Source organism: Pogoniulus pusillus, chromosome 34, assembly GCF_015220805.1.
Source record: "Pogoniulus pusillus isolate bPogPus1 chromosome 34, bPogPus1.pri, whole genome shotgun sequence".
NCBI classification, from domain to species: Eukaryota; Metazoa; Chordata; class Aves; order Piciformes; family Lybiidae; genus Pogoniulus; species Pogoniulus pusillus.
The window spans coordinates 6,449,099-6,712,806 of record NC_087297.1 but is presented as its reverse complement, the minus strand read 5'-3'; the positions used below and the strand labels follow the sequence as shown (position 1 = coordinate 6,712,806).

At 45.7% G+C, this 263,708-nt stretch overlaps 5 protein-coding genes and 2 long non-coding RNA genes across 14 annotated transcripts; 3 read left to right on the top strand and 4 right to left on the bottom strand.

The window, feature by feature from the left end:
- The first annotated feature begins 18,383 nt into the window (after window positions 1-18,383).
- LOC135189923 (ras-related protein Rab-10-like) lies at window positions 18,384-51,430 on the top strand. 3 transcript variants are annotated; one of them, XM_064170702.1, is made up of 6 exons: window positions 18,385-18,949; window positions 25,928-25,988; window positions 27,147-27,285; window positions 36,167-36,256; window positions 38,450-38,551; window positions 51,059-51,430. In XM_064170702.1, exons 1-6 carry the CDS (start codon window positions 18,610-18,612, stop codon window positions 51,131-51,133), a joined length of 807 nt encoding a protein of 268 aa, XP_064026772.1. In that variant the 5' UTR covers window positions 18,385-18,609; the 3' UTR covers window positions 51,134-51,430. The 3 variants fall into 3 exon arrangements, with proteins under 3 accessions (XP_064026773.1, XP_064026774.1, XP_064026772.1); XM_064170703.1 differs by lacking the exon at window positions 36,167-36,256 and having other exon boundaries at window positions 18,384-18,949; XM_064170704.1 differs by lacking the exon at window positions 38,450-38,551 and having other exon boundaries at window positions 18,384-18,949.
- Window positions 51,431-57,298: 5,868 nt separating this feature from the next.
- On the top strand, window positions 57,299-165,385 carry GAREM1 (GRB2 associated regulator of MAPK1 subtype 1). Of its 3 annotated transcripts, none has more exons than XM_064170700.1 (6): window positions 57,299-58,175; window positions 83,447-83,587; window positions 144,759-144,889; window positions 154,190-155,368; window positions 160,247-160,413; window positions 164,264-165,385. In XM_064170700.1, exons 1-6 carry the CDS (start codon window positions 58,055-58,057, stop codon window positions 165,171-165,173), a joined length of 2,649 nt encoding a protein of 882 aa, XP_064026770.1. In that variant the 5' UTR covers window positions 57,299-58,054; the 3' UTR covers window positions 165,174-165,385. The 3 variants fall into 3 exon arrangements, with proteins under 3 accessions (XP_064026770.1, XP_064026769.1, XP_064026771.1); XM_064170699.1 differs by having other exon boundaries at window positions 164,261-165,385; XM_064170701.1 differs by lacking the exons at window positions 57,299-58,175; window positions 144,759-144,889 and having other exon boundaries at window positions 83,504-83,587; window positions 164,261-165,385.
- On the bottom strand, window positions 163,765-173,487 carry LOC135189924 (uncharacterized). 2 transcript variants are annotated; one of them, XR_010308372.1, is made up of 3 exons: window positions 173,402-173,487; window positions 170,679-170,911; window positions 163,765-166,194 (listed from the first exon to the last, which is right to left on the bottom strand). It is a non-coding gene; the product is annotated as an uncharacterized LOC135189924 (long non-coding RNA). The 2 variants fall into 2 exon arrangements; XR_010308373.1 differs by having other exon boundaries at window positions 163,765-166,159.
- A 559-nt stretch (window positions 173,488-174,046) lies between these two features.
- On the top strand, window positions 174,047-176,727 carry LOC135189886 (uncharacterized). Its single transcript, XR_010308350.1, has 2 exons — window positions 174,047-174,082; window positions 176,125-176,727. It is a non-coding gene; the product is annotated as an uncharacterized LOC135189886 (long non-coding RNA).
- Window positions 176,728-195,144: 18,417 nt separating this feature from the next.
- Window positions 195,145-223,893, bottom strand: MEP1B (meprin A subunit beta). Its single transcript, XM_064170503.1, has 16 exons — window positions 223,804-223,893; window positions 217,686-217,704; window positions 217,450-217,500; window positions 216,629-216,682; window positions 215,593-215,661; window positions 214,388-214,505; window positions 210,289-210,467; window positions 207,704-207,922; window positions 206,735-206,887; window positions 205,748-205,963; window positions 203,438-203,902; window positions 200,895-201,077; window positions 199,797-199,840; window positions 199,570-199,658; window positions 196,003-196,198; window positions 195,145-195,298 (listed from the first exon to the last, which is right to left on the bottom strand). The coding sequence occupies exons 1-16, from the start codon at window positions 223,825-223,827 to the stop codon at window positions 195,278-195,280; spliced, it is 2,100 nt and encodes a 699-aa protein (XP_064026573.1). The 5' UTR covers window positions 223,828-223,893; the 3' UTR covers window positions 195,145-195,277.
- A 7,231-nt stretch (window positions 223,894-231,124) lies between these two features.
- On the bottom strand, window positions 231,125-242,389 carry RNF138 (ring finger protein 138). 3 transcript variants are annotated; one of them, XM_064170459.1, is made up of 7 exons: window positions 241,806-242,389; window positions 240,699-240,864; window positions 238,947-239,062; window positions 236,834-236,902; window positions 236,232-236,337; window positions 235,328-235,435; window positions 231,125-231,423 (listed from the first exon to the last, which is right to left on the bottom strand). In XM_064170459.1, exons 1-7 carry the CDS (start codon window positions 241,913-241,915, stop codon window positions 231,406-231,408), a joined length of 693 nt encoding a protein of 230 aa, XP_064026529.1. In that variant the 5' UTR covers window positions 241,916-242,389; the 3' UTR covers window positions 231,125-231,405. The 3 variants fall into 3 exon arrangements, with proteins under 3 accessions (XP_064026529.1, XP_064026528.1, XP_064026527.1); XM_064170458.1 differs by having other exon boundaries at window positions 231,125-233,931; window positions 236,834-236,899; window positions 241,806-242,388; XM_064170457.1 differs by having other exon boundaries at window positions 231,125-233,931; window positions 241,806-242,386.
- Window positions 242,390-243,692: 1,303 nt separating this feature from the next.
- On the bottom strand, window positions 243,693-254,384 carry RNF125 (ring finger protein 125). Its single transcript, XM_064170539.1, is given in 6 exon segments — window positions 243,693-244,875; window positions 246,771-246,799; window positions 246,802-246,857; window positions 247,613-247,707; window positions 250,372-250,525; window positions 254,269-254,384. Coding segments are annotated over 6 exon segments (675 nt in total). The 3' UTR covers window positions 243,693-244,650.
- Window positions 254,385-263,708: the final 9,324 nt, after the last annotated feature.

The following is a 263,708-nucleotide window of genomic DNA, read 5'->3' as shown; positions in this document are numbered from 1 at the left end:
GGCTGAAGCTTTGTGATGAGCTCTTTCTAGCCCTAGTAAGCCCCTCTGTAAGTTGTCCAGGCCAGAGCTGATCAAACTGATACTTCAGCACTATTCAGGATGAAACAGCCTCTTTTTAACAGCACTGCAGCTGAAGATGAGGATGGAAGCCATCATCTGCTGTGCAGGATTCAGGTACAGAGGCCAATCAATGAGCTTCAGGGTTTACATATATGACTGCAAAAGGCTAATTACCCTGCTCTAGGAAAGTGGCACTTTTATCAGTGGCTGGGCACTCAGAGAAAAAACCCATGACTGTCTTCTAAGCTCTTGTGCTTCTTTTAATGGTTGCTCAAGGTTGCTTAAGGCCTCATCCAACCTGGCTTTGAACACTTCCAAGACTGTAGCCTCCACAGTTTGTCTGCACAAGCTCTTCCAGTGCCTTGCCATCCTCAAGGTGAAGAATTTCTTCCTAGTGATTAATCTAAATCCAGCATCTTCCAGTCTGAAGCCATTACCCCTTGTCCTGTGACTACATATGTAGGCATTCCCTCACAGCATTCTTGTACCCCACTTCAGATACTGGAAGGCCACGATAAGGTCTCCCTGCAGCCTTCTGTTCTCCAGGCTGAGCAACTTCAACTCTCTCAGTCTACCTCCACTTTGCCATGATCTATTCCACTGTTTTCAAGGGCTACTGAGCACCACCAGTACCTGAAATGAAAAGATACCTTTCTCCAGCAGTGGTCTGTTTTAGCGAGCACAAGGCTGTCATGCTTTGCATTCTCTCCTCTTGTTTTTGGATGGTGGCTCCAGACAGAACAATTCCACAGCTCTGTGTAGCCATGCTTTTGATCACAAAAACACCAGCTCTCCTGTTCAGCCTCTGAAAAGTGGCATTTGACACCAACTTCAGTTGATTCCAGCATGGTTGCTTATTCTGAGCACATTCGCAGAGTAGCCTTTTGCTCAGGGCCATGCAGCAAGGGTGGCACTGGCCACGCAGCAAGGGTGTCATTGTGCCCTACCTAACACACAAAATCACAGAATAGGGTTGGAAGAGACCTCTGAAGATCATCTACTCCACCCCACCTGTCCCCATTTCAGATGAATTGATTAAACAACACTTTCAGGGAATTAACCACGGACACATTTTAGGCCCTGGCTGCAGAACAGGATCAGTGCTTTCACACTTCACCAGAGGACACTTATTGATAGCTATGGAGAGGACTCACAACATAATTCTGTAGACCAGGGTGAGAAAGAGTCTCCATCCTGTAGTCTTTGGTGCCAATTAAAGGCTGCACTGTCCTCTCTTTTCCCAAGTGTGATTGGATTTGAATGGGTTTCTCATGGCAATTGGGCTACTGTGGGCAAACCTCGCTTTGACAAGTACTAATTATGGACAATGCAGAGGCAGGCTGTAATCTCTGTCATGAGAGCTATCAACAGGGATGCAGTGAAGGCTTTAGCAGTGGGTGGCAGTGCTCTGGGTCAAATTAATCGCCACCATAATGACAATGAAATCAGTAGAGCCTTGGGATGTTAAGTTTGATAAAAGAAGCCATTCTGTTCTGTGGCTGGCTGTTTACATTGCAGCCTGGCCTCAGCTTCAGCTAATCCTTTGTCATGGTGTTCAGGGCTGGCTTATTCTGGCACGAGGGAAGGAGAACAAAGAGCAGCCCCCCTTGCAGAACCGATGTTTTCATGTCCGTTTCTGAGCTGCTGCAAGTGGATTACCTAAGTGTGAAGCAGACAGCCCCAGGTTCACACAGGCTGCTGTGAAAGGACTCAAAACTGTAAGTGGAATTTTGGGGGAATGCAACCTCTAAAGTGCCTATGTGTGTGAAGGCTGCTCCGCTCAAAGGGCTTTAAGAAGGTCTGTTCTGCCTCCTTTGCCTCCTTTTGCCATGGCCACAGGGCTCAAGGGCTAAACAAGTACCCTGTTAGAGCATGATGTTGGCAGCTGCCAGACAAAGAGACATGCAGTGTGTGCAGATTCAGCTGAAAAAATGGAGGTTTCTAGGAATGAGCAGGTGAGTTGAGTCTGCACATAATGATGCTACACTAAACTGTGTCGCATTGGAGCCCAAGCCAGCCTTGCCCTGCAGCTATGGGCTTGCTCACCAAGAGTGCTTCATACTGCTTTATGCTGCTTTAGATGCACGGTTCACGGTCTGCTGGTAATGGCTGTTTCTATAATACTGAGCCTTGGAACATTCTCAGCACCCATATCAATGTGCCAGCTCCCTCTGGACTCGCAGAAAGGACATGTGCAGAGGATGGACAGGAGCCTAGCAGCACTTTGGGCTGCATAACCAGGGTAGCAGGGCCTGGGGCATCACAGCAGGTTTGTGTAGACACAGAGACCAGGATAGGCTCTGCAGCTTGGGTGATGGCACAAACCCAAGGCACCTCTTTTTTTTTGCCATGCAGCCCTGCCCCACTCAGGGTTATCTTCTCTTAACAAACAGTGCTTTGATGAGGGTGATGCAGCCCAGTTTTTTGTCTGGGGTACAGTGGAGAATTTTCATTCCTAAAGCCTGAGTCACAAATAACAGGAAGAATTGGACGTAAAATGATGTATTACCATGTACCAGTTTGCTACCAGCCTAGTCACAAAGCCATGTAACTACCCTAAAATCCACACCAACTGCCAGCCATGCAGTTTGAGTCCATTTTGTAGCCCTGCAGAAAAATCTCTTCTTTTATTAGGGCGGTTAAAGGAGATTTGGAGGAAAGAGCATGGTGACTTCCATGGGAAGAGTGAGTGATTCAGTGCAAAAAGGGTAAATTTCATCTGCACATCCTTAACTGCGAGGACATTCTGCACATCTCAGGAGTGCACTAAGTGGTGCAGTAAACCAGTAAATTAGAAGAATGTAAATTCTTTAGTAGGAATTGCACGCAAGGGAAAAATGCTTCCTCATGCTCATATTTGTTTTCATGAAAATAATGTACACTCTTCCTAAAAATCATACTGGTACAGAGCTGAGTAAGACATCAAAACCAGTAAGAGATATTACACTGGACCAAGAAATGGCAATGCCACAATTACCTCCTGTGTTTCTGATGATAGCTGCGATAAAGCCAAGAGCTGCTGTATTTGCAGCCCAGCACCGAGTAGGGAGCCTGGTAGCTGCCTTCCCCTCTCACTCTCTCTGTCTTATTTATCTCTCATTAAACTAAATTGTATTCTTATTGGCTGACTGACCTCTGATATTGTTATTAATTGATTTATATAGTGCCTTTTGCAAGGCTGAGGGCACTTCAGAGAATTACAAATATATATAGGGATCACTTCACCAGTCATCTCAGTGCAGCCACCTTTGGGCTGGACACTGGTGGCACTGGAAAGACTTTAGAAGAGAAGGCAGAGTAGCAGGGCCAGCACTGCAGCAGCCTTGCTGCCAAACAGCTGCCTTGAAACCAGGCTGGAGGGGTCAAAATTCCATAAGAAAGAAGTGGCAAGAGATGAGTTGGCAGCATGTCCAAGGCCAAGCATGAGGCAGAATTTTTCCCTGGCTAATTCAGTGCCCAAGAGTGGTTGTGCTCAAACCTGTGTTTTTATGGGAGGCTCTGATAACCACACAACCCTCCCCAGGCATGATTCCTCAGAGCATCTGCCCAGCACTGGCCCTCCTCACAGTACTGCCTGACCTTGTTGGCTCACACATGCATGGAGATGTGGCTTTTGGCCCCCGCAGCAGGCACCTGCAAGCCTCACAGTGCCCCAGGTGCTGCTGGCAGTGCTGGCATAAGCAAACACCGCATACAGGTGTGATCAGTCAACAGCTACAAGGAGCCAGGGCTGGTGCTTCCTCCTCCTGCCATGTCAGGCAGTTGGAAAGCTGACAGGGATTTCAGAGAATGGGGCTGGCTGTTAGAGCTGTGCCTAGCCCAGGACCCAGAGTGGCACAGACAGTGTGCAGTGGCTGCTAGCACCACTTCTGCCTTTCCTTGATGCCAGCACCACTGTGAGTGATGAAGAGGCAAAGGTTAAAATAGGCTAACAGACACAGAGCAGGTGGCCACCAAGCAAGGAAAGGACTGCACACACCAAAACACTAACAAACAAAACCAGGTGCAGATCATAGAGTCATAGAATTGCCTTGGCTGGAAAAGACCTCCGAGATCATTGAGTCCAGCCATCATGGAACTCTGCCAAGCTTGACACTAGACCGTGTCTCTCAACACCACATCTCTGCCTCTTTTAAACACCCCCAGGGATAGGGATTCAACCACCTCCCTGGAGAACTTGTTCTAGTGTTTGATAAACTTTTCAGTGAAGAACTTTCTTCTAATATCCAATCTGGTGCAACTTGAGTTCTTTTCCTCTTGTCCTGTCACTTGTTACTAGAGAGAAAGAGAACAGCCCCTACCTGGTTCCAACCTCCTTTCAGATCTTCTCCACAGAAGGGCACCCCTCCTTCCTTTCTGAACCCCTGACAGTGACTTCCAGCACTACAGCAGGACCCAAACCTGTGGCCCTTGTGAGCTTCATTGACTTTTCAAATGCAAGGGGGCTGCAGCTTTTCAGTGTAAGAGCCTGAGCATCCACAAACATTTTTAATATGCTCCCACTGATTATAGATGAGAGGGCTTTGGGGGGGCTTTCTCAGAATATTATAGTTTTGTCTTCATTTGAAACATCTGAATGCCTCTAATTAAAAAAAAAAAAAACTGAAGTCTTTCCAAAGGTGCAAACATAGCAGAGAATATCAGAAATACCTTTGTCATGTTAGGTCACTAAAGCTACTTAGGTCTGAGTGAAATCCATTGTCTAGATCCAAAGGTTTTGAACCCTTCCCCATTAAAACAAACCCTGAATATGAAGAAGTGCCCCCCTCTCCAAAGCAGAATTCATTTCACTGGCTCCATTAACAAGCAGGTCTGCTCTCATCTTATCTTTCAAGAATTCTATGCCTGATTGCATTTATGTTCTCATTTAGCATCTCAAAATGGGCACTTTCTTTCAAGAAGGGTTAGTGCATGACTCACCCGCTTAGTTAATCTGACTAATTAGCATACTGTCGCCCATTAACAGCATTAGAACAACAACTGTAGCTCTCCCTGCCTGGCTGTCTGGAAAACAGACCTCTTCTAGTCTGCAAGGCCATCGGGAGCTCCCTGTCTTTGGGTAACCCCGGGGTTATTTATCACAGCAGCACAGGGCTTGCAGATAGCTCTGGAAGGGGTGGGTGATATGTCTCTCTACTCCACTCTGGTGTACTGCATCCAGTTCTGGAGCCCCTATTACAAGAAGGATGTGGAGATGCTGGAGCATGTCCAGAGCAGGGCCGTGAGGATGCTCAGAGGGCTGCAGCAGCTCTGCTATGAGGACAGGCTGAAAGAGTTGGGGCTGTGCAGTCTGGAGGAGGCCCCCAAGTGACCTTCTTGTGGCCTTACAGTATCTGAGGGGGACCTACAAAAAAGCTGGGGAGGGACTTTTTAGGCTATGAGGGAGTGACAGGACTGGGGGGAATGGAGCAAAGCTGGAGGTAAGGAGAGTCAGACTGGACACGAGGAAGTTGTTCAGCATGAGAGTGGTGAGGGCCTGGAATGGGTTTCCCAGGGAGGTGGTTGAGGCCCCATGGATGGAGGTGTTTAAGGTCAGGCTGGATGAGGCTGTGGGCAGCCTGCTCTAGGATAGGGTGTCCCTGGCCATGGCAGGAGGGTTGGAACTGGATGATCCTTGTGGTCCCTTCCAACCTGACTGGTTCTGTGATTCTGTGATCTGTGAAACCCCTCAGCCCAGCATCTTTCCTGGTGACTTATTGGAAATTCTTCTAAAATGACATCCTTAACTCCACAAGAAACCTCTCTGGCATCTGAGCTACTCCCATCCACCTCTTCCCAGCTCCACTGAAAGAAACTGATGTGGAAACTAAAGGCATTTTTCTTACATATGGTGAGTGACACTAAGTGTAGCAATATTAAATCTTCCATACTTTGACCAGCCATGGAGCTCTCGGACTGATTTCCCACAGCTATTCTAGGTGTATCAAGCCATGCTTAGAGGGAAGTAAGATTTGTGGCTCCTTAGAAGAGTAATTTTCCAGGAAGCCTGCCTTGCAGACCAGGAACACTTTCATTTGTGGAGGTGAGTCTGGGAACAGCAAGTTAAAAGACTGAACTAGGGAGGCCAAGACAGCCACTACCAGAGCTCCTTAAGACATCTGCAGAGTTCCCAAGGTGCTCAAGGAGATTTACACCTCTCATTTCAGCCTGCCCCAAACAGGCTGAAAAGCTGCAGGACCCAGAGAGGTGTGAATTTCTAATGTTTAATCTCAAGGGGCTGTTCACAGGAAGCCTAATTATGGTCACTTAAATGCCAGGACAGTTAATCATTTCACTGCTGCTCACCGTACCAGAAACACCTCCCATCTAACAGGCTCCCTCCAGTGCCACACACCTCCACACCACACTCCAGAGGAAGAATCCTGCAGCCTGCAGAGGCCAGCACTGTCTGCACAGTCCTCAGAGTGCAGTGGGAAGTATTTCATGGAGCTGTTGGACGCTGCTGTTGGGCTGGGTTGTTGCAGTGATGTTGGGTGCCTTGGAGCCAGTGCCTGCTCCCTGGAGGTTTTGTAAGTGGAGCTTCTTGCCACCTCCTCAGCCAGCAGTGAGAATCAGCAGCCAAGATAGCTGCAAAGATGACTTGTGAGAATCAGCAGCCACGATAGCTGCAAACCTGACTTTTCAACACAGGAATCTGAAACGTTTACCTGATGGGAATGGCACTCTGATGACAGCAAATCCATTCACTAGGGAGGCTCACCCTGGACGATGCCAGAGCTCATGCTGAGTGAAGTTTCTGTCTGCTTTGAGGAGAATCTGAGCAACAGATCCCCTGACCAAAAACAGCTCACAGGGCTCTGGTCCCAACAGGAGGTGATGCTGCTTGTACACCACTGCGCGGTCACGCCGCCACCACTCCTAATGACTGTCCCTGCTGCAGCTGAGGCTGGGCAGAGAGAGCTCCTAGCACAGATGGAACAACACCAGCACGTCTCAGGAATCCGAGTCTTGGTTTCAATGTGCCCCTGATGGTACCAAAGACGACTTTGTCCAACCGACATTAGCAGCTAAACTAGTTTCAGGACCAGTGGAGGGCAATATTGCTTTGGCTTCCCAGACTAAAGGGACCTAGGCACCGACTAGGGCACTGAGCTGGTGCTCACAAGGCAAAGCCCTTATTTTGGGCACAGGATGGCTCTTACCGCTCCACAGAAAGCAGTCCCTGGTGTGTACAGGCACTGGAGCACCAAAACTGCCTTGTGAAATGCCTTACTTAGTGCACAGCAGCTTGCTGTAAGAATTGATGCTTTTGTACAGGCACCATGACCCCAGGCCCACGCTTGGGGAAAGACAGAGGCCGAAGAACAGATTCTTGTGTCACTCCTCTCATGACTTTTGTTATTTTCCTCATCATGAGCTTGACTCAGCATTTAAAAATGTCCCAGTTCCTTATTTAGCACAAGTTTGGTTATAAGTAATGCATAAAGGAAGCAAAAAAAAAAGGGGTACTTAGGCCACATTTTATGGAAACAATCTAGTTCCTGCAGGACCTGAAGTACTTCTGGACTTGAGCAAATGGTTCAGAAGGTGAAGTCACCAAGCCTACAAAATCAGCAGGTGGCTTAAAACCTTTGCTCTTCTTTTTTTTCTCAGTAGTTCTTTAGACTCTGTAAAGAAAGTGTGTGGCTGGGTGTGGCACAGCAACTCACACAGAGGGATGAACAAGGAGGATGCTGACGCTTGGCCAGCTTGATGAGGGAGTGATGGTGACCAGCCAGCAGAGGGCATCCCTGAGCCCTGCACCCACCAGGCCTGGTGTTGCTTGTCAGACAGAGCTGCAGTGAGAATTTGCTGCCAGCCAGGTGGCAGGGTGTGCCCCACTCTTGCACCAGTGCCAAAGCCTGATGTGCAGGCTGGACCGTATCTTGGGGAAGTCTGCTGCCTTTCAGGGGCCTGGGTTAGTGATGTGAGGAGAAAGCTCCCTTCCCTAGTGCAGCCCTCAGACTACTGTCTACTGCTGATCTTCCAGGTAGGCAGTGATGAAGTAATGACAAGAAGTCCAAAGGCAATGAAGAGAGACTTCAGGGCTGGTTGAGGAATCAGGAGCACAAGTAGTACTCTCTTCTATCTCCTGGTGCGTCTTTGGGTTCTTTAATCACAGGCTGATTAAAGACACCAGATCTGCTGGCAACAGATGGGATACACCTGTCTCAGGGTGGGGAAAGGATCTTAGCCCAGGTGCTAGCAGGGTTCACTAAAAGAGCCTTAAACTGAGCTGGCAAGGGGAAGGGCACAAAATGGGGCTTGCTAGAAGTGAGCTGTGAGCACACCAGTGTTTGAAGGATGGGGTGCTAGTGAGGTCTCTCAGTCTGCCCTATTGGTGGAGGCAGAGGATGGAGACCTGTGCAGCAACAAAGACACATGAGTCTCAACTGGCAGCAACAGGAGTGTGTGGGAACAGTCAGGTTAGGAATTAGGGCTTGTCCCTGCAAAAAGGAGGTGAGAGCTTTAGAGCAACTGAAGTGCATCTACCCTAATGCAGGCAACAGGAGGAGCTGGCAACCATCATCTATCAGGACAACTGTGATACAGTGGCCACCACAGAAACGTGGTGAGATGTGCCACACCACTGGAGTGCCACAGTCAATGGTTACCAGCTCTTCAGAAGGGATGGGCAAAGAAGGAGAGGCAGTGGCATAGCCCTATATGTCAGGGACTGTTTTGATTGTCTTGAGCTTAATGATGGTGACAAAAAGGTTGAGTGCTTATGGGTGAGAATCAGGGGGATGGCCAGGAAGGCAGGTACCCTGAGCTGAAAGATAGGGGTGTGGAGCAAAATAAGGTCCTCCTAATTCAAGAGGAGATGGTTGGTGAGCTGCTGTTAGATAATGGCTGGACTCGATGATCCAGGCATTAAGTGTGCAGGCAGGCGATGGTAGGGCCAGGCTAATGCCCCTGAGAAAAGCTGGCAGAGAAAACTTTCTTCTCTTCTGTTACATTTAGTGTCACATTACCAAAAATAGTGAATTAGAACTTTATTTAGACAGAATTATTAATTGTCACATGGGTCTTTAGCTCATTATGTCAGTGCATCCAATTATCTTCGATTCACAATCTAGTTGGCTTATAATGCACGATCACGGGGAAAGACTTCATACATCCTCAGATTCTCCTCTGGGATGTTTGTATTCCCCAGGCAAAGGTGACTTTAGCAAAAGATTTGCTAAAATCTTGGCTGTTAAGAAAGTCACAGAGTGAAAGCTCCTTGGGAATGGCATTTCCCTCTTCTGCAAACCTGGCATAGGCTTCTGAAGAGGGTAAGCAGCATGCAAGGGTACTTCTACTCCTGCCTTGAGAAAAGCTAGATGCTGTTCTCCACCTAACCTCACACCTGACAGTGCAATGTTTGCCTTCTCATTAACCCATACTCACTATAACGTCCAGATCTTCTCCATGACTTTTCTGCTGTTTCACCTGTTCCCACTTTTGGGGCTAGAGTGCAGGGTCTTTCCTTGTGCACTTGCAGAGCATTCTGTTCTCCTCACCCTGCACAAGGCACTGGCTGTAGTCCGGATGCTAATGCGGTTTGCAGCTCTCTCAGCTTGGTGTCTTCTGCAAATTTAACAAATGAGCTCTTTATTTCATCAGCAAGGTTGTGATTGGAATTTACACTGAAAGAACACCCAGCACTCAGTGTTACCATGTCCATGACAGATCTCTGGGCCATTCCCTCTGGAATATGCTCCAGTGTGCCAGCAGTCTGCTAATTATTCCCTTTTCTCGTTGGAGTGTTTTCAGATGGATGTATTCTGACTGTATTTCCCTTACTTGCTCATGGGGATTCCACGTGCAAGTGTGACAGAAGTCGCCCCCAGGTCATGATTTATGGACTCTTATTCCTTCTTCCCTAATCCACAAGGGCTGTTATCCTGTCATAGAAGGACATTAGGCTGGTTTAACACAATTTGTTCTTGACAAATCCAATTTGTTCTTGCAGCTGGTTTGATTATTTGTTCCAAGAGTCTCTGGATATTGAGGTGCTGGAGTGGGGCCAGAGGAGAGTGATGAGACTGGGGAGGGGCTGGAGGGCAAGGCTGATGAGGAGAGGCTGAGGGAGCTGGGGGTGTTCAGCCTGGAGAGGAGGAGCCTCAGGGGGGACCTTAGCACTCTCTACAACTGCCTGAAGAGAAGTTGTAGTCAGGTGGAGGTCAGACCCTTCTCTCAGGCAAATTGTGACAGGACAAGAGGGCAGGGCCTGAAGCTGTGCCAGGAGAGGGTTAGGTTGGATATTAGGGAGCACTTCCTGATGGAAAGGTGATTAGGCACTGGAATGGACTGCTCAGAGAGGTGGTGGAGTCAGCATCCCTGGAGGTCTTTCAGAAAAGACTGGATATGGTGCTTGGTGGCTTGGTTTAGCTGATGTGGGGTTAGGTTAGGTTAGGCTGGACTTGATCTCAGAGGTCTTTTCCTGTTTCAAGGATTCTGTGATTCTGTGTGATTCTGTAAGTGTTAGGTTTATCATTTTCTGGGCTTATGCCATGTAACTTGCTGCCCCATCCCTGGAGGTGTTTAAGGCCAGGCTGGATGAGGCTCTGCCCGTGGCTGGGGGGTTGGAACTGGCTGATCTTTGTGGTCCCTTCCAACCCTGACTGATTCCATGATTCTATTCTATGATGCTTTTAAGAACTTGAAACTTTGAGCTATGTCATTAAAAAAAAAAATCTAAGGCAACAGTTTAACATTTTGAAATTATTGTCAAACGTGTTACGATTTTGAGAAGCTTCAATAGAGTGACTTGGTGAAGGGCAGGTAGCCTTAAACAAAACAGCATGAGAACTGAATAGTAACTGCAAATCCCCCAGGTCTCTCTGACAAATAGTTAGGACTCTAAGTTGTTTCAGGGGCAGTGCTGTTACAGAAGAAATAAACAGATTGCCTTTGCTCGTACTGACCAGACACTGTTGTCTAAATGGTGCAGGCAGTGGTAGCAGGGATCAGAGGATCACAGGATGTCAGGGGTTGGAAGTGACCCAAATAGATCGTCAAGTCCAACCCCCTCTGCCAGAGCAAGACCACAGCTCAGGTCACAGAGGAATGCATCCAGACAGGCCTTGAAAGTCTCCAGAGGAGACTCCACAACCTCTCTGGGCAGCCTGTGCCAGTGCTCGGTGACCCTTACAGTAAAGAAGTTCCCCTTTGTGTTGAGGTGGAACCTCCTGTGCTGCAGCTTCCATCCATTGCTCCTTGTCCTATCCCAGGGAGCAGTAAGCAGAGCCTGTCCCCCTCCTCCTGACCCCCAGCCCTCAGATATTGTAAACATTGATTAAATCCCCTCTCAGTCTTCTCTTCTCCAGACTGAACAGCCCCAGGTCACTCAGCCTCTCCTCATCAGGCAGTGTTCCAGTCCCCTCATCCTCCTCACAGCCCTCTGCTGGACTCTCTCCAGCAGATCCCTGTCTCTTTTAGACTGGGGAGTCCAAAACTGAACACAGTACTCAAAACAGAAAAAAAGAACTTCCAACAGTCACACTAAGCCAAGGGAAACTGAGAAGGAATGGAGAAAAGTGTGAGAGAAAGATATGAGGAAAGAAACAAAAATCCCTGAAGTTCTCATGTCTAGGATCTTTGCTTCAGACTCGTGAGGAACAGCTGAGGGATATAACAGGGGGCTGCAGCAGAGTTAATTTCTGTCCTTCTAGCCAATTACAATTCCCTTTTCGGTGAGCTCTAAGGTTCTTCAGCCTCTTCTGCATTGTCAAAATGTATTTCCTTTTAGCTGAATCATGCAGTGCAACCCCAATATGTCCTACTTCCAGGTCTGCTTTCTGCAGCCACTGCTTTTATGGGACTTAGATGAGGTTTTGGTGATTCATGGCACTTAAACTAGTCAAGAGCACTTTTTCAATTGGAAAATTCCCTTGAAGTAAATGCATCATCAGCACGATTGTCCATGCATGAAAGAACTACAAGCAAAACAATGAGCATCATTTTTTAAAACCTACACTTAAGCCAAGAAAAACAGTTATCATCAACTATTAAAAGATGCTCATTTTCAGTCTCCATCAATCCTCCATGGAAAACGTGGGTTATCCTTGTCTCTGCATCCCTTCTTCTGAGAATCCCAAATTGCAAATGAAAGGGAAAACCACGGAGCACCCCAACCAATCTAATGTGCACGTTGTTTTAGAGCCGTTAACATGATACACAGCAGCAGAAATTATATCATCCACAGCAGATTGAGCTACTACTGATTTGGCCTTATTCTTCTAGCAGTGTTTTCCAGGAAGAAGCCTACAAAACCGAGGCATCAAATACTCTTAGTGTTCCCTTTCGTGCTTTCAGAATGCTAAGCAGAAAGAAAATGCTGCTCCACTCTTTCAAGGGCTAACGGAAGATGCTCTGGTATCTGCCAAGCACACTGTTGGATCTGAAGGATGTGTCAGGTACTTGGATGGAAACAGATGCCTGCATTTTTGACACTCATCTGAAGGAAAACACAGTGTCTGTGGGTTCTGTGTGTGCATGTCCCTCTGTGGCATTTTCACAGATGATTTGACAGTGGTGCTTCCTAAATATTTCTATTCCTAACAGCATCAATGCAGCATTTCACTCTTAGTCCATCATGGCAGTGTTTATTTATTTATTCAATTAAATAGATTCCTATAATACATTAAAAAAAGCCTGTCCACAGCTTTCCATTCTTTTGATACATAGGAAAGCATAGTCAGACTGGTGGAAACAAGTGTAAAAGCAGCAAATTCCATTAAAGCTGCAAATAGTCACTGAAAAATAAATGAAAACCTCTTGCTTGCTCTGGGCAGTCACTCAGACAACCTGCACTAACCAAGACCATGAAGGCTATTTGGGAAGAGCTCACCCAGCCTAGTCCTGGATTTGTTCTCCATGACCAGCAGGGACTGGAGGTGAGTCCAGCAGTTCTGGAGGTCAGAGGAACCTGGTGATTTCACAGCACAGTGGTATAGTCCAAATGTGAGAGCTCCTCAACAGAAGCTCCCCACCAGAATCACATTTTCCTGATGAAAACTGAGAGGGTGCATGCTCATGTTGTCCTTTGGGTGTGGTTTGAGGGTAGCTGAGTGCTCTTGGGCATGGAAGAAGTGTCCTGCCCTGCAAAGCTGACCTGTCTGGGGAGCTGCCAGCTGCTGTAGAGCTTGCTAATTGAGGCTTGGAGGATTAAATGCCACCAGCAGATACCAGTGTCTCTTCTCTAGAATTTATGCTACACTACAGGCTGTGGCCTCAACTCTATACAGGCTGACAGCCAGCTTGAGGCTGAAGCAGCAATCCAGATGTGGAAGAGGAACATCCAGCATGGGAGCTAGAGCAACTGGCCACGGCAGAATACATGGAGACAGGAGCAAGCTGGTGAGCGAAAGCCAGAGGTGAGCTAAAGCCTGCAGAGCAGATAGAGCATCTTCACCAGTCCTCCAGAAGCTTTGATTGGTGAACTTGAACTGAAATATGGACGTTTCTACTGAAGGTGATACAGATGTATCCTGTGTGTTCTCAGGCTTGTCTATAAGCAGACTGCCTGCATGGTTTCCTCTCTGTTTCCATTACCAGTAGTGTGAAGAGCTGCCCATCAAAGCTGTCTCGTGGCCTTTGGCATGTGACATCTCTGAGCCACATGCTCCATTTTGATCTCCTAAAATGGCTGTAAGAAATTATTCACATAAACTGTGCCTACAGCCCCCTGTGAGGATGAATTCAGTTCTTTACTTCCACATCTGTTCCCACTGATCTGAAGATCAATCAGCCTACTCCATCCACACTGCTCCTGACATTACAGGTGCTGCAAAAATCAGAACAAGCACGTGCAGCATCCTACTCCCACTCCTTACATCTTGGTGATTATATATATTTCCATCTTCCTGTTCTGGGCTTCCTGTGATCTTCAGATGGTTCTCATTTTTCTTTGGTTTTCAAATCATACAGACTCCTGCAGCAGATGGCTGCTGTTTCCAGATGCACAACTAAAGGCACATTCAGATTTTCAATCTCATGGAGACCACTCCCTGGAAGTCAGATATAAAATACTTGGCTAAAGAAGTGGGGAGCAAACAGGAGGATAAGCAGGAATGCTGCCCAGCAGGAGAGTTTCTGTACTGGGTTTGCATGGCCAGGTTTTGGTAGTGGGAGGGGGCCTATGGAGCTGGCTTCTGTGAGAAGCTGTTAGAAGCTTCCCCTATGTCCACCAGAGCCAATGCCATTCAGCTCCAAGATGGACCCACTGCTGAGCCCATCAGTAGTGGAGGTAGCACCTCTGTGAAAACATATTTAAGAAGGAGATTAAAAAAAAACCTGTGAAAGTGCAGCTAGAGACAGGAGTGGGAACTTGTGAGAGAAGCAACTTTGCAGACACCAAGGTCAGTCAAGAAGGAAGGAGAGGAAGGTGTCTGGAGCAGAGATTCCCCTGCAACCTGTGGTGATGACTGTGTGAGGCAGGCTGCCCCTCTGCAGCCCGCTGAAGTCCATGGTGGAGCAGATGTCCACCTGCATCCCGTGGAGGCCAAATGATCTTATGTAGTACACACACCAGCAGAAACTCAACCAGAAAAAGGGAATTCTGCCATAGCTGTCTGAGTCCAAGGGCTTCCCATGGCTACAGATGACTCATTCTCTACCTTAGGCTAACTCTGCATTTTGAAATGTCCATGAAGCCCAAGATGGGCAACCTGAGGCAGTAACAATCTCAGGGGAGAGATAATCATGATGAGCATAACAAACGTTTGAATCTTGACTCTTTTTTTATTCCTCTTTTCTATTTTTATTGTCTGCCAGTGCTACAAATGTAAAACTTTTTAACTCTTACAATGTAGGCCAGGAGAAGCCAAGGCAGGCAAAGAAGGAAGGAGCAAAGGGAAGTAAGACAGAAAGAACTTGGGAAGTCACTGAAAAGGCTGGGATGTATGATACCTGGTGTCTCTCCTGTCATACATCTGTCTTCTCACACCATGTATATACTTCAGAAATTCACAAATGTGACTTCTTTCTATCCAATGTAGCAGAATTAACTTTTCCTAATTGTCTTTGCAACTAAAACACTTTTTTCTTCATCCCTGGTTTATAGTTAAATTCCTCTCCTTAACTGGTTTTGGTGGTTTGGTTGGGTTTGGTTTTACTGTTGGGTTTTTATACAACAGTTGCTTGCAAGAATGTCCAAAGCAGGCTTAGTGACAAGATCATGCTAGATGTTTTGCTGAGGAACCTCTCGGGATCCTTCTGCATTCAGAGCAATCTGCAGTGCTTCCTGTAAGGAGGGTGAAGTGAGCAATCAAAAGAGCTGGGTGAGAGGCAAAGACCTTCTTTCCCAAGGCTGCCTCGGTGAACAGCATGGAAACTGTTCTGCGCTTTGCGCAGGTCGTCTTGTGACCGCGCAGTAAGCATTTAGAAGTCATTACCTTCATTAAGCTAACTTTACTTAGGATTAGCTCTAGAAATACGCTAAGATGATGTAGTTTACAAAGACCTGGAGGTTTCCTGCAAGGCACGGAAGGTGTATTTTAAAGGAGAAGCCAACCCGACCCATCGAGCGGCAAGCTCCGCGGGAGCTCCCTCCTGGACGGCTCGGGGCGGTGGTAAGGGATGGACACACTGCCCCCTTGTGGAGAGGAGCCTCACCTAAGCCATGCCAGAACCCACCGGCGGCACCGGCAGCGGCAGCAGCAGCAGCGGGAGGGACACTTGGAGGCTCGTTAAGATCGCATCCTGCCTTGCACCTCGTACAGTACGCTACGGAGAGCCTCTTAACGGAAACGGGTTGGCCTGACAGACAACGGAGGGTAAAGGCTGAGCAATGTAGCATTGTTACTAGCACCATCAGTCCTGCTTGCCACAAAACCTAACCGCTGTTGGCAACTGCAGTGTTGTCCTCATTTGAAGAAAGCTATTTGGTGAAACAGCCTCAGAACAGAGCATGGGAGAAAGCTCCACAATAAAGTCAAATGCTTTTGGTGTACCTATAACACAACGTGCTGCTGCTGCATGCATGCATCTGCTAAACCTGTGCTAGCCCACCCATCTTCAGGACAGAGCACCAGCCTTGCCCTCGCTCCTGCAGCTGCACTGGTGGAGAGACCAGAGCAAGACAGATGCACAGCTGGCTGGAGATGCCTGCTCATTGCTGCAGATATTAGATTATCCAGAAGTGTTACAGATTGCTCATTAGTGTCATCACTTCTGATCCATGGGAACTACCAGGAGATGCTTCTTCACAATGACAGTGGTGAAACACTACAGCAGGTTGCCCACGGGAGTAGTTGAGGCTTCATCTTTGGAGATATTCAAGGTCAGGCTTGACAAGTCTTGGGGCAACCTGATCTAGTGAAGGATGTCCCTGATCACTGCAGATGGATTGCACTAGATAACCTTTGGTGGTCCCTTCCAACCCAAACCCTTCTATGGTTCTATGCTAGACCCCCATCAGATCTGGGATGATGAACAATAGCTTCACAATTCTGAATGAGGAAACAGAACTTTTCCCAGGGCTGATGAGATAGCAGGGGATGTCTCTGAGGGGAAGTGTTCTGGCTTTATGAAGTCCGGTCCTTCCTTACCGAAGGTGGTTCTAGCTTCCCTAACAAATTCACCTTGTTCTGCCTTTATTAACATTTTTCTTCCAATTGCCTCAATTGCAAGATTTTTCTGATATATCATTAGAAACCTCACAGTTCTTAGCTCTGTCATATTCATGGTCAGAGCATTCACTCTGACTGTCCTGTAGGGTCATGCATAAGTCTATTCAGTCTCATCAATACACAGCCTTTCTCTGTGCCTAATGGAAGCACACTGATGCCTTCTTTGGTGGTATGGGGCTTTTGCACAGTTCATTCTCAAAGGTCACTCCTGAAAAGAGTGTCTCAGTAGTTTATCACTCATTCCCTCCCAATTATTTGATAGAATTAAGTTGGAAAAAAAAAACCTTGAAGTCCAACCATTAACCCAGCACTTCCAAGTCCACCCCTAAACCATATCCCTCAGTACCACATCTACATACCTTTCAAATCCCTCCAGGAATGATGACTGCACCACTAGCCTGGGCAGCCTGTTGCAGTGTTTGATAATTCTTTCAGTGGAGAATTTTTTTTCCCAATATCCAGTGCTAAGCAGCCCAGTATTGGCAAGTTGGAGTGCATGTTGGTGACTGGTTCAGAGTGGGGTGATGGGGAAATGAGCCTCAAATAAGTAGGTGTAGGCTTGATATTAGGAGGAAGTTCTTCACAGAGAGAGTGCTTTGTTTTTGGAATGGGCTGCCCAGGGAGGTGGTGGAATCGCTGTCCCTGGAGGTGTTCAAGAAAAGACTGGATGAGGCAACTAGTGCCATGGTCTAGTTGATTGGATATGACTGGCAGATAGATTGGACTGGATGATCTTGAAGGTCTCTTCCAGCCTGGTTGATTCTATGATTCTATAATACTTGACCTTTGATATGCAGATATCCCCAACAGTGCTAAGTAGGAGTTAGAAATTGTCCTCCACATGTTACATCTACTGCCCTGTGATTGGTGAACTGATGAGGAGCTGCTTGAAGGACTGAAAATGAACATGTTGAAACCTGTCGAGAGTCATTACAGGTCTAGATAGATGCAAACATTTGGAAATGTCTCTCACCACTTTTAATTCAAAGATATTGCATGCCCGAGTTTATGACACGGGATGAGTTCAGAATGCACACTGGCAAAGGGACAAGAACCTTTTCATCTAGACCATGTGGGATTGTAGCAAAACCATCCAGGCACACATGCAGCAACTCTACGCTGCAGACAGACGTTGTCTTGTGTAGTGCAGCTGACACTGCTTGTCAGATGAGAACGAAACTGAAAAAGAGGAAATTCTTAAAACCCATATCCCCTGTCTGTGTCTTTAAGGCTGGGAGGTGATGAGAAACCAGACTGTTTATTTCTGTGCTTCAAGGGGGAAGGGTTATGCAGTTGTGAAAGTTCCCTCTTTCCTCCCCAGTGATGCAACCTCACGGGAAAAAAAAAGCACATTCTTGCATAATTTCATAATCCTAATTCAGAGCACTGGCTCAAATACAGCATGTGTAAGCCAGCACAGGACCTCTAAGGAGTCCGAGGTGGCCCCGCTGCACAGCTCGGCATGGTGAAGGACCCTGTGCACAAGCAGCTGTCATCCGAAGCAGCTGCCAGACATCTGAACGCAGCCCCTGCCCGCTCAGGGAGCACAGAGGTACAGCCCGCAGAGGCTGGGTCAGCAGAGCCCCGGGCATTAGCACAGCGGACACGGGCACGGCGACAGCGCCGGGAGCGCTGCAGGGCACAGCACCGGCGTAGGCACAGCATTGCCTCATGCCAACCATTTCGCTTCCAGATTTTAATCGTTTTAAGAATTAAATAGCCTAGAGCTTGGCCAGTTTGACTTTGCTGCTGCCCGTGCGCAGCCCTGGCTGCTGTACGGGCGGCAGCGTTCAGTCAGAGGGCAGACGCAGCAGCCTTTTGATGCTTTATTCTTCAGCCGCGCCGTCCACAGCGGGCGGAGGCCCCGCGCAGCCCTCGCAGCCCTCGCCCCCGCAGCCGCATCCGGGGCTCGGTGCGGCGAGTCCCACCTGTGCGAGGCAGCGGGCAGGCGATGGCGTCCCGCCCCGCTCTCCGTCCTGGCCCCGCCGCCGGGCCTCCCCACGCCGCGGGCGGGGCCGGAGACCGCTTCCCGCAGCGGGGCGGCCCGTGGCCCCCGCTCCGCCCCGCCCGGGCCTGCCATGGCCTGGCCCGGCCCGGCCGGCACTCGGCACCCTCCATGGCAGGACTGAGGCAGGGGCACGGGGACGGCGGTGTGGGCAGGCCGCCGCTGCTGGTGAAAGTCGTGATGGCCGGGGAGTCCTGCGTGGGGAAGACCTCCATCGTGCGGAGGTACACGGAGCCCAGCTGGCCGCCTGCCGGGGCTCCCACCTCCTCCTACTTGGCCACGATCGGTGAGTGACCGCGGCTGGCCCTCGGGCAGTTGGCTCTGCCGGCGCCCTCCCGCACCCCCGGGCCGGCACCTGCCCGTGTCCCCCAGGCGCACCCGCCGCCGGCCTGCCGTGCCTCAGCACCCGTGGCCCCGCTGCCGTGCCTCAGCACCCGTGGCCCCGCTGCCGTGCCTCAGCACCCGTGGCCCCGCTGCCGTGCCTCAGCACCCGTGGCCCCGCTGCCGTGCCTCAGCACCCGTGGCCCCGCTGCCGTGCCTCAGCACCCGTGGCCCCGCTGCCGTGCCTCAGCACCCGTGGCCCCGCTGCCGTGCCTCAGCACCCGTGGTCCCGCTGCCGTGCCTCAGCACCCGTGGCCCCGCTGCCGTCCCGCCGAGCGAGGCCCCGCGGCCGGTGGCTCTGCCTGCACGCCGCTGTCCGCCGCACGCCCCAGAGGGCTGCCGTCCGTTCCCCGTCCCTTGTTCCCGGCTGCGACTCCCGCCCACAGGCCGCGGGTGCTCCCTTCGGACACAGCCCGCCGGGCACCGGCAGCTCGGCACTGCCTGCCTCGCAGGTGTCAGGGCTCCCTCTGTGCCCAGCCGCGTCCTGCCCCTCACACCTTTGCAGAGGCTTGCTGGGGTGTCAGAAAGCATGTCCCCTGGGCCCAGAACTTCGGTGCTGGCTGTTGCCCTCTTTCCCGGTAGCCTGAGGCATTTGGAACCTAATCTTTCTTTGCACTTGCGCAGGCAACTTGTTTCTTACTGTTCCTTACTGCCCGCGGCTGCAGGTGGAGGCTCTGTTGCTGTACCCCTGTGTGGGTGCACGGAGAATCTAGAGCTGTCAGATGCCAGTAAGATGCTCCATTCCTCCAGCTTTCATGCTAGAAAGGCATTTATCTGTGATAATTTCAGTGATATCAAGTCAAGATACTTTGTAGGTAGCCATGTGCACGATGGAGCCATTGCTGTGATGGAGATAATCAGCCCTGCCAGGCGAAGGCAGTTTCGGGCTGCTCCAGCAGCTGCCTTCCCCAGCTCCTCTGCAAGTTGGGGGTCATGAGAAGCTCCAGCTGCTGTGGGGAACAACGAGGTGACTGTCCATATGCTGACAGCCAGGTCATCAGCATGAAAATGTGTAACGTGGGTGTGGTGGTTTGGTTTGCTGTGGAGATCTGCCAGTTTCTGGTTGGTAAACTTTTGCTTTTAAAAGTTTGCATATGTGTAAGAATGTATTCACTTAGATCTCTCTATATATCTATTTATATCATCTCCTGTGCTCTTGAAGAGAAAGTATTCACAAGAACTGATGTTTGCCTACATTTGAGGCTCTCTTATACACTTAAGTTGCCTTAAACAAATAACAGTTAGTAGCTGTGGCAGCAGTTGGTCCAGGGAACATGTAATGTGAGATGCCTTGGCCTGCATACATGAGAATGGCTGAATTTAAGATACTTTTTATTTTCTTGCCCATCTTCTTCTTCATCAGCATCTTCTGAAACCAATATGATCCAAAAGGGGAGGACCCAGCTAGCAGTGAAGGCCTGGAATTACAGTATCACAGTATCACACAGTATCATCAGGGTTGGAAGAGACCTCACAGATCATCAAGTCCAACCCTTTACCACAGAGCTCAAGGCCAGACCATGGCACCAAGTGCCACGTCCAGTCCTGCCTTGAACAGCTCCAGGGACGGCGACTCCACCACCTCCCCGGGCAGCCCATTCCAGTGTCCAATGACTCTCTCAGGGAAGAACTTTCTCCTCACCTCCAGCCTAAATCTCCCCTGGCGCAGCTTGAGGCTGTGTCCTCTCGTTCTGGTGCTGGCCACCTGAGAGAAGAGAGCAACCTCCTCCTGGCCACAACCACCCCTCAGGTAGTTGTAGACAGCAGTAAGGTCACCCCTGAGCCTCCTCTTCTCCAGGCTAAACAATCCCAGCTCCGGAATTGATCCATTTGACAGGGAACTTATTACAGGCTAAGCAAGGAGCCTCAAGGAATGGCCATGGAGATAAACATCAGCCTTGTTGATGCGTTTTATATTGCAACATAGATTCCTGGCTGTGAGGTTACTCCTTTGTGACACACTTTCTTTTCATAGAATCAACCAAGTTGGAAGAGACTTCGAAGATTTAATTCAGTCCATGACAGAGTCAAAAAGTCTTGCATGGTGGTGATATTAAATATGTATTTTCCAAGTTGTGGGTTGAAATAACAGTTAAGATGAAAGGGGTCTGTGAAATTCATGGGCTGAGATTAATCTTATTAGTCTTATTAGTGTTACTGAAACCTATTTTTGAGAGATTTAAAAGCTTCCTAGGCAGTTGCTTGTCTGAAGTGTAACTGAATCATCCACATGTGATATTTTTTACCTGATGGTGTTTTTAGAGTTATTTCTGAAATGCTGTGCTCCAGTTCATTCTATCTTAGGAGGTGCATTAGAGCTTAGACTTTTAGAATGAATACGACTATGAATGGTGGCTTCTGGAAGAGTAATGCTGGGAGTGGAAGTTCCATTTTTCTTGAACATCTACAGCTGAAAGCATGGCCTATAGTGGTGTCAAGGGAGAACCACAGTGCGATGCTTCTTCTGTTCATGATGGCTTCTCTCTCTTTAGCACCATCAAAACAAGTAACTGTTTTCATCCAGATGCCTGTTTCATACAAACTCAGTCAAATGATCCCTGTCTGTCATGCAGTCTGTTGAATGCTCCCCTGATGTTAGTTGATTGTGATTTGAGTAGAGGTCAGGGGTGACCTCATTGCTGTCTACAACTACCTGAAGGGACATTGTAGCCAGGTGGGGTTGGTCTTTTCTCCCAGGCAACCAGCAATAGAACAAGGGGACACAGTCTCAAGTTGTGCCAGAGAAAGTATAGGCTGGATGTTAGGAGGAAGTTGTTGGCAGAGAGAGTGATTGGCATTGGAATGGACTGCCCAGGGAGGTGGTGGAGGCACCGTCCCTGGAGGTGTTCAAGCAAAGCCTGGATGAGGCACTTAGTGCCATGGTCTAGATGACTGGCTAGGGCTGAGGGATAGGTTGGACTGGATGATCTTGAAGGTCTCTTCCAACCTAGTTGATTCTATAATTCTATGATTCTACCCAGGTTGTCCAAACTCCTTGACAAAATCATGTGCCACCATATTCCTTAGTGGCAAAGGGTTGTAGACATGGGATTGAAAAAGTTGTTCAGCATCTCATTCTTATGTTGCCATGAATCACAGTTTTCTGTTACTAGGCAAAATCCCAGTGTTACTGCAGCAGGGGGAACATCTTGTTACAGGCTCTGGTAGCAGTGAACTTTCCTAAGATGCAGTAAATTTTCACTGAGAGCTTTTTATGCAGCACTTCAAACCCTCAAGGCTGGACGCTCTTCCTCTTCTGCAGTTAGACAGTTTGGGTAAATGATAAGCAGTTACAGGTTTCTAATTAAACTTATATGCATCATAAGGCAGATGCATTGTGTTATGAACAGACTATAAAGAATAAATGTTTTTGTTTAAACAATGGCATTGCATATAAAGCCATAGAGAAAATATATGAACAAAACCCCCTTTTGTATGCAAGTGATCAGGGCTGTGACCTCACCAGCTGTGAGGTTGTAATTTTGCTGTATGAGGTGGCTGTGGGCTTGCAGCACACCTTTCTGTGAGAGACACTTCTGCAGAGGTGTGAGTACAACCAAATCTGTCACAGTTGAAACTGGTGCAATTAGGATTAAAAGAAATCCAATAATTACATTTTGACCTTTTTTCCTCAAAAAGAAACTTTTGTTTTTAAAACCTATATGTAAGAAAAAAGATTTATTAAGAGTGAAGTTGCAAACTCAGGTGATTTATACATTTGTTTCTAATGTGCAATGGAAAAGAGAACCAGCTGTGAAGCCTGTGTGGACTCCCTGATACTCATTTTAGAAGGAAATAGTGTTAATCAATAAAAATCAACCACAGTGAAGGTAAACATGTCCTACAAGTAGTAATCCACCTCATTAGTGTTTTATTGTGTTTTATTTTTGCAAAGCCGGATGGTTTTGGTCACCCTGATGTTTCCTCACAAACCATCTCACCTCATGAGTTGTTTTTTCTTACAAGAACAGCAATGATCACTGACTCCTCAAACACCACTCTGCTGTAGATAGTCCTTGACATGTACAGGAAGAGTCTGATTCAAGTAATGCATCAACATCTAGTAAGGGTTAAGTATGGGTAGGAGTAATATGGTGGAAACTTAACACCTCACTGGGCACTTGCCCAGTCTGAGCACGGGAGGTGATACTGACTGCTTCCCTGCTTTGAGAGCTGAAGATGCTGTATGACAGAAAGTACTTGGATGTGCACTACCCCACCCTCTGTCCATGCTGTCACTGTTGCATCCTAGTAAGCTGCTCAAATGTGCATTTTCTCTGAAGAGACTTATTTTTCTGAGCCTTTTATGCCAGGAACTTGCCACTGGGATGAATATGCCACTCCAACTTGTATTGGGGTGAAAAGTGTGCTGTAATTTTCTAGGCCAGCTGCAAAAGAGGACTTTTGCAGATGGCCAAAGGCTGTTTTACAGACACTGGGGGAATTCACAGCTGAATTTCCCCGTGGCTGACTATTTTAATGCTTTCTTTTGACCTAATTACATTTAAGGTGCCTCAATCCTAATGTGGACATATTTATCATTTGGACTATAGAGTAAAAAAATATTCATCTCATAGTTATAAAACTTGGAAATAACAATTAGAATTTGAACTTGTACCCAGCACACCCCTTCTTGGGTTTTATTTGACAGCTTAAAAGAAGCAGGTACAAGCTGTTGCATTCAAATAACATTTATCTCAAGAGCAGTAATCAATGCTTGCTTTGTTGTTTTGACCACATTGTATTATACATGGCTCTAAAATCATCTGAAATCTGTGAGCTGTCTTTGGCATTGTATTTCTCATTTTTCTTTTCTGTCTCCCCAGTTTGCTAAGTTTGCTGGAAATTTCATATAAAGACATGAACAATTCATGCATGCAGAACATATTGACTTCTGGTTTTCACTAACATTCATTGACCTTTTGGGTCAATAAATTTTGAAGTTGACTTAAGAAGTCAATAAGCCTTATTTTAATTTAGATTAAGTTTGAGTCTGATTCAGCACTCTGCTTCCCTTTTTAGAAATAATAATAATAATAATAATTTAAAAAAGCTTATAGCAATTTATTATTAAAATTTATGTCAACTAAAAACCTGTTTCCTGTAGGTCTGGGAATCTCTGGCTGGACTGTAATTCTTTTGCTGCGTTCCCAACGTGGCATTTGAAAGTGACATTCCAGCTTCTCTCTGTCCCTTTCAACTGCTCCAACATCAATTGTAGAAAAGTGATACAGATAATTAAACAAAAGCATGTGAATTTCAGGAGCAAGTGTTTTCCATCACGTTGGAATTTCACCTTACATGAGTAAATTTGACTTAAATTACATTTCCATCTGACATTATTAATTCCATCAAGGAAGCTTTGTGTAATATTAATTACAGATACCAATTATATTATTTCATCTTTCCTTTCCATTGGAGCTTCAACAAAAATTCATCAAGGGGAAGACATGATTATCATAATAATTTTGAAAGTCCACCTAAACTCTTTTACCACATGCAGACAAAAATGTTAATAGCATTGGGAGTGTACTTGTCAAAAGTTTTGTGCACAGCAAAAGGGAAGAGAGCTTCTGGATGTTTTCCTGTGTGACTTGCACTAGATTATGGTTCTGCTCTGGCAGGGGAGTTGGACTCGATCTCTGGAGGTCCCTTCCGACCTCTAACACCCTGGGAACATTTCCTTTACATTTTAGGTTTGTTGCCGTGGATGCTTTCCTTTGATGAAGTAATAAGGCAGAGAGGTTCTTATTTCAGTGCAGTTGTGTTAGTGTAAGATGTTTGTATGTTTTCAATGTTCAGTTCTGTCAAGTGACATTGCTACTGGTGAAGAAAATCACTCTGTAGTCATGCTAAGTAGGCATATTTTGACCTCAAGGAATTTTACCCATGCACTATGGCCAGCTGTTGCAATGGCACCTACAGTTCACTTCATGCAATTGACAAAAGCAGTCAGTGATTTTTCAGTGGAGGGGAAAGACAACAAGCAGAGAGATTGTCAAAACAGTATTTCAGATTTCAGCAATCAAGTAATTGGGGGGGAGAATGGCTGTGAGGAAACATGTCAGTCTGAGATAGAACTTGCCACCTAGTAGTTGCTAATAATAGCACTGGAGCTTCAGCACCCCCTAAGCCATATATATATATCATTACCACATTTAGAGTACTAATTTGGCAATATATCAGAAGAAAACACTCTGAAGGAAGGTATCTTTAAGGAAAGATCTGTGTGTGTAGGAGTGATATTCTGCACTGATTTCAAGTGCTAGTGTCTGATTGTTTTTTATACTCTGGGGTGCATGGTGTTTAAGGCTGTAGAGTCAGTCCTCTCCATTTTCAATGAAATCCAATGTGTATTTGTCTTTGCTTTTAATTAGTACAGCTAATTTCTGTTCCTGTTCATGTAGATATTTTTTTTCCTAGGGATTTGGAAGGACTGAAAAGTGGTGTTGCACATGCAGCAGCTCTGTAAGCATTTCTGCCTCCCTGTTCATAGCTGTCACACTGTTGTGATGGGACTGGCAATAACAGAAATCATCAAGTATTGTTGTGCACAGGGCATGAAACTCCTCTCATGTCACTTGCCTCTTCATGGAAACACCTACATGTAGTTTCAGAGTATCTGCACCTCTGTGTTGACCTGAACCTCCATTGCTTTGTATCATACTACTGTAATGTATTGGCACGTAGCTGTTTTCACCATTCAACAGTATCCTCTCCCAGCCTCCATTTGAATGTATGTGGTTGGTTTGTTATCCTTTGTTTGATATAGTCACTTCTCACTTTCTGCTCAAAACTGCATGATACCAAGAGATAAGAAACACTCTTCACAGGGAATCCATGTTGTTATGACAAATGTTACAGATTTTTTTCTTTCTTCTAGGCATTGATTTTAAAGTAAAGGCAATAACATTTAATGATACAAGAGTGAAGCTTCAAATATGGTAAGTTTTAATTTATATCACAAATGAGAGCCAACTAAAGTACATCAGAGCATGAAAAATCTCATCTGCTTTTAATTGTCTGTCTTCCTAAAGTGCAGATTTCCCTACTAGGTCATTTAAAAAATTTGAATTTGGCCTAGGGGAGCATATTTTTTTTGCAGCAAGTAAGTTAAAAAGAGGGTGGTTGCTAGATTGTTTTAACAATAAAACTTGCAGCATACAAGCTGCAAAAAAGAGCACAAATCTGTGGTCTGTATGAAGTAGATTTAATTGTGTGGGAACACTGAAGAAAATGACAAAGCATCCTTGTGCTTTATGGCATTTGCCCCAAACCTACCTCCCATGTAAACCAGTTTGCTGTTTGTGTCACACTACACAAAGGGATGTCACCTGACTGATACACTGCTTGAAACTCCATATTCTTTTGTCACCTGAGCTGTACTGGGTTTAGTTATACAATTATAGAATGGCTTAGGTCGGAAGGGACTTAGAGATCATCTGCTCCTACCTCCCCACCATGGGCAGGGATGCTTCTCAACTAGACACAGCTACTCAAGGCTTCATTCAGCCTGGCCTTGAACACCCCCAGGGAGAAGGCATACACAGCCTCCCTGGGCAGCCTGTTCCAGAGTCTCACCACCCTCATGCTGAAGAACTTCTTGCTAAGACTCTGTCTAACTCTACTCTACCTCAGCTTAAAACTATTCCCTTTTTCCTGCTGCTAGACAGCCTTATGAAAAGTCCCTCCCCAGCCTTCCTGTAGGATCTCTTCAGGTATTGGAAGGCATCTATAAGGCCCTCCCAGAGTCTTCTCTAGCTTGAACAACCTCAGGTCCCTCAGTCTATCCTTATAGCAGAGGTGTTCCATCCCTTGGACCATCTTTGTGGCCCTCTACTGGGCTGGCTGCAGCAACTCTGTTTCTAAAGAAACAGTAGTGGGCTTGAAGTTGCACTCAGCGTTCAGAACAATTCCAGTGTATGTCTTTCACTGCCATATCTGTCACCCAGATTTTCTCTCATCTTTGTCTCCTTGTGTCTTTTCTTTGGAATGCTACACCCTTCAAAATTTGGACAATACTCCTTAAAATTAAAGAGTGGTATTTTATTGAGTGCTGTGCTGTTTGTTTTGTGTCTGTGATTTCTCATCCTTTCTTTCAGGGATACTGCTGGTCAGGAACGATTCCATACACTGAGCACCAGCTATTTCCGTGGTGCACAAGGCTTTGTTCTGGTGTATGACATCACAAATCTGGACAGTTTTCGAAGTATAACCAGCTGGATGAAAGACATCTATGAGGTAAATCTATCAAAAAGTGGTTGGTCTCTTACTGAAGGTTGTTAACAAGCTGTTGCTGTTGATATTTTAGATGCCTGCATGAGATTTATTCTTGTTCCATGAGCTGTGTGTTTTTAACCAGAATTTCTTGCCTTTAACCCAGCACGCAGTAGGAGAGTGGGGTTGCTGTTAGATGAAACTGGAATACAGAGTAGATTACCCAGGACAAGCCCTTGGTGCTGCAGGAATGTTTTCTGAAGTACTTTTAGAACACAGCTTCTGGTTTGGTTTCATGTATGCTGAGGTATAGTTGTCCCTGGTGTGCCTTCCACAAGCCAGTCTCCACGTCCCAGGATTTTTGACTTCCATATCACAGCCAGTGATTTCCTTTTCCTAATTCATTACTTTTAGTGTATTTGCCTCATCCCAAGAATCAAAAGAAACAACTCAATTAAAGATCCTCTTTGTCTTTGCTGAATATTGCCCTTGAGAGGGGATTTCAAGAGGGAGGAACTGGGGGAGTAGAAGGAGAATCCCTTTCTGCTGATGGTGAGCTGTTGGTCATCAGCATGTGGTACTGCAGCCAGAAACACATCTTTTGATGTGACATAGGAAGTGATTCAGCAGCATGTGGCAGCCAGACAGGGAGTGTGTTCCTACCTCCCTTCCTGCTCATGAACAGTCCCTCCCACTCTGCTGCTTCTAGAACTTTTCAGAGCCCTCTGAGGTTCACGTTTCTTTCTAATGTGATCAAAAACTAACCCAGCAAAACCAGTTGGATGGTTTTCTGCTCCATCAGTGGGTTCAAGAGGTTCATAGAAAAGTCTTGACAGTTAGTGAAGTTGACACGGGGTAAACATGCAGAAGTAGGAAGGTCAGGAGAAGAACCGCTGGGGGAACTGGAGAGAGAAACCAAGGAGGGAGGAAGAGACAAGCCCCTGGCCATCTGGTCATTCAGCTGCCTGTAACCCTGCACCTGATTCTCAACTGCTAAGAGAGAACACATCAAGAGAGACCTTATGTAGTGGAAGCTTTAGAATAGAATAGCATGGCAGTAGGTTTACTGTTACCTGAAACTGTTGATGTAGGTGATCCATGGATATCCATTCTGTGTGTGAATTCGTGTATCAAATACTGATCTGTCTTCCCACTGCCTCCAAAGGGACCATTTTGCCCTGTCATCTGGAATTAGATCAGCAGGATGGTTGATTCAGTGGGCTATAATGCACAACCATAGACACAAAGAAATGATCAGGAGTGTATGGTGGAGAGAGGCTGGAGGGAAGAGTGGGAGCAGCTCTAGAAGGACCTATGCAGGCTCAAATGTGCTCCAGTCAATCAGGAAACAACACCTGCATCAGCCTGCATTTGGTTCATGATACTTCAAAGCTTGAACATACTCAAATTATTAATATTTAGGTTATTTAGTCTTAACCCCTGAAGGGATTTTGTAATTTTAAATGGAAAAAAAAAGGAAAACCTCTCAATTTAAAACAATTTCTGGGAATGTAAATTGCATGATGGATTGTAGCAATCTGAGAATTAGCAATTAGTGAGTGTTGCAATAGAGCTAGATAATAGTAAAAAAATTAATTTAGTCCTAGTGGGATATCAATTTCTGAAGTGTCTTGGTGAAAATATATGGAGCCATTCATTGCAAAAGAAATGTTTTTAAGCAGTAACTGTTAAAACACAGGGCATTTCATGAAAATTAATTGCTTGGTGGAGGTTGAGGACATTGCCTGCATTTACTTTGGTCTGTGAATGCAAACCACTATTTAATTCCCCACATATGGCCAGTAAAGTGGCTGCTCCTACAACAGCTTTTGAATATATAAGTGTAGAAAAATGAAATACAACTTGAAAAGGGAAACAAACAGAGGTTCCATGAAACACTAGACCAACAGGTAATGCAAAGCTTCCACCTGGACCAATCAAAAGATTCTTTGAGACAATTCAGTCATTACATTTACATTTCTTAGTCCTTTGTAGGGATTTTAAACAAAGTTTTAAAGCACCTTCTCAGTCTGCTAAGCAACAACAGTTGAAAATGACAATCTGAGCAATTTAGCATTCCTAAAAAGTCCATTGATTTTTAGAAGACCAAACCAGGCAGATCACCAGTAATGTGCTTACTGTACTTCAATTATTTTAAGCATACAGCAACTTTCCTATTAAAAATGAATCCTTGTTCAAGACATAAATCTGCTGCCCTATCTGTATGCTTGTAAAATTTGGCTTTGTAACTGGAGGACACTAAGTAGCATGGCTGCACTTTAGAAGGCTTGCTACAAAAATACACTCACTGATTAATTAATATCTTAGGACATTATTGGCAAATCCTGTACAGGTATATTGGATTTGTAATGCACTCAGTAGGAGCGTGATAATTGCAGGGAAATTACTTCAGAACCTGAAACCATTCCTTATTTGTAGGATTGTCAGCAGTATCCAGCTTAAGGTGCTTCTCCTGTCTGCTGATGTGGGTTTTAGCTGTTGTGTATGTGGCTGTTCTGAAAGGCTGAGTCTGCTTGGCCTTTAAGAATTAAATACAGGCAGCAGTGTACCAAATCCATTTGCAGAAACCAGTGCTTTCCAGGAGCACTTTGGACAAGATTCTGTGATGGTTTGGGTGTTACCTGCCTCCCCACACTGAAGAAAATCACCCAGACTAGACTCAGCCGAGCTGGAAATCAGAATAAGGCTTTATATGTACAGCTCAGCACAATACACAACCAGGTATTTACAACCTGTACAGCGGTAGACAGACGTATGCAAGTTAGAAAGTAATGCAGAAACACAGCAGCCCTCCCAGAAACCAGAGTCCCCAGGAGGGGCTCCCAACCACCCTTCCACCTCCCTTCTTCCACTCCTCTACCTTATCGTACACTTTGCCTTATGTTCAAGGTGAGTTTGGAGAATCGGCCAGGGGGTTAGGAAGCAGAGGGATTAGTCACACAGACAGCAGGTTAGAGAGAGAAGGTAGGCAGCCAAAAGGCCAGAGTGCAACTCCCTTGCTCTATATATGTGTTCTTGTTTTTATACATCTCAGCAAGCCTATGAGTGAAGCAGACATCAGCATTGTTTCCTTTTCACAGCCTATAATCTAATTCCTCTCACTAAAATATTCTAGCTAGCTTCAACCTAGCACAGATTCCAACAATAGGGGCAAAAAGTTTCTCACATTAGACCATTCAGATGCTCAAACAGCTGCCCAAAGGGGCTCTGAAGATACTTAAACCCCAGTTCAACAGGGTCTTGAGGAGTGTGACCTGACTTTTCAATTGGTCCTTCTGCGAGCAGAGCATCAGACCGGGTCACTTCCAGGAATCCTTGCCAGCTTAAATCATTCTGTGACTTGCACATGGCATCTGGGTTTCCAAAAACTCTTGACATAAATTGTAGGCCCTGGTTTTATTTGAACTACAGCAAAGTAGTTTTCATTGTGCTGGAGTGGCATAAAGATCATTCCTAATGATTATCTGCTAACAGTTCTCTGCTAGCACAGAATTTTCTGCATGGGGAAGACAGATTAATTTTCTCATGCAGTAGCAAGCCTTGGGGACATAATTTAGTGTTCTTGGATTCTATTAGCTTTCTATTTCTGCTGTGTGAAAGAAGTGACTCCTCAACTAGGATGTGAAATGCGTGGCTGTGCTGGTTGGGTCACTGCTGTTTTTCCCTAGTGCCCTCTTCTGGGTATGTGCCTTAGGTGCATCTGAGAGCTGGAAACTTGGCCTGGCATTCAGTGTTTCTGCATCATGTGTAAATGAAAGCATCACAGCAAAATGCTTTCCAGAGTTACCTTTATTTCAAACTCCTCTGATGGGGATGGTAAAGCTCAGTGCCAGAAGCATCAAACTGTTCCAGTGCATGATCATAGAATCATAGAACCAACCAGGTTGGAAGAGACCTCCAAGATCATCCAGTCCAACCTAGCAGCCAGCCCTATCCAGTCAACCAGACCATGGCACTAAGTGTCTCATCCAGGCTTTTCTTGAACACCTCCAGGAACAGTGACTCCACCACCCCCCTGTTGTTATGACTGATTAGAACTGAAAAGTCTTGTTCTTGTCACTCTGCTAAATTAATTTCTCTTTAGTCTTAGGCAAGTTTGAGAACGAATCGGTTTATATCTAATCAAGTCTAAGTGTGCTAATAGACAAGTTCTGTCATTTGGACAATTCTGCTGAGGTTCTTGAAACCTCATTTGTAACTGAGGTCATTGTGTGGCAGAAAAATAGATGGAAAGAGGCATATGTATAGGAATTGTAATGTGAACACTACCCATGTGGTCATGGGGACAGTGTCTTCCTAGCAAATATTAATCACGAATACAAAGGATCAGCCTCTGCTGTCATTGTCTGGGGAGCAGGAAGAAGAACCTTCCCACCTTCATGTCCTTGCTTGGCTCTGCTGCATGCCCATGCATATTTCTGTCTCCTTTGCAGAGCTGAAAAATTCCATTAATGCTACATTTCTTCCTTGAACACAAACCAGTTAAGCATTACCTTAGCACATTTATCAGATCTGGGTTCTTTTTGTGGTTTCAACCTGCAAGCAAACTTCCATCTCCTTTTCAACCCTGGGAACGTTTAAAACCAGCTTGGATGGAGCCTTGAGCAACCCGATCTAGTAGAAGGTCTCCTTGCCCATGGCAGGATGGTGGGACTAGATGATCTTGAAGGTTCCTTCCAACTCAAACTGTAATCAGTGAGTATCAAAACCATGCAACCCTGCACAGCCATGCCCTGGGAATGTGGTGGAGGCACAAGGTGGTGATTCCATGGCTGGACAGCTCTCTTTATACAACAGGAGTCTGGATGAGCTTTGGCTCATCACGGCCAGTTTGCTGCAGGACAGGTGGAGGCCTCAGCAGGGTCTGTGCTCACCTTTTTAAAAGTGGAGAGACAGTTTCTCCCAATAACCTGTAAAGGGAAATCATGCTTGACTAACCTGATAGCATTCTATGATGACATAACTGAATGGGTAGATTCAGGGAGATCAGTGGATGTAGTCTACCTTGACCTTAGCAACATAAGGGGAAACTTCTTTGCTGTGAGGGTCCCAGAGCACTGGAACAGGCTCCCCAGAGAGGTTGTGGAGTCTCCTCCTCTGCAGACTTTCAAGGCCTGTCTGGATGCATTCCTGTGCTGAGCTGGATTGTATGGTCCTGCTCTGGCAGAGAGGTTGGACTCAGTGATCTCTTTGGGTCCCTTCCAGCCCCTGACATCCTGTGAAATACAGTTATGATGTAGTTGTCTTTCATTTAAGGTGTCTGTGCTACTTCTGACACACAATTCATAGCTCTTCTGTGACATAGTTTTCCCAGCAAAATGTGAACAAGTGCAGAAAATGACCTTTAACACTGGGGTAAAATAAGAGAATTGCATATAAAAGTGATGAGCCAGAGTCTTCTCTTCAGCATTTTGCTTTCTGTTAACAGACCTATCTATAGTCAAGCAGTGAGTTGAGTATTTACCTGGTTTGTGAAGCACAGGCTAGGTGCAAGCTGAGTGAATGGATAGCTCCTGTCAGAGTAGATTGCTGATGCTTAGTCTGGTTCCTGCTGTGTTTGAAGCTCTGAAGGTGTTCCTTTCTGCCACCATTGGTCACAGCAGCCTGGCTCCTGCCACCACCAGCTCCAGCTGCTGGAGGATCCAAGGCAAAAGGTCTTCTGCCATGACAATCTCCTGGCTCCAATTTTTGAGACAAATCTAGTGCTGCTGTGTCCTCTTTAGCCATTGCTTTAAAATAGGCTGTTCATATTCTTTTTATTTTCTGTTGCAGTAAAATGTGACTTTTGAAATGCTAAAACCAGAAGGAAAATTGAAGAGAGTGAACCAAAACTCTGGATGTATTTTTCTGAGATACCAAATGGATTTAAAAAATTCTTTTTTAGAAATAGAATTTCTTATTGCCTTGATGCTATTGATGACATTTTTAAGGGTATTTTTCCATCACATGGGCTGAAAATGTTTCCTGACTCTTATTAGCTTAGTCAGTGCTGACTTGTGTAATGGCATTTTAACAACTGTAAAAGAAGAATCCTCTTTTTAGCCATAGATTTTTGCATTTGGAAAGCTTATTCCTGAGCTATAAATAAAAGAGGGTGAAAATACACAGTGAGTTTTTGGAAGCACTGAGGAGCTACATTTTTAGTCAGTTCAGATCAGTGCACCCCTGCAGTTTTTTGTGCCAGCTGAGCACGTGGTCAGACTTCTTCCCTGCTAATATTGGCCTATTTCATTTTAAGACTTCAATATAATCAGGTTTCAGAATTTAAAATGGACATCATTTGGTGAATAGTCTTTAAGTTTCTCAAAGTGAGAAGCTGCAACATACTGTCTTTAAATAAAAGAGTATTTGCAGTGCTTTGGCGATGGAGTTGTTTAGTCTGCAGAAGAGGAGGCTGAGGGGAGACCTCATTGCTCTATACAACTAGATATTAGGAAGAGGTTATTCACAGGAAGAGTGATTGGCCATTGGAATGGGCTGCCCAGGGAGGCAGTGGAGTCCCCATCCCTGGAAGTGTTTAGAAAGAGACTGGATGTGGCACTTTGTGCCGTGATTTAGTTGATTAAATAATGCTGGGTGATAGGTTGGACTTGATGATCTTGAAGGTCTTTTCCAACCTGACTGATTCAGTGAATTCCCTGAAAAGGGGATGGAGTGAGGTGTGAGTTGGTCTCTTCTCCCGAGAAACAGGTGATAGGATGAGAGAAAATGACTTGAAATCCTACCAGGGGAGGTTTAAGTTGTATATTAGACAAAATGTCTTTACTGCAAGAGTGGTCAGGCATTGGTACAGGCTGTCCAGAGAGGTGGTGGAGTCACCATCCCTGGAGCTGTTCAAGAAACATGTGGACATGGTATTTGGGGACATGGTGGTGTTAGGTTGATGGTTGGACTTGATCTTAAGAGATCTTTTCCAAGCAAAACAATTCTATGATTCTAAAGATCCAGTCAAAGTAGAATACATATTACACTGTATTAATGTAGAAATTATAGTTATTTGCTGAAATAAATACTGGCCTGGTGACTCTGACCTCCTTCAAATGTTCTTACTGTTTGAAGCTGTTTAGAAGGAGCACTCCCACTGCAAAAATGTTTGCACAGCAGTTCATTTGCAGGCTGGGTTTCTGCAGAAAGTGTGCTGGCTTTTCCCCTTGACCTTTTATTTCAGAGCAAAGTCAAATATCGCTTTTAGAACCATCAGCTACACACAGACTGAAAAAGTTGGTTATGTGATGAGATTAAATTGTCTGTTTACCCTATTTTAGGGACTGATGTATGTAATTTTATGTAGGAAAACCATTGACCTTAATGAGTAAAGCTTCAGTGCCTTCTGAAACAGCCAACATTTTGGTCTATTAATCCAGGTTAGATTGATTCATTATTTTAGGCCTGTACTTTGTACTCTTACGATGAGCTTACTTCATTTTAATACTACATTATCTTGAACATCAGCTGTGGGTATAAAATGAGATTAGCTGACTCTAAAATGAAAGTGGATTAAAAAAGAATGAAATCCTGCTCCTTAATAATAAATTGTGCCTACTGCTGTACTCCTCAGATGAAGGAACTTAGTTGTAAGAGTGCAAATAGACTACAAGTAATGATTCTCTCAGCCTTTAAAAAATAAAGGCTTTTCTTTGTGGGTTTTTTTGAAGGGAGGGACGTGTGTCTAAGGCCCCATCCCTGAAGACACTCAAGATCAGACTTGATGTGGCCCTGAGCAGCACAATCTAGGTGGTGTCCCTGCTGACCACAGGGAGGTTGGACAAGATGACCTTTGAGGGGCCAATCTGTGAATTGCACATGTGTGAGCTATGGGCAAGATGTTAGTCTGTGCCTGGTTTTGTCTTGTGGCACAGCTATAAAATGTAAGACTTTGATCAGAGATTTCAGCTGCATCCTTGCAGAGAGATCTGCAGCCTGACCCCAGGCTTTTTGAGTCATCAGAGAAGCTGTGAGCATGTCCTTTCAGAGTACAAGTGGTGAGATCAGACCACATTAGCTTTTAATTGTCTCTGGATTGAGACCCCCCCAGGTTCCTCCATTTAAGCATCGAAAGTGATTTTAAATGCTCTGATTTTCACAACAAATGTCAGCCTTCCAATGCTACATGCTGTTGCAGAAGTGTTCTCCTTCCTTGTCATTATTCCACTCATGTATAGTCACAATGGCTTACCTTAAAATAACACTGATGTAAAGCACCCAATGCATTTTGGAGTCATCATGTATGTAACTGGATTAGTGGAACGAAGGATGGAGACAAGGTCAAAAGCTGCATTTTTCTTCCTTTTGAAATCAATGAGGTTTTTAAATTTTACTTCATTAAAAATCTATTGCTGCCTTCTAAGTGTCTTGGAATAATCAAACTTTTATGTTGAGTTTGAATACTTTGAATGTAATTTTACTGTCTGTGTGCAAAAGTGAAGCACAGAGAGGTGCTCTTTCAGGTGCAGCAAATTCCTTCCCTTTTTTACTTGAGTGCTAGATGTAGACCAGACTAAATTGCTAATCCATGAACCCATTACTTTAGGAAGGGCAGCGTCTGTGAATTTGGGGCATTTCCAGTCACTTTTAAAGCCTCAAGATGGAGCATTCATCAGGAGATGGTGCCCATGCACCATATACTTTATATCTTATGAAAGAGGTTGCAAATTATGCCCTGCACTTGCAAGTGGCTTTTTTTCCTGCTCTTTGCAATTTTGCTGTTTTCCTCTGACTCTCACTAAATGATGGAAAGTACTTATACAGATGAAAAGGTCAGGGCAGAATTTAGCCTTTATTTTCAAGGAAATAAAGTGTTGAAGGTTAGCATGAGCCGAAGGTGAAGGGGTTTGTTGGTTGCTTTCTTCTTCCCTGACACTTACTAATGCTGGTTCTCTTTTAGAAAGCAGGTGATGAAGTGGACGTAATACTGTTGGGCAACAAGTGTGATAAGGAGTCAGAACGTGTAGTTCCAAAACAGAAAGGAGAAAAGGTATCACTCATCACTGGTACTTTCTTTGGGTTCTCCTGACTGTCTTAGTATGTTACACTGAAAATGATAAAAAGCTCCTGAATTTCAACAGTTCTGTTAGGAATTGCTCCAGAAAAGCAGTTAGGGAGTTCTGGAGTATGAGCAGAAATCCATTAAGTAATTCCTAGCTGATCTCTTTTGGAATACTGATTTTGATTTTAAAGGTTAAAATGTACTATGAAAGTTTTAGGTGTTAAGATAGAAATCTTCTGGTTTGAATTAAAACCAAAAGTGTGTTAGTGCCTGCATTTTCAGGGTTCTGCTCTAATGGGGATTTCTAACGTTTCATGCTCAATAACATTCTGCATCCTTTTTCTGGCTCCACCCATCAATGGTTTTTTGTTTTTTCCTTGCCACAGCCTGACTGTAAATAACTCTTCTGGCAGCCTGTGTATAGTTCTCTGCATTGCCTGTGAACAGCCCTAAGACTGGGCAGATACATGTAGGGAACATCCAGCTGCCCAAGATCTGTGTGTTGCACAGCTCAGACTGCAGCCCAGTACAGTTTACACCTGCTGGCCATGTGTAGAGGAGGAGCTGTTGGGCAGTGCTGTTTTAAAGGCAGTGGTAAAACACTCTCCCTGAGAACCAAAGAGGAAACCCAGGAGCTGTGCTATGGCAGAAGAAATGTGGTAACAACTAGGTGTTGTGTATCCTATCTACCAGTACATTTTGTAACTGCAAACTGTATGCTTCTGCTGTCTGTGACTTGGAATGAGCCCTTCCAATGTGCTTCCAGGCATGGTGGGTCAGGCAGGGTGTCTCGAGCTCAGAGAAGAGAACACTGACCATTTCTTGCCAATACTGTAATCCCACATCAGGGAACTTTAAAATACGACTTCACCTTTCCATCAGCATTACAGAGGGAAGCTCTTGCAGGTCTGTTGTTTGTGGGCAAGGCACTTTCCATGTTCATGTGCTGTGTCTGTGTGCAAGGATGCTGAGAAACACAGGCAGGCTCTTGCTCAGAGAATGCAGAGATGCAGTCATTGGGTGCACGTGCACAAGAGGGCAGCAGTAGGGTTTTGCATGTGGCATTAACCATGCCATTTTCTGACACAACCATGCAATCAACATTTCTCTCAGGGTAGTAGTTTTTCCAGAAACAAACATTTACCTCCTTGCCAATAGGTCTGCTTTCTGGATTTCTCCTGTGTTATGAGGCAGGGAACTTTTCAGTTAGACCTTTTATCCTGTCAGTGTGATTTGTGAGTGCTAAAGCATCTGACTGAACCAGCTGTAGATGCTCCCAAAGCTATAAAAAGGCAATTCTTTGAATGTACCTTTCCAGATTAATTTTGAGAGGGAGTAGCCAAAGTTATGCTTTAACTCTGGACTTGTGGTTTGATTTTTTTGTCCCATCTGGCTGCATTTTTAGAGGCCTTGCTTGCCACAATACTTAGCAGTATGTAAGGTGAACTGGAATAATATGTACATTCATTTTCTTTGACCAATATTGTGCACAAGAAAACGGGGGTGCATTGCTAGATGTGGTAGACATTGCAGTAACATGATGCAGAGAAGGCTGAAGTACTCAAGGTTTGAGGAGTTTGGGGGGTTTGGGTAAAGGTGTGTTTGGGAGAGGTGTATTATTGTGTGTTTTTTGTTCTATTTTTATTTGGCTTTGATCTTCACAGATTTGTCTTCGCTCTCTTTTCCTGTTACCACAATGTATTTCAACATACACATCTGTTCTTTGCTTGCCTGTTTCATCTGTTCTCCTCTCTCTGTGACAGAAAGGAGCATCTCCTTTTCTATTTCACCAAGCCTCTTTTAATACAGTTTTTGTCACATTTTTATCTGTACTTTTCTGCAGGCACTCCCATAAGTTTCCTCTAAGTAACTGCCTGGGAGACAGTTCATTTTCCAAACAAATCAAAACATTGAGACCAGACCTGCTAGAGATTTTTCTTCTCATTTAGAAGTAAAGATAAGTTAAAACAATATGTCTTGAGAATACAACGTTTGAAGAAGAATGTTTTAAGTGACCTTAACTTGACTGAGGTACTTTACTGAGCTGCCATTTACTTAATCAGTGTTTGTCTGGCATGCTGGGAGCTGTCAGAACACCTCCATGTCTCTTGCTACTAGCGTTAAGAAGTGGGGTTTATTTTCCTAAAGGGGTTCATTCCATTGCCTACATTTGTTTTTCAGCTTGCTTGGGAGTATGGAATACCCTTTTTTGAAACCAGTGCTAAAGATAATGTGAACATTGAGGATGCATTCTCAGTCTTGACTGAGGAAATACTGGAAAAGGTAGGCTTGTTTTCTGAGTAGAGAGAATGTGGGAGATTTTTCTTGACAGGTTGGGTAAACAAGGTTTTAAATACAGAAGAGGTTTAGCAAAGCACAGCCAGTGCTGGTTTGACATTATGGAGTTAATATTTTGGGGGAATCCTGTAGCTGTGGACATAGGGTGGAAGAAGGTGAGGGAGAATTGTGAGAGTAAAGAACAGAGGCAGTGAGCACATAAAATATAGTTGAGAAAGAAGGTGAAAAAAAAACTGCATTTGTGGCTTTCCTTCCCAGACTTTTCTTCAAGCCAGAGGTTTGGAGAGGAGGAGGAAATGGCCTCAAAGTGCTTCAGGGGAGGTGTTGGTTGAATATTAGAAGAAACTTCTTCATGGAAAGGGTTCTCAAACAATGGAGCAGGCAGCCCAGGAAAGTAGTTAAATCTACCTCCCTGGAGGTGTTTAAAGGCTGCAGAGCTGTAGTTCTGAAGGACATGATTTAGCATCAGTTTTGGTAGAATCAGAGAAAGGTTGGACTAGATTATCTTAAAAGGCTTTTCCAAATGAAGTGATTATGTGAACAGTTCTGGAGCAGTTCCACTTCTGCACCAGAAGGATTCTTTTTTCTTGTAGGTTTGTGCAGAGTATCTGCACTGTGCAGGTGCTGCATACTGATGGAATGAGCAGAACCTTCATGTTCAGCAGTCAGATGTTTTATCCAAAGTTCCTATCTGTTTATTTAGATGATGTTTATTGTGGCCAGTATGTGAAGGAGGCCTCCCAAAAAGCTGGGGAGGGACTTTTCAGGATATCAGGGAGTGACAGGACTAGGGGGAATGGAACGAAGTTGGAGATGGGTAGGTTCAGGCTGGACATGAGGAGGAAGTTCTTCACCATGAGAATGGTGAGAGCCTGGAATGGGTTGCCCAGGGAGGTGGTTGAGGCCCTGTCCCTGGAGGTGTTTAAGGCCAGGCTGGATGGGGCTCTGGCCAGCCTGATCTAGGATAGGGTGTCCCTGGCCATGTCAGGGGGGTTGGAACTACACTATCCTTGTGGTCCCTTCCAACCTGACTGATGCTATGATTTACACTGGTGCTTTTGAAGTTAACCACGACCTAAAGATTTGAGTTAATTAGTGCTAGAATCAATATTGTTGCTGTCAGAGTCAGCATCTCTAACTACATTGAGTGTGTTGGCTTAGAGGTCCTTACTCCTCAGAGCTGCAATACTTATGTAGGACTGAATTATTGTTAATTAGCTCTGAAAATGTTTTGCATTGCAATTTATTTTTAGACATTATAATATTATTTTAGACATTAATGGATGTTCTTCATGCAGGGCATTATCATTGCCATTCATCACCAATATTAGTTATACAAAACTAACCTTCCATTCCGAATACTCTTGAAATCATAATAAAGATAAATGAGCAAAATTACTGACAAAGTCACAAGTTGCAGTGTTTTGATTAAGTAGCCATAGGGGATGGCCAGAATAATAGCTCAGGGTTGGGCTGCTGCTAAATCAAGGTTCTGTTGTATTATACAATAATACAAGCTGTAGTTGATTATTTTGGGGGAGAAAGAGAGAAAGAAAAAAAGCTTTTGATTCCTCTAGTATGAAAATGAAGCTCAGCAACTCAACAGTCAAATATAGAATCATATACTCATAGAATGGTTTGAGTTGGAAGGGACCTCTAAAGGTTATCTGCTCCAAGGCCCCCTGCAGTAAGCAGGAACATCCCTATCTAGATCAGGTTGCCCATTGCTCTGTTGAGCCTCACCTTGGATATAGAATAGGAAGGTCATAGAATGGTGAGAGTTGGATGAGACTTATGGAGGTCACCTAGTCCAACACCCTGCCAAAGCAGGATCACCTAGGTCACGCATAAACATGTCCAGATGGGTCTAGAGAAGTCTCTAGAAAAGGAGACTCCACAACTTCTCTGAGCAGCCTGTTCCAGTGCTCTGTCACCCTCACAATAAAAAAGCTTTTCCTCATGTTGAGGTGGAACTTCCTGTGTTCCAGTTTGTATCCATTGCCCATTGTTCTGTCACAGGACACCACTGAAAGGAGACTGGAACCTTCTTCTTGACAGACACCCTTCCTGTATTTATAAACATTGATAAGATCCCCTCTCAGTCTTCCCTTTCCCAGGCTGCACAGCCCCAGGTCTCTCTGCCTTTCCTCACAAGACAAATGTTCCCTAAAACAGGTCCTTGAATTATTGGCAAAAAGTCTCAAATAAGATAACTCTGATTTTCTGATACATGAAAAAGACATTGCTGACTGTAAATCGAGACTGTATTTGTTAGTACGGAGCATGACAAGTACAAAACAATAGCTGTGATCACTGCTGCAAAGAAATCTGTAAAGTGACCTTCTCCACACAGTGTGTTTGGGTAAGAACCAAGAGAATTCTCTGCAGCGTGCAGAGATGTTGGGTGGGTATTTCTCATATTAAGATTGTGCTGTGTCCAGTTCTGGGCCCCTCAATTCAAGAGAGATGTTGAGGTGCTGTAACGTGTCCAGAGAAGGGCAACAAAGCTGGTGAAGGGCCTGGAACACAAACCCTATGAGGAGAGGCTGAGGGAGCTGGGGGTGTGCAGCCTGCAGCAGAGGAGGCTCAGGGGTGACCTCATTGCTGTCTACAACTACCTGAAGGGACACTGTAGCCAGGTGGGGGTTGGGCTCTTCTCCCAGGCAACCAGCGATAGAACAAGGGGACACAGTCTCAAGTTGTGCCAAGAGAGGTCTAGGCTGGATGTTAGGAGGAAGTTGTTGGCAGAGAGAGTGATTGGCATTGGAATGGGCTGCCCAGGGAGGTGCTGGAGTCACCGTCCCTGGAGGTGTTCAAGAAAAACCTGGCTGAGGCACTTAGTGCCATGGTCTGGTTGACTGGCTAGGGCTGGGTGCTAGGTTGGACTGGATGAGCTTGGAGGTCTCTTCCAACCTGGTTGATTCTGTGATTGTCTGCACTCATTTTACTTTGAGTAGAACTTTAGTATTCTTACTCATCTTCCTGAAAATTCCTGATGTTTCTAGAATGGACATGCAAACAAATTCAGACCACGTAGAAAATGTTATGCTGCTGCATGGCTTTAATTAGAAGTGCTTCAGAATGCAGCTGTACACTCTGCATGCCCGTTGGTGTGTTTGGAAAATACATCCATGAGAGTTTGCCAGGTTTGGCTGTGGTAACACTTCACCTTGCTTAGAAGTGTTTGCAGTCCCTGATAGGGCATCCTCCCCACTTCAAGAGAGACAGGGACTTGCTGAAGAGAATACAACAGAGATCGATGAGGATGACTGGGGGACTTGAGCATCTCTCCTATGGAGAGAGACTGAGAGTCCTGGGGCTGTTTAGTCTGGAGGAAAGAAGGCTGAGAGGAGATATGATCAATGTCTACAAATATCTGAGAGGTGGGTGTCAAGTGGAGGGGGCCAATCGATTTTTAGTGGTGCACAGTAATAAGACAAGGATCAGTGGGTACAAACTGGAACATAGAAGGTTTCACCTAAATATGAAGAGGAACTTTTTTATGGTGAGGGTGACAGAGCTCTGGAGCAGGCTGCCCAGAGAGGTTGTGGAATCTCCTTCTTCGGAGGCTTTCCAAACCCATCTGGATGCATTCCTGTGTGAACTACCCTGGGTGATCCTGCTGAGGCAAGGGAGTTGGCCTTGATCTCTGGAGGTCCCTTCCAGCCTCTAAAGTTCTGTGATTCTGCGATCACATGCCAGTGCTTTGGTCTGTAATTTGCCTTTTTTCTTGAAATGCTTTTGTTGATTTAAAGGAGGACTCCTTTAGCCCAGTTGGTTTTGCCACTGGCCTGATAAGAAGCGTTCCCAGTACAAAAACATAAATCTCCCCCACGGTTTCCTCATGGCTTTCAGATCCGACAAAATAATTTGCTTGTTCACAAAACTGTGAAATCTGAATGTAGTGCTTGAATTTTAACTTCCTCTAACTGATGAAATTTTGGAGAAGGGAAAAGGCAGTAGGAAGTGTGACTAGTAGCTGTGAAAAGTGACATGAGAGATGCCAGTCTGAGATCACTGCAGTCATACATCCATTCTGCGGTGGTCAAATCTGTACTTGCCGATTGCTAAAAGGAGATAGAGCTTTACACGGTGCTCGGCCCAAGACACTTGTGTCTGAGATAGCAGGATGTCAGGCCTCCCTTACTTCTGCAGTAGGACCACCTGGCCCAGACTGATGAGATGCTTCCCTGGACGCATGACATTGCTTTACCAGCCCCATGGAGGAAACTAATTTTAAGGAGCTCCCTAAAAAAAGTCTATTATGGCCATGCTTTGGGAAAGTATGTGGAGGTCATTCAGAAGTAAGATAGATATAGTCAGGGGAGGCTGGCAGGCAGCAGACCATTTTTAGATGCAGTGGGCTGTGTTAATCAGAGGAAAGCTAGGATTATTTTTTTTCTATACACACCCATGTTCTCTCTCTACTACAGGCATTTCTTTATTAGCTACATCTACAGAAAACACTCCTGTAGGTGGGGAAGATCAGTGTCTGGAGTTACAGAGCTCATACAGAAGTAATGAGCTTCTCGTGAGACCACACCTTGAGTACTGTGTCCAGTTTTGGTCACCACTGTATGGGAGGGACTTTGAGGTGCTGGAGTGGGTGCAGAGAAGGGCAGTGAGGCTGGGGAGAGGTCTGGCAAACATGACCTATGAAGAGTGGCTGAGGGAACTGAGGGTGTTTAGTCTGGAGAAGAGGAGGCTGAGAGTGAGAGGGGACCTTATTGCCCCCTACAGTTACCTAAAAGGAGGTTGTAGTGAGGCTGGAGCTGGTCTCTTCTCCCGAATTACTAATGACAGGACAAGAGGAAATGGCCTCAAGTTACGTCAGGGGAGGTTTAGGTTGGATGCTGGGAGGAAGTTCTTTACTGAGCAGGTGGTCAGGCCCTGGAGCAGGCTGCCCAGGGAGGTGGTGGAGTCATCATCCCTGGAGGTGTTTAAAAGGAGAGTGGATGTGGTGCTTGAGGCTATGGTCTAGTGATGAAGGATGCTGGGATGAAGGTTGGACTGGCTGATCCTGGTGGTCCTTTCCAACCATAGCAATTCATAGTGATGAGATGTTGTGCTGAGGGATTTGGTTTAGTCAGGGACTTGTCAGTGTGAAACCAATGATTGGACTCGATGATCCTGAAGGTCTTTTCCAATCTAAGAAATTCTGTGATTCTGTGGATTCTCTTGAAATTTAGAACAAGTAGTGGTTCACACTGGAGGACTGGGAAAAAAAGAAAAAAACCACAGTAAATGTGTCAGATGTTTTAAAAAATCCCAACCCAGACCTAAACAAAACCAACCAAGTTTGTTTTGTCATTATTTTGTGCTGTATTTCCTCATCTCTTCTTTTGTGGTTTTACTTGTAGTGGGCATAAGGGAAAGAGAAGATAGCTGCATCCCAGCAATTCAGACCTTTTGGAGATGTATCATCTCAGCTATTCCATGCTGGGGCTCAGTCCTAAAGCTTGAATTTACATTGGCAGTCTGGTTAACCCAATCAAATGTTATTTGACAGTGTGTGTTGGTAACAGCTAAGGAGTTATGCCAAGTTTCTGAGAACTCAAGATTTTCACACCAATCAGTTAAAAACAGATTGGATTGGGTTTGAAAGGCTGCAGCGGAAATGAGTGTTATAGACCCAGCTTATTCTAGAGGTTTGCTTAGACATGTTAATAAATAACAGTGTTTATTCACAATTCTTAGGAGTCTCAGATATGCCTAAACCTGTTTGTTAATAGATGGCAGCTGTTCTTTAACAATACTTCTGGTTGGCAGTGAGCTATTTGTGCTTGTGAGTCAGTCTTCAAAACAACCCAACCAACCCCAAAAGATACCACCCAGAACGCGTTTAGCGTTTGCACTCTGGTGTTGGTTGGTTTCCTGGCTGATGAGCAGTACTCTTCTCAGATAGCTTTTAAGAAAACTATGACAAGCCTATGTGTTTGTGGGTGTGGTGCTTGGTATTTTTCTAAACTAGGAGTAGAAGGGAGGAAACTCTTCCAAAAAAACAAACAAAGAGCAGAGTTTTTACCCTTTTCTGAAGTCTGCTGTAAAACTAAGCAAAACTTCTGTTCTGCCTACCAAGAGTTGATTGACTACTGAGATTGTTTTAATACAGTGTTAAATAAACATCACTGTTGAGCAGAGAACAGTCAGAACCCAGTTAAGAACTTCCCTCTGTTGAGAGCAGCATTTAATGTTTAACAGCTGGGTGTCATTTGAAATGAATATTCAGAAGTAGCAGGCCTCAGTCCTGTCCTGCCTTGATCTTTCTACCTTACTTTCCTAAGTCAACAAGATTTTGGAGATTATGCTGTGTCCTTCATTCCTTTGCTCCTAAGATACCTTTGGAATTTGCTAGCTGATTTTAAACAAATTTGACAGGTCAAGCTAAAAGATGCTTAAGCTCCCAAGGAGTTCCTTGAAAGTGCTGGATGGAGGAGGTGCAGGGTATTCTCCAGAAGGAAAGTCTCCAGCATTAGCTCATTCAGTATTAGACAGAGAGACTGAAAAAGGCTCCAAGCAGCAACTCCAGCTGGAGCTTGCATCATGGATATCAGATTTATTTCACTGCAAGACTCAAATCTATAGGAAATCTGATTTCATTATTGCCAAGGTTCACAGAATTGTTAGTTTGTCCAAAGGATCCCTATGTCTCCAGCAGCGCACAATCAGTATTTCTTTATTATCCTCAGTCATGCATGGAGCCTCAGGCTTTATTTGTCCTTTATTTATCTTGTACTGACCACAGAATATTAATTTCTTTGTGAGGATTTTCATGATGCTGGTAATGCTGCATTTTAGATCTGGTTTAGATTTTGATCTTCATAACCTGCTTAATAACACTATGTAGAGTATTCAGCATGGCACACATGGGAACCAAGATACAGAGATTAAAGCAAAGAGGATAAAGGCCACCAACTCATTTAGTGCTCTGGCAATGTAGGGCATAATTTTACTGTACTACCTTGTTTAATTAAAAAAAAAGTCATCTGTTCTGGACATTGAATATTCTTCTGGAAACAGCAGCATGTAATTAGGGCATGTAAATCAAAACTGAATCATAAAGCTTGAGTAGAGGGGATGAGAATCATCTTAGCATGCAGCTGTAGCCAGGTCTGATTGTCTGGAACCATCTCTATTCAGTGGAAGGAAATGCATCTTTGTAAAGTAAAATAGTGTTCTGGAGATGCCTTTCTCTTTCCATTGGTTAAGAACTCTGTATCCCAACCTATATACATTCACAAGATTGAAGTTAAATAAATTAAACTCTAAGAGACCAAAGGAATGTTGCACACTTGACTGACTTCTGGCACTTGCTGCTTCTGCAAGATCTCTACTTTGAAGCCTTACTGCTCTCTTAAAAAAGGGGCTTTGAGGTGGAACTATATTCATTCTTATCTAGATGATCCGTAGGGTCAAGGAACCTTAGAATACCAGCAGAGCTGTCTTCTCAAGTTTGTGAAATAACCAACTGTAGTGCAGCATCGCTCTAGTCTGTGTGGTGTTAACAGAAGAGGGAGATAGAGACCCACTCTTTGCCAGTGGGTTAGACGTGGTTTAGACATCGTGGAACAGCAGAACTTGGGAGCAAGGACTTCATCCCTGTTTCTTGAGGAAGGTGTTCTGGAGCAGTTGGATACTGCTGTGCCTTATCACGTTCTCCTATTCCTCTCCCCCTTTACTGATCGTATCCTCATATCCCTACCTCTTGCCTGGTGCTGCCTGGGCCTTGTCCTGCACATTCCTGTTACAAGAGGACTGGTTTGCATTTTGAACAAGAAATTACACCCCTGGAATTACAGATTACAGGGAGAATACAGGTTAAAAAGATGGCAGTACTGACCTTAGTAAGTGAGCCCTCTCTGCTAGTAGTTCAGGTGTGAAAGGGCACATGAGGTTGGTTGCACAAGATTCTCTGCCATGCTTTGCTGGTCTGTGTTGACTACCACTGTTAAATAAAACCAAGATTAATGCAGTCATTAACTATCATAATTTTGTCTTTAGGGGGTATAGCAATCCCTGGAATTTCAAGAAGTCATAAATAATAGGAACTTTGGTTACAGTTGATGCTGCTTGTTTCTCTAAAGCCCATAGTTTTCCTACAGGCACTCCAGGTCTGCCATTGAAATATATACAGTAAAATTCTTCTAAACCCATATATATAGTAACATTCTTCTAAACCCCCACCTCCAAAAAAACTAAAACAGTATCAAAATACCATGAAGTGCTGCTAGGAGAGGTGAATCCACCTTGCTTTGACACTGCTAATCTGAGCAGTTTGCCAGCAAGGAAAGGCAGCTAACAGTTGATTCATTTACCCCATTAGAAACTATTTAAAGAGCTTCCCTTATTTTTTATAGTATTTCCTCTTGTGTACCTGCTTAGCTCTCTTTCCCTGTTCAGAAGGGGGAAAACAATATGGGAGGCAAAATCTGTATGGGATCTGAGGCATCTCCCTACAGTTCCTGTATCTGTGAGGTCAGTATCTGCTGCACACCAGTGGTACAAACTCTGCTTGGAGGTGGGCGGGTGAGACAGCTGGCTGTGGAGTCCTGCCTCTTTATCTAGTCTGGCTTTCTCCACTGATTCTGCAGGAAGCTTAAACCTGGCTTAAGCAGATGCTTGCCTGTTAGGTGAGATGTCTGCTGGGCTATTTAACAGGAAAAACTCATATTTGATAGCAGGAAGTTTCAATGTCTTACTAAACCCACTGCATGGTGGAGTGGTGCTGGTCTGTGCGGTGGTATCTTCAAAAGCCCACTTTGCCCAAGATGCTGCAGTAGTAACTCGAGTCTCATTGTACCATTTTGGTTCCTCTCACCTTTTCCACACTTCTGTGCTGTTTGTTGGTTGGTTTGTGGAGGAGTGAGTTCCAGCAGGCTGGGCTGAAATGTGAGCTTGGAAGTATTAGTGTTCAGGGAGCCCAGCAGAAGGAATGCTGCCTGCCTTGTTCTCAAAGGTGGGAGAGATTTGCATACCTCCCTGCTGTAATTTCAGGAGAGGAGGGTGCCCCACCTCTTCCAAGGCTTGGCTGAGGTTAAGAACTATGTGGGATTGCTTGATTGTTCCCTCAGCATTTCATGCAGGACTCACAGTATCTCTTCAGCTTATGAATGTGCACTTTTTTTTCATGTGTATAACACATTTGTTTAAGTGAATCCCAGGCCTTTATTTGCTTGATGAGATCCTGTATGGAATGTTCTTATCAAACTGAAGTGATCCTTACACTCCTCAACTTTTAAATGGCTATTAAAACAAACTGTTACCTGCTTTATTTGTGGAGAGGTGGTTCTTGTCTTTCTGTCCTGGCTAATTTGCTGATCAACAACTATCAGATAATGATTTTTACAGATGATATGAACCATTTCATTGTCATACTGGTTTCACCGTTCTTAATCACTTGTAGTAGTGAGGGTCCTTGCTAAGGGTAGGTGAACAGTTTATTTGCCACCCAGAAGTACTATTAAGTAGTAAAATAATTGCAAAGAAGCATCTTCAGTGATGAAGGAATGTTCACCTTTTTCTCTTTGACAGAAATGATGACTCTAGATATAACCTGCAGCACTTCCAGTTTCCCTCTTTCCTTTGAAGTTAAGAGAAACCTGAATTCTGGAACTGTGCAAACAGGGAATTTTTAGAACTCTTTCACTACTTAGGCTGCTGTTTTTAATTATTATGCTGAAGTAAAACCAGGGGTGAAGTAAAGCCTCTGTGGTTTATGTCCACTATAAACAGAATCACAGAATGCCAGGATGGATAGGATCTCAAGGATCATCTGTTCCAACCTTTCCAGGTAATAGTTTAGTTGAAATGAGCAGCCGCAGCACCCTGCCAAGCTGAATCTTAAAACTGACCAATGTAGGGAATCCACTGCTTCCCTTGGGAGATAGTTCCAATGTCTAACTGTTCTCACAGTGAAAAATCTTCTTCTGGAATCCAGTCGGAATCTCCCCAGGACTAACTTGTAGCCATCACCCCTTGCTCACTGTTATTTATTGTTCTCTGAATTTAAATTTGTTATTGTATCATTATCTCCCAAAGCTTCTTTTCCCTTTCCCACAGAATCTTATCTCTAAACCAGGGTGGTGCTTTGTGCTTTGAGATGACAAAGTTACACAGAATCACAAAGAATCACACAATTAATCAGGTTGGAAGAGATTTCTAAGATCATTGAGTCCAACCTATCACCTAACCCTTATAATTTACTAAGCCATGACACTAAGTGCCTCTTCCAGGCTCCTCTTAAACAGCTTCAGGGATGGGGACTCCACCATCTCCCTGGGCAGCCCATTCCAATGCCAATCTCTCTTTCCATGAAGAATTTCTTCCTAATTTCCAGCCTAAACCTCCCCCGGCACAGTTTGAGGCTGTGTCCTCTTGTTCTGTGGCTGGTTGTCAGGCAGAAGAGACCAACCCCTGCCTGGCTACAGCCTCCCTTCAGGTAGCTGTAGTGAGCAATGAGGTCTGCCCTAAGTCTCCCCTTCTCCAGGCCGAAATGCCCAGCTTCCTCAGCCTCTCCTCACAGGGCTGTGCTCCAGGCCCCTTGTGTACTTCTGATTCTGCCTTGCACCCTCTTTTAAACAGCTCTTCCTACTTGATAGTTTATTGTCTCCAGCTGGTACAGATCATAGTGGCTGACGCCTGTACTCAAGGACCTTACACAACTGTGTGCAAAATTAAAGCACATCAGAAGTTACAAAGCTGCATGCTGGAATTTGTGTGAACTCCGAAGGGTACTAAGAATGCTATGTCTGTTAGTACTCCAGATCACAAGCAGAAGTGCACATGCATGATTGATATGTGACTAGTGACAAGTCATTCCTAAAGTCACTGAGTTGTAGCCTTCCTGTACCCTAGATTGAGACCAGCAAGTGTTAATAACGTTATTTATGACAGCTTTAGCATCCCTCCTGAGGTTTAGGCACTATGTTATCTTCCCTGCCCTCTGCTCCTGCCTCTGTCCGTTCATTTCTGATCCCTTCCCAGGTGTTGTATCTCCTCCCCCAGCAGCATGGCACTGTGGAAGCAATCCTGGGTCTCTGCAGCCCCAGGAATGAATGGGCTCAGCCACTGTTTGTGGAGATGGTGCTGGCATAAGGCAGCCAGCATGCTGGACAGCCAGAACTATGGCTACAGAAGGACAAAGGAAACAAATTCCATGTGTCCTCTCCAGAATTTGAGGTAGCATTAAATATTATCAGGCAAAGTGACATTATTGCAACATGTGGGAACCTTTTATTCTCCCCTCCTTTTGATTCAGCTGAATACTTTCAGGTGAAGCTCCTTGGATGTAGTCAGTGTTCAACTACCTTGCGACACTGTACGCATGAGTTCTTAATTCTGAATTAGGATGAGCATTATTTTATGTGATGCATTTATTTCCCCCTCCCTGTGCTCTGAATTTCCTGAATTCCAGCTTAGATAGCTGCTTTCTCTGGAAGCTTCTCTTTGTTGCCAGAAATGGTTGTTTATGGCAGCTGGGTTCGGGCTGAGAGAGGAATGTGGTGAATCCAGGGGTTGAACTTCTTTGCGTCTCACTACACAGTTGGTTAAACCTGCCGAGAAACAGGCAGGAGAAAGGCAGATAGAGAAGTCAGGATGTATTTTTTCCCTGCATGTGACCATATTCTCTATGTCTTTGTGCTTGTGATTAGGATTCAGCATTCATAGTTTTAGAGCACAAGATTGCAACATAAGCTCTGACTGCATTGCACAACTGGGTCCAATTGTTTCTCTGGTCAGCACTAATTATCTAGTTGAGTTTCTTGCTGAAAGGAAGAGTCCTGGGATTGCTGATTTATTCATTTTAAATCTACATTTGCAGTCAGTACATAAATCACAGAATCACAGATTTAACCAGGTTGGAAGAGACCTTGTGAGATCATTGAGTCCAACTTATCACCCTTCTAATTAACTAAACCATGGCACTAAGTGCCTCATCCAGCCTCCTCTTAAACACCTCCAGAGATGGTGACTTCACCGTCTCTCAGGGCAGCCCATACCAATGGGCAATCACTCATAAATGTTTTATGGGAACAGGGTGCTGTTTTGATCATTTGCCTTGATAAGATTGTTTCCAATTGGGGCATTCCTTGGTGTTAGAGGCAAAGAAATAAGCGAATTTCAGTGAATTTCACAAAACAAGTTAACAGCCTTTATAAGAATCAATGGCCTCTGCCTTTGTTAAATGGATACTGATGTTCTAGATATCCCTGTTCCTTCCAACTGGATTTTCTTTGCACCTCATGCTCAGTACTTCAAAGTGTACTTAACTGCAAGTTAGTGAAAATTGAGGTAATCAGCAAAAGAACTACATCTGGAACAATTCATTTGAGTAAAGATTTACAAGATCAGTTCTTTTTGTTCAATTGTCAAAGAAAAAATATGTCCAGTGACCCCCACCAAATCATTTACCTCTGAAAGCATGTGAAAATGCAAGCTCTTCAACTGCTGTGTTCCAGTTACCTTAATTGTTTGCTTTTGTTTGTTTTACAGAAATCCTGTGTAATTTATGACTTAGATGTTGTGTCTCTAAATGAAAGTAAGAAGAGAAGCTGCTGTGGGTTCTGAAATGCTGTTTCTTATTCCATTTTCTCTTCAGAAAATACTGCAAAGGAACACACAGGATTTTAAAAGTGAGCCAAACACAGTATTTAGGCATCCTTGGTGTCACACAGACTCTGTTGCCAAATGTTTTGATATGTTTATATTATATTTTCATATTTTTAATATGAAGTTAAAACAGTCATCTGAGTTTGGAGCTGTTAGATGCATCTCATGATGACTGCATTTGCATACAAATGTTTGCAGAAATGAAATCCAAGGTGTACTCTTTTTGTCTTATTAAAAAGAACAACTTTGTCTTGACTATTTTCTCCATGTTGTTTATGGCAGATTTGTAATGTAATGAACATGGACATCATGGCAAAGGCAGCCAAGCACAGCTCCAGGCTGGGTAGAGAATGGCTGGAGAGCAGCCCTAAGGAAAAGGACCTGGGAGTCTGGGTTGATGAAAAGGTCAACATGAACCTGCAGTGTGAGTGCAGCCCAGACAGCAACTGTGTGCTGGGCTACAGCAAGAGCAGCGTGGCCTGCAGGGCAAGGGAGGGGATTCTGCCTCTCTGCTCTGCTCTCCTCAGACCCCACCTGGAGTCCTGGGTGCAGTTCTGGAGTCCCCAACACAAGAAGGACATGAAACTGTTGGAGTCCAGAGGAGGCCACGAAGATGCTCAGAGGGCTGCAGCAGCTCTGCTATGAGGACAGGCTGAGAGAGTTTGGGCTCTGCAGCCTGGAGAAGAGAAGGCTTGGAGGAGACCCTGGAGTGGCCTTTCACTATCTGAAGGGGGCCTACAGGAAGGCTGGGGAGGGACTATTGACAAGGCCTTGTAATGACAGGATGAGGAGTAATAGGTTTAAACTGGCAGAGGGGAGATGTAAACTAGATGTTAGGAAAAGGTTCTTTGCAGTGAAGGTGGCGAGACACTGGCACAGGTTGCCCAGGGAGGTTGTGGCTGCTCCCTCCCTGGAGGTGTTCAAGGCCAGGTTGGATGAGACCTTGAGTGACCTGTTCTCAGTGTCCCTGCCTATGGTGGGGGTTTGGAACTGGATGAGCTTTGAAGCTCCTTCCAACCTAAACCATTCTATGATTCTCATTAAATACCTAATATTTACTGCAGTACTCTAAGATGATTTTGTGGGGATTCTTTTAGCACAACTTCAGAAAGATGTATGTTACCTGAATAGCCTTGTAGTGGGAGGCTGCAAAGGTGAGGGCTGTGAGGAAAGAATGCCCAGAGTGGTTGTAGATGCCCCCTCCCTGGAGCTGTTTTAAAGCCAGATTGGATGGGGCCTTGAGCAGCCTGTTCTAGTTGAGAGATGTCCCTTGCCCATGGCAGGGAGTTTGGAGTAGATGATCTCTGAGGTCCCTTCCAACCTAAGCCATTCTGTGATATACAACATCAGGATGTTTCTGAACTGTAACGACTGCAGTAATTATCTTGCTAATAGAAACTTTTATCATTCTATAAACTAATCCAGGGGGGTGTCAGCAGCATTACCTGCACTCTGAAGTGCTCCTTTTGTAGTGAGTGATGCCAGCATTAAAAGGCTGTGCTGTGCCTGTTTGATACTGTGATCCATTGCTGTTATTTTCTTAAAGCAGAAATACAGCAGGTATCTGGTTCTGCTCGTTTAGATCTGTTTTATACTGGTATCTAACATCTTGAATTTCAGCTGAGAATATCAGATTTTATTTAAACTTAAATGAGGGCAGAATCAGGATGCCAATTTCTTTAATCAGATCAAAGCTGCAGGACACACACAGAGCAAGCACAGCTTGGGAAATCTGCACAACTGTGGCAATTATATTATCTTTTTAATTTTATTTTTTGCCTCAGAGGTGTGGTTCTTGTTGATTATTAAGTGTAATGGTTTATCACCATTTGATAATGGGTAATACAACCGTGCAAAACTGTTGTGGGGTATCCCAGCACACCCAGGATAACTAATTCCACTGGCTTACTGTTCTGGAATGTCTCTACCTTCCTCAAACATGCTGACTTCTTTTTTGAGGGCTCTTTACAGAATGTCATGGAATCAATTTATGATTACATTTGGTATGGAGACAGTGAGCTCATCTGGAAGATGCTTTCTGAAGCACCCGAGACTGCATGTCCTTCAGCATGCTGCCGAGTAACTGTGCAACCAGGCCATTGCTATGCTTGCAGAAGGGGTGCAAGGGGAGGGGAAGGGCCAGGTATTTACAGCCACTCCAGACTACTCGTGGTGGCCAGTCACTTAAGCTAGTGTTTAGAGCAAAATCTCAATCAAGGGACAAAGGATCATATCACTCTTAGTTACAGAGGATGAAAACAGTGCTGGAAGGGATTTTGAGATGCTGTCAAGATCCTCATCTTACCTCAGCTTCAGATCAGCTGTCCCTGCAGCAAGATGTTTAGGGACCTGCAGTGATGGCAGTTTCCTGGTCTCTCTGAGTGGCATACAAGTCCTTACTCAACTGGTTTTGCAAGCAGGATGTTTCCTAATACCTAACCTAACTGGTACCCATGGAAAGCAGGTTCTCCTTTTCTTCTTTACACAGGTGAACACTGCTGTCTGTTCTCTCTTTTTTCTCTTTAAGCCAGAGCACTCTTGTCTTTTCTACCTTCCTTTTTAGCTTGGGTTTTCAGAATCCTTTGTCATTTTTGTTTTTCTCCTCTCAGTATGTTCAAATTGCTTCTCAAGTACCCTGGAGTGTAGATCTGAAATCTGAGCAGCCTATTCCACTCTAAATAATAATGTCTGGATAGATTACAATTGGGTTTTTTTGTTATCTTATTTGTAGTACTCCTGATTAGGTATTCCAGCATCAGCATAATCATAGAATCAACCAGCTTGGAAGAGATCTCCAAGATCATCCAGTCCAACCTAGCACCCAGCCCTCGCCTGGGTGATAGGCACTAAATGCCCCATCCAGTCTTTGCTTCAACACCTCCAGGGATGGCGAATCTACCACCTCCCTGGGCAGCCCATTCCAATGCCAATCACTCTCTCTGGGAAGAACTTCCTTCTAACATCCAGCCTAGACCTCCTCTGGCACAACTTGAGACGACTGTGTCCCCTTGTTCTGTTGCTGGTTGCCTGGAAGAAGAAACCAACCCCACCTGGCTACAACCTCCTTTCAGGTAGTTGTAGACAGCAATGAGGTCTGCCCTGAGCCTCCTCTTCTCCAGGCTGCACACCCCCAGCTCCTTCAGCTGCTCCTCACAGGGCTGTGTTCCAGGCCCCTCACCAGCTTTGTTGCCCTTCTCTGGACAGGTTCCAGTACTTCAACATCTCTTTTGAATAGAGGAGCCCAGAACTGGACACAGGTCTGTTAGTTAATGCAAGTTAGCTTAGCACTGCTTGTGATCTGTAATCTCTGGAGAAATGCTTTTATATCCTCATATGTACTTATGAAATTGACTGTTCCTTTGTATGTGCAGAACCTTCTGTTTCCCCTTACTTGCTGGCATTTCAGGTTTTTCTAATCTGCCAAGATCCTTCTGAATCTTAAGCCTCAGCATTAGGTGGAGGCTCTTGTAGATATGGTCTGCAAATGCAAGTTAACTATGTTCAGAGATTTGTAGAATGGTGTAGGTTGGAAGGGGCCCCTGAAGATCATCCAGTTCCAACCCACCCCGGCAATGACAGGAACACCTTTACTAGCCAAGGTTGCTCAAGACCTCATCCAGTCTGGCCTTGAACACCTCCAGGAAGCAGACATCCACAACAACCCTGCTCAACCTATTCCAGAGTCTCACCACCCTTAGTGTAAGGAATGTTCAGTCATGAAAAATGCTGATGAAATTACTCAGTAGCTCTGGATCCAAGCCAGATGTTGGTGAAATCCCATTCGAGGTGTGCATTCAGGTTTGGAGCACTAATTATTTCCAAGTAGTTTTTATACTCTTCTAGACTGTATTTTGGAGGGGTTAAGAGCACATATACCTGATCCTGATTCTATTCTATCCACAAAGCCTGCTACCATCTGACACAAGTAGACTAGATTGCTCTGGAACTGTTAAGACAAACCCATGCTGTTACTTCTCATCACTTGTTTCCCATTGGACTTGGTAAATATTTATTATGGAAATCAGGCCTTTGATATAAAGACAAAGCACATGTAGGAAGAAGAAATGAGAATTCATGGGGGGGGTTAAAGAATTACAGGCTATGGTGGCTTGACATGAAACTCACTGCAGAAGGCTCAGTTTATTTGGTGTGTGCACACTGCAGAGGAAAGCACATTAGTGGAATCATAGGAATATCAGTTTGTTGTGAACAACTTAGTTTAGAATGTTAGCATAGAGTCAAAGAGATGATGATCTGCAGTGCTTTCAGAATAATTTTATTGGGAATGGAATAAATACATGCTGGAGATTTTACAGCCTACTGCATAAATGTGTTGTAAAATCAACACAAAAGTCAGTCAATTAAAAATGCATTTAAGAATAATTTCAGGAACTACTCCAAGTCCCCTTGCCGCTGCCTGTGGTTTTATGGTGACAGTTTGCTGTTGATACATAAAGACAGGCTCTGAATGCTGCCTGAAGGGCACATACACAAAACCTAAGACGTGGTGTAGCTGAGGCCCTGGTCCTGAGGTGGATCTGCCCTCAGGGATTGCTCTCGAGGTCTGATGGCTTCAATATCGTGCAGCAGGAGGAGACTCTGCTAAGAGATGCCACTAAGGGCATCGTGTGAAAGATGCACTTGGCTTCCCAGTCAATGGAAGTGCATGATCTCTGAGAGGATTGTATGGTGTGACACAGCATCTGGCCCAGAATTCATGGTTCCTGAGACAGTGTTTAGAAACTCCAGACAAACTAGTGCTTCGAGTCCTTGTGAATCCAGAACCTGATCTGCTTTGCCTTCTATACTGCACCCAATAACCTTGTCAAACCTGAACGAGTTAAAAACATGAGTCTGCTGCTTGTATTTCAACGACTCTCTTAGCTATTATATTACTTTGCACTTCAATAGCTTAACTCACTCAAGCTGTTCAAAGCATTGGGTGAACTTTGTAAAAGAGAAGCTGCTTTGAAAATAAATCCCCTGTTGTGTTATTAAAGCTAAAGATTCTGGTAGGTAGGATCTAACAGCAGCGTGGCTGAGTGCGGAGAATGAAGGTTTTTTCACAGCGCTAGGACACCTCAGTGCCAAACTGTGCAGCTAAAGCACAGACCCACATCAAGATGAGGTTCAAAGCAATCCAGATTCATTTAAAGCAAGATGACTTGGATTTTCTGTAGTCCTCTGCGCTGACTGGCTTCCAGGGTCTTTGTTTTATCTTGCAGAGCATGGATAAAGTCCCAGTCTCTGTCTGCAGCAGCACAGAACAAGAGCGTGTCTGTCCTGGCGCTTCTCGGGCTGGCGCTGCTGCTGGCACCAGCAGTCACAGAGGCACGCAGCAGCCTGGCCCTTCGGCAGGCACCAGGCAGGGCGAGCTGCAGGGCAGCTCTTGGTGCCACAGCCCTGCCCCGAGCGCTGCCATCCCCCCAGCCTCAAGGACAGGGATGTTGACTGGGGAAGTTTTCGGTCTTTTTAGAAATCGCTTAAAGGGGCTTTTATGTTTCCTGTCAACAGCACAGGCTTAAATGTAGCCGAGTTTACTGCAAGTAAAGAGAGTTTTCGACGGAAAAGTGAACAGAACAAACTCAAGCACAGACCAAGGGAACCACCCAGGAGTTTGTTTTGCCATTTGAATTCCCCAGAGCGTCTGCATTTAGCAGTCTGGAGATAAAAACGTGTTTAAAATGATAACATGAAGTAAAATATCATAGGAAGATCATCCAAAACATCACATAAGCCGCTTTGAAAAGGGAACTGGTAACGTGTTTTAAATGTTCCCGTGGCCTGGAGACCCCAAATACACACCAGGTAACACCTGGGTGGGCAGGAATAATGAGGTAAATGGGTTGAAGGTTTTTACTCTCATGCGTGCTTCATACTTTAAACACCCATCCACGGCTCACAGGTGAAAACTAAATAGAACGCAGAACCACTTTAGTTGGAAAGGGCCTTTAAGATCATTGCATGGGGCGGGTTGGGCCTCCTTTAAATGTCCCTTCCAAGCGAAACCATTCTTTAAGTCCAAACATTATCTAACTCTCCACAGAAAGTTGCATATAGTTGGATTGGGTTTAATTTTTTTTTTTTTTTTTTAATGCAGGATGAACTTTCACAGACAAAGTTTCCACGCTAAAATTAAACGCCAGAAGTTGCAATGCCACCGGCTTGGCCAAGCCAGGCAAGACGTTTTACCCACCAGCTGCAACTGGTGGTAGCGGATCTCCGTCCCTCTGGCAGGGAAGCAGGTCCACGCCAGTCCCAGTGCTCCAAGGCACACCAAGCTGCCACCAAACCGCGCAGCCTGCCAGGCACCCCTCTCGCCCTCCATCCCCGGTGGCTCATGGTAGGAGAACGCGCACACCTGCGGAGCGCTGCGGGGCGGCGGCTGCCCGCGCGGGGCTCTCGGCAGCGGCTCCCCGGCTGCAGGTCGGGCGAGCGGTCGGAGGGTGGAGTGAGAGGGACAGGCTGGGCTCGGCGCAGCAGTCCGCGGCGGGCGGGCAGCCCGGCACTTTCCTTTTCGGCGCGGGGAGGAGCGGCAGCTGCGCAGGCGTTGCTCGCACCCTGTTGATTAGTCAGTGCTGGGATGGCGCTTCCTGGGCCAGGCGAGGCGGCGGCGACGGTGGCGGGCGGCCCCAGCCGGTCCCGGCGGGCGGCGGGAGCAGCAGCAACCACAGCAGCAGTCACCCTGCGGGGCTCCCCTTCTGCCTAGCCCGGCATGTCCCGGGGCGGCCGACGCTGAGTGCGGCGGGGTCGCCCCGTCCTTCCCTCTGTCCCTCCCCGCTGGCTGCAGCCCCGCCGGGTGTGAGCACCCCGCCGACGCTGCCCGTCTGGCTCCCCTCCCATTCCTCCGTCTCGTCTTGCCCTCCCCGGGCTGGGAAGATGGACCCCGGCCCTCCGCTGGGCTGCAGCCTGAAGGACGTGAAGTGGAGCGCAGTGGCCGTGCCTCTGAACCTGCTCGTCAGCACCTACCGGCTGCCCCAGATCGCCCGGCTGGACAGCGGTGCGTGGGGTGGGGAGCGCGGCGGGGCGGGCGGAGAGCGGCGGGGGCCGCTGCTGGGGCGGGCTGCTCGAACCCCCCGGGGGCACCCTCTGTTCTCCCGGGCATGGAAGGAGCGGGCACAGCCTCGCGGCTTTCCGCAGCACTTTCCGTGCGGGCTTTGCACCGACATCTGCCGTTATCGGGTGCCGGTGCGAGGCTTCGGCACCGCCGGAGTCCGTGCATTGCTTTGCATCGAAATATCTGGGTAATGACCCCCTCCGCTCCGAACTGTGCGCGTCCGGGGGAGCTCGGCGCAGCCCGTTTGTTCTCAGCCCATGGGAAATGTCCTCGCAGCCTCAGACTGAGGCACTGAAGGGCATTTTCGGTGCTGGAGCGCTGGGATGAGGTGATGCTCCACCAAGGCCAAATCAGAAGGATTATTAAATAGCCAAGTGGGCTAAGTCCCAAACGTTACACTTCACTGGAAAAAAACCCGAGTAAAACGCAGGAAGCCTTTATGGTCTCCAGATAAGTTTTTATTGTGGTTCCCTTGGGTGCTCACCTGCAGTTTCCAAGTCGACAGCGTTTTGTTTACACCAGGAAATAAGAAGCGGCTCTGCCAGCAGCCTTGCACCTCAGCTGCGTACGTGTCTTTAGGTATCGTGTCAGCACGGGCAGCTGGGGACATGGGGGCTTCTGTAAGACTCGGGCAGCTGCTTTCTGACCGCCTCTGTGTGCGCACTGCCCAGCGCCCCTGTCCCTCTGGGAATGCAGCAGGTACCTCATGCACCAAGAGGAAACCTCCGGGCTCATTAATGCGTTGGATTTGGAAGTCACCTTGTACTTAATGCGATGTAACAGAAGAATTCTCTTGCAAAGTTTTGTAATGATTTGACAAGTCCAGAGCAAGGTCCAGGTGCAGGGCACGAGTAGTTTCTCACTAACTGCAGTCCCTATCATCCAGTGGTGATTTAAGATGGGGCTTTTTCACCTTGTCCCCCGATTATGCAGTGCTCTGCCTATCCCTTGTAGTGCTTCTTCCAAGCAGGTTCAAGACGAGCTTTGTGGCCTTTTTAACTGCATTTGGCTGGTTTTCCTACCGTTGAGCATTGTCCTATGAGAATGGCCAAGCTGGTGTGTTCAGGAGTTCCTCATTGTAATACCTTCTGTCACTAGGAACAGTTAAGATGGCCTCCAGACACTGCACTTAAGGCTGTCAAATTACTTGAGCTTCCTGGCAGCGATTCAGGCTTTAACTGGATGTATGTATTGATGAGTTACTAATTTCCTTTTCTGCAAGTTGGACTTCCCAGTCTTCCTGATCTTCTTGTGGTGTTTTGTTGGAGGGGACCTGAAAGAGGTTTGTGAGTAGAGAATGTTTCTGGGTTCTGAATCAGGTAGTTTATTTGGGGGTGGGGGGGTTCATGTGTCAGACATGGTGATGGGAATATCCCATAACTATTGTGGAGACCAAGATGATCTGGATTTTATGCAAAGGCTTTTTTGCTCCATGTGGCACACTTAGAGCATGTGCACAGGCAACTAGAAGTGAACAGCTCTGAGCTGTTTTGCCCATGTCCTGAGATGGCCAGACATGAGGCAGCTGTTGGTGTAGGTGTCCTGCGAGTTGTGGTTGAAGCACATGCTAAGCCCTGATAGGAGGCAGGCTCAGGCGTAGCACTGTGGTGTGAGCTTTGGGTTGGAGCTGGTTGAGTTCTGGCCACTTCAGCGTGCAGGCAGAGGCCTCTCAGCCTGCTTTTGCCTACTCATATGATGTACCATTTAGGTTCTGGGACCACAGATGGCAGACAAATCAATATTTTATACAGAACACAGATGCCATGGTCTTGCTGGTATGCAGAGGACGCTTCCTCTGCTTCCAAAGGAAACCATGCATCAGTGTGCAGCCTTCTAAAGGAAGAGAGCTGGGAATATGCAGTGTCTGTGGAGATGAGTGGAGCACCTGCTGTCCCTGGGTGGTTGGTTTACACCCCTGTCCATGACCTGCAAAGCTAACAAGTGAAGCTCTGTCAGAGAAGTTTCGTGGTGATTGCCCTGACTCCAGTCCAGATGTGTGTCCTCCAGTGCTCAGGCAGTTTAAGGCTAACTCTGTTAACTAAGTAGCGTCTTGTGACAGTTTTATCAGAATGCAGCTATTTTCTCTCCTCAGCCCTGCTGCAGGTACAGTCTGCAGCTGCTCACTGATGGGTCAGGGTTCAGGTGCACAGAAATGACCTCATCTCTTCTTTAGGTGCTGAATTCCTCTCCAGATCAGTGGAAGCTGCACCTGTTTTATGCTGTTGGAAAGCAAGCCACCTGTCTTCAGTTACCTCTTGATTTTGTGGTTGTCTTCTGCTGTAGCAATGAGTTGACTGTTTCAGTCATCATAAGGTTTTTCAAAAGCCAGAGTTCATGTTTTTCTGGAGGGCCAGGATGTCAGAGAGGACTGAAAAGCTGGAGCTGTGTTGTCTTCAGAAGATGCCAGCCTCATTGTGTTGTTTCTGCCATTCTCAATGGAGTTAGCACTTGGTGGATTATGTTCTTAGATGATACCCACACTCAGTTTTTCACTTCACCCTCAGGCCTTTCAGTTTGAAGGAAGAAAATGGGTATGGTGAATGCAGTTTTATTCTTTGAGTTTGGATGTGCAGCTCCTGGAAACATGCCCTTAAGTAGTTCAGTTTGATTTCTTGACAGAATGAAGTTATGAAATATTTATGTCTGCTAAATTTGGTCCTCTGCTAAGAAGGGAGGGCTCTTCCTGATGGTGTGGGATGAAGGAGTAATGGGAGGAAGTAATCAGTCATTACATCAAGATATAGTTGGAAGTAGTTGGGCATTAGTGCCTCTATCTATTGAGAAATGATAAGTAGGCCGACTTCTGGAGTCTTTTCCAGATGAGACTTTGAAACTGTTTAATTGTGTTCTAGGTTATGCCTTTTGGATACTGTCAAGTCATAAGTCAAGTTCTGTTTGTTTTGATCTGTTCCTGTGCTTTACTATTTTGCTGGTGAATATTGTTCCTAAATGGAACAGAAGGTCTGTCACTCCTGAGAGGAAGCAGGTTGTTTTTCTGGGTTTTTTGTTTGCTTCTGCTTTTTTCCCAACATATATAACAGCTTAAGTGTTTCTAAAGGATGACTCCAATCCAAAGCTGCTGAAAGAGTGCTGAACACCATACCAAAGAAAGTGAATGGGCTTCATCTCATGCTGTGGAATTCACTGAGTGGGCTGCTTCAGATGAAAAGAAGCAAGATTGAAAGAGCAAGAGAGGAGTGGGCTTTGTGCTGTGCTTTCCCTGACCTCCCCCTTTGCCATCTTGATCTGCTTTGTCACAGCTGATTCCCAGCCCGGTGACACCAGCAGGCTTGCGGGTGGGTGCGGTGGGGAAAAGACTTCTCCCTGTGAACCCACAGCAGAGAGATCTTATCAGAGTGTGGTTGTTGTAAGAGGGCAGAAGGTGAGCGACGCTGGTCTGAGAACGGGCGGCTGCGCCTGGGCTTGCCTTGGTTGTCTTCGCAGCTGGAAAAGGCTTAGAGGGAAGTTGTGCCTATGCTGTAGTGATGTCCTGCATGATTATCTCAGGGCTTTAAATGGCTTAATTACTTTTCTGAGTGTGGTTTTAAGGTTAAGATGTGCAAAATACGGCTGTAATAGAACTGAGCTTCAGGCTGGGCTTTCTTTCATAAGCTCAGTGCTGCCGTTGTACTCCCAGAGTCTTGGCATTCTTTTTCTTAGCAGAACTCCCTTTTCCCTGGCTGCCACTGCTGTTGCTGCAAGAGCAGCCTTTGCTAGCAGGTAGGTTTTACCCACAGACTGAATGTGAGCTGGGGGAGAGGACAGAAATTGACAGTTTGTGTACAAAGACTGAAATTTCTGTGGTTAAGAGGACAGGTGGTCCTCTGATTTTAGCTGTTGTGTTTTTATGCCAAGGGATCAATATACATGCTCTTAAACATAGGAAGGTGTTACAAAAGATGTTATGTTATGCTCCTGGGATCAAACATAGTGGCACTTGTCCTTAGCTCACAGCAAAGTGGTTCCCTACTGTCCATGCTGAGTGTTTCTGGAAGGGAGGTCGTGGACACTGATGAGCCACTGAGGCTCCATTTCTGCCTTTAGAATCACAAAGTGGTTTGGGTTGGAAGAGACCTTGAAGATCATTTAGTTCCAACCCTCTGCCATGGGCAGGGCTATCTCCTATAGTACCCCAGTTTGCTCAAGGTCACATCCAACGTGGCTTTGGACACGAAACGTGTGGTTGCTGAAATGACAGAAATAGTGGCCATAAAGAAAGGAAAAGTCTGTTAAATAGGTAACAAATTTGCAGGGTGATTTCATCATCCTTACCCTGAGTGACTGTCAGCAGTGGGTGATCATTTGTGCTTGTGCTACTCTTGCTTGTGGGGATGAAGAGCTTTTACTTTATTTCAGATTCCCTTTCTCTCTCCCATTTCAAAACTATTCATAGTGATGTCCATCTACCCTAGTCACGTTCAGGGGAGTGGTGTTCCTTGCAGCACACGTTACTGTAGGGTTTATTCTGGTTCCAAATACCTGGAAACCGAGCACCCTTGTGGCTCACCAAAGCCCATGGCAGTCAACAGAGCAACATGGTTGTGTAGATAATGAACGTTTTGGATTGTGTCACTCTGCAAAAGTGAGTTATCTGTGCAGCTCAGCAATGCTGTGAAGCTACAAAGAGCTTTATTCTTTTAAGGTCTGAATGCTGCTATCCCTGCTTTAATTGTCTCCAATGACCTCCTTCTTTTGCGAAGCCAGTGCAGGGTCTCTCTGTAGTCCGCTATTGAATGAATCTTTAAAGGGGATCATGTGGGGGTAGGGCAGAGCTTTTGAGTGGACCAAGAACAAAGTTTCAGATATGCTCAGACCTGGGCAATGGCTGTGATTGATTTCCCACTTGGGGTATGGCTGTCTGCTGTGTACTGTGGTGTGGTAGGTGACAGTTCTCATCTACTGGGCAGACAGAGAAGTGTCTCTGATGTAAAGGCAAAAATCCTCAAGATGTTTGCATCCCTGTGGCTTGATTCCTTCCTCACATGCTCAGCACCTTTAAAACTCCAACTGTTTGTACCATGTGCTTTGCCATTAAAGTGTCCTCTTGGAAGCATCTCCTCCTTGCTGATGTTTCTTTCCTCCTTTATCTTGTGCTCTGCTTTTTGCATCAAGACAACTGAACGAAAAAATAATTGATAGGTTGCCACTAACCACTGCTCCTGGGGTTTTGTTTTGGTTGGTTTGGGTTTTTTTTTTCCTTCCCCAACTGACAGAGATGTGTTCCAGGAACATTTTAGTGAAAATACTTTTAATTCATTTAAAATCTGCAGCTCCTGAATGGTGTCTGTGAAGATTACTGTGCCCTGCTGGAGATGGAGACCAGTAACTTGGCAACACCTATTCCCAGGTGTACCCCAGGCTTCCAGTGAGGCAGATAAAGAGTTCAGCAGCGTACCTGGTTTATACCTAAAAATCCTTTATTTCTTTGTGCTGCCTTGATGCTTGGCAATGATTTCACATAGAATAGTATGTTTTTTTAACCAGTATGCCATTGGGACTCCACTGGGCCCTTGATATTGTGTTAGGGCTGCTAGGATGCAGAATGTTTGCCTTGGCTCTTATTTCTTACACACTTAATAAATGTTCTTGTTCTTTTCTGCCATATACTAGGTGTGAAACACAGCTCTTTGTTTCAGTTCCTAAAGTTTTGAGCCTTAAGTGAAGCTTTTGTGTAAACCAAACTGGCCAGACTTCTCTGGGACAATTCAGATCGTTCCAGGTGTTGGAAGGGGAAGTGCCATTAACTGAAATTCATCTGCTCCAACTTTAAATTAATGGATAAAGTTCTAGAGGAAGCTTAATGCCTTGGATCTTATTCTTTTAATTTCCCCTCCATTTAAATTACCTGTTGCTCTCAGATAAAGCACAAGATACACATCAAATCAAAGGAATTAAGGTGTCTCGAGCAGTTAGTAAAACCCTTAATCTTTAAACAAATGTAGTGTGATGAATCATGCACTGCTGTTGCAAGATGCAGTAGTAAGGAATGGTACAAGTCTGGTAGGAAAGAAAGGTTTTGTTGTTCTACACTTTGTAAGTGCTGTTCTGGAACTAGGTGTTCCTGGCTTGGGTGATTGCGTGAATTGGCACTCCCTGTAACAGCCCAGCGAAGGCAACTCCAGGGAGTATGCCAGGATGAAGTGCTGGAGGATGTATGGTGCCCCAGGATTTGATGGAAGTTGTGGGAAGAGCCACAGCGTGTTCCACTCATTCCAGCGGTGGTTTGTCAGCAGTGAAGGGCATGGGTGTTGCTGTGTTTCCTTTTGGCATTAGGAGTAACAAGTTGGTTGAATTAGGGAAGCTTAAGTCTCTCCCCTATAGGAAAATATTCATCATCTTAATGTGGATTGCATCTGACTCAACCCCAACCTTCACAAAACCCAGTGAGCCAATATTTCAAGGCTGAAAATGTTGCTTTTAATGGTGCTTCCCCTTGGAACGACTTTCGCATAGCATTTGTGGTGGGTGATTTTCATACCATTTACGTGATGAAAAGCTTGTGGAGCTACCTCCACCTGCAGCCACGGCTGTAATAGGGAGGCCTGGCACAGGGACCTGAAGTTGAGACCTATCAGCAGAGTGAAAAGTGTTTCTGCAGAGGATTGAGGCCACCTCTGCTCCGCAGCCTGTGCGGCAGCCTGCGCTTGAGTCTAAAACTGCAGCTATTGCTGCTCTGCCAGGGCACCTGCATGCTTGGCACCAGCAAGAGCACAGCTGCTCTGCCTTGGTATCTCCTGTGCTGCTGCAGCACGGTGTGTCGGCCGTCAGGCTTCTGGCTGGATGCTGGGTGGGGGTGGAAATGCCTTCCTGGGGGTGGGGAGGGCTTGGGTCCAGCCTGCCTGCCCTGCAGTTTGCTTTGGCTTTCAGTGTGTGCAAAGGAGTGGTCAGAAACTTGGGCTTCAGAAAGAGGTGAGTGGAGTATCTGTTGAGGAGGGTGGACAGGGAAGGAGGTGACTGTGTTTGGCCCATACAGGGCATTAACACAACTGGATGTTAATGTCACTGAGCTCCTATAAAGAACCAAGAATAACGTTTGTGTATGTATATATTTATATATATATATATATATGTATAGTGTCAGAGGCTGGGAGATGCCTGAATGCTCACCCTGATGAAGTTACTACTGGACTTGCCTCATGCCAGGGCTGAGCCTTAGTGACTCAAATATGAGTGTTATGTAAAATAAAACATGCTGCAATCATATTTGTGAAACAAGCAGGATAAACCTATCTACAGAGTGCTGGTGGCAGCGAGGAAGTTGGTCAGTTTCTGCTCACAGTCAGAGCTAGGGGAGTGGGCAGAAAAGCTGAGTGTGGGACTGAAAGCCTCCTTCACCAGGCCAGTGCCTGCCACATGCTGCTCTGCTTGTGGTCCTTGTGCCTTCGTGACAAAATGTGCACCTGGTGCAGGTGAGGACCTAGCCCAGAGGGCAGCAGGTTTCCAGGGGAAGCTGAGGGGTTGTAGCTACAGGCTGGAGATCACTGCACAGGGTTGTGTGTCCACCAACAGCTGTGAGGTGTTGTGAGGCTGCGTGGGGATGTGGTTCCCATTGCAGGAAGGATGAGGGCTAGATGGAGACGGTCTAGGGACTGACCACCCTGAACTGCTTATTCACAGAACTGTGTGTCCTGGTTTTATCCAAGCATGTCCCCTGCTCACTGTGCTGACACAAGCTGGACTGCAACATACAACTCCCACCTTGCAGCTGGGCTTGTCAGAGTCAACAGGCTAAAAACTCAGTAGCTAAGTTACTTCCAGGAACTATTTCAAAGTAGCCCACCAATGCTCAGATACACCCTCCCCTTGGTGTGCTTTTCTGTTTGCAGCTTCTTGCTGTTGTTGTTCCAACTGGCAGTTTCACTGATTCGCCCCTCTGAAAGCAAGCACTGACTGCTGCTGCTTCCTGGCACCTCACCATTCTGGAGATGAAGGAGGGCATTTTGGCATGGGAAGATGATGGAAACTTACCTAAGGGGTGGGGCACGCTAGCCCAGGTCTTTGCTTCTTGTCTGGCCTTCCTGTCACAGCTTTCACTGGGTCCCTTTGGGTCATGGTTGGGTTCAGGCAGCCCTTGGGGTCATCCCCCAAGCTACTGTCCTGCACCTGTGGGCTTCTAGTAAGTGTTGCAAGTTACCTGCAGTTGTTTCCAAGGTCAGTGTAAGGTAAAATACCCAGTGCTGCCTAGCAGTGCAATGAGTTGCTTTCATTTCTGTTACCCATTTTTGCCTGCAGATAGGACAGCCCTTCCTGTCACCCCTTCCAGCACTGCTGGGACATTGTGTTCTTGGCCTGTCCTCTTATGGCTCCTGTGCATTGCTCCTTCTTTGTTGCTCCTTGCTCTTGTCCTTTCCCTTCATGTCCTCTTCCTTTCCCTCAGCTTGGAAGAAATCAAGCTGTTTCTTGGTCTAGACAGCAACACATGCTTGGAGCATGTACCAGGAGTGGTAGCTGCTAATGTGTTACCAGAGGTGAGAAAGCAAGCAGGGAAAGTTATTTCAGATGTTCAGACTTGAAGGCTTCCCCTCACAGAGACCAGAAGCTGGACCTACAGCTTGTTGCTGCTGGAAGGAGGCTTGTGTTCAGGGCTTTGCTGCAGACAGGTGCAGGTAACGTGGGGTCTCCCTCAGTGGAGTCCTGCACTTTACTGAAGCAAAACAGCACAGCAGGGAAGGGAGTTTTGCTGTGTATTGGTAGGCTTTGCATGTGTGCTTCTGTTTGTTGGCTAGCACTGACTGCTTGGCTGGGAGAAAGTGAGTGGAGATGGTGCATTTGTAAGGAAGTTGTAATCTGTGCCTGTTTGTTATGCCAGTTGACTATCTGGAAGGAGTATCTTACTTGTATAACCTTTTTGGAAGGCTTGCTTCCAAAACTTGAAGCTATTCCTGCTTCTCTTCGAACAGCTTTGTTCAGGCTGCTGTTCATTAAAGGTGGAAGTGCCTCTTTTCCTCACTGAAGGGGAGCCACAGCCACACACATTGGCTCTATCTGCCATCTTATCCGGGCTGCATTTATGCAATGTCACTGTGGCCAGACTTCTTTTCTCTTAGTCTGCAAATGTGAAGGTAGATTATGCTGAGAGCAGAAAGAAAGAGAAAGCCTTGATGGAGATGTGACTCAGAGATGATAGGGCTCCATTTGCAAACACAAACTGTGAGTAGCTACACGTGTGTGTTCCTGTGGTCACTGAACCCAGGATGTGGCTGTAGACAAACAGCAAAGCTGCAACACCACTGCAGCTGAATGCAGGGCAGGCTGGAGGAGGAGATCACTTCTTCTCATGCGGTATGGCTTGCATTGTCAAAGGACATTTGGGTTCCTGTCAATATTTATAACAGAATATCTTAAGACTAAATGGCCTGTGGGCAAAGATAAATGTGCCCTCGAGGGGAAAGGGAGGCATGATGGGCTAGGCTTCTCTCTGTTCTGTGTGCTGCTCACCCAGAGCAGCTTTTCCCTTTACAGGAAGGGATTTATTGTACTCCCATTGTGCCTTAAGATAATAGAAATAGTATCAGAGAGGTGCTGTTCTCTTACCTCTTAATGCTTTATTGCAAACAAAGCCATTCTCTTTAGACCTTGTAGTTTCAGTGTAGGTATCTGTGAAACAATGGCAATGTATTGCCTTCAGGGTTAGGACTGTTCTCGATCAGAACAGAATGAGATGCAGCTTTGCCTGCATTCCTCTTGTTAGCATGCCCATATTGTTCAGATATTGCCCTTGGATGTACCCACCCCAAACAGGTGCCTTATTCCACTTGACCATGCAGAATTTCTGTGGATATATGTGATCAGCCTGTGTCTGAAGGGGCATTGCCCTCTTACTGGAGACAGAGATTTTTCCAGGTTGGGCAGAAGGAATAGGAAGGAGATAGCTAAAGGGCAAAGGCAGTGGCAGCCCCAGCAAGCAAGTGCCATGTGTTCCCAATCACTTAGTGCCTGCATGGTCTCTGGGGGGATGGGAAGATGAGCCAGGCCACTGGGCAAGCAGTCAGGTGGCAACCCAACTTCAAGAGCAGAGCTGAACTTCTGCTCTCTTCTAGCTTCTTTTATTCCATCCTTAACCCAAGCTGCAGAAGAATCCAGAGACAAATTAAATTGTAATGATGAGTTCTTTCAGAGCCAAAGAAAACTACGCTTGAGTGGCTCCTGCACTTGGACTACTTTAATTGGGAGCTTGTCCAAGATGCCCCAAGTTCAAACAGGGATCACTGGAGTGCAACACAAAGCAGCTTAGTGTCTCTTTAGGACTTGGGGTATATAGGGAGAGGACTGAGCATGCCTGCTTGGATACTATTTTAAAATATCATCTAATTATAACTAACTGTCAATGAGAGCTCCCCGGATCTCATGCTGTGCCCAGAAAAAATCTGAATGAATAGGCTGCTTTTCTCTCTGCCAGAGCAATCTAGACTCAAATTCTAGGTCTTAAACTGATGAGGTTGGTAGGGTTAAATTTTTCTTCACTGGCACGTTGAATCTAGGGAGTTTTGCCCATGCTTCCCTGACAGGCTCCCAGCTGCTGCACGCAGGAAGAGACAGATGATTCCTGCAGCAGCTGAGGTGCACAACCACCTCCAGTTTTATGAAGGCAACCACTCTGTCTGTGCTGGGAAGTAGGAAGCCAGGAAAGCATGTAGTACAATGCTAAATGCTGACCTCCCACTTCCAAGTACTAAGCTTCTCCAGCTAGGCACCTGATGCTAAACAGGCACTTGGAAACGTATCCTCCAGTGGACCTCATGATATTTATAGATCTGAGCAGGAGCTTTCTAGCACGAGGAATGCTTGCCTCTAATGAAGCAAAACCTCAGCTCTCTTAATGAAGCATTTAAAGGGGCTGATTTGGATGGCAGCAGGCTGCCCAGAAGTCTCATTACTGCTGTGTTTTCCTTCTGTTCAGGTAGTGCTGTCATTCTCTTCATCCATACCTATCAGACTGCTTATGAAAGCTACCCTCTGGATTCCTCATTTCCAAACCTGGTACAAAGGGCAAATAAATATTTTAAATCTATTTCTCCTCCCAGACTTTGGCCATGAGAATTCAAAATGGAAAACAGACTAAACATGAGACAGACATAAAAATTCCTTTCTCTCCCTCTCTATGGTAACACTAAACTAGGCTGGAACCTCTCTTGCATGCACTAAAAACTTAGCCCTCTCCTTCTCTGTATTTCTAACCTGTGATCATTTTTAGTGTGGTTAAAGTTGGCATTCTTTGCTTTTACTCATAACACTTCAGATTTGTGATCTTGGGTGACTTCGAAACCAGAAAACATTCTTCCATAAGAATCTCGGTTTTCAACTGAGTGGTGCTAAGATTTATGTGATTTATGTGTTTTTTTCCTTCAAATATAAATTCTCATGTTACATGCTGGCCACTATTCAACATGTTGCAGAGGTTTGGAGTAGTTTAAAGAACTGCTGAAACTCTTAGGGTGGTTTGTAAGCAATCCTGGTGATTAACTGACCTGTTGGTTCAATCTTGCAAGTAAATCTGTTGTGAGGACACAGCAAATCTGCAGTTACATCTGATGGTGCTCAACATTAATAATAAGAAGAATTATGACAGCAGCAGAAAGTTGCTGTGTTTTGGAATGCAAATGTTGAAGATGTTGTTGTACTGAACGTTGGGGTTTTTTTCTTCCCTGTGTGGGGGTGGAGAGCAGCCTGTGTTGAAAGATGTGTTTTGGCTTGTTTGGCTTGAGTTCATAAAAAGTAAGATTTCTCATTTGGGGATGTTTGTTCTGAAGGCTTGAAACAAACACAAACAGATCTCAATGAAATCTGTGTTGTCACTCTTCTTTTTCTTTTCCACTGGTGTTCTTGTGAGCACAAAGCGAGATGTCAGGGTTCAAACTGTGAGACTGCTCAAGTCAGCAGAGCATTTCCCATCAATGATAGTGGCACTAGAATTCCACTTGGTGTTTAAAATATCTGTGCCTCCTCTTCCCTGCAGTAGGGCAAAGAGGGTTTTTTGAAGGCTCTGAGGTGCTGTCTCTGTGTATTTGCAGCTAGAGGAAAGCTTGCCTTGGAACAAACTGGATTTTTCAGTGGATTAATCTGTTCCATAGCCTTCTAACAAGATTATGGTTTATGCTGATTTGTTGCAACAGCACTGGTATATCCAGTCATTCCAATAGCAAAATGCTCATGCTAAAGAAATAAATCTGTCTCCTTGCTGGCAGGCATCAGAAGAATGAGGGGGGGATGGGAGTCTCTGCTCCCTTGTTAGGGATTAGTGAGTGATAGCTTGAGTTCAGCACCAGTTGGACTGAAGCAATTTGATTGTATCAGGCTTTTGCAGAGGGGTTGGAAGTTGCAGAAATAAAGCCTTATCTCCTTTCTCTTGATTATGAAATATTTAATGGTCACCCCGAGCAAAGTTTGATCATGGCACCGTGAGGCTGAAGGATTACATCAGTGCACAAAGTGCCACAGGATGTTAGGCTGTCTGGCACTGATGCTGTCCTTGCCCTCTCATCTCTAAGCAGGTAGGGCTGGCGAAGCCAACTGGGTGCCCTGTTGTTCAGAGACATTGAAGAGTGTTGCAGCAATGGTTGTGTTTGATCCAAGGAAAAAGGGATACAGTGGAGAGAAGCTTCACCTGGGTAGATGCATCTTGCCCATCTCTTCCTGAAGCTGTGTCCCCTCTGCCCAGGGCTGAGACAAGGGCAGTTGCTGGTAGTGGACCTTGCTGCAGGCAGTTTCAGGAAGCTGAATGTCTCCGTCTGGGCTGGATGGGGTTGGATGATTCTCCTGAGAGTTTCCTTCATGGTCTCTGCAGCCAAGTACTAAAGAGGCAGCCTGAAACTCTTGGTGAGTTTGCGAGGCACTACCTGAGCTGGCTTTGATGCCTGAGCTCATCTGTGTCTCAAATAATTTCTTTTTTGTTTCTTTGAAGACAGAGCCTTTGAAAATATTTTTGTAATGTGAAAGGTAGTTCTGAAGACCAAGTAGTTGAATCTTCATTTGAGAGACAGAACAAAAGATTTTTGACTAATTTTGCCTGATCTTCACTGCTTTGCTTGTGAGTTTGTTTTTTTTTTTGGCAAAGGAGAGAAGAATGTAAATCATCTTAAAATCAAAATATGTATGAATCCTTATGCTGCCAGGGAGAAGGCTTTTATCCACTGTGAGATGTGGGGGTCTACACAGTTGATGGAAGGCTAAGTCAATAGTACTTTGGATTTCTTTGGACAGAGAGGAGTCTGATTGCAGCTTGAATTGTGACAGCAGTAGTGATGGAGATGATGGGAACCAGCACAGACCAATGTACTGCAGGAATGGAACAGTTAACCAGAAGCAGGTATTGAAAACTACTCAGGAAATTGCTTGAGAAGGAAGAAAGGAAACTGGAAAGTGATTATCAGCGGTCCTAGATACAACTGCAATTTCTATTCCTGACCTTTGTGTTGCAAGCTTAAAAGGTTGTGTGGCTGGGGCCAGAGTCCTCTGCTCCTAATCTGCTGCCTAGTCTGAACGGGACCACTCTCAGGCTTTCCTAATGAATCTGCCCACTTCAAATTAAAAATTTAGTGCACTACATTGTGTAGCCCTGAGATGTTTAAATTTTAACGTGGATTGAGCTTGTTTTGGTCGAGAGTTGGTGGGTTGGGTTTTTTTTTCCAATCTTCCTCCTAGAAACTACAATATTTGCTCCTCAAAATGACAATATTTACCCTTTTATCTCCCAGGCAGTCTGTATTTAGGCTTTGCACCATACACCCCCATGCAAGTTGCTTTGCTTTTATAAAACAAGGAAGTTTTGTCTGATCAGCTGCATAATTATTATTTGTTTTAAAGTTATTATTAGCCCTGGGTGTTTTTTTGTGTGTCTGTATGGAATGACAAAGCGAGACTGATAGCAGGGAGAGGCTTTGAAAGCAGGTTTTGCTTTGGTAGCAGTCGTGTTTCCTACAGTGACATGCTCTTTTCACTTCTCTCCCATTAGGCATTTTATGCAAGAGTAACTCTTCCGAGTATCTGTTCAATCACAGTGACAAAAACCCTCACACAGCTTTCAAACCTTGCAGAGCCAGCGTGCAGTGATGTTGCTACAAGTGAAGTTCCTCCTGTAACAAACTGCTGGGTGTTTTCCCTCTTTCCTTGGTTAAGGAACATGACAAGGATGTGGTTGTTTTCTGTATAAATTCCTGCTGCAACTTCAGACTGGAAAAATTTAGATGATGTTGTCCTCCTAATGAACTTTTTTTTTTCTCTGACCTACATCGTAGTTTTGGGTTTGGTTTTTTTTTTGTCTGTGGAAGAATTAGCACTGGCAGGCTGAACAGCTCTTTGAGATTTGACCCAGTAACCAAGTATAGTGCTAAAGCTTGAGTAAGCAAACCACCCTGCTTTAATATTTATTGCTCTTTGACATTCATCGAGGTATGTCTCTATAGATAAATACCCAACAGATCCTCTGGAGTGTAATGCAGCATGCAGGGGAGAAAAAAAATGGTTTGACTTCCTCCCTCCACCCTCCCTCAGAAGCTATTTGTCATGAGGAGAGGTTGCATGACCTGCTAGATAAAGAAATAAAAGGAAATTATTTGTCCTCCTTTGATTATTGAGACTTAACAACAACTTGTGTGCTTCTTCCCCCAAAATGTAAATTCCAAACTCAGCTTTATGAAAGAAGGAAGCTTTAAGTGTTAATGAAAGGATCCAGGCAGACCTTAGAGCAGCCTTCCAGTGTTTGAAAGGGGTTGCAGGAGAGCTGGACAGGGACTTTTTACAAGGGCATGAAGTGACAGGACAAGGCTTAATGGCTTCAAACTGGAAGAGCCTGGACTTAAATTAGAACTCTGGAAGAAATTCTTTCCCACAAGGGCCGTGAGGCTCTGGAACAGGTTACTCAGGCAAGTCGTGGATGCTCCAACCCTGGAAGTGTTCAAAGCTAGATTGGATGGGGCCTTGAGCAACCTGGTCCAGTAGGAGGTGTCCCTGCCCATGGCAAGGGGCTTGAACCTTTGCAATCTTTAAGGGCCCTTCCAACCTAAAGCATTCAGTGAACTGGAGGGGAGGAGGCAGCTGTTCTGCCAGGCAGATGATGCTGCAGTAATGCAGCTGAGTGCTGGAGGTGAGGGCTGACACACTGATAGTGTTGTGGTGGATAGGAAGTCTGATAGAAGCTGTCTTGTGCACTGTTGCAGTTTCAGTCTGCCCAAAACAGCAAAGCCACTCGATGGCTTTAGGTGAGGTTCATGCTCACTTGCTCACTCGTTTCTTTCCTTCCCTTGATGGCCAATGCTCTTAGGTGGTTAGGTGTGCCAAACCTGCAGGTATTTGACAAACAAATAAAGCAGCTTTGTCTTCTCCTGAGTTAACCAGATTCTGCTTTTGTTTCCCCTCCACTGCATGTGGAGAGGGTTATATAGGAGCAGTCTGGTTTCCAAAGTGAAAGAATTGATAACCCAATAAAAATAGATGCTAAGCCTCAAAGGTACTGGAAAATGGACTGCTTGGAGTTGTCTTCCAGAAGCCTGTTGCTCATGCTTTTGCCTATTTTGGGGGTTTGGGGGATGTGTTTTTCAAAGAACCATAAAAGTAATAAACAGTGCAGTGTTTCTTGAGTGCTAGTAGTGGTGCATCCATGTGTGCCTGAGTCAGCTGAGCTCAAGTTGAAGTTAGCAGTGACAAATCTTTGTGGTGCAGCCTGATGTACACCTTGATATTGCTTGGTTTCCTTGCTCTGTTTGGAACAAAAGGTTCCTGTCTGATGGTTTCTGTGGATGGCTACTTCTTGGGTTTTGTTGTCTTATATTTCAAGAGATCAAAAAGCCAAACGACCAACTGGCTGAACCAGAACCAAGGAGTTTGAAGACTGTGTAAAAGGGTCACTGATTCCCAGATGAGAATGGCTGAGGTAGGATTGATAGATATTTCTATGTTCTGTAGAGGCAAAAGGGTGCTGTGGTACCCAGCCTGCTTTGAACACTTGGCAATACCAAAAAGCCTCCCTTGGAAAGGCTGCAGGTTCCTGTGATGCTTGCAGACCCTCATTGCCAAGGAGTCTGAAGACAGTGTGAGCATTGCTTGCAGTTTGTAGGTGCTCACTGTGAACAGCTGGGCCTTTCTGACCTGTGGTGGTCTCTTCAGGTGTGCTGTATGGTCAGTGCTAGGCCATGGGCTCCCTACATTTTAGATGTGCTGAGAGGAGGTCTTGGCTTCAGCTTTTACATGCAGTGAATCCTCCAGTAGATTAGAAGACTTACTCTTAAGGTGTTACCCATGTGGGAGCTTATGTGACCAGCAGATACTTGCAGAAACTCGAGTTTGCCTTTCCAAAAGTAAGACAGTTTTATTAGTTGACTGGTGCAAAGTGTTGTGAATTCCTTCTTTTAGAATGGAAAAGCAGCACTGGCATTTATATTTGTGCTTGCAGCATGACCTCCCTCTGACCTGAAATATCTCTGCATAGAGCCATGAAGTCCATAATCTGTCTTTTTTTGTTTTAGCAGTAGGTTATAGCTTCATTTCTGGCTGGGGCTGTGCTTTGTTTCTCATAATGCAGTAGCATAATGTTAAGGTGTATCTTAATGCATGGCTTGTTTGGTCCTCAGCCAGGGAAAGTCCAGTGAAGCTTTATGCCCAGTGAAGCATATACTGTGTAAGTAAGACTCCTCAGTGCAATGACAGCATGATAAATAAATTAAAACCTGACTTTTTTCCAGCTTCTAATCATTCTGCATTCTCTTAGCTTCCAGTTGCTGCAAAATAAACCTCGCTTGCTGCTTTCCCTTCTGACAGTAGCCACATGCTGACAGCTCCCTGTAGTTCTGTCACAGCTCACCTGACCAGCCAGCCACTCCTTTTAGCTGTATGACAAGTTAACCTTTCTTTCCCAGCAAATGCTGGTGCAAGCACAGGTGGGGAGAAAGTTGAAGTTGTTAATTTGTGTGCTGTTGTAGGTACCTGGCTGAGCACTCACTGAAATGGTTTTTTTAATGCTGCTGAGGTTTTCCTGTGTAATGATGTTGTGCAGTTGTGGAACATTATATGGAGTAATGAAACTTGCCACCTGCTTAAGTGACCAAGGCAGGCTGGGTGATGCACTCCATTGCATGGCATCTGTTACCTTGCATGCAGATGGTGTTCAGGCTTAATGAAAACACATGGCCCAAAGTCTTGATGAGTTTCCCCTGGGGGCTGGCAGGCATCATCATCACCAGCTATTTCACAGGAGCCATCTTAGGTTTCCTGTGAGCTCCTGGTCCTTTTCTGTAAGGCTCTGTGTTGCAGGAAGAGCACTTTCTGCATGCTTGAACCGATGTGTAAAGGACAGTGTTCATCTCACTTTGCAGTCCTCTGCGATGAATGAGAGGAGAGAGGATTGCCTCTGTAACCATCACCTTCCGGGCAGGAGGAGATGGTATCGAGTTCATCTGGTAAATGGCATCTTGCATGTGCCAGCTCTTCCTCTGAATTGCTTGTTACCTGCTGCTTTAATGTCTTCAGATGCAAAGCTTGTGCTGCAAGGCAGCCGTGCAAGCCCTCAGCCAGGATGACAAAGTGTGTGGCATTATAAAGCGTTTATATTCCTGCAGATCACTGCTTATTTTTAGCAGTGTCGTTGCTGTCAGTGAATGAGTCATGTTGGTCTGCACATTTTGCAGTGACTTGAATGTTAGCTTCTCAGCATTTGGAAGAGAACCTTAAAAGCTGGTTTGTTTTGTTGTTTGGGGTTTTGGTTTTCCTGTGTGACCTGCACAAGGTCCTGCTCTGGCAGTAGGGTTAGAAGATCTCCAGAGGTCCCCTCCAAACCCTAATATGCTGTGAACCTGTGAGTTGTTTCATGATTTTTCTTTAGGGGTTGGTGCTGAAAAGTCATTGCTGTCTTTGGCAAAGCAGAATTCATGCAACTTGTGTCAGTGTTGCTTTCTATATGGCTATGGGCTGAGGTGACAGTGCTCAGATCTTTCAAAACTGGAGTGGTCTTCTTCTCTACTCCTTTGTTCTGGAAAATCTAGAAATTGTACAGTGCTAAACCAAATTACAGTGTTGCTGTTGCTTACTTTTCTAAAGACACACTGTGATAGAGTTACAGAATGGTTTGGGTTAGAAGGGTCCATAAAGATCATCTGGTCCCAACCCTCCTGTCGTAGGCAGGGTCACCTTCCTTTAGCCCAGGTTGCCTAGCTTGGACATTTCCAGGGAGAGGACATCTATAACCTCCTTGGGCAACCTGTTCCAGAGTCTCAGCACCCTCACTGTAAATAACTTCTTGCTAATATCTAGGCAAATCTCTCCTCTTCCAGCTTCAATCCGTTCCCACTTGTTCTATCAGTACAAGCACTTGTAAAAAAGTCCCTCTCTAGCTTTTTGGGAGGTCAGTGCTTGCCTCAAAAGAAGTGAGTTTCTGTGCTGCAGCATTGCCATAAATAAACTCAGTCCCTGCTCCTAGCCAGCCTCTGTTTTCTCACCTGGTTCTCAAATCCTGCGAGTGAAAGTAGAACTTCGTCTCCAGACTTAGAGATGGAGATATCCTGCTCCCAGTCTTGCCCCAGTTGTTAACTATTAATTTGAGACTGGAGTGTTTACAGTGCCAGAGCCAAGATTTGCCAAATGTGGATGATCCAGTTTTGGAACTGGAAAGAATTATTAAAGAACTATTGGCATTTGGTGTAGGTGGTATTTAATAAGCATGGGGCTCCTGGTTAAGCAATTACCTGTTTTATAACTGTATCAACATGCAAAGACTTCTCCTTTCATGGTCAGCATTTGCTCTGCAATTGCCCTTCACCAGAAGTGGGCTTTGCAGCATTAGTAGTTTTCAGGAATTGTATGGAAATGGATCTTGTAATTAGAAGCTGCTAATACATCCTGTTGGCAGTGAGTAGCTGTGGCAGTGCCGCTTCAGTGCTGCCTGATGTTGTCATAGCATCAGAATTGTCAGGGCAGGAAGGCACCTCAAGGATCATCCAGTTCCAACCCCTCTGCTATGAGCAAGGACACCTCATGCTAGATCAAGTTGCTCAGAGCCACATCCAACCTGGCCTTAGAAGTTTCCAGAAATGAGGCTTCCACCACCTCCCTGGGCAACCTATGCCAGTGTCTCACCACCCTCATGGTAAAGAACTTCTTCTCAACATCCAATCTGCATCTACCCACTTCTAGCTTTGCTCCACTCCTCCCAGTCCTATCACTACCTGACATCCTAAGGAGTCCCTCATCAGCTTTCCTGTAGGCCCCCTTAAGATACCAAAAGGCCACAATAAGGACTTCTCCTCTCCAGACTGAACAGTCTGTCCAAATACTGGTTGCGGTCAGAGTGCTGATGGAGGACATCTTCTGTAGGAACACAGCAGCTGACGTTTCAGTTCAGAGGTGTGAGGCTTTTATTGTCAGGCAGGATGGGTGTTGACACTTTCTGCAGGGTTTAGGTGCTGTCAGCAAATCAAGGGTTTCTTAGTCTGGGGCGTTATTATGAATAAACTTGACTCATATTTTGGAAGGAGGTAGGCAACTTGGAGAAGGGTGGAGAGTTGCATGTGATAGTTCATTGCTTCTCTGACTTTCATTTGGGGGAAAAACCAACACAAGTAGTTGCCTGTTAATTCTTTGTAGTGGTTTAATTATATTGCAGGCATGTGGGGCGGGGAGGAGAGGCTGAGAAGATAGAGCTAATCCATATTTGATCATAAGAGACAAAACTGTTACTAAAGATGAGTGGCCTGCCTGCTCTGTTTTCTCATAGCGTCTGGGTTTTGTGTAAGCAGCAGTGTAGGAGTATGTTGAATAGGTGAGAACAGAGTTGCATAGTTGGTGGATGTGAGGACTGCTGAGTTCTCTCCCACATATTTAAAATGTGATTAATGAAAGGCTTGCGTAACTTATGTTTCTGAAGCTGGGGGGGGGGGAAATCAGATGGGATTTGGTGTGGTGGTTTTGCAAGGTAGAGTGAAGAGTGCGAAGGGCTACGTCTGGGTTGTGCCTGGGCTGGGCGCTGAGTTGTGTAGCTAGGGTCAGAGGTGTCTGCTGCCTTGAAAGGTCATAGAATCCCAAAATCATAGAATGGGTTTGAGTTGGAAAGGTCATCTGGTCCAGCCCTCTCTGCAGTAAATGACCAGGGGCATCTTCAACTAGGTCAGGCATCCAGTTCTAGGTCTCTCAGTTGAAGGACCTCATGGAACCGCTCAAGAGAGTGTGGCAAAGAGCCACAAAGATGCTGAAGGCAGTGGAATGCCTCCTCTGAGAGGAAAGGCTGAGGGAGCTGGGTCTCTCCTCTCCAGAAGGAAGCTGCTTTAATGGTAGTGAGCAAGTCTTACAGGGAGAGACAGACCAGAAGAAAATGGGAGAAAGAAGAGAGTATGTATTGCTGCCTTCTGCTGTCCTCGGTCACGTTTGACTCTTCCCTGTCCTTCCTGCCGTGGCATGGAGGCCATCATTAGCTGGGGGATATTGCAAGCCCATCAAACTCTTTGACAAGGAGCCTGTTACAGAGCAACCCCTGAAATCCAGCTTGCCCATAGTTGAGAAAGAGCAGGGCTTGGTAAGGACAAACCTGCTTGTGAGGGAGCCAGGGGGACTGTGAACTCCCCATTGCAACTGCTCCACCTTCTCTCCTGGGCTCAGTCTCCGGTGGCAAAGCATGAAGTTCGCTTCCGATGTAATCAGTTGGAGCAAATAATTGGTGTAGCAGGAGCTGTGGTTTCCAAGGTTCTGTTTAAAAAATACAGCTCCTTGCAGCTGGAAACTTAATTACGTAGTCACTCTTGGGCCTGCCTTAGTTAATCTCTTCTTACACTCACCTGTCCCACCCAGTTTTAGTGGAGTAACCACTCCAACAGATCATGGCATGTGAGCCCTGCCTGGAAGCACCTTTTCATAATGGGTGTCTTTATTTTCTTGAGAATATCTTTCTCAAACACTTGGAGGGTGACCTATGCTGTAACTATGTCCCTGCTGCAACCCTGGATGTAGAATCTTCTGGGTAACCTACACAGTGTGGGCAGAGGAAAAAAAAACAAACCAGATTCTTCAAAGTTGTTTCACCACTGTCTGTGAAACCAGTAAAAAAATGAGTTCTTCCCTTGGATGTCATTGCCTTTGTCTCTCTAATCCATTGTTTTATTGCCAGGGATTATAGAGAGCATGAATGTCACTTTCTGAGCTGAAACATGAGCTTCAGCTTAACACCACATGTTGTTGTTACTGGCGTCTCCCTCCAAACCTGTAAGCCTCTGTAGCAAGCTGAGGAGCATTGTCACACATTTCAGACCAGAACACAGGAGATGGTCGAGGTCAGATGATTTGGTGAAATTCAGTGGGAGTGTGACTCCTCTAACAAATATATCTGAATTTCCTTTGGATGTCACCAGGGAGGTCTCTCTGGTGTGCTGCATGGCAGCTTTGCTGCGCTGCCCTAGGCTTTGGGAGGTCCCTTCTCCCAGCACACTGCGGGTGACAGCAGTGGTGCTTCCCAAGGAGCAGGAACTGGTGTCAAGCAGCCTGTCTCCCTGGATGGGCTGCCAAGGTGTGACAGTTTGGGTGTCACCCACCCCCCCACACTTAAGAAAATCACCCAGACTAGACTCAGTGGCTGGAAATTAAGGAATGAAGTTATATTTACAGCTTAGCATGATATTCAAGCAGCTATTTACAATGTATACAGCTATATAGAATCATAGAATCAACCAGGTTGGAAGAGACCTCCAAGATCATCCAGTCCAACCTGTCACCCAGCCCTAACCAATCAACTAGACCATGGCACTAAGTGCCTCATCCAGTCTTTTCTTGAAGACCCCCAGGGACGGTGCCTCCACCACCTCCCTGGGCAGCCCATTCCAATGGGAAATCACTCTCTCTGGGAAGAACTTCTTCCTAATATCCAGCCTATACCTACCCTGGCACAACAAGTAATAGAGGAACACAACAGCCCTCCCAGAAACCTGAGTCCCCAGGAGGGGCTCCCAACCACCCTTCCACCTCCTTTCCACCCCTCTATCTAATCCCAGACTTTGCTTTATGTTCAAGGTGAGTTTGGAAGATTGGCCAGGGGGGTTAGAAAGCAGAAGGATTAGTTACACAGACAGCAGGTTAGGAAGAAAAGTGCAGGCAGCCAGAGGCACACAGCAAGTGTGTTATCTATGTTTGTGTTCTTGTATTTATGTATCTCAGCAAGCCTATGAGTGCAGTAGACATCACCATTGTTTCCTTTTCACAGCCTATAATCTAATTCTCACCAAAACATTCCAGCTAGCTTCAAACTAGCACACAAGGAACATTTGGAAACCAGTTCTTGAAATCTCCTACTTAGCTGGAAGCTACTTTCTGTGTTGTGAAGAAGGAGGAATCTTGGAAATGGTACCTTCCTAGGAGGGAGAGGCAATGATGCTGAGTGTAATGGTACTAAGAGGCAGTGTGCACCACCTTACCACCCTCCTACCCCACACTTCCCGTAACAGCAGTTGAACCAAAAGTGCAAAACAGGATCACTTTTTAAGGTTTAACAGACCGTGGGGTAACAGAGCCAGGGGGGACCATTTCATAGAATCAAAGAATCAACCAGGGTGGAAGCTCCAAGCTCATCCAGCCCAACCTGTCACCCAGCCCTATCCAGTCAACCAGACCATGGCACTAAGTGCCTCATCCAGGCTTTGCTTCAACACCTCCAGGGATGGCGACTCCACCACCTCCCTGGGCAGCCCATTCCAATGCCAATCACTCTCTCTGCCAACAACTTCTTCCTAACATCCAGCCTAGACCTGTCCTGGCACAGCTTGAGACTGTGTCCCCTTGTTCTCTTGCTGGGTGCCTGGCAGAAGAGACCACCCCCAGCTGGCTACAGCCTCCTTCATGTAGCTGTAGACAGCAATGAGCTCTGCCTTGAGCCTCCTCTTCTGCAGGCTGCACACCCCCAGCTTCCTCAGCCTCTCCTCACTGGGCCATGCTCCAGCCTCCTCACCAGCCTTGCTGCCCTTTCTTGACCTCTATGGGTTGGGATGGCTCTCTGCCTTGTTTAGCCAAATCCAAGTTTGTAGAGGGAACAAGCTGAACCCTGTGGCCAGAGAGCATTGGAGCAGATGGTTGTAATGGTCTCTTCTGATTTAAAACCCCAGAATTCTCACACACACCAGTTGCTGCGTTCTGAATCGTGTAGGAGGCTGCTTTCTGATAGAATGGGAGCATGAAATCAGGCAGGAATGGGGTGTGTAGTAGCTGTTGCCTACGGTGGAAAAGATTGCCTGGTGTGGGCAAAAAAAGGCTCAATGGGAAGTCTCTCCTCTGCAGAGACTGAACAGGGGAAATGTCTGCTGCCTCAGGCTCAGGAAAGTTTGTTCTTCCACTGGCTTTTAAGAATATCAGAGGATAGTGAAGAGAAAGTGCAGTTTTGAGTAGCTAAAGAGGATGGGTTTTGTCCAAACTTGATTCCAGGGCTAAACCACTTTATTTTTGGCTGTGAGTGCAGAGGGCTGGTGGGAGAGAAAGAAAATGAAATCTAAAGCTTAGTTATTCTTGGCCCATGTTTAATGTCTACGAAGTGTTCCTGGAAGTTCATGTGCCTGCTCTAAAGACACCTTGAGAGGCTGTTTGCTGTGTGTTTCCTGCAGGAGCATGCTGAGCAGGACTGCAGGGATGTGAGAGCAGGCTGCCATGGCACCCCCAGCTCAATGGCATCTTGTTCATGTGGCATGCCTGAGATCTATAGCTGGCACTTGGACTAGTCTGGCTCTTGCAGTTGCTGGAAAGCCAAGCAAAGCACTCTAGTCCTGACTGAGCACTGCAGGCAGTGAAGGAGGAGGGGAGGGTACTTGGCAGAAATGCAGGGGAATTGGTAGGGAGAGGGGAGTGAAAGAGAGCTGGAGCTCTGGTCGTGTTCGAGATGGCTTTGATGGATGCCAAAGTACAGGAGTATGTGAGAGGGCATTACAGAGACTAGCTAGACATTATCTGGCAGAGGTTCTAGTTGAAATTATCTTTGAGAGGGGACTTTGGTGTGTGTCAGTGTGTTGTTCTGATGTTATTGAGGAGAAAAAAACCACACCAAAACTAAGTGGCAGGATTAATTTTGGGCATAGGAATGGCTAATTTTAAACAGTGACTTGCCAAGGGATGGGATGTCAAAGCTGAGGGCTCTGTATCTGCAAGCATGATATGTAGTTGCTTCACGAGGATGAGCAAGATTCAGCTTCAGATGGTGGTAGTGTGATGTTGACCCTTCAACCTAGGAAAAATGTTGCCTTTCTCCCCCCGCCCCCCCTCTTTATTTCCAAAGCAAAAGAACTCTCAAGTATTCATACTCGGTGAGATAGGCAGACAGAAATAGAGATAGGAAAAGTCTGCTCATACAGAAAGCTGAAAAAGGAGCCCCAGAGCCACTGTTTAGTAATCTGGATTACCTCTAAGGTATGGTGTTCATATGCTGAATTGGTTTGTTTTACATTTCAGCCTGGAGAAGAGAAGGCTCCTGGGGGACTTCAGAGCAGCCTTCCAGTATTTGAAGAGGCTACAGGATAGCTGGAGAGGGATTTTGTAACAAGGCATGGAATGACAAGATGAGAGATAATGACTTCAAACTGAAGGAAGCCAAGTTATGCTGAGGGAGATACAGCCTGGATGTTAGGAGGAAGTTCTTGACAGAGAGAATGATTGGCATTAGAATGGGCTGCCCAGGGAAGTGGTGGAGTTGCTGTCCCTGGAGGTGTTGAAGGTGCCTGGATGGGCACTTAATGCCATGGTCTAGTTGGTTGGACAGGGCTGGGTGGTAGGTTGGAGTGGATGATCTTGGAGGTTTCTTCCAACCTGATTGATTCTGTGATTCTAAGCTCAATTTAGATGAGATGTTAGGCAGAAATTCTTCCCTATGAGGGCAGTGAGGCACTGGAACAAGTTACCCAGAGGAGTTGTGGAGGCTCCAGCCTGGCAGTGTTCAAAGCCAGGCTGGATGTGGCCTTGAGGATCCTGGTCCCATAAGAGATGTCCCTGCCCATGGCAGGGGGTTGAAACGAGATGATCGTTAAGGTCCCTTCCAACCCACCCCATTCTATGGGTCTGTTATTCTGTGTTTGGTTCCTGTGAGGTAAAATGCTTGGCTGGCACAAGTGAGCACTGTGTAGAATTTCAATGAATTGGATTTTTAAATGTCAGAACATCTGGGGGGGGAAAAAAAAAGTAAAGAGCCATAGGAAAACTTCACAGCAAGCATTTTGTTCTTCTTTGTTCCTGCAGTAAGTGTGGTGTTATTTAAAACCTCTCCCTCTGTTCTGCAGGTGAAACTGTGGAAGGCCTGCGAGAGAGTGATTACCTTCTGATTCACTCGTGTCGGCAGTGGACGACAATCACAGCTCACAGTCTGGAGGAAGGCCACTACGTCATAGGGCCAAAGATAGAAATCCCTGTGCATTATGCAGGTAAAGCTATTGTTGACCTGAAATACCAATTCCAAGGGAATGACTTCTCTGTCGCTTTCCTTGTCAAAGCGAAGCTCAGCCTCTGATGCCAGTGCCTGTGACTTAACTAATCATGTTACAGAGCAGACTGACTCCCAGGGCTGCTCCTAGATGTGTTCCACTGGGCAGCACGTTCTCAGAACATGTAGCTATGTGGAATTGCTTCAATTTGAGTATAATTAATACAACTCATCTGTGAATGAGGTGACAAAAGTGCACAAGTTTGAAAACACCTTGAAATTCAGTTAAGGATGGAATGAGTTTTACACTTCATTGCATATTCAGGCTGGAGGGGATTTTTGTTTAAGATTCCCATGTTAAAAGCCAAGGACCTTTTGTAATAATACTACAGGTTTACACTGATGCTGCTCAGTAGTTCCTTGTGAGTCTCTTTCTGATTATTTTGGGATGATGCAGTAATGTTGTTCCAGCCAATCCCTATTTTGCTTTAAGACTGCAAATCATTTTTGCTTTTCTAGGAAATTATTTTTAATATTGGATCCTGCTGTTCAGTGTCACTCACAAACTGAGTAGAACAATACCAGATGGTAGCTGAAGATGAGCCAGCAGTGTGCCCAGGTGGCCAAGAGAGCCAACGGCATCTTGGCCTGTATTGGGAACAGTGTGGCCAGTAGGACAAGGGAGGTTATTCTGCCCCTGGGCTCAGCACTGGTCAGGCCACAGCTTGAGTGCTGTGTCCAGTTCTTGGCTCCTCAATTCAAGAGGAGGTGCTGGAATGTGTCCAGAGAAGGGTGATGTAGCTGGTGAGGGGCCTGGAACAAAAATGCTGTGAGGAGAGGCTGAGGGAGCTGGGGGTTTTGAGCCTGGAGAAGAGGAGGCTCAGGGGTGACCTCATTGCTGTCTACAACTACCTGAAGGGAGGCTGTAGCCAGGTGGGGTTGGTCTCTTCTGCCAGGCACCCAGCAAGAGAACAAGGGGACACAGTCTCAAGCTGTGCCAGGACAGGTCTAGGCTGGATGTTAGGAGAAGTTGTTGGCAGAGAGAGTGATTGGCATTGGAATGGGCTGCCCAGGGAGGTGGTGGAGTTGCCGTCCCTGGAGGTGTTCAGCAAAAGCCTGGCTGAGGCACTTAGTGCCATGGTGTAGTTGACTGGCTAGGGCTGGGTGCTAGTTTGGGCTGGCTAAGCTTGGAGGTGTCTTCCTCCAAGAATCAACCTAGTTGATTCTATGATTCTATATGAGTAGGCAACACTTACCTTACTGCTGAAGGAACCTTTAAAAAGCTGGAAAGTGTGAATGGAAGGGGAAATGTGGGCTTAGTGTTTTACTTGCTCTTCTGTGTAGCCAGTTGTCAGCTGAGTAATCTGCTCAGGTTATGTTTTACTTAGTGTTCCATGTAGCAGGTTCTCTAATGAGTAACCTACTTGATTCTCTGGTGGTCATCTTTAAAATGCTGGTGCAGTGAGGGTGTGCTGAATTGTATAACAGCAGACCAAAATGTCATATTTCCATCTCATTAGTGCTGCAACTTCAGTGATGAAACTTCCACCAGTTGCCTTCTTACTGTTTCTGCTTGGGGTTCATTTCTGTCAAGTTAATTGTTTTAAGACATGCTTAAAAGCTTTGGTCTGGTGGCATGTAGTGTCATCATCATGGAACCACAGAGTGCTTTGGGTTGGAAGTGACCTCTAAAGGTCATCTAGTCCAACCTCCCTGCAGTGAGCAGGGACATCCTCCACTAGATTAGGTTGTTCAGGGCCTTGTAAAGCCTGACCTTGAATATGGAATCACAGAATGGTTTAGGCTGGAAGGGACCTCAAACTCATCCAGTTCCAACCCCCCACCATAGGCAGGGACACTTGCCACTAGAACAGGTCACTCAAGGCTTCATCCAACCTGGCCTTGAACACCTCCAGGGAGGGAGCAACCACAGCCTCCCTGGGCAACCTGTTGCAGTGTTCCACCATCCTCATAGTGAAGAGCTTGTGCCTAACATCCAATTTGAGTTTCCTCTTCTCTCATCTCAAACCATTGCTCCTCATCCTCTCGCTCCAGGCCTATGGAAACAAGTCCCTCCCCAGTTTTCTTGTAGCCCACTTCAGGTACTGGAAAGCTACTATTAGGTCTCCTCACAGGATGTTAGGGATTGGAAGGGACCTCAGTGGATCATTGAGTCCAACCACGCTGCCAGAGCAGGACCACAGAATCTTGTGCAGGTCGCCCAGGAACACATCCAGACAGGTCTTGAAAGCCTGCAGAGGAGGAGTCTTCCCAGAGCCTTCTCTCCTCCAGACTGAACAACCCCAACTCCCTCAGCCTGTCCTTGTAGCAGCAGGGTTCCAGCCTCTTGATCATTTTTGTGACCCTCCTTTGACCCACTCCACCAGGTCTGTATCCTTCCTGTGCCTGGGGCTCCAGAGCTGGGCACAGTACTCCATGTGAGGTCTCACAGGAGCAGAGAGAAGTGGCAGGATCACCTCTCTGGCTGTGCTGGCCACACTGCTGCCATTGGGTTTCTAGGCTGCAAGCACACCCTGTTGGCTCATGTCCACCTTCTCATCCACCAGAACTCCCAAGTTCTTTTTTGCAGGGCTGCTTTCTATCACCTCATCCCCCAGCTTGTGTTGATAATGACTTTAGAACCTCTCTGAATTTTTCTTAGTATAAAGTTTGTAGTGCTTGTCCTTGCTAACATAGATTTTTAATGTATTTCTTTTTTCACACCTCCTGGCTGCAAAAGCTTCGGTGCTGAGGCCAGATAAACACTTCACTTCCTTCAAACTGAATGCTGCATTTTAAAATCCTCACTGTGATTCCTGGAAGAAGGAGAACAGAAAATCAAATGGTTATTGGCATGAAAGAAAGCTGGATCTTAAGGGTTTTACTAAAGCTTGACTCTTAATCTTTAAAGAAATTAACAAAGATCTACTAAGGCTTTTCTGACTTCTCATGCTCCATTCATTCATAGCTTAAATCTACACAAATACCACCAAAAGGAGAATCTCCCCCCTAAGATACTGAAAAAATGTACTTTTCTTCCTGGCTTGTGTCAATGCAGGAAGAAAATGTATGTTTAGTTGAAAGAACGTTTTGCTGTCAAACAGTCGTCAGAAAAAGTCATTAATAAGATGGAAATGGTGGAAAGTTCAAACACTGCCATGTAGTGAGAGCATTTGCTGAGTATGTGGTGGGCTCAGATGCTGTCCAGGAACTTCACAGAATTGGTCAGTGCTCACTTGCACTACCACAGCATGGCCCATCAGGGCTTGCCTACAAGAAAGGAGAGATGAGTCTGAACTCGTGAAAGTTTAGTTGGCCAAGTACTGCAATCTGATGCTTGGATCCTGACATCTAAACATGCTTAGAAATGACTTCCATACCCTAAAGATTAGTAAATGCTGCTGTGGAGTACCATGCAGAGATGTATGAGCTAACACCGAGTGTGCTTTCAGTGCTGCATTGTGCAGTGCCTCATGTTCGGTGTTTTTGGGATCCAGCAACTCCTGCTGGAGAGGCACAGTTTAATGCAGGTGCCTAAGAAGATAAGGCACCTTACTAAGAAGGCTTGCTGGGCTGGCTGCTGACCCAACACAGTTGTGCAGCCAGCTCTGGAGCTAGCTGGGGCATCTGCTCTGTGGTGGGCTCTGGGAAGACTGGGAGGTGGGACTGCTCCAGAATCCTTAGCTGTGTGAGGAGGATGTGTTGCTGCCAAAAGGTAGTGCCATCAGCTGGCATGATGAGCTGGCTGCACAGCCTGCCCTGTGCATCCCAGAGGGTTCCATCTTTGCAGAAAGCACAGCTAGAAGAGTCAGCAGAATGTTTATGTGGGATGCAGCCATTAAATTTTGGGGTTTAAAGGAGGGATTCTATGTCTTCATAGGCAAAGGTTTGTAAACTGTATTGCTGTGTGACTTTATGCTTAGGCATGTTTTAATTTCATACTTGTCAAGTAAAATGCAGTGCCTACCAGGGTGACCCTTGGAAATGGAACTTAAGAGGTCATTAAAATGACTTTCTAGGTTTGCTTGGGCTTTAATTGAATAACTTCTTTTAACCCCCAGCAGTATTTTAAGGTAGCAAGTGGCAGCATGACTCTGGTTTCAGCAGCTGAATAGGAAAGGAAGTTGATAGTTCTGTTACTCTCTTGAGATGATGGTTTTAAATGTCACATAGTCATCGCTCACACGAGTATAAAGTAAAGCTTATTTTGCTACTTGCTAAATCAGGTTTTGATGCACTTACGAAACCTAAATACAATAAAGTCTTTCAAAGAAGGAAAGTGCTTTATTTTACATGGAGGGAACCTCAGTTCTGCAGTCATTTCCCTACTGGGAAGCTGCTACCCTGATTGTTTCTGTTGAGGATGGCTGATGTGGCTTATTTTTGCTGTTGCTGTCAAAGAACAGTCATATATGACAGCTGTTAGTCAAACCATTCCCTCTAGAATACTCTTTCCAGTCTGCTTCTCTTCAGAGTAAAAGTTAAAGTTAATATGGCATGGAGTTCAGTTTTCATATAATTAAAACCAAGTGGCTAATGCATGTCTGGCTCCTGAAACAAAAGAAGTCTTCACGTGCATTCAGAACAGGGAATAGCTGAGCATTGCTGTCCTGTCTTGGCATGAGAGAATGGACTTCACCAGGCTCCACGGTAAACTGTCAGAGCAGGGGAACGTTCTTTTGGTGTCCTGTGCTTTGCTCAGGTGCACAATGCACACTCAGTACTTAGAGGAAGCTCTTTTCAGCTTTCTGTCTGAGCTAGTTTTGTGTTGCTGCTGATACTGTGATAGCCCTAATGCTAAATTTCTCCTCTAGAAGGGTGTATTTATCATCCATACCCTCCAGCTGATGTCAGAATATCACTGCTAGCTTTGATTTCAGCAGCACTGCAATTTTTACCTTGATAAATATCTCCCTTAGCCTCTGGAAAACAGTGTTTTCTGACCTGGATTGGGAAGATTCAGGGCATGTTGGTATCTTGCAGAATTAGACTCACTGTGCTGCTGCCTGTCAAGAGGAGCACCTCTCATTGCTCTGCAGAGGTACCTGTGTGGGATTCTGTGTCACAGGGGTGTGGATGACTGCATTTCAGATGTATTCTGTCACTGAAAGCATTGTCCAGGGGACTGATTATTGTGGCCCTCAGGCACTGTCTGACCCTTCTTGTGTTACTTTCCAGGGCTATAGAGCTCAAAACTGGCATAAGTAATTTTTAAGATTCATCATCTCAAACCACAGAAGTCTTCTGCTCTGACTCAAGCTGGCCCAGGTTCATCTGTTGTAGATGCCTGTGGTAGGAGGCCACAATTCCTTGTGCATACTACTGATTTGAAAGCTGATGGAGTTGGATGTGGTCACTTAAAACTTGTTGTGTGGGAAAAGTGACCCAGAGGGCTGTGGAGAGACCCACGTGTGTGTATGTGTACCCCCACTTAAGCAGTGTTCAAAGACTCTGCTGGTATTGCTGAGTGTATGCAATGAAAGAAAAAGTACTTTGGGATGGGTTGGCAGCATCTTGATTGTTTTGTCCCAGATAATCACAAAGGATGTCAAAAAAGGATGGCAAGGAGGTTAGAGGGAAAAGAGGTTAGGTGGATGAGAGAGTTAAAGGCAGAGTCAGCCACAGAGAGCAGACTGCCAGAAAGAAGGCACAGCCCAAAGTGAGAGCTGAGCAGTGTGTGAGAAGTGTCTTATCTATATTTTGACTAGTTGTGTTTCTCAGCAGAGGAATGGTTGATACAGGGCACAGTTGTTTTTCTTCTGTCTTCTCGCAGCTAAGGATTTAATTTCTCTCAGTGAAATATTTCAGTTAGTCTCAAACTAGCACAGCTGCATCCAGTGTGGCCTTAAAAACACCTCCAGGGAGGGACATACACAACCTCCCTGGGCAACTTATTCCAGTATCACCACCCTTGTGCTGAAGAACTTCTTCCTGAGATTTAGTCTAACTCTACCCTCCCTCAGCTTGAAACCATTCCACCATTCCTTCTTGTCCTGTCACTGGACCTCCTTATGAGAAGTCCCTCTCCAGCCTTCCTGTAGGATCCCTTCAGCCATTGGCAAGCAGCTCTAAGGTCCCCTTGGATGGAGCCTTCTCTTCTCCAGGCTGAGCATCCCAGCTCCCTCAGCCTATCCTGGTGGCAGGGCTGCCTTTCTTTAAGCCTCTACTCAGCTTTGCGCAGGGCTGGGAAGGAATGCCTCCTGTGTCACTGCTGCCATTCCTGTGCTGATGGGAGGCAGCTAAGAGAGAAAATGCTTTCCTGAAGACAGTAGAAAGTAACACCCTGTTCCAGGGTGTGCCACCCGAGCACATCCGGGGTGTTCCCATGAGCTCACACCCCCGCAGCGCCTGTGTGCGGGTGCCAGCGCAGGGTGCCCTGTCTGCTTGCTTACCCAAGTGGGTGATAGCTTTCTTAATGTCTTTTACACAGCCCTGGCACGTGAACCTTCCCAGGTGGGGTGCCAGATGGGGGTGAGTCAGAAGTCCCTTCTCTGGTGCTGGAACTGGTGCACAATGAAGGTCCTACCCAAACCTGTTCTTGCTGGTTTGGTTTGTTAATGGTGGAGCAGTGCCTCATGGGCCTGTTCTTCCTTGTGCCCTGCTAGCATGGGGGAAGACTCTCTCTGCAGGCCCTCTCAAGAGGAGACTTGTCTTTGCAGTGGTGGAGCATGAGAGCACCCTGAGAGTTTGCACTGTGCAGCTGCAGAGGTGTCTCTCCTGTCCCAAGACATGCCTGCCTCCAGGACACTCTGCAATCTCAGCAGAACCACTGCTGCCTGCTCTGAGATACTCAGAGCTTGGAATCATTGAACAGAATCACAGAATCAGTCAGGGTTGGAAGGGACCACAAGGATCAGCTAGTTCCAACCCCCCTGCCATGCCCAGGGACACCCTACCCTAGATGAGGCTGGCCAGAGCCTCCTCAAGGAGAAGTATGGTGTGAGTTAGACATCTCCTAGCTGTCTTGAGATGGTTACAGTATCTACCCTGAACCTGATGCATCCAGTGATCACAGGATGTTAAAGGTTGGATGGGACCTACATGGACCATTGAATCCAACTCTCCTGCCAGAGCAGGACCATACAATCTATCTCAGTCACACAGGAACACATCCAGACAGGTCCCGAAAGTCTCCAGAGAAACAGACTCCACAGCCTCTCTGAGGAGCCTGTTCCAGTGCTCTGTGACCCTTACAGTAAAGAAGTTCTTCCTCAAGTTGGGGTGGAACTGCCTGTGATGTAGTTTGTAGCCATTACCCAGTGTCTGAAAGAGTTTGGATTTTTACTTCTCTTAGACAACTTAGGTGTTTGTAGTATGTTTGGCATATTGCACATTGCTCTGAGAGAAGAGCAAAGATGAGACTTTCATTTAATTGACAGCTTTATGGTATCTGCTGCCAACTTGTGTTACTCTGGGGACAGAGGAGGTGCTTCCTTGGCATGGTCAGTTTAGATTCTTTGCTACCCCAGGTGCAATTTAATGCTGCCTGCTGGTCAAGGAAGGTGGTGCTGGACAAAGAGCCCTTTGTCTGGGACTTAGCTTCCCTGGGAGCAGTAGGTGGTGTCAGGGAGAGCTGTGCATGTTCTTTTGTCAGAGTGGAGCTCTACACCTCTGGTGGGGTGATCTTGAAGTTCAAAGAGATGGGTGAGATCTAAGACAGGGAGGGACACCGCTGTGGAGGAGGGAACTGCAGCCAACAGGTCCTACACCACTCCCTGGTATGAAATGCATTTTGTCAGTTTGTGTTTTGCTTTGAACTTAACCTGCCACCCAACTACCACATCGTTCTCCTGGGGCTTTTGTGCTGTGTTAGCTGAGTGTAATTTCTGGAGAACAGGACCTGAATGCAGCTCTTCTGTGAGAGGCAGGCTGCTGTGAGTCTGTGGGCTGGTGAACCATTAATGAATCTATGTCCTCAGAAGAAAACCAAGGTAAAAAAAATCATCCCATTAATGTTGGCCCATTGATCCAGCCTATCCAAGTCCCTCTGAAGAGCCTCTCTACCCTCATTCAAATCAGCACTGCCACCTAACTTGGTGTCATCTGCAAACTTACCGATGACACTCTCCATGCCTGAATCAAGGTCATCAATAAAAAGAAGTGATCCCAGTGTAAGCTTCCCCTCATTTGAAAGACTCCTAAGATTTGCCACAACATTGAACTTGGTGTTTTGTTTGTGAGACTGGAAGGGGAGTAGGAGGAGAGAGGAGGGAAAACTTGCAGCTCCTACAGCTGATGATTCCAAGTATCGCTTGCTCCTCTCAGACTTCCACGGTTCTTGGCTGTTACTCTGAAGTCTGCAAACTTGAAACTTGCTGAAATGGAGCTGTGACCTTACAAGCATTCACCATAAGGTGAGGTGTGTTTTGTTTGCTTGTTTCAGATCTGTGGGCGGCAAAGAAGCCAATCAGAGTCACGTCTATTAGGAAGAAGCTCTAGAGGATTGTACAGAAGAAATTCACTGGGGAGGAATGACTTTTGGAGAGATTGCAATTGAGGGAAGGGTAGAGTAGCAGCCAGGAAACTGGTTCCCAGAAGACTGGGAGATGAGCTGAATCACACAGGATTTGCTTGGCACTGCGTACATTACTTTGCCTTAGCTCTTGGCAGGGCTCGTCTGCATGGTGCTACAAAGACTTAAGTGCTTGGGAGAAGGGTCTTAAAAGCTGCCTAAGTTAACCACAAGGAAGTTGAGAGGAGAAGGTTTATTCCCTGCTGGGGTATCCGAGGTGTATTTAGGGCTGTACTCAAGATTCCGGTCCTATTCCATTAAGTGCCTGCTACAAGGAAAGTGGGAATGTGGTTCCTGAGTTCCAAGAGGAAGCTGTTCTCTTTCATGAGGTATGACTTAAGCACTTAAAAGGCAGGAGGTGCATGAACACTAGAGCCTGCCTAGATGGTTAGCTCTTGCCAGTGAAGTTGGGGCAGGGATGAGCTGCTTGTTTCTAGGCTCTGAACAAGGCATGAATTAAGTGTGAAGCTGCTTCACCCTTTCGTACCTTAAGGGAGATGTTCAGATGCACAGAAAACCATACAGATGAAAAACTCTCTGGGCAGTTAGAAGCTCAAAGAGGATCTGTTAGCCTGTGGTCTGTAATTGCAAGTCTGGAACTTCACACCTGTTCTCCTAAAGTAGGAACTGCACAGATGTAATGCCACCCAGCTGGCCTGTAAGGTGACTCTTGATGAGAGAAGACAGTAAGAGGAGGAGGGTGTGAAGGCTGTGGTCACCATGTATGAAGTCCATGCTTACTTCTGTGCAAACCTTGAGGGGAAAAAAAATATCAAATCTGAGTTGAAAAGAGGTAGAGAATCAGAACTGGTTAGGTTGGGAAAGACCTGTAAGATCAAATCTAACCATAAAATGTTTTGAGTTGGCAGATACCTATGGCTAACAAAGCCTTTAGGTTCACCACCTGCTTAACTCTGGGCTGTGAAGTGAGGGGTTGTGTTTTCATGTGAGCAGAGTAGCTACTGCATAGGAAAGCAAGCATGTCACTGCTGCAAGATCTTAACAAGGAGTGATGCAGTTGCCACCCTAACTCCCCCATGGCTCTTGCTCTTACCTGGATGGCAGTGCATGCTAGCAGCAAGTGCAGACTTCTGCAGGGAATCTTCCATTCTTAGGGGATTTGGGTGTGGTTTGCTGCATGCCTCTGGGCTTTTAAACTTCATTTGGCTGTCTCTCCTGCCTTTGGTTTCACTTTGTCTCAAGTTCATCCACTTTTTTTCCCTTGCTGATGCTCTGACTTGTTACATGGCTTAAATCTATATGGGAGTTTTTGAAGGGAAAAAATGCTCTGAGCTTCCTATGATTATTCTAAGAGGTCCCTATTAAACTGGCTGTCATTTTTGCTTCCTGGGCCTGGAGGGGGAACTGTTCCAACTGAGCTAACATGGCAAACGAGGAAGGCAAAACTTAGGAGTGTCTTTGCCTTCTGTAAATACAGGACCCTGCTGGCAAGAATGTAGAGCAGGAGTTTTGATAGGTCGTGTGCGTTTGGGGAGGGAGCTGCAGAGAAATCTGTCACCCAGGATGATGTCATCTTGTGAATTTTTGGATGCCCAAACAGACTATTTTCTTCCCCCTGGAGCCAGTGTTTGCTGTTCAAAACAACTGATAGGAAGTGTGGTAGGAATTCTTGGGTCAGCATCCTCCCCATGGAAACCAGCACACTCCATGTCTGGGAACGGGAGCCGGTCACGTCAGCGCAGCCTCTTAAAGCAACTGACATCACGAGTGTCTTAAGCCTTGACTGAACTACTGTACCAATTGGTGCCAACAGGAAAATAAACCCCTGCTATTTAAGCCATGTATAACTCTGTTTATATGGAGAATGTAATTTGTGTGTTTAATTTAGCCTGTGATCCAAGACAGTAATTCGGCTGTGTCAGGGAAAGGCACTTCTGTGAGCTTTGAAACTTCGAGGAGTGGAAAAACTGGCTTCTTTCTGTCCTGGGCTGTGCTGCTGAGAGTGTTTTCTGTGCTCAGCTGGCAGAGATTAACTTGATTCAGTGTGTGTGTGTGTGTGAAGCTATTAGCACTAATAGCAAAGGTGACCATTATTAACTGGGTAGGAGAAACAGGAGCATTTAACTTCCCATGCTGAAGGACCTGAGCATTCAAGGGGAAACTGAAGCCTTTGCTTACTCCCCGCACAGCTTTCTGTGCAGACATGAAGCTCTGTGTCTTCCACCTGTTCCCTTTACTGTAGGTGAGACTCATCTCTTCTTTTGAACCTGGGTGCAGTGTGAGAGCAGGGCCAAAGAAGGAAATGTGGTGTATGTGTACATGCTGTACAGGGGCTGCCACATGTGTCTGCAAACTGGGAATGCCTGACTGCTGAGCCACCTGTCACAAAGTCTGCAGTGCTGACAGATGTTGCTGTGGCCTTGGGTGCTCCATAGCCTATAGAGAGTGAGAAAGGCCTTTGAAATCTAATTGTTGAAGTTATGCTTTTCAGGGGAGTCACCTTCACAGCATGCTCTTTAACTATTTGTCACCGCTTCAACCTTTTCTGGTTCATCTCACACGAATTCTGCATTGCAGCAGACCGGGAACAGCCAGCCAGGGCTGGCTGGCTGCACAAGGGTTGCTGGAATAATGCAAGCCAGCTGCATCTGCTCTGGCTGCCTTGTTTTGTGGTGCTCACCTGATCTCTCTCCCAGTGTGTGTGGACCAGCTCATCATGGGAAAGGTCCTGAGTTTGTCGTGGTAGCTGCACAGGTGTGTGAACAGGGAATGGGGACATGTGATTAGGATGCACAGTCACATCTGAAGGTTCCTGAAGGTCTTCATCAAAATGATGAGAAGTGCATTTGTTGTCTTCTGCCAGAAGAATAAGTTCAGGATGTTTAAACTTGTGAACACAGGCAAGTGTGGGATATGTGTCTATGGAGGGTGTTCAGCCAGGAGTATTGATAGGAGAGGGCTGTCTGTAATGAAATGCTTCATGGCCTTTGTATTTCCAAACTCAAGGGATAAAGGCTGTGTAGACCAAGTGGGAAAAGTGAAACCTTGCTGAGATGGATGGACAAAGGTGACTTGCATAATCCAATTCTTTAGTTACCACGTGGCTGCCAATTTAATCACCAGGGTTCAAAGTGTGGGGAGAATTAAGGTGTTGGTGACACCAGTGGCATCTCCAGATAAAAAAATAACAACAAAGTAATGTTGTGTTTAGGATTTGTGGATCTGAGTTGAAGAATTCTTACCAGTATGACTTGGAAACCTAGAACCAGGTTGTGTCCAGTTCTGGGCTCCTCAATACAAGAGAGATGTTGAGATAATGGAACGTGTCCAGAAAACGGCAATGAAGCTGGTGGGGAGCCTGGAGCAGAGCCCTGTGAGGAGAGGCTGAGGGAGCTGGGGGTGTGCAGCCTGCAGCAGAGGAGGCTCAGGGCAGAGCTCATTGCTGTCTACAGCTGCCTGCAGAGAGGCTGTAGCCAGGTGGGGTTGGTCTCTTCTGCCAGGCACCTGGCAACAGAACAAGGGGACACAGTCTCAAGTTGTGCCAGGGGAGGTCTAGGCTGGATGTTAGGAGGAATTTGTTGGCAGAGAGAGTGATTGGCATTGGAATGGGCTGCCCAGGGAGGTGGTGGAGTCACTGTCCCTGGAGGTGTTGAAGCAAAGCCTGGCTGGGGCACTTAGTGCCATGTTCAAGTCGATTGGATAGGGCTGGGTGATAGATTGGACTGGATGATCTTGGAGGTGACTTCTAAGCTGGTTAAAAGAATAAAATACAATAAGCAGTTGCTGGGAAGGATGTGTCCTTCCCTAGGGGAAGGGTTACAGCATGTGCTACAGTGTGGGATGCAAAATACTCCTGAGTGGGAATGAGAATTGCAGTGTGATAATGCATCAATTTTAACCTCTTCTAGAGGTTGTTTGGATACTGGATGAAGGAAATGGTCATTATTTGAACTGCTCATGGTGTCAGCTTTTTCCTGTGACAAGTGTTCAGATCCTCCAGGAAGACAGTTGCTATAGAAACATAATAAACTTTCTAACTAAAATTAATGGAGGACCTGATTTTTTACTTCAGAGTGGTAGTGTCTTCAAACAGCATGTAAACAGAAGAGAGGCTGACATTTACATTAAGATTTAGCATGCATATGTTCTTATCTGAAAACCTGCTGTATCTGACTTGAAAAGAGAGGCTGAGAGATGCACTTGAAATCCAAAGGGGTCGGGGGCTTGGGAATGATTTGGTGCTTTCCATTCTGTCAATTTGATTCTTCTTGGGTGACCACCCCACTGCAGAGAGCTGTTGGATGCCTGTGGATTACCTGTGTCTGTCTGCTGGTGTGGTACTACCCACACATCTAAAGATGCTGGAGGAGAGGGAAGTGATCCAAGACAGCCAGCATGGTTTCACCAAGGGCAGGTCCTGCCTGACCAACCTAGTGGCCTTCTGTAGTGAAGCGACTACAGGGATGTTGTCTGCCTGGACTCCTTTAAGGCCTTTGTCGTGGTCCTTCACAACATGCTTCTCTCTAAACCTGGGAGATACAAATTTAATGAGTGGACTGTTTGGTGGAGAAGGAATTGCTTGGATGGTCACCTCCAGAGGGTAGTGGTCAACAGCTCAGTGTCTGGATGGAAATTGGTGACAAGCGATGTCACTCAGGGGTCTATACTGGGGCTGGTGAAGGTCATGTTGGATGGGGTCTGAGCAACCTGATCTAGTTACAGATGTCCCAGTTTATTGGAGAGGGGTTGGACTAGATGGCTTTTAAAGATCCCTTCCAACCCAAAGTGTTCTGTGATTTTACAGACCCAAAGTTCTGCAAGAGAGGTTCTAAATAGGTGGTTGTGCTGCCTTCCCAAGATGGGAGCAGAGTGCACAGACGTCTCAGTGACAGACAAGCTTGGCTGATCTTGTAAGCTGATACTCTTGTAAGCTTTAGTCATCTTCCTGCATGTGGGAATGAGCAGAGGAAATACTATGGCAGTAGCAAGGAGGGAGAGATGATGGTGGAGGGAGGGAGTGGGTGGCAGTGGAGGGCAGGAGCAGGAAGAGGTGGTGGGGCTAGGGCTCTGTTATGGGAGGTTGGAAGATGCCAGCCTTGCCAGGATGAGGTGCTCTGCTCGTCCAGCTTTGGAATCAGGACCCTGGTGTCTGACTGGTAATCCCTTTGAGCACCAACTGGTTCTCAGTGCTCTGATGCTTAGGAAGAATTCTGGTACCATTTTAACGAGAAGTTGCTTTGCTGATCTGCGTCTCTGGTTAGAACTCTAATGACTAGAATTAGTCTGTCTAGAAGAAAGAGACATATGGCAAGCAAATGGCCCTTTTTAATGAGCCTCCCACTCAGCAGTTGGCTGCTTATCCAGTTTGTGTGTGGCACAGTCTTAGAGCAGCATCTCATTGCCAGAAAAATAAAAGAATCCTGCAACCTTTTGGTGAGTTTTCTTTCAGGGGGGGAGGAACAGATCAAAATGTATTAGAGAAAGACAAAGAGACAAAGCCTCACATTAGTTTCCTCAACAGTTTGTTACCAAAACTATAAGGAGATGTTCCAGAACCTGGTTCAGAAAGCTGGAAAGCATCCAGTTCTTTGTCCCTCAATGGTGGCTGGGTACTCTATGTACCTTCTTAGAGCAATGTGGGGTTTTCTAATGATCAAATACAACAACATCATCGTACCTGACTTCTGAAAGGCTGCAGGAAGCAGTTGCAGCTAGTTTATAAAATCCTGTTAGAATTAACTTCATTAAACACTTGATGGAAAATAGTGTGTTTGCTAGCCAGCAGTGGCTCTGGAGGATTGATGAGTCCATTGTTCCTAAACTGTAGGTGCCACCGGTATGGGAGCATGAAATTTATGGTGACTGGTTTGTGCTGCTAGGAACAGCTGCGTGGCTGATCCAAGAGAAGTCCATTGCCAAGGTGTAGCTCTGGACGGAGTCATGCAAGTAAAAATGAACTTACTTTGTTGATGCCAAAGTTCCTCATTCAGCCTAGTGACTTTAGGTGAACTTGTAGCAAGTTCTGTCCTTGGAGACTTAGCCTGCTGAAGTGGCCTGGCCTCTGTGTTGTTGCAGTGACTTCCAATATTGAATCTAGTGTTGGTGTCTGCCCTCATATTGGAGTTAGTTTGTGCATAGCAAATAGAGAAGATCTTGCTTTCCATCATCCAGCTATGGACCCTGCTGAAGCTGTGCCTCATATGATGTGCAACAGTGCTGTTTTTCCTTCTCTCTGTGATTTCCATCACTTCTCCCAGTCACTCAGTCATTGCTTTGAAACTGCAGAGTACTTGGCCACCCTCTGCATGCAGTTAACATTGCCCAGCCCTTGGATAGAGAGAGAGAACTGCTTGAGCAGGCTTTGGCTTGGAGCACTGCTGCTGTATGCTGGTTTGGTTGGGTCCTTGTCACTGTAAGAAAGAAGCTGGTGAAATATTTCTGTTAGAAAGGGAGATGTGTTTCAAATCTGTTCAGTGGGACTGCCTGCAAGAGGAGTTCACTGGGGTGGTTGCAGCAGCACAGGGCACCTAACCCTTCACCTGGTACTATTTACTCTATCTTTAGTTGCCATGAATAAAATTCCTGTTGCTCTTTCAGAAGAGGAAGGGAAGCTATTAGCAGCAACAACTGTGCACATCCAGCTCTTCTGATAAGATACGAGGTAGTAATTGCAACTGAAAATAACTTCTGTCAGTCCGTCCTGTTAGCTGCGCAGTTGTTATCTAAGCAGCCTGGAAACAGAGCTGTGCTGCTAGCCTCAGACACTACCAGGTCTGGTGGCTGACAGACTGCTTTGAAATCTGGGGATGAGCTTTTCAGCTGGCCAGCACAGCCTGGGTGGGATTTCTCAGGCTGTTCATCTGCAGCCTCACAGACGCTCCTCCAACTGTGTGCGTCTAGCAGCGACTCTTGCGAAGTTCTCCTTCCTCAGACCTCACCTGGCTTCTTGCCAGCTGAGCCCATGGGCACAAACCTTTTCTCTGTCAAACTGCTGGTGAGACATTTCTAGCTGGGCAATGTGGACAAGGAAAAGGGGGAGGCATTTGACTCTCTGTATTTGCCAGGTCATATTATCATTGCAAGGTGTGAGTTATAGCCACTATAAATACACACGAATGCCAGGTCCCACTTCGATTTGATTCCCGAGGTGTCTCTGTGCCAGAAAGCAGACTACTTCCTGATGCCTTTTCTCTGTGTTTGAGCAGTAAAAAACATTCAATGTGAACAAGTGAATTTATTTTTGAGGGGAAAATGTAAATACAGAACAAGGGGACGCAGTCTCAAGTGGTACCAGGGGAGGTCTAGGCTGGATGTTAGGAGGAAGTTGTTGGCAGAGAGAGTGATTGGCATTGGAATGAGCTGCCCAGGGAGGTGGTGGAGTCTCCATCCCTGGAGGTGTTGAAGCAAAGCCTGGCTGAGGCACTTAGTGCCATGGTCTAGTTGTTGTCTGGGGCTGGGTGCTAGGTTGGACTGGATGATCTTGTAGGGGTCTTCCAACCTGGTTGATTCTACGATTTTAAGTTACTTACTCTGACAGGCAAGTAACTCAAAAAAGCAATGCAGCAACATTGCCTACCAAACTGTAGCATTTCAGGGCTATGAAAATCCAAGTTCCTCAGGTTTTATACACAGACCCAGTATATCAGTGCTTCTGACAGGACTGCTCTGCCCAAATCAGTAGCATGATGTATCTGTTGCCTTTAGTACACTACCACTTCTTTTGGTGTTGATCTCTTTCACCTCTAAATGCCTGCTATGCCTGTGAACTGCCGTGACGGGTGGGAGCTGTGCTGTGGATGAAGAGGAACCCTCCTTTATCTTCAGAACCATGTGTGCTGTATGTGCATATTTCTGCTGTTTGCTGTTGTGTGTGGCCATGGTGAGTATTGCTTGGTTTTTCCACGCTTTGTAATTGCTGCTCCAGTCCCTGTGATCTTTTAGATGCATTCATAAAATAAAGTGGAGGAGGAAATGCACATTAGTGCCTGGGGCCTCACCTGGAGCAGCAGGACGTCTTGCTCTCCCAAATCTGAGCTGCAAGTTTCAGCTGTTGAGTTTTGAAAGGCAGAACTTGAGTAATACTTGGTCCTCTTCATAGTATCCCTGTGTGGATAGCTCTTGGGAGAGCTAAAATGCTGAACCTGGTTGGTTAGCGTTTGCCCTAGGCTTTGGTATCGTTGCCTTCAAACGAAATCAACAATAGAAACAGCCCAAAAGGGGATGGTTTTGGCAGAGGAGGCTTTTCATTTTTTGCTTTCCTTAGTTGGAGTGATGATCTTGGGAATGGAGACAGAACACTTTGACTAGCACTGCTATAAATATTAGTCTTCCCTCACGGAATTCTCTGTACTAAACAAATACAACTGTTCAACAAAAATGGTATCCTTTTATGTGAGGAACCATTAAAATGAATACAAACACCCTCCTACCTATGTCCTCAAACAGTTTCTTTGAAATGGACTTAAAAATAACTTTGTGTGTTGTTTTGGGGGCTGTCTGTAGCATGCAGCCACAGCTCTGTGTTGGGTTGTGCTAGAACATGTCGTAGAATCATAGAATCGTTTTGGTTGGGAAAGACCTCTAAGATCATCCAGTTCTGGAGCCCCTGTTACGAGAGGGATGTGGAGATGCTGGAGCGTGTCCAGAGAAGGGCCAGGAGGATGCTCAGAGGGCTGCAGCAGCTCTGCTGTGAGCACAGACTGAGGGAGTTGGGGCTGTTCAGTCTGAAGAAGAGAAGGCTCCCAGGTGACCTTCTTGTGGCCTTCCAGGATCTGAAGGGGGCTACAAAAAAGCTGGGGAAAAACTTTTCAGGATGTCAGGGAGTAACAGGATTAGGGGCAATGGAGCGAAGCTGGAGATGGGTAGGTTCAGGCTGGAAGTGAGGAGTAAGTTGTTGAGCACGAGAGTGGTGAGAGGCTGGAATGGGTTGCCCAGGGAGATGGTTGTGGCCCCATTCCTGGAGGTGTTTAAGGCCAGGCTGGATGAGGCTGTGTGCAGCCTGATCTAGGGTAGGGTGTCCCTGGCCATGGCAAGAGGGTTGGGACTAGGTGATCCTTGTGGTCCCTTCCAACCCTGACTGATTCTATGGTTCTATGATCATCGAGTCCAACCATCAGCTTACCACCTTGGCCATGAAGCTACAAGCAAGGAAATAAAAGGAAGCAACGTGGGTGAGTTCCAGTCCTTTGAACACCATGCCCAGGATCTGGGGGCTCACTTCTGTGCGAGGAGCCAGGTGCTACAGGTGGGAAGGTTTTTAAATCAAAAGGTTTTTCAAAATCAAAAGCATGTTGCTTTAAACTTTGGAACTTAGCAGATGTAGGAGAATGTTCATCTATATCTCTATAGAAATAAATTACAGCAAAATCAGTTTAGTGCCCAAGGGTGGATGGAGCTAATGCAGTTATGAAGATGCTTGCTTTAGCTGATTCCATATTAAGTGCAGTTCAGATATAATGGCAGCAACAACAACAGAAATATGATTCCATATTAAATGTAGGTTTGTTATAATGGCAGCAGCAACAAAAATGTGTGCTCACAGAATGTAAATACAGTTACTAATTTTAAATGCACTGATTTGGTTACTTCCAGCCACCCAAGGCAGTAGATCTGCGTGTGCTGAGTTTTGGAGCACTAAATATAGATTCTTTACTCTTAGCTGCTGTGGCTCAAAAATGCTGTAGGAGTGCAGAACAGTGTAAATGTGGTTTGCACAGAAAAGAGCAGGTGCAAGACCACATACAAAGGACTTGTATTATTTAATAAGAGCACCTCTTCTTGTAAGAGCTGGGCTGCAGACTGTTTGAACCATATCCAATCAAATATTTGGAAACAGATGCACTCAACTGTTGTTTGTCCTCTCTTCCCTCCCTGTGGATATAATTGCACATATTAAAGCTAGTTAATTCTGTATAATAATGTTTTAGCTGAAAAAAAAAATCCCCTAAACAACAACAGAAACACCCAAAAAGGAACCACACCCAGACTCTTGCTTTCCTTGTACCTGGTTTTGTGGCCGTGTAGATTTAAGGAGGTTTTAGTTATGGATGGAATGAAGAAGTCAGTAACAGTGCAGAAATCAGTAACACAGGAGATGTAAAATCCCACAGTGACCTCATTGTTGTCTATAACTACCTGAAGGGAGGCTGTAGCCAGGTGGGGTTGGGCTCTTCTGCCAGGCAACCAGCACCAGAACAAGGGGACACAAACTCAAGTTGTGCCAGGGGAGGTCTAGGCTGGATGTTAGGAGAAAGTTGTTGGCAGAGAGAGTGATTGGCATTGGAATGGGCTGCCCAGGGAGGTGATGGAGTCACTGTCCCTAGAGGTGTTCAAGAAAAGCCTGGATGGGGAACTTAGTGCCTGCCATGGTGTAGTTGATTGGAAAGGGCTGGTGGTAGGTTGGGCTGGATGAGCTTGGAGGTCTCTTCCAACCTGGGTGATTCTATAAATCTGTGGCTGTCAATGTGGTTGTAGTTGACTTGGTGGAGTTTTTGGTTTTATCTTTTCAGTTTTCTTTTACAAACTTTTCTATGGGAGTTATCACTTATGATTTGTGGAGACCTAATTGCTACCATGTTTGGCTGTTCCAGAATGTCCTACTAAGAGTTGATAAAATTTTGTCTGCAAGCAGTTAGAGATGCAAGAGCTCAGACCAACATGGAAATCAAACCTTGAGTGTCAATACCAGTATTCTTTTTAATAGTGTAACCAACCAGACAGATTATTCTTAGCAATGATTTACAAACCCACCAGAGATTTGATTGCATCCAGATTATAATGCAACATTTCCCTCTGAGATGCAAAGTCAGACTTATTTTATCAGTAGAGGTTGTTAGGTTGCCATTGATTTACTTCCCTTTTTTTTTTTGCTGTCATTGTCATTTTTTGCTGTCATTGGATGTGGCACTTGGTGCCATGGTCTAGCCTTGAGCTCTGTGGTAAAGGGTTGGACTTGATGATGATCTATGAAGTCTCTTCCAACCTTGGTGATACTGTGATACTGTAAGCCTTAACATTTTTGACTGCTCATGGTAACAAAGACAAAGTTAAACTAAACATGTGAAGAGTGACTAAAAGATTGCTAAACTTGATGAGAGATTTTTGTGAATTCCTCCCCAAAAACCCAAGTGTTTCTTCAGTGCTTGGCAAATCCTTTTACTGGAATTTCCCTCCCCCCACCCACCCCGATTTATCTAGTTAGTTATTTACTACTTGATTTGTTTTACCCCTGCAGATGTATTTGCTTCAGGCACTGGTGACTGACCCGAGTTATATTTGTGGAGTTGATGTCTGTATTGTATTGATTGTGCTATTCCTAAATATAGCAAAGTCACTTTTAGACTGCTCCTCTGCCTCTGGTTTTGCAGTCGTTCAGAGATGCACGTTCTTCTGTCAGCTATTAACCACCACTCTCCTGCAAGTTCAATACCTGAGGCTTGAGGTTTGGAGTAAAAGCTTTTTGATCTTCACAGCTGTCAAAAGTGGTAGCTTAAAAAAGTATCTTTATGCTGTAATTGCCCAGCAGACATTTTTAATATATATATATTCTTGCTATATATTAGCTGTTAGCTATGAGAGTAGATTACAGACCAATTTTCAACAAGCAAACACTTCCTTCTCTCACTGGTACTGTTAGCAGACCTCTGTGTTACTTGGCAAAAGTCATTAGCTTTCTAAAAGGTTACTGCTGTATGGTCTCAAAGGCTGCTTTGTAGGGGAATAAATCTTGCACAGGTCCTAAATGTTAGCAAAAGATTTTCTATGGCTTGTTCAGTTCTGTGAAGCTTTCTAGTTAGAGACTGCTTGCAAATACAAGACACTGAGGCCATCCCAGTTGTACTTTGTGAAACAGATTGCTTTCTTGGCTATGAATGTGCTGTTGAACACCTTGTTCTGGATGCACATCAAAGATTAGGCCCAGCCAGGATGAAAAGGAGGATTATCCAAGTGAAGCAGGAAGCTCCCCAGGAAGGACATGTAGCAAGAGGGTCATAAACCACCTCTAGATAAGCTGCTGCTCTAAGGGGAGAGACTCTATATATAATGTTTTAGTAGACCAGGTGATGCAGGCTGTGATGGTGGAGGATGAAGGGGAATTGAATCCAGCTTTAAAAGTACTTGGAATCTGTCTAGAGAGGAGTCTTGATGAGAACAGTAGTTTTTTGGCACTGAGCTGCAGCATGTAGATGCAAAACCTGAAGAGCATCATGTCATTGCAATGGAAAATGTCTCTCCAAGCACTAACATCTCAAAAGCAGTGGCAGCAGCTTTTGGTTCCATAACACTGGAGTATGAATCTGTGTTCTCTTCATGTTCTCCAGCTGTGCCTCGACTCTTCAAGAAAGATGTTGAGGTGCTGGAACATGTCCAGAGAAGGGCAACAAAGCTGGTGAGGGGCCTGGAGCACAAATCCTATGGGGAGAGGTTGAGGGAGCTGGTCCTGTTTAGCCTGGAGAAGAGGAGGCTCAGGGGTGATCTTATTACTGTCTACAACTACCTGAAGGGGCATTGTAGCCAGGTGGGGGGTGGCCTCTTCTCCCAGGCAACCAGCAATAGAACAAGGGGACACAGTCTCAAGTTGTGCCAGGGTAGGTATAGGCTGGATGTTAGGAAGAAGTTCTTCACAGAGAGAGTGGTTGGCATTGGAATGGGCTGCCCAGGGAGGTGGTGGAGGCACCATCCCAGGAGGTCTTCAAGAAAAGCCTGGATGAGGCACTTAGTGCCATGGTCTAGTTGACTGGTTAGGGCTGGGTGCTAGGTTGGACTGGATGATCTTGGAGGTCTCTTCCAACCTGGTTGATTCTATGATTCATTTCTTTCTCCTATGGATCTGGAGTGTCAGCTCCAGAGAGGTTCCCCACCCCTGGCATGTGGTTGAGGGTAGCCAAATGAGCTGCTGCTACTGCAGAACCAAGTGGGACACCTGCTACAATCTCCTTGCATGCAGCTTGTTTGGTAAACAGAATGTAAAGCAGAGGAAGTAGTAAAGACAATAATTTATAAGCTTAAATTCACCATGTAAGCAGGATGCATAGAAGGGGGAGGGTCATGACCATCCTTCCTGGTTTATTAGCATTATCCTCTATTGCAAAACTCTTCCTCTTACCGGATCTGTTTGTAGGTGTGTTTATTCTTAAGGGCTGGGACTTCTCTCTCATCTACAAAGTGAACTGTTAGTGCTTGGTGTATTTACATTGCACCCTTTTTGCCATTTTTGAGTTCAGCTCAGTAGTCTCTGTTGACCATAGGATGTTAGAACTGATTTGAGTCTGATTTATGTGACCGCCACAACCGACCCAGATAATCCCTTTCCTCTAGAAGTCCTGAATTCCATGCCCTTTTCCAGTTCTTTTTTTCACTCTTCTGAAACTACCTGGTAAAAATCTTTTCATTGGGTCTGTATGTTGACTGCTTGCAGGCAAATGTGGGTATGACAAAGCAGTTAGTTGCAGCCTGCTTTATGTCCAACGTTCTGACAAAGATTTTAAGCAGGACTGAACTCCAGGCTTATACCATGCAGGTAAAGGATATGAATGCAAATGTGTCAGGTGTTACAGGGCTAGTATCTAAATGGCCCTTTAAAAAATCAGTTGCTGATTTTGTTGCCAAGATGTTCTCCAGGGTTTTTTTCTTTGTTTCTGTTTCGCTGACAGAGGCAGGGAGGGTGTTTGGGCTGGATTTGGTTTTCCCCTCATCTTGGAATCAGAATCACAAAGTTAACCAGGTTGGAAAAGATTTCTAGGATCATCAAGAGAGCCAATGGCATCCTGGCCTGCATCAGGAACAGTGTGGCCAGTAGGACAAGGGAGGTTATTCTGCCCCTGTACTCAGCACTGGTCAGGCCACACCTTGAGTACTGTGTCCAGTTCTGGGCCCCTCAATTCAAGAAAGATGTTGAGGTGCTGGAACATGTCCAGAGAAGGGCAACGAAGCTGGTGAGGGGCCTGGAACACAAATCCTATGAGGAGAGGTTGAGGGAACTGGGCCTGTTTAGCCTGGAGAAGAGGAGGCTCAGGGGTGATCTTATTGCTGTCTACAACTACCTGAAGGGGCATTGTAGCCAGGTGGGGGTTGGCCTCTTCTGCCAGGCAACCAGCAATAGAACAAGGGGACACAGTCTCAAGTTGTGCCAGGGTAGGTATAGGCTGGATGTTAGGAAGAAGTTCTTCACAGAGAGAGTGATTGGCATTGGAATGGGCTGCCCAGGGAGGTGGTGGAGGCACCGTCCCTGGGGGTCTTCAAGAAAAGACTGGATGAGGCACTCAGTGCCATGGTCTGGTTGACTGGCTAGGGCTGGGTGATAGGTTGGACTGGATGATCTTGGAGGTCTCTTCCAACCTGGTTGATTCTATGATTCTATCAAGTACAACCTATCACCTAACACTTCCAATTAACTAAACCATGGCACTAAGTGCCTCATCCAACCTCCTCTTAAACACCTCCAGGGCTGGGGACTCTGCCACCTCCCTGGGCAGCCCATTCCAATGCCAATCACTCTTTCTGTGAAGAACTTCTTCCTAACATCCAGCCTAAACCTGCCCTGGCACAGTTTGAGACTGTGTCCTCTTGTTCTAATACACCCAAAAGTACAAAAGTGTAAATTCCTGCAACTTATCTTCAAAAATATAGGTTGCTTTAAAAAGCTGTAACCTTGTCATGCAAAACATTTTAGACACCCAGGAAAAAATGTAACTTCAGAAACTTCTTAGTTGGATTAAACTGTGACTGGTCTTAGCTGCATTTAGAATAGAACAGAATCAACCAGCTTGGAAGGGACCTCCAAGCTCATCCAGTCCAACCTATCACCCAGCCCTACCCAGTCAACCAGACCCTGGCACTAAGTGCCTCATCCAGGCTTTAGTGACTGCTTCATAATTCAAATAATACTTACACAAGCTAGACAGAACAGAGAGCTCTGAAACCATTTTTCATTGCCTGCTTAGCTGCTTCAGGAGTGACATGATTGCAAAGCACTTGCTCCCATGTGCTTGTGTGCGTGCACAGAGTGCTATCTCTGATCAAACAGCAGGCTGCAGCTCATTGTCTTATGTCTAAACAAAAGCCACTATCTGTGTGTCAGCTTTGATTTCAACCTTTGTTCAACTAGTTGGAGCACTTGACCATCCTGGATCATTTGTTGTTGTAGAGCAGAAATAGTATCTTCAGCACCATTCAAATAGAATCATAGAATGACAGGAGTTGGAAGGGACCTCTAGAGATCACTGAGTCCAACTCTTCCTCTCAAAGCAGGATCAGCTTGGGCAGGCTACACAGGAATACATCCAGATGGGTCTTGAAAGTCTCCAGAGAAGGAGACTCCACAACTTCTCTGGGCAGCCTGCTCCAGTGTTCCATCACTCTCACAGTGAAGTGTCTCCTCCTGTTGAGGTGGATCCTCCTCTGTGTTCCAGCGTGTATCTGTTGTTCTTTGTCCATTACCAGGCACCACCAAAGCAAGCCTGGCACCTTCATCTTGACACACACCCCTCAGGTATTTATAGACATTAATAAGATCCCCTCTCAGCCTTCACTTCTCAAGACTAAACAGCTCCAGGTCTCTCAGTCTTTCTTCATAGAAGAGATTTGCAAGTGCCTTAATCATCCTAGTAGCTCTGCATTGGACCCTCTGCTGCCCCTTCTGAATTGGGGACCCTAAAACTGGACACAGTATTCCAGGTGTGGTCTCACCAGGGCAGAGCAGAGGGGGAGAGAACCTCCCTAGACCTGCTGGACACACTTCTGTTGATGCACCCCAGGATACCATTGGACCACTTGTCCATGAGGGCACATTGCTGCCTATGGATAATTTACTGTGCAGAAGGACTCCAAGCAGTAGGAAACTTTCATCCTCCTGGCAACGGAGTATAGACATTTTTAGGGTATATGCAGACAGCTTCTTAGAGCTGTGTGGTTCTTATTTAAATGAATGTATGATTATTTTTAATATGATTTTTTTTTTAAGCTGGCAACCTCTTCTGCAACTGAGTGATGCTTCCTGCCTCCCTTTCTTGGTCGGGAGCCGGCATGTTCTGCCAGTAAGCAGCTGTCACTTGACACAATCTGTTTTGTGCTCTGGCGTAGGCTGGCTGCTCAAAGGGGAGCTCTGTTGGTTCTTACACATTAGGAGATTAGAGGGTGACTTCAACCTCCCTTGGTTATTAGGGCTTAAAGACCAGCTGCAGAATGAAATAGTTGGAGCCTGTTTCACTGGCTTTCTGCAGCAAAGTGGGTCAGGGCTGTGAGTTGATGGAGGGAAGAGTGTGCTGCTCTGACATCTGCAGATGCTTTAAGTGGACCCTGGTAGGTGTGGAGAGGGGGAAATTGGGGAAGGGGGTGTGAAATAATTTAAGAGTTTATAAAGTGGGATTTTTGGTTGTGCTTGGTCCTGTGCAGGGGTTGAAAGTTTAAGTCCACATCCTCAAAATTGATATTTTGCTGGTTAGATTTGATGTTCATGGAGGTCCTTTCCAGCCTTAATTATTCTGTGTTTTTATAGAGATATGTCTATGCATGTGCTTACATAAAAATATATCCAAACACATACATGAAGCTATGATTACTAGATACTGCCACTCCTTTCAGTGACTGCTAGCACCTCAGAGGTGTGTGATGCTGCTCCTAAAGGCCACTTTCTTATGACAGCCAACAGAAAAATAACACCAAGCTCCCTTAACAGCTACAAGTGAAGGAAAAAAATACTTCTACAAAGCAATCAACTCTGTTTAGAAGGTAATGAGCACCAGGATCACCTACCAAGGCAAGGAATATCTGAGTTACAAGAGGCACTTGATACTCAATCCTTAATTGCTGCATGGCAGTACAGTGAATTTTGCTTTCTATTAAGTTACCTGAGAGTCTTGCCTAAAATAGAATCACAGAATCAACCAGGTTGGAAGAGACCTCCAAGATCATCCAGTCCAACCTATCCTCCAGCCCTATCCAGTCAACCAGACCATGGCACTGAGTGCCTCATCCAGGCTTTTCTTCAAGACCTCCAGGGACAGTGACTCCACCACCTCCCTGGGCAGCCCATTCCAATGCCAATCACTCTCTCTGCCAACAACTTCCTCCTAACATCCAGTCTAGACCTTCCCTGGCACAACTTGAGACTGTGTCCCCTCGTTCTGTTGCTGGTTGTCTGGCAGAAGAGTCCAACCCCACCTGGCTACAATGTCCCTTCAGGTAGTTGTAGACAGCAATGAGGTCCCCCCTGAGCCTCCTCTTCTCCAGGCTAAACACCCCCAGCTCCCTTCAGCCTCTCCTCATAGGGTTTGTGTTCCAGGCCCCTCACCAGCTTTGTTGCCCTTCTCTGGACACCTTCCAGCACCTCAGCATCTCTCTTGAATTGAGGAGCCCAGAACTGGACACAGCACTCAAGGCCTGACCAGTGCTGAGTACAGGGGAAGAATAACCTCCCTTGTCCTGCTGGCCACACTGTTCCTGCTGCAGGCCAGGATGCCATTGGCTCTCTTGGCCACCTGGGCACACTGCTGCCTCATCTTCAGTTACTCTCTACCAGTACCCTCTTGGTCCCTCTCTGCCTGTCTGCTCTCAGCCACTCAGTCCCCAGCCTCTAGTGCTGCTTAGGATTGTTGTGGCCAAAGTGCAGAACCCTGCACTTGGCCTTGTTCAATCTCATCCCCTTGGCCTCTGCCCACCCATCCAGCCTGGCCAGGTCCCTCTGCAGGGCTCTCCTACCTTCCAACAGATCAACACCTGCTCCTAGCTTGGTGTTTCCTCAGGACAGCCTTGAGACAGCCAGTAGTGCTTGATAGCCACTAGTGCTTACCCTATTGGTATAGTAATTATTTCACTTAATGCTCTTTCACTGATTACAGGCAGCCTGATAGGAGAACACTCTTTAGTGTATGTTAATTGAGTTGGACACTTTTTCATGTACGTTAATTTAATTTGACTGAAGAGAGCAGAATGTTGAAAAATAGAAAGCATTTTTCTGCTTCCTAAAGCTTGAGTGAAGAAAGATTATTTCTTGTCATCTGAAGGCATGCAGTGTATGTAGTCTTAAATTTAGGAGAATTCTGTGAAGAAGTCATCTTATTTTATGCTTAACATTTATGTCTCCATGCAGAGAGCATAATTTAAGCCTGCTAGCTGAACTACAGTGATTTCTGAAGGTAATGTGAGAAACCTTAATGTATGCTTAAGGCTCTCCAGGATGTTACAGGAAAGGCAATTGTATAAAACTCTTCCACAGGAAAAGCTATTACAGATAGTGTGTGAATGACTCTCATCTTGGAAAAAAAGGGGAAATTGATCAAAGAATGCAGAGGGATCCACAAAAACCCCAATTTGTCTGTGTGATGGCAGCTTTGTTTTTAAACAACAAACTCATGACCCTTTCTTGGGATCTTAAGGACGTGGCCTTCATCTCCTTCATGTGGTGAAACTGAAGTTTGTCACAATTCAAAAAATGAATGAGCTCCACAGCCATTGCCCATGAGCATTTCAGCTGTTTGACTTGGTTAGAGGTGATGAGATTGAGTCCTTCCACCCCCTTCCCACTCTCTCTCTGCAAAGTTTGCGTAGCTTCTTGGAACAAAATCCACTGACAGCAATCTGCAGTAGATTTATTAAGCAAATACAGTAGCTCCTTCTGTAGCTTCCTCTCCCATCTTGTGTCTGTGACCCTTGGAGTTTTTCCAAGATAATGTCAGTCTTGATAGTTTATAATGAATGGATCAACTTGATAGTTGGATACAGTAATTATGCTTATGTGCAGCTCAGTGTCTTAGGCTTCCTTCATTCATTACCACTCTTCACAAATCTTGGGAAGTTAACTAGTTCCTAGAGGTGTTTGGTTCCAAAGCAGAAGGCTACAGGTTAGAAGAGATATCCAGCTCATCCAGTCCAACCTAGTACCAGCCCTATCCAGTCAACCAGACCATGGCACTAAGTGCCTCATCCAATCTTTGCTTGAACACCTCCAGGGATGGCGACTCCACCACCTCCCTGGGCAGCCCATTCCAATGCCAATCACTCTCTCTGACAACAACTTCCTCCTAACATCCAGCCTAGACCTCCCCTGGTACAACTTGAGACTGTCCCCTTGTTGTGTTGCTGGTTGCCTGGCAGAAGAGACCAACCCCACCTGGCTACAACCTCCCTTCAGGTAGTTGAAGACAGCAATGAGTTCTGCCCTGAGCCTCCTCTTCCTCAGCTGCACACCCACAGCTCCCTCAGCCTCTCCTCACAGGGTTTGTGCTCCAGGCCCCTCGCCAGCTTTGTCACCCTCCTCTGGACATGTTCCAGCACCTCAACACCTCTCTTGAATTGAGGAGCCCAGAACTGGACACAGCACTCAAGGTGTAGCCTGACCAGTGCTGAGTACAGGGGAAGAATAACCTCCCTTGTCCTGTAGGACCTCCTACTGGTTGGTCTTTGAAGAACTAACAGGGTGATGACAGTGTGCTACTCCTTCTTGCCAACTTCTACCTAGTGGTTGGAAGTTAAAACCCAGGACTACCACAGGCTGCTCTACAGCAGATTTGTCATGTTGGTAGTCAGAGTGGGTGAAGTTGGAGATGATCATTGTAACTTCACTGGAGTAGTTGGACCATTTACCTGCTGTTGAAGCTGTGCAGGGTTTGTGTTTGACTTACTGTAATATTCTTTTCAGTGGAGATCCTGATACTTCTATGGCCAGTGTAAGCCTAAGGAGAAAAGCATCTTGGTTTTCACAGTTGCATTAAATGTAGTTGCTGGACCACTAAAAGCCATTAGTGCAGAGGGCACTAACTTGGAAATCTTGCTTTTCCCTCAGATGTCTCTTGTGTACTGAACTGTGCATGCTGTTAACATCTCATCTCTACAGGAAAGCACAAGGCCATGTCTAGAAAATGAAATGCAAGGCAAAAATTAAGGGTCACACCTCACTGAGTGAACCTACTTGAAACAAATGCTTTGTCCTTAGTACAATGATCCTCATGCCAGTTAAAAGACATAGGTGTGGTGCTTGCCACCCTGTTCTGCTATTGTAAGTGTGAGCTACTTGGTGGTAGGTGGTCATAAAAATCTTCCCCACAGGTGTCCCTTGGGTCCATTTTTACTGAAGTGCTGTATTGAACTTGGATCAAAGTAGAGTTGAAGTAGTGGTGGCGATGGAGCAAGCAATACTGAATGCTGCTGTCTTTCTTGTACTGGTGAGAAGAGAAAGCGTGGCAGAGTAGGAGGACAGAACTGGGTTTTGGTTACTAAATAAGCTGATTTCTGTCAGACCTCTGCTAGTCTGGTTCTTCCCTCATGGGTGAGTGGGATATGTGGGGTTCACTCTTCTCTAGGTAATTTCACATCTCAAAACTGTAGCTGCTCTGCAAGCTGCAGTGTGCTTACATCAAGCAACCTACATGTGCTGGTCTAACTTGAATGTGAAACTTCTGTTTGTGAGGATGCTTGATTGCATATTGGCTGAGTTCTGTGTAGCTGATTGAGATGATGTTATACCAAATTAAAGTGCACTCATTAGCATATTACTTCCAGACTAATCAAGAATAGCTGTAGCTACCAACCAAGTGCTCGGTTTTGTCATGTCATTACTCTGAAGCACAAACTTTCTGCAGTGTGTAGACTGCCTTCTACATAACCTTCTTAGCAGTTGTGGAGTCTCCTTCTCTGGAGACTTTCAAGACCCATCTGGATGCATTGCTGTGTGACCTGCACTAGAGTATGGTGCTGCTCTGGTGGTGGGGTTGGACTTGATCTCCAGAGGTCCCTTCCAATCCCTGACATCCTGTGATAACAAGAATGGGGAAGGATGCATTTCCTAGCTCAGTTTTCCTGGGAATGTGATTGGAATGGAGTTTTCACTGAAGTTGATATTTGGGGCTAATGGATTGTCCTTGTGGTTTAAAAAGTAGTGGATGACAAATCAGAGCACAGACTGGATGTTGTGTTGCTTACCAGTCGGGGGCCTGCCAAAACTTTTTTTTACCTGGGTTTTTCCAGGTGTGTTTTTGTTTGTGAGCTGTCTTTATTAAATGCTTCCCAAGGGCTTTCCTGGAGATTCAGATGCTGTCTGTGATCCTACAAATCGGTTCATAAACACATTTAATTAACATCTATTTGAGGACCTAAGGCTTTGTGATGATTATGGTTGTCCTACAGTCAGTAAGATGCTTGACAATTTTGCATGGGTGGGTAAATGTAAGTAGATTTGTTTAAAGCATAAAAAAAAAAGGGGGTTAAACTCACTGTTTGTCCTCTGAATTGCATCTAGAAGCTCATGGCCTACATGTGATGCATTTCTCTTTCTGTGTGTTAAGAGCAAAAGCAGCCTTTGACGGGTGGCCACCAGCTCCCTGATTCTCTGTGATCCCAGCAGAAACTTCAGACCTAGGCACAGCGTTGAGGCTTCCAGATGGTGCAGGATTACCAGCACTTGGCCTAATTATGTTTGGGGGAGGGAGTTGAGGCTGAAAATCTCACTAGAGTGAGTTTTTCCTGGTAGCAATGGTGGTAGAGAGCTCAGAGCCAGAGCTGCCAACCACCTCTTCCAAAGGGTGGTACAGCGGGGATGAGAAGCCAGCCTGGCTCTGCAGGGAGGATGCTCTCCTTTCTGGGAGGTGAAAGGATTGCCTGGGAGAAGGTGGGAGCCTACATTTTTTAATGTACATGGGTGCACCTGAGCCACACTCTGTGGCTCATCAAAAACCTGAGCCTAATGGCCCAGGTGACTCTTTCCAATCCCACATTTCCTTGGGTGCCACAATCTAGCTGGTCCCAAAGTAGCAGCCACTGGAAAGCAGAAGACCTTTGGCTCTGACCAATTTTGATCCTTTTTCTGTAAATGAAGCAAATGACAGCTTTTTGGGTAGCACTCTGAGCCTCAACTTCAACTCTTAGCTGAAGATTTAAAACCTGGAGTGTTTGTTGTTGTTTTTCTTCTTTTTTTTTCCCTGTGGAAAAAGTGAGGGAGAAGGAAAGATGCAGGCAGCGAGCGGCAGTAGCTGTGGTGTTTGTAGGTATGTTGTTATATAGGGAGACATAATATTTTTGTTAGACCAGCTGGAATTTCACAAGATGCAGTTGGAAAAGGCAGGCAGACTTTTGGGCACGTGGTCCTTGGGGAGGAAGAGCTATTTTTGCACTGCACGGGAGGGATGAGGCACATGGAGTCCTTGGCGGGAAGGGAAAAGGAGAGGATGTGAGTGGTGAAGTAGGAGGGCACAGCACAGTTTGACGTACAGCAGAAGATGATCTCAGCCTCTGATCTCAGCCTGACAGGGTGAGACTTCACATGTTGCTTTCTGTGTGACTGGGCAGTGTTGTTACCCGACAGTGTGGGCAGTGCCCAGTTTAGTGCTCTGTGGGCATCATGTGGGGTTTGGAGTGGTGCATTCAGCCAAGACCTCTTCTGAGTCTTGGGACTTCAGCACCTGAGGTATTTGTCTTCTGTGGGAAGGAGCCAGTGAGGAGAGGAGGTTTTCTTGTTGGATTAGGAGGAGAAAAGTTCAGTTCTGGGCTCCCCAGTTCAAGAGGGACATAGAACTGCCTGAGAGAGTCCAGCACAGAGCCACAAAGATGAAGGGAATGGAACAGCTCTGTTATGAGGAGAGCCTGAGGGAGCTGGGGCTGTGCTGCTGGGAGGAGACTGAGAGGGGACCTCATCAATGGTTATCAACATGTGCAGGGTGAGTGCCAGGAGGATGCAGCCAGGCTCTGCTGGGTGATGCCCAGTGACAGGACAAGGGGCACTGGGTGGAAGCTGAGGCATAGGAAGTTTCATGTAAACATAAGGAGGAATTTTTTTCCCTGTGAGAGTGACAGAACACTGGAACAGGCTGCCCAGGGGGGTGGTGGAGTCTCTCTCTCTGGAGACATTCAAAACCCATCTGGACATATTCCTGTGTGATATAGTCTCGTTGATCCTGCTCTGGCAGGGGGATTGGACTGGATGAGCTTTTGAGGTCCCTTCCAGCCCCTGACATCCTGTGACTCTGAGAAAAAGCCATCTTAGAGACCTTACAGGGTAGCCAGCAGCACTCACCTAAACACAAGCCATCTGCACTTGGTCCCTGGTCTAACAGGCTGGAAAGCTGGACCTCTTGTGTTGCAGCTGAGCCTGCGTGGAAGGTTTTGAGGCATGGAAGACAGATGCTGTCTGTAGTCCCAAATCTAAGAAGTGAACCGTGACCAAGGATGTTGTAGGATCTGAAATACAGGAGTTGCAATAGAGAAATCCAGTGAAGATTTCTTGGGAATAATCATTGTATTTTGGCTTATGTGGTTAATAATGTAGAGATGCATTCTATGATTATCAATTTTATGTAATGGGTTTTAATGGTATTTAAAAGCAAACAGTCAAAACAACCAAAAAAACACCTCCAAACAAAAAGCCCTAAACCTCTCACTGCTGTCTACAGCTACCTGAAGGGAGGCTGTAGCCAGGTGGGGTTGGGCTCTTCTGCCAGGCAACCAGCAACAGAACAAGGGGACACAGTCTCAAGTTTTGCCAGGGGAGGTCAAGCCTGGATGTTAGGAGGAAGTTGTTGGCAGAGAGAGTGATTTGCATTGGAATGGGCTGCCCAGGGAGGTGGTGGAGTCACCATCCCTGGAGGTGTTGAAGAAAAGCCTGGCTGGGGCACTTAGTGCCATGGTCTGGGTGACTGGACAGGGCTGGGTGCTAGGTTACACTGGATGATCTTGGAGGTCTCTTCCAACCTGGTTGATTCTATGATCAAACCCACTGGTGTCTCTGTACTGTACCTTACTATCTAACTGCCTGTGCCTTCCTAACATCTGATCTCAACCTCTTCTCTATTAGAAGATTGATGATGGTTGTTTACGATGCAGAGTTACACCTCCCTGGTTGGGAGTGGGGACTTTTAGATCTGTAAATCCTTCTTTTAAAAAACATATTCATTTACTGGTTACCAAAACATTCATTTGCTATCTACCAATAGAAGAATGGTTCAGAGAGTGTGCTGGGTACATGATCTCGTACTGCATGTGTTCACCATCTGTGATTAATCTGGATTAAAGAGAATGCAAGGATTTGGTTTAGGCACTTTAACCGTGTGAAAAGACTCCATGGGTGTTTTTGAACAGGTCTGAACTCAAAGCTGTGATGTGAAAATTTTCATTCTCTAAACTAGACCCTAGCACTGCTTTACTTCTGATGTAATTCATATCCTAAATAGCGTAGCCACTCAGAGCGTCACGTGGCAGGTGACAAAGGCAAGTGTGATACGCCAGGCATGTAAGCAGAATCTCAGAATGCTTTGGCTTGGAAGGGACTTCAAAGATCATCTAGTTCCACACCTCCTGCTATGGGCAGAGACACCTTCCACTAGCCCAGGTTGCTCAAAGCCTCATTCAGTCTGACCTTGAATACCTCCAGGGAGGAGGCATCCACAGCTTCCTGGGCAACCTGTTCCAGTGTCTCACCACCCTCACTATAACGAATTTTTTCCTGGTACCCACTCTCAATCTCCTCTCTTCCAGCTTAAAGCCATTGCCCCTTGTCTTATCACTACAAGCCCTTTTTAAAAGTCCCTTCCTGGCTTTTTGTAACCCACTTGAGGTACCAGAAAGCTTTTCTAAGGTCTCCCCAGAGCCTTCTCTTCTCCAGGCTGAACAGCTTCAACTCTGTCAGCCTAGCCTTGTAGAGGAGGTGCTCCAGCCCTCCAATTATCTTCATGGCCTACTTTGGACCCACTCCAACAGCTTTATGTCCTCCTTGTGTTAGGAAACCAGTGTGTAAGGATGCCTTGCATATAGAATTGCTTATTATGTCTCTACAGTGAAAAGTACAGCACTCTGTCTCTCTTAGAAAGCAAGCGATTGACCTTTCTAGATGTCTTTCATTAGTCTTTATTGGAAGTAATAGATTTAGTAGCATTTAATCTTAGGCAGCATCCTGAAAAATCAGCTGAGCCAAAGGCTTCTTAAAGATGCTTCTTATTCTTGATGTTAGGGGACAGAGGGAGCTAAGGACTTGATTTAAAAGGACATTGGCTGGTCATCTGGGAATATCTGTAGAACTCCCACCACTTTCATATGCTGTTTCCAGATGAGAACTGTTGTTGAAATGTTAATAATGCTTGTCTTGGTATAGCTAGTAAAATAACCTTGGCATACCTAGTGAAATGACATTGCTTCCATAAAAAACTTCAAAATCTTGACTAAAATTAGATCACTTTCACCCTACAGATGAGAATGGAAGCACAGCAGGCAAACTGGAAGAATTAATGTTTGTAGTACATAACAATAGTTAGTAAAACATGGAAAAAATATGTGTGAAGGAAAGGATAAACTATGTCCATGGACAGAAAAAAGCAGTTCATGGCTGTTGGTCTTCTGCAAGCCAACAGCATCTTTCATTATCAACAGAGATGGTTTTAGTGGTATGTACTACACTTCAAAAGTACTTCCCTTCCCCATCAGATTTGATTGTTGTTATAAAATGATGTATTTGGAGATAGTCAATAAAACCAACCTGAATTAGCAGTTCAGTAATGAGCCAGGCAGACCTGTGTCTAAAATGATGTCCCTTTATAGACTTGGGACAAGGAGCAATGGGTGTAAGCTGCAGCACAGGAGGTTCCACCTCAACACAAGGGGGAACTTCTTTACTGTAAGGGTTCCAGACCACTGGGACAGGCTTCCCAGAGAGGTTGTGGAGACTCCTTCTCTGGAGACTTTCAAGGCCTGTCTGGATGCATTCCTGTGTGATCTGTGCTAGATTGTGTGGTCCTGCTCTGGCAGGGGAGTTGGACTCACTGATCTCCTTGGGACCAACCCCTGACATGCTCTGATCCAGGGGATTGGCACTGTGGAACTGCTAATACTTGATAATAGATTTCAAGATTCAAGTGGTTTAGGGATGTCCTGTGTACAAAGTACAGGAGTTGGCTCAGTTCAGCTCCTTCATGCTGCTGTGGTTTATGGTTTTGAAAAGAGGAATCCAGGGATTTTCACTTCTTCCCCGAGAGAAGGCTTTAGCCTGGCATGTAGCAGCTTCCAGAACTTGTACAGATACATGAGGCAAGGAAAATATTAATCATGACTTGAGAAGCATCATCGAGATGTCACATTCTGTAGTTCTTCATTTTATGGCTCATTTCTGCCTTTTATGGTATTACTTTGCTGTTTATTTCGGTAAACTCTTACGTGTTCTTAACGCTGCTTCTGACTTCTTGCCTAAGGAAGGGAAAAAACTGCTTTCCTGACACCTTTCAGAAGGAGGATGTTCAACAGCACCTTCTTTGTTTTCTTGGTTTCTTGGACTAATTTGCTTGGAGGAATTCAATGCCCATGTCAGAAGTTTTAAGCATATTTTAGGAGCTGATGAGTAAAGACAGAAATTGAATTGCTTTAAGCACAGATTGTTTCATGTGTTAGCAGTCTGTCTATCCAACAGCAGTTAGGGAACAAAAATAAGGAATTCTTCTTTTATGAAGACTTGTACAGTTGTTTCACAGTGTGTCCCCATCTCTGTTCCTTAGGGACTACTGGGACTTAAGACGCTTAAACGTGTGCACGCAGCCCAGACGGCAGCTGTGTGCTGGGCTGCAGCAAGAGCAGTGTGGGCAGCAGGGCAAGGGAGGGGATTCTGCCCCTTGGCTCTACTCTCCTCAGGCCCCACCTGGAGTACTGTGTGCAGTTCTGGAGCCCTCAGCACAAGAACATATCAAACTGTTGGAGCAAGTCCAGAGTATGTCAGAAAGATGCTCAGAGGGCTGCAGCAGCTCTGCTATGAGCGCAGGATACCTGAGTTGGGGCTCTGCAGCCTGGAGAAGAGAAGGAGACCTTAGAATGGTTTTCCAATATCTGAAGGGGGCTGCAGGAGGGCTAGGGAGGGACTATTGACAAGGTCTTGTAGTGACAGGATGAGGAGGAATGGGTTTAAACTGACAGAGGAGAGACATAAACTAGATGTTATGAAGGTGTTCTTTGCATTGAGGGTGGTGAGACACTGGCACAGGTTGCCCAGGGAGGTTGTGGCTGCTCCCTCCCTGGAGGTGTTCAAAGTCAGGTTGGATGAAGCCTTGAGTGACCTGTTTTAGTGGGAAGTGTCCCTGCCTATGGCAGGGGGTTGGAACTGGCTGAGCTTTGAGGTCCCTTCCAACTTAAACCATTCTATAAGAGGGAACCTTAGGCCATCTGCCTGTTTGCTGGCATTTAAGAGCTGAGATGACCCACTCCTGTGTTCATATCCCTTCTCTCACGTGTGTGGTTTAATATTTTCACTGGTGAACGAAAGGGCTGGGAAGGTCAGACAGAAGTAGTAAAAGAAGGTAGGGGACGTATGGATCTACAATAAGCCAGTCTTTATTTCAGTACAGACAGATTGCCTATGTAGGAGCAAAGGAATAAAAGCTGCATTTGCAGGTTAGTGAAATGCTGTTTGAGAAGCACCATTTCTGAAAAGAGATTGATTACCTGATGACTTTTTGGTCTCATTTCTGTGCTAGATGGTGTACATAAACAGATCCCCTCTTTGGGACTGATGTGACTGCAGCTGAAATGCAATTTGTGGCTGATTTTTCTCGGCAGGAGAGCTGGTGGGGGAAAGCAGGGTTCCTAGAAGAGTCATAGAAACATGATAGGCAGGAAAAGAACATTGCTTGCAAGCTCGGGGGGCTTGGAAGGGAAGTTAGTGTTTCTCAGCTGTAGTCTCCAAGAGCCTTCCCTTATCAAAGCAATGAAATTAAGCTGTGTGATGCTAAAGCCGAAAGAGCCTGCCAGGCCAGGTGACTGCACAACTGGAACTAAACACCATAGTGGCAGTGAGTGTGAGGGGAAAAACAGGAACCTGAGGGTAGAACTTCTTTCCCTGGAAACTTTTCAATCAAGATTCACAGAAGAAATTTTTCCTCTTGCTTGAAAAAAAGCAAAGATCCAATAAGGCTTAAGCCACGAGAAATAATTCATTGCAATGCTCTGGGTTGTGTTATCAGAGAGATAAGACTTAGAAGATTGCATTGGCTCCTTCTGTCTCCAGAATTTATTTTGCAAATCAAGGGAGGGTAAATGAGAGATTTGCAGCTCTCATGGGAGCAGAAGGAGGGTTTTCCCATGACTGGCATTTTGTAATCTCTCCAGAAGCATCTTTGTGCCTGTTCTTTTGAAGTCATTAATATTTCTGTCAATTTTGATGTCAGAGAAATGTCTTTGGGTGTTTTTTTTTTCTTCTTAGAGGAGGAAGTTCACCTCGTTTCCACCAACTTCTGTTCAGTTACTCCCAAAGGAATTCCTGCCAGCTTTTTTTTTTTCCCCACTTATTTCTTTCTTCAGTGATTGTTTTGTTTGTGATTTTGTCTAGCACTGCATTTTCTAGAGTCACACAATTACTGATGTAAGGCTCTTTCACTCCTAGAAACTACCAGGCAAATGTCTCCTGAAAGTTGGAAAGTCTGAGGAAGAAGCTGAACCAAGCTGTTGGCTGTGTGGATATTTTTCCATTTAAATATTCCTTGTATTATTTTGGAGGTAGAGGAGCCTTGGCTTCCATTTCCAGTCCATGTTAGCCCTTCAGAGATAGGGCTGTGAAGCTGCATGTACTTCACATGGAGGGAAATGGCAACAACATGCTGTATAAAAGACAATAGGTGATGTCAGATGCTGACTTTAGAGTGATGTTGCTGGTGAGTTTAGCCATGAAGAGCTCTCTGGAAATCATTGTGCATCACAAATTAGTGATCAACAGCAAAAAAGCCACTGGGATAGTTGAGGGCTGTGTGTATGAGGAAAGGCAGAGGAGGATAAAGCTTGGTTAGCCTAAAGGGGAGAAGCATGAGGAGTGGGAATTCTTCCACTAGCTGAAGGGGATTTGCAGAGAAGACAAGTGCCTCTCCTCTCAGGTACACAATGAAAGGGCAGTGTATGCAGTGTCCAGTAAGGGAAATTCCACTTGGAAAGGCTGTGTCACCTTGATTGTGGTTAAAACCAAGCGGGGGTTCAGCTGCAGGTGCTGTGGAGTCTCCATCCTTGGATGTCTTCAGAAACTGCTGGAATGGGGTGCTGGGATCCACCTTTCAGGTGAATCTAGTTTTGAACAGATTAGATTTAGGAATCTCCAGAGGTCCCTTCTGAACTAGAAGGTATGATAAAGATATGCCTGACAAGACAAGTCTGTATAGTAAACTCTTCCCTTTGTTTTCTGCTAATAAGTAAAAGCTGCATCTGCAGTGATGAAACCTTAGTTTAAAATGGACAATTTCATTCTCACATCTTATTTTATAAGATGCCAATAAGAGTGGGGCAGCAAGATAAGGGAAGGAATGAACCTGACTTCATAGAGTCATAGAATGGCTTGGGTTGGAAGGGACCTACAAAGCTCATCCAGTCCAACCCCCATGTAGTGAGCAGGGACATCCTCCACTAGATCAGGTTGCTCAGACCCAAGTGCAGTGGTGTATCTTCTTTTCCTTGGAAAGGAATTTTTGTGTGATGCTACAAGGTGTAGTTGTTGTAGCCATTTAGTTTCTCGTGCTTCTCTGGTTCCCCACCTTCTGAATTACAGTACGAGACTTGGAGCCGATGCTCACATTCACTTTTTTCCTCCCATTCTCCTAGGAGCTGGGGATGTGTGTGGGAGGTTTGTTGGGTTTTCTTTTTGCCTCCCCCTCCCTGTTCTCCCTTGTATCCTTCCAAAAGAGTTCTTTCTAAACTTAACAAATGCTGCCAGGAGAAAATCTGGCACGTGCATGTGGTTTAGCTGTTCACTTATTCCTAATTGGTGAGACTGTGCCTTCAAAAATATGAAGCTATTCTCTTCTTTGCAGTTTGTTGTGAGGTTTATTTTGTGTCTGATTTGTGACTAATTGGCTGTAGCATATGGCAACAGTATTTCAAAATAAAACTTCTCCCTCTCTCTCAGTTTCGTTGGCTGAGGGGAATTTTTCTGCTTGGCTGTTGGTGTTTTTCTGGACATGAGTAGAAATGTCTGAGCCTAGTAAGGGCAGGTCTTGAGCTCATAGCTGAGGTTCACTTAACAGATGGCCTTCCTTGGCTAACTTGCTGTTCTCCTCCCCCTCTCTTCCCTTCTCTTGAGAGAGGAGATCTCAGTGCTCATGGCTGTTAACTTGTGAAAACTGGATCCTGCTGGATTAAGCCCCTGTGCATCCAAGTTGAGAATGCTCCTGCTGATCTGGGCAGTTGTCTTGATGCAGTTTTCTTCCTTCTTCACCTTCTTTGCTCTCTGCCTTCCAGGAAATTTTCCCTACTCTCCAGGTTTTGGCAAACATCTGTGAGGTGATCAGGTAGGAGCAGAAACCAAGCTCTGCATTTTAGTATTTAAGCCTGAACAGCTTTTTGCCTGGTTTTCGTATCACCTCCCCCAGATTATTTGGGCACTCAGACTTTGTTGCTGTCAGATGTATATGCTTGACCCTGAGTGTTTCCTTTTTCATGTGTGCCATTCCCTTAAACCATGACATCAGTTAGTTCCTTGGAAGCTCTTCTGTGTGATCCAGTGGATTGGAATTTTAGGCAGGGATGAAAGGCTTAGTGGTTCTCTGGGATGGATGTCAAGTAACTTCCTCTAAATCCTCACCTCTCCTTTCCCCCCCATCCCTTGGGCTACAAGAGTGCTAACTATGGTAGAGCTTCCCTTCTGTAGCTAAAGGACCATGATTTCTAAACTGGCATTTTCACTTACCCAGCTTCCACAATTCCTTTCTCTCAGCACTGGTAATGACACTTGCCAAAATTACTTAGATAAAACAAAACCCCTTTCAGTGCAGGATTTCCCACAAGAGTTAAATCCTGAAGTCCTGACCCATGTCTCATGGCATAGGTGTCTTTAAAAGGTGGGTTAGGGATACATCCTCCTGGGGGGCGAGTGTGTGAAGTGCCCATGCTGTGCTTGGGCACATTAGAGTTCAGAAACCTGAAGCTGATAGCTACTGCTTCAAGATGAACTTCTTAAATGAAACCTTAGTGTTCTGGAGAACATCATGGGATGTGTTTGCTTTAGCATGCTTGAGCAGCTCTTTGCTTGGGCACACCTGCTCCTCACACCCATGTCCAGCCTTGCATCAAATGGCAGAATTGGGGCATCCTGAACTTTCTTACTAAGCAATAATAAGTTCAGTCCCGTTTAATGAAGCACTAAGAGAGCTCTCCTGCTGACCATGGCTTTCTTTGCTTGAAATTAAGCATTTTTTCCCCCTGATTATTGTACAGTATTTGAAAGCAGTGTTACTTTAGTGGACCAACAACCTCTCTTATTTTGTCCTGTACCAGCCAGAAATGCTCTGGACTATCGCTGTTAACCAAACTGCTTTCTGAGAAGTGCTATCTCAAAACAAACTCAAGTAGAGCTTTACCCAGGAGAGCCATGGAAACCCATTCATTTTTTTTTATTCCTCAGCTGGAAACAAATGTTCTGTTCTCATATCATGTGAAACTGGAATAGATTCAGGTCAGGCAATGCATATTCATTCCTTGAGACTCCTCGATAGTTTCTAACTGCAGTCACTTCCCTCTTCAGCCCACTCCTTTCACTTCCAGCTATGAGAATGGGAATTCCCTTGTCTCTTGGGAGTTGTGCTTGCATTTCTCTGAGCCTGGACGGATACAAATCTGTTAAAACTTTGCCTAAGTGGAACACACATAGTATGTGAATTGCATTCTTGGGTATAAAAATACCAACGTTCACCAAAAGTGGCTTTGGGTAGGCATTACTATTTTTTTTCTGGGTTATTGTGAATGCTTTTAGACTTCTCTCTGTATAACTAAATTTGTTATGGGAAATATTAATCTGGGTGAGTCATGGTAGTTCAGTAAGCCTTGCTTGGCTATGATCTAAAATGTCACTGATAAAGCTTAAAACCTTGTCCTTAGACAAATGCAGCTATCCAGCAGTCTGCAGTGGATGCTAATTAGTCATGTGCAAGAGGACACATAATGCCTTCCTCCCTGACCTTCACTAAACATCTGATTGGAAAGCTGCTCACTATGTTACAACTCTCTCTTTTCCTGGAGAGCCAAGAAATACCCATAGAAGGTGTTTGTATAAACTGCCAGACATGGAAAATACTACCTAAACCAATTTTACTGGCCTCTAAATTGGGATGTGCCATTACATCCCAAGGAGATTAAAATCAGTTATTTGCTTTCTTCGTCTCCAAATTGTCCTTCTCTCGCCTGTGTGCGATTTGAGGGTTCAAGTGGCAGCATAAGAGTTGAGAAGGCTGTATTGTACTGAACAAAATGAGGGCTGTTCTCCCAAGCCCTGTTCCCTGCTACACAGGGTCCATCTATAGTGAAGGAAAAAGAATAAGTAACAACAGATTAGTTGTGCAGGGAACCACAAAACACACTGCCTAGATGGAAGATTTAAGCCTCTCAACACTGAATTCATCTGCCTCTCAAGAGGTCTCCCCTCCTCCTTCCCAGGGTTTGTGAACCAACACCTTATTTTTTTCTCCCCTCACTGTAATATCTGTTGCAGAGGTTTAATGTGCTGGAGGTAGTTGGAGTTTTTGCTCATTAAAATTTATGTTTTGAATAGTAACCAGGTCAGCAAACTGGCTCAATAAAAAAGAGGAGGATTTAGCAAGGTCTGAGCCAGCCACTTATAAATCAATCTCTTGGGGTCTCTAATCACTGGTGGATCTGGATATTGCTTTAATTTGAAGGGAGATTAAGGATTACAAATATTTTATACATCTATTTTTAACTCCAGTGATGTTCTACATCAGTGAAGGCTTCGGTGCTACTTTTTCACCCTTTCCTACCTCCAACAGTAATAAGCAATGGTTTAGTTGGACAGACTGAAAAACATCTTCTGTTTATATTCCATCTGCATGCAGTGCATGAAAGCACTGTCAGAGGTTGTGATGGTTTGGGTGTTCCTCACCCCCCCACACTTAAGAAATCACCCAGACTAGACTCAGCCAAGCCTGGAAATCAGAATGAAGCTTTAAATGTGCAGCTTAGCACAATATACAAACAGATATTTACAATCTATGCAGCTAGAGACAGAAATACACAAGTTAAAAAAGTAATACAGAAACACAGCAGCCCTCCCAGAAACCAGAGTCCCCAGGAGGGGCTCCCAACCGCCCTTCCACCTTCTTCCCACTCCTCTACCTTACCCCAGTCTTTGCCTTACATTCAAGGTGAGTTTGGAGGGTCAGCCAGGGGGGGTAGGAAGCAGAAGGATTAGTCATACAGACAGCAGGTTAGAGAGAGGAGAGAGGCAGCCAAAGCCGAAGAGCAGCTCTGTTATCTATATTTATGTTCTTGTTTTTATACATCTCAGCAAGCCTCTGAGTGCAGCAGACATCACCATTGCTTCCTTTTCACAGCCTATCATCTAATTCTTCTCACTAAAATATCCCAGCTAGGCTCAAACTAGCACAGTGCTGTGGCCATTAGTGACTTGGCATAGAGGGAGGGAAATTTTGCTATCACAAAATGGGACCATGGAAAGAGGGGGATTGCCTGGTAAACTTCTAATTCATACAAAACGGGGATGGGTATTTTCCATTCTTGTCTTAAAACAAGTCTGAGTGCTTGTGCCCTGATTCTCACCAAGAAGAAAGTGGCCTCCATGGGTTATAGTGCAAGTTCTTGATGTATCACTCTTGACTTGCTCTTTTAGCTGCTAGGGAAACATCCCTTTGCTGTGGTTTGCAATCCTCCTAGACAGAGGGATCTTAAATGACAATTGAGGTTTCCAGAGTAAATGTGTGTAGGAAGAATTAAGTGTTTGGAAGCAAGGTGATGGACTTGCATTCTTCTGCTATTCATTTCCTGTCTATTTTGCCTTTCCCAGGGAGAGAAACCAAGGGAGGTTCTCCTTCCCCTCTCCTCTGCCCTGGGGAGACTGCATCTTGAATACTGACTTCAGTTTTGGGCTCCCCAGTTTAAGGGTCCAGTGGAGAGCTACAAGGACGATGAGGGGACTGCAGCACTGCCTGATGAGGAGAGGCTGAGGGACCTGGGACTTTTTAGTCTGGAGAAGAGAAGACTGAGAGGAGATTTAATCAATGTTCACAGATATCTGAGGGCTGGGGGTCAGGGGCAGGACAGGCTCTGCTCACTTATTCCCTGGGACAGGACAAGAAGCAATGGGTGTAAGTTGCAGGATAACAGGTTCCACCTCAACACAAGGGGGAAAGTCTTTACTATAAGGCTCACTGGCACAGGCTCCCCAGGGAGATTGTGTTGTTTCCTTCTCTGGAGACTTTCAAGGCCTGTCTGGATGTGTTCCTCTGTGACCTGAGCTAGATTGTGTGGTCCTGCTCTGGCAGGGGGCTTGGACTCAATGACCTTCTTGGGTCCCTTCTTGCCCCTAATATCCTGTGATCCCAAAGTAGACGTAGGGTGGCCTGTTTTGGCAGTGAGTAGCTTTGCAGGAACCCTGTGGAACTGTCAGAGAAGAGCCCTGTGGATGCACAAGCAGCATCCTGTCATTCCCCAGTGCTTCACACTTTTCTCCTCCATGCCTCTCTTTGTCCTCTGCATCAGCTGCTTGAGCTGCTTTGCTCTGCCAGGTGAATTCAGTCACAAAGCAAAGGGAGAGGAGGAGGATGACTCTGCAACCTTCATAATTTGGTGCTTTTTAAACATTAGGGATAAAATCCTGAGATGATATGTAAATGTTAATGAAACTCAGCTGGGCTGAAGGTGTTGAGGTCTGCCTGCAAATGCCATCTGGATCTCTGTCAGTGCACTGTTTGTTCTTGGTATTATTCTTTCAACCTGCTGTAAACAATTTCAATGGCTTCTGGATTTCCCCTTGATATACAAAAAACCCTTCAGTGCTGATCCTCCCTTTGATTCTCTGTATCAGTTCTGATGCCAAATGAAAACAAAACTCCCTCCTGCGTAATAGCTTAACTGTGGCTCTGCTCCTGTGGGGCCAGTCCTGACAGGGTAGGAAACACAGCCCCAACCTTCCCTCTGCCACCAACCCTCAGGAGAGTTTGTTGTCAAACACAGAAGAGTGCAGAAAGTCTAGGTGGAGACCAGATCCTTGAGACCTGTCTCCAAGGCATCAGCTCTGGCACCCCAGGCAAAGAGAAAAAGCAGGGCAGAGGATGAATTGCAGCTTGCCCCTTCCACTGTTATGTGTGAAGCCTTTGAACCCTTGCCCTAAGGGGAGCCAGGGTGCCCCTGCAAGGCAAGGGGCTCCTAACAATGCACCCCTTGTGCTGCCTGCCTCCTCCGAACGCTGTGGCATCTGGGATCATCCTGTGAATTGCCTGGTGAGACGGAACCCCCTTGTGGAGCAGGAATGATTTCCTACTCCTGTAGCTTAATTTTGGGGGGAACTGTTGATCCTGAAAGAATTGAGCTATTAGTTGAATTACTGTGATGAGCAAACACTCTTTGGAAATCATTAAAAGAACACATCCATAGCTCCAGATCCTGCTGTCTGACTCGTAGAGATGAAGCTTTTCTTGAGCCAGAGGGATGTAGGTTGAATTCTCTTTTCTGCTCAGTTGACAGCAGCGTGGGCAAGACATTTTGCTGTTGCTTTGTGCTATGTTTCCGTCACCAGGAACTCTGTAGTCAAATCCAGGCTATTACCCTATGTGTGGGTGAATGTTGTGAGGGAACATTCATAATGATCTCCTCACAGGAGTTTGAAATTTAAAGCTGGCAGAATTAATTTTCAGCTATACCATATTTCCTTGGCACTGCTGGCACTATTGCAGGACCACATTGAGTTATAGAATCAGCCAGGTTGGAAGAGACCTCCAAGCTCATCCAGTCCAACCTAGCAGCCAGCCCTAGCCAATGAACCAGACCATGGCACTAAGTGCCTCAACCAGGCTTTGCTTGAACACCTCCAGGGACAGCAACTCCACCACCTCCCTGGGCAGCCCATTCCAATGCCAATCACTCTCTCTGCCAACAACTTCCTCCTAACATCCAGCCTAGACCTCCCCCTGGCACATCTTGAGTTTAGTCTGAAGGTTGGGTTTTTTTTAATATTGAAGAGCTTCTCAGATCCACAATGGAAATAAAAAAAGAGAATTGTGCCATGCAAGAACTGCTGAAGTTTTACATCACCAGCTGTAAGATGTGTATGTTTAAGGCATTTTCTGCCCTGCTGGATTTGAAGCAGTGGCTTGAACTTGGCTTGCCATGTTTATATGCTCCCTGGCTACAAGGGAGTCAGTCCCAAGGATTTTATGTGGAGTAGTTAATTTTTTTTAATGCACATATAGAGAGATCTGGCTGTGGGAGAAAGATTGACTTTGGTAGCAGGGGTGTGAGAGGCTGGATTCAAACCACTAGCTCCAATGAAATAGAAGAGGAGTAGTGTGAACTCGATCACCAAGACTTAAGGCTGTCCAGTCCTCATTGGTAGCACTAGAAGCATCCTTTCTGTGGGCATCAAAGTGCTGGAGAAGTATCTCAGAATAGTTCTGCAGCAGAAAAGAAAGATCTTCAGATCTCCATGAGAGATGGAAAAATTTTACCTGGTTTGTGAATACAGAACTATTCTGTACTCTTAGTGAAATGGAGTTTTCATAGGAAGTGTAAGATCCTGCTGAGAGGATGGGCAAGCAAATTGTTAGCATAAGGTGAAATACATTCAGGCTTGTGTTCTTCCTTCAGAAAAGCACCTTTTATTGGTGTCACAGCTCTGTAAAAGAATGTTTAAAGCAAGCATTTTTAGGGTTAAACCCATGCTCCTATGGTTCTCCATAGTGTAGATGCTGTTCTACCCAGAGGAGCTGGAGCACAGTGCATTGCCCAGATCCTCTTGATGAGCAGGTTTCTAAAGCTCACCCTGCTTCACGTTGCTCGGTGGCAGGTGGTGAAGATGGCAGATGAGCTGAGCCAGCAGCAGCACTGTGCCATTGCTTTGTCTCTGCATTGCACACATGCAGTCCTTCCACGTGGTGTTCTCAAGGAGAGAGCCAAAAGTAGTGAGCTAGCACAAGTGTGTTAGAGCAACTACTGAACATGGGCTGAGACCCCAACTAATTATGGACCAGAAGGAAGAAAATTAAGGGAATTGAGAAGATCTCTTTTTGGAGGAAAAAAGTCTGATTATCCTTGCATTGCCCTGCTGCCTTCACCTGTGAAGGAAGAGTTGTCACATTCTGACATAAATAAAGCTGGGTTAGGTGACCCAGGTCTTGCTCTTTTTCCATCACTTCTTTCCATCAGTGCTGCTTGAGTTTGACCGTGGAGGTAGAATCCAGTTTCATAAAGGAAATGAATATCTCCTTTTCAGACAGATGTTGGATATCAAAAGCAGAAAGGTATTAGTAAGCTTGATCTGATGAGCTGTACACATGGTTTAATTTTTCAGTAGAAAATGTAATTATGTTGTCTGGCATTCCTGGGTTAGCCTATAATGCTTTGTGCTGTAATCTTTCATGAAGGTCTTGATAGTTCTGGTATATGTAAGCTGCTGATCATGTAGCTGTTGTGTTGTCAAGGGCTGGTATCTGGCTCAATTTATTTACTAATGAGCCTTCCTCTTTTAACTGAGAGACATGGGGCTGTTAGCCTTGAGAGCAGGAGGCTGAGAGGGGGACTTAGCAACATCTATAAATAGCTGAGGGGTGGGTGTCAAGATGAAGGTGCCAGGCTCTTTGGTGGTGCCCAGTGACAGAACAAGGCACAAAGGGTACAAGCTCTAACACAGGAGGCTCCACCTCAACATGAGGACACACTTCTTTATGGTGAGGGTGACAGAGCACTGGAGCAGACTGCTCAGAGAGGTTGTGGAGTCTCTTGCTCTGGAGGCTTCCACAACCTGCCTGCATACATTTCTGTGTGACCTGCCCCAGGTGATCCTGCTTTGGCAGGGAAGCTTGACTTGATCTCTATAGAGGCTCTTTACAACCCCTAATATTCTGTGATGATTAGACTGGTGTGCTACCTGGCCATAGGTGGACTCATTGTCTCTTCTTACTCACTGAATACTTTTCAACTTTCTTTTTTCTCAGTACCAAATCTCAAGGGTTGATTTAGTGGCAGAAGATAAAAAATAAAAGTTATCTGAGTGGCACAGATTTCTTCACTGTAGTTAATGCATTTTGTGTGAAATTTGGGTCATATTGAATCCTGGCTCTGTCACTCCCAGAGGAGAATCACAGTCTAGTGTTTAACATACTTGTTTGCTTCCTTTTCTTCAGAGGGGAATAATTCTGAGCAGGGAGGAACTGGCACACACCACGTTTGCCAGGGAAGAAGTGAAATGCACAGGACCATGCTAAGCTTTCAGCTCTGCACAAAGATGTGCTCAGGTGTTAGGGATGAGCCATCTTCCATGGGCTAAGGATTTAGGTCAGCCATGAGGAACCTGTAGCAGGCCACCCTTGAGTATGAAGAAGTATAACCTGTGGGTAAGATATTGAGCAGCTGTTACAGGTATTTAGACTCCAGCCATTTGGGCAGTTGAGATTAAAAAGTGGCTGAGGAGGTCTGCCTGTTGTGCACAAAGCAAGTGGAGCAGTTGCAGAGGGGAAAGGTAAGGACCCTGGAGTCTCCCACTTTGACATCCCTCGGTCAGCCCCAGCAGATAAAATGGCACAGATTGTAAGCCAGATTGTATCTGGCTTGCTTTAGCTGGTCTCAGTCCTTCCAGTGATCTAATTAAAGATGTTTTATACAAATTGAATAAAGCAGGCATTGAAACTGTGTGTAGACAAGCCTGTTAGCTGTGGTGCCATATGTCTGCGTGGAGTACACCGTGCCCGTGGCTACTTCCATAGAATCATAGAATGGTTTAGGTTGGAAGTGACCTCAATGACTATCCAGTTCCATAGGCAGGGACACTTCCCACTAGAACAGGTCACTCAAGAGCTCATCCAACCTGGCCTTAGGCACCTCCAGGGAGGTTGTGGAGCACAGAATGTGATCAAAGATCACATTCTGTGATTCTGTGCTCCACAATCTCCCTGGGCAACCTGTGCCAGTGTCTCACCACCCTCACTGCAAACAACTTCTTCCTAACAGTTTAAATCTTCCCTCTGCCAGTTTAAACCCATTACTCCTTGCCCTGTCATTACAAGACCTCTCTGTCAACCCAGCACATTCTGTTGGACAAGGTTTCTGGTGGCAAAGACCAGCACCTTCAGTGGCTGGCTTTTGGTGGGATAGACACTCAGTCTTCTCAAGGCAGCTCAGTGTGTTAGGAGCAAGTGGCAGACTGAAAGGGTGAGACAAGTGTTGGGTTGCTTCCTTGAAGCAAGTAACCCTTCCCCAAGTGATCTGCAGCGTGGGAATGACAGTGCCACTGTGTGTCTTGTGTGGGAGGCCATGTGTGCTGTTGGGCTGTGCACTTGCAGGGTATGTAGTAAAGCAGTTGAAAAAGGAAGGAGAGGACTTATGCAGGAGATTACTGCTTTAAGGAGTGCAATTTGTGTAATTTCAAGGGTAGGTTTCTTAACTGTGACTTTGCCTTTTGCTGCCTGGGCTCAGAGATCTCCACTGAAATAGGCTTTTTCCTGAAAGGAGTATAAACTGCTGGGAAACTTTTTCAGTGCTTTATGATAATTCCAGCAAAGACTGATCTTCTGATGGGTTTGGGGTTTGAGTTCCTCTTAGCTTAGGATACCCCAGTGTTTCAGCTCTTTCAGCATCATCTAGCTCTCTTAATGTCTACAGCAACCAATTCTGAGTGTCTGAAACCCAGATATCCTTTTTTTCCCCCATCAGTGGCATGTTCACAACCCTAAAAGTGTGTGCTAACACAAACTGCCCAGTATTGATTTAATTTCATTATGCAAGGCATAACTTTCCTTTTAAACTAAAACAATACTGAAAGTGTTTCTCTTAATCCCAGAGGTAGATCTAAGATCATCTTGTTTTAAAACTGAAGTTGTTTTGCAGGCATATGAAGCACAGGATTTCTCTGGAGCATTTGCAGCTGCTAATGTTAGCTTGTGTACTTAGAAATCAGTATGTAATAACATAGCTCATGGTGATGCAGCAGCTGGGGAAGTCCTTGTGCTTTCAAAGACAAATAAGTGGGCAGCCACTTTGATCTGTACCACTTTGCAGCCCTTTCTGTGAAAGGCTTCAGCATGCAATTGGTGCAGAAATGGCTTTCAACCGGAGATGCCCCAAACCAACACGAGCAGGAAGGTTTCACTAGAAACACATATAGGATAAAATATTCAACAGCAGTTCAGAAAGCATTAGCAAGGCATAGTGCAACTCTGACTCGTTATCATTTACGTGGAGAGAACAAAATCCCCTAAGTGGTCTCCTGAAGTTAAATCACCCCACGTCTGGTCTGTAGCTTCTGTTTGCTGTTGAGCTGCTTTAGGCTAGGCTGCCTCCACTAACTGGTTTCGTTTGGCTCTCAGAAAGCTGGCAGACATCTTAGAAGAGGGGAAAACTGGCTGGGCATGCTGCTTCTTTATACTCCTTGGATTCAGCTATGCTAATTGGGACTGCCAGAGAGGGTTTAGAAGGTACTCACCTTGTTTAAGGTAATGAAACAAAGTCTGTGTGGTGGAATGCGTTCAAGAGAACTGAGGCAGATGAGTATCTTGCTTAGACCTGAGCGTCAGATCTGTTATCTTTGTTGCCTTCTTGAGTAGCATTGAAAATGAAATGAATGAAGCAGCATGCTCATAGCCACCATCTCCCTTCACCTACCTTTTCAGCTCCTGCTTTCCTTTTTTCCCCTTTTCTAGTGAGGCTTCAGCACATGCTGTGAACATGTGCCAAAACACTCATTCTTAAAAGCTGCCTTCATTCATCTTGAGCTGTTATCAGGAGCTGTGTCTGCTTCCTAGACAAATTGCACAACACTGAATAAATGTCCTCTTGTCCTGGAAGCCAGACATGATTCTAACAGAAGCTCTGCTGCATTCATACAGAGTGAGTAGAGCAAAGGCTTACCTCATGCAGAATATGGGTACCAAAGCACCTTCTGCTTCTCAGCCGAGGCGATGACACCAGCGTGGCTGCTGATCCTAAAGCAAAGGAATGAGACATGTTTGCTTGCTGCATCTTACTCTGGGTGCTTGATAGATACTCTGTTTTGGATGACAAGTTTTGGACCATCAGCTACTGCATGTATTTCATGAAGGTGACTTTCAGCCCATGAATTATTTTAGCTCTCCATTTGTTTTAAATTCTCTTTAGTATAGTTTGAGCTGTAGCATAAATAGATCTAAGACCAAATAAAGGAGACTTGAGCTGAATAAAGCAGGTCCTTTGTGTAATTGAAGAGCTCCTTTGGAAATGGGCTTTGTTTCCTTTTAAAACACGTTATCTAATTTGTTCCAGGAGTGAGGTGAACTTGTTTTGCAGGACTTGCAGATGATTGCTGATGGTCAGAGCTATAATAAACTGAATTCCTTCCTAATTTAAACACTTTGTAAGCACGTAAGCTAAGTTACAGTCTGTACCAGACATTTACAATACAAAGTGACAGTACCTCTCCCAAGGAGATTCCCATAGGAGAACATCAAGGCCTCCTTTCCACTGCTGATATGCAAATGTTGGGAACTGTTTGAGCACCGGATTCTCCAGTAATTTCGGTGCAACACTCCAGTAGGTTGGAGTTGAGGGCGAGAGGAGGAGGGAAGAAAGCAGAGAGGCTGCTGGAGCTTGTAAAGCACATGTATATTCAGCAAGCAAATGAGATAGGAGCTTTGAAACAATAAGCTGCTCTATAATGCACAGACAGGCTTTCAGGGTACCAAGCCCAGGCTCTGAAGTCTCTCTACACATTGATAAAAAAGTCTAACTCTGAATGAAACATGTTTATTCTGTCTCATGTGAAGCCCTGTGAGCTACTAGGAGCTGACTGAGTTGCTGACTCAGTCATTGTTCATGGCTTTTACAACTCCTCCCATTCAGTTAATTAAAAAAACTTGCTCCTGAGCAGGCAACAAAAGCACTTTTTATGTGGACTTGCTCTGTGTACATGTTCAAGATTTCTGCTGGCTGAATGCACTTTTTCTTTAGCTTTGTGTCTAACAGTGCAAGTGCCTGCCAGGGGCAGCTGCCAACGTGCCTGCCCTTCTTGGGTGGAATATTCCCCTACACACCGTCCTACGCTGATGCCAGGGCCTGTTGAGCATGGGATGGGGTCAGAACCTGAGAGCCATTCAAAGGCTGCTCAGCGAGCAAGAAAGCAGTGAGTGGCACTGAGGTCAGGCCATACAACCAGGGGTACTCTCATGGGAGTAGCAGGAGGAAAAGATCTGTCAGCAAAAGAGCTGCAGGCGTGAAGGGTGCTGGGTTTACAGCTGAAGAAAGTCTTTGCACTGCTGCAGGCACACTGAGAGTTTGACTTTGGTGAGTGTGGAGTTTGAAGCTCCTGCAAAGTAAATAAATCAAAGCTGTTACTCAATGAGGCGAAGTTAAAGATTAAGCCCAGCAGTTGGCTGCGGTTATTGAGGCAGGAGTTTTGGCTTGCCAGGAAATAGAAGAAGTGTTTGGAAGAACCAGATCCATGCTGTGGGGTTTGTTTTTGAAGAGGTGGCTACCAAAACCGAAGAGTTGTGTCTGGTGTAAATCCAGATGTCACGCACAGTTAGAATCTCTGCAGTTCGTGTTGTGACCAAAGATAAGCTTCTGCACTTCTTAAATTGCAGCTGTCTCCAGGTTTTTAATCAACAAAGTGAAGTAAGATCCTTCAGGGCAGGGCTGGCAGAGATTGGAACCTGATGGTTTCTAAGTTGCAGTTACTTTCTTCAGTACAGTTTTGGCCCCCTAAAATGATTTGCTCTCCATCCAAGCTCAGCTGTCCTGCTAAGAAAGAAGCTTCTTCCCTCTGTAAGTGCAAGATTCCTCCATTGCCACTGGTGGACAGGATTTCTTTTTTGAATGCTGCCTGCTTTTTATCTTAATTTCAAATCAATCTCATCATTCACTTGCATCCACAGGTAGTGAGGAGATAGAGTGTCCTTAGAGAGAGTAGTTCAATCTATGTTTCAAGTGTTTTTCATCACTGCAAAACCTCTTTTTGCCTTTTGGAACAAATTTAGACACCAAAATTAGAAGAATCTGTACAACCAGAGCTGCCTTGAACTAAGGTCCTGAAATACTGCTGCCCTTAGAAAAGGCTCTACTTACTTTCATTGGCACTTAAGTTGCACAAGAAACTAAAGTTCACTGCTAGCAACTGAAATGAGGAGAGGGAAAAGGAAAAAAGGTTACTTCCTGCGTGGGTGTCCCATGAGGAGGCAGCTTCTGAAGCAGGGGGGAGGATGGAGTTGAGTTTCTGTACTCCTTTGGTACTTGGAGTCACCCAGATCATGACCCACAGCTGCAGCAATGCTGGTAAGGGCATTAGCCCCAAAAAATCAAATCTGTTTTACTGTGTTTTCACCAAGCTGATGATCACAGTTTTGGTTTGGGGATTTTCTGCCTTAAAGAGGAAATCTTCCATAGTCATAATTTCTGCTGGAATCTCTGAGGTGAGAGAATCTATGGTGTAAAGGCAGAATCATAGAATCTGGGTGCGATTCAGGTGGGAAGGCAGAATCATAGAATCAGGTGGGAAGAGACCTCCAAGCTCATCCACTCCAACCTATCACTCAGCCCTAACCAATTAACTAGACCATGGCACTAAGTGCCCCATCAGTCTTTGCTTGAACACCTCCAGGGACAGCAACTCCACCACCTCCCTGGGCAGCCCATTCCAATGCCAATCACTCTCTCTGCCAACAGCTTCCTCTTAACATCCAGCCTAGACCTCCCCTGGCACAACTTGAGACTCTGTCCCCTTGTTCTGTTGATTTCCTGGGAGAGGAGACCAACCCTACCTGGCTACAGCCTCTCTGCAGGGAGCTGCAGACAGCAATGAGCTCTGCCCTGAGCCTCCTCTGCTGCAGGCTGCACACCCCCAGCTCCCTCAGCCTCTCCACAGAGGGCTGTGCTCCAGGCCCCTCACCAGCTTCGTTGCCCTTCTCTGGACATGTTCCAGTATCTCAACATCTCTCTTGAGCTAAGGAGCCCAGAACTGGACACAGAATGTTTTGATGTAACTGGTGCAGCATGCTGGGCTAACCTGTTACAGGTGTCCAAACGTGGTCCGCTCGAGCCTGTTTGAAACTGGTCATATTAATTACAAGTGTTAACCAGGAGTTTATTCTCTTGTTCTAATCTCAGGTTTGCTCTGTGCTTTAATTAAATGTTAATCTCTTGGAGACAACCTTGTTCTTTGAATGTATGTTTCGGGATGAATGTATACTCATGATGTAGAAGAACACCTAGCCCCAAAGCCAGGTTAAGTCTCTTGCTGCTTCTTAAATGTAAATGTACATGATGTCCTTCACTGAAAAAAGAAAATCTACTTGGGCTGAGCAATGTTTGACACTGTTAAGGGTCTTGTCTGCCATCCAGTGCAAGGTTGGATGTTCAATTTGTGTTGGCACACCTAAGCTGGGTCTCTACTCCTTAGCATTGATTTTTTTGGCCTTGTGTCAGAGTTAAGTGTATAAATGAAAACAAAGTGTCTGCTTAGTAAGACAACTGATTCAAAGTACTGTAAGAACTTTAACCATGTACTCTTTCACCTTTAATTCCACATCATTTTCTTTTCCAGCTGTTCTGTAGAGGACAGCAGTTTTTGCTCGAGGGATAAATTGGCTTTACCTTCTTATCAGATCCTCCTCCCTGGTGGCAGGCAGTGCCAACAGACTTTCTCGTGCAGCTCCTGGAGGCTGCTGTAGTAGCACAAGACATAAGCTTTCAGTGACTTCACTGTTTCCGTAAGTGAGGTGTAAGTGGGTATCCACTCTGGTACCAAAGGAACAGTGCTAGTGGTCAGAGGAGAAACACTCTTGTTGTTGGATAGCTGCTGTTCAACACAGTTCCATCGAAACGTGAGGAAGAACTTCTTTACTTTGAGGGTGGTAGAGCACAGGAACAGGCTGCCTGGAGGGCTGGTGGAGTCCCTGTCTCTAGAGTCATTCAAAGCCCACCTGGATGCCACCCCATGCAGCCTGCTCTAGGTGAACTTGCCCTGGCAAGGGGCTGGACTAAATGGTCCTCAGAGGTCCTTTTCATCTCTTACCATTCTCTGTTTCTGTAGTCATCTTCAGCTCTGTTTTGCAGATGCTTTGGGTTGGTTTAGTTGGGCTTTCTGTAACTCCTGCTGTAGTGTGGGTAAGCTCTGACATTCACCAGGAGAGCATGCCATCATCATGTGCTGGTCTTTATACTCCTACTGTTAACAAGAGACTAGCAGCAGCTTTTGTTAGCAGTAATTAGGCAAGCCAGTCAGTGCAGTAATCACCCGAGCCCTCTGCACGGTCACTTGGGTGTGTGAACTAACACACTGCTTGTGGAATACTCTTGATGTCTGTTGGCAGCACATGGGAAAGGAATAGAATGATATTAATTACAAGTTAGATTGATGATAACCCCGTGAGTAAGTGAAATCTAGTTAACTTACAGTCCAGACACTCACACATGTGACCCTGTAAAATGGAACATTTCATTCTGGTAATCTTGTATTTGTGATGATAATGACTTATGAAACAAAGGTTAGAGGTTAGGCTTGTTTTCCCTGTCTGTCTTTTTACATCATCTGCAACCTAAAATTCCCTCTCATGCAATATCTGTGAGCTAAACCCGCTCTAGGCTATCATCAGTCACCATTTGAACTCATTTCTCTTTGTTATGCTGCCAACAGAAGCTTTTTGTTGTTGTTGTTTTTGTTATGCTAGTTGGGAGTCATAAAAGTTAAGATAAGAGAAAAGAGACCATTGGGCTGTACATCCCCTTTGCTTTGCCAGCACAGAGGTTTTGGTTAGCAAACCTTGGGGTTGCTGTGTGGGAACCTTGGTTGGGTTCCTGTCCTTGATGAGCGCTGCCTGCGCGTACGCACAGGTGGTGTGTCAGTGAGCCGTGCTGGGACATGTCTTACCAGGCTCTGATGTCTGACTCATCCTCTCCTCCTTGAATGGCTCTTCGCATCACAGACACAACATGGAAAGGAAGAAAGGCATTTAAGGCTTCAAAATCTTCCCAATACTTCCAAGAAGCACAAGGATTCATTCTGAAGGACTCCTTCCCCATTACGTGTTGCGCAACCTCAGGGACTGAATGTGCCTTTGTGCTTTGCCCTCTGCTTTGCAGTACCATGAGTTTAGCTCCAGTACACTCAATGAATTCTGCTTGTATTTTGTTTACTTTGATATGCCTCTAGTTCCTTTCATTTGTTTTTTTAATACATTCCCAAAATTTCCAGAAGATTGGGTACAAAGGGGGACACAGGAGGTCCTTTTCTTCACCCCTCTCCCTCCCCCTAAAGAAGAAGTACTGACAGGCAGCCCTTCAAAAGCAGAAGCAGTACTTCAAAGTCTATTTAATAGCTATTTCTTGGTGATTATAATATCAGAATCAGCTGCAGCTATTCTAGTTTGTGGCCCAGTCGTTCTGCTTTGCAAGCTGTGTATCCAAGACTCTCGTTGTGTGTTTTCCTGCTGTATTCTCCACCCTTTGATAGTTTCCTGTATGCTTTCAGCAGGCTACAGTAAGAAGATAAAGAAGTTGTTATGAATAACTCAGAAAAGCTTCCCTCTCTGCCCCTTCCCACTATTTTGCTTCGCTCTCTGCATGTGGCAGATGAGGATGAACTTGCACCATTGGGTCATCTTGCTCTTTCTTAGAGGGGATGAACTTAGCACAGGGTTGCATCCATCTTTGAAATCGTTAGCCCCTTCAGCAGAGGTGACAAAGCAGGGGATTCGCTTTCCTTGGCGTGGGCAGCAGGGCTGTGAGTCTGTCTGCACTAGTTCATTTGTGGGCTCTGAGGATTAGGTACAGACACAGTGTCTCTAGCATATGCTCTAGTTGATGGGGTGACCCAAACCTGAGATGCACTCTGATTGTGCCTCGCTGACACAAGTGTATTTCTGCGTCAGCACTGAGGGCAGTACTGTGCACTGTCAGCTGGAGACTGTAAAGGTCCACCTAAGAGCTGGGTGTGCTGAAGTGTACCTTCCAGTTCATGCAGCTGCATTTTCTTTGATACTTATCCTGCCCAGGGAGGTGGTGGTCACCAGCCCTGGACTGGCAGAGGGGAGATTGAAACTAGATGTTAGGAAGAAGTTCTCTGCAGTGAGGGTGGTGAGACACTGGCACAGGTTGCCCAGGGAGGTTGTGGCTGCTCCCTCCTGGAGGTGTTCAAGGCCAGGTTGGATGAGACATGGAGCAACCTATTCTAGTGGTGTGTCCCTGCCTGTGGTGAGGGGTTCGAACTGGATGAGCTTTGATGTCCCTTCCTATCTAAACCATTCCATGTGTTTAGAAGTTGTTTGAATGTAGTGCTTGAGGTTATGGTTTAGGGTGAACCTTGTAGGGATATCAGCTGGAATCGGTGATCCTGAGGAGCTTTTCCAACCTGAACATTCCTGTGATCCAGCAAGCCACCTCTCTGTCTTCTTAACTCTTACTTATCCATAGACTTATGCTCCTCAGGTCAACCCAGTTATATCCAGGATCATCTTTTAAGGGAAATAAAGTTATTTCCTAGCTTGATGGACACAATGGAGGCAGAATTTGTCTTGTTCCAGAGAGGGGGGATTCTGGCAGGTAGAATGCCTTTCCTTCTCAAGCTGGCTCTGCTCCTCTCTGAACTACTGAAGTGCAGTCAGTAGTCAATGAATAATCTGAAAGATAGACCTCTGCAGGACTTTTGCTACCCTGCTGTGCAGCCTGCACACTGTGCAGAAGTGCTGGGCTTTGCATGCAGCCTCACAGAGAGAGATGTGAGGCTCTCTAAATAATGAAAGCTGCTTAAGGACAATACATCTCCTGTCTCTTTGGAGAAGCACTTAGTGGCTTACACAACTGAGCAGGTATTTCTGTGACCTTCCAAGTTTCCTACTGGTGACATGCAGATAGTTTTCCATGATGTTTTCCTTCAGGTTGTCTGTTTGGAATGTGAGCATATACCTGCTCTCATTCTTTCATATCAATGGAAACTTGATTCTTTGTTCAGTCTGTGAACCCTTCCCACAGATAAATCATAGAGTGGCTTAGGTTGGAGGAGACCTTAGAGATCATCTACTCCAACCTCCCTGCTCAAGGTCTCATCCAACCTGGCATTGAACACCCCAAGGAAGAGGCATCCACAAACTCCCTGAGCAACTTACTCCAGAGTCTCACCACCCTTGTACTGTTCAACTTCTTCCTAAGATCCAGTCTAAGCCTACTCTCCCTCATCTTCAAATCATCCCCCCTTGTCCTCTTGCTAAATACCCTTATGATAAGTCCCTCTCCAGACTTCTTGTAGGATCTCTTTGGTTATTGCAAGGCAGCTCTAAGGTCCCCTGGAGTCTTCTCTTCTTTAGGCTGAACAACCTCAGCTCCCTTGGTCTGTCCTCACAGCTGTTCCAGCCCTGGGATCATCTTTGTGGTCCTCATCTGAACTCACTCCAACAACTCTGTATCCTTCTTATGGACTCTCCTGGTCTAAGCATGGTACAGACCATGAAAAATGAATGTTTTTGTCTTGGAATCACCCGGGACTGTTGGAAACCAGTGGGCTATTTGGTGGTGAGGGCTAAACTGCTGCAAAAACCAGGGGACCTTACACTGAGCTCATTTCCAGCACTAGTGACTTTACTGTCTTTGCTCTAAGTACCTTCACTGGCAAATAAGAATTCCTAATCTGCAGAGACAATATATACCAGAGTGAAACTGTTCCAATACTGTGCCTGCCACAGCCCAGACTGAAAAGATAGAGATATAAAGCTCACAGGGCTTGTTCATTACTGCCTTGCATTTGGCTGCAGAGGGACTGACCACACCTGCTCAGTGGACCGTGCATGCAGCACAGATCTTTGATCTTTGCAGACCTGCACTGATTTACTGCAGAAGCATTTCATTAGTCTTGCGCTAGTGAGAGAGAGAGGCTGGAATTCTATAAAGGAATAGTTCAGCTTCAGATAGTCTTCATTTCTCGTTACATTTCTGGTGCTTCAGTTGCCTCGTGATTTGTTTAAGCTTGCTGCCAGTTCTGTAGAAGTCTGTCAGTGAAATTGTGCCCCTTGCAAAGTGTAATAAAATGCCACTTTTACTTGCAGCCAGGCCAAACTTCTGTCTCCTTCACTTGTGTTGCAGCCATGCTGGCTCTTCTGTGGCAGCTTGCTTAGAAATACAGAAAGAAGTTGTCTCCTTCCTTCCTGTTAGTTACTCGACATCTGGCTCAAATATGTATTGCAAGTCCCTCTTCAGCCTTTCTTCCTCTTCCTCCAATAAAAAATTCTCCCTTTTTCAGTGAGGAAACACAAAGTTTTTTAAGCTGTCTGTAGAAGATCTGGAATTACAAACCCATCTTTGCTGAAGGAGAGAGGCGTTTTAACATCCAGCCCTGACAGCTTCCATGCACAGCAATAGCTCTTGATTTCATAACGGGGAAATTAATGCTGCCCTTCTCTTCCATGCTTTGGGATCTGTGTGTACTGCTCTGTGGCCAACCTCCTCGTGAACCGCTGCTTGTTAGCAGGGAAGGCACAGACGGCTTTGTGTTTGCGCGGCTCAGCTGAAGGACGGGAGGATGGCACAGAGCGCGACACAGGCGGGTCTGAGCATCTCTTTGTGCCAAAGCAAAGCCTCAGCTGATGGAGTTATTCCTTCATTTTACAAGAACGTGTAACTCCACAGCAGCAGACCCTGCTCCCTGGTGCACGCAGCCTAAAGCATTCGTTCTGTGCTGAGGAACATGGGACCCTGTAGCAGTTTGGATTGCAGTGGGTGACTGCCCTTTTCTTGCCACCAGACTGTCTGTTGTTAAATACATAACAGTCTTAGCAAACCAGTAGTGTTATGCTTCCAAACAGAGTAACTAGAGAACCTAGAATTAAAGACTACTGTCTCACTCAAAGGGCTGCATGAGTGTTGTTCATGTCATATATTATTACTGTTCAGTGCGTTGTTTTCTTTCCTTGCCCATGTGAATTCATGCTTTGTCCCTGTGCCCAGCTCCAGTCTTGCTCTCAGTTTCTTTCCCAACTAGCAAAATTCTCACTGCAATATCTCACAGTTGGAAAAAAAAAACCCCAAAGCCAACTCTGTAGCTTCCATGCAGTAACATACTTATCTCTCTTCTGTGCATAAAGAGAGAGTGTTAAATCACAAGTAACCCCACTGCATTTAGATCTGTCTGGAGTGACTCAAACTTGCTGTGGTTTGAGGTTTGTTGTTTTGTGTTGGGTTTTTTTTTTTTCTTCAGGGAACTTAGAGTATGAAATGCCTTTATAAACTGCAATCACAGCTTGCTTCCAATAGCAACCACAGCTGGGAATCCTGCAAATCAGACCTCTGGATCCCAGATTGGGCAATCAGCTAGGGTTGCGTCCAGGTGGCTGTGTTGGGAGTCAAAGAGAACAGCAGTTAAGAAGTAAGGAGGAGACAACAACAGCCTCAGGTCAGCCATGGTGAGCAAACACTGTGTGATATTTAAATTGTCCAGAAGATCATCTTGCTCTTCGTGACTCTCTGTGAAGTACAGTGGTTGGCTCTATGCTCTAGAGCAGTAGATTTTCTGTGCTCTCAGATGCATCTCTCAGTTCCTGCTGTTGCATGATGTCCTGGCATGTCCTGACTCCACGTAGGAGGATTTCTGCTTTTAATCCTGAAAGTACTGGAAAGCCTGTGGAAGAAGAGGTTGCCAGAAAGTTTTAAGATAGAGAGTATGTCTACAATAAAAGTTTTGCATTTCTTCATTAGGCAAGGAAACAGATGTACAAGGAAGAAACCTCTGGAGCTGCTAAGCCCAAAGATACCTCTTCTATGCTCTGGGTGTCCTTGAGTCATGAGTTGCTCTTAGAGGTGGGAAGGAGACTCTAGGTAGTATTTTTGATCGTGCTTAAAATCCTCCTTACACAGCTGTCATTTACTCCTGTCTAAGGCAGAATGCTGAACGAGGCAGACCTTTGCCCTGCCCTGTGGAAGCCGTTCCCATAGTCAGCTGTGTCACCAGAAGAGAAGAATGGCTCCAGCAGGTCAGACCAAAGTCCTGCTGCTTCTGCCTCGGTGTTATCTTGGCTGAACTTCCAATGATAGTGTGTCCTGAAGCAGACACGAATTTGGGTATACTCTAAAGTAACTGATTTTTGAAGTGTAGTGAGGGTTATTAAACAGCTGCAAAGCACAGTCCTGCAGTGGGAAGTAGCAGCATCTTTGGTTGCCCTGCTGAGAGTACTTCAGAGTGGCTGTGGTCACGGTAGGAAGGGAAAGTGTACGGAAGGAACTAAAAGGAAGCCTTCTGGTTTGTAAGCTGATATTTAGGTTTACAACCACAGCTCTCCAGCATGCTGATTGAAAGAGTGTGCCTCTGTCAGCCAGGGGCTGGGGCTGGGTGAAGCAGCTCAGCCTCTTGCTCTTGGTGTGCCTGTGTGTCTGCATGTCAGGGTGGCAGGTCAGGTCTTTCTCATGGAGCATCAGGACTTGCTGAGCTTGCCTTTGTTTCCTCCTCCGCTGCTAGGTGGCCTGGAGTAGGTTAGTGTGGGTGAATTCTCTGAACATGGCACAAAAGTCTCAAGTCTGCTGGGATGTACAGGGGCAGCAGGGTGTCGTGCACAAAAATGCTGAAGGAGTGAGAAAATATTTCTGTAGGTGGCTGACATTCTGATGGATTGGATGTATTTTAATTAAGCTGAGCACTGCTTGAGAACAATAATCCAGTGGCTGCATGCACTGTTAATTTTAAAACATGATTTAGGGGAGATGCACTGACCACTGATTTTTACTCAGCCTTTACTTTTGCTTTCTGGAGTTGTTTATTCCATTGAGTCTTGCTGTGCTGTTCTCTTGCTGAGAGCAGCCTTTGACTTGGAAGTGTTTAATGTTTCTAAGTTTGGGAAGGTCACTCCACTGATTCTTTTTTAAGTCATATAAGCAGCAAATCACAGAATCACACAGAAATATCCCGGTTGGAAAAGCCCCTCAGGATCACCAAGTCCAACCTCTAAGCCTATTTTACAAGATTCACTTTATAATAGTAAATATGTCTGTCTGAGCTTTCATTAATACTCTGTAAAATAAAGGTTTTTAACTGCATGGTGGTGGTGCACAGAGCTGCTTGAAGTGCCTGCCTGACCCTGGCATCTCTGCCCAAGGTGAACTCCCTGTTACTTCTTGCCTTTTACAAGGCTTAGGAAATAGCCAAGGTTTTCATGCTGGGGGGAGGTCAAGTCAGCCACAGAAACTTCTTTCTGATGCTGTTAAGAAGGCAATCACCTTCAAAAGGGTTTTAGATGTGCAGGGTTTCGTTTCTTATGTTAAAGTTCTCAAAGGGCTTGGTTTATGGTTGAGTGAAGCTAGGTGCTATTGTCTTAGGGAAGCCTAGGGGAGAAAGACTTTTAGCCTGGCATTTTTCAGTAGCTGCTTGATGAGGCTAGAAACAACCCCAAAGCCCTTGTGTTGGTCGGTGTGGGGGTTTATAGTGATGGGTGTGTTTTCCTCCTGTAAAACCTGTGATACCAAGAGCCAAAACCCACCATCTGTGCAGATGCTATTACACCCAACTAACAACTATTACACACAAACACAGATGCCTCTGTAGTTATTTACTATTTCTGGAGCAATAGAAGGATCTTCTTTGATTGAACTTCAGCTCCCACACGTGCTTTTTGTTCTGACCTGCTCAGACTGGGTATCTTTCAGGGCGGGTTCAGGAGGCCCTTTGCCGTCTCTCGGTGTCTTGTCTGGCTGCTGATCACTGGAAAAGTTGAGCGAGCGAAATGATGAAGGAGTTGAGCCAGCAGTTGCCACAGTGACAGTTGTCCAATATAAATATCTTACAACTCTTCTGTTTATCATCTGTTTTCAGGGCAGTTTAAGCTGCTGGAACAAGACCGAGATATTAAGGAGCCAGTGCAGTATTTTAACAGTGTGGAGGAGGTGGCTAAAGCATTTCCTGAACGAGTTTACGTCATGGAGGAAATAACATTCAACGTTAAGGTAGTCCCTGAATAAATATTTATCCCTGCCTAAATGATTAACTGTTACAACCTTTATATACATGGCAAGAGAGCAAAGGCGCCGTGTGGGAAGTGTGAGCTTTGAGACAAACGAGCCTTTGGTGCTCTGTGTTCAGTGATGATGCTCTTCGTGATCACTTTTGCAGTCTCAAATCGACGTGCCCTCGAAGGGCTCTCCAGTTCTATGGCACTTGGAGGAGCAGTCCTAATGACCCATCCAATCATTAATCTAATTAGGACGGTCCTGCCAGACTTTAAACAAATGTTGTTTGTTGCCCCCTTTCTCCTCCCCCTCCAGCAGCCTGGATTTTATTCTCTGCTAAGCAGCAGCTGCTCCGGTCCCTGTCCAGAAAGCCTTGTTCTTGGGGAGCACACAGGGTGACATGATGGGGTTGCTTGTCTCAAAATTACTGCAGCTAAGCAGCATTGTGAACAAAGCAAAACAAAAGGCACACTTGTTCTGTGTGTGTGTGTGTTTGTTTGCATCTGCGTGCCCCTGGGCTCATGGAAGGGTCAGCAATCCCTTGAGGGTGAGAGGACTTGCTATCACCCAGCACACTGCAGTGCAGTGGCATGAACCACTGAAGACAGAACTTGTTCTTCCTTGTCCCCAAAAATTCAGACACTACACAAGGTCAACAGAGCAGACTGGTCTTCTGTCTTCTTGCTTCAGTTGTGGCTGGTAGAAGAGCATCCTAGAGCTGGCATGTAGTGTTGCAGATCCACATGGAATCAGAATCCTTTGGGCTGGAAAAGACCTTTAAGACTGAGTCCAAACATGATCTAACTCTACCAAGTCTGGTGCTGAGCCATGCTTTGTACCCTACAGGGCAATCTGGTTGATACTGCTGTGCAAAACCCCAGGATAGGGTTTTCTGATCCCATGTGTAGCAAGGTGGGGTTTAACAGCCTCTTCAGGGCTTTTTCTTTCTGGCACTGCCAAAGCTGGGAGACACCAGCTAGTCCTCCCTGTTTATAGTTGCTGAAACTGCTGTAAGAGCTCATCAGTTAACTCATTTAGCAACACAACCCCCTACCTCCCAAGGCAGTAGATTGTTTCCATTTATGCTCTCCATTAATCTGAACCCATAGAACAGAGTCTTGCATGATGAAGGCTGCATGAAAAAGCTGCAAGCTTCTCATGTGTTTAGGATGTAGTTGGGCAAACCAAGGCAACAAGAAAATTTGAATTCTTCCCAAGAAAACATCAGCCTGCCCTTGGCACTTCTGGCCCTGCCCAGTGCTGTGCCATTATTTCTCAGTTGTTCTATCACCAAATCAAGAGAGTGGCACAGTAAAATGTGCAGCTTTGATTTTATGGGGAGAAAAGTGTTTTGTCTGCAGGGTTGTTTAAATGTAAAGAGTTGTATCTTGAGTTTCATAGCAGTTGTTATTAGAACTCTTTTGTCATATTTAGCAAACTGAGAAACAAACAGAGCTTACTGGATAGCAAATCCATTTTCCAAAGGTATCATAGTGATGCCCCTTAATGTAAATAACAGTCATAATAATCCAGGTTTAACCTAGTTACACAGTTAGCTTGGCAGGATTTCTCTTGGCAGCTTTTCCAGTTTCATAGAAGTCTATTCCAAGGTTATCTTCTTCCAAAAAATAAATGAACTTAACAGGATTTATTAAAGTGTTTAATAACCCTTTACATGCAAGAGAATTATTTAAGCTAAAATTTTAATACAAGGGAGATCCTGTCAAACTGATTAGAGCAAAGGGAGGAATACTAAGTGCAGTTGATTTCTGGCCAGCGCAGTGTTCCCGTTTAAATTTAGCAGAGCATATCAGAAAGTAGCTAATCTGATAGAAGAATTTAGGGGAAAAAAAGGTGATGAAGCATTTAAGATGAGGAGAAACTCTGAAGTCTGAGTCTTTCTTATTCCAAACACTCAAGTCTTTCATGGATAATTTTGGAAGGAAGAATCATAGAATCAGTCAGGGTTGAAAAGGACCACAAGGATCATCTAGTTCCAACCCCCCTGCCATGGCCAGGAACACCCTGGATCAGGCTGGCCACAGCCTCATCCAGCCTGGCCTTAACCACCTCCAGGGATGGGGCCTCAACCACCTCCCTGGGCAAACCATTCCAAGCTTGTAGTATTACAAGGTGCCTCCAGACAGCTCTTCTGAAGACTGTTTTATATCCAAATAATTTTTATTCATCTTTGGGGACCTGTAAAAAAAAATTATTTATTTATTTTTAAAGTGCTCTGATCAGTCCCTTGGCTTTGCCAGTAAAAACTGTGTGCAGTAGCTGTGAATCAGAGACGTAATCATTTAAAAAAGCTCTGCCAGAAGTACTCCTGATTGAGTATTTTTACTTTGAATACAATGCTTAGAATCATAGAATCAGTCAGGGTTGGAAGGGGCCACAAGGATCATCTAGTTCCAACCCGCTGCAATGGGTGGAAACACCCTTCCCTAGATCAGGCTGCCCACAGCCTCATCCAGCTTGGCCTTAAACACCTCTAGGTTGCATTACTCCAACAAGACCTAGCAGGAATTACAAGTGATAGCAAGACACAAACCATTTTTTTTTAGGAGCTCATATGTGTCCAAGTGATTAAAGACTTTTGCTTCAAACTATAGCAAACTAGAACAGTTGGAGTCCCAGGCAGAATATTGACTTAGGTGTTATCAAAATCTGTTTTTCTGAGTTAACCTTTTCTTAAGCAAAGGTAACAATACACTTGAGCTTTCCCAGAGGCAAGAGTTTTCTAAAGAATCATTCATCACTTTCCTGCTGCCTGTCTTCTGCAGTAGTTGTAATTGGCCTCTGAATTGTTGTTGAATTGCAGGAGTCTGAACATTTAAAAGGTTGTGGTGACAGGAGCCATTGCTGGTTTGCTGTCTGTTTGATAAGATGTCTGTAAGCCAGTAACCTTTCTGATTAGCATCTTAGCATCAGTTGTGAATGACTAACATGGATCCTCAGCTCAAGAGAGATGCTGAGATTCTGGAACATGTCCAGAGAAGGGCAACAAAGCTGATGAGAAGCCTGGAGCAGAGCCCTGTGAGGAGAGGCTGAGGGAGCTGGGGGTGTGCAGCCTGCAGAAGAGGAGGCTCAGGGAAGACCTCATTGCTGTCTACAAGTACCTGAAGGGAGGCTGTAGCCAGGTGGGGTTGGTCACTTCTGCCAGGAAACCAACAACAGAACAAGGGGGCACAGCCTCAAGCTGTGCCAGGGGAGGTCTAGGCTGGATGTTAGGAGGAAGTTGTTGGCAGAGAGAGTGATTGGCATTGGAATGGGCTGCCCAGGGAGGTGGTGGAGTCACCGTTCCTGGAGGTGTTCAAGCAAAGCCTGGATGAGGCACTTAGTGCCATGGTCTGGTTGATTGGCCAGTGCAGGGTGCTAGGTTGGACTGGATGATCTTGGAGATCTCTTCCAACCTGGTTGATTCCATAATCAACTTCTGACAGTAGGGAGGTGGAGGGTAACTCCAGCATGGAGTAGGTTGTGGTTCTTTGGGTGCTTTGCATTAGTTGTTGTTCAGCTGGAATATGTGCTTAGTGATTTCTCTTTGCAGCATGGTGTGGCAAGCACTGTCTCTTCCACACAGCTATTCTCATCTATGCATAAAGTGAAAACTGGCTTTGAAGGGCAAAAAGGTGGGAGAGGGGGAAGTAAAACTGCAGGAGTTGTTATAATAATGTGTAAAACAGAGAGAGCAACCATGAAGATAAAAGGGTTTGCAGAGGAGCTGCTTCAGCATGCTCCCCAGGCTAGGAGTTTAGCAACTGGGGGAGACTTTGTGCTTTCCAGGTAGTGACAGCAGCTGAAGGTGTGATGGTTACTGCTGCATGGTGTGGAATCATAGAATAAAACCATACAATTGTTTTGTTTGGGAAAAAACTTTAAAGTCATCAAGTTCAACTGTTAACCCAGCACTGCCAGGTCACCACTAAACCATGTTCCTAAGCACCGAATCTAGATACTGGGGGGGACCACACACTGAAAATTAAAACACAGGACACAATCAGGCTATGGAGATGTTCTGTGAAATGTTTAAGTGAACAAGACAGAGCAAGTTGGCTTTTCACAGCTCACTGCTACAAGGACAAAGTGAAGCTCATTTAACTGCATCATCTGTGAACCCAAAACTGTGCATTGCGATAGGCATGATACATGCTGAGATATATTAATGATATCTGTGGTATGGATTGGTTGCTGCTATCCTGGAATGATTTTGCCTACCATATATGCTCTATAATGTTAATTACTGTGTGGTCTTGGACAAGTTAACACAAGAAGAGAGGAGTTAGTTTTCTTGACTTACAATCATAGAATGGTTTAGGTTGGAAGGGACCTCAAGGATCATCCAGCTCCAACCCTTGCCATAGGCAGGGACACCTCCCACTAAAACAGGTCACTCAAGGCCTCATCCAGCCTGGCCTTGAACACCTCCAGGGAGGCAGCATCCACAGCATCCCTAAGCAACGTGTGCCAGTGTCTCACCACCCTCACTGCAAAGAACTTCTTCCTAACATCTAGTTTAAATCTCCCCTCTTCAAAGTTTAAACCCTTTACTTTTTGTCCTGTCATTACAAGACCTTGTAAATAGTCCCTCCCTGGCCCTCCTGTAGGTCCCCTTCAGATACTGGAAGGCCACTCAAAACCTTCTCTTCTCCAGGCTGAAGAGCCCCAGCTCTCATAGCCTGTCCTCATGGCAGAGCTGCTGCAGCCCTGTAAGCTTCTTTTTGGCCTTCTCTGGACTCACTCTAACAGTTCCATGTCCTTCCTGTGTTGGGGGGCTCCAGAACTGCACACAGGTGGGGGCTAACAAGAGCAGATGAAAGGGAGAGAGAACTTGCAGAACCAAAAGTTTAACTTTAGCCTGCTGAGGTGCACCAGCAGCTTTAACATCCTCACAGCAGGGTTTAGTGGGTAGGGATGAAGCTGTGCAGAATTAGACTTTTCATTTCCCGTTTTCAGTTTTTAATTACAGTTTCAGACAGCAGCTGCTACCTTGGATTTTTGTTCAGAAGGAAGAGTGCAGAGTGTGCCAAACTGCAACTGTGGCACAATTTCTTTTTTGTTCCAGCACAGTCACACTCAGGCTTATTTTGTCCTGTGACTCTATTAAAAGGAAAAAAAAAAAGGAAGAATGTTTTCCAGATGTTTTAATTGAGGGTAATTTTGTCTTTAAACATGCCCGTTGGATCAGAAAGTCCATTTGCTATTTGACTGGTTGAAATGGATGCCATTAACAAGCATCTGCTTCATGAGACCTTGCCTGTGAAGGCCAGCCAGTTGACCAGTACCTCTGTGGTTTCACATCTGACCCACCATTTCCTTCTACAGTTTGTTGTGAATCTCCAGGGAGCTGCGAGTTGGCCAGGCAGGAGCTCCCACAGCCATAGGTTGTGATATCGCCCTTGACCCAGCTGGTGTCCTGCAGGAAGTGACAAAAAAGCTGTAACCACACCATCTCCACTTAAAACATCTGGCAGTGCAGCTTGCCTTGTCCAAAGAAGCTGTCTGCTGGGTCTTAGAATCATTAAGGCTGAAAAAGACCTCTCAGATCATCAAGTTCAGCTGTTAACCCAACAATACCATTCCTGCTAAATTTTGTCCCATTTGTTTTGAACACATCCAGGGATGGTGACTCCACCACCTCCCTGGGCAGCCTGTTCCAGTGCCCGGCTACTCCTTCAGGAGAGAAAGTTTTCCAAACATCCACCCTAAACCTCCCACGGTGCAACTTGAGGCTGTTTCCTCTCATCCTATTGCTTGATACTAGGGAGGAGACCAACCCCCACAGAATCACTGAGACTGGAAAAGACCTCTGAGATCAAGTCCAGCCTATAACCTAACATCACATAAACTGTGCCACCAAGTGCCACATCCAGTCTTTGCTTAAAGACCTCCAAGGATGGTGACTCCACCACCTCCCTGGGCAGCCCATTTCACTGCACCACTTCAGCCTCCTTTTAAGGAGTTCTAGAGAGCCTCCTCCAGTCTAAACAACTCTGACTCCCTGAAGGGACATGGTCTAGCGAACAAGACCCATGAGGAGCAGCTGAGGAAGAGGAGGCTCAGGGGGGACCTCATTGTTGCCTACAACTACCTGAAGGGAGGCTGTCGCCAGGCATGGGTTGGTCTCTTCTGCCAGGCAAGCAGCAACAGAACAAGGGGACACATTCTGAAGTTGTGTCAGGGGAGGTCCAGGCTGGATGTTAGGAGGAAGTTGTTGGCAGAGAGAGTGACTGGCATTGGAATGGGCTGCCCAGGGAGGTGGTGGAGTCGCTGTCCCTGGAGGTGTTCAATCATAGGCTGGCTGATTGGCTAGGGCTGGGTGCTGGGTTGGACTGGATGAGCTTGGAGGTCTCTTTCAACCTGGTTGACTATGATTCTATGACTTCTTGGTGCTAGAAGCCAGGTGTCTTACAGAGCACACTCCCTCAGAAAGAGAAGGGAGGGCTCAAACAGTGCATGCACGGAGCCCTGTGTGTCCTCAGCCCCTGTCAGCTCCCCCGGCGGCAGGGCTGCATGGCCGCAGGGCTGCATGGCCGCAGGGCTGCATGGCCGCAGCTCTAGAGCGGCGCTCAGCAGCGGTTTCGAGGAGAGCCCAGCAAAGAGCATCCCGCTGCTGTTATCAGCAGCAAGCACAAGCCTTTTCCTTTCATGTCGAGGTGTTTCGAAACCTTTTTCTGGCCGGCAGCGAGAACTGTGAATGAGTATTGCCTCCCATAAATCCTGCTAGTTTCCTGGATTAGACCAATTAGTGTTTGTTTAGGTAATTGAGGGCTTGAAGGGCTTCCTCTCCGGAAGCCCGCAGGCTGCAGCGCTAGGGCGGCACACCTCGGCGGGGCTGCCTCTGCCTCTGCTCTGGAAGGCTTGCAGGAGGTAATCATAGCTTGACAGCCGTGGGTGAATTGCAGAACACTTTGTACGGGAGGAGGCGTTGTTCACAGCCTGCCCAGTTATTAGCTGGTTGGAATTGCAGCTTTGGTTTCATGCAGTGGCTCTTCTGTGACGATACTCCAGTTTGGTGGTGGGTTGAGAGCTCCCTCCCACCCCTCTCCCCCCAGTTTAAAATTCATCAGACCAGCTCAGATGGCTTGGAGGTAAGGGAAAGCTCTGTTTTACAGCAAAGCTGTTACAAGCACACATTCGAAATATATTTACATGAACTTAGGATTATATATAGTTTAGAAATAATACAGAAATCCAGGCTGCCCCCCCTCCCCCAGGCAAAGAAAGCCCAGAAAGGGCCAATGCCACCCTCTTTCTCCCCAGATAGAAAACAACTAGCCAAGCTCAGGTGTTACCTGGTCAGCCAAGGTTAGTGGTGGAGTTAAAGGGAAGCAAAGGAGCAGCAAACAGATCCAGTGCCCAAAAGCCAGGAAGAGTTCTTTATGCGTAGGCTTTTGATACCTCTGTGATGGTTTGGGTGTTACCTGCCCCCACACACTTTGGAAAACCACCCAGGCTAGGCTCAGGCGATCTGGAAATGGAATGAAGCTTAGCACAATATACAAGCAGGTATTTACTATACATACAGAAATAGACAAGTGAAAAAGTAATACAGAAACACAACAGTCCTCCCAGAAACCAGAGTCCCCAGGAGGGGCTCCCAACTGCTCTTCCACCTTCTCCCTCCCCTCCACCTTACCCCAGACTTTGCCTAACGCTCAAGGTAGTTTGGAGGGTTGGCCAGGAGAGTTAGGAAGCAGATGGATTAGGCAGGCAGGTTAGAGAGAGAGGTGCAGCCCAAAAAACCCAGAAAGAGACTCCCTTATCTCTGTTTGTGTTCTTGGTCTTATACATCTCAGGAAGCCTATGAGTGCAGTAGACATCAGCACTGTTTCCTTTTCACAGCCTATAATCCATCTCTTACCAAAATATTCTAGCTAGCTTCAAACTAGCACAACCCCTTAGCAAGCCAATGAATGATAGAGACTTTACCATTGTTATTCTTTTACAACCCATGCTCATTCAGATTCTGAATTACTGTTTATCTGCTCTACCTGCCTAGATGAGGAGGTGTCTGCTGCTACTGAGGGAGAGCTGGGTGGGTTCTGTTAGGGCTCTGAAGAGGACTTTTTATGTTAAACCACACAAATATGAAGCAGAACAGTCTTGTCTATAAAGAGCTATTCCATTCTTAAGGAAATAACTTCAAGAACAAATGAGCCTTGGACATCTGTTTTGCCTTTTTTTCCCCTCTCCAGTGCAATTTCCATACTAGCAAAGCACGCACATGGCTGCACATATGTTGTTTAATCTCTCAAATTGCAATTATGGTCCAAAAATGAGGAAGGAAGTCTATGGCTAGGAGAGCAGAGCAGAGGGGAAGTTTAGACATATAGGACAGACTAATATTCTTGACTTCTCCTTCGGGGAATAAATGTCATCTGTCATTGTCCCTAGCCTGGAAGAGATTATATCAAAGGGATGTGCTTCACCATAATGATGACATCACCTTTTCTGCTCCGTGGGGAGCTGAAGATGGTGAAGAAAGTTGGCTTCCCTCAAAAGCCTGGCCAATAAGTTCTTGCAAAGAGTGAAAACAAGGGGGAGGGAAAAAGAACTCTAAGGGAATGCAGACCTGCTGTGTCCCAGCTGTGTGACACAAGTGGCTATTTGAATTGCTGGGATATGTGGATTTGCCTTGTCTTTAAAAATGCAGTGTGCTTGTTCTCATGCCTTCTTTGGCAGTTTTGTGTGGCTGTTTCACCGCAAGCAAGGTGCAGCAGTGTGTAGAATGATAAAAAAAGGTTACTTGCCCAAGCTTCAAGTTGGACTACTCAGCACTTCTAATAGTTTAGTTCTCCCAGTATACAGCCTTGTAAGTTGAGAGAATCATAGAAACATAGAATGGTCTGGGTTGGAAGAGACTTCCAAAGATCATCCAGTCCAACCTCCTCTGCAGTTGGTGAGGACATCCTCAACTAGATCATGTTGCCCAGAGCCCTGTTGAACCTCACTTTGAGTATCTCCAAGGATGAGGCCTCAAGTCACTTCTCTGGGCAACCTGTTCCAGAGTTCGACCCAACCTCATGATGCAGAACTTGTTCCTAACATCCAACTAAATCTCCTCTAATTTCAAACCATTGCTCCTCATCCTATCACTGCAGGCATTTGTAAACACTCTCTCTCTCCATCCTTCTTGTAGGCTCCCTTCAGGTACTGGAAGGGAGGTCTCCCTGGAGCCTTCACTTCTCCAGGCTGAGAAACAATTCAGCCTCAATAGATTTGATATCATTTGAAGTATTATCTTCAATGGGGGGAAAAACAGCTATTTTGTTTATTATTATTACTTTGCAGGTGGCTTCAGGTGAATGCAATGAAGACACTGAGGTTTACAACATTACCCTTAGCACTGGGGATGAGCTCACTTTAATGGGGCAAGCAGAAATCCTTTATGCAAAGTCTTCGAAGGAGAAGTCACGCCTCAACACCATCTTCAAGAAGATCGGGAAGCTCAATTCGATTAGTAAGCTGGGCAGAGGCAAAATGCCCTGCCTCATCTGCATGAACCACAGGACCAACGAAAGCATCAGCCTCCCTTTCCAGTGTAAGGGCAAGTTCAGCACCCGCAGCCCGCTGGAGGTGCAGATGCAGGAAGGGGAGCACACGATCCGCAACATAGTGGAGAAAACCAGGCTGCCCGTTAACGTGACCGTGCCCAGCCCCACGCCACGCAACCCGTACGACCTGCATTTTATCCGTGAGGGGCACAGGTACAAGTTTGTCAACATTCAAACCAAGACTGTGGTGGTTTGCTGCGTGCTTCGTGGCAACAAAATTATCCCCATGCATTTTCCTTTGCATTTGATGCTTCCGAAGTTCACTCTCCCCGACAGCCTGGTGAAGGGAGAGCTGTGGCACGAAACGCTCATCCAGCACTGGTTTAACATTTGCCAGGAGCAGTTCGACATAGATGAGTACTCCCGGGCCGTGCGAGATGTAAAGACCGACTGGAACGAAGACTGCAAGAGCCCAAAGAAAAGCCGGTGCCCAGGGCACAGCCATGTGCCCAACTCCCTCAGCTACGCACGGGACGAGCTCACCCAGTCCTTCCACCGCCTCTCCGTCTGCGTCTACGGCAACAACTTGCACGGGAACAGCGAGGTGAACCTGCACGGCTGCAGGGACTTGTGCAATGAGTGGGCCCTCTTCTCACACGACGCTCTGCAGTACCAGGAGTCTGGAGACAGCAGCAGCGATTATCTTTTCCCCGAAGTGAGTGAAGAATCAATGTTTCTGCCTACAAAGCCAGAGCTTCCTTACGAAGAGCTGTGGCTGGACCAAGGGTCTGGGAAGGCTGGAGAGCAGCTCCTCACTCGCTCGCTGAGTGAGAAGAACAAATGTGACAACTACAGAGGGTCTTTCCGATCGAAGGGCGGTCCTGCATCTCTTCCTGTGTCCACGACTGTTGGAGCAACCACAAAGTCTTCAGATGTTTCCCTACCTCCACCTCCAGTGCCTCCCAAATCAGAAGCAGTAAGTCAGGCTTATTTGTGTCGGTTTGTTTCTGATTTTCAGCTGGTGAGGAGTTCACCTGGGGGCTTTTTCAGGGAAGGCTTGGGAGAGCAAGGAAACGGTGAGGCTCTGTGAGATGTGCAGCTTCAGCTGATTTCCTACCAAGTGTAAGTCATGTCCTAAAAATCAACAGAGTTTATTTTATATAACTGATCTAGTAGCTGAACTCTGGTACCTTCAGGTGATATTTATGGGGATTTTTTTCTCCCACAAACAAGGTCTAAAATCTGGTAGGTCACTTCCTTCCCCAGCTTTCCACATCTCCACTTGGCCTCCACGTTTTCTCATGCTTTCTGTGGCCAAAGTGTGTGGGGCATGACCCTACTTGGAGCTGCCTCAGATCACCTTAGTGTGTGTGCTTGTGTCTTCAACAAACAGGCACTGGTAAGGAGGACAGCTCAAAGTGTTTGTTAATGAGAGATTGTCTTCTCTATTATGAGTCTGTGGCAGATTTAGGAGATCATGAAGTGTCGCTGACCTGCAGGAAACTTTATCAGACTAGACCTGGATTAATTGTTCCCTTCTGCTTACTGAAAGGAAAGATGCTTCATAGGAGCTCTGCAGAGCTGACAAATGAGCCCTTTAGAAGGACTCAGTTTTAAACAGAGCATGTTTCCCATTCTAGGGTTTCTAATGAAAACTCATGGGAGAAATCACTTCTCCAGTCCTGAAATGTCAAGGACATTTCAGAAGCAAAAATGCAAATATGTTTTATCAACAGGAGCTTATGTGGTGTGCATGGAAAATCCAATCATTATATGGGCTCTTCACATAGTTCTGAATGTTTGGGTTATTTTAAGCACAAAGGAAAAAAGACTTTCCCCAGGAAAGAGTGTCTAGGAATCTTCAGCAAAATGTAAATGATCTGTACTTGGGTCACAGAAAACTTGACAGGTATGATAATTTAATGAACCAGTTTTGCAGAGGTTTGCTGCAATTTAATGAAGAAAATACTGTTCCATTTGCAGACTCATGATAATTTCAAGAGCATGGCTGCACAGTAAACTGGGACTGATCTGAGACCGAACTGCAGCAAACCCTGCTGATCCCATCCCTTTCCTATTGCCATCAAACAGTCCAGCAGTGTGGGCTGCAGCCTTTCCATCGTGAGCCAGGTCACAACACACTGGAAAGCTAAGTTGAGTTTCTTTGTGCTGGGTTAGCCTGCACTGCATTGCTGTGGAGATCCCCCTGGCCAGGCTGTGCAGCTGCTGGGGAGGAGAGGGAAGGAGAGCTCCAGTGCAGACATGAAAGGCACAACTGCAGCCCTTTGACCACGCTGCCAGCACTTCCCACAGCCCAGCAACAGCAGCTTGAGCACAGCCAGGAAAGCGAAGGCATTACATCTTGCAGCACAGTGTTTATGTGTCCTGTCTCAGTGCAGGAGCCCAGGAGCACTTCCCTGCTTCCGAGGTCAGGTATGCGCCGCAGCTCTGTCCAGACTCTTGGACAGGCGCCCGGCAGCAGCGTATCAGGATGAGGTTCCCTGGCAGCCTACGCTGATGTAAACCGGCATGGGGCTGCTCCCACCCTCCTCCTCCTCCTCCTCCTTCTTTCCCAGCCACATGGTCCTGGCTTCTCTTTTGTGCAGGCTCTGGCACTCCTGTGCCTGGGCAGGCAGCCAGCTCCTGGATCTGGAAAATGATTAGTTTCCTGCTGATTTCTGCAAGCTCAACTGCTTCAGCACAGGGTCAAGTGAGCACCAGAGCCAGCAGTGGGGAGAGGACAGTGGGGGGAGGAAGGCTGCCCATGGAGCAAACCAAGGCAGATCTGGACAGGGGCTGCCCAATCCTCCAGGTCATGCCTGAGGTGTGGATGATGCAATGCTGGGAGAGCTTTGGAGCATCTGCATGGCATCAGTGTGGGCCCTCACACCTAGGGAAACCTTGTGGCATAGAGTCCCTTCTAGGGCAGCAGGATGGCGTTTGGGGTAGATGCTTGTGTTGCTTTCTAAGGTCGTTTTGGAAAGCATGCAACTTTCTCATGGCATTACTGAGGTAATGTGTGAGTGTTGTCAGCAGTTTCAGTATTGCTTTCCAACCACGTAGAAGAGATTTCTGCTAAAGATATTAGCTTGCATTTAGAGGTGGGCAGGGAGAGTAGCTCCATAGAAAACTAAACCAACCACCCCCTACATCTCCATAGATGATGATAATTTAGACTTGGTTTTGTGGCTTCCTGGAACAGCTTTGGAATGAGTATCAGTGACCTACTGAATTCATCAGTGGGCTGGGGCCAAGGAGATGTTTGCATGGTTTCTGTGTAGGATATTTATAGAATAAATACATCTCAGGAGCTGCTGCTGAACATGTGGTTTAGTCATCACTCCCTCTAGAATGATATTCCATAGCATTTTTCTATAAGGGTTGGCTGGCAATTGTGTTTTTGCATGCACTGAATTTAAAATGTGTGTACAGGAGCTAATTCCAGGAGCAAAAAAGGACACTTGGGTATTGCAGAAGGTCTTCTGATTTCCTTCTCTCTGGCAGGATGAAGCATTCTGATATATCATATATTTACCAAAACACCTTTCACAAAGTCAGAGACCTCTGATTTAAGGCCTGTAAACTAGAAATTGCTTCAGTCTCCAAACACTGTTTTGCATAAATTGAGAGGCTGCTTTCCTGATTGATTTAAAGCATGTCCCTGGTGGAGTGTGGTGGAAGTTCAGGCTCCTGCTGGCAGGGAGCGCTGGGCCGCTTTGAGTTACACTAACGGTCCTGCTACTGATGGGGTGGGTTTTATTCAGGTGACCTCAGAAGTGGTCACTGTGAAGGGCACCTGTGATGTCCAGAACTAGAAGTGCTGCCTCAGGGCCTGGAGGATGCTGGCAGAGCTTGGGCTGGTATGAAGGAAAAGGAGCAGAGGTCTTAAACTCCACCTCATGCCATTAGAAAGGGGTCACCATCCCTGGGTCATGAGAAGGGGCATTGAAAGTGGAAGGGCTCAGACAGTGATGAATCAAAGTCCTGAGGTGTGCAGTGCAGATGCCCTTTGTGTGTATCAGGCATGAAGTGCCGCTGGGCACAGGAGTGGTGGCAGCAGCCACCAAGGTGTGCATTGTGTTGCTCACTGACTGTTCCCATCCTCTTTCATCTTTATTTCATTGCCGTTTACCCGGACCTAGTGAGAGTGGCTCTCCTGAAGTTCCCTCTTGCTCCTGTCAGTTTGATCTACAAAATCTCTCTTTGGTTTTTGATTCATCTGCTGGGTTTCCCAAGGGCTGTGTCTGGCAGCTGGAGCCTCAGTCTTGTGACAGGGAGCAACTGGGACTGCAAACTGGTGATATGGCCTTGTTCTGATCCACAGTCTAGGTCTGCAAGGGAGCTTGGTGTAGTTTGTTACACCAGCACCTCTGAATGCCCAGAGAAGAATCCCTTTAACCCCCAACCATCTGCTCTGCTCCAAGAGTTGCCCTGCGTGGCCTTTCTCACCCCATGCAGGATTCACTTTGCCTAGTCTTACTTGGAGGGAGGAAATTAAGTCCTTAGGCATCCTTGGGGCACAGCACTAAAATGGTTGAAGAATTTTATGCCTGAATTCAATAACAAACATGAATCAAATTGATATTTTTTTTTTCTTGAAAGAGCAAATAAGAACCCTTAGAGCAAGATTTATTTCAGTGTTTTATGCTGTTGGGCATTTCCTGTAATTTTGCCTTGTTTTGGATTAAGGAAAAAGAAATGCACTAAAGGACATTTTTCCATTTCACAAAAGTACTAAATGGTCTCTTGCTTTTTGAAAGCATTGGAGTTGGATTGCAAAAGGCTCCACATTTATTTTGGTTTGAAATAAATTAAACCCCTTTAATTGCTAATTATGTGTTGCAGAACTGCTAAGATAACTTTTTAGTTCTGCAGTGTTGTCAGATTTAAAAATAACTTTCAAACACAAAGAGAATTTCCCTTTTCTGCTCTAAGACTGCTTCAGAGAAGGAGAACAGAGAGAGGTCTCCTCTTGCCCAGGGGGAGGTGGTGAGTCCTTTACAATCCTGCCTGGCAGCCTGGTTCTCGGTGGCCTTGCTGCTATCTCAAATATGTACTGATGAGATTATGATCTTAATTCCATCACTGTTTCTATGGGATAGATCCTGGTATTTTGCTCTACCTGGGCAGACAAAACTAAATTTCAGGTAAGCAGTGCTACAGTTTTAAGTTGCAAAGCTGCCTGGCTGCAAACACCAGAGCTCTTGGCTGGCTGTGCTCTTCTGCCCACACCCTTCAACTTGTACCTTTTGTGGTTAACTTTATCCTGGATGCTTTGGCAGCTGCAGAAGGACTGAATCCCCACATCTGGTAAGTCTGAGATACATATGCTGTTCCCAGGGGAGGAAGGCTGGGAATGATCCTAGAGCTGTATGGCTGAGTATCAGTGGTGAAGTAAGTCAGGAAACATCAAAGTCTGCTGAGATCTTTTCATTACGTAAGCTTGGTTTGTTACATCTAAACAAACAGCACTAATGAAGTTTAAGCCTAATGAATTGCCCCTCACAGAACGTAAAGTATCTGGAACAGCCTGTCTCGTTTTGTGTGTTACTGGAAGGTTCTTTTACATCATCTTATTACTGCTGCTTTTAAAAGGAGTGGATATTAAGCTGCTGAAAAGCACCCTAAAAAGAATTGCTAGTAGCTGTGCTGGTAGCCAGGCATTCTTTTGGACTTCTTCATGACAGCCACATACTCTTGCAAATGTATGTACTTAGCATCGTGTTTCTCTTCTCCTCCCTTTTTAATTATTTCCTTTCACAGAATAAGGCAGAACCAGATGTGCTTCATCTGGCTGAGAGTGCTGTCGCCCAGATTTTCTCACTGCTTGCTTCTGCGTTCTTCTTTTGTACAGGTAAAAGAGGAATGCAGGCTCCTGAATGCTCCTCCCGTCCCACCGCGGAGTTCAAAGCCGTCCTCCACCAGCCCTTCCATCCCTCCTCGCACAGTCAAAGCTGCCCGCCAGCAGACCCGCTCTCCTAGTCCTACTCTGTCCTACTACTCTTCAGGACTGCACAACATGTAGGTGTTTGGGCTGGCAGAGCCCCTTCCAGCACCTTCTGAGAAGGTTAGGTTTATCAGTGCCCTTTCTGAAGGCAGTCGTGTGTGAGGCCCTGGCACTGTGTCCAAGCTGGCTGACTCTCTCTGAAGTGGGCTTCACCTCTCAGGTTATTTTTAACGATTCAAAAGGAAGCAAAGCTGCAGCAGAAATTAAGTTGTAGTAGACAGAACAATTTCTGTGAAGTGCAGGTAACTGCTGCAGGTAGTCTCCCTGGAAGGTGGCACTGGCTGGCTGAATGTCAAATCCCATACAGTCCTGGATAATTCCTGAAAGGCTGGAGTCTTCAAACCATGACATCTCAAAGCAGGTTTGCAGGCAGGATTTCAGTGCTACAAGCATGCAGTGCAGCCAGCTCCTACAAGTGTGGGCACAAAGTGGGCATGGTAATCCAGAAATGTGTTGTGCCAACTAAATGGCATCCTGCAAGGTGGGAACATGATGGAGACCAGAGAGGCCAGCAGACACCACTGAGTGCAAAGTGAAGTATAACAGAAGGGGGCCAGGCAGCTTCCAGATCAAGCCTACTTCAGGACAGGAGGGAATGGCCTCAAGTTGTGCCAAGGGAGGTTCAAGTTGGTTATTGGGGAAAATTTATTCACAGAAAGGGTTATCAGGGCATTGGAACAGGCTGCCCAGGGAGTCACCATCCCTGGAGACAGTGGACATGGTGCTAGGGAAATGGCTTTGTGGTGGTAGCTTAGCAATAGTGGTGGGATTGTGAGCTCTAGGGGAGTGGTTGGACTTAATGATCTCAAAGATCTCCTCCAGCTTCAGCAGTTCAGTGATTCTATGATACTTCATGAGCCCAACCCACAAGCTGGAAAATCCATTCAGGACAGTCAGAAGGTGACAGTAAAGCTTGAATGACATGGCTGCATACCTTTTCCTAGCAGTGCAGTGCTCATCCCAGGGCTGTACAAAGCCTCACCTCCTTTTCACCTTGAATGTCTTCTTGCCATTGTTTTTGGTATCTCTCCAATGACAGGGTACAACCTGCCTGGGTATTACAAGCTGATCTGAAGCACCACTTAAATCACTTCAGCCTGGATGCAACTGGTATGATAACTTATGCTGGAATTGCCTCTCTAAGCCATGCTGCATATTTGCAGCTTAGTGTTGTGTATCTGGCAATAATCACTCTACATCAAGGCTGCTCGTTTGCTTTTTATGAAGCCTGTTGGGTAGCTCTGTCAAGGTCTTCTCCACAGGAGGCTGAGCACAAGACCTCCCAGCATTTGGAGCCCACCAAATGCTGCTTTCTCTTTGTAGCTAAAAGTACATTCTGCCTCCCAAGGAACCAGGAAAACAACGAGAAGTGTCTTGGGAGTGTAGGTGCTTTTGTTTGCCTTGAACTTCACAATTATTTGCATGGGATTCATCTGCAGGTAGCTCCTTTGACCTCAGTGCTGTAGAGGAAGCTGCTAGAAAATAGGCAGTGTGTGGAGCAACCAGATTCCTGGTGAACTTGTTCTTCAAGTCTTGCCATTTCTATCAATCATCTGATTTTCTGGATCATGAGGAGTTGCAGCCAATATTTTAAACACAAACTCACTATGATTTGTCCTTACCTGCTTATAGAAGTGCCTGATGCCTGACTTCAGCTCTATTTGAGGTGTCTCTTGCATCCTTGGGCACCAGGTCCCCATGAGTTAATTTGGTGGAGGACAAATGAGGAAGCACTTTTAAAATGTAACTTTGTCAAGTTTCAATAACTCTGTTGATCTTTTTAAATCATTCTATGTTCTCATTTCTGATACTGAGTTAGAGAATAGAAACAGGTTCAATCAGTTTAATTCCTCTCTATGGTTAGCTGTCTGCAATGCCTTGCTGGTTGTCTTCTCCAGGCTGAGCAGGCCGATGGCTTGGTGTCTGAAAGATGCTTTGTACTGTGTGTGTTACACCAAGGTGGCCTTTAAGCAGCCAGAAATGACCAGTTAACGTTGTCTCCTTGTTCAGGTGGGGGTAAAAGGCTCTCTGCTATTCTAAATGCCCAACTGCTTTGACTGACAGTGAACATAAGCAGGAAAAAAGTTCAGAGGGCATGGAGTGGACACCAAGGGATGGTTAGATAAAAGGAAGCTGCATCTGTTGGGGCTGAGTTTTGTAACTAATTTTCCAGTGACATAGATTAGAGCTGCTTTGTGCATCTGTGCTTTGTGTTTGAGCTGGACAAGTCCAGGTTGGCTTCCTCTCTGACTCCCTGCAAGCATACAGGGAGCTAATTTTGTGTCAAACCATTCCAGACTACACTGATTTTTAGAAAGCTGCTGAACTCCTTGAGCAGTTCGCAGAATAACTACCGAGGCTCTTGCTTGAGTTGATAGTTTCATGAAAGAGAGGTGAGTAATTAGAACAAATGTTTCAATTGTTGGTTCCTCTCTGCTGAATTAAGAAAGGATTTTATACATCTGATCATTGTTTTTCCAGTGTTCTGTCTTAATTGGCCAGAACTCCAAAGATCATCCCAACCTTTCACACTTTCTATAAGCAAGTGGCATGAATGTGGCAGACATTTGCTTCTGATTACAGATTGCTTGGTTTTGGCATCTGTGTCTTTTGGGAAACACCTGGCTATAAACTATCTGTTCATTTGGAGAGGCTGAGCTTACTTTGCCACCTGGAATTAGGACAGGGTAACTTTTGGAATGAAGTGAAGCTGGATGTGGGTAGATTCAGACTGAATGTGAGGAGGAAGTTCCTCACCATGAGAGTGGTGAGAGCCTGGATTGGGTTGCCCAGGGAGGTGATTGAAGCCCCATCCCTGGAGGTGTTTAAGGCCAGTCTGGATAAGGCTCTGGCCAGCCTGCTCTAGAGTGCCCTGCCCATGGATGATCCTTGTGGTCCCTTCCAACCCTAATTCTATGATTTATGATTCTCTGGTGCTTTTAAAAAGGAAGTGTTTCTCCTCTTTGCTTCTTAAGGATATGGACACATAAATTGCTGTGGGGTAAGTTTAAAGATACTTCAACCCAGTATCAACTAATAGTTCAAGAGGAAATGGCCTCAACTTGCACCAAGAGAGGTTTAGGTTGGATATTAGGAAACATTTCTTTGCTGCAGAAGTGGTCAGTGATCGGAACAGGCTGCCCAGGTAGATCCTGGAGGTGTTAATAAGTTATGTAAACATGGCACTTTGGGACATGGTTTAGTAGGCATGGTGGTGTTGGGTTGATGGCTGGAATTGATCATCTTAGAAGTCTTTTCGAACTGAAACAGTTCTGTGATTGTACATACACCTAGGTCTGCTTGTCCTCCACAGTGGAACCTTTTCTTTGGCAGTAAGCATTCACTTACTGTCTGTTATTGCAGTGTTCACTGGTGCAGCTTCTTACATCAGCCAAGCTCCTGTCTGGTGCAATGGTCACCTGCCCCCGTTACATGCTTTTGCACACCATGACACATCTGTGATATATAGATATGAAATCCATCATCAGGAGATCTTCTAGAGTATGTGAAGCTGTTCCTGTTCCATGGTGGTGTCCCTCAGGAATCTGACAGTGGAACGACTGAGTTGTTCAGGAGGTGACACAGAACCGAATTGAGACATCTACTTTTTTACAAGCTTGAAAAAACCCCAGGACGTGAGGCTTTGGGGTATGTCAGCATCTTGTCAAGCTTGTAGAAGGAGTAAAATGTCAATGTGATATTCAAATGTGCTGTTAATTGAAATCTGAAAAACACTGCCGGAGGGAAAAAGAGTCTTCCTTGTGACAGCCACCCTCTGACTCTGTCAGATGATTTATTAATTTATTCAAATGCCAGGATTTTTTTGGTACTAATGACATCCTTTCTGCTTTGTTCCTTAAGCAGTGTCACAGAGAGTGACAACACCGACCCAGCTGACAGCACACCTGTTTCCTGCTACCCTTGCAACATGATGAAACCCGAATCCAAAGAGCCCGAGAGCACGATACCTTTGGGAAGCCCCTCAAGTGAAGCTCTGCCTTCCAGGTTATCTTGGCCAAACCACTTGTCAGGAACTGCTGAAGGCCTGAACAGGAGCGACTTCCTCCTCGATCCAAGCAGGAGCTACAGTTACCCCAGACAGAAGACTCCAGGTACGCCAAAGAGAAACTGTCCAGCACCTTTGACTTTTGACTTTGATGGGTGTGAGCTGCCAGCGGGGTACTCCCTGCTGACCTCAGCAGAGTTCACAAACACCATCTCCAGCTGTCCAAAGTCAGCAAGTTACTCTCTAGACTGCACTGATGAAAAAACTCTTGGAGTCAGCAGCACAAAGCAGAGCCATTCGTGTCCTGCCTTACCTCCTCGGGCACCAAAGTCAGCTGAAGAGAAAACGGTTACAGACACGAGTCCCTTGCCGCTGAAAATAGATGGTGCTGAGGAGGAGTCAAAAACTAGTTCTCCAGACGTCCTGGAGGATCAGTGTCTCATCAAAAAGGGCATGCAGGATGCGTTCTCTGGGTCTTATCCTTTCTCATCTCCCCTCCACCTCCAGTTAGCACCGAGGTCTTGTGGGGATGGCTCTCCCTGGCAGCCACCCACGGACCTTTCTGGACTCTCGATAGAGGAAGTGTCTAAATCGCTGAGGTTTATCGGTCTGTCAGAAGATGTCATATCCTTTTTTGTTACAGAGAAGATTGATGGCAATTTACTGGTTCAGCTTACAGAAGAAATCCTGTCAGAAGACTTTAAGCTAAGCAAACTGCAGGTTAAGAAAATCCTGCAGTTCATTAATGGCTGGCGGCCCAAGATGTGATGCTGACTGGTGGAACTGTACGAGGTGTGCTCGATGCACTTCAGCTAATCCATCACTTCCTGGTTTTTGCACTAAAAGCCCTTCCTGTAAATAGCAGTAGAAAAATTCTTACTATGCAGATAAACATTTTTGAGTGGTGAATGGATATTTTTGGTTGGGTTTTTTGTTTGTTTGGTTTTTGTATGTCAAAAATAAAGGTAAGAGAATCTGCAGAGGTGTGCCTTGTGCATCCCTGAACATTCAACAGCTGCTAAAACTGGACACTAAGGGAACCTTTTACTCCGTGGTCTATTAAGACTTAGTCGTATTTATTACTGAACAATTTGATGCTGAAGGACACTCAACCAATCCAGTTTACAGTTTTGTGTTAACTGCAAAAAAAAAAAACCCAAAATGTATTTCTTACAGGATTCTTTCTCTTTGAATAACATTTGGCAACATGCTGTGACTTTCTACTAACAAAAGCATGTTCAGAGACACATAAAAATGTCATTTTGACAGTGCATCTGACAGTGTTCAGAACTGCTGTGAAGTGCCACTAACACAATCTTCTTGCAGCATATTTTTGTTAGCAGTATCTTGCTGACTACCTATAACGTGGGTAGGTTTTCCACGTTACTTTGAGCAAAAAGAGTTAAATGATTTTTAAAACGAGAGTCTTGCTTAGCTCATTGCCCAGAGGGGAGGGAGAAGGGGGATTTTCCTACTGAGCCACTCTGCCCTAGCCAATTAAAAGTTTATGACCTGTAGATTTCAAAAGTTGCTTTTGTAGTCGGGTGGCTGAAGCAAGGAACACAACTTCTGGTTGTGCAGCTTTCTCATGGGAAAGGGCAGTTCAATGCACAAACTCTTCCCTGAGCGGGTCCTGCTAGCACAGGCTTGCTGTAGCCTTGCTCTGGCAGAAGGCAACTCCTCACATCTCCCCTGCTGCTGTTAGAGTCATCTGAAAACGTGCTGGGTGTGCTCTGCTGTTCCTGCTGTCGGATCTGTGTGGGAAGGTGGAAGGACTCCTGTAGGATGCCTTTGAAATAAAGCATTAGTGAGGTGGGAGGGAACAGAAGCAGCACATGGCACACTGGTAAGGAGGGGGCAAGTGAGGGTTTGGGCCGTGCCAGAGGAAATGCTTGTGGTGTTTAAGCTCACCTGTCTGGTTTGCAGTAAGCCAGGAGGCTGTGTGCGACAGCAGAAGGGACTGCAGCAGCATCAGATGTGCTAGCTCAGTTGCTCAGCTGCAAAACCTCATTGCAGTGGATGTGACAAGGAAGGAGCAGTCAAAAGGGAGCAAAGAGGTAAGAAAGAGGCATGAGGCTGCCCTTGGAGATCTTTCAAATTTAACTGTTCAGAAAGCTAGAAACAGGATCAACTTTGAAAGTCCACTGTGGATTTCCTATGCTAGGCAGGACTTTCAAAGGGTGTCTAACCCCAGGCCCCTCTGCCTTTGTGGTACTTAATGTAAGGGTTTGTGGAGGTCTGCAAGGAAGTCTGTGGTGTCCATCAGCATGTTGTTAGCCCAGCATCCTCCTGTGGTCAGAGCCAGGGATGCCAGAGGAACTTCACTGCCCCCTGCTGCTGGGCAGAATCCTAGCCAAGGTGCCACCAACACCTGCCTCACTTAGCTTTCTGAAGTGTGTCTCCATTGAAGGGCACATGATGGGAGCATCAAGAGGAAAATACAGAGCAGAGACAGGAATGGGAGGCTGATTTTGCCTGAGCTCTCAACCAGATTGAGTCATTAAAAGAAGTATTCACAAAAGGAGTTTTCTGTTGCCTGGGCAAATTTCATGTCCTGTCTGCATGCTGAAGCCAAGATGCATCATTTGTCTAGCAATAATGCAAAACATCCAGTTCTCAATCAGCAAAACCCAAGTGATGTGGGTAGTAGAAAGCAGGGAGACAGAAAATACCCCTACAGAAATACCCCAAGAGCTCATAATTCTACTCTTCCTCTTAATGCATTGCCTTTCAGCAACAGGTCGATAGCTTTCTTTTTAATTAGCATCTTTAGGTATTACAGCAGCAAGGAAGCTTAAATCAATTTGAAGTACTGTCCAGATGTCTGTGCTTGCTGGTAGACATATACATGTTGAAGTCAATTGCATTTTAGCCCTTACTGTGCCAAAAAGGGCCAAATTTTGAATGTCAGGTACTTCTCTTTGCTTTGCCTGGCTTATTGATTGCAGGTAAGAAAAGAGTCAAGTCCCTTTCTCTCAGAAAAGAAGAAATTGCAGTCTCAGCAGTTTTAACATTTTGAGTGCCTGCTTCCAGCCCCAGGTATTAACATCCCTGAGGAAATAGAGTTCTTTGGCTACAGATGGGCACTGTTCTGTTACCTCTGCTCAGAAGGGTTTTCCCTGCAAGCAGCCTGCTGGGATTTGCATTCCTGCATGTGCTGCTGCATTAGCATCTGGTGTGCACAGACCCAAACACTGCTGGGCTGTTGAAGGGCCCAGAAATCTGCAGTGCTTTCAGAAGCAGAGCCTGTGTGCAAAAATGTGTCTGGAACCTCTGGCTGCAAACCTGCCATTGATATCCTTCCAGTTGTCCTGTTCTGGCTTGGCAGTGCTTTCTGATTTGCATGCATTTGGCCTTTTCATTTGCCCTTAGCCACTCATCACCTCAATTTTCAAGGCCAAGTTTAGCGATTTAGGTGTTCCTAACGTTTGTGGTATGTGGATTAGTTGACTGTGGCACCAAGCTACCTGGCATGATGCCTAAGCTGAATAGGAGCACCTGCTCTGGTGAAATCAGGACAGTGGTGAGCAAACTGGGCAGCTGGTGCCCATGCGACGTATTTGCTTTCCTCTTGATCTTCACTGCTGTAGTGTTATGGGTCAGGACCATTCTTGGTGCTGTAGAAGGCAGTCTGAACAGAGCAAGCTGATGTCTACACATCAATCCCTTGGGAACTCCCTGGCAGTAAATCCATGGAGGCCCCTTTTGAAATGGGGTAGGAGCAGAGGAGAGCTTCAGGCCTGAGCAGACCACCATGCAGTCTCTTTAGAGGAGGGTGGTACGTAAAACCTGGAGACTTAAAGGTTACAAACCACTGCACTGCTTATGGCACTTGGAGATGGAGGATTACCTTAATGTTCCTCCTGTCTGGAGGCTCTGGGGAACACCCAGAGGTGATATGAAGAGAAGACAGCATACAGCGTGTGATAGGGCTGGCAAACCATGAGCAAACCAAGCAGTGCTGGGGCAGGAGCACCCTTGTGGGAGTCCCTAGCTGCTGAACTGCTGATGTGAGCTCTTGTCTGGTTTGATGCAACTCACCCAGCCCATGCAATAGGTGATCCCAGTCAGCTCCTAAGAAGAGCTCAGAGGCCAGCAGTGAGGAGAACAGCCTGGTTTTGGATGCTGATGGAGCTCAACCATGTTGATGTAAGCTGTGTTGGTTGTAACAGGGATCTTAGAGCAGTCTCATGCCCATTTTGTCAGCTAACAGTTGTAGCTGTTGAGTTTGGACAGCCAGAGTGGGCCTACAAGCTCTCACTTTTTGAAGGCAGTCTGCTAAATTAGGCCAGTCCTAATTTCGGGTTTCCTTCCTCTGATTAACCAAGCGTAAGTCCTTTGGTGCTTCTGTGGTTGTTAATGTCCAAAGTCATGTTATCCTCAAGGGATTTGTTTGTCAGGGGGTAGGAAGAAAATCTGCCACTGGTATTCTGTCTGGGGCTGTCTCTCTCCTGCACCAGGAGCCATCCTTTCTATGCAACAGTCGCATGGCAGCGCAAGGGCTGGATTCTGGCACGAGAGATTTTTCTGGAGGTGGCCATGGAATTGGCCAGAGCAGGAAACTTGAGGGCAAGCTCTGGTTTTCTTTAAGCACTCGTGCCTAGGATTAAGATTCTTTGTACTGCTGCCTGGCTGGCTGACCAAAGCTGTATTGAAACGAACTCCAAGTGTATGTTTGCCTCCTTGCCGTGTTGTAAAACTCCCCTGCGGCTGGAAATTTAGAAACACAAAACATTTGGTCCTTCCAAAATTAGAAGGAAAATGCATTTTGAAGCATTCTTTGCAGCTAGAAGCAAGAGTTTGAAGTAACTGTGTATGGCACAGAGATTTGTTTTCCAGAACAACCATTTTACTTGCCACTATAAATGGACTTCATTCCGCAGCAGCTCCAAGAGAAAAAACCTAAACAGCGATGCTCTCTCTAACCCCACTGTGTTCCAAACCTGTCTATGTATCCTTGAAGTGTTTTCTCCTGTGCTTTCTTCCTGGATCAGCTTCTTCAATGTCTCCCCACTAAATAAAGCATCCTGCCCAGCAAGGTGCCTGCCTGCAATGCGGGTCAGCCAGTCCTGCCTGTGGGCCAGGCAAAGGGAACACCAGCCTGATAAAAAGATGACCACCAAGTGTAGGCTTAGTCTAGCTCTCCTGGCTCCTCTTTTTGATGCTCTGAAATTGCAGCTTTCCCGTCTCCAGGCAGAGTATAAATGAAATTTTAAAGTGAGAGATCATCTTTTTTATTCATGACATTAGGGGTGGCAGGGCCAGCAGGGAATGGCAGGCCCCTTGTGAAGACCTAGCAATAAATGACTCTTTGTTTGTTATATCCTAAGCTCCAACTAGTCCAGGAGTTCTTCAGACTTCACCATTTCTGTGCATAATAACCAAATTTCCTGTGTGAAAACCTGCAGAGTGATTCTCTTTGACTTGGACAATCTTCTGAATTGTATTGAAAATGCCTGTTAGTTCTTAGCTCTTTAGTTTCACTTTGGGTAGGTCAAGACAGTAACATTGCAGGGGAACAGGGGAGGGGAATAAAAGAACAAAAGGGGGGAGGGGGGGAAAAGAAAACCCAAACCTTTGGCTTAGTACATTTCCGTTACAAAACGAAGCATGGTTTTTGTGGAACTCTGTGCTGGTTTGGGCTTTTGTGTACAAGGTTGAAGGCAGATGATTATTTAAACCAGGTGCAAAGAAATATCCCAGTAATGTATAGGAACAAATTTAAGCAGCATATTGTAAGTATATTAAACTGTATATTAAAGACACTTATTTTCATGATATTTCAAACGTGTGCAGGTTTTGTTGCTCTGTCATTTGGGTTGCAGGTCTGCTGTAAAGTGCTTTGGTTCTCATGTGGTAATTTCACTGAGTTATCTCCTCGTTCATCTGGGTGTAATTCAGAAATAAGCACTTCTGGAACATGGGATTCACAAAGTGAGATTGGGATAATTGAAAGGAGCAATCAGGCTTCTGCATTTAACCTCTCAAGACACATTACTTCTTCCCTGCCTTGCAATTTCACTTGATCCCCTTCAGCAGGAGTATCGATCTGTGTGTTCCCCAAAGAATTTGTTGCCAGACAGCTTTCCTGGCTCCGGCAGACATTCACCTCTAAACACTCTGTTCCCCAGCCCTCTTTTCCCCCATCATCTTTGGTTTAGAAAAATGTGCTCCAGTGCCATTTGGTTATGCTCTCGAGTGTTTCTGCTTTGCAAAATGGCTCTGAAGCATCTATCAAGCATGGAGACAAAACAGCGCTGTGCTCTGGCTTACCTCTGTGTGCGTCCTCCAGCACTGGCAGCGAGGGGAAGGGTCAGGTCTGGAATCATCCATGTCTACAGCCAACCATGCAAGTGAGTGCTGCCAAATTCTCCTTGGACTGAAGTGTTGTTTGCTGCTACCAGGAATGTTTACTCCAGCACAAGAGTCGTTGTGGAAGGGTTTGTCACAGAATCAGAGTGTCCAAGGCTGGAAGGGCCCTCCAACGCTGATCCAGTCCAACCTCCCTGCCAGAGCAGGATCACCTAGACCAGATCACACAGGAACACATTCAGGTGGGTTTTGAATATCTCCTGAGAAGGAGACTCCACAACCCCCCTGGGCAGCCTGTTCCCCTCACAGGGGAAAAATTCCTCCTCATGTTTAGATGAAACTTCCTATGCCTCAGCTTCCACCCAGTGCCCTTTGTCCTGTCATCAGGCATCATCCAGCAGAGCCTGGCTGCAGCCTCTTGGCACTCACCTTTATGTATTGATAACCATTGATGAGGTCACCTCTCAGTCTCCTCCAAGCAGCACTGCCCCAGCTCCCCCAGTCTCTCATAACAGAGATATTCCATTCCCTTCAGCATCTTTGTGGCTCTGCACTGGACTATCTCAAGCAGTTCTATGTCCCTCTTGAACTCAGGGGCCCAGAGCTGGACACAGTACTCCAAATGTGGCCTCACCAGGGCAGAGTAGAGGGGCAGGAGAACCTCTTTTGACCTACTAGCCACAGCCCTTCTGATACATCCCAGAATGGCACTGAGCCTCCTGGCCACCAGAGCACATTGCTGGCTCACAGTCAATCTCCCATCCACTAGGACTCCCAGGTCCTTTTCCCCTTCACTGCTTTCCAACACGTCAGTCCCCAACCCATACTGATTACTGGGGTTCTTTCCCAGGTGCAAGACTCTACACTTGCCCTTGATGAATTTCATTCCATTTCTCCTTGCCCAACCCTGCAGCCTGTCTAAGTCTTGCTAAATGGCAGCACAGCCTTCTGGTGTGGCAGCCACTCCACCCAGTTTGGTGTCATCAGCAAACTGGAGGTGTTTATGGAGGGACTCATTAATTGTGAGACATAAAGCAGGGCAGAACCTGCCGCAGGGACTGCCATTAGGTTTGAGAGAGGTGAGGTTTGCTTGCCTCCAACCCTTACACCTGGGAGAAGGGAGGAGTGTCTCTAGGGTCAGGATGTGCATCAGGGGTGTAAAACAACTGGGTTTACTTTCACCAGTTGAGAAAAATCTCTTTTGCCATGACAGCAGGGCTCATTTGTGCCAAAAGAGGAGAGAAATACTGAATGTTTTAATGCTCTGGTCAGAGGGTTTCAGACTGAGGGAAAGGGTCTGTGGGTAAGCATGTGAGAAGAGAAGGGAAGGGCTACAGCCCAAGTCAGAACGTGGCTATCTCTGTCAGCACAGTGCTGCTCCAAGGCATTTTCTGTTCAGGTGGATTGCAGGAGTCACTGAGCCTGACAGATGTCCTGTCTGACTCTTGTCACCATGGCTACCTACAAATAAAAGTAAGACAGGCAGGGGAGGGCCCTGAAGACACAGATCTCTTCGGGAAGTGAAAGCTCAGTTCTCATAGATGTTCTGCTCATCTTGGTTTGAAACATTCACTAACTGGGTCACTCTTGATCTAGTGGGGGTGTATGTAGCTGTTCTCCCCCTCACTGGGGCTCCTGGCCACGGGACTGAGGCCATGGGGAGCCCCAGGTGTCCTGTCTTCTGATGTGGGTGGCTAACTGCTAGAGTCCTTAGCTGCAGCAGGCTCGGCTAGCTCAGGTCGTTGCTAGCTTGGGGCACTCTACACCATGCTCTGTTGCCCAGGTATAAACATTCTTTATGTCACCAGATACACATCGCATGCAATCACTTTCTCCTGTGCACAGGGTGGCCAAGAGCTGCACACCCGGGTTAAGCTCTCATGTTCTCCCTTTGCCCCACACCCAGAGCAGCTGATAGGTTTTGCCACTGCAGAACGAACAGAAACCCTGGGCTGCTCGGGCAGCTGCCCTAGGTGATGGTGCTGCTGCACCATCTCTCAAGCAGCCTTCCTCCCACGGCAGCATGATTTTTAGGGGTTCCCTTGGTACCTCTTACTGACCCCTGCCTCTGTCCCTGTGGGTTAGGGCAGCAGATCTGGTACTCACTCAAGATCTAAAGATTCACAGAATCACAGGACGCTAGGGTCTGGAAGGGACCTCAAAAGACAATCTAGTCCAATCCCCCCTGCCAGAGCAGAACCACCGTTTTTTCTTCCTTCACAGTCCAGTTTTCATTTTTGTTCTCTGTTTAAATCTCACTTCTGCCCTATCTCCCCTTTCCCCCCATCTTCCTTTTTTAATCTTTTGTTCACAGAGAGAGCAATTTGCATTGGAATGGGCTGCCCAGGGAGGCGGTGGAGTCACTGTCCCCGGAGATGTTTGACTGGATAGGTGTCTCGGTTCTAATTTAAATTCCCAGGGACTCAAGTATATTTGACAGAACCAACAATAATTTTTTTAGAGTGCCCTTCCCTCTTCCCCCTTCTTTCCCAGAAGAAAGAAAATTAGATGCAAAATTAAATGCAAAGAGAGGAAAGACAAGCACACCCAAATAAATAATCTCACTCTGATTGAGAAGCTCAAAAAGAAGAAAAGTTTAGCAATCAATTAAAAAGGTATCTGAGATGGGAAAGTTACAAAATTATAGGGAAGAGAAAAATCAATACAAAATGTGTTAATACAACCTGATTTTGATGGTGATGGCCACGTGGCAAAACAAAGAGGAACAGGACAGTGATGCTGGTAGGCAGGGAGCAAAGAGAACAGGCAGTCCCCTCTGCTTTTATAGACCTTTAGACAGGAAGGCGGACTGAGCAAATCATCAATCACCTGGTGGTGTTCAGACCCACCCCTAGGGAGGGGTCAAGGGGGTCAGGTTCAGGGTCACTCCCCCTAGAGGGTTAGCCACGTACAATGAGGCACTTAGTGCTATGGTCTAGTTGACTGTCTAGGGCTGGGTGATAGATTAGACTGGATGAGCTTGGAGGTTTCTTCCAACCTAGTTGATTCTATAATTTTATGATCTCCATCTTTGTCCTTTTTCTAGTTCTCTCTTTTCAGCACCACCTCCCCTTTTTCACTCAGTCTCTTTCCCACCCCACACTGCATTTTCCTTTTTCCTCCAAATGCACAGCCCCTGGGTGCTGTTGAGTCTCCTCCCACTCCAGGTGTCGCCACTTTGCCCTCCCTGCCCACTCTCCTTTGTCCCCCAAACCCAGAGCACCTGGGTGCTGTTGAGTCTCCTCCCACCCCAGGTGTGGCCACTTTGCCCTGCCTGCTCACTCCCCTTTATAATTAGCCCCAGGAAAGGCAGAAGCCTTAAGCTTGCCCAACTGGGCAGAGGGATCCTCCTCCCATCATCGCTGGTGAGTACCTATGGTGCTGCACACTGGGTGAATGGTGGAGGTGACAACAAAGGCCGGGGGGCCTGGTGGCCCCCTGGTTAGGCAGGATAGAGACTCGATGATCACTGTAACATCACCTACGGGCACTGGTTGGGCTTCTTTACATAAGCTGAGCTTCTCTCTGTTTAGCTGCTTCTTTCTGCTGGCTGATGATAAGCTGAAGTGCTTAGCAGGACTGGAAGCTCACAGGTGTGCAGTATTGTGTTGTCATACAATTGTTTTGGTGGGGAAAGCTCTCCAGGGTTATCTCACCAACGTTGCCACAGCCACTGAACTGTGCCCCAAAGTGCCATGGCCACACGTTGCCTGAAAACCTCCTGATTGTGCTCTGTATATTGTTTGGTTTTTTCTGCTCTTGCCTAGTGCTTGGTGAGGATCATTTTTTGTTGGAAGTTGAGAGTGTTTTCATTCAGTTGCCTGGGTCCAGTATTTCTCCTTTCCCAGGATAAAGCTTTGGTATGTTCACTTGGCAAAAGGAAAAGCTGACCCAAAGAGTGGCTTTGAGCATGGGGGTCCTCTCCTCGTTCTTGCCATCACATTCCAAAGGTGGAAAGCTCAAGATGGGTAATCAGACTACCACAATGTGAGTGCAGAACTACAGCCCAAATCTTTACTTGTTGCTCAATGAGACCTCAAAATGCCCTTGAATCCTGGGTGGGACAAAAGAAACTTGGTGCCAAACATGCTTGGATTAAATGAAAACCATTCTTTGCTGGGAGTCTGGGGTAGGAAGAAGAATGAAAGGAAAGAAAACAGGGAGGAAGGAGACAACATGTCTAAGGAGCTGGCAACAAAGTGGAGAGACGTGTCCTCTTGCTCTGTGTGCTGGTGGCTGCTGTAGTACTTGCAAATGCCACACAGTGTCAGACTGGCACACAGCCGGGAGAGATGAAACCAGCTGTAGGGCTTGCAGAGAGTGATAGATGGGTTCAGGGACCTCATCAGGATCCTGCCAATCCCGTAGAAGCTCTGCCATGAGAAGGAGCTGTTTTAATTGTGTTGTTGCTATTCCATTATACAGCATCAACAATTACTCTTAATGAATATGGGGGTCTGTGAGGCAGGTCTCCAGGGCTGGCTTGCCAGTGGATTAGTGCAAACAGAAAGCAGGAGGAAGCTAATGGCTCGACACTGTAAGGACTGGCAGAGCCCTGAAGAACAGCAGATATCTTGGCTAATCTTATTTCTGTAACAGCAGCTCTGCAGCTGGGAGAAGTGTGTGACAGCTAGAAACTGTCCTAAGCACAAGCAGTGCAAATCTAGGGTTTCCAGCTCGCCCTGCAAACACAACCCATTGTACCATTTAATTCTGTCACCCTTTTCTGCTACCCTTTGGCTCCTAGAGACCAGCTAGGTGCCTCTTGCTGTGCAGTGCTGGGGTAGGTGGCTCCCTCCAGTACCACACTGATATAGCCAGGCAAAACAGCTCATCCTTCTCCTGCTGTCTGCACTCCTCTTGCTTTGAGAGCTTTAAGCCTAGCCCTTTCATTGCACATGAACTTGTTCTTGGCTTTCACCGTGCCTACAAACATGGAAGGAAAGGGTTAGGTGTTATTTACCTGGCTAAACACATAGCTGTCATGGAGGGCCCATGGGCACAAAATAGGCTTATACATGCTTTGTCTTGCCTGGACATGTTTTTCTGCCCATACCAGAGGTAAACACATTAAACGAACACAAAAGGGGCACAATAGACCTGGCACTGTAAAGTCTGGCCAGCCCAGGTTGTGTAAGCCCACACGCCTAGCTTGTGGCCCACCGGGTACAAGGCCCATGCTCTCCCCATATTTGGGGGGCCAGACCTGTGGCCCTTGCCCATTGTAGTATGCTTTGGTTAACTGCCAAGCTGATTGGTCATTCTGGTGGCCAAGGGGCCATTAATCTCAGCCCACATCTGATAAATAGGAGGTACACAGGTAAATGAAGGGCCTGTTTGCTGGCTCTCATCATTTGGCTCACTGCTTGCTGCTATTTGCCTGTATTGCCTGCCTTTATCTACGCAGCCCAGTCTCCTGTGCAGATGTGCACCCTATTGCACGCCTGCTGCCTCAGCACTGCCTGGTAAGCTCCACTGCCACAAGTTACCAGGAGCAGACCCTGGATTGTCTGCCCACGATGGGCCTGTGTGTTCAGCGTGACACCGTGCTGAGACTGCACAACATCCTGCCTCTGCACCTAAGGTCCTGCCGGGAGAACAAGGTCAGAGACGCCAGGAGGATTCCACCCCTGACATCCGCGGGCAGAGTTCCCTGAAGACTGCACACTTGTATAGGCTGTGATGTGGCCCTGGAGAGTGATTGATAATTAATAAGAATTTGTGAGTAAATGCTTTAATGCCTCTGTAATTTTCTATTGCCTCCTGGCATAGAGCAGAAAGAGCCTGAGCCCATCTACTGAGCAAATGGCATACTGACCCCAGGTGGCATATTGACCACAGGGATATTCTCTCTCTATTTATTGTTTGAATGTTGGCTAGATAATACCAGTTCTGTTTGGTGTTAGTCCTAGAATGTCTTCCATAACTATGTTAATGAACAAATATTGATTGTTTGGAGGTGGTGAGAGTTCAGAATATTACAATTAATAAACTATATATTTTTATAGAATATCATCTCTCATCAATTAATTACACACACACACCCTGCAACAATAGCTAACATGTGTAAAATACCCTGCTGCTGTTGAACAGTGAAAACTGTTTTGAAGACCCCAAAGCTTTCAGCTGATGGACATCCTTTCATTCTTCTTCCCTGGTTCTTCATGAGCCAAATGAAATCAAGTGTATGGCCTGATATTTCTACCCCTAATTCCCTGAAAAGTGGTTACTTCTCCACTCTGGGGGGCTGCTGAGACCCTTTCAGCTACTGTCCAGTTGTGCAGAGCTGTTTCCTGAGCGAGCTGATATCACTTAGCTGTGATATCAGATTTTAGCTGCTAGCTTTTTGATGCATACCCAAATGTCTTCTGTTCCTACTTCCTTACCCCAGTGTTTTCACAAGACAGTTGAAACCCCTACCGAAAGTAAAAGTGTATAGATGATCCATGAAAACTGGTGCACCTTGTTCCTATTGGTGGCTTTAAACGGCAAACATTGAGAAAGCTGAAGTAAAAGGAGCTATATTTCAGCTGCAGGTTCTAAACTTGAAATCCCAGGGCTCACCATGACCCTGCCTGGAGCCATCCATTTCCATACACAAGATGCAGCTTTGAAATCTTATTCAAAGTCTTACTTTTGAACTGTGGAAAACCAGAGCTGAGAAAGCAGCTTCTGGAGGGAGGAGAGACCTCTAGGTGACATGGTGCCTTTCATCTCCTAACACAAAGGACAGCTGAAGCCAGCATCAGCCCAGGCTGCAGCCAGGCATCACTCCCCTGGCAGCCTGGAGTGAAGATCATGCCAAGGGAATGAGGTCAGGGCACATGGGGATGTATCTTGGGACTGCTTTCCCCATCTCAAATCACAACTCAAGGGCTGTCAGAGAGAGAAGTGATATTTTGTATTTGAAAGTCACTGTCTTCTCTAAAGAGCATTCAAGTTTCATGCTAAAATGCACATTTTTACCTGCAGCTTAGGCAGGATTTTATTCAGGAGCAGTAAGCAAAAATCAAGATTTTGGGAACAGATGCATTTAAAGACCCCAGTGCCACCACTAAAGCTGTATCAGCACACTGTGATGACTCTCCTTTGGTATATTTGTGTTCTTGCACACTTCTGAGGTGTTACAACTTCCTGTGGATACTCTCAGAGCTTGAGATCCACACAATAACCTGCAGAGCACTTGACATGAGAATCATGGAATCAGTCAAAATTGGAAGGGACCACCAAGATCATCTACTTCTCCCCCAACCCTGCCATGGGCAGGGACAGATCACACTAGATCAGGCTGTCTAGAGCCTTATCCAGCCTGACCTTAAACACCTCCAGGGATGAGGCTTCCACCACCTCCCTGGGCAACCTATTCCAGGGTCTCACCCCACTCATAGTGAAGAACTTCTTCCTAACATCCAGTCTGAATCTATCCATTCCTAGATTTGCTCTGTTCCCCCCAGTCCTATCACTGCCTGACATTCTAGGGGATGCTCATTTCTGACTGGGTGAAAAAAGCCCTCCCAGTTCTCAAGGGGATGTAGTTTATACCAACTCATTCATGGAGGATCTAAAGAAAACATATCCTATTCTAAGGAACAAAATAAATGTCTTGGACCTCAAACCTCAGCATTTCTGTGTGAAGCCAGCTGTACTGTGTGAGCTTCTGCACTTATTTCTCAGACAAAATATGCCCTGAAATGAAACAGGATTTTTAGAAGTCAGAGGGGACTCCAGCCAAGAGGCTAAGATAATGTTCATCAGCAAAAAATTGACCTGAGGCATTATTAAGCCCCTTAGGCATGTGTTATATATCAGAAAATTTCTTCCCAGAGAGCTCTTCTCTGCTTATTGCTCTCAATTCTGCCATAAGCCAAGCTTATAAATGCATTTTTAATTGATTTAATGGAGGACTTGGAATTTTGGGGAGGGGGAAATAGCTAATTCCTTCAGTTATGCTGAAGTATTTGTGAAATCCTTTTAAATGCATCCTTCTAGGAGGCTTTGTTATTTCTTCATTTTTAAATACTCCCCTTAAGCTCTTTCAGATGGGAGCTGTTTAGAAGTCAGAACATCAATAGAAGGTTGCTGCTGTGCTGCCATCCAACGAGATCTGAGCAGTCTTGGGGAGCTGGGCAGAGGGGGGAACCTCATGGAGTTCAGTAAGGAAAGCTTCATCTGGGGAGGAATAACAGCAGGCACTGGCACAGACTAAGGGGTGTCCTGCTGGAAAGTAGCTCCATGGAGAGAGTCCTTGGAGTCCTTGCGTACAGTAAGTTATCCATGGGCCAGCAATGTTCTCTCAAGGCCAAGTGGGCCAGTGGCATCCTGGGGTCCATCAAGAAAAGTGTGCTCAACAGGTCTAGGGAAGTTCTCCTCCCCCTCTCCTCTGCCCTGGTGAGACCACACCTGGAATGGGTTGCCCAGTTTTGGGGAGACAGGGATCTGCTGGAGAGAGTCCAATGGAGAGCTACAGAGATGATTAAAGCACTAGAACATCTTGCCTATGAAGAAATACTGAGGGACCTGGGGCTGTTTAGTCTTGAGAAGGCTGAGAGGGGATCTCACTAATGTCTATAAATACCTGAGGGGTGGGTGTTAAGATGAAGGTGCCAGGCTCACTTCAGTGGTGCCCAGCGCTAGGACAGGAAACAACAGGTAGAAGACAGAACACAGGAGGTTACCCCTCAATATCAGGGAAAACCTTTGCTGTGAGGGTGACAGAACACTGGAGCAGGCTACCCAGACAGGTTGTGGAGTCTCCTTCTCTGGAGACTTTCAGAACCCACCTGGATGTATTCCTGTGATTCTACTTTGGCAGGATTAAACCTGACTATCTCTGGAGGTCCCTTCCAACCCCTGACATTCTATGGTTTGACAAAAAGCAGCCCAGCCTCTGATTAGCTGGGTTTCAGCTAGAGCTGTGTGGTGTTGCTGGATGCAGAGGGGTGCATGTGTGTGTGCACCTGTGTGTATATATGCATGGAACTACCGAAACATGCAAGAGTAAAAAATCCTCTGCTGCTCCTCTGCTTGCTGTGCAGCTGAGATGCTCCTGCACTACTGAAACCAGGAGTTTTTCCAGCAGGTGAGAACAAGCAAGTGAACCTGCCTGACAGACAGGAAGCAAAATCCATCCCTGGAGACAGATTGACAGTTCTAGTGCAGGGAAAGGATGATGCAGGCTCCCTTTTAAGTCTGCTGAATAATAAAGTTTTCTTCTCCTCTGAGAAAATCAAAGAATACCTCCACACAGGTACAGAGCTTTTTAACTTGATTGTTTTAAACTGGGTTTCTTTATGCAATTTTCCATCTGATTTAATTCCATTTAGTATGATAAATGCTGCTTGATCTGAATTTCTTTTACCTTTTTTTTCCTCCCCTTCTTTTTTAATTTTCATGTATGAAAAACAAGAGATGAAAGATTAGCTTCTAGTGACCTGCATCAAAAGATAATTTGGCTGGGAAAAAAAAAAAACCAACCTGAAATGAATTTGGATTTAGCTGTATCTCCTGGATAGTTTTGCTGCAACAACAAATCTCCAGCTGAAGTTAAGCTGCCTCTGCTCAGGGAGTGGAAGAGGAGTGTTCAGCTGAGCTGGGAGAAGCTCCCGCGCTCTCTGCCCTGCCTCTGTGTCTCTGCCTGGAGTCAGTGCCATCAGATCCTCCAAATGTAAAGGAATTTAGGATTTTAAAGTAAGATTACTGCAGCAGCCTTTCACGGTTTAATTGCTTTATATTGGAGGCTGCTGAGTGATGCGTTGGGTGAGCTGATTGCTTTTCAGAGAGCATTAAAAGATTTAGTCGCTGCCTGTTTCAAACACTGGGAAATGTTTGCGCTGGGATTGAAGGGAGCTCTGGAGCAAATCATGTCTCTCCCCGGGTGCTGGCAGCTCACTGCCTTGGTAGCTTGGGCCGTGTGGAAGGAATTGTGACAAAAATGTAATTATTTTGGATTTAAGCTTTGTTGTAGTTCGGGCTGTGTTTTATCTCTCGGCTGTATAAAGGCAATATGCTCTGGTTGTTGGCTTTTCTAAATCTCTTAGCGTTAACACAGCATCTTCCCCCTGCACTCTGCTGCCACTGGTCTTGCTTGGGGAGTGCTGCCTGGGCACATGGCTGTGGTGGGCAGTTGGTGCCCCTTGCTGCAGAGTGACCCTGTCCAGATGGATGTCTCTTTGTCTACCTCCAGGTGTTAGCTGCAACCCACACAGAATCACTGTGGTTGAAAAAGACCTTCAGGATCATCAAGTCCAACAATTATCAAACTCTGCCAGAGCCATACTGCACTGCATCCTTGAGCACCATATCCAGACAGCTTTTAAATATAGCCAGAGATGGTCATTCAACCACTGCCCTGCTGTAGAGAATCACAGAATCAACCAGGTTGGAAGAGACCTCCAAGCTCATCCAGTCCAACCTAGCACCCAGCCCTAGCCAGTCAACTAGACCATGGCACTAAGTGCCTCATCCAGGCTTTTCTTGAAGACCTCCAGGGATGGTGACTCCACCACCTCCCTGGGCAGCCCATTCCAATGCCAATCACTCTCTCTGTGAAGAACTTCCTCCTAACATCCAGCCTATACCTACCCTGGCACAACTTGAGACTGCGTCCCCTTGTTCTATTGCTGGTTGCCTGGGAGAAGAGCCCAACCCCCACCTGGCTACAATGTCCCTTCAGGTAGTTGTAGACAGTAATAAGATCACCCCTGAGCCTCCTCTCCTCCAGGCTAAACAACCCCAGCTCCCTCAGTCTCTCCTCACAGGGTTTGTGTTCCAGGCCCTTCACCAGCTTTGTTGCCCTTCTCTGGACATGCTCCAAACAAGCGTCCTTGTTTGGTATGTCCTAGCAAAAGGAATGTGTAATATAGACATCACCATTATTTTCCTTTCACAGCCAATGATCTAATTCCTCTCACTAAAATATTCCAGTTCCCTCAAACCAGCACACCTGGGCAGCCTGTCTTATGTTAGCTCAGGCTAACACAAGCACTGAAGCAGCAACAGAGGCAACTCAGGTGCCATGGAGTCCTGCCTTCCTCACTGTACTGCTGTGGGGCCATCACTGCTGGAGCTGCCATCCACCCTCCTCCTCAGTGGGGAAACATCCAGGTATTCCACTGCCCAAGAGCAAACAGTTCTGCTTCAAGTGTTACAAATATCACCTGAAGTTATCTACAGAAAATAATAATTTCTTTTGGATCGTATGCAGGTCCTAAAAATCTCCTTCCACCAAGCTGCCTTTGACTGACCCACAGTTCCCAGTCACTGCCAGCTGGTCTTGCAGCTGGGCATGGCAGCAAAGTGTGAGAAATATCTATTTGATCCGATCAATTTGTGGCAAGAGGCCACAGAGAGAGAGGAAGGGGGGGTTTGAATGGAGCTGCACTCCTCCTTGCACAGCCATCACAAAAGCATACACTTGGCTTAAGATAACAGCAATAAATAATTAGAAGCTAGAAAGCTTGGTGGAGGAGTGAGGCAGGTGGAAGAGACAGGCTTTGCACATGAGCAAACAGAGGACTAGTTTGGAGTTCATGGAGCGGACACTTGAGGAAGATCCCTTACTTCATCCCTGAAGACCCCTTACTTCATCCCTGAAGATCCCTTACTTCATCCCTGAAGACCCCTTACTTCATCCCTGAAGACCCCTTACTTCATCCCTGAAGATCTCTTACTTCATCCCTGAAGATCTCTTACTTCATCCCTGAAGACCCCTTACTTCATCCCTGAAGATCTCTTACTTCATCCTTGAAGACCCCTTACTTCATCCCTGAAGATCCCTTACTTCATCCCTGAAGATCCCTTACTTCATCCCTGAAGACCACCAGAGGGACCACCGAGTAAAAAGAGACATGCGTGGAAGAGACACCTCCCATTCTCAGAACTGGTAAGCAAAACCCAACCTTTTCTTAGAATTAGTAATGAATATGCAATAGAATAGGATATAAAAAGAGAACACTGAAAACAAAAGGTGTGCGTTAGGGCAGAGCAGAGTCTCCCCCGTGCACCCAGGCCTGCACATTGCTTGATTCCTGCCACTCTATTTAAAGCCTTATTTTTATGAACACAAGTTTATGCCTGATACTTATGACAGAAGGAATCTCCTCTGAGAACTGGCTTGGGGTGGACTTGCTTTCAAACAGCAGGGACTGGCACTTACAGACAGCTGAAAATTCATGTCCAAGTGGCTTCAAGTGCTATGAATTAACAATGAACTCCACAGTGGCACGCTGCAGTTTTCTTCTGTACCCTAAACAAGAATCCATGGTACCTTTTCCCTGAGGATCCACGCAAGATCCCGTTTTTACAGAACCAGAACTGCCTCACCTGTGGTATCGCTGCTGCTTCCCATGCTCTCCATCTGCCACACCGCTGGCGGAGCCGAGGACAAATCCTTCCAGCTATTTCCATCTCTTCTTTGCCACTCTTCCTTCTGCTATCTGGCCCTGGACTCACTCCAGTGACAGCTGAACCACTCTGAGCTGTGTCCCTGCACCTATTTGTGGGTGGCTGTGGTAGATCCACAGCTTGCCCAGTGTCCCAGGCTGAGGCCATAGGGTTAAACAAAACCTCTGGGCACTAGAAGATGGTTACTCGATCCCGTAACGGCCTGCGCTGACCCGCAGCATGGTGACGAGCAGCCCTGCACGGGGCGAGCTGGAGGGCTGGGGTAGAGCGGAGCATGCAAACCCCTGCGTGTTTTTCCCTCCGGATGGGAATCCGCGGGCGGTGGGACTGCGGGCAGTGGAAACGCAGGCGGCTCCGGCCGTGCCGGTGGCCTCCCCTGGACACGCAGCTCCAGGCGGCGTTTCGAAGATGGCGGCAGGCGGAAGCAGCGCTGCCCTCCGTGGCGGGCTGCTGGCCGTGGTGGCCACCCTCTGGCCGGGCGCAGCCGCTCCCTATTCAGGTACGAGCTGGTGACTCCAGAAGAAACGGCTGTGCCTCCGTACCCCTTTTGTCCCAGCACAGGCAGCCTGTGCGGGCAGGCTGAGGCTGTAGACGGCGAGTCTGCATTTGGAGTGTGTCCTGCTGGGCAAGATGCGGAGAGCGGCAATGGCGAACTCCCTCCCCAGCTGCGACTCAGCCTGACCTTTACAGTGGCGGAACTGGCGGTACCGAGCACGGGAGGGCGTTTGCCCCGCTTCCCGAGCACACTGCCTGGGTCTGCACAGAGTGGCCAGCCAGGACTAGCGGCAGCCCTGGAGTCGAGTTCGAGCGGCAGAGCGAGCCGCAAGGGTACCCTGTCGGTAGCGCTGCCTCTGGCCGGTGAGGCAGCGGTGAGGATGGGCGCTCCTGGTCAGGCAGGCGTTGCTGCGGATGGCACTCATCCCGTAGAGGATCTCTTCCCTATTCTGCCGCCTGCTCCTCGTCCACCAGCAGAACCTCCTCCTTCTCAGTTGTCTGTTGAGAAGGTGGAGGAAGAGGTGCTGGGAAAGGGTAAATAAAATCCGGAACGATTTTGTTTAGATTGGGGAAGGAAGGTAAGGGCAGGGACTGATGGTGTGGGGGTTCGCTGCTGAGTGTGCAGCGAGAGCAGAGGAACTGCAGGATGCCAGAGGTCGTTCTTTGATAGGAAGAGTTTAAAAGCCACCTAGATGTGGTGCTGAGGGAGATGTCTTAGTGGTGATCTGGCAGTGCTGGGCTAATGGTTGGACTTGAGATCTCTTCCAAACAAAACAACTCCGTGGTCCCATAATGCTTCACCATAATGCTCCACACCATGCAGATACTGCTCCCACCCCTTCGTCCTGCAGGATAAGGAAGAAATGAAACTCCAGCACTATAAAGCTGTATGATGTAGTTTCAGTTCTTCTGAATTCTGACATTGGAGCATCACTGAGTCCTCTTTTACTGGGATTTCATTTGCTAAGCCACAATAAAATGAATAAATCTAATAATTTCTTGGGGGTTGATTCTTTTCGTGTTGTGAAAGCAACAGCCCAGGATGTATTTCATAGTTCTGCTCTTCAACAGTTAATCTCATGACATTTGGCTGGAGCTAGAGAAAAATACCCAGGCCAACGAAGCTGGCTGGCAATATCAGACTGATGAGCAAAGGAATTGCACCCACATTGTCAGCTGATGATGTGGCAAAGATCAAGAAATTCTGCAGAGCTCAACCTAAAGGAAGTTATAAATTGCACTAATCCTGGCTAATGGATAATGAGATTCCATTCCAATGTCTGTAATGTGCAGTGTAAGTGTTTGCTGTTTCTTAAATGGGATATCTTTGACCATTTAAACAAGTCTTTAGCACCAAACATTCATGGCCATGAGTATATTAAAAAAGCCATTTTGTGTATGCTACTGCGGGGTAATGAGAAAGTTCTCAGCAACAGGACACGCATTAAAGGAGACATCAATATCTTATTATTAGGTAAGAGCATGTAGAGTTAATAGTGCATTGGTAAGTTATTTTATTATCCCCCCCACCCTCATGCCAGTGTAGTTCTGTTATGCAATAGTAGCAAGAAAATAAAAGCCAAGCCAGTACAAAGGCTCATTTTGTCTTATACAGGAATGTTTGTTAGTGTCTCAGGATCCATTTATTTTATCCTTGGGCACATTTTTACAGTTATTTCTGGTTTGCCCCACACTTCCACATTTACTTGACATCTGTTCTATGTTTCTAACTAATGCCAGCACAATGTGCAATCGAGTCTAAGCCTGCACTGCTCACTGGGGCGAGGCACCCACTGATTTCAGCAATGGGCTGCAGTTTATTGCTCAAGTTGATGGCACTCTTCTGCTTCTGTCACTTGTAGGCATGGCGGTGGCTGTTCAGTTGTGACTTCCTCTCTAAATGCTTTGTTTTCAGCACTCCTAATTAAGTTACATTAGCTTAACAATGCTACTCTGCTGCACAACAGCTCCTGGCAGAGGTGCTTGCAGAAATCAGGCTCTTTGCTCCTCTACAGAGCTTCAGTCAAATATTCAATAGTTTGCTTTAAAAGCAGATTAACCTAAACCAGTAACCCTTTTCAACTATTTCTGCTTTCATTTCTTTGTCTCTTATTTTCTGTTTCAAATACGTTCCTGTTTTCAGTTCTTTTGGGTATGTCCTGTCTTTCATCAAGAAGGCAACTCGCACATTTACTTGCTCTCTACATCTTCCTGAGAGGAGGTTGAAGTGAGGAGGGTGTTCATTCTCTTCTCCCAAGTAACAAGTGGCAAGGCAAGAAGAAATGGCCTCAAGTGGCACCAGGGGATGTTTAGGCTGGCTATCAGGAACGATTTCTTTACTGCAAGTGTGGTCAGGCATTGGAAGAGGCTGCCCAGGGAAGTGGTGGAGTTGTGTCCCCTGCTTGTGACTGCTGAACTAACCAACAACATCAGGTCAGCAAACAGGTACAGGTGGGTTGCCTTTTCTCCATCTGATTTGACAGTGATTTACTCTGTGCTCTTACTTAAGCCTCCCAATAGTCCAAATTTATCTGTCTCTCCAATAAACTGAGGAAACTGATTTCCCAGCAGTGTTTGGGCAATTAATTGTAAAAGCACTTTGTAAGTGCAAGAGCATTTATCTCGTTCGAGCTCATGTCTGCCAGAACTTCAAAGTATCGAGATTCCAGTTTACTGGAGCAATTAGCCCCTGACATCATCAGCAAATACTTAATGACTGTCCTTGATGCCAAGCTCAGAGAGCTGCCTCCTGCTGTCCCTGGATCTGAAGGAGGTGACCATGCTGCTCCTTCTCCCTTTCTTTCACACATCCATGAAGGGAAGTTGGAGCTCTGCTGGGACCCACACTTCCCCTTCCATAGAAGTTTGGTATTGAATCACAGAATCAACCGGTTTGGAAGAGACCTCCAAGATCATCCAGTCCAACCCAGCACCCAGCCCTGTCCAATCAACTAGACCATAGCACTAAGTGCCTCATCCAATCTGCAGGGTGTTTTATACCTGTACATTTGCATGGGGTTGTCCTGGGGTTAAACACAACTGAAGGTTGAGGTTTGATGGCAGACAAGCCCTGATACAGCTGAGGAAAGACCTTTGACAGAGGTAATCCTGCCTCTGTGTGGCTCCATGAGATTACCCAAACCCTTAGAAGTGCATGGGTACATCTTATACAGTGATTCTTGGGAGGGATGTGCACAAAATAGTCTTGAGTCCACCAGATGGTTCTTAGATTTCAAATACTTTCAGCACCCTTATGACAAAAGCCAGAAGCTGTGGGGAAAGGGAGAATGTTTACTGCCCTCCTGTTTAATAAACTAAGGAAGAGTACCATGGGAGTAGTGGAACACTGGAACAGGTTGCCCAGGGAGATGGAGATATCCTTGGAGATATTCAAGGTGAAGCTCAACAGGACTCTGAGCAACCTGATCTAGTGGAGGATGTCCCTGCTGACTGCAGAGGGGGTTGGACTAAATAACCTTTCGAGGTTCCTTCCAACCCAAACCACTCTATGGTTCTATGAAGCCAGCCACTCCCAGACACTGCATAAGTTCTTCAGCACAAATTAAAGCTCCACATATATGCAGAATGACCTTGTAGTAAAGAAGGGTGAGGATTTCTTTTCTGTTTATTAGGATCTTTCATTTTCTTCAACTGCTCTAAAATCTGCTTGCAAAAGCTTTGTCCCCACAGCTGCAACAGGGCGAAGTGCTCTGCTTTCCCCTTTAAGAAGTGATCTTCCCATCACAAAATATTCCCTAAGACACTTCCACCATCATCAGGGGGCTGCCAGGAAGGCAGCTGGAAGTGCTGATTAAGAAACTGATGCTCAGCCTTGCATTTCCTTCTTTTGAGCTCTAAACCCCTCCTGTGGTGCAATGGGCCCTGTGCACCCAGCTGCATCCACCAGCAAGCACCCACACACCCCAACTCCTGCACCCCAGCCCATGGGGATTTTTCAGAGGATCATGGATTTGTTTAGGTTGCAAAAGACCTCTGACACTATCCAGTCCAGCTGCTGACCCAACACCATGGCTGTTAAACCACGTCCTGAGGTGCCACATCTACACTTCTTTTGAACACCTCCAGGCACAGTGACTCCACCACCTCCCTGGGCAGCCTGTTCCAATGTCTGACCACTCTTGCAGTAAAGAACTCTTTCCTAATATCCAATCTAGACCTCCCCTGCTGCAATTTGAGGCCATTTCCTTGCTGAAGAAGCCTTTAAATGGTTTTGATGCCACCTAATAAACCAAGGGAATGTGTTTTGTAGCTGAAGAATATTTATGGAATGGAAAACAAAAGGTATTTTTTCAGCCCAGCCTGTCCTAGTCCACCAGATCATTGAGATGCTGTGGGAAACACATTTGAGGTAGCAAACATGCAGGTAAGCCCAAGCACAGCCAGCCTGAGGGTGAGCTGAGCTGCCTGAGAAGTGCTTGTGCAAAGTGAGTATAAATCACAGCAAGTGGTGCAAGGGGCACCACCTAACCTAGGTACTCAGGCATGACTTTGGAGTAAATGAAAGCAGTTTGGTGGCTGTTGGCATAAAGGGTGGAGTGGCTTGTTTGTTTGAACCCTGGGAGGGGGGGAAAGGTAACTAATCCTTTGAGGAAAAACGGGTAAATAAGCCTCCACTGCTCCTTTCCCCATAGTTAATTTGGGAAATACCCTCGAGGTGTCTGAAGCCACAATGGAAATGGATGTGTCTGTCACCATTTGTATTCCTCAGAAATTCAAATTCTCTCCTAAGATTCACTCCTGGGGGAAGGTGTTTGCCAGCTGGTGCCCTGCAGGTCTTTCAGGGACAGGGGTGTAGCCAGTGGGCAGGTTTGATGGCAGCCAGATTGCTGCACATTCCCACTCTCACTGCCTGGGGAATTGGCCAGGAGAGCTAGTGTGGAGCAGAGCACTGGGAGAGGGGATAGGGTGTGGGATGGAGACTTCCATCCCAAAGGAAAACAAATATTTCTATCTGCTTGCCAGGGGCTCTGTGAAGCAGACAGTTGGTCTCCAGCAGTTCCTTCAACAGCCTTCCCCCCGCCCTGCCAACCCCAGGCAAGAATCATTCTTACTCATTGGCCCCAGCAGCAGGCTGTGCAGGGATGAGCGCTCTCATGGGGGCAGCAAAGCCGGTAGCACAGGCACCACTGCTGACCTCGTTCCCAGCAGAGGCTGTGGAAGAGGTGATGCTGCCTAGTTTTTGCTCAGACTTCCAGCAGTGCAGTAGGTCTTGTGTGACATTTGTGTCACTGCAGCCTCCCCAGCACCCTGGCTGCCAGTTTCTCAGCTCTTCCCCAGGGAGGGAGCTGCCTAAAGAGGCTTTGCACACTGTGGCTGGGGCAGCTGCAGGCTCCCTTTCCACTCCTCCCAGTCACATACACCAAGAATTAAGCATGATCATTATTCTTTCAGCCTGAACAAACCTGCAGTTGTCCTGAGTGCCTGCAGAGCTGTTCCTTAACCAGCTGAGTTGGTGGATGCTTTCATTTTCTGTTTCTCTCCTTACCTCCAGCTTGCTCTGACAAATCTTCCCTGGTGACAAAAGCAGCATGATGGATTTCCTTCCACTGGACAGTTTCAAAACTCAGCTTGACAGGGTGCTGGGCCAGCTCATTTCAACTCTGCTGTCACCTAGAAAGGTTGGAATAAATGATCCTTGAAGTCCCTTCTAACCTGGCAGTCTGTGACTCTGTGATACTTTGACATACAGCATCTGTGTCTTAGCAAAAGGCCCCGAGCTCTGGTAACAGTGGAAAAGGAGAGCTGTGGGAAAATTTATGTAGAGATAGATATAGATGATACAGATATACAGAGAGAAAGAAATACCAGTTGTATAGAATCAGTCAGGGTTGGAAGGGGCCACAAGGATCAGCCAGTTCCAACCCTCTGCCATGGCCAGGGACACCCTACCCTGGAGCAGGCTAGCCAGAGACTCATCCAGCCTGGCCTTAAACACCTCCAAGGATGGGGCCTCAATCACCTCCCTGGGCAACCCATTCCAGCCTCTCACCACTCTCGTGCTGAATAACTTGCTCCTCACATCCTATGTCCTGATCTACACCTAAAGATGCCAGCTCATGACTACTGCCAAGCACCCTGGAACCATGTCTGCTTGGTGTGGGTGGGACAGACAGCTGAGGTGCTCGGCTGCAGCAGGAGAGCTGGCATCTGGGATCAATCCTTTGCTTACCTTGAGCCACTGCAGTGGCAGCCAGACTACGAGACATTCTGATTCAGTGATTTGCTGCTTGTGCAGAAGCTGGGCTGAGGAAACTGAGCTGTGTGATGCAAATGGCAATTAACTTGGTCTAGTTTGCCCTGTCAGGAGCAGGACCTGTGTATAATGTTTAGCACAGATATTAGGTGGCATGCCTAAGAGATTTTTTTTGCAGTGCTGAGATTCTTGAAGGCTGATAAGAAGCTAGAACAGCCTACCTTGTTTGGTTGGTTGAACTCCATACCTGAGGCAATAACTTGAAGATTGGATTTATTTTATCTTATTTTATTTTGAAGCCCATGCTGTGACTCCTGATACACTTAGCAGTGGGGAATGAGTCATGCACACTGCTCCACACACAGTGTGCACATACTCTGCTGGCTCCAGCTGTAGTTAGTCTGGAGCCCAGAAAAGGAGGAGCAGAGAAGCAGCCTGGGTCTTTGCTGAGGGGGCACTCACTGGGTACAAGCAGAGACCCACACTTGAATGAGGAACAGTCAGCCTGGGGAGTCAGTGTCCACGGCTCCAGCCCTTGATCTGGGCATTGTGAAAACAAAGTGAGAAGCTTTTTACACCAGTCCTGAACTGCAGAGAGTGGAATGTGCCTGGCAGGGCTGCAGGCAGAGTGAGTCCTTGCAGTTCCAGGGCACACACAAGGTGAAGGTACCTGTGAGAAGTTGGTCTCTTCTCCCCAGTGACAAGTGCTAGGATGAGAGGAAACAGCCTCAAGCTGCGCCACTGGAGGTCCAGGTTGGATATTGGAAGAAAAGACCTCACTGAAAAGCTTCTCAAACCTTGGAATAGGCTGCCCAGGGAGATAGTTGAATCCCCATCCCTGGAGGAGTTGAAAAGAGGCAGAGATGTGGTGCTGAGGGACATGGCAGAGTAAGAGAATTATTTGATCTGATGATTTAAAAGGTATTTTCCAATGAAAATGATTCTATGATTCTATGAAATCCTTGTTCCAAATTCTAACCTGAATCACCACAGTGTGAGAAGGATGAAAAAGAGAAGTGGAACTTGGTGGAGCTTCAGCACTGGTGTGGTTTATTATCTTCTTAGTATCTCAGTGGTTTCACACAGAGTTTACATTAAAGGTTTTTAGTGAAACTTTCAGAGAATCAATCTGCTTTAGGGAAGTAAAGCAAACACCCAGGCTGCAACCCCTTGCATGGCTTTCTCTAAGGCACTATCTGATCTATGATGAGTATCTGTATTAGCTATAAATGTGTCAAATGCACATCTCCAGAATGAAGGTGTGTCATTAAAATAATCAGTACAGTCCTAGTAACCATGTAGAATCATAGAATCAGGGTTGGAAGGGACCACAAGGATCATCCAGTTCCAACCTCCCTGCCATGGCCAGGGACACCCTACCCTAGAGCAGGCTGCCCACAGCCTCATCCTGCCTGGGCTTAAACACCTCCAGCCATGGGGCCTCAACCACCTCCCTGGGAAACCCATTCCAGGCTCTCACCACTCTCATGCTCAACAACTTCCTCCTTATGTCCAGTCTGAATCTCCCCACCTCCAGCTTTGCTCCATTCCCCCCAGTCCTGTCACACCCTGATAGCCTAAAAAGTCCCTCCCCAGCTTTTTTGTAGCCTCCTTCAGATACTGAAAGGAAAAGTCTCTCTAAAGCAGCAAAGTCATCTCCAGAGGAAAGCTGCAGGACCTGGGCTGGTGACCCTTCATTGCTGGCTGTAAAAGAGGGGACCCCTACTGAAGCATTGCAACTTCAACCAGTTAGATTCCAAATCCAGATTAAGTAACTGCTCCCGAAGAGAACTCCAGTTGAAATGCTTCATTTCTTAAACCACAGGTGTACTTAAAATGTCTCACCTCCTTTCTTCACAGAAAAAATCAGTTGTGCTGCAGCTTGTAAAGGAAAATATGTGCTTGTTGAGGAGCTGAAGAACTTTTGTGATAACCAATACAGTGCAATACTGACTCCTGAGTGACTCCCTGAGAGGTTTTCCCTTGTTGTTAATTGAACAATGACAACAACAAAGAAGCATCCTCTTAAGTATGTTTAGGTCAGATAATGACATAAATGAAACCTCAGCCTCCTTTGGCCCCGTGGAATCTGCATGCCACTGAGATGTGAGTTGTTCACACTGAGAAATTCAGTTTTAAGTTGTGCTTTTCACTGATTACTGAGTGAAAGGAATGAGCAGAAGCTGAAGGTTTTTTTTCCGGTGAAACTTTGGCATTTCGGGATACAACTGAAGGAGGTTGTAGTGAGGCTGGAGCTGGTCTCTTCTCCTAAATGACTAATGATAGGACAAGAGGAAATGGCCTCAAGTTGCATCAGGCTGCTGGGAGGAAGTTCTTTCCTGAACAGGTGGTCAGGCACTGGAACAGGCTGCCCATAGAGGTGGTGGAGTTGCCATCCCTGGAGGTGTTTAAAAGGAGAGTGGATGTGGTGATTGAGGCTATGGTCTGGTGATGAAGGATGCTGGGATGAAGGTTGGGCTGGATGATACTGGTGGTCCTTTCCAACCATAGTGATTCATAGTGATGAGATGTTGTGCTGAGGGATTTGGGTTAGTCAAGGACTTATCGGTGTGAAACTAATGATTGGACTCGAGGATCTTGAAGGTCTTTTCCAATCCAAGAAATTGATTCTGTGATTCTGTGATATCCCCTGTGGAATCTGTATCTGGCACAATGCACTGTGCAGTAAGCTCTCCCCTGATGGAAGCACAGATAAGTATTTATGCCATTTCATGTAATATATGTCTTAAAAACAAACACACAAATGATTTCTGCAGTCACAGCTCTGGTAGTTTACATCTGAAATGCTCACTCTTTATTGAAGTATTTTAGCCAGGCCTGAATTTATGAACAGATTCATTTGTGTCTTCTTAACTCCATGTAAATCTATGTGCATATCTTAATTGAAGGCACATTTGGAGGACTATTTGCATGCAAGCTGCTGATGAAGACATGTCAAAATAGGAAAGTTATTTTAAGACAGCTATAGTAGGGTATCTTCCTATCCAGGATGTTTGTTAGCTCTGACAAATCCTTGTTAATTTTGTCTGGCTGTTTTCACGAATCTTTGAGCTCCAACAAAAGCTAACAAACCCAGCTATGAATGCTTTAAATATAACTCCATTTCAGAGAATATTAATCAGAGGAGGACTGCATGTGTAGTGTCGGTGCAGAAGCACACAGAGTTGTGGCTTTGTGCCCTGCAGTGGCATTCAGAGGAAGGCTGGCTCCTTCATCACATCTCCATACCTTTGAACTGCTCTTGCCCAGCGTTGGGGTGAATTGCACAACAAATGTTATGATCATCAGCAACCATTCCAGGGAATCAAAGGAGCTACTGACCTTTAAATGTGAGCACATTCATGTAACATTCTGCCAGCCATCTGCTCTGACCTGACATTTCTACTGCTGTCTCTTGCAGCCCTCCTCTGAAATGCTGCAAGTGTGATGATCTGTACCCACGGTGACTGCCATCTTCCTTTGCAGAGTCTCCTCAGGGAAGTACACTTCACTTCCTCTGGCCCATCTCCTGTTTCCATGCCTACTCTGTTCCCTAAATCCCACTGAATTACAGCCCTCCTTGTCAAAGGTGTTAAGGGAGATGATAAAGCCAACAGTCCCTCTTCCTCAGCTGACGTGCCCAGTCAGAAATGGTTCCAGGTGATGGAGATCTCGGTTCCAGGATGTAGCTGCCGCTCTTCCTGCTTGCAGATCAGGCCTGTAGCAAGGTTGAGTGTGCATCTGAGACACACACAGACCCCAGCTATGATGTTACCCAAATTCCCACAAGTGCAGACAGTTCCATTCTCTTCCTCTGCTGCAGTTGATCAGAATAGAGGTTCTCTGGTGAGAACACACATCTACATTCACAGCCCACTTCAATGCTGGCACAGCCTCTAAACCTGTTTGATGTGCATGTCTGGACATGGGGCTCTTTAACTGGTGTGCAAGTCACCTCCTCCTTGGCAGCAATGTGATGTTTGTTAGTAAGCAGATGCACCTCTCACAGAGTCAGCACAGGAGCACTCCCACATCACTGATCCCTTGAGTGTCAGCACCGGCTCTCAGTCTGCCTCATAGCTACTCCTGGACCATGGCCAGGCTTCCTTACCTCAACCACTGGGTCAGACTGAGTCCTCTAGATGTGGAAATGTTTCCTCCAACTCACCAGCTAGTCCAGCCTGAAGTTTGCCAGTGAATTTTCATCCACACAGAGAGGATTAAGTGACTGAAGGACTACAAACACCCTCAGGTCTCTCTGCTTGCCAGCACTTAGACCCCTTACGCAGCCACGTACAACCTGATCCATCCAGTTGCTGACACCCAGACCTACAGGGTTATCCTCCAGTTGCTGGCACTTGGACCTTTCAACACACATACAATACACACTCCAGTCCCTCCACTTTAGCTGGTGTTTAGAACTGCAGGCCCCATGGCCCACAGTCATCCATTTACTGGCACACAGACTCTTGCACTCCAGTCCCTCCCTATGCTGTTGCCTAGACCCATGAGCCCTAAGGCCTGTGGACTCCACTGGTCAATGACACACAGTTTTTCAGAGTGCTCTGTCCAGTTGCTGGCACCATTTTCCTAACTAGTTCCTCTCTGATCCACCATAACCATTCCCATTTTCTTTGGATCCTTCGTATTTTTGCCCTAAGCATTCCATAGTCATTGTTATGTGAGTCCACAAGCCTCTCCTGACAGCCCATATCCCAAGCAGCCTCATGATTCCCATAATACTCATGTTAATCATGTTTCCCCTTTCCTACCAGTTAAACGTTGATGTTGGGGTTGACATTCTTGAAGGCTCTGCCTGAGTAATTCCTTTAATGGACCATCAATCAGCAGCTGAAGCATTCTGAGTCCTCATTACGGTCTCTGGTGTGACTTTCTCATTAATGTTTGTGTGCCTGTGTGGTTAATTCATCACTTTCTTCATTACCTGTTATTTCTGTTATAGTGAGTAGATCACAGTCAGCCAACCTAATGAACCAGAGGCTCCCACACTCCATGCCCCCTCACTCTACTGCCTGGCAGCTGTTGCAGGACTCGGAACTGCTGAGTACCCTCTGATTACAGGGTCCAACTCTCTTTTATCAGAGACATCTGTGTCATGAGAAGATAGCAAGCCTGGACTTTGCTGTGCTGACTGAAAGTCAGGATGCAGTTCAATGTGTGTTCTTCACGTTCAGGTAGACTGAAAGGACAGGGCAGGCAAGCCACACAACAGAGTTTCTTTTATCTCCATTGCATGGTGACACATAACACTGCCAGACATTTCACTGACTTTAGCACTTTAGTACTTTATCCAGATGAGGAATGATTTGCCAGACTTAACAAACCTTTGCCACCATGTTTGAGATACAAATAACAGAGAGAACGATGATGCAGTTGTGGTTTTCCAGTGATGCTCTTCTCGTGCCCTTGGTGCTTGCTTGCATTGCCTTCAGAAGGATGTTTTCTTCAACTGGGGAAGAGAAAATGAACCCATCTTTTAAAAGTGTGTAGGGAAGGGAACTGGAGATGTTTAGTCTTGAGGAGAGAAGGCTGAGAGGGGATCTATAAGTATCTGAGGGGTGGGTTATCAAGATGAAGGTGCCAGGCTCCTTTCTGTGGTGCCTAGTAATGGACAATGAACAACAGATGCCAGCTGGAACACAGAGGAGGTTCCACCTCAACATGAGGAGAAACTTCTTTACTGTGAGGATGACAGAGCACTGGGGCAGAGTGCCCAGAGAAGTTGTGGAGTCTCCTTCTCTGGAGCCTTTCCAAACTCTCCTGGATGTGTTCCTGTGGTGATGCTGCCTTGGCAGGGAGGTTTGTCTAGAGGATCTATGGAGGTCCCTTCCAAACCCCAACACTCTATATAATTTTTTGATTGTATACAATATCTGTATAATGTAAGAGTGTTACTTGCAGAGAAACCAAACTTACTGACTGGAAAGCCATAAAGTAAGTGTCAAGCACCTGGCATTGTGCAGAGCTGCTGCAGCTCAACAAGATATCACACAAAGAATATTAGTATGTACTCCAGAAGGGAACTCTGTTGCCTGGGAGGCCATTCCTCTTCACATTGCTCACAGAATTTCTCCTGTCAGACCCTCTCACCTATGTCAGTCTTGCTATTCCCTAGCTTAAGTCTCTACTTGTTGAAAGGAGCAAAATACTCACATCTTCCAGAGTCAGTTTCTCCTCACGTCCTTTCCTGTATTTCTTTTTGAGGCACACTGCAGTTGTGACAGTGACAATAAGCATCACAACAAACACAGCTATGGTTGAAGAAACAGCTATTACAGTGGTTTCCTGACTTGAGCCTTTCCTTTCACACTTTTCTCCCATGTACCACCAGTTGTCACCTGCTGGGCACCTGGAAAGTAAAAGAACAAACATTGCCTTCATACTCTGATGCAGTTCTGCCCTTTGTCATGCTCAGCTTTTAACAAAACCCTTCTGTCTTCTCCATGCAGTCGACTTTAAAAAGCCTTTACAGGAAGGAGTTCAATAAGCTCCTAAGGCGACTGACCCAGAACATTTGCACTGATATTTTTGTTCAATCCAGCTACATTTACCACCCTCCAAAAACCCCCAAACCCTCATCCACCTGTTTCCTCATCAATTCATTGCTTTTGTGAACTCCCAGCTCACCCGTGAGATAAATGATTTGGGGGCCATGGGTTGGACTCTCACAGCATTGCTGACCAGATAGCAGCTGGAACCAGGACTTAGGTGCAGGGATCCCCCATTTCCAAGACTGAGTCAGCTGAAGAGGTTCCCACCACATTCCCTATAGCCCTTACATTGCCAAGAGAGCCTTATTCTCAAATTTAAGGAGTTTGTGTGAACTCTCTCTGCCCTCCTCCAAAGGAGGTAAGAAGAACTAGTCCACATCCTAGCAGTCATCTGACATCAGGACTAAAAACAACATCTAAGCTTTGATTCCTTCACCTTACCCAGCAACACAGAAACATCCAGGTTGGCAAAGCCCCTCAGGATCACCAAGTCCAACCTATAGCCCTACTCTACAAGATTCACCTTAAACCATAGCCCTAAGCTCCACATCCAAACGACCCTTGAACACATCCAGGGTGGGTGACTCCACCACCTCCCTGGGCAGCTCATTCCAGTCCCTGACCACTCTCTTTGTGAAAAACCTTTTCCTAATGTCCAGTCTAAACCTCCCCAGCCTCAGCTTGAGGCCATTCCCTCTTGTTCTGTCTCCAATGACCTGTGAGAAGAGCCCAGCAGCAGGCTCCCCACAATGTCTCTTCAGGTAGTTGTAGAGAGCAATGAGGTCTCCTCTCAGCCTTCTCTTACTCAAACTGACCATCCCTCAGTCACTCCTCATAAGATTTATTCTCCAGGCCCTTGCCCAGCTTCGTTGCCCTCCTCTGGACCCACTCCAGCACCTCCACATCTCTCTTATATTGTGGTGCCCAAAACTGAATACAGTACTGGAGTTGTGGCCGCACCAAAGCTGAGTCCAAGGAGACAATCACCTCCCTGCTTCTGCTGGCCACAGCATTTTTAATCCAAGCCAGGATGCCATTGGCCTTCTTGGATGCCTGGGCACACTGCTGGCTCACATTCAGCTGCCTATTACAGCCCCCAGATCCCTTTCTGCCAGCCACATTGCCCCAAACATCTTACAGTGAGCATATGATGGTCCCAAAATCTAACTGCAGTACTGTCCAGTGGACACATGCCCCTGTCTTGCTAACCCTATTTGCTCCTAATGTTACTGCTTTCCCCATTCCTGTCTAATCCTTTTATTCAGAACTATACATTTGATCCTGCAAAGGAGTCTGGTTGCAGTGCACTGGAGGGTACTGATTGTCAGGGGACTTCAAGGGATCCAGCTTAAACAGCTACATATCACAATTCCCTCTCCTTCCCCAGCAGAAAATTGGAGCTGAAACCAACTGCTGTCACACACTTCCCTAGGGCAGAAGGTAAGTCACAGGGGCACTAGAGCTTCAAACCATCCAGAGGTGTCAGCAAACAAACATTGTCTTTGACACCAGCCATAACATTCAGCAAAACTTTTTTCTGTCTTCTTGGAGTTGCTTCTTGACATTTACTCATTCCTGCCCTGCTTCTGGTGGGTTGCACATGAATTGGTTCTTAAAAGGTTTCTGAATGGGGACCTATAATACTTAATGAATCATCCTGGCTCTTGTCCCTCTTGGCCTTTAGATGTGTGCCTCACAGCACTCCTCTCCAGTCTACCTGCTCTGGCACAACATCACACAGAGTTACCATCTTCAGCATTAGAGCTTGTCTGAGAGCACTCATCTGCCAAGTGGCTGCAGAAATAAATCCACAGAAGATTAAATAAAAGCTGATATGAATTCTCTTGCAGGGCAAACAATCATCTTAGTGCTCAGCCTTCATTGCTGCTTTCAAAGGCAAGCAACTGCACTTTGGTAATTCATGCCCACAATCTGCACTGCATGATATTTCTGAATCAAATTCTGAAATGATGTCTGTGCTGCTTCCTGCCTGGGAAGGATGAAACAGCTTTTCTCCCAGTGGAAATGCTCTTTGCTTGCAACTGCATTTATATTTCAGTCTTCTACAGTTTGCTGTAGGCACATTCAGGAAGATGCACAGCTCATTTGATAACTTTGGACTAATACATTACTGAAAATGATAGACACATTGGAAATGTAACTTAGAAGGAAGCCAAGCAGAGCTTAATCATAGAATCAACCAGGTTGGAGGAGACCTCCAAGATCCTCCAGTCCAATGTAGCACCCAGCCCTGTCCAATCAACCAGACCATGGCACTAAGTGCCTCATCCAGGCTATTTCTGAACACCTCCAGGGACAGTGACTCCACCACATCCCTGGGCAGCCCATTCCAATGCCAATCACTCTCTCTGCCAACAACTTCCTCCTAACATCCAGCCTAGACCTCCCCTGCCACAACTTGAGACTGTGTCCTCTGGTTCTGTTCCTGGTTGCCTGGCAGAAGAGACCAACCCCACCTGGCTACAGCCTCCCTTCAGGTAGTTGCAGGCAGCAACAAGGTCACCCCTGAGCCTCCTCTTCTCCAGGCCAAACACCTCCAGCACCCTCAGCCTCTCCTCACAGGGCTGTGTTGTAGAGGCCACTCCTCTGGACATGTTCCAGTATCTCAGCTTCTCTTTTGAATTGAGGAGCCCAGAACTGGGCACAGCACTCAAAGTGTGGCCTGACCAATGCTGAGTACAGGGGCAGAATAACCTCCCTTGTCCTGCTGGCCACACTGCTCCTGATCCAGGCCAGGATCTCTCTCTCAGCATCCCCAGATACCTCTCTGCCTGGTTGCTCTCAGCCACTCTGTCCCCAGCCTGTAGCATCTCTTGGGGTTGTTGTGGCCAAAGTGCAGAACCTTGCACTTGGCCTTGTTCAGTCTCATCCCATTGGCCTCTGCTCACCCATCCAGCCTGTCCAGGTCCTTCTTCAGGACTCTCCTGCCTTCCAGCAGATCCACACCTGCTCCTAGCTTGGTGTCATCTGCAAACTTACTGATGCTGGACTCAATCTCCTCATCCAGATCATCAATAAAGATATGATGGTCAAATGCTGTGGTTAGGAGCTTTGTTGCCCAAGCTGATCAGAAGTTTAGTCTCACAGTAGAAGCTGGAAATATTTGCTCTAATCAGCTATAGCCTGTCTTTCATGAGGAACAAAGATTGACTCTACTAGAAGCTTTCCTTCCTTATCCTCTCATCTGAGGGTGAATAAAGGCAGTCACCTGCACACTGGTGCTCTGTCTACAACAACACAGACACCATCATTCTCACAAGGGTTTTCTGGACAGATATCTGGACCATCCACCTCTGGCTTATTGGTCTGGGTGACAAAGGCTGTGGTGGGGAAGGTGAGCATGGTGGTGCTGGCATTGGTGTTGGTGATGGTAGCAGTGCTAGGCTCAGTGGTGGTGGTGGGATTGGTGGTGGCACTGGATGCATTTGTAACAACAGTTGGTGAAGCACTTGGCTGAGTTGATAGTAGATGTGATATATCTGCACAATGAAAACACAAACATGAGATCTTTACTTCATTTCCCCCCCTTGTTCTAATGATAAATTCTAACAGTAGAGAGCAAAGAGGCTGTCCAGGCATAACAGATAAACAGGGGTGAGTTTTTTACCTTTAAGGAGCACAGTTTATTCTGCAAGTGTCCTCTAGATTCTTTCAAACCCACACCATTTTAGTCAAAGTAATTTGCCTGAAATTAGCATTGTTTTACCCATCTTAGCATTGTTTTATATTCCTTTACATACAGAAAGGAATTCTGCAGTGCAGGTACCTATCCATGCATTTATTCAAACATATGTTTTGACTTTGGATGCAGGTGGAGCTCATGAACTGCTCCTGTGCAAAGTACTTCATGTGCTGAGCTCTAGTGGTACATAAAGTCTGTGATATTCCCTGTTTCATAGACTCATAGAATCAGTCAGGGACCACAAGGATCATCTAGTTCCAACCCCCCTGCCACGGGCAGAGACACCTCACACTAGATCAAGCTGGCCCTGGCTTTAAACACCTCCAGGGATGAGGCTTCCACTACCTCCCTGGGCAACCCATTCCAGGCTCTCACTACCCTCATGATGAAGAACTTCCTCCTAACATCCAGTCTGAATGTGCTCATTTCTACTTTTGTTCCATTCCCCCCAGTCCTAGCACTACCTGACAGCCTAAAAAGTCCCTGCTCAGCTTTCTTGTGGCACCCTTAAGATACTGAAAGGTCACAATAAGGTCACCTTGGAGCCGCCTTCTCTCCAGACTGAACAGCCCAAACTCCCTCAGTCTCTCCTCATAGCAGAGCAGCTCCAGCCCTCTGCTCATCCTTGTGGCCTTTCTTTGGACCCCTTCCAGCACCCTCTTGGAATAGAGGCTCCAGAACTGGATGCAGTACCCCAGGTGGGGTCTCAGCAGTGCGCAGTAGAGGGGGAGGATCACTTCCCTTGCCCTGCTGGCCACAATTCTGCTGCAGCCCAGGCTCTGGGTGGCTCTCTGGGCTGCAAGAGCACACTGTTTGTTGCATTGTAAAGCACAGCAGCCATGGCTACCTACCTTCCATTGTCAAAAGAATATAAATGCTGTCATCTTTAATAAAGTCACGGCTTCTAAGTCTCTGGTGGGTTAAAAATGCACTGGTTCCACTTCCTGGACCTCTCTTGAAAGTAGTTCCATTGGAGAAAGTTGCTGTGGATCCCACTTCATCTGGCCTACCCCAAAAATAATTTGATGAGTCATCTGAAAAAAAAAAACCAAAGAGAAACCAAAATGAAGTGAATAAGTGAATGTGAGCATGAGACCACTCTGGATTTCCTTCTTAATGGTGTCCCTTCCTTCTCAGACAACCCCTGCCACAAGGTGCTTCTGAGGCCTCTCTTGGCAGCCAAGGCAGATTTGCCTGCTGCTGCTTAGCTGCTCGTGGATAGCATGGGAACAAGAAGCTCTCTGAAGCTCAGGGAATAGGAGCTATGCTGAACCTGCCCACAATACTGGCAGATTTTTTTCCTGGGAGTCCATACTGATGAGATGCACAAGACAAGCATTTGGTTTAGCCTGAGGTGTTGAGAAAGAACCTGCTGGGGATGGCATTATTGGAGAGACAGTTGAAAACCTGTTGGTTTATGTTTTAGTTCTGTCAAAGTGAAGTGGGCAAGATGATGAGCAGCACAGGACACTCCTGTGAAAGGCATTAACACAGTGCTTCTCCAGAAGGAGCAACTCTTGATGGGCATGTAGGGCAAGGGACACTTGGATGACCTGAATGGTCACAGGCCACTGATGACTCCTCCATCAAACTCTGTTCTGCATCTCAAAGCTGAGCCTGATTGGCTATGGAAGTATCTGACAGAGGGAGAAGAAACTGCCTGCTTCAGCAGCTCTGCTGGTTAGAGGAAGGAGTTATGAGGCTCCTCTTGGGAATCAGGGTGATTAGCAATAGATGAGCAAACAAGGGAGAAGGAGCAGAGTGCAAACAGGCTGCCAAGCCCACAGGGTCAGGGGAGGAGAAGGGCTCAGCCCTGTGGCCATAACAGCAGAGAGCACAGGGAGAACATCAGGCACTTGGTGCCGTGGTCTGGTTGACTGGCTAGGGCTGGGTGCTAGGTTGGACTGGAGGATCTTGGAGGTCTCTTCCAACCTAGTTGATTCTGTGATCGATGGAGCACTTGGCATGGTGCACCTCTCCTCTGCAGGGAGGACATTTAGACTTTCTAGATTAGCTGCTCTTCTTTTTTTTTTTTCTTCATGTAGAGACAGTGCCATAGGAAAAAATGGAGTGTAACTCAGAAATGTTTAACTAATACTGTGAACTGGACTTTTTGGTGCCTTTTCCCTTCACTTCCATTGTTCTAAAGCTGGTGGTGAAGGGGGCTTCTTTTGGCAGAACTCTTGCACTGCTGAAGAAAGTATTTTTTGTCTCAAGTCCAATCTCTCCAATGATGAATTTGGGGGCGTGGGGGAGTGGGGCAGGGCAGGGGAGTGTGCTTCTTCCCTATCTCTTTTTATAGAGATTCCTATCATATCTCAGAGCTACATCTGCAGCTCCTTTCCAAGTTACTGCAGACAATTGCTCCTTATCTTCTCACACCTTGAATGAGCACAGATTATGTAACATGAATCAGTACTTAGTCCACACGGAGATTTGTGCTGACACCACTGCACCTTTTACCAGGAGGGTGGGGATTTGGTTAACAGCTGCTCTTCTATCTGCTCTGAACTGTGTCCCTTGCTAGTTTGTTGCTTTGTTTTCCAAGGCTCCTATAAAACTACAGTTCTCCTAAGGCAGACACCAATGCATCCTCACCAAGCACATGAGAGAAATTTTAGGAGTGCATTATCCACCTGTTTCTTATGCAAATCAACTCTGAGATCCAAGGCCCCAGCTTGACCTACTTGTATGTCCACTTTTTTTTCCTTGTCTCTGGTTTAGTTCAGTGTTGCTTGTGCTAGTTTGAGCCTAGCTAGAAGATTCTGGTGAGAAGAATTACATGATAGGCTGTGAAAAAGAAGCAGTGGTGATGTCTGCTGAACTCATGGGCTTGCTGAGATGTATAAAAGCAAGGACACATAGATAACAAGAGTTTGCTCTCTGGCCTTGGGGCTGCACTTCTCTCTCTAATCTGCCATCTGCCTGACTAATCCTTCTGCTCCATAACTCCCCTGGCCAACCCTCCAAACTCACCTTGAACGTAAAGCAAAGTCTGGGGTAAGGTAGAGGGGTGAGAAGAAGGTGGAAGGGTGGTTGGGAGCCCCTCCTGTGGACTCAGGTTTCTGGGAGGGCTGTTGTGTTTCTGTATTACTCTTTAAAACTTACTTGTATATCTGTCTCTAGCTGTATAGATTGTAAATACCTGCTTGTATCTTGTGTTAAGCTGTCAGCATAAAGCTTCATTCAATTTCCAGCTCAGCTGGGTGACTTTTCACAGGTTGGGGGGGGGCAGGTAACACTGAAACCATCACAACCGAAACATTCCAGGAGCTAAACAAACTACAGTGAGAACATTTGACTCCATATCTTTTGGGCACATTCAAATGTACTGAGTAGCACCTCTGATGTTAACAAACCTAATTTCAGGGGGTCTGTTGTTATGTTAACAAACCTAATTTCAGGGGGTCTGTTGTTATGCTCCTTTGGTTCGACATCCTCTGACGAATATCAGGATGCTGGTCGAGCAGAACCATGGTACCTTGTTGCCACGCACAGGGCCATTGCAGGTGATCATCATTTGCTCCAGAAATCAAGTGCCAATAAATTGCCAAGTTAAATGGGCTGCCAGTGGTACCATTTACATACAAGCTGACCTGAAAGGCATATCCTTCATTAGAGTAAAAAGGTGGACTGTATATTTTTCCCTCTTGCCCTGCTGGGCTCGTGTCGAGGAGGTGTGTGAAATTCCTGATGTGCCAGACGTGGTGAGGACACTGAGTTTCAGACAAGTTGATGTCATCAATGGAGAGGCCTCCGCTTGATGAGCCATTTCCTTTCACACCTTGAAACACAACCCGGAATTTACTTGTGACATTCAAAGAAACATGATGGAGCTGCCAGTAATTTGCAGGTGAATCTGAAAAACAAAGGCAAGGATTTTGCAGTGAGCAGGGCAGCCCAAAACTCCACAGGTCTCCAGAGCCTACACCAGCACTGTGCAAGAACACATCCATTCCACTAGCACTGATATCTTGGAATATTTATCCTGTAGGTGTTACTTTTTCAGTGCAAGATCGTATTTTCTCCAGTTTTTCAACAGGTTTCATATGTAGAATCATAGAATCAACCAGGTTAGAAGAGACCTCCAAGATCATCCAGTCCAACCAATCACCCAGCCCTATCCAATCAATTAGACCGTGGCACTAAGTGTAACAGCTCTTTGAGTGGAGGGAAGGAGAAAAAAACCCACAACACAATGGATTTCAGATATCAGTCTTCATTTCTTGCCACTCCTCAGTACCATTATAATTAGGAGAGGATAACATAAACCCAGAAACAAGACAAAAAACCTCCCCACTGCTTTCCATTAAATTGCCTTCTGCATCAGCTAAAGGTTTTAGAGCTGTACAGATTATATGCAAGACTGAGATTTCTGATTCGTGTCTAATGAGCAGACCTACAGTGATGTAAAACATCCTTCCAGCAGCCCTCTCTGCTCCTGGATGATGACAGTCACAGCTGCCAGAGACCAGCAGAAAGGTTTTGGGGCTTGTCCCTCAGCCTCTTGAGCATGGTGGTTCAGTGTAAACCCATGACCAGTTCATCCAAGGTGTCTGGCTGTAGTGTCACTGTCTCCTCCAGATTGTTGTCTGTGTTATTCAGGGTAACTTCTCACATGAGAGAAGTGAATCAGTTTGTGGGGAAAAAAATTATCCTAAACCATTCCTGAAAGCTCTACCAGAGACCATCAAAGTAGGATGCCCATTTGGACACACAAAAAGAAACCATGGACTTGATAAAGCAGGAATTGGAGATTGGACCTCATCCATATGAAGGAATGTTTGTGAACAAGGCTGAAGTGTGGAGAAATTCATGTTGGCTTCAAAGTAGGGTTGGGAATAGTCTGAGGGGCTCAGACTACTCAGAAATCAGACACATATGTTATGGATTCCTGATGGCACACAAGAATGATGACAGCATCAGGGTAAAGAAATGAGTGTGAAAAAAAAGGCATGAGCTGAGACTAAAGGGACAAAAAGAGGCAGAAGAAGTGGACTTGCTACCTATTTTGCAAGAGAACTTGCTCAGGCCCTTATGTAACCAGAAGATTTGAACTAGTTGCAGCTATAAGGGAGACCAAGTAACAGATAAACATTTGAGGAAAATGATTTAGCCATGAGGTGAATTTGGCAATTCTAACTTTAGGAGTTCTTGTCCATTAACTGACCTCAGCTGCTCATTCTGTTGGCCACAGGCTCCCAAAACCACAAGAGCTTAACTGCCTTCAAACTACAGCTCACATCATGACCTGTGGCCCATGTATTTCAGTTAAGTCTTTTCAAACCTTGTTTAAAAAGAAAGGTACACTTTATTTATCCTTTTTAATTGCCTACATTAGATATTTCAGGACACTTATGCTTTCCAATTTCTTTTGTTATTACTTTCTTACTCATCATGATTTACTCTAATTACCAACTTCATCGGCTGCTATTGATAGCAGCAATTCAGGAACACCTAAAATGACTGCTATTTTGGTGAAAAAAACAAAACTATAATGATAATGCAGGAGTTTGTGATCTGTGGCAATTGATCATACTGTAGGAAAACAGCTGACTGAGGAGCCATCAACTATCATTTCACCAGAAGGTAATCAATTTCATAGAGAAGCCAAAGACTAACGCTAGGAGATGAGTCACTTTGCCACAGTATTTGGAAAGGATATTGGGTAGAGATGAAAACAAAATGCAATGTTGTTTCTTACCTTCTATCTCTTCAATGAGTCTCAAAGTGCCATTTGGATGGGCTGAAGTGTACTCCCTGACCCAGACAGACAGCCGGTCGCTTTCGTGCCCGCTGTTGTAGAAATAGAACTGCAAGCACTGGAAGCCCCTCTTGGGGTACAGAATACGGCTCTCCAGGGTAGCTGTGCTCCCCTCTCCTCCAGCACTGGTGCTGAAATGCATGAAGTAGCCAGAAGCTGCCAAAAGTCAATGAGAAGTGAATGGCAGAGAGATGAAAAAGGGTTTTCCTGGTGCAGCTGTATTAACACTGTGCTGTAATGAAGCTAAAAGATGTGACTGGGCTAGAGTGAAGGTATGGCAGATCCTCTACACATCTTCAGACTGAGGACTGTTAGCTGGTCACATTCTCCAGGGGCAAAACCATTCTCCTTGCAACTTCTTCCCTCATTTGCCTGTCCCTAGCAATTTGTACCCAAAGGCACTGGCTTTTACTCTTTACCCAGCGCCAGTAACTCACATTTGACTCTCTCTGAGGACTGATTTAAGCTCCTGAGCCCATGAAGATTTCTCCGACAGGCTCAGAAACAACTGACTGCACTCTCAATTAATTATTCTCCTGGTAATATACATTCATTTCTAAATCTCAACCTTTTCCAAAGACTTGCAGAGGAATTATTCAGCAAATCAGTAGCCTTTCTGGTGTGCCTGAACCATAGGTTAGAATATTCTATAAAGCTCTCATATCAGGATGTGACACTAAGACTAGGAAACAGCCCAAAAGAGCTAAGGACATTCAATCTCCTCAACTAAGCAGCAAATCTAACAGATCACATTTTGGCCTCAAGTATGTAGATTGATGCTGCTTGGTTAAAAAATAAACTGCAAGTTGTCAACATATAAACAGAGAGCAAGGCCATGATCGAAGTCAACTCACATTCCTCTGCAGAAAATACCTGCCAGAGAGATAAGGACAAATTGTGGGCTTGTGGATTGGGTTTTTTTCATACCTTCACATTCACCCATGTTGGTGTGGTCAGTAGTTGGCCCAGCAGGAACCTGAGACAAACGCTGCCAGTCGCTGTTATCATCTGAACTTTGAATCATGCCACATATGTTTTCAAGTTCAAAACTGCACGTGTCCATGAAACTGAGGGAGGAGGCTGCAAGGTGAAAAAGAAAAGCAACCCAAACAAGTTTTGAGTCTCTATTACACGGCACACGTTTTAATCCTGAGTGTCCAAACCCAACAGAAACGACTGAATGCAAGCACCAAATAATCAGTGGCTTCAAATACTGTTAATGTGCATAGTGTAATAGTCAGGAATTCACAGAATCACAGGCTCACAGGATGTCAGGAGTTGGAAGGGACTCAAGGAGATCAGTGAGTCCAGCCCCCATGCCAGAGCAGGACCATACAATCTAACTCAGGTCACACAGGAACATATCCAGACAGGTCTTGAAAGTCTCTAGAGAAGGAGACTCCACAGCCTCTCTGGGCAGCCTGTGCCAGTGCTCTTGGACCCCTACAGTAAAGACGTTCCTCCTTGTGTTGAGGTGAAACCTCCTGCACTGCAGCTTCCATCTGTTGCTCCTTGTCCTAGCCCAGGGAGCAGTGAGCAAAGCCTGTCCCCCAGCTCCTGACCCCCAGCCCTCAGGTGTTTATAAACATTTATTAAATCCCCTCTCAGTCTTCTCTTCTCCAGACTAAACAGCCCCAGGTCCCTCAGCCTCTCCTTATCAGGCAGTGCTCCAGTCCCCTAATCATCCTTCTAGCCCTCTGCTGGACATGGAGCCATTGACAGCCACAATTTGAGTGTAGCCATCAAGCCAGTTCTTCATCTATCTAGTGGTACACCCATCAAACACATGTATCACCAGCTTGGGGACCAGGATGTGGTGTGGGACAGTTTCAAATGCCAGAAGAAAACAAACAAGCAGACAAACAATTTAAAATGAGAAGAAAGGGAGAGACTTACAGCAGTTGTAGAGCCTGTTCAGCTTCTGGAGATCATAGTCACTGAAGTCCATCCGCTGGCCTATGATGTCCATGAAGTCTGGTATTTTGGTGACAATGGTGGGTTCAGTGCCATTCTTGAAGGCAGTTTGGCTGTAGTGCATCACAGAAGTGTAGTCATAGGGAACATTCAGGAAGTCTGATGTGGAGTCATTATATTTTTCAAAATTGTGTTCTCTACCTAAATGGGAAACAAAGGAAAAGAAAGATTGGTTGCTGCCCAAGAGCAACAAGTTTTGGTGGTCACACTTAGAGTGACAAGGAATCCATCACATCCTCCAGTTACTTTGTTGTAGTTGTTTTACTTGCACTTAGTCTAAGACTATTTTATTTCTAGTCTAAAGTTATTTGCTTTCCTCTTTTAGCCACTGGAACTTTTCTGCTGGGTGAAGGATACTTTCTACTACCACTGAATATATCTGGTTGGAAGACACCTCAAAGATCATCCAGTCCAAACTTCAGCCCAGCACTAAAGGGTCAGTACTAAATCATGTCCCTAAGTGCCAAGGGTCAGCACTAAACCATGTCCTTAAGTGCCAGGTCCACATGAATCTACAACACCCCTAGGGATGATGATTCCATCACTGCCCTGGGCAGACCATTTCAATGTCTGGGAAGCCTTTCAGTGAAGAAATAGTTCCTAATATCCAGACTGAACCTCCCCTGGTGCAGCTTGGAATCATTTCCTCTAGTCCTGTCTCCTGACATCAAGGAGAAGAGGCTGGCCTCCTCCTCTCCTACCAGAATGGTTTTCCCCCCTAAAACTACCAGTAAACTTTAATGGACTTGTGGAGTATCTCCAAAAGTAGAGATACTGCTTCAGTGCTCAGATTAATGCAATGTGCAACTGCAATACTTCTCTGTTTCTAATCTGTCTTCTCTGCTGTTCAGTTGCTGGTGATTTTAGCTCACAATAAAGAAGCTGCCATCAGATAATCTCTTAGAATTTAACCTTGCAGCTATTTTTTTTGTGGAATATGAGCCCAAAAAATGATTCCTAAGTATGCAATGAAGGTAAGATCAGTAAGTGTATTCTGGTCAGTGTGAAAAAGCTGCAGCAGTTTCAAACAGCCAACGACAGCACAACTTGTCATTAAAGAGTCAGCAAAATGCAATGGGAATCAAATAACACAGTCTAAGTAATTGTCTGTAAAATGCACTTGCATATGCACCAGACTATTGATCAAGACTAAATAAGAATGCATTAGATTTAATCATTATCTGTGGTTTTCAGTCTTCTGTGAGTACCTGTTAGGAAAGCATCAAGCCTGTGTGTACAACTGAATTGCATGAAAGTCACAGAGGATGATGGGCAGATGAAGAAGCAGAGGCTGAGCAGATCCCAAGGAACCCAGTGCATCTGCCAACTACACCAACACTCACATTCACAAGGTGCATCACCGAGGTAACCACATGTGTGATGTGGATGCCGAAAGGGATCTCTCCTCACTGTACACTCTGCTGCCTCAGTGCAGCTGCCCAGACCAGGTATAGTGGTCAGGGACAAAGAGTTTTCACTTGCTGCTGGCTTCAGTCACAACTGTTTGTTTGGGTTTTTTTCAGAGTGGCATTGTTTCTTTTTCAATTATTTCTGCTTTGCCAAGAGCCCCAGAGAAACATTGCTTTTAGAGTAGTCACTTAACCAAACTCAATTATTCACTTCTGCTTTTTTTGCTGCACAACAAACCTCAGGCCTCTAGTTGGGGTTGTGGGGACTGCTGTGGCATGAGGAAAAACCACAGCAATAGCAAACAAGGCTTTCTGTCATATAATCAGCCAGGTTGGAAGAGACCTCCAAGATCGCCCAGTCCAACCTAGCACCCAGCCCTATCTAGTCATGGACCATGGCACTAAGTGCCTCATCCAGGCTTTGCTTCAACACCTCCAGGGACGGTGACTCCACCAACTCCCTGGGCAGCCCATTCCAATGCCAATCACTCTCTCTGGCAACAACTTCCTCCTAACATCCAGCCTGGACCTCTCTTGGCACAACTTGAGACTGTGTCCCATTGTTCTGTTGCTGGTTGCTTAGCAGAAGAGCCCAACCCCACCTGGCTACAGCCTCCCTTCAGGGAGTTGCAGACAGCAATGAGGTCTGCCCTGAGCCTCCTCTTCTGCAGGCTGCACACCCCCAGCTTCCTCAGCCTCTCCTCACTGGGCCATGCTCCAGGCCCCTCACCAGCCTTGCTGCCCTTTCTTAAGCTCTATGGGTTGGGATGGCTCTCTCCCTTGTTTAGCCAAATCCAAGTTTCTAGAGGGAACAAGCTGAACCCTGTGGCCAGAGAGCATTGGAGCAGATGTCCTCCAGGGACAGCAACTCCACCACCTCCCTGGGCAGCCCATTCCAACGTCCCAGGTTTATATACACACATACATACATACATACATACATATATATATATATAAAACAATTATTTATACACTTGCATTGAAAAACAAGCGCAGGTAAGAGAACAGTGTGACCATGGAAAGGCGGCTGGAAGCGATGTTCTGCAGCTAAACCCACTGACTCCAGCGCCTGAAAAGAAAAGCATGGGAGTGACTGACCAGTCTGAATCCTGTCCCAGACGATGGACACATAATCATCCCGGTCAGACCGTGACTGCTCATGCCAGAATCCCAGGGCATGCAGGAACTCGTGCTGGATCGTCCCAATCCTGTCACAGTTGGCTCCGATGGAAAGCTGCTGCAGCCCGTGTTGGCGGTTTCCCACTGAGGACCAGCATCTAGCATTGAAATACAAGAGAGGGCTCTGTGAGACAGACCATCCCTGCGCCGTGCAGCCCCAGAATCAGTCTCTTCAGCAGGTACATCTTTAGCTTGAGCGCTGAAGTTAGGCTTTGCTCCAGACAGAGCTTTGTCATTGATCGGTTCCTTACCAGATCCTTTCATCTCACACTTAGCTCTGTTTTGATGAAGAAGCAGTTGCCCAGCTCTGGCTCTGCTGGTTTTGATGTCTTTAACAGAAAAATGCTGACCTAGCTGTGACAGATGAAAACTGATGAGGAATTCCTTGGCACTGAAGGAACCATCAAAGACTATGGACACATAATTTAGAACTATCAAATCACTGCAGATTGGCAGGTTGTTTTTAGCTGGAGCACAGTACGTGACTGTGAGCACACCTTGAGTGTCCTGATACTATGAGGAACCAGGTTCATGCACAGCATCACAGGATGTTAGGGGTTGGAAGGGACCCCTGGAGATCATTGAGTCCAACTCCCCTGCCAGAGCAGGACCATAATCTAGTGCACATAATTTAGAACAATTAAATCACTGCAGATTGGCAGGTTTTTAGCTGGAGCACAGTACGTGACTGTGAGCACTCCTTGAGTGTTGATGCATGTTCACAGCATCACAGGGTTGGAAGGGACCCCTGGAGATCATTGAGTCCAGCCCCCCTGCCAGAGCAGGACCATAATCTAATGCAAGTTGCAAAGGAACACATCCAGACAGGGCTTGAAAGTCTCCAGCGAAGGAGACTCCATAACCTCTCTGTGTCCTCACCTCTCTCACTGCAGCTGCTTTTCTCTTTACTGTTTTGTTCTTTTGTTTGTGAGGGGCTGTGGCTGTCAGGCAAGGTTTGCCCCTGCACAGCTGCTTTTGCCTTCTGAAAGGTGGTGCAAAAGCTCCTCTCCTCCCAGCTCTCTGTGAGCTGCTGCACTGGAGCACTTGCTGCTGACACATACTCACAAGGAAGAGCAAAACTGCAGCTGTGCTGGAAGTTTTCACTACAGAACAAAAAAGTTCAGTGAACTTTTATTGGCACAAGCCAATAAAACGGCACCCCATGTCCAAAAAGGAGCAAGCACAGAGAGCTCCATTTAAATTGATATTTTGAGCAGCAAATAAATCAACCCTTGCCCAGTGAGGTCCATAAAATTAATCAGGCACAAAATGTGCTGTAGGATTTGCAGTCCTGTCACCCCAGAAATGTAAAACCACAGGCACACCAAGCACTTTCACACCCTGCAACTTATTAGTCCAACTTCTTCCCACTATTTCTCTTTCCCCCAGAAGAGAACAGGGTTTGGCTATTGATTACTCATTCAGATCACAGCATGAGAGCTGGGAAGGAGCACATGTGGCATCCATAATGTCACAGACTTCTGCTGATCACGTCCCCATATCGATTATACAGCTCTTTTTGTCTCAGTGTTCTGCAGAAGTCCCAGAATTCTGCCACAGTTCTGAGGCCACCTCATACCAAAGCAGCTATCTTTGGAGTCACAGCTGCTGCACACCAGGCAGGGAGGGTGGGACATGCTATCCAGCTAGAGGGACTTGTCTTCTTCAACACTGTGTCATCTCTTTTCAAGGGACATTGAATTCTACCCCTCTACTCTGCTCTCCTGAGACCCCACCTGGAGTATTGCATCCAGTTCTGGAGCTCCTGTTCCAAGAGGGATGTGGAGATGCTGGACCACGTCCAGAGAAGGGCCATGAGGATGCTCAGAGGGCTGCTGCAGCTCTGCTATGAGGGCAGACTGAAAGAATTGGGACTGTGCAGGCTGGAGAAGAGGAGGCTCCCAGGTGACCTTCTTGTGGCCTTTCAGTATCTGAAGGGGACTACAAAAAGGCTGGAGAGGGACTTCTTAGGCTCTCAGGGAATAACAGGACTGGGGGGAATGGAGGAAAGCTGGAGGTGAGGAGAGTCAGCCTGGCTGTGAGGAGGAAGTTTTTGAGCATGAGAGAAGTGAGAGGCTGGAATGGGTTGCCCATGGAGGTGGTTGAGGCCCCATGGCTGGAGGTGTTTAAGGCCAGGCTGGATGAGGCTGTGGGCAGCCTGCTCTAGGGTAGGGTGTCCCTGGGCATGGCAGGGGGGTTGGAAATGGCTGATCCTTGTGGTCCCTTCCAACCCTGACTGATACTATGATTCTATGACATAGAAGTGAAACACTGCTCAGAGACCTCTTACTTGCCATAGGCTAAAGATTGTGATTCTTTTCCAGGTACAATTATTAGCAAATTCATTGCATACTTTATGTGAGGAAGGACAAAAAAATTAAGCTGTAAGAGTTTTCCATTTGGCTCAGAAAGATGAGTCTTTAGCATAGGAAAATGCTTTGCTCCCTAAGTCTCCATGTAGACATCTTTTAGGGATGAGTTTCAGTGTCAGGTGTACACAGCATGAAGAGTTGGAAACACAAAAAGCCAGAGATCAAAGAAACTGTGAAACAATTATCTGCTGCAAATATCTCAGAAGCAGCCAAAGGGGAAAGGAAGCATTTGTATTATCAGAAAAATCTTTGCCCAGGTATGAATGCATTCTCATAACAGGAAATGATTTTCTGGAAGTAAATTTCCCCACCAGGCTATCAAGCTTTCCCTGACCTGCTTTTGTGAAAGAGAAATGGTTCAGCATAGAGTGCAAAACTATATTTGTTTCTGTTGCACTGTTTTGACCAAGGCTGTCTTAGAAAGAGAAGCAGCTGGGGTGATGTTGACTTCTCTGCTGGAATCTTGTTTTGCAAAATATAAGGTGGAATAAGCATAAATAGGCACCAAAGGAGGTAAAGCCTCTGTAAAGTATCTCAGTGTTATGTGGCAGTTAAAGAAACATGCTGGTGTGACTTTGTCCATATGCAATTTCATTTGTTAGAGTCCAACAAAGTCATTGTCCCACAGTTAGAAAGATCATAGTTCTGCTCTTTGGTTACAGAATTACAGGAGGTTAAGGGCTGGAAAGGAACTCAAAAGCTCACCCAGTCCAGTTCCCCTACAGAGCAGGATCACCTAGAGCGGATTGCACAGGAACACATCCAGGCTGATCTTGAATGTCTCCAGAGAGAGAGCCTCTACAACCCCCCTGGCAGCCTGTTCCAGTGCTCTGTCACTCTCACAGGGAAAAAAATCCCTCCTCATGTTTCCATGGAACTTCCTATGCCTCAGCTTCCACCCACTGCCCCTTGTCCTGTCATCGGGCATCACCCAGCAGAGCCTGGCTGCAGCCTCCTGGCACTCACCCTGCACATCTTTATAAACATTAATGAGGTCCCCTCTCAGTCTCCTCCCAGCAGCACAGCCCCAGCTCCCTCAGGCTCTCCTCATAAGAGAGAGGTTCCATTCCCTTCAGCATCTTTGTGGCTCTGCTCTGGACTCTCTCAAGCAGTTCCCTGTAAGTTGCCTGTGGTTGGTTGTTTTTTTAACTAAGGTTGTCTAAGAATGACCACTTGCAAGTGATGCTTCATATATCCCAAGTTCAGTCAATAAAATAACTGGGTTGTTTCTGGTACCTTTTACCATGCCCAGAAGACTGCTTCTTAAAAGACTTCTCCCCTTCCCTGGAGGTGTTCAAGGCCAGAGTGGATGAGGCTTTGAGCAGCCTCATGTAGTGGAAGGTGTTTCTGCCAGTGCCAAGGGGGTTGGGACTTGATGATCCTTAAGGTCCCTTCCAACACAAACCATTCTATGAATCTATGCCTTGACTTCCTCTTACAGCTACAAATAAGCATCAGCAAGAAATCAGTCTCACTACCAAGGCAATAGTTGTTCTGGAGACTGCTACAAATTCCAGTTGAAGAAAGGTGGAAATCCAGGCACAACAAAAACCAAAATACAAAGTTATAGCCAGATAGGTGAGTTTCAGAGTGCAAACAGCCTGAAGCCAGGCAGGAGGGCAGTTATGTTACACGACTGCTCTTACCCACTTCCCTTGAACACAGAGATGTAGTTCTTCTCCCCTTCCCAAGGTTTGAAGTCAATGCAGGTTTTCAGCCGATACTGTTCAAATGCCTTCAGGATGAGTCCCTTGGCATTCATTTCTGCAAAGCAAACAGGCAGTGCTGAGCCCATAGGTTTGTACTATGATCCACAGGGAACAATTGTTCCACAGGACAAGAGGGTGACTCCTGCTCCAGCTATATTTGATCAAAATAAGCAGCTTTTTTTCTGGATTAAGGTCTGAGTAGGGCCCTAAAAGCCCCAAATCAGGCTGCTGTGACATTGTATCTTCCTCTTGTTTTGCTTTCATGTAATTTTTCTTTGGCACTTAGGCACAAAACGTGATGAGTATATGAAATATTATGGTGTGTGGCTCTTAGTTTTGTAAACCCTTCCATTCACACTGCTGAGATTTATGTGAGCAAGTATTAAAAAAGCAGGGAACGAAGACATCAGATTTTACTTAAGGCAGGATACAGATCCCTCACCAACTCCTCCAGGGCTTGAACCACTAACACTACATCTGGGTTATCTCCTCAATGAAGCCTTGCATGGTTTCAACCCAGTTTAGATCTGAATATAAAATGGGGGTGGGTGATTTATTCTGAACCTGCCACATTCCAGGATGATGACCCCACCTTGTGTAGTGAGGGCACAACCTCCCTGTGTGGTATGGAGCAGAAACTCAAGCTCTCCATCTCACAACCTGCCTCTGCAGCGCAGTCCACCACAGCTGGATGGGTTGAAGGGGATGGAGACAAACTGTGCCACGTCCCTGGCCCACATCAGGGCACTCAGCAATGTGCCACTGCAAACTTCCTTGCCTGCCAGAACGCGTTTGCCATGGGTGCTGTAGATGATGCCCAGGCGAGCTTCCTGGTTTTAGAAGGATCTTCAGTGCCCTGCTTTTTACTTCTGCTCAGGAGTTTCATGTCTCAGACACATGTTTTTGAAACTAAATCCACATGCTGGGCCACAGCAAGGACCAGGTAAGAACTACCCAAGGAAAGGATGTGAGGAACCAGCACCAACACCAAGATGATGCAACCAGCTTCCCCACTCCCCTGCTGGGGGAAAAGGCCTGCTCTAGACTTACAAGAGGAAAGGGTGCCACAGCATCTTTATCAGCCTGCATTGAACATCTCAATCAACACAACATGCAGACATTGTGAAGAGCAGGTACTGTACCCAGGCTATCTTCCAGGACGTAGGGGACAACATGGGGCCACCGATAGTTGTCACCAATGATGGCATTCCGTCCCTGCACCGGAGAGAGAACACAGGCAAAAGCGACCTAGCAGCAGGAACTACAACAGTGTTAAAGCAAAGCACACCTCCTACAAGTCCATGTAAGACATATAAGAATCAAAGAGCTCAAAAGCTTCAGGAGATCATTCAGAGGTCTAAGGTCTGAGTTTGAAATCCCTTCACTCCCTTCCACCAGTTGCTGTGACTTTTCTCCGTAGACATTACTGGAGGTTTGGATCCATGTGTGGGAAGAGCTTCAGCTCCTGTGGGAAGAATTAAAATCTAAAGTCTTGCAAACCACAGAGTGCTTAATAATGTTGTGATTTTGAATAATGGAAGGGTTTGTTTCTGTGTCCTGTGTCCACTGATATGCTCAGGCCAAAGCAGTTCACCAAAAGGGAGACTAAAACACTAATGACTTTCAGGGCTACAAGACACTTTGGGGGTTTCTGCTGGGTGTATTTAAGATGTTAGCTTGCAGTGTACATATTATTATGTTCAGTTACTCAGGGGTAATGGACAGAAGCTTTCAAATGCAACATTGCAGGTTTAATTTTTCCTTTGGTGTTAGTGAACCTGCTCACTTGATGAAGGTTTTGCATCACTGACCTGCAGGTTGAATTGGCTCAGAATAAATACTGCCCAGAGAAACAAAGAATCTTTCATATAAACCTGTCTGGATGATGAGCAGCAGTGCTGAATCTCTTACAATTTCAAATGTGGAAAACACACTACAGGAAACAAGAAGCAAATAAAATGGATCTAATGGCTAAAGCAATCTAATTCTGGATACTGTTTCTGCAAATGCACCCAATTAACTCCTTCATTCTCCAGCAGACTTTGTAGAAATCCATCCCCAAGCACTTTCAGTGTATTGTTACATAAACAGCCTTGGTTGTTAGCAAGAGCAGGGTTGTTTCCACAGCAGAACACTTTGCCTAAGTCAGTGGCACGTTTCTGGTTAGATGCTTTGTATTTGAACTCACCCCATCAAGCTTGATGTCTCCCTCAAAAAGGTCTAGTCCTAAAGCTAGAGGGAAAGAAGAGAGGAAGATTCAGTTAGAAAAATCTTAAGGGTGGGTGGCCAAGAAGAAGGTTCCAGTCTCTTTTCACTGTTTTTCTGTGACAGGACAAGGGCCAACAGATACAAACTGGAACACAGGAAGTTCCAACTCAACATGAGAAAAGGATTATTTACTGTAAGGATGAGAAAGCCCTGGAGTAGGCTTCCCAAAGATGTTGTGGAGTCTCCTCTGGACCCTTTCAAAGCTTGTCTGGATGTGTTCCTGTGTAATCTAGAATCATAGAATCAACCAGGCTGGAAGAGACCTCCAAGCTCATCCAGTCCAACCTAGCACCCAGCCCTGGCCTATCAACCAGACCATGGCACTAAGTGCCTCATCCAGGCTTTGCTTGAACGCCTCCAGGCACAGTGACTCCACCACCTCCCTGGGCAGCCCATTCCAATGCCAATCACTCTCTCTGAAGAACTTCCTCCTAACATCCAGCCTATGCTTCCCCCGGCACAGCTTGAGACTGTGTCCCCTTGTTCTGTTGCTGGCTGCCTGGCAGCAGAGCCCAACCCCACCTGGCTACAGCCTCCCTGCAGGTAGTTGCAGATAGCAGCTGTGGACATTTGCCCTATGTGACGCTGCTTTGGCAGGAAGGTTGGACTGAATGATCTCCAAAAGTCCCTTCTAACCCCTACTATTCTATCATTCTGTTGTACTGATCTGTGGCTACTGTAATGAAAACCACCCCCAAAAAATTAAAAGGATAAACTGAGATTTTAAAAACCTCCATTGATGTCAAAGATGTCTTGATCAATTCCTCCATCAACATCGAATTCTGAAAAATAAAGAGACAAGTGAGGCAGGACATTAGCCCTTGCTGTTATCTTTATGAAGTGTGAAAATTAATGCAATAACAATAACAGTAATTATAAATCTGTGTCTGTCCTCACGATGGTTATGAGCAGCTGCTTTTGTTGACTGCCTCCTGTGCATACAAATAGATCTCTAAACAGAACTCACCAATTGTCTCTGGAGCAGGCTGGGGAGGAGAGAAAAAAAGAAAGATATTATTAGAAAGGCAGATAATGAAATGCAGCTCACGTTACTGTCTCAGCAGTATTAGAGATGAGATTCAAGCTCAAGTGACAGCACTTAGTGCATGGCTTTGCATTGCACTGACTGGACTCACTGCCTCCTCAGCTAACTGGAAAGGTTTCTTTTCATATGTGTCAGCTCTGTGTCCTTCCCCTAGCTGCAGGCTGCCCAACAAGTAGGTCTCCTGGCAATGCTTCTGTTCTCACAAGTGTTTTGCTCTCACAGCTCAGGCAGTGCTGAGTGGTCCTTCACAAAGAGAGGAGAGGAGCCTGTGAGCTCAAGAAAAGACTGGATGAGGCACTTAGTGCCATGGTCTAGTTGATTGGATAGGGCTGGGTGCTAGGTTGGACTGGGTGAGGTCTCTTTCAACCTGGTTGATTCTATGATTGTATGATTCTGTGAACCCAGGTGTTGCTACTAGCTTACAGAACATATGGAAATCATGATTAACTTCCCATCATAAAGCTGAAGGTGGGGGAACAGAATGGGTGTTCTGGAGCCATGCAGCAAGTCTTTGAAGGACCAGGTAGAGAGGCCAGGTCACTTCAGCCCCAGCTCAGTGCCTTAGGTGGACTTCAGTTTCCTAAAACACAGCAACTGAAAGGCTCTTTCTGTGACATGCAAAGCCCCCAGATCATAATGGGATTCAATGAGACATATTGCCTTAGGTGAACTACAGTTACCTAAACAACAGCAACTGAAAGGCTCTTTCTGTGACATGCAAAGCCCCCAGATCATAATGGGATTCAATGAGACACATTGCCTTAGGTGGACTACAGTTACCTAAACAACAGCAACTGAAAGGCTCTTTCTGTGACATGCAAAGCCCCCAAATCACAATGAGATTCAATGACACATATGACATGAACCTGCTGGAGTGGGTCCAGTGGAGGGCCACATAATGAAGGGAAAATGTAACTGTGGACCCTAAAGCTGATGGCATTCATATAAAAACTTTAACCAAATTAAGGAGAGAGGAAAAAAACCAAAGTTAAGATAACTTCAATGAAGTGTCTTCATTTGGAAAAGATTCAGGAAGAAAGCTTTGAAACTGCCAGCATGCCCAATTTTAGGCTTTTAAGGAAAGAAGAGTTTCCAAGCTGAAATTCCTGTCTTTAGCTCCTGACAGAGAAAAAATCACTGTAAATACAAAAGCCTGAACTCCCATTTTATCATTTTGATTCTCCTAAACTAAGATTAATTCAAACTGCTGCTTCACAATCTTTGTCAGAGCTTGATCATTTGTTCTGATGGCCTAAGAGGGGAAAACCTTTCTTTGCCTAACCAAGTAGAGGCTCGAATTGATAGATTCAAGAGAGGTAATATGCAACTGGTGCTGGCATAATCAAATACTCAACATCTAAACGTTTGTGCTAGTTTGAGCCTAGCTAGAATGTTTTGGTGAGAAGAATTAGATTACAGGCTCTGAAAAGGAAACAATGGTGATGGCTACTGCACTCACAGGCTTGCTGAGATGTATAAAAACAAGGACATAAATATAGATAACAGAGTCGCTCTCTGGGCTTTGTGGGCTGCACTTCTCTTTTTGTAACCTAACCTGCCATCTGTGTGACTAATCCATCTGCTTCCTAACTCCCCTGGCTGACTCTCCAAGCTACCTTGAGCATTGCCTTTACATTACCATTCCCACAGATTTCTAGATAAGGTGCAATGGAGCTAAGTCCAGCTGCACTTTTGGTTTGTAAACCGAAACATGAGGCCATGACTGAGCAATGCCAAAGTCTGTGACTGACTGCAATCCAGGCTGGGCACTGAAAGTCATATGCTGAATGCCTTTCATCACTCTTTTACTTGTCCTTCTCAACAAATCTAGGTCTTTAATCCTGTGAATTAGAACAATTTGTTTCAAAAGGAGTATCTCTGTGCATGACTATTACTTATTTGAGTAGCAACAGCTTTCATCTCAATGCCATCCTGACAACAGAGCTGTGTGATGCATTTCTAAGTCTCTGGAAGTTTTGTGAATAAGAACAGTTCCACAGTTCAGAAATGCATACAGAAGAAGGTTGTATTACCTGGAGTGTAGCAGAGAGGAGTTTAATTTAGTCTAACCAATTCTGCTTTGATATCTACATGCACACAATTCCCATCAGTTAACAACATTAGCCCCTGACTTTAGCAAACAGCACAGAATCATAGAATCAAACAGGGTTGGAAGAGATCACAAGGATCATCTAGTTCCAGCCCCCCCTGCCATGGGCAGGGACACCTCACACTAGATCAGGCTGTACAGAGCCTCATCCAGCCTGGCCTTAAACACCTCCAGGGATGATGCTCTTCTCACTTGCTCCCTGTGATAGGACAAGGAGCAGTGTGTGTAAGTTGCAGCACAAGAGGTTCCACCTCAACACAAGGGAGAACTTCTTCACTGTAAGGGTCACAGAGCACTGGAACAGGCTCCCCAGAGAGGGTATGGAGTCTCCTTCTATGGAGACTTTCAAGGCCTGTCTGGATGTGTTCCTCTGTGATGTGTGTTAGTATTGTCCTGCTCTGGCAGGAGGGTTGGACTCGATGATCTCCTTGGGTCCCATCCAACCCCTAACATCCTGTGATCCTGTGAGGCTTCCACCACCTCCCTGGCAACCCATTCCAGGGTCTCACCACCCTGATGGTGAAGAACTTTTTTCTAACATCCAGTATGACTCTACTCATTTCTAGCTTTGTTCCATGCCCCCCAGTCCTATCAATACCTGGCACCCTAAAATGTTCCTCCCCAGCTTTCTTATAGCCCCCCTTGAAATGCTGTAAGGCCACAATAAGGTCACCTTGGAGCCTCCTCTTCTCCAGACTGAGCAGTGAGCATAGTTTATGTAAAGTTTGACCAAACCATGGCTTGTGAGCACATTCAACTGGCAGACATTTCAAGTGTGCCTAGGGCAGGTGAGAAACATCTCTCCTATTTCAGTCACATGGAAGTGACTGAAAGTAGAGTGACTCAGTGAGTAATTGCATACATAGTTCATCTGGCCCTAAAATAGGTGTGGCATTACCACCATGCCCTGACATCTCCAGGAGGTGGTCTACCTCACCTAGCATGGACACCTACTCAAGGATGTGATAAAGCACCTGATGAAAATTTCCCTGCCTCACTGTGGACTTCAGATGGAGCAGAGCCAACCAGTTTAGATAAGACAGCCCTAACTTATCAGTGTTTTCCCCAGGCTATAAATAACTTCTAGTGCTGGCATCCAGAAAGAGGAAAGCAGCTCTTCCTGGCAGTAAGACACATGGAAGCAGAATATTTGGCCCTGGTGATCAGAAGTCATTCTCACACAGGAGCTGGTTATCACAAGTCAGTTTGATGTGTGATAGCTTGCAAATGTTAGTAACAGCCTGCATCATTCAGAGGAATGTAAGACAGGGCTGAGAGTTGTGTTTCCAAATAGTTGGGAACAGAAGAACAGGCAGTGGAAGGATATAGAGGAAGGAAGGAATAGAGGATAGGCAGTGGAAATACAAGGGAAGGATTGGAGTAGAAGGAGAACTATAGGAAAGTTGAAAACATGAAGTTGAGCTCTTAGCTTTGGGGGATGTATTGAGTGTGTGTCAGTGGAGAGCAAGAGGATATGACTGCCCCAGTGAGTTGTTAGAGCTGGATTCATAGACTCAGACAGTTCAGTTGCATTCCTTAAACCAGATAATGTTATTCCACTGAAGTAATGTCACAGTAGGTAGTAGCTTACTCTTTGATTGCCCCAAAGCTGTAAACAGCTGAGATGAACTTTCCATAACCTATTGGGATTTTTGTCTCCAATACAAGTTTCTTGGGTATCAGCCAAATTCCTGGACTCCACAAGAAACTGTCACAAAGTGCCAGATTTCGCTACAGACAGACACGAAATACAAAATCTCAGCTGAAACTTTTTGGCTTAAGTAGTTCAGCTGGATTGGAGGAACAGAGAACAGATGTTCCCAAACATATGATATGTTGGACTGGGTGATCTTGGAGGTCTTTTCCAACCTCGTTGATTCTATATCCAGTGGCTGAAAAGGTACCAATTTCACTGTCAAATATAGGAACAACCAAACAAACCCCATGCTTCCATCTAAATATGGAGTAGAAAAACAAAATTTAATACTTATCTTGGTTCTAAACCCAAAGCTGCTCTTCTGGTAATTCTACTTTGAACCCTACTGGACATTTTGCTCAGATGGGGAGTGCAAGCAAAACTCTCCCCATCCATAGCTAAGCCTTTTAAATTATCAGCACTAAGACCCCACGGAAACAGAAATCTTTCTCTCTCCTCCATGCAGATGCCAACTGCAAAAGCAAACATACTTAAGTCTTTTCCCCTCAACCCTGTCTCTAGCTGCATTTCTTAGCTATCTACCTAAAGAAGATACAATCTTTGTTTTCTTACCTGGCTCCAGACCACCTGCAGAAGAAGCCAAGTTAGGAGTGCTGGCACAGAAAAGCAGCCCATGTTGTCACCCAGTCAGCAGATGCATGGACAGAACTTGAGATCAACTTGGTACTTAAGGCAGTAGCTATCATAAATCAAAACCTTTGTCCTTTCATCAACTATTAACTTCCCTACCTCACCTTCTTACCTGCCTTATGGTCCAGTAAGAGAGTTCCATCATTGCTGTATTATGATAACTAACATATTCTTTAACTATGTGGAAGCATTGCTGTGAGAGAAAGCACTGGAAACAAGTTGGCATGCAGCATCATAGAACCACAGAATCAGGTTGGAAGAGACCTCCAAGCTCATCCAGTCCAACCTAGTACCCAGCCCTGGCCAATCACTAGACCATGGCACTAAGTGCCCCATCCAGGCTTTCCTTGAACACCTCCAGGGACAGCAACTCCACCACCTCCCTGGGCAGCCCATTCCAATGCCAATCACTCTCTCTGCCAACAACTTCCTCCTAACATCCAGCCTAGACCTCCCCTGGCACAACTTGAGACTGTGTCCCCTTGTTCTGTTGCTGGTTGCAATGGACACAAGAAAATGGGAATACAGAGGAAACAGACAAATTGAAATGCAGGAAATTCCATTTTAACTAAGAAAACTCTGTTCTAACTAGGTGAGCTCCAGAGGTGCCTTCCCACCTCACCCATCCTGTGATTCAGGGAATAAAGCTGGCACTGATACCTTTTTGAACTGAAAGCTAGCAAGACTTGGCAAGCAAGACAATGTATCTTTTCCAACCTGGTTAATTCTGTGATTCTATGATATTAATGGATATGTATTAATAAACAGCAAGTGGAAATGAGAAATGTCTGCACCTAGGGAAAAAAAATCTGTCAGCAGCATCATTTCAGTACCTTGCTTTGACAAAAGGCAATGTCATTTCTGTTTGTCAGTAAATCATGTGACAGTATCCTTCTGGACTGCTTAAAAATTCCATATAAAATAATTGGGTTTAATGTCAGGACCAGAGTACTGTCAGAACCTGTGACACTTCAGTGTCCTCTTCTACCCAGGAGTTGCCAGAGAGTTCTGAAAGTGCCATGGCTTCTTCTTCCACTTAAAGTGAAGCTACTTGTGGTGACTGCATGATCACACTTGGCTAACATTTCACTTTCCTAGAGCAATTACCTGATTAGAATCACAGAATAGAATCATAGGATCAATCAGGGTTGGAAGGAACCACAAGGATCATCTAATTCCAACCCTGCTGTCATGGGCAGGCAGGGATGCCCTACGTAGATCAGGCTATCCAAAGCCTCATCCAACCTGGCCTTAATCACCTCCAGCCATGGGGCCTCAACCACCTCCCTGGGCAACCCATTCCAGGCTCTTACCACTCTCATGGTGAAGGATGCCATAAAAAACTACAAATGGCATTTAGATCCTGTGTGGTAAATATTAGATCAGGATTAATAACATTTCCCACACTATTTCAGGTATTAAAGCTGATAAGAAGGAACAGGCTGATCCTAAGTAATGAGGACACCTGAGCTGCATGTTTACTGATCCACTCAGAAGTGGCAGTTGTGGATGTTGGTCTGAGAATGATGAGGTTTTCCCCCCCAAAGTAACAATAAGTGCTGTAACCCTCTTCCCACCAATACCAGTGGTGTCAGTTGGTCTGACATCAGTCACGTTTGGAGGCTGAGAAGCTCTTTTGTCAAGATTCCTGCAGCCACTTCAGCAGTTCTCTAGTTCTGTATGCTGTCATCTCCAGCTGCTGGGAGGTGAGCTGTTGGTCGTTCTCCTTTTGCAGGCTCTCTGGGTTGGCTTTGTCCACAGCAGCAAGTACTTCAGACCCACTGGAAGAGATCTACAGTGAAACATTTGGCTGCTAAAATCATCTTCAGGAGAAGAGGAAATAATAAACAGCTGCCAGCCTTAAAGAAGTTTTTTTTATCTAATCATGGAAGATCTACAGACCTGACATGGTTTTTCCACCATGCTCTCTACAGTGACAAACTTCTTGCTTTAGCACTGACTTACTATGTACAGGCAACATCCTCATCCTTATTTTCCCTAAAGGTTTTGCTACATATCTCCTTGCATCTTTCTCTGAACACAAAATTCACTACAGCCATATCACACATGCAAGACTAAGCTCCACCAGAAGAAATAAGTGAGTATTACTGCAAGGAATTAATAAACATACTTGAATAGGTGGTGTGCATTGTCAGGTGTACAAAAAAGAATGGCCCTCTTAGATGATGTCTTTATCCTACAATTAGCAGGGCATATAGCAGCCAAAAGTAACTCACACCCTGTCTTGACACAGTCAGGGGCCTATGGGATTCAAGGATGCTACTTCCATTGCCATTTTGATCTGCAGGTACAGTCCAGCAGTGACCTGCCTGCAAGCTCTGCGCTTGAGGAGAAGTAAAAACATTCAACACAAAGCAGAAGGAGCAAGTCACAGAATCACTGAAATATTCAGGTTGGAGAAGCCCCTCAGGATCAAGTCTAGCTGATATCCCTACTCAGCAAGGTTCACCTTAAACCATATCCCTAAGCACCACATCCAGGGCTGGTGACTCAGCCAGCACCCTGGGCAGCCTGGGTCTTTAGCTGGTTGATTGCTCTTCCCTTTCTTCCCTTTTTTTCCCTTGAACACGTGTCACAACTTGTATGGGTACAAAGCTATCTAATGATCCCTGAGTGACTCTAAGGGACACCTGCAAAATCTGAGCTTTTGCCAGTTGTTAGTTTTGTTTCTTTTCCCACAGACCCACACTGTCCCATTGCTGTTAGTAGAAGCAATAGAAATGAAAGACATGAGAACTTGAAGTGGAGCTTGCTGCAGATCTATTGCAGTGAGCACTTGGCACTCCAGACAGATGGGGAGCACCATGGAGCAGGCACTGTGTCTTTTGTGTGCCCAGCAGCACAGCTGCAGCACAGAGAACAGCAACACTGCAGTGTTCATCCCCTGCCTTGCTGCAGAGCTAGGAATATTCATCGGGAGTTGTCCAATGCAGATGGGAAGCAACACCTGCTTTGCTCTTATGTGTAATGATACCTCTGCGAATAGCAATCACAGAGCCATAGAACTGTTCTGGTTGGAGAAGACCTCTAAGGTCATTGAGTCCAACCATTGACCTAACACCACCATGGCCATTAACCATAGCCCAGCTTTCTATAGCCACAGGTTTTTTGGACGCCTGGAGGGACAGTGACTCCACCACCTCTCTGGACAGCCTGTTCCAATGCCTGACCACTCTTGCACCAAACAAATTTAATCTCCAACCTAAACCTCCCCTGGCACAATTTCAGGCCATTTCCTCTTGTCCTACCACCCAGTACTAGAGAGAAGAGACCAACGCCCACCTCACTCCATCCTCCTTTCAGAAAGTTGTAGAGAGCAATGAGGTCCCCCCTCAGCCTCCTCTTCTCTAGGCAGAACAATTCCAGTTCCCTCAGCTGCTCCTCATACTGCCTCAGGAAAGAGACAGTAATGGGAGGAGAGAGGCTGGGATGAATGAGTGATGCACAGGAGAGCAGGAATGATCTTTTTAGAAGCCAGAGGACCTTAATTTCAGAATCCAACATCAGCTACCTACAGAGAACCATAAAAGCAGTTAAAAATAGCTTCATACAGACAGGCCTTTTCCAGCATTTTTGGTAGGTAGTTTCCTATTTGAACAGGTTTGTTGATCTGAGCAGAGATGCTTTGGTAACGTTGAGATCATGGAGTGCTCAGTGAAGAACTTTGATTCATGGCTGCTTGTTGACATTTGGGTAAATCTGACTAATGAGTCCCAGTGTCAACTGCAAGTGATAAGAATTCATTCAGTGATACTGAAGAGTGCTGGCTTGCAGAGCATTACATAGTTCACTCAGCAGTGCTCATAGAGCAAATGTTAAAGAGTAGGAGGATATTCAAGTGGTGCATTTTCCTCAGCACGTTGTTCCTCTGTCTCAAACTTCCTGCATTGTCTTGCACAAATTAGCTTCACTTATCTCCCAAGCAGGGACAACACTGCAATAGTGTGTCCTTGGCTAAGGAGGCAAACAGCACCAGGGAGGATAAGGGCTGCCAGACAAACCTGCAAGATAAGAAGCCCTCAGTCGAACTCAAAATATTTTGAGTTGAACAAGTGTTTCAAGTTAGGAAACTCCAATGTTTACAAACTGAGCAGGAGTCATATGGAAAGTGAAAATGACAACAGACACCAAGTTCAAGTGTTCCATCATCTTGCAGGCAAGCAAACAAGATGTGTTGGCTTCAGTGAAGACTTAAGAAAACGAAGCATGTCTTCAGTTTCCTCTCACTGCTTAGCTGCAGGTAAATTAAAAAGCAAAGGGCAGAAGCTTGGGTGTATAACATCCTATCCCTTCCTGCCCACCGTCACTTGAGGTGTCAACAAGGGGACATGGTCTAGAGAACAAGACCCATGAGGAGAGCTGAGGAAGAGGGGGCTCAGGGGTGAGCTCATTGCTGCCTACAACTACCTGAAGGGAGGCTGTAGCCAGGTGGGGTTGGGCTCTTCTCTCAGGCAAGCAGCAACAGAACAAGGGGACACAGCCTCAAGTTGTGGCAGGGGGAGTCTAGGCTGGATGTTAGGAGGAAGTTGTTGGCAGAGAGAGTGATTGGCATTGGAATGGGCTGCCCAGGGAGGTGGTGGAGTTGCCATCCCTGGAGGTGTTCAAGAAAAGACTTCATGAGGCACTTAATGCCATGGTCTAGTTGACTGGATAGGGCTGGGTGCTAGGTGGACTGGATGAGCTTAGAGGTCTCTTCCAACCTAGCTGATACTCTGATTCTACTTCAACCATCATCACAGAATGCCAGGTTGGAGAGGACACCAAAGATCATCTGGTGTAGTTGATCATCACAGTGTAGTTGAAACGAGCTGGCCCAGCACCCTGTCAAGCCGAGCCTTAAAACTGTCCAATGTAGGGGAATCCACTGCTTCCCTTGGGAGATGATTCCAACAACTAACTGATCTCATAGAGAAAACTTTTCTTCTGGATTTCAATTGGAATCTCCCCAGCAGTAACTTATCCCCATCACCCCTTGACTTTTCCATGGGACTCCTTGTAAAAATGGAGCCTCCATCTTCCTGATAGCCATCCTTTATGCACTGGTACATGGTAATGAGGCTTCCCCTAAGCCTTCCCTCTTTTGTGTGAGAAGACAGTACTTCATAGATTGCTCCTAGACAATCACACCTCTCCCCCTTTCACAGGGATCTGGATCACATCTGACTTGTTCTCACACATTTTATGATGACTAAGAATTGGATTGCCGTGTGAAGCACACTGCAACAGCTATGTGGCTACCAAAGCAGCTAAAGCTGGCCACTAAGACTCACACCACTACAGAAGCATGATCCAGGGATACTTGGTTCTCTCTCAGATGACGGAGCATGAGCCTTAGCTGGGACAATGTCTTCATTCCAGAGGTTTGCAGCAACCTCAAACCATTGTGTGTGCTGCCAGAGAACAACTTAAAACACCTAAGCACACAGTATCACAGTATCACCAAGGTTGGAAGAGACCTCACAGATCATCAAGTCCAACCCTTTACCACAGAGCTCAAGGCCAGACCATGGCACCAAGTGCCACGTCCAGTCCTGCCTTGAACAGCTCCAGGGACGGCGACTCCACCACCTCCCCGGGCAGCCCATTCCAGTGTCCAATGACTCTCTCAGGGAAGAACTTTCTCCTCACCTCCAGCCTAAATCTCCCCTGGCACAGCCTGAGGCTGTGTCCTCTTGTTCTGGTGCTGGCCACCTGAGAGAAGAGAGCAACCTCCTCCTGGCCACAACCACCCCTCAGGTAGTTGTAGACAGCAATGAGGTCTCCCCTGAGCCTCCTCTTCTCCAGGCTAACCAATCCCAGCTCCCTCAGCCTCTCCTCGTAGGGCTGTGCTCAAGGCCTCTCAAAAGGACATTGAAGCATACCTGTGCTTGGTACCTGGTGGACCTCATCACGCATTGGATTAGCGAGGTCGTTGATGTGTGCAGCCTTACAAAGCAAGAAGTCCAAAGCCAGCGATAACCTCACTGCTCTTAGCGCAGAATGCAGCAGTCCTCAGATGCCCTCCTGTGACTCCCGCGGGCACTACAGCGCCTTGCAATTGCAGACGACCTCTAAGGACGTGTCTGGGGAGGAAAACGTCTTCCAGTAAGTGAGACTTGCATGAACATGTTACATGTTATGGTCGCTCACGAATTGGAGAGCCCTGGGACCTGCCCAGAGTAGAGTCCTGGAACAACACAGATGGTAAAGCACAGCAGTCAATTGGGAAGGTCGAGGTTTTAAAGGAAGCGGGAAACATTCCTTCTGTAGATTGGAATTACCTCAGTCAGTCTCCTAACCCCTAAAGCATACTCAAGATTTGCTACGTTTTACGAAGCCCCTGGACGGAAATCCCACAGCTGGCAGTGCCTGGGAGCGCAGCAGCTCCGTGCCGCAGCGCCCCGAGAACTCGGGCGGCAGCCCAGCAGCGCTCAGCGCCCCCTTGTGGCCACAATCGTGGCAGCAGGAAAACCGTCAGAGACTGAGCGGAGCCTGGCCGCTGAGGCGGCACATAAACCACACCGCCGATGGCACCAGTGCCACAGCAGCCACCTTGCACAGAAAAAGCCACCAGCGTCTCAGGCTGGACGTGAGGAGAAAGTTGTTGAGCATGAGAGCGGGGAGGCTGGAATGGGTTGCCCAGGGAGGTGGTTGAGGCCCCATCCCTGGAGGTGTTTAAGGAGAGGCTGAATGAGGGAGGCTCTGGCCAGGCTGCTCTGGGGTAGGGTGTCCCTGCCCCTGGCAGGAGGGTTGGAATTAGATGATCCTTGTGGTCCCTTCCAACCCTGACTGATTCTGTGATTCTGATTCTGTAATCTTTCTACTGTATTCCATCTGCACTTGCAAAAGCAGAGACCCTAAAGCAGAGACCCTAACACAAGGCTTCCTGAGGAACTAACATCAAGGATCTGGTCTGCACAAGATGTTTTTTAGTGTAATCATCCTAAGCCAGTCCAGTGTCTAACAAACTCTCCCCTTAAAGGAAACAATAAAGGAAAAGCTTTAAAACACACTTAAAAGAGTTTCAAAAGCTCTCAAACTGTAAACAGAGAAACAAAAACTCCTCCAGAGAAGCAAACACGGCAGACCACCTCTGGAAAACAGACTGCACTGGGCTAGGAGTCATCCAGTCCAGTCTCCCTGCAGTAAGCAGGCACATCCCCAACTAGATCAGGTTGCTCAGAACCCCATCAAACCTGGCCTTGAATGTCTCCAGAGACGGAGCCTCCACCTGGGCAACCTGTTCCACCACCCTCCTAGTAAAGAATTTCTTCTTAATATCCAATCTAAATCTACCCTGCTCTAGTTTCAAAGCATTGTCCCTTGTCTTGTTGCTACAAGCCCTTGTGAATGGTCTCTCCCAAGCTTTCTTGTAGGCCTCCTTCAAGTACTGGAAGGCTGCTCGCTCCCTCTCTCTTTCTGGAGCTTTCTATTCTCCAGGCTGAACGAACTCTCTTAGCCTGTCTTCACAGCAGAGATTCTCCAGCTCTTTGATCGCCTTTGTGGCCCTCCTCTGGATCCTCTCCATCAGGTCTGGGGCCTTGGGGTCAGGTCTTGTGTCAAGAGCCCCAGAGCTGGACACAGTACTCCAGGCTAGGTCTTACCAGACTAGAGGAGCAGAATCACCTCTCTTGGTCTGCTGGCCATGCTTTGTTTGATGTAGCTCAGGATGCCATTGGCTCTAAAGCACATTGCTGGCCATGTCCAGCTTGTTTGATGTAGCTCAGGATGCCATTGGCTCTAAAGCACATTGCTGGCCATGTCCAGCTTTGTTTGATGTAGCTCAGGATGCCATTGGCTCTAAAGCACATTGCTGGCCATGTCCAGCTTTGTTTGATGTAGCTCAGGATGCCATTGGCTCTAAAGCATATTGCTGGCCATGTCCAGCTTTTCATACACCAATAGGCCCAAGTCCTTTTCTGCAGGGCTGCTCTCAATCACGTCATCCCCCAGCCCATACTGATAATGGGGATTGTCCCAACCCAGATGCAGAACCTCCCACAAATGATTAAGTATTTACCCCTGAGGTGCAAATTAGTCCCAGGATTTTGAGGGCACAGCTAGAGGAGCTTACAAAACATCTAGAGTATGAAACAGCACTTGGTAGCCAAGTAATATAATCTTAGCTAATTAAGCAACTACTTAAAGACAGAAAGGGGAGTGGAAGGGAAACAGAGTAAACATATGACAGCTGCTGTAAGGAAAAACATCCGGAAGAAAATGGGAGGTAAGGCACTGAAACAGACTGCCCAGGGAGGTTGTGGATGCCTCATTGTTTGAAGTCTTCAAGATCAGACTGGATGGGGCTTTGAGCAATCTGTCTAGTGAAAGATGCCCCAGCCCACAGCAGGGTGGTTGGACTACATGTTCTTTAAAGTCCCTTCCAACTCAAACCACTGTGTGAGTCTATGAAGTCAGACACAGAAACACAAGGGTAGAGAAGGAATGAAAAGTGAGGAGCACCTTTCTCAGTGACCAAGTGTCCTCAGAAGCTGAAGCACCTTCATAAAATACAATATGCTGTCACTAAACTCACCAGGCTGGGCCAATAATGCAACCAGCCCCAGCTTACTGATAACAGGATGCTGTGTCTGTTATGGCATGGGACAGAAACAAGAACATGGAAAGGAGGAAAGAACCACAAAGTAAGTTTTGGCCAACCTGTCATCTTCTCTGCTTCATGGAAAGACCATAAACATGGAAGAGAGAAAAGAAGCACAAGGTAAGCTTTGGCCAACCTATCATCTTTTCTGCTTCAGGGAAAGACCTGAAGACGCGACATAGGGTGACTTTTGTGGTTCATGAACCGCAAGCTGGGCTCCAGCAGCACACACCCCCCATTCTAACCCTTCAAACCAAGCATGCATTGAAGTTTAGACAGAATGTGGAAATGAAGCAGTAGCATCAAGGAGACTGATATCTTTATTATGCAACAAAGACAAACAGAAAATAAAATACTTTAACAGGAGAAAATAAAACCCAGAAGGTACAATTCAAACATAACATTGAAACCAAACACAATGCAACATGAACATGAAAAGAGTTTAACAGGCATCCCCTGGTGATGACTGCACGTTTCCAGTGCAAGCATCACCCATCATAAGCACAGCTTGTTGTGCATGTCTCAGCTTCAGTGAGAAAGATCACGACCAGCAGCAGCATCTCGACACAGAATAGTTTCCTCTTCAGTCAATGCTCACCTCCTGAATGCAGTGGATGCAAAAGTTTTGTATGAAAAGTAGAAAGTCTTAAGCAAGGCAGCACCTGCCAATACAGATTTTAACATGTGGAAATAAAGAGGATAGACATTTTGTAAGGGTTTGGGTTTGTTTGGGTTATTTTGCTATTGCATTAATACACATCAGTGGCTTTAAAACGTGTATTCAAGTCTCCCAACGTTTTAACAGGACTAAAATGCTCAGCAACTACACATCAAGTGATGACTAATTATTGCTATAGAAAAATTTGTTTCCCAGAGTTTTAAGAGATGTCATTTCATTTGCAATCCTTAAGATAGGTTCAAGTAATAGAAATAACTATTTCCAGTGTCCATGAGGTGTTCTGAATCTGTATTGGCTGCAAGCATTTATTGCCAGATCATATATTTTATTGAATCTAAAAAACAAAAGTTAACTATACCCACATCTAGCTATTAAATCCTTTAGGAAAGGTAATGCAGTCATAAAGTCACCATGAGATGTGGTTTGAGTTCAAAAAGCTAAAACTTTAGCACTGGGCTACCCTGGAATTCCTTTCTAAGGGCACCATTTCAGAATTGGCTTTAGAGAACAAAAGTAAAAATCCAAACAAGCTTTTCAGTTGGATCAGTGAACCACTCTGATCAGTTTGTGGTCACACAAGCACTAGAGCTGACACACGAGTGAAAACACACAGACAAAATCTGGGGGCAGAGAGGGAAGCTGGAGTACAAGATCAAAATGTTGTATTTAGCCAGTAGCAAAATGCAAAACATGAAGCTGTTATAGAAAGCATAAAATCTTATTTCTGAAATAGCCAACTTGTTCTGCATTTCAGCCAGCTGTGCTTTCAGCCAGGTGCAGAATGGTTTCATTCCAACACTTACTGTGTTAGAACCAGTTCTGACTCCCATTACACCGCAGAATGAGGCACTTCAACCTCACCAGTTTGGGAATATGGAATACCCCAGTATTTCAAGAAAAAACTTCTCTTTGGAGAGCAAATAGGAGCCAGGGCAGAAGTAGTAGACTGTACTTCAGCTGCACAACTGATGTTATTACACATTAATCACCAAGCAGGCCTGTAAAATTACTGGCAATGTTTTCTACCATGTATGCAAGACCCAGTAAGAACAGTATGTGATAACAGGAGATGAGTGACACAGGATGAAGAATCAATCCTAAAATGTAGAGATTCAGAACAGTCTTTCTTTAAACCTCAAAATGTAAGCTGTGCAGCTTTATCCACTGCTGTGAAATGGCTTAAGTCATGCAGCTCATCTCCATTAGTATTTAAGTTAAAAAAAAACCCAACAACTTAGTTCTTTTACATATAGATTTTCCACTTCAAGTCCAAATTGCATTATTGCTCTGTTTTCTCTAATGATGGTCTTGCTGGGCATGCTGAAATCTAGGATAGAAACTCTTAAAACATGCTGGCAACTATTTCAGAGCAAGTTTTTCTTCTTAGGTATTTTTTCAAGCCTTTGGATGCAAGAGACGTCCAAGCTTATAAACAGTCTTACAAAGTAAGTTCCTTTCTGAGCGTCAGTAGGTCTGAAGCCAATTAGTTCTCTAGCTAGCCAGCCTTCCAGGAAAAAGAGAACAGATGGAAACTTGAATTCCAAATGCAAGAACAGAAGTTCTCAAAAAGCTCCAAGAAAAGGAAAAACTAGATGGTCACACACAGGAAAAAAGCATCCCTTTAGCATGTCATCTTGGATTGCTCAGAATGTATTTCATCTTCCTTAGTAGTTGGGAGCACAGGGAAAGCTCCTCACCCATCACTTTAGCAAGCAAGTATCCTATTTCAGTTATGCTCCAAAGGGGGGAGAAAATAGATGTAATTACTCCTAGGCAATAGCATTGTTCTTTCTCAATGTAAATCAAAAAGAAACAGCCCCTGCTCTGCAGGTTGAACTATGGGAAACAAAGATTTTTATTTCTGAAGTTGTTTTCATTCACACAATTGTAATGGTAAAAACTGAATCACAACAAACAAAACTTTGTCCCTGGGCAGGAGGGGAGGAAATAAAAACTGTTATCATTTCAGAGGTATCTTAGCAAACAACTGAACTTAAAGGAACTCAACAGTGCAACAGAGCATCTTTGCATGTCTTTCTAAAGGTACTGTCAAAGCTGGTTTTGGTGAATTAAAACATGATTAATAAAAGAAACTGTACAATTACAGAGTAGTAAAGTTAAGCCTGTCAAGACAACAGTGAGATGTTCCCAAGAAGTCCCTAATTCCACAGGGAGAGATCTCAGTAAAGATGTCAAATCTGAGTTTCAGTAAAATCACTTATGAAAAGTCCTTAGGAGAACAGAGAAAAGCCTGCCAAGTGGACACTGAATACATTTCTATCAACAGACACTTCAGATCCCCACCAGAATTAATGTAACTTTTCTCTCAGGTAATCAGTAAGACGAAGTGGGGGCTACACTTTAAAAGTTCACATGACAGGATTCTTGAACTGCATTTTGGTATTGGGCTTCTTCATCAAGCTGAAGATTCTAAACAAAATGAAAACAACATCAAAATGGACAAATACTCAAGATGTAGCACAGTCCTTAGCTCGATCATTCATTTTCCACATCTTTACATAGGAATTGGCATCTAAGATGAAGGCTCTCCATCCTTCTGTGTGCTAGCTGATTGTTTATGGGGCACAGTGTATTTTATTTGACCAAGTACCAAGAGACACATGAGACAGAAGCAGCAGATGAGTGGGACAAGGCTCATTAAGCAGGGAGGTCCACCTCCTCTCCCTGGCTCAATTACGTTACAGAATAGCCAGCTCAGGGAGCTGTGTCATGCTTTTCTTGTCACAGGGCTTCAGCCAGCCACAACATCCTCCATTAATAACAAACTGTGATACTCAGACAGGAGACATCACAGATTGCTGAGAATGTACTGCTTAAAAGCAAACACTTCACAGAAGATGGGAGGTTGAACCCTGCTACTTTTGAAGAGTTATCTTCAAGCTGTTAACATGGCAGAGCAACACACCTCTGTGCAGTTCTGGCAGCTTCCCCAGACCAAAACTCCAGTCATAAGCTTCACACCTTCAAACATGCAAGATGCACTCATGCTGAAGAGCTCAATTCTCTGTACCAATCTCCTAGCTCTTCAAGCCTCTGACACAGCACAAAGAACAACATGCAGCACCTTTGCCATCTTTAAGCAGTGAGGTTGCCTATGCCTCAAATACCATGCTGGTCCCACATGAAGCTCAAGCACTGTACCCCAAAGTTTGGCAAACTGTGGAAGCTACCACACAAACTCTCCAGCTCTCTGATCCCACAAGGAAATCTCCATTCACTGGCTTGACTTACAATCCACCTCCTGAATACACCTGTTTATGCAGCTCTGCACCTACTCCAAGGTCATTTACTCAAAGTGAGCCTGAAAGAAGGCAATCGGAACAATGATTTGAAGCCACATCTCTACTTTGCACTGCAGCTTCTCTCACAGTGTACTGGAAGAGAAGCTGTAGTAGCAATACCAGCTAGTCAAGCTGCACTTTTGAGTTCTGAGAATTAATTTAGCCACTTCTGCCAGGAAAGGTCAAAAATGTCAATAAAGCAGAGTAGCATAGATTTTATTTCTCCTAGGAGCAGCAATAATAAACTGTTCTGGAGGAACAAATAGCTCAGATTAAGAACTCTAAGCTTAAGTCATCAGTTTGGAGCAGAGCTTAACTGTTGACAACACCCATTTCCTGTAGCACTTCATGTTGATAGCAGAAAGTTTAAGAGCAGACAGGTTTACTTCTGAGCTCTGTACAGAGCAAGGACACAGCATGTACAGAGCACAACAAGTTTGGTACAAGTGTTTGATTTGTCATTTTTATTTCTAGAGTATGTTACCATTTATCCCCTCCCACACCTCAAAGAGGAAAAAGCTTACCACGAATTCTCCGTAGTCAAACCGGTGTCGTAGGTTTAGATGGCTAACAAGATTTCTAGTAACCTGGTTAGTGTCTGCCCAAGGAAGAGACACACAGATGGGACAGATCTGAATTTGGAGGGGGAAAGGAAAGAATTAAAAAGCTATTGGCAATACAGAATGCACTAAAGACATGCTCTACAGGAATAACCAGTCTACGACTCAACTACTATCAAAATACAGTGGGGATGTTCACATGAAACCACACTTCTAAGTGCTCTTTCCTTCAGTTGTGTAACATTCAAAACTACATTTTAACTTGCCAAATTGTCTGAGTGTTTCTCTTAGGAGTGGAGGGTTAGCATGCCTAGCATTCTTTTTGTCAATTGCTCTTGTTTAAAATTTAGAAGAGAAAATGATTGCTGCACCCTACTTATTTTTTGGGAGAACTTTCACACAACTGAGATGGTTAAGTAAGTTGGATGAAAAATGAGCACACCCTATATAGAAGAACAAAACAGAAAACCAACCAGGTTTTAATCCTTCAGTGCCTTTGATCATCTTGGATCACTTTTCAATTAACTGTAGCCTTCATACAAAACAACATTTGTAAGCTAACTGAGATTCTAAAGAAACAGATCTGATTTACTAAATGAAGAAGAGTGTCAGGCTCCAAGCCTGAGCTTGTTTCACATCCAGATAAATAAAACAGCTACATGTGAAATGCCTTAGAACCAACAGCAAGCTGGACAGGAAACACTTTCACATGGAAGTCACTCCTCAAATTTCATGTGTTGTATTAACTATGTTGTATTTTTCAGACCACAGTGGTCTTCAGAGATAAAGAGCAGCTACTGCACAGCTAAGATTGATCACAATTATACTAAAAGTAGCTTAAGAAGCACACAGAAGTGACTCTACTTACTACAGGAACTATGTGGTAAAGGTGTCTGTTGTTACAGTGATCCAGCAAGCGCTGTCTGGTGAAATTGGCTTCCTGACACAGAGGGCATTTGAAGGTTGGGTGTCCACTGCAAAGAGAAATACACAGCATTGAATAGAACAGAATTTAAGAAGCAGTGTTACAGAAAGCTTCATTTGTCTGTTACCTTCTCATTGCTTTCCTATCCTTTAACCACAACAACAACAAAAGAACCCCACTCTCACTGACACAGCAGTGATCTAATGCTCTTCCAGTGCTACTCCAAGTTGCAATTTGAAAGCACACTTACTATCTGTACACATAAATGCATCCTTCTGAGACCTGCACTTCAGGAAATTATTTTGTTCCAACTCTAGCTGCACCTTGCTCTTAACTCAATACATCACTGAGTGCAAATCCTTCAGGAAAGCACTAAAAACCAAATTCTGAAGTAGAGATCCAAAGAGAAGAAACTACAGGGTGCTTTTTTAATACAACTTGTTGTGGGTGTTCATGTGGGGTCTTTCTAGGTTAGTAAAAGCTTGGACTATGACTGCATGGATTCATTTGAATAATAGCTATTAAAAAATCAACAGAGGGCCTACCTTGTTTCTCCTTGAAGGATCTGATTATTAGCCATCTCTGCAGTACCAGATATTGCATCACTCCTGCTACTTTAAATGAAAGAAAAAAAAGAGTTCAAATTGAGTTTATTTTAGTCCACTAGCAATATTTTTAAATGTTCAACAGTAGCAGGGGGAGAAAGAGAGGAAATCCATTAAGACCCATGAATTTCAAAGCAAAACATACAAAGGCACATCTTGACTCTGAAAACTCTTCCTTTGGATCAAGGTACATCTCAGTGTTTAGTTACCATAGTGACTCTTGGTCAGTATCACCATGTTCCTATAAAGTTGTGTATGTAATACAGCAAACATTCACAAAACAAGCATGGTAGTAGAGGTTATAGCCAAACAACTCAAAATGCATCATGAACTGCATGTTGTAAGACAGGTAGCACTTTCCAAGTGTTTTAATAGAGAGCTGTGTAAGCAGGCATTTAACTGCCACATGTTTACACAAATCATTTACAACTTGGAACTACGGCATGACAAAATTTAGTGTGACCAGCAGGACCAGGGAAGTAATCATCCCCTTGAACTCAAGCACTGCTGAGGCCACACTCTGAGTACTGTGTTCAGTTTGGGGGCCTTCACTAGAAGAAAGACATGTCTGGAGAAGGACAACAGGTCGGGTCTGCTGAGGGGCAGCTGAGGGAGCTGGGGCTGTTTAGTCTTGAGAAGAGGCTGAGGGGAGACCTCATTGCTCTCTACAACTCCCTGAAAGGAGGCTGGAGTGAGGTGATGTTGGTCCCTTTTCCCTCGTAAGAAGTGCTAGGGCAAGAGGAAATGGCCTCAAGTTGCATTAGAGGAGGCTTAGGTTGGGTATTGTATTAGAAGAAACTTCTTCCCTGAAAGGGTTCTCAAACCCTGGAAGAGGTTGCCCAGGGAGGTGGTTGAATCCCTATCCCTGGAGGTGCTGAAAAGAGGCAGAGGTGTGGTGCTGATGAACATGGTTTAGCACCAGACTTGGTAGAGTATGGTTGGGATTTGATCTTAAAGGTCTTTTCCAACCTAAACAACTCTATGATTTCATAGATTTTCTTATGCTGAGCACAGAAACTATTTCCAAGCAACAGGAACATTTCAGAAAGTAAACCTGACTATGCATGCACCTCTAGCTAAGCCAGAAGAAACTGCTCAGCCATGCTGATCATCCTAAGAACTTGGATATTTACAGTCACAAACCTGGTCACAGCACACTTTTTTATACTTCTGCAATATTTAAGCACAGGTTTCTACTATGAGCTAGTCAATAAACAGTGATATAACAATATCCAGACACTTTGGTGGAAAATTGCTGCAGCCAGTTGTGGCAACAGCTTGAATTTCCACTTGCAGTAGATAGGTTGGAAACGAAAGATGGAAAAGTTCAGACTGCTATAACCAGAAAAAATGATGTGAAAAGAAAGTAAATACGGGTCAGGCTATATTTAATGAAGCCCTATGAAACTAATATGTGAAAAAGGTCTTCAAAAATAAGCATAAATCCCCAACCAAACCAAACCCACTGGTGAGAAGGCATGAAAAATAAAGTTCTTTAGCTTTGCTGCCTGAAAACAAAGCATCATTTTTATTTTATGGTGTGAAACATACTGGAGTTCCTTGTAAAGGAGAGCAGTTCAAAGTAAATTCCACCAGAAAGCAAAAAAAACTTGCACAGAAATATTTTGAAACAGGATACTCACTAAAACAGACTTGGGAAGGGAGTGGGGGGGATAAAAAGAGAAAGGAAAGTAAAAAGAGACGGGAACTTCCCTAGGGCCAAATATTACGAAATACATTACAAAGTGAGCTGCTCAAATGCTGTCAAGGCAAGAAAAAAGTGAGCTACAAATACTGCACACTTTCACACTTTTTAGGAGAGTCCCTAGAAGACATTTCAAAGCATCATAGAGAAAGGCTTTCTTCTGTTTGCTACAAGCAAAGAAAAGGACCTGGAAAAACTGACACTTTTTGGAAGCATTAAAAAAAATGAACTGGGTAATAATTAGCGCAAGAAGGCAGGCCCTGGAAAAAAAATATCCTGTCCTGGGGCAGGGTGGGGAAATAAGAAGATAAGATGATGCACTGTTTATACATAAAGCAGCCCCATTACCTGTTCCCTGTTGAATCTTGGGAAATCTGTAAGTTTGGAATAACAGAAGAAACACCATATTCATCCTGATACTTCTTACACGTTTTATAATGCTGTCTCATCCACGAAAATCTAACCTGTAAATGAAATGCCCAATTACTGCAATGATACAGTCCAGGGACAGAAGGAAGAGATCATTCTGTCAACAGAAAGCAATGCATGCAGGAATACCACAGATATCATATGCAGCAGAGACCAGAACTTCTGTCTCCCCTCCCCAAACGAAGACCTTTGATTCCGTTCTCCAGAGAGCCTCTGTCACTCTGTGAGACTGAAGAACATTCCCACTCCCCAAATCCCCAACAGCCAGACACCTTAGTGCTCACTCAGGGGTGAAACATATGGGTAAGCTCCATTTAACTGAAACAAAGTCACAGGAACCACATCTCCCACATCCAGGATCAATAACTGATGAGCTACAACAGGGAAGAGCCATGAGTATGGGATAAGCACAATTGCTCCTTCAGTCGTCTCTGGCTTGCAGTTACCTTATGCAGGGCAAAATCTTTTTGGATTAGCTATGTTCTGAGAATACTTAACTTTCCCCTTTGAGAGGGGAAGACCAAAAAGGAGAGGTGGGGAAAAAAAGGTGAATGAACACCACCTTAAGTTGTCTGCCCATCTTAAATGCAAAGACAATGAGTCGTTTGTTGCCGCTATTTGTCAGAAGACAGCTGTGCTGGATATGTCCCAGATCAGAATTTCAGGTCCAACAGCACTGTCAGAAAGTGCTCACAGATTGAACAAGATCAAATCTCACACATCTCTGCCTAAGTTGCATTAAAGTTCTTAAGGGGATTTGTTTGGTTCTTCCTTCCAGTTTACCAGCTTGCTACCATTTCCTCTTCCCACCTTTTCATCCTAGTGAATCATGTGGAACAAAGTAAGCAGCTTGGCTTTCCACGAGTGCTCATCTTCACACTGGCAGAACTAAGTCCCAAATGGAAGGAAACAAACATGAAGACTACCTGGATGTGAAGCAATTTGATCTAAAGAAAATGTGTGGCTGAAACCCTGCATCTATTTAGACCAGAAGACTCCTCTTGATTTCAGCAGGGGTCAAAACTTGCTGTGAAAACAATGACTCCTTTAAAAAGGGAATGAAGGGAATGTCCTGTGGTGGGACAGGAAGAAAATAGATATGATTGGGAATACACTGAAGTTATCAACCTGGGATTTTTTTTCCTTTTAAAATTAAACTTCACAACAGCTCCAGGAATTTTCATTTACATAGAGAAAGTTTCTGAGGTTTTCCATTCATCTTCAACCTTCATTGTCAGTTGTCTATTTTTCCCAGTTTGACAGCTACATGCAAGCATTTTGTTGGGTGTGTATTTTTGTTGTTTTGTGGAAAAACTGGCTCCCCACTCAAAGTCTTTACAGACAATAGAATCATAGAATCATAGAATCAACCAAGTTGGAAGAGACCTCCAAGATCATCCAGTCCAACCTATCACCCAGCCCTAACCAATCAACCAGACCATGGCACTAAGTGCCTCATCCAGTCTTTTCCTGAAGACCCCCAGGGACAAGATCCTCTTCTAGTTTAAACCTGTTAGGTAAATCTAGCAGAGACTGCACGCCTGTGCCATACACAGCCAAGTTCAAACTGCTATAGGCTCTTTAGCCTCAAAACAATGACACACACCACAAGTGTGTCTGGTCAAAAGAGAAGAAAATATGCATGGAACTTTTTGTAAAGTTTTACTCTACCTGCTTCTCACAGCATCTACAGCCCCCAGAAGCTTTCTTCATACTGTTTTCAACATCTAGAGCCCTTTTGGGATACGTTCTTTCTTTTTTAGTCACGCTCCCCCGGCAGAGAGGACAGTGTGTTCCACTTTCTCTGATAGCTGTCAAGAAGCACTTCCTGCAAAACCTAAATTAAAAAGTTACCACAAACACAGGTTAGCAAAGCCAAGAGAGTTGGATGCTTTGTCCTAGAAGAGAGCTGGGTAATTATTAGGGGGAAAAAAACCCACATATATCAGGCTAACAGTCTATAAAATGCAAATAAACAGCAGCCAAAGGAAAACACGGTGCTCAGGAAGGAGAATATGGAAATTAGGGGAATTTGGCAATGCAGTTTAGGGTAAAACGTTGCTATTTAGCGAGCAGTGTTGCTGAGCTGTACCCTGGATTGATCATTAATGAGATATTAAATGCTGCGGCAGGCACGTGACAGGGGGAGAAGCTTATCAGAGTAATTCCTGTTTATTGTCCTTAAGCAGAGCCAAAAATACTGCAAAGCTTCCCTTAGCTCGCCTCCCCAGCGCTCGGCAGCTTTTGCGCTTCTCCTCGCTCGCTTCCTCCGTGTGCCAAGTGCCAAAGCTACTTTGCTTTTCTACAAAGTAGAACCAATGTTGCTCTGACAAACGCAGAGCAGCTGCGCTGAAAAAAGGAAAGAGCTAAGCGACGCTCCGTGCCCGGAACCCGGCAGGAAGCTACGGAGTGAAGAGGCGACTTGGGTTAGACGTGTAGGATGTTTTCACCGCCCGTGAAACTCGGCCTCCACCGATCAGCCGACCGGGGGGAATGGCTCCAAGAGATGGCTTTGCTAACAGACCGGTCCTACAAAAGAAAGCGGCGAGGGAAGGCTGTGGGCAGCAGCTCGTACCCAGCCCCACAGCCAGCGCCCCACTAAGTCCCCGGGGCGGCGGCCGGTACCAGGCTCCGCGGGTCCCGCCGCGGCCGGCCACAGGCCGAGGGTCTGTGCGCTGGGGGCCAAGGAAAGGGGTGGGGGGAGCAGAGAAGTCAAAGGCAGGGAAGCGGCGGAGGAGAGATCAGGGGTCTGGGGGCGCAGGGGGCAGAAATACCCACACGTGCTGGCAGTTCGCGGTCCTCACGGGCGTTTTGAACACCTCCTGGCAAACCGGGCAGTAAAAATCATCTTCGCTGAAGCACGCCGCCGCCGCCGCTCCTTCGGCCATGGCAACACGTCAGGGCCTCTCCGTGAGGACTGAGGACGAGAAGCAAGCTCCGCCCTGACGAGCTGAGCCCCGCTCCACTCCCGTGGGCCCTCCGCGGGACACGGCGAGGGGCTGCGGGCGCCGGGGGTCCGGGAGAAGATGGCGGGTGGGCACCTGGCACCAGGTGGGAGGCCGGGACTGCGGCGGAGGCGATGGAGGAGCGGGCCCGGCCTGAGCACCGCGCGTCCCGCCCCTCTTCTCCCTTCTTCCCTCCTCCCTCCTTCCTTCCCCGGCCCGGGAAGCGCTCCCGCCCCGAGATCTACCTTCCAGCACCCGGGCAACGCAGCCACCAGCGGCCCAGCCGCAGCTCCGGCCGGGCTCCCGGCGGCACCCACCCCCCTGCCACTGTCGCCGCCGCTCTCCTGGGGGAAGACAGGGGCGGGACCGGGGCCTGTGTTTCCATGGCGATCGCCTCCCGGCCCGGCGGGGCTGCTATGACACGAAGAGGCGGCCTGCGCTCCGCCTTGCTCAGGAGGTTTCCCCGCTCCGCCTCTCCGGAGGTTTGTGCCTCCTCTTCCGCAGGAGCCGGGGGACGCTAGGGCAGAAGGTCCAGGTCCTGCTGTGGCGGCAGACGGGTCCCTGCCAAGCCCGGGGACGGATCCCTCGAGTCCTGGGGCCGGAAAGCCGCCCCCGGAGCTCCCGGCCGTAAGGGGAGGGCTCCAGGCTCATCAGCATCTGCAAACTTGCTGAGGGTACACTCTATCCCTTCATCCAGCTCACTGATGAAGATTTTGGAACATGTCTGGACCCCGTACTTACTCCTGGGGAACACTCAGCTACGGGCCTCCATCTAAGCACAACCCTCTGAGTTCTGTCGTTCAGCCAGTTCTCAATCCACCTCACCGTCCTCTTGGGTACCCTACACTTTGTAAGCTTCCCTATGAGGATGTTACAGGAGGCAGTGTGCAAAGCCTTGCTGAAGTCAAGGTAACCACCATCCACTGCTCTCTTGTCTGCCCAGCCAGTCATGCCATCATAGATGGCCATCAGATTGGTCCATGTGCTTAGAGACCAACTCCAGAATGAGCTGTTCCAGCACCTTTCCAGGGATAAAGGTGAGGTTGACTGGCATGTAGTCTCCTGGGCCCTCCTTCCTGCCGTCTCCATACTATTGGCAGTACATTAAAAGGAAGAATTGCAGAAGCTTCAGTTCAGATGCTGCTCAACTACCCTGTGATACTCGCTGGAGAGAGGCAGCATGACCTTCAGCCTCAACACACAAGAGACTGAAAGAGATGAGCTTCCACATCCTCCTGTATGGCTTCAGCAAAGCATGCCCTTATGCCTCGAATTCTCAATCTGTAAAAAGGGAGCAGTTTTTAATCACTAAATAAGCCTGATGTGAAGTTAAATTAATAACTGCAGATAAAGAGGGTAATGTCTTTTGAAGGCAGAAGTTAAAGCAAAGCAAAGCAAAGATTTATTACTAAAGGACCATTAGAGGTCCATTTGAACTTTGTTTAGGAGACCACGGCATTTATTGATTCATAGCTTTTGGCAGGGGGAGAAATTGCACAGGTGACCTCAGGGAGGTAAACTACAGGAAGGTGTGTGTGCAGGCATTCATGTTCTTGGCAACCTTATTGTAAATCTTGATCCTTTAATAAAGCTGTGACCTTGGGAGTTGACAACTCGTATGCCACAGAACAATATACAGCATGGCACCAGCCTTGTAAATCTCCCATAGTTCTTGCCACTGCCACAGACAGTATGTAAAGAGGAATCAAGCAGCTGGGGTTTATGAAACACATTTATTAGAAGGAAAACATTTTAAATCAGACTTTTGAGGGTGTCAAATGCTCAAACAGCTTGAGCGAATATGCAAACCTCAACATGTATGGAAGGAAATACTCCAGTCCTAGCTATACTTTATGAAGCTACATATGTCAGCTATCATTAAAGTGTTATCATACATAGGTTTGCCTCTGCTATGTGTGTGAATTACAGGTTCAGATGACTATGATGCTTCTTCACCCCACCCACCATTTGGACGTAGTGTTCCTCAGTACTTTTACACCATTTGAAAACAAAAATGTTTTATATCTTTGGCATTTTGTCAGGATGAGTTACAAACATAAACAGAGGAAAGCACTAACTGATATTCTTGAGAAGCATATTAATACTTCTGCTGCATTTTCTCTTTTACAGTTCACTCAGCAAACAGCTGCAGCATCTTTCAGAGGTTCGACTGTGTCTTCTTGGGTTCTTACAGAAAAAGAAAGGTTGTTGAAACTTTCACTTAGAGTACTTAAGGTTCCATTTGAGGATCTTGAAGTCAGTTATCAACATGAGTCAGATTCATACATTAATAGAAAGGTTTGGGTTGGAAGGGATCTTGAAGATCATCCATTTCCAACCCCCCGGTACTGACTGAGACACTATCCACCAGACCCGATTGCTCAAGGCCTCATCCATCCTGGCCTTGAACACCTCCAGAGAGGGGACCTCCACAACCTCCCTGGGCAACCTGTTTCAGTGCCTCACCACCTTCACTGTAAAGAATTTCTTTCTAGCATCCAGTGTAAGTCTGCCCTCCTCAAACTTCAATCCATTCCCTCTCATCTTATTCAGAAATGAGGTAATGGAGGATCTTTCCCTAGTCCCACCACAAGACAACAACAGAACTGAGGACAGAATCCCTAAGCTGGTGTCTCTGAGTACCAGACTGTGCACTTCCTGCATAGAGCTACTACATTTTATGATGCTGGTGATGACCTGCTCAGTTCTTTTCCTGACTTCTTGATGGAAAAAGGTATTGAAGAAGATAGACATAAAGAACACAAGTCAAATACTTTACAAATAGTGCTACTCACTATGTAGTCTTCATAATGGAGTGTATGTCTGAGTTGAAGATGCCTTATAAAATGACTGTTGAAGTAGCCTGGATCTCTCTCAGGTGTTAAACAACAAATTGGACAACACTGTAAATAAATGGAGAGAAATACTCAGTATCCATTTGTTTACTATTCAAAGAATAAACTAATAACAGATAATCCACTTGTTTGTCATTCAAGCCACTGTTTGGGTAATAGAGTGCTACAAGAAACTTACAAGAATTCCCTCTGTGCTTACAACACAAGTGCCATCAAAAGAAAAGTTTAATTACTTCCTGTGTTCTCTAATATAAAAGTTGCAGTTGCTGCAACACTTATTTCATGAAGCAATAGCACGAGAACATTGTGTATGTTAAAAAAGATAATTACCATGTGTAAAGATACTAAATGTAGACTAAAAGCCAGCTTTATGACATGTTATGGTAATGAACAGTATGGTACCAAAAAAATCCCCTTTCTTGGAACTAAAAGGCTGTGTGTTCATTCTAAGTTCGAAATAAAAAGGTTGAAACAGCCATGCCTTTGCATGACACTCCTGAAATCATGAAACAGTTACCCCAAAGGTATTTCAGAATTGAAGGGAAGGGTCAGAGTTGTCAGTAGCTAAACCACAAAATGCACCTCTTAGCATGTTCCCTCTCTTTGCTTTGTAGTTAAGGATGTGGTGTCTACAATTTACAAACCAACCAAACCAGTTATAGAACCCACAGGACTTTCAAAAACTACATTTTATTTTTCAGTTCATAATTTTGACATTATTTGTAGGCAAACATAGCTCTGAATATCCTTTTTTAACATTAGGTTTCAAAGAAATGTGCAACAGAATCTGTATAATGCATATTGCTCACAAGTCTCCCAAGTCTCTGAATTGAGCAAAGGATTTAATGATTTTCTAAGTTTTCAGGTTTAATTCTGCCCCACAACTACACAACACAGCTAATTATTAATTTACCCCAAGTGAAAAGGAGCTGTCAGACTGATAGGTGTGATAAAAAACATATGCTGATAATTATTTGAGTTGAGCAAAGTCAATTCAGACTCCAATCTGAAAAAAATACAAACTTTGGGAAGATGTTGTAGATTAGAGCATTAAGTCAGAGTGAACACAGCATATTGTCAGTGAATGTTTCCTTGCATTTATTCACAGCTCTGGCTCCACAGTAACTTATATGAGCATGGTTAAAATGGTGAAAACTAACACTAACCTGCAATGTGAAGGGGAATGGAGTGCTGAGTTCTCCCCATGCTACCCACTGCAGAAAGCAGAAGCATTGGCTGATTTGTCTACAAGTGCTTCAGTCTATAATCTCTCTAAAACACCTCTTCTGTGAGGTGTGGGAATCATCTAAAGTGCCTCAAAGAAAAAGCAGGAAACTAAATTATGCTTGTTGAGATCTGAGTCTACAACCTATGGACCTCAGACCTACAAACAGGGTCATAGTAAGGTTTTGCAGCCTCTGTGGACCTCCAGAATGAAGCCATTTATGTGATGTTATCTTAACTTTAAAAAATAATTAAAAGCCTCAGTGCGACAGACTCTTATAAGGCCACATAAGCAGTTCTCAAATTACAACCCCAAACCCCAGATGAGAATACACAGCAAACACTGCACATAAATCTGAGTTATGGCAATAGAAACAACGTGTGGGATTTAAAAGCAGGCAAGTCAGTGAAGCTGAAAGTGCTCATTGTCTTGGCTTGTCAGTAACTTCTTGTATCCATCATAATACTTCCTGTACCACTTTCAGTGCTCCTGCCAGCACCCACAATGATAGGAGAGCCAAGATTTAAACTATTTGGGGCATATATATATATATATATATATACATGGGGAAAAGATGTGGATATGAGAACCTTCTTCCTCCACTGTCAAAATCACTCAATTCAGGCATTTTCTTTTTGTTATCACCTGTCAGTAATGCTTGCCAAAATTAATCAGTTTAACATATGAATTCAGTAAAATACATACTTATATACATTACCACTGCTCTCCTTTCCAGTCTGTGGTAAGACAGTGATCCATTAGCTCATCCTCAGCTACTTGGCATTGACAGTAAGGACAGGAATATCTGGGAATAGGAGGCAGTGTATAGTTAGTGGATGCAGATATAACAGATACATTTTTAGCACTACAAGCAATAAAAGGAATATTTAGATTTCTCTGGCCAGATGCCATCAGGAGCTTCTTTTGCCACAGCTGAAATGCAGCATGGGTGCATGACATGTACCTGTGTGTGATGTATGGTGTGCTGGCAAAAGGTCACCTTGCTAATGGATGCAGCGAGCACTGCGCAGTAGTGTGCCAGCACGTCAGGATATTGATCCAGAAAAGCACTCTTAACATAACCATGACCTTAGAGAAGAATGGATGAAAATACTGAACACAATCATTACAGGCATTTGATAAAAGCATCATTTAAATGCTCTGATTCACTTGGAGCATGCGTGACCAAACTGCCAATTCTCAGGAGCCCTCATTAAGCATCACCACTTTCTTGTAGAGGATTCCTATTTAGTTTTCAGCACAGAGCATGGTCTTGTTGCATGGTGGAAACACTGCTTTCAAGGTTAGTGCAGTTTTCAGATGTGCCTGGGTAAATGTTCATGTTTTTCTGAGCATGAAATGAAGAATAACTGAGAGGCAGATAGGTCTTCTGAGCAAGCAATCTGCTCAGTAAAGGATTCCTGCCGAATTCTGAGGCAGAAACAAGTGTCAATTAAAAAGAAAAAAAATAAAAGGAAATGTTTCTATCAGTTTGGCTTTACTCTGTTGGGATAGCAATTTCAAAAGTGCCTTTGCAAAGTCATAATCACCACAGTCTACCTTTTTACAGCATCTCCAGGCTCCTGGATAGGTCCATAATTTTCTATGTATTTCTCACAAGTTCTTAGATGAGCTCTCATTTCACTCAGACAAACCTAAGGAATGAGAAGCAGCAGCTTGTTAGGTTTCATACAGTGACACATTCATGCTCAGCTCAAAGCTTTACTACACGGCTTATACCTAGGGAAAAATGTGCACCTCCTATCACCACGTCTGTTCCTTGTCATTGGCTCAGTATTGCTCTAATACATTTTATAATAATAACAACATTCAATTTATGAAAATAAAATTCATTTGAGTGAAATAATTATTGGTTCATGGTGATTTTATTTGTCCCTTATGTCAGCCTTTAATATTTGAGAATGAAATCTGGGAGGCAAAAGGGAAACATTTGTATTCTGGGGAGGGAGATCCTGCCATTTTGCATCTTGCTTTGTTTTTAATGCTGAAAATCTAGAGCAATTCTGTTCAAAATGAAAATAATCCAATGTGAGGGGTCAGTGAAGTCACCAGCAAAACTATTTTATAGATTCATTAAGGATAAAATTTGGAGGTTACATTGCTGCTGCTACTGGCCATCCTATTTCCTTCAGCTCAGACCCTCCATATAACAAACCTCACAGAGGACAGTCACGAGGAATTTTTATGACAAGAAAGAATATGAAGTGATATGAGAGATATTAAAATATTTGCACAGAAACAGTGCAGAGACATTAATGTTACTTGTAGTTTGTTCTATATTCTTAACCTTTAAACAGTGTTAACTGGTTCTGGTCAATCTCGGGCAGAGATTTAATGTCACCCTGTGTCAGCTGTCTGTGCTATGGCTCCACTGCAATGATTACCCTGACTGCAGATGCAGCAGAATGAAAATGCTCAGGCTGCAGTCTCTTAATTGCAATTTCTACTCCTTGAGTCAAAACTGCAGATGAAGTTAAGTTTATCCTAACACAGCAATCCATGTACTGGAATGACTGAGACAACACAGGAGTGTCTGCCAGGTACCAGAAACAACATACAAAGGTATCTTGATGCTAGAATGCTTTAATGCTAGAATGCTTTAAAACCACTCTCCTTCTCAACCTATCTGAGTGGCCTCACTGATGGCTTTACTCCAGAAAGTGTCTGCCAGGTACCAGAAACAACATACAAAGGTATCTTGATGCTAGAATGCTTTAATGCTAGAATGCTTTAAAACCACTCTCCTTCTCAACCTATCTGAGTGGCCTCACTGATGGCTTTACTCCAGAAAGTGTCTGCCAGGTACCAGAAACAACATACAAAGGTATCTTGATGCTAGAATGCTTTAATGCTAGAATGCTTTAAAACCACTCTCCTTCTCAACCTATCTTAGTGGCCTCACTGATGGCTTTTCTCCAGAAACACAGCCAACACTATCTGCAGCCATAAGACAGATGACAAACCCCTGCAGATAACCATGGCCAGATCACTGCTGCTGAACAGCAAAAAGTAGTACTTGAGCTTTGCTAAGCCTAACTAAGCCACATGGAGCTCAGCACTTCTGAGCACACCTGTTACACTTGGGTTCCTGCTGTAAAACCTTATTCAAAAAACAACCTAGACTTTAAATTGAATATTTAGCTTCTATTAATATCAAGGTGTTGCAGTTCATGCATTTGATTGTTATTTTTAAGATCTTTCCCAAACAGTAAAAAAGTAAAGAACTAATAGTGTTAAACACAAATAAACTCTTTTTTTTCCTGCTGTTTTTTATGTTCTCTGTAATTGCCCACAAGGCTGCAAATAGCAGTCTTTCTGAAGTTCACACATATACTTGCTTGTCTTTATTTTATTGTAACACTGCTGCTGCTACACAAGAAAGATTTAAGAGTATTGCTTTACAGTTAGCAAGACAGGAGAAATTACAAAAGCTAGATGTGAATCTGTTCAGAGAGAAAAAGAAAAAGAGTCAGATCTAAGCTGCACAATTTTCTCCCACAGAACAACACAGGGGAAATATGAGGGGAGAGCAGGACTATAGAATGCTTATTATACAGAAAGAGGCACAGAGCAAATATTCACAAACACAAGAGAAAATGCTTGGGCTTACACAAGTTGTCATATCCAAGTATTTAAACTCAATCTTGGTTAACTGTTTTTTCTTATTGCTATATGCCCTGTTCTCCACCACAAACTCCTGTCAACCTTTTGCTCTGCGCCTTGTTTTGATGAGACATGATTAATATGTTCCAGTTCAAACAGCAGCATTTAAAACTTTGTTTGCATGTAAGTGATGTTTCAAAGGCTTGATTTAAATGTAAGGAAAAAGACTCAGTTTAGGTAGGCTTGATTTAAATGTAAGGAAAAAGACTCAGTTTAGGTACATTACCAAAGGGGATGTGCTAGAAGAATAAACCCAAACCAACAGAAATTAACAACATTTTCTGTCTTTGTCCTGTACTTTTAACAGATGCAATTGTGGCCAGTATTTTTAGAATCAGGCAATTGCAGTATATATTAAAAACCCAAGAGATTTCTCCAGTCACAACTAAGGTAGAGAATCAAAAAGATTCAGCTCCTGTTGGTTTAGGCTCAAGCTTAATGTTTGCTATGGCACTGGCAGGGTGTTTTAGAGCTCTTTTAGATATGGAACTTGATAAATCACAAAAAAACTTATCCTTCTCTCATAATGCTGGTGGAATTTCTCTGTTTAGACATGCCTTTAAAAAAGGATCTTAGAGTTACTCTTGTGCATGGATGCAGGAGTTAGTTAGTAATCTGTGTTCAGGGCTGCAAACCTGTGTTTCACATTCTGTGCAATTTTGGAATGTGCTCTCCATCTTCTTGGCAATATCAGTGGCTGGAACTCCTTCATAAAGCAGATAAGCACGGCAGTAAGGGCATGTCCATGCATTATTCTTTAAACTTGCAGAAATATAGGAATGACAGAATCTACACAGAGAAAGAAAAAAAAGCAAACATGACAACCCCCCCCCCCCCCCACAAACATGCTTCAAATAAGGCAGGGCCTATAAAAATTAATCAGAACTTTGCACCACACAACATCCCAGGGGTAGCACTGCAGGATGTTGGTCTCAGGATATATTAAGAAGATTGTGGGTGTTGTTCCAGTTGTGTTAAGCAGAGATCTGAGAACAGACAAGCTGAGCTTCCTGGCAGCACTTAAGCACGTGGTTGTAAGGAAATTCCAGAGCAGAACTCATCCTCTGCGGGACAGGCAAAGCTTTCAGTCCATGATTCCAAAATCTACCATCACAGCAAAGATGATTTCATTTCTGCGGGGTTGCTGCCGGACACACAGCAAGCATACTGATATGCATACTGATAACTTAGTGCAAGCCTTCCTGAATACTGGAGGATACTCAATGTCACTCCTGTGAGACACAACCCTCCGGGTCGTTAAGATGAGGGGAATTCTCCAGGAAGAGATGAAGTCAGGAATCTAAGAACTGCAAGGCTGTTGTGTGATAAGTGGTTCTCTGATCCAGCCACCTCGGGGTTTGGGTTGGGTAAAGGCACACCTACCTCTGGGAATGTCTTAGCCACTTCACTCCTCTGGTTTAGTAATAAAAGCAGGTTGGATTAGTGGTCACTGCTTTTGAAAGCTTTTTGTCAGTTAAGGACAGATAAGCTTTGGTAAATCTTCCCGTAGAGATGTAAAACATTACTGCTTTCACTGTCTGAGCACCACTGCAGAGTCCCAGTGCTAATGGAACAGGAGATGGCCTTTGGAGTAAATTACAGCTCCCCAACAAGTTCAGATAGGGATCTGAAGAGCAGAGTGAGACAGCCTGAGGCTGCAAAGAAGGACAAAGGCAAGGATGTAGACTAACTGACAGACTGACTGAGAGCCCCTCTAGCTTTGGAGGAGCTAGCCGAAGCTGTTGTGCCAGACTACAGCTCACAGTGAGCACGTCCCGCAGCCTGCTGCACAGACAGCAAGGACAAAGGCGAGGAGGTGACAAAAGCCCTTGCACTTCTGCGATAAATTTGCACTTGTGCCCCTCTGCCAAGCCTCTCAGCCCAGCAACAGAAGCAAATTCGTGTCTGCAGCCCCAGCTGCATGGGTGTAAAACATTACTCAAGTAAATTGCTGACTTTGCACTGAAACAGGAAAAGAGCAGGGACATCTGGTTTGCCACTTCTGCCTGGAGATTTAAATGCAGTAGCTTCCAGAAAAGAGTGACTTAAAACCATAGATCACTGTAGTCATGGTTGGCGGATCGCTCAAACCAGCAATTGCTGGTGGTCATGCCGTTGCCAATTTAGGATGCTGCCACTCACACCGTGATGTGTTACCCCTCCTTTGAACCACACAATCATTTAGGTTGGAAAAGACCTTCAAATTCATCGAGTCCTGCCACATACCAGATGTTATCCACCTTTCCTTCTATCTCCTGTCTCAAGTCTCCAGCCCAGCAGAAAGAACCATGTGCTTATCTCTCAGATGCTTCTACTCAGTCTGTCATTTTAGTGTAAAGCCACCACTTGCTAAAATGCTAACCTTCGCATCAGAGAGGCTAAGACAGGAGTCCACATTGCCTCTACCAGCTCTACTTTGTAGACAGCATCTCCACCACAGAATTGGAGTTGGAAGCTGAGGCAAAGCCTTCTTCAGCCTCTATAAAACAGCTTGCCACGCTCGCCAGTGCACTCCGCAACAGCATCTCCAACATACTTAACAGCCTGTGATCGATCAACAGGAGGGTTTCAGATGCAATCTCTTCTTTGGAAGCCTTCTCAATACATAGCTCCACAGAGCCATGTAAAATACAATCAAAGCCGAAGGCAGACAGAAGGTGGTATTTTGCAGGCACTTCACAGAAGTAAAAATGATTACACAAAGTGCGAAGAGAGTACAGCCGAGACCCAACATCTCCCTGTCCAAAGATAAACTCTGAATTGTTACACAGAGTTTGCCCTCGGGCAGGTTTTAACTTGGATTATTCCTGTACTTTAGACGAGGTTGAAAAGGTTCCTTTGTTTCCCTGACCTACGGAAGGGACTTCTATAAATAACCCTGTCCAAGGGTCAAACCGGCTGTCTGACAGCCTCCCCCTTGTAATGTCACGAAACAAAAAAAATCAGATCATACTTTGCCAGTTGGTTCACCTCCTCCCTGAAACTGTCAGTCGCAGGAAAAAGAGGCAACATAAAGGATACAAGGTCTGGCAAGAACAACTACGCTCATGCCTTGTACACACAAAGTCTTCTGATGTTAAGTCAGCAATTTGTTCTATTGACCATAAAAACGATTTGCAAGAATTTCAGGTTCAGCAACAACCACCTCCCTGCCCTTGACTCAATTTATCACTGCTTTATTTGCTCAGTCTCTATCTAAACAGGTAAAAGAAACAAATAAATATAGCAGTTCAGGCAGATGAAATAAAGCCTAAGCATGTCAGCATATTGGCTCTGAACACTGCTAAAGCTGTTTTTCTCCCCTTCATCTCCAGCTAGAGGCTGTGTAACACTTCTCACATGCAAAAAAAAAAGCTAACACATCTGTTCTTGAAGACACCCAAGGTGCTGTGAACAGCTGCATTTCTAGACATACATGTGTCTCATCTCAGGAGCACATCATTTTCCATGACCTGCGACTTGGAATAAATACAAAACAAACCTCCCCAGGTAAACATCAGGAAAGGCAGAGCTGCTTAGTGGCTTTCTGTTTAAAACAAACAAAAGACAGAGTTGTCTGTTGTTCTGGGGCATAACAAGTGGTCCTGGAAACTAAGAAGGTGCTCAGAAACATGCTGGAGAGGGGATTCTGGAAACTAAGAAGGTGCTCAGAAACATGCTGGAGAGGGGATTTGTTTTTCTGATAGAATTATTCCTAAACAGTAGTTTAGCCACACTTTTGACTGCTATTGTCACTTGGAAGATGCAAGTGCCAGGTGACACGTTTATAAAGGGAGTCACTAGCAGATGGTTCACGTTTGTTCCTCCAGTTTCCACCTGTATCCATTGCTCTCTGCTGATTCCAGATGGGACCTTTATGCTGTGCTTGCATCTGGACAAGATTCAGATCAGGGGCAATGCTTCTGTCATGGCTCACATTAAGTTTGTGGCGGAGACAACTATTACTCACTTGGGACGTGAGCCAGAAGCACATGCCCGCTCTAGAACAGCTAGGTTTATGCACTGAGCTTTCAGCTGGTCCAGAATAACTGGCCTTGCCCTAAAACTGCTATCCTTTCCAGTTGCTACGGCCTTATCCTAAAGCAACTCTCCCAAGACTGACCTTCTGGCGTATCCTAACCTCAAACAAATTTAGCTGTGATGAATCGAGATGCATTCCTCAGTGTTTAACAGAAAAATAAAGCTAGAGCACAGATGTCACAACGTCTCCATACAGCCATCAGAGAGACCCAGACACGCTCAGGTAACTCCTTGCTAAAGGGGCCGGCTCTAGCGCTGCCGTGCGGATGCAGGGCTGCGGCTCTACCCTGACCCACACCTGAAGCACCGATCAAACACGGTACTTTCCCGTCCTTCTCAGGCAGTTCAAGGCTTTTTTCCCAGCCCCTGCTGTCCGCACCACAAACTTCTCCCATTGCCAGACCAAACATCCCCACCTCCCAACCTGCCTGCCCCGGGAAAAGCCCCGGGGGGGCAGAGCTGGGCTAAGTGGGGCCGGGCTGGCGGCAGTGCCGCTGCCCCTGGGCACTTACAGGTGACCGCAGGGTGTGCGGACGGGCCGGAGCAGCACCTCCAGGCACACGGCGCACTCGAAAGGAAGGGCAGACGGCGGGACCGGGGCCGCCCTACGGGTCAGCGCGGAGCCCATGGCAGAGCGGAGAGGAGCCAAACCGAATCGAACCGACTAGAATGGAGCCGAACCGAGCCGCAAAGCAGCCCTCGCTGGGCACCGACTGCCGCCGCCCCGACCCCGGAGAGGAGCCCGTGGCGCTCCCGCCTGGCCCGACCCGCTCCGCCTCACCGGCGGGGCACAGCTCTCGGAGAGCTGTCGGTCAGTCTCCCCCGAGCTAGGAAAGCGGCAGAAACAAAGCCCTGCTCTTGAACAGCAGTTCACTTCCCGAAGTGCAGGGCGCGGCGGGTGGGGAGGAGGCTGGAGGTCTCCAGGAGGTAGGTGTGACCCTGAGTATTTGTAAGCCCCCACAACGTCCAAGTGAAGCAAGCGCAGTGTTATTGCTGGGGGCTCCCTGAAATGCGCACCCACGAAATGCTGATATCCTTAAGAGAGGTGAGTTAGCCTTGTGAGGAACTCCAAGTTGTTAAAAAGCAACAAAATGTGTTTCTATGGGAAATGTTATGCCAGAAGCGTCTTTGAGTTACCCTTTCACACATGGGACTAACAGGAGAAATTGTTCAGTGGGATTAAGTCTGGAGAGGCTGAGGGAAGAGCTTGGTGTTCTCTGGGCAACCGGAGAGGTTGCAGCGAAGGGGGTGTTGGTCTCTTCTCCCGGATGACTAATAATGGAACAGGAGAAATCGTCTCGGGTCGCACCAAGGGAGGTTTAGGTGGGCATTAGGAAAAAATTACTTACTGAAAGAGCGCTCAGGCATTGGAACTGGCTGCCCAGGGAGGTGGTGGAGTCACTGTCCCTGGAGATGTTTAAAAGAGGCAGAGATGCGGTGCTGAGAGACATGAGTTAGCACCAGACTTGGCAGAGTTAGATTATGGTTGGGTTCAATAACCTTAAAGGTATTTTCCAACTAAAATGATTCTGTGATTCAAATATGACTGACTTCTGAGTAGGAAATAAAAGGAAAATGCAGTAGATCTGGCAATTGCATGATGAAAGCATCAGCAAGTTTGACATCTTTCAGTTTGCATCTGGGCTGCAGTGGAACTAGCAACCTTCTGACAAAGTGCTTTTCTTGGCCTGGTTTTGGAGCAAAATATCACCACTTTCTGGATCCAGACTCTGCAGTGATGATTATCTCATAGTATCAGCTTTGGCAGTTATGTTATTAACTTGCCAAACCAAATGTGTAATGACAGTGCTATTTCCTGTGTTTACTATTTACTCATATGCTACTCCACTAATGAATAATAAAAGCAGATGTGAGAAAAATTGCACCTCATCTTAGGTAAAACCCATAAAAACCAAGACAAGCATATGCCTTCTTATAGAAACTGCCACAAAATGTGTTCTGGTGTTTGTTAAAACTTGGCAGAACCCAATCAAAGAATTTACCCTGTCAGAAATTGGTCTTCTTTAATAAATAGTAATTCCTCAGAGTAAATCACAAGGGAAATATTAAACCTATGCCCCTAGTTGAACTCTAACTTTGTCTATTGCTGTGTTATGTTTGGTGTCACTTAGTTCACATTAAGATCACAGTTCTACCCAGGTTTAATCTCTTTGCATATCACTGCATTAATAATATAATGTGATAAAATGTCATTAGTCAGTACAAGATAATTAAATGCAAAGGTTGTAAAAGAAAATCAATCAGAGACTGAAACTGCAGGGGTTTTCTGGTAAATCACACACTCATTTAAAATCTGACTTAATGCAAGTATGACTAATGTATAGAAAATATTAAATCATGAAGGATAAAAGTAAAATGCTTTTTAAAAAAAGCATAACCCCCTCACATAAGCCCTTAAGTGCCTGTCAATAATATGTGAAAATAAACCCAGCACTGTCATTGTTGATGTATGGAGAATGGGCGTCTCAAGAAGACAGCAGTAAAAGCACATTCGAGTTCTGAGGAAGTACTGATAACAATGTTCCAGTACTGAGTAGGTGGCACACACAGAGACCTGACTGTGGTGGGAAGGGCTGGAATGATCACAAGGCTGGAAGCTTGTGGTGGTGTGAAGATTGGTGCTCACAACCAATGACACCAAGAGCAGATAGAATCACAGAATCAACCAGGTTGGAAAAGACCTCCAAGATCATCCAGTCCAATCTAGCACCCGGCCCTGTCCAATCAACTAGACCATGGCACTAAGTGCCTCAGCCAGGCTTTGCTTAAACACCTCCAGGGACGGCGACTCCACCACCTCCCTGGGCAGCCCATTCCAATGCAAATCACTCTCTCCGGCAACAACTTCCTCCTAACATCCAGCCTGTACCTCCTCTGGCACAACTTGAGTACAGGCTCAGCCAGGATCTGTTAGATGTGTGCAGGTTCAGGGTTGAGCAGGCATTTACAGATGTATGTTTACTTAGATACAGACATACAGCCACATTGACCATACCTGCCTGATTAGTTTCCTGGGGGGAAAAAAAGAAGAAATAAAAATAGCTAAGAAGGTAGTTGAAGAAAAACTTAATAGGATTTATGAAAAATAGGGTGTGTCAGAAAACTTACTAAGACTTCCACAGTATTTTAAATGTTAAAACTAACAGTTTCACTAAAACCTCTTTCTGGAAAAGGAAGGAAAGACAATAGTTAGAAGCAGATAGCAATCACAAACAAGTCAATGAAAATTACCAAACCAAGCTAAAGAAAGTTCAAGCCTAGTAAAAATAAAGACAATAGAAGGAAATCTAAAGTTTAAACAAAAGAAGGTGAAACAGCAGCTGAGACTCAGTTCTAGACTGACAGGAGAGTGCTAATGGTGCAAGGAAGTGCTCAACAGCTACAGTATTTGGGAAGAAGCAAAAGGATGTTTACATCTGATGAGGGTTCTGTATAATTCACCAGCACAAACCAACAATGCAGATATTAAGCCAATTAAAGTAGGAATAAATACTCTAAAAGGAAGGCAGAAAGAACTTTCACTCAGTATTCCTAAAACAGTTGGCTGAGTTTTCTCTCTTACTGTTAATTGTTAATAACTCTGAGCATACAATGGAAGTCCTTCAATGCTGGGCCCAAATGACCTGGTTGACCTCATCAGTTATAAGATGTAAAAGATGAAGCTCAGTTAATAAAAGTAAATTGATGCTCACTGATATAGTTTTAGAAATAGGACTTGGCAAGCTGAACTCAGGTTGTACTCTGATGAAATGAGAAATATAATTGGGTATTCAGCTGAGTCTTTTGTGGCCTTCAAACTACAATAAATTCAAACTACACAGGAAAGAAGAAATGCTGTATGACAAAGTATCATCAAGACCATACATAGCTAACCTTAGGTAATATATTTATCACACCACCAAGTGACTGTTTACAGACGCCAAAAGCACAGAAGTGATAAATCATGATGACAACAGACATGGCACAGTGCAACCTGGATGCCAGAATAAATTGGATCCATTCAAAGAAAATGAGTCCTAAGGAGTTGAGAGCAAGCTCATCTATTTAGGGCAAGGAAAAAGGGTGTGCTATACTTCTGGAAGACTGACCAGTGGCTGAACATAACCTAGCAGCATGGTGGACAAGCAGCCTGCACTCCCCTGGTAGCACTATCAGTAAAGGCAGATGACTTCTGATGGGGATAACAGTGAAAGCTGAAACTGAGGCTATTTATTGCATTAGATTCATTGCTCTAAGCACAGAACAAGCAAAAGAACCTCTGCTTAGTGCAACTCACCTAACATTTCATTTTCTTAATTAAGAGATAGAATGAAATCCTTCAGCTTACTTGTTGCTGGTGAGTGCTGTGCACTTTCTACTCAGTTTTGAAAGAAATGGCTTCAGTGTTCAAGTAGAGCCAAGGTGGGCATTTATTGATGTAATTCAGCTTTTGGTACTCAGACATAAACATTTCAGTATTTGTCAGTTCTTTATTTTCTATTTGTGAGGGCTTTGAGCATCATTAAAGTATTCTGGAGAGTCACAAAACTTTTAAGAGGCTGACTCTAGTGACAGTGATGTTCGCTCATGAGTTTTTAGATTGATCCCCCAAAGAGGTTAACATCTCTGTGTATATACAAATCTCTCTGGCAGCACCTGCCCTTGCAAGAGCCTCCACCCAAAGACAGAGCTGCTCTGTTGAGTCTTCAGTTCCTTACCCAGAAATGGTCCCAGCCCCATCTGTGAGCACTGAGCAGCTGTAGGTGCTCCAAACATCAGTTAAGAGCCTCCTCAGCATCCCTGGGTGCCTTAGCCAGTACTCCCCATGGGAAAGGTGTTTTCAAGTTGGTTGTTGGGGCAGGCCTAAGGAAGGAAAGAGAAGCAGTATATGAGAAGGCTCGAGAAGGCAGTAGCTTGAGGAGGCTGAGCTCAGCATGCTGAGCTCAGCATGCTGTTTTTTTAACTCTAACCACTGCAAAGGCTACCAAAGCCATGATATTGACAGAATACAGTCTCCATTGAAGAGATCCAAGCATAACCTTGAGAGAGAAGAGCTGGGAACACTGGACTATGATAAAACATAAACCAGTTTTCCCTCTTGAGCCCTAAATGTGCCTTCACCATCCCTTCAATCAAAGTGTAGCATACTTCAGATGACCCATGCCCACAGATAATCTGCACAGAACTGCATTAAGGCAATGTGGATAAGTGAAAGGGATGAGACACAGAGCGACAGTTTCCAAGCAGAGGCTCTGCACCTGATGGAACCTGAGCATGCACCACATGAACACTGCTGCTGAAGCACAGAGAATCTCCCACACAGTTTTACAGCTGAAAACTCATGATGAAGCACAACAAAAGATGTTTGTGGTCAGCCTAAGAAGAGCACACCAAGCTGCCTTTCCTCCTTGTTCCCTCATCCTAAGGAAAAATGCTAAGATTGCAGAGGATTTCCTTGCAGGAGTTTCTGTCATTTAGGCAAGTCAAGAAGAGGCAAATATTTCCCACTCTGAAAAAGGAGACACCAGAGCATGCATGTTTGTCAGGCAGCACTGCAGTTGCCTTGAAATGTGAATTTTAGTTTAGGTGAGCTTCCTTAATTCTTTCATCTATTTGCCTGCTTTAAATTAAGCTATTCGATGGGATAGTAATCTCTGACAATGGTATTAATTCAGTACAGCTTTCTAAAACCTTCATGTCTTAACTCATGTTAGAGTGAGTCATAAAATTAAGTAATTGGGTAAAGTTAATTGAAGTAGACACATCCAGCCTGGTGACAGCATGTGCTGCCAAGAAGCTGGTTTTATAAAATCAATGTGTAATCTCTAACTTCTGCTTCTACCTTGAGGAACTAAAGATGTTCCCCCAGGGAAAATTCATGTTCATTCAGATAGGCCATAGAAGCACAGATATCTTTACTGGTTAGAGTTTTAAGATGAGGTTTAAAATATCACTCCCATGGTTCTTTGATGGAAAAAGTGGCAGGAGAAAAAACAGTGCCTGGAATTTATTTTCTGCTATCAACTTGTAAGAAAATAATCTGTCTAAAGCCAAGTAACTTTAAACACTTCCTTCAGTGTTTTGATTTTCCTGTTCCTCATATTCACCTCAGTTCTGAACCTATCTGTAGCAGTGGCTTCTAAGAAGATTCACAAACCATCCCCTTGCATCTTGCCTCCCGCCTATTCTTCACTTATCCTCTGACTATTAAAGCTCTGTCTTTGTTATGTGGATTTGGGTCTAATGCTTTTTCCTTGCAGCACTGCCCTTCCAGGTCCAACTTTCTGTGATTTTCCTTCCCCACAGTGTTTATTTGCAAGCTAGAAGCCTGTCTGCTGGCTTATCTTCCTAGATTTTCCTATTGCTTTTTCATCTACTATTACCAGTAGCACCTGCTGCTTTCCTGATTAATTTGAAGAGGATATTATTTGTAACAAATAAATTGGTTTATGCTTGTGGGAACTTTCAGTTTTCTGTGAACTGCATCTTGCCCTGAAGAAAATTCCCTCAGAAAGAGACAAGAAGGCCTGAGATGGTGGCTAGCTGAAGGATCTAGATAGCTCACTGCACCAGGCAGGGCTTTGGGAAAGTGAACCAGAAAAGAAAGGGTAGCAGGTACAGGAGGGAAAGAGGGCATCAGCTATCACAGAGCCTTTAGAATATTTAGACTGTAGCCACACAGAGCACACTCAGAATAGAGGCACTACACATCTTTTAAGTCTCAGCTGAGGAGAATATGAGGACTTTGATGTAGTAGGTACAACTCTAACAGATCATTTCTTTTCCTCAAGAAGTAGCCTAATTTTTTTTTTAACCTTGAACTGTAATAAAAAATTGAAATTGTTAAATCTTCTACCAACTGGCACTGTGGGGAAGAAAAAACTTTTGTTTTTTCAAGTCAGCTGGAATGTTTAAGAAAGCTTCAAGGCCTATGAAGAGAGGCTGAGGGAGCTGGGGGTGTGCAGCCTGCAGAAGAGGCTCAGGGGTGACCTGAGCAACTGAGTGCCTGCAACTACCTGAAGGGAGGCTGTGACCAGGTGGGATTGGTCTCTTCTTCCAGGCAACCAGCAACAGAACAAGGGGACGCAGTCTCAAGTTGTGCCAGGGGAGGTCTAGGCTGGATGTTAGGAGGAAGTTGTTGCCAGAGAGAGTGATTGGCATTGGATGGGCTGCCCAGGGAGGTGGTGGAGTTGCTGTCCCTGGAGGTGTTCAAGCAAAGCCTGGATGGGGCACTTAGTGCCATGGTCTAGTTGGTTGGATAGGGCTGGGTGCTAGGTTGGCCTGGATGATCTTGGAGGTCTCTTCCAACCTGGTTGATTCTATGATTCTATAACAATGTCATGCTTTTGTTATTTATGCTGCAATGTGCAGTACTTTTCTGAATTAAATGGAATTACTAAATGAAAAAACTTAAGGAGGCTATTTGGAAGTGGTTGGCAAGTTCGGACTTTACGTTGCTGTGGCTCGTAAAGCACATAAGACAGGGGAGAAATATCCTGTGGTCATGGCTTTCCAGTTGGGAAACGAGCACTGTCAGATTCAGTCTAACACATTCCTTTTCTTTCTCTGATTCTCTTCCTTCCCAAATAACAAAAGTATCCATTCAATTTCACTTTGTCTAACAGAGAGGATGGTTCTGGCTTGTGTTTGCATTGTGCTGTCTAGAAGCTGCTGGAGTGGCAAGCTCTGACTCTTGCCTTTTTGCCTCCCCTCAGGAAAGTGCGAGTGGAAGTCAGCAAGTGAGCTTCTCTATTTCTTATGAGGAAAGTGACAATTAAACCAGTCCCTAAGTTCTGTGGTGACTGAGGCCAAGGTCTCAAGTGCTTTGTTTGCATTCACTTCCTTTCCTTCCTCTCCTACTTCTCTCTCTCTTTTGTTATTTACAAGCTCCACATTTATATGAAAAACTTAGTGAATCTTATGGAGTCTTTTTAGATTTACATCTGTTAATGACCAGAAGCTCTTAACTTAAAAGCTCTGGGGCAATGCTTTCATACATAGAGAATAAAGTTTGAGCATGCAAATGTAGGTTTAGAATGCAGAGCTGCTGTAACTGAAATAAAACCCAAAACAACTATCGCTTTTACAATGAAGATTTCTTGCCCTGTAATGGCTACAAACAGCCACATGAAATTTGAATGTCTGGCAGAAATTTGCATCACAAATTCAATGATGGCCATAAATTTAAAATAATGTTTAATTTCAAGTCGTGTGTGAACAAGATCAGGACCACTTCTGATCCACTTCAATCTAGCAGATGTAATTCATAATACTGTTCTGTAGTCACGGCTCAAGAGGAATGGGGGAGAAGCACTGCTCTTCTAAAGCTCCCACATGGTTTAAAGTGTCTGTGAAAATATTATTTTGGAACAGTTCTAGGGATTTTCCAAATGAGTGTAAGCCATAAATATTTGCATAATCATAGAATCAAACAGATTGGAAGAGACCTCCAAGATCATCCAGTCCAACCTAGCACCCAGCCCTATCCAGTCAACCAGACCATGGCACTAAGTGCCCCATCCAGGCTTTGCTTGAACACCTCCAGGGACAGCAACTCCACCACCTCTCTGGGCAGCCCATTCCAATGCCAGTCACTCTCTCTGGCAACAACTTCCTCTCCTAACATCCAGCCTATACCTCCCCTGCCACAACTTGAGACTGTGTCCCCTTATTCTGTTGCTGGTTGCCTGGCAGAAGAGACCAACCCCACCTGGCTACAGCCTCCCTTCAGGTAGTTGCAGGCAGCAACGAGGTCACCCATGAGCCTCCTCTTCTGCAGGCTGCACACCCCCAGTTCCCTCAGCCTCTCCTCACAGGGCTGTGCTCCAGGCCCCTCACCAGCTTTGTCGCCCTTCTCTGAACACAGTACTCAAGATGTGGCCTAAGTACAGAGGCAGAGTAACCTCCTTTGTCCTGCTGGCCACACTGTTCCTGATCCAGGCCAGGATGCCATTGGCTCTCATGCCCACCTGGGCACACTGCTGGCTCATGTTCAGCTACTCTCTACCAGCATCCCCAGGTCCCTCTCTGCCTGGCTGCTCTCAGCCAATCAGTTCCCAGCCTGTAGCGCTGCTTGGGATTGTTGTGGCCAAAATGTAGAACCCTGCACTTGGCCTTGTTCAATCTCATCCCATTGGCCTCTGCCCACCCATCCAGCCTGTCCAGGTCCCTCTGCAGGGCTCTCCTACCCTCCAACAGATCCACAACTGCTCCTAGCTTGGTGTCATCTGCAAACTTACTGATGCTGGACTCAGTCCCCTTGTCCAGATCAATATGTTGGCATTTAGGTTGTTCTGATCATCTATCAAAGCAAAACTTTATTTCCACCCCCTGCAGTATTTATTAGCTTTTGGGTAACATTTCCAGGACTCATTCCTGAAAAATAGCAAGTTGTATAGCCTATTAAATTTTCTTAACTTGAATGGTCTAGCCTTGAGCTCTGTGGTAAGGGGTTGGACTTGATGATCTGTGAGGTCTCTTCCAACCCTAATGATACTGTGATACTGTGTGATACATTGAATCATTAACTGTTTTTTCATTCACACAGGGAGTTGCTGACCCAGTTGATGTAGGCAAATGAGTAAACTCTAATTTCCAAATTACTGAATTTGTTAGTGAAGACAATTAGATGTTATTTTCAAGTTTCTGTTTGGTTTGTGTGGCCAGCTGTTGTTGGGTGAGGGGGATGGTGTAGTTATTACATGAGTGGCTTCTGTTGAGAAGCTGCTAGAAGCTTCCCCTACACACAACAGAACCAATGCCAGTCAGCTCCAAGATGAACCTGCTGCTGGCCAAGGCTGAACCCATCAGTGACGATGGTTGCACCTCTAGGATAACACACTTATGAAGGGGGCAAAGTTACTGTGCAAGTGCAATTACAGCTGGAGAGAGGAGTGAGAATATGTCAGAGAGCTCTGCAAACACCAAGGTCAGTGAGGAAGATGCTCCAGGC

Bases quoted from the DNA above. Each gene is read 5' to 3' on its own strand.
- RNF138 (XM_064170457.1), bottom strand. From the start codon at position 241,915: ATGGCCGAAGGAGCGGCGGCGGCGGCGTGCTTCAGCGAAGATGATTTT. The intron at 240,865-241,805 runs GTGGGTATTTCT...TTTTTAATTTAG, and splicing joins ACCGCGAACTGCCAGCACGT to GTTTTGCAGGAAGTGCTTCT. The intron at 236,338-236,833 runs GTAGGCCCTCTG...TTCTCTTTGCAG, and splicing joins ATCCTTCAAGGAGAAACAAG to TGGACACCCAACCTTCAAAT.
- LOC135189923 (XM_064170702.1), top strand. From the start codon at position 18,610: ATGGCGTCCCGCCCCGCTCTCCGTCCTGGCCCCGCCGCCGGGCCTCCC. The intron at 27,286-36,166 runs GTAAATCTATCA...GTTCTCTTTTAG, and splicing joins GGATGAAAGACATCTATGAG to AAAGCAGGTGATGAAGTGGA. The intron at 36,257-38,449 runs GTATCACTCATC...TTTGTTTTTCAG, and splicing joins CAAAACAGAAAGGAGAAAAG to CTTGCTTGGGAGTATGGAAT.
- GAREM1 (XM_064170699.1), top strand. From the start codon at position 58,055: ATGGACCCCGGCCCTCCGCTGGGCTGCAGCCTGAAGGACGTGAAGTGG. The intron at 83,588-144,758 runs GTAAAGCTATTG...ATCTGTTTTCAG, and splicing joins AATCCCTGTGCATTATGCAG to GGCAGTTTAAGCTGCTGGAA. The intron at 144,890-154,189 runs GTAGTCCCTGAA...ATTACTTTGCAG, and splicing joins AAATAACATTCAACGTTAAG to GTGGCTTCAGGTGAATGCAA.
- MEP1B (XM_064170503.1), bottom strand. From the start codon at position 223,827: ATGTCAGACCAACTGACACCACTG. The intron at 201,078-203,437 runs GTTTGTTAACAT...TTTTTTTTTCAG, and splicing joins AACAGACCCCCTGAAATTAG to ATGACTCATCAAATTATTTT. The intron at 199,841-200,894 runs GTAGGTAGCCAT...TTCATTGTGCAG, and splicing joins TATTCTTTTGACAATGGAAG to ATATATCACATCTACTATCA.